Source organism: Pogona vitticeps, chromosome 12, assembly GCF_051106095.1.
Source record: "Pogona vitticeps strain Pit_001003342236 chromosome 12, PviZW2.1, whole genome shotgun sequence".
NCBI lineage: Eukaryota > Metazoa > Chordata > Lepidosauria > Squamata > Agamidae > Pogona > Pogona vitticeps.
This window is the reverse complement of record NC_135794.1, coordinates 11699264-11928346: the sequence shown is the minus strand read 5'-3', so window position 1 is coordinate 11928346 and position 229083 is coordinate 11699264. Positions and strand designations below refer to the sequence as shown.

The 229083-nt window shown below is 44.5% G+C and overlaps 2 protein-coding genes across 3 annotated transcripts; both read left to right on the top strand.

Annotated features, from left to right (window-relative positions):
* Positions 1 to 14715: 14715 nt before the first annotated feature.
* Positions 14716 to 16198, top strand: LOC140702429 (uncharacterized). Its single transcript, XM_072981999.2, has 2 exons — positions 14716 to 15618; positions 15934 to 16198. Exons 1-2 carry the CDS (start codon positions 14716 to 14718, stop codon positions 16063 to 16065), a joined length of 1035 nt encoding a protein of 344 aa, XP_072838100.2. The 3' UTR covers positions 16066 to 16198.
* Positions 16199 to 30955: 14757 nt separating this feature from the next.
* Positions 30956 to 225432, top strand: RASGRF1 (Ras protein specific guanine nucleotide releasing factor 1). Of its 2 annotated transcripts, none has more exons than XM_072982190.2 (27): positions 30956 to 31082; positions 128378 to 128484; positions 131967 to 132114; positions 149122 to 149214; positions 150547 to 150800; positions 152768 to 152847; positions 157424 to 157617; positions 157945 to 158054; positions 158823 to 158941; positions 163952 to 164112; positions 169934 to 169997; positions 174166 to 174302; positions 175380 to 175462; positions 175784 to 176032; positions 179287 to 179657; positions 180603 to 180728; positions 181024 to 181194; positions 181492 to 181598; positions 195277 to 195389; positions 195710 to 195770; positions 198760 to 198863; positions 199202 to 199286; positions 204835 to 205032; positions 213148 to 213227; positions 214177 to 214294; positions 215120 to 215188; positions 224063 to 225432. In XM_072982190.2, the coding sequence occupies exons 3-27, from the start codon at positions 132001 to 132003 to the stop codon at positions 224153 to 224155; spliced, it is 3354 nt and encodes a 1117-aa protein (XP_072838291.2). In that variant the 5' UTR covers positions 30956 to 31082; positions 128378 to 128484; positions 131967 to 132000; the 3' UTR covers positions 224156 to 225432. The 2 variants fall into 2 exon arrangements, with proteins under 2 accessions (XP_072838291.2, XP_072838290.2); XM_072982189.2 differs by lacking the exon at positions 30956 to 31082 and adding an exon at positions 114584 to 114946.
* Positions 225433 to 229083: the final 3651 nt, after the last annotated feature.

Here is a 229083-nt window from a genome sequence, read left to right as displayed (position 1 = left end):
GTGTTTAAAGATGTCATTGTTATTTTGATTTCCTACAGAATAACATGCTAGAACACAGTCGCAAGAGGTGTTTTTTCTTTTTCTTATAGTTTGCTTCATTTCCCCTTATCAAAGCAACACCGGGGGACATATGCAGGATTTAGGTTTGGTGCAATATAGTCAAGAACTTGTGTTTTCCAGTAACAAAGTGAAATAGCAGTACGAACACCACTAACTCCTGCAACAGCCCAGGAGTCTTCAGTCCTCCTTCCTAATAGTAGGGTCTCCCACCAAAAGTGACGGTGCAGGGAAGGCATGAATCAACATTGGTCAAGGGCACACAAGCCAAGATTATGTCAAGGAGCTCTTTGCTGCATGCAGTGCACAAGCAGCTTCCAGTAAAAGATGAGAGAGCTTTCCTGTCAGAGGCCTTGAGGGAACCTTAAAGTTAACTGGAGAAAGGTCCAGGAGTTTCTGAGCTTTCTTGACTGCAAAAGCACACAGAAGTCTCTTTCTTCTCTTCCTTGACTCAAGGGGATTGCATCACAGTGTTACTCATAGGAAATTCAGTCTCTGGTCACTGTTTGTTTTACTCTTGCACACCCTGGCCATGACACTGCAAAGAAGAAGGGACGTTTGAAGTGTTTGGCTAACCGTGCCATGGGTGGAGTAGAATCTTGGACATTTTTGGAATGAATCTTTTGTACCGGCAACCAACCAGCCCAAAAAAGACCTGCTTTCTTCTTAGTGACTGCAACAGGTTAATATTTGCACTTTTAGCAGACTAACTTCAGACTGATTAAATCTTTGACGAGCATGATGTGGTTGGGCATACCACCTTCCAGTTTCCATGCCATCACTCCTTTGATAAAGATGGAATCAGGCTGAGTTTAATTTTCTCTCTCTTCCACCTGTCAATTTTAAATCTCTCTGACTCCTTCAAGGAAGAGGCAGAAGGTGTGAGGGGCAGCAGCTTTGCGCACTGAAGCTCTTTGACCACTGAATCTTTAGGCTGACATTTCCTTGTTTTAATTCTTGGTAAAATTACTTTTTGCTGCACAGCAGAAGCACAGAGACACTCACAGGGGAGATTAGATTCAAGTTCCCCAGAGTCAACTCCTTTCGCATTAAGTGGCACTTAAAGTCTCAGTTACTCATTCTTGTAGGGTAAAGATTTTTAAAAAAATCTTTAGAGTACTTACAATTGTTTGAAATTTGAGACTTATGTATATTGCTTTCTTCACCTCACACATACTAGCAACTAACCAAACAGATCAACAGCAACAAACAATTGCCATCAACTGATGAACAAGAAGGATAGATCACTCAGCAAAGAGTTGGGGCTCTCTTTGAATTCAAAAGCTGGATGAAATGATTCTTTAGTGCTGGACAGATACACAATAAATAGCAAGAACCTCAGATATGCAGATGATACCACTGTGATGGAATTAAAGAACCTCTTAATGAGGGTGAAAGAGAAGAGTGCAAAAAATTGTCTGAAGCTCAACATAAAAAAAAGATAATGGCCACTGATCCCATTGCCTCCTGGCAAATAAAAGGGGAAGATATGGAGGCAGTGACAGATTTTACTTTCTTGGGCTCCATGATCACTGCAGATGGTGACATCAGCCATGAAATTAAAAGATGCCTGCTTCTTGGTAGGAAAGCAATGACAAACCTAGACAGCATCTTAAAAAGCAGAGACATCACCTTGCTGACAAAAGTCTGCATAGTCAAAGCTATGGTTTTTCCAGTAGCAATGTATGGAAGTGAGAGCTGGACCATAAAGAAGGCTGACCGCAAAAGAATTGATGCTTTTGAATTGTGGTGCTAGAGGAGACCCTTGAGAGTCCCCTGGACTGCAAAGAGAACAAACCTATCCATTTTGAAGGAAATCGACTATGAGTGCTCACTGGACGGACAGATCCTGAAGCTGAGGCTCCAATACTTTGGCCACCTCATAAGAAGAGAAGACTCCCTGGAAAAGACCTTGATGTTGGGAAAGTGTGAAGGCAAGAGGAGAAGGGGATGACAGAGGATGAGATGGATGGACAGTGTCACTGAAGCTACCAGCATGAATCTGACCGAACTCCAGGAGGGAGTGGAAGACCATGCTCTGGTCCATGGGGTCACGAAGAGTTGGACACGACTTAATGACTAATCAACAACAACAGATATACAATCACCCGAGCCCAGAAAAAATCCCTCCCAGTCACTCAAACTACATACTCCATGTAAGGCTGTAAATAAAACTCCAACAGTTACTTGAGTGGAAATGCCTTGTTCTTGGTAAGCCAATTACAGCAGGGAGTTGAGAGCCTTGGTCCATTGTGGGGAAATGTTTTTAAATAACTGGAAGTTATCCTAGGGCATAGCGACTCTTATGGACTGCTTCTAAGTGTTCAAACACTGCCATCTAGCTGCTCTTCCCTTTTCTCTGGACTGGCAGTGACAGGCCTTGTTCAAGCAAAACATAACCAATCTTGACGAGAATATCAGATGAATGGGAGGAGGGCTGCTAGCAAGGGTCTATCAGTGAAGTAGAATGTCACCTTCTGGTTTAGACACCTCCTGGAAGCCCCCCCCCCCAAATAAGGCCAGGCGTAGGATAAAATTTTGGGTGATTAATCTGCAGTGATTAATCACAGTTTTCTCAGGGATATCCCCAGGATTTTCCCCACCAGCAAGCTGGCTTCTACTTCTTTCCATGAAATCCTGTGCATGACAGAATTTCCTGACATCTTTAAATCCTGTGCTGCAATTGATGGCACCATCTTCCTGCCCTCCTAGGATTTCCAGGAAATCTGCTGTTTGGGACATCAGCCCTTTAGAAATGTGAGAGCTGTCCTATCTCGAAACATTCTGTTCCCTGGGTTTGCCTTGCTTTGCTTTTTGGAAGGTGGTGATGGGGGACAACTAGTAGAGCCTCTCCGTTCATTCCTTGACAGTGAAGTTTCACTGCCATCCTAAAATCATCGGCAAATCTGCTGGTTTTGACACCAGTTTTTTTGAGGAATGTGGAGGAATACCCCTCCCCAAACATTCTCTTATGTTATTTTGTTTTTTAATGTTTTGTTTTGCTTTATGGGAAGACAGTTTAGCACTTTTACTGACACCTTCCCATCAGTGAGAGGCGGAGGAAGAAGTTGTGTGTCTCCTCCTGGTGCTCTGGGAAATCTCTGGGAATCCGTGAATGTTACAGATCTATAGGCTGGCAGATTAAAATACTAAATATTTCTTACGTTCCTAGGATAAATAATGACCCACCCCATGGTGAACTTTGTAGGGCTCCCCAGAAGAGTCCTGGAGTCTCCAGCAGATGTGATGATGGGGACCCTGCTGTTGCCCCTTAGAAGGATTGATGCATGGACAAAGCTGAAAGGCTAGAAGTGAGAATTCTCACTTGCACCTGCTTCTCGGCCTTGGATCAAGCGGGCTCCCTTTTTTAAAACATGAGAATAAGGGAATAGGGATCTGGCAGAGCTTCTTTACATTCCTGACAGCCTTATAGGTCTTCTGGTTGTAGCTTATTGCTGACTTTCTTCATTGCCACTTGGTATCATACCACACCATCTTTCCCTGTGATAACGGCCACAGAAATTACCTTCCAGTGTGGCCTGAACCTTTTATTTGGCATGCCTAGATTTCCGGCCAGCTGTATTTGGCCAATCTTAAGCCTTCCTGGCCAACTGCATTTCTTGGTGATACAGAGAAAGATTTTTACCTGACCATGACAGGTTCAAACTCCATGACACTTTGGCTGCAGGCCCAGTTAATAAGCAGCCCCTCAATGCAGACCACACTGTAGCTCGTTGTGAAAAAATTGCACAACATTTTGCAGGCAAAATTGTTCAGGTCTGCCCTGACTTGGATGCTATAGCTCTTTCAGGCCCTATGAATGAAACTGTGCCTCCTGCTTCTCCGGTTGTTAATGGACAAGTTTCAGTTGCTGCAGCTTGATGTGACCAGGATCCTCGAGGAGGTGAGGGCTAGCAGGTGCCTGGTGGATCCTTGCCCTTCCTGGCTCATAAAAGCTGCCAGAAAGGGACTAGTTGATTGGGTAGGAGGAGTGGTGAATCCCTCCTTGCAACGGGGTAGGATCCCATCTTGCTTAAAGGTGATAATAGTAAGACCATTGTTTTTTTTAAAGCCCTCTTTGGACCCCACAATACTGAATACTGAATAATTACTGTCCAGTATCTAATATCCCATTCTTGGGGAAGGTACTAGAGTGGGTTGTGGCAGCTCCAGAGATTCCTGGATGGGACAGAGTATCTAGACCCATATCAATCTGACTTCAGGCCTGGTTATGGGACAGAGACAGTTTTGGTCACTACAATGGGAACTGGATAGCAGATCTGTGTCCACGTTGGTTTGGCTCTCAGTGGCTTTTGAAACTACAGTGGGGTCTTGACTTGAGAACTTAATCCGTATTGGAAGGCGGTTCTCAAGTCAAAAAGTCTGTAGGTCAAGTCTCCATTGACCTACAGTGCATTGAAAACCGATTAATCCCATAACAGGCCGTTTTTGTTCCATTTTGGTTTTTTTCTGGTCCGTAAGTCAAATCTCAGTCTGCAAGTCAAACCTAAATTTTGCGGCCAGAGAAGTCTGCAACTCAAAAAGTCTGTAAGTCAAGCCGTCTGTAAGTCAAGGGTCCACTGTATTGGCCACAGTATCCTCCTGACCTGGCTCTCTGAAATGGGACTTGCGGGCACTGTTTTGTGGTGGCTCCAGTCCTTCCGAGAGGATAGAAGGTGATGCTGAGGGACTCCTGTTTGAAACATTGGCCGCTGACCTGTGGAGTCCCTCAGGGCTCTGTTTTGTTCCTAGGTTATTTAACATCTATATGAAACCACTGGGAGAGATTATCTGAAGTTTTGGGGTTTGGTATCATCAGTATGTGGATGACACCCGACTCTGCCTCTCCTTGCCACCTAAATTCAAGGAAGCTACTTTGGCTCTAGACCAGTGTTTGGTATCAGTAATGAACTGGATGAGAGTGAATAAACTGAAAATCAAAGCAAGACAGAGGTGCTGCTGGTCAGTCCAAAGGCAGATCAAGGAATAGGGATGGAGCCTGGACTGGATGGGGTCACACTCCCATTAAAAAAATAGGTAAGCAGCTTGGAGTTCTGGATTCATCCCTGAGCCTGGATGCCCAGGTCTCAGCAGCGGCCAGGAATGCATTCGCACAATTAAAACTAGTGCACCAGCTAGGTCCATTTCTTGAGAGATCTAATATGGCCACTTTGATACACACCCTAGTTATTTCCAGACTGGGTTACTGTAATACGCTCTAGGTGGGGCTGCTGGTTTCAGGAAACTTCAACAGATCCAAAATGCAGCAGCCAAATTGCTGACTGCGGCTGGTTACAGGAATCACATAACTCCCCTATTATAGCTCCACTGGCTGCTGATCCCTTTCTGGGTAAAATTTAAAGTGCTAGTTCTAACCTATAAAGCCCTAAATGGCTTCGGCCCAAGCTATCACAGGGATTGTGTCTCCCTTTATGAGCCTGCCTGGGTGTTAAGATCATCAGGGGAGGCTTTTCTCTCAGCCCCACCACCCTCACAGGTGCATTTGGTGGGGATACAGGAGAGGGCCTTTTCTGTGGCTGCTCCCAGACTTTGGAACTCCCTCCCACAGAAGGCTAGGCTGGCCCCATCTTTGCTGTCCTTCTGTAAGCAGGTCAAGCCCTTTCTCTTCAGCTACCTGTGTATGATTTTTAGATAGATCATTATGCATTGCTGCTTTGACTGGATTCTTCTACTTGTGATTTCCATTTCTGTGTTTTCCATTTCTCTGAGAGGCCTGAAATTTTTTTTAGTATACTTACTGATCTTTGCCTTAAATTGCCTGTTCATAAGATGCCTCCTTATTCACTGTTCATAATTTTTAAATATCGTCTTTTAATGAGGGTAACCACTGTTGTACACTCATTGTTTTCAACTTTAAATACTGTATAGTCTTTCATTGTTGTAAACTGCCTTGGGTCCTTTTCAAGGAGAAAAGTGAGGTAAAAATATTTTAAATAAATAAAATAAATAATCTCCCAAGGGTAATGTTGTGGCTCACTTCATCGTAGAACTGTAGACCTGAAAAGGACTCTAAGGGATGCTCAAAACCTCCAATGAAGGAAATGTCCCAAACCCTCCATGCAACTGTCAAACAGCTCCTCCAGATGTTCAGAGGGAATCTCCTTTCTTGTAATCTCCTTCCTCATAATTTAAATCCATAATGTTGGGTCCTCTTTTTGGGGGCTACAGAAAGTAAGCTTACTGTATTTTCTATGTGACGGCTCTTCAAATATTTGGGAATGGTTATTTATATCACCTCTAAAGGTTTTTTTTTCTCAGCTCTGTCAACTGTTTCCCCTTACTGCCAGGATTCTTTCCAGAAATATCTATGAAAAGGGGTCCAGCGTGATCTCCTCTTTCTCGGCTCCTCTGTTTTCAGTCCACTTCAGCTTCAGTTCTTGGCTTCCAGTGAAGTCATGTGCTATGGCTGGCTCTCAAAGGGATTATTACCCCTCACAAACCACATTGCTTAAAACTTTGAGTTTTCAGCCACTGTGGCTAAAGTTTGCACAAGCTGAAGTTCAAATATATTCTCAATGATGAGGCTGCACTATGCAACACAGCATAATGATCACAAGCCTTATTTTTACCCTTGTTTTGTAACAGGTCATATCTTTTGTTATCTGTCAGTTATAAATTTACATAAAGTTATATGACATAAGAAAATAATAAATTTAGATGGGGAAACATTTTATTGAATGAAAATAGTAGTAATGATTATAAAATAGCCATATTGCATTGTGCTCTGTGAACTATATTAACCTCTGTTAACACATGGGATGGGTGATTCTACACTCAGGTCCTTAAGAGTCAGGATCCTTGGAAAACAAGTCTGCATGAATCCCAGGATCTAAAATCCAAGGGTATAAAAGAGAAAGATTTTGCCTTGTTTAGACTAAGAGAAGACACACAGATGTTGTTTTTTGGGGAAGAGAATATCTGCCAGGAGGAGTAAGAATGATGTAATATGATGTGACTATATTTAGGTGCTTTCCGTGTTTCCCCAAAAATGAGACAGGGTCTTATATTAATTTTTGCTCCAAAAATGCATTAGGGCTTATTTTCAGGGGATTTTTTTTTCATGTACAACCATTTACATTTATTCAAATACAGTCACATCATCTTCTGTTTGCTGCACAAGGGTGGAGGGCAGGGTTTCACTTAACTGGAGCTTATTTTTGGGGTAGGGCTTATATTACGAGCATCCTGAAAAATCATAGTAGGGCTTATTTTCAGGTTCAGTCTTATTTTGGGGGAAACAGGGTAAATGCTTTGCCATGCTCTTTGTTGCTAAAGATAAGTATTCTAATAGATTTTGAGTAATATTCTAAAGTGACCTGTATTGAGGGTTTATGCGTTTTACATTAAGAAAATAGTTTTAGTCTTGAGTATTTTGAAATATTAAATTTAAGCTTTATCTCACAAGTACAGAAGATACAAACTTAGTATGTTTTCTACATATATGAATTGAGAAGACTGAAGAGTTAGGAATATATGTTCATTCATTTTTATATATCTTATACCAATGTATACCTGCTATTTTGAATCTTTCCATAGATTTGCTTGTTTGCTCAATAAACCTTAGAAAAGAAGATTCCCTTTTTCAACTGTTAAGTACCTCCAGATGAAGAAATAAGTAAAAAGATATTGGATTGCACAGAAATGGACAGACTGACATTAAAAATCAAAGGGAAGGAAGATTCAGAATACTATCAAACTTGGAATCTATTTTTATCAATGGCTAGAAGCACACTGTATAGATTAAGGATTTAATATGTATTGTAGCTGTATTAACAAATGATTATAAGCAGAACCCAGGAGACATGATGTTAAATAAGCACAGATAGATTGTATAAATAATAATAATAAAATTTTGAATTAAAAAAAGGGGGGAGGGAGCTGGAAGATGAATGGGAAGCAAAAGTGTATGTTAGGGGTCCGTGTGTGCGTGCGCTGCTCCCCGGGACTGTCCAGGCCAGCAATGGGACTTCCCAAATGCCATGTTTCTCTGTCCTCTTCTGGGCTGGGTAGGCCATAAGAAGGCAGCTGATCCACTGATGTAGCAGCAGCCGCAGCAGCCACCTCTCCTGTGCTCCTAGTTCTACCCACATGCAGTTGTTAGAGGTGTTTTATAGTGAACAGAAATTACTGCTAAAATGGCACTGTATGGGACACATGCGGGCTAATTAGTGACATAAGAGTGTAGTGCTTTTTTTTTCTTTATCTACTTTCCCATGAAATAGCTACTGTAAAAGGAAGGCAGGCAAGCAGGCAGGAAGAAGAAAGAAAGAGCATTTCAGAATTGAGCTTGCTTTCTATACTGCCCCTAGCAGTCGGCTCTGATCTATTTTCCAGTCCGTGACCAGATGGCACACAAAAGATTGCAATCCACCCTGTTCTGCTCTGTGCCCAGTGCAGACTTTTTTGATCCAGCAGCAGGACTACTCTTTTTTTGGGGGGGGGGGCTGGGCTGGGCTGGGCCACGTGCACAGAAAGGTAGCTTTAAAGGAGAAACCCCCTCGCTTGTCCAAACATGGGCTGGGGAGGTGCGAAGATCCCCTGCGTAGAATCAATTTCCCAACTCTAGGCTTGCAGCTAATGAGACATTCAAAGTGTGAAGAGCAGGCAGCGGAGCAGGGGGATCCCAGCAGGAGAGGGCCGGGGCTGGCAGAGGGGGTGAGAGTAGCAGACAGACTCACCCTTCTAGCCCTGTGTGCGAGAGATGTGCAGGGAAGAGTTGGGCTAGGTTGGCTGTGCTTTGGCACCAGCCCATGGCCACCCCTTGGCAATGCATGTGGGCTCAGCTCTCCACCCATGCGCTAGAAACCTGAGTTGGTACTTACAGTTGTCATATTTGTGCAAGGTAGAGTCTCTCCGCATTTCTCTGTGCTATCTGTCCTTCGTACATCAACAGTTCCTCGGGGTCCCATGTTTGCTAGTGTTTTTCTGCAGCTTTTGGCCTGCCATCACATTTCATGCACTCCTTATTTTGGAAGCTGCCCCTGCTCTGTGTTCCCTTTGGACTTTGCCCCAAGTAGTTTGTTTCCCAACCTTGCAATGCTAGGTTCCCCTGGCAACCTTTACACCAACGGTGTCAAGAGCCTCCTGTGCTGGCCCTGGGAACGCTGCTGTGGACTGCCCCCCACCCCACTCCGACCCGACCCCAGCTGTTTCACACTCTGGGCTGCAAGGCTGAGTGGCAAAGTGTACAGGCACAAGGGCAGGATATGCTGGGAACTGAGCAGCAGAGGTGATAGCACAGGGATCATTTTGGGCAACTGGCTCTAATGGGGTAGGGATGATGCAGTCAAGCCTATAACTGAAAGTCAGCAGCTCCGAGAGAGAGAGAGAGAGAGAGAGAGAGAGAGAGAAATCCACACAACCCAAACATTCCCACACCTCAGGCAGGCAGGCACTGTTGCTTTTGAGGTCCCAACACCTGGAGTTGCTCAGAATCACAATCTCAGATGTGCAGCTCAGCATTTAAGCATTTTCTCATACAAGGAATCTACCTCTGCCACTTGGTGGCAGGAACCTTAGCTAATTAAATTCATAAATTGCAATCAATTGAACAACAAGTTAATCTGCGTGATTGGCATACAATCATGGCCAAAAATGTTGGCACCCTTGCAATTCTGTCAGAAAATGCAACCCTTCTCTCAGAAGATCATTGCAGTTGCAAATATTTTGGTGCTCACATTTTCATTCCTTTGGTTTGCATTGGAACAACACACACACACACAAACACACACACACAAAACAGAGAAGAAAAGTCAAATCTGATACAATCCCACACAGAAACCCAAAAACGCACTGGCCAAAATTATTGGCACCCTTAACTTAATATTTGGTAGCACCCCCTTTGGAAAAAACAACTGAAATCAATCGCTTCCTATAACCATGAATGAATTTCTTACACCTCTCTACTGAAATTTTGGACCACTTTTCTTTTGCAGACTGCTCCAGGGTCTTCAGATTTGAAGGATGCCTTCTCCCAACTGCTGTTTTGAGATGTCTCCACAGGTGTTCTATGGGATTCAGATCTGGACTATTTCAGAACTCTCCAGCGCTTTGTTTGTAACCATTTCTGAGTGCTTTTTGAAGTGTGTTTCGGGTTATTGTCCTGCTGGAAGACCCATGACCTCTGGTGGAGACTCAGCTTTCTGACACTGGCCACTATGTTGCACCCCAAAATTCTTTGGTAATCATCAGATTTCATATTTCATGATACCGTTCACACAGTCAAGGCATCCAGTGCCAGAAGGAGCAAAGCAGCCCCAAAACATCTTTGAACCTCCACCAAGTTTGACTGTAGGAACTGTGCTCTCTTTTTTTGAATGCCTTATTTCTTTTTCTGTAAACAGTGCCAAAAAGCTCTACTTTTGTCTCATTTGTCAACAGTACGTTCTCCCAGAAGGATTGTGGTTTTGTCACATAAGTTTTGGCATACTCCAGTCTTGCTTTTTTATGCCTTTGTGTCAGCAGTGGTGTCCTCCTGGGTCTCCTACCATAGCGTCCCTTTTCATTCAGATGGCAACGGAGAGTGCGAGCTGACACTGTTGCACCCTGTGTCTGCAGATCAGCTTGAATCTGTCTGGAAGTTAATCTGAGTTCTGTATCCACCATTCGAACAAGCTTTCGTTGTAATTGTTCAGTAATTTTGCTCTTCCGTCCACATCCAGGGAGGTTAGCTACAGTGCCATGGGCTGTAAACATCTTGATGATATTGCGCACAGTGGACACAGGGATATTCCAAGATCTCTGGAGATGAACTTGTAGCCTCGAGATTGTCTATGTTTTTCCACAGTTTTTTCTCTCAAATCCACAGACAACTCTTTACACTTCATTCTTCTCTCCATGCTCAGTGTCACAAACAACACAAAGGTTGACTCAACTTTTCTCCATCTTAACTGGTTACAAATGTGATTACTATATTGCCCACACCTCTTACTTGTGACAGGTGTGTCTAAATACAAATTGCAGAAACATCACATGCTTGAAAAGCAATTATTTCTTACAATTTAGACAGGTTGGCAATAATTTTGGCCAGTGCATTTTTGGGTTTCTGTTTGGGATTGTTTTGTGTGTGTGTATGTGTGTGTGTGTGTGTTGTTCCAATGCAAACCAAAGAATTGAACATCTGAGTACCAAAGCATTTCCAACTGCAACAGTTTTCTGAGAAAAGGATTGCATGTGTATGCAAAATGAAGATATCATTTATTTGCATCAACATGATGCAGACACAGGCTCCCTCTCAGAAGAGGTTTTTCATTGTGCAAGAAAGGTAGGGAGATGGGGTCGTCTCTTACACCAAGGAACTAGGGCTGCTTACAATTTTGGAAATGATGATTCAGCTCAGTGGAAAGCCTGCAATATCTAATACCTGTGTGGGCCTGATCTTTTACATATGCTTCCAGGCAATGCATTCTATTGGTTAACTTCCCCAGCTCAAAAAGGGGAGAGGGGGATTCAGGTGCTCGCACCTTCCATCACCACCACATCTTTCCTCTTCTTTCTTTTTTATTCTGTGCCTCTCCTGCTGGACGTTGTTGTTTTCCTGAAAATAAGACAGGGTCTTATATTAATTTTTGCTCCAAAAAAAAGGCATTAGGACTCATTTTCAGGGAATGTTTATTTTTTTTTCCATGTACAACCCTCAACATTGATTCAAATACACTCATGTCACCTTCTTCTGGTTGCTACACAAGGGTGGAGGGCGGGGTTGTCACTTAACTAGGGCTTATTTTTGGGGTAGGGCTTATATTACGAGCATCCTGAAAAAAATCATACTAGGGCTTATTTTCAGGTTATGTCTTATTTTCGGGGAAACAAGGTAGCTTGGATACCCTGACAAGAAACCCCACTAGGGTGCAGTGGACAGAATGTTGAACTTGACTCTGAAAACCTGGGTTCAACTCCCTGCTTGACCACAGAAACAAAGCAGAGGGTGAAATTGGTAAACAGCAAACACCTCAACGGCAATAGTAAAGCCCTCCTTCCAACATCTCACATATATGTTAGAACTGCAGTAAGTTAAGTTAAACAAACAAACAAACAAACAATGACCCTGTGTTGCATCCAAACCACATTCTAATGTTCTTCTGCCAAGTTCTTCTCTTCTCCATAAATTTATTTCACTTTGGATGGTCAGCTGCAAACGTTTGTTTTTATTTTATTTGTTTTAATGTTTTAATTTTTCATTTAGTGGCCCGTCTAGTGTCTAGGCCACTCCTCTGGGTGGCTTACATGTAAACATGTGGAAAAAAAACACCCACTAGTAAACTAATAAAACATCACACAAAAACGAGTACCTAAGAATAAAATAACTAATGCAATAAAGTACACTTTCTCTGTCTCTCTCCCCCCTCACACACAATTCAATTCAAAGGTACAATATATGGTAGCAAAACAGAGACAGTCATTTCAAAATTCATGGAATATAGTGATCAAAACCAATCAGAGGTAAGGTTCTAAAAGGCCTGCGTGAACAGCCATGTTTTGAGTGGTTTCCTGAAGCCAAGGAGGGCAGGGGCCGGTCACACCTCTATTGGGGTGAGAGTTCCCTAACAAAGAGACACCAAAGGGAACGCCTGATTTCACGTTGTTGATTTCTAGGCCTCCCTTGGGATGGCCACCCATAGCATCCCTGCATATGAAGTGTGGGTGCGATGGGTGGACATTCTAAGGGAGAGGCACTCAGACAAGCAGCAAATTAAGCAAAACCATTTAGAGCTTTAAATATCTGCATAAGCACCTTGAACTTGGCTCAGAGAGATACTGTCAGCCAGTGCAAACTTAGGACAGGTGATATATGATCATATTTTGATGTTCTGGACACCAGCCTGGCTGCTACATTTTGCACTTGTTTATTTTATTTTATTTATTTATTTGATGGATGGATGGATGGATTGATTGAACTTATATACTGCCCATCTAGAACGTGTCTACTCTGGGCAGTTTACACAAAATATAAAAAATAAACTATGAAAGTATAAACGTACTAAGAATAAGACCCAAATTAACAGCAGAATCCAAGATGGGGGAAAAAAAAGAAAAAAGGAAAAAGAAAGATAGGCTAGGGAAGGCCTGCCTGTATAGCCACTTGTTGCCCAAAAGAACATAGTGAACTCCTTATTCTCAGTCAATCATTTGTCCATAAAGTGCACTATCGTCCACTCTGACCTGCAGAGTTTCAGACCAGATTCTTTCCTAGTCTTTGCTGGAGATGCTGGGGATTGAACATGGGGTCTTCTGTGTGCAAAGCAAGTGCTCTGCCACTAAACTACAGCCCTCCTTTACTTAATGTCTTTGGAATGGTGGAGCCCGAAGTCCACCATCTGCAAGAATCCAAGACCAGAAAAGGTGAGGAGGGAGGTAGCGCCTTCAGATTTACTGTCTAGGCAAGTGTTCTCAGGTTTCTGCTTAATATTCTCAAGACAGAAATACCAAACAAAGATGGGTTTGCTGGTTATCTTGCTCGTGGCCGATGTTCTGTTGCTCCCTGCCCTCTGAGCATGTCAAGATGTGGGGTGAATAAGGTATACTTTGGTCACTCGCTTCCACATGAGAAATAACTGCCTCAGAAGCTGTTCTCTTGCCCCCCCCCCCCCAGTGCTTACTTACATCAGGAAGCAGGAAGAAATGCAAGGAAAAGGAGGGGAGATTCTTGGCTCATTAGAGGAAGAGTGTGAATGGCCTGCCTGGGGTGTGCCTTCCAACAGCGCCTGAGGCCTATGGGCCGGCTGGCCCTCCTGATGCCATATTTCAAAGCTGAAGAGGGGATTAGATTTGCTTATGTGTCCCGTAGAGCCCATCCTCCTAAAAACGTCCCTTTCCCATTGCAGGGGTTCAGCCAGGTGGGGGTAAAAGGAAAGCTTGCCCTGCTCCAGCCCATGAGGTTCCTCCAGAAGGGCTCCCGGCCACTGCTTGGACCTCAGCCCTTCTGGGACCAGGAATCTCATCAGTTGCCCTTTGCAGGACGGAGCAGAGTGGCCCTTGGCCAGCAGGAGACATTGCGGGGGGGGGGGACGACATACACTAAGCCGAGGCCACTGCTGGAGGGCAGGCGGGAGAAGGAACCCCTGAAAGCCGTCCCAGGGGCAGCCTCTCTTGCAAAGCGTGATAAGCCAAATGTAACGGGAAAGGTAACTCCAGTCTGGGTAAGGAATACTTCCATAGCAAGGCATTCCTGGGAACACAGAAAGGCTGCCAACAGGAATGCCAGCTCCAGCTTTCTTTGGCGAGGCGGCCACAGAGCGCCGCTTCCTTCTTGCAACTCCTTTGCCGAAGGTTTCCTGGGGGCCACCTCGGGCATGGCGCTCAAGCCCCCCCCCCCCCAGTAATTCGGGCTCCGCGTCTCTTAGGGAGCCGGCCAGGTTGTCTTCGGGCGGCCCCGAAAGGGGAAGGCAAGGCCTTCCCGTCCAGGCGCCACTGCAGCGGGTGGGTAGGTGAGCGGGCCAGTCCTGAGGCGGCAGGTGAGGAGGCGGCCAGGGCGACGGTCGTTCAAAGGGCCTCTGCCCCACCGGCCCCCCTCCCGCCGCCCGAGGTGCCACTTCACACCTCGGCCCAGCATAAAGGCCGGCTCCTCTCGGCGGGCGGGCAGAGCGAGCGAGCCAGCGAGCGCCCGCCCGGCCCCAGCCCAGCCCAGCCCAGCCCGCCATGGCCCGCAGCAACTTCTTCCCCGGCCCGCTGGCCGGCGCCGCGCTCCCGCCGCCCTCCTCCTGTTGGGTCGGCCCGCCGCTGCTCCCGGAGGCGAGCGAGGCGTCTTGGGGCCGCGTCCTCGGCCAGAGCCCGGGCTCTCACAGCGGCTCCTCGCCCGCCTCTTCCCCGGACTCGTGCGGGGGCGGCGGCGGCGGGGGCGGCTTCTCGCCCTCCGGGTGCCCCTGGCGCCCCGGCCTCGGGCGCCGGAAGGGAGGCCGGCCTCGGCTGGGCCACGGGCAGCGCCAAAGCGCCAGCCAGCGCGAGAAGCTCCGTATGCGGCACCTGGCCCAGGCCCTGCACGCCCTGCGCCGCTACCTGCCGGCCTCGGTGGCCCCCGCCGGGCAGAACCTCACCAAGATCGAGACCCTGCGCCTCGCCATCCGCTACATCGCCCACCTCTCGGAGCTGCTGGGTCTCAGCGAGGAGGAGCTGGCGCGGAGGGGAGCGGCCCGGGCTCGCCCCGGCTGCCCGCTGTGCCCTGCGGGGCTCGGCTGCTGTCAGGCCGAGAGCGGGCCCCTGCCGGACCCGCAGGCCTGGCCTTCCGAGCTACAGCCGGCACCACCGACGGCGGCGACCGCCTTCCCGCCGCCCGGCAGCCCCCGGGGCGCGGCGCAGCCCCCCTCCTGCTCCGCGTCCTCCGAGCCGCCGCTCGGGTCTCCAGTCCCCGCCGCCGCCGCCGCCGCCGCCTCCCACCCTTGGGCCAGGTGGGCTCTTCTTCCTGGTGGCCCCAGCTGCACAGCAACCGGGATGCCCGGCCAGGCCCCTTCTGCCTGGGCCACGGCAGGGACACGCGCAGAGATGCGGCCGCCGGAGGAGGAGGAGGAGTGGCCGGCCTCGCGGGAGCTGCCCGCCCACCACCAGGTAAGGGGTCGGCTGGGCTGGTGCCGCCAAGCCCCCTCGCCTCTCTTGCTCCCGCTCCGACCGCCTCCCGGCCACCGCTCGTCTTTCCTTTGAGCGGTGGGGACGGGGAAGGGAGCCTGGCCGGGGCACCGGAGCGGGTCAAGCCCCAGGCTCCCCCCCTCCCGCCTCCGCCTCCGCCGCTGCGCGCAAAGCGGGCCTGCCCTCTCGGCGCTGGGAGTGGCCCAGCCCCGCCTCAGAGGAGCGGCCCCTGGACTCCTTTCTGGCGAGGTGCCCACTCGGCCCTCCTGTATGTTTTCTGCCCTCCTCTCTTTCCAGAGTCTGCCGGAAGAGCTGCTCTCTTTCCTGGAGGGCTTCGTCCCCTTGGCCTTGCAGGACTGCCTGTCGCCCGCCCACCCTTTGCCCGCTCTCCTGACATCTGGACTGGAGGCCAGGAAAGAAGGCCCGTGACGCGCCCGGCCCTCCCGCGCCCTGCCTTGGAGAGGAACCCCCACCACCCACGCTCGCTCCAGGACGGCCGAGCCTCTCTTCTTAGCCAGCCGAAGCCGCCTCTTCCCTCCCTCCGAGTAACGGACAAGGACAAGCATCGGAGGGGCTGCTTGTTCAGTCCACTAGTCCACTAACTCTTCCTTCCCTACACTCCTGCTCCTGCTCTCCCCTGTAGCTTGCTTTGTTGTCTGCATTCAGGACTAGGAATAGCTTGGAAACTTGGTAGGGTGTAAAGAAACCGTGGTGCCATCCTGTCCTTTGCCTGCTTCGGCTATTTTTGCAGGTGGGATAGAGGAGGCAGATCGAAGTTAGGGCTGTGAATGAGGGTAGGATGGGAGCAGAAACATCCCACTGAACAACTCCAGCCAACTTCAGTTTATCTCTGGGGTAATTATTTCAGCCCTTTCCCACCAGAAAGTAGGATTTTTCTCCCACTGCTTTGCTCTGTTTCAACCTGATTTGGGAACAGGAATTCTCTTATTTGTCCTAGGACCAGCGCCTGTCCTGCCAGAGCACCCCCTGCCAACTTCCCAGATCTCTCGGTGGCTTTAGGTACCATTGAACAGCCATGGTATCAATCCCTGTAGAGCAGAGGTGCCAAACTCAATTTCACCTGGGGCTGCGTTAGCATTATCATTGCTGAAGGGCCAGTTGTATCTGTAAGACTATATAAAGGTATCTACTCTTTATCATATTAAATATAATCCTCCTCATTCAGTTATTACTGGTTTTAGTAATAAGGTAAGGAATAACTGGCTCTGAAAGAAAAAGTCTATGATCAAAGTCTAGAAATAATGGCAATAATTCAAGTGTACAACTATTTTACAATTTATTGAAAAGTGAGTTTTAATAACACCCGTTGACGCCCGCTCCACAGCCCCACCTGTATTTGTTTGTTTTGTTATTTATTCACGGAAGGCTCCCACCTTTCCCTCGTGCTTGTCACGGCCCTCAGCCCTTGTTATCACCTGGCTCCTCACTCGCTTCCCTAGCTGATGTGGGAGAGGAGGCAGAGATGGCCATGGCTAGGTGACACCATCAAACTGTCCTCGCCAGGAGCCGTAAGAATGGGAGTGGCAATAGTGAGAACTACATTTCCCAAGGTGCTGTATGCCGCCCAAGCGGCTACCCTTTCTGACCCTCTGCTGCTTTGAATGCTGGGATTAGAAGTCCCGCTGGGTGGATTCCCCCGCATCCTTATGGAGCATTCTGGGTGACTGAGTGCCTGCATCTTGTATGCTGCACAGTAGCAGGCAACACTGTGAGGGCCACACGAAATGGCCTGGCGGTCTGGATTCAGCCCACGGGCCTTGAGTTTGACACGTGCTGTAGAGCATCAGGATAGAATTTCTTGTTGGTTCTGACTCCTTATAGGCCCCCAGCTCAGGAGGAGATGCCCAAACTATTATTCCCTGTAGGGTTCATTGGGATGAAGTTTTGTCTCCTTTTTTGTTTGATCCCTCCATAAATGTAAGCTTTATCCAGTTAAGACTCTTGAGTTATGATGGTGCTGCTTAGCTGAGGGCTGGCCAACTGGCATTGTGTTCTGCTGGAACTCAGCACCAGTAGTGGTCCTGGACACCCTGGCCTTGAGATTTGTTGATCTGATCACTGAACACATGGCCGGAGAAGGGAACATGCCCACCAGTGTTAATTCACTCTTTGGCGTTACTGTAAAGCAGCCTTTGTACAGATGTTCGTGAAGGCAGTCTGGAGATTTCAGCTGACACAGAACACTGTGGCCTGACTGGGTATAGGGTAGAAGTGAGCAGCGAGCAGGTAGAAATGGGACGCTGCAACCTTTCAGACTGAAGATTCTCAAGAAAGAGAAAGCCAAACATCTAAAGCAGTTACCAGCAGTTCACGTTTTGACCTTTAAACCTTGTTGCAGTGGCGTGGGATAGCTTAAGGCACCTCTTCTAATCCTAAGGACCCTCCTGCCTCCAACTTCTGACATCTGCCAAGAGACCTTGTTAAGGACCCTGCCCTTTTTGGACAGGAAGCAAAACTTTAGGAGCACTCCCTGTATGAGGTGGACCAGGAGAGTCTTAACACCTCTTCCTGGAGAGTTCAACTTGTCTTGCTTCCTTTTGAAAGATGTGTGAAAGCACACCAGCTGTTTCAAGTCCTGATTTCACAGACATGTATTTTTTTGGCTGTTGTTTTTAATTGTTTTGGTTGAGACAATATTAATATTATTCCTACAACCCTTTGTCTTGTATTGACTAATGTGATGTATATTTGTTTTAAACTACGTTTATTATTTTTAGAGAGAAAAGTGGGACAGAAGTGATTATTAGAAATAAAATATGATTTTTATTTAAAAAAAGAAATACATTACAATGTACTATTCATTTATAGGAGTCTTTAATTGGTTTTTAAAAGTGTGTGCTTTATAACTCTTGTGCTATAAACTGCTTGGAGAACTGCTGACGGCGAAAGGAAGATTGCTGGCGTTATAAAACGAGAACACCCGGGGAGGTGTCAAGAGAGATTTTACCCAAGGTCGCCGGGAGGGAGTGGCAGCGAAAGAGGCCCTTGGAGAAGGCCGCCTCCTTGCTGAGGAGACTCGGGTCCCACACAGCCCGTGCCACCGGCGTGGTGGGGCCCGGAGGAGAGACCGCCGGCATCCGGTCGCCTTGCCGCGGGCTGACACCCCCCCTCTCCGAGGCAATCTGCGACTCTCCTGCCTCGGTCCCCAATAAGCGGGTCTGCATCCCCACACCCACCGCAAAGGCAAAGGGCAACAGACTCTGGTTCCCCGTGGAGGGCCTCCGTTTGCTCCCCCCGCCCCGAAGTCCCCCTGCGGGTGAGGTCCCTTTGCAGGCCCTGAGGCCGGGCAGGAGAAGCCCGAGGCCAGCGAGCCCTCCCGGCCACCCCGCTCCCCCGGCTGCCGCCTCGGGGCGCTCCGGTGCGCGGCGGGAGAGGCGCCATCGGTTTAGCCGGGAGGGCCCTCACGACTGGCCGCGAGTCCTGGCTCGCCCGCCCCCTCCCGCCTGCCCCGGGGAAGAGTCCCGCTGACCTGTGAAATGGCTCCCGAAGCGCCAGACCCGGCGGGGCCTTTGAGATGCAAAGCCCTTCCCACCTGGTGCCCCCAGGTAGCCAAAGGAGGGAGGGGGTTCTGGGGTTCTTGGCGCTTCGCGGTGAGGGCGATGCCGCGGTTGTAGCGGGGAAACGCCACCGAGCGGAAGGCCTCCCGGATTTCCCTCATACTTTGCTGTGGTGCGCTTCGGATCTTGTCGAACTGCGCAGCCCCTCAGCCCTAGTAAGCACAGCAAATGATGGAACTTGTAGTGAAGCAATATGGGGAGGACGCCCACCCGTCACCCCCTATCCCCGAATTAGTGGCCCAGACTCGAGATCTATTACTCCAGCTCCAGCTCCGCCTTTATAGGGGTTGCTGGGAGGGCGGACTGAGAGCGAATCCTGCACACACGCACATACACACAGAGTCAGGCTCAGGTAACGTTAAATGAGGGGAGGGTTCAAGATCTCTCCTCCCATTTCTTTGAGGCAGCCTCTGCCACACACACTGTAGAAATCCATCACAGGCAAAGTGCCTAGGCCAGTCATTTGGAACAACCCGAAAGTTATCAGGCAGCAGGCTTTATGAGCCACCTCAGGTGTGGCACCTGCATCCTTTTTAAGCTAGGCTAATAGCCAAGGCAGATTTCTGAGTCTTTGGGAATAGATGCTACATAACGTTATCAGTAACTGTAAATGAATCCGTGCTTTCCCTGGCAATACATGTAATATAGGGTGTTCCTTTAGAAGGCTTCTCCCGGAAGCTTCAGCGGTTGTGAGCGAGCAGGTTTGAGCCTGGATGTGATTATTAGAGGGCAGCAAGTACAACATCTGGCAAGGGCATCCCTCTTAGTAGGAGCAGGTGGGCCCTGGTTGTGTCTGCTGTGAGGAGGCAAGCTGAGCTGGGACAGGCACAAGACAGGAAGAGTTACCTTCCCTGCTCATTGCTGCTTGTTCCAGTGGGAAAAGGAATGCAGCCCTTGGCTAAAAGTTACGGCATGGATTCTGCTCCTGGGAGAGGTAGGTGCCCAAACATTCAGGGCGTGGCAAGGGGGCGGGAGTGGGGTGCTGGGGAGGGAACGTAGTATTCAGAGGGATATTGCTTTGGTAGAGGAGTTTGACAACACTGCACCCCATTCTGATACAGGCGATATGCTTCTCCCCTTGCAAACCCTCTAGGACAATGGTCCCCAACCTTGCACCTCCAGATGTTCTTGGACTTCAACTCCCAGAAATCCTGGCCAGCAGAGGTGGTGGTGAAGGCTTCTGGGAGTTGTAGTCCAAGAACATCTGGAGGCCCAAGGTTAGGGACCACTGCCCGAGGAGGAAGCAACAGCCCTTGCTCCCTATCTTACATCATGATCCAGCCAGTGAACAGCACTGTAGCAAAAGCCATGGTGCCTTGCAGGAACCTGTTCCCATTTGAGAAGGGCAGCAACAGTCTGGAGGAGAGATAGATGCTGCCCAACTTTTCAGCTGCTGCTCTGGTCTATATGGTGGTCACACGGGTGCTATGTGTGATTGCTACTACCTGTGATGTAGCTGCACTGTGAGCTGGCATAAGTGGGCATCTTATTAATAAGGATATCTATGCCTGCCGGTTGCTCCTGCACCTGGCCACTGCTGATTTGCTGGTAGCACTGGTGGTCATGTCTCTGGATGATGCACGGACCATCACCCTGCAGTGGTAGGCAAATGATGGGCCCTGTTGGGTGCGCCTGTATCTCAGGCTTCTTGCCATTTAAGCCTCTGCTTTTGTCATTACCACACTCAGTCTGGTTTGCCAGGCTTGCCGTTTTGCCATCGTGAAGAGTTGTCTGTGTGCAGTGTGGCTTCTGAGTATTGGCCTCTCCATGCCTCAGGAAAGCACCTAGCTGCTCTCTCTGATTGGAAGAGAACATAAGAAGATGAGCCCTGCTGGATCAGGCCAAGGGCCCATCTAGTCCAGCTTCCTGTCTCTCACAGTGGCCCCACCAGATGCCTCTGGGAGCCCACAAGACAATGAGATATAACTGTCTCCTAATACCCCTCCCCTGCATCTGGCATTTTGAAGTACCTTCCTTCTAAGCCTGGGGATTATACATCCCCATCGTGGCTTGTAACCGGCAACGGACGTTTCCTCCAGAAATCTGCCCAATCCCCTTTGAAAGTCATCTATGCCAGATGTCATCACCACATCCTGTGGCGAAGAGTTCCTCAGACTAACAACACACTGGGTAAAGAAATATTTTCTTTTGTCTCTTCTCACGTTCCCAACACTCCATTTGAGTGGATGTCCCCTGGTTCTTGTACTGCATGAGAGGGAAAAGAGCTTTCCTCTATCCACTTTATCCACCCCCTGCATAATTTTATATGCCTCAAACATGTCCCCCCTCAGTCACCTTTTCTGTAGACTAAAGAGCCCCCAAAGCTGTAGTCTTTCCCCATAAGAGAGGTGCCCCAGCCAAGTAAGCATTTTAGTTGCTCTCTTCACCTTTTCCAGTTCTACAATGTCTTTTCTGAGGTGCGGCAACCAGAACTGTACGCAATACTCCAGGTGCAAATTTACCAGCGTAAGAGAACTTCCTGTGGAGCCAAAAGCCAACACCCAGGGAAGGAGGCAGGCAATAGGAATGTCAGGTCAGCATTTCTGTCTAGCCAGGACAGCTGTAAGCCCCAAATTCCAATTCATGGGGTCAAGAGTTAGGATGAGTTAGTACAAGGTACTCCCTTGTACTCCCCTTCATGAATTGCTGCCTTGTCGTGGCGAAGGGGCTTGAGTAATTCATAGAAGCTATGGGCTATGCCGTGCAGGGCCACCCAAAACGGGCAGGTCATAGTGGAGAGTTCTGACTAAACACAATCCACCTGGGGTAGGAACCGGCAATTCCACTCCAGTATCTTTGCCAAGAATGCGCCATGATCAGAAACAAAAGGCTAATGAAGTGGTTGGGCCGAAGCAAAAAGAATGCTCAGCTGTGGACGTGCCTGGAAGTGAAAGGAAAGTCCGATACTGCAAAGAAAAATACTGCATAGGAACCTAGAATATAAGATCTATGAACCTTGGTAAGCTGGATGTGGTCAAACAAGAGATGGCAAGAATAAACATTGACATCTTGGGCGTCAGTGAACTAAAATGGACAGGAATGTGCAAATTCAGTTCAGACAATTACCATATCTACTATTGTTGGCAAGAATCCCATAGAAGAAATGGAGTAGCCCTCATAGTCAACAAAAGAGTGGGAAAAGCTGTAATGGGATACAATCTCAAAAATGATAGAATGATTCCAATACGAATCCAAGGCAGACCTTTCGGCATCACAGTCATCCAAGTTTATGCACCAATCACCAATGCTGAAGAGGCTGAAATTGACCAATTCTATGAAGACTTACAACACCTTCTAGAACTGACACCAAAGAAAGATTTTCTCATTATAGGGGATTGGAATGCTAAAGTAGGGAGTCAAGAGATAAAAGGAACAACAGGGAAGTTTGGCCTTGGAGTTAAAAACGAAGCAGGGCAAAGGCTAATAGAGTTTTGTCAAGAGAATAAGCTGGTCATCATAAACACTCTTTTCCAACATCACAAGAGGCGCCTCTACACATGGACATCACCAGATCGGCAATACTAAAATCAGATTGATTATGTTCTCTGCAGCCAAAGATGGAGAAGCTCTATACAGTCAGCAAAAACAAGACCTGGAGCTGATTGTGGCTCTGATCATCAGCTTCTTAGAGCAAAATTCAAGCTTAAACAAAGGAAAGTAGGAAAAACCACTGGGCTAGTCAGGTATAATCTAAACCAAATCCACAGTGGAAGTGAAGAACAGATTTAAGGATTTGGTGGGCAGAGTGCCTGAAGAACTATGCATGGAGGCTCATAATATTGTACAGGAGGCAGCAAAAAAAAAAAAAAAAAAAAAAAACATCCCAAAGAAAAGGAAATGCAAGAAAGCAAAGTGGCTGTCCAACGAGGCCTTACAAATAGAAGAGAAGAGAAGGAAGACAAAATGCAAGGGAGATAGGGAAATTGAATGCAGACTTCCAAAGAATAGCAAGGAGAGAAAAGAGGGCCTTCTTAAATGAACAGTGCAAAGATACAGAAGAAAATAATAGAAAGGGAGAAAACCAGAGATCTGTTCAAGAAAATTGGAGATATTAAAAGAATATTTTGTGCAAAAATGGACATTATAAAAGACAAAAATGGTAGGGACCTTACAGAAGCAGAAGACATCAAGAAGAGGTGGCAAGAATATACAGAGGAATTATACCAGAAAGATCTGGATGTCCTGAACAACCCAGATAGTGTGGTTGCTGACCTTGAGCCAAACATCCTGGAGAGTGATGTCAAGTGGGCCTTAGAAAGCCTGGCTAACAACAAGGCCAGTGGAGGTGATGGCATTCCAGTTCAACTATTTAAAATCTTAAAAGATAATGCTGTTAAGGTGCTACACTAAATATGCCAGCAAATTTGGAAAACTCAGCAGTGGCCAGAGGATTGGAAAAGATCAGTCTACATCCCAATCCCAAAGAAAGGCAGTGCCAAAGAATGCTCACACTGCCACACAATTGCACTCATTTCACACGTTAGTAAGGTTATGCTCAAAATCCTCCAAGGCAGGCTTCACCAGTATGTGGACCGAGAACTCCCAGAAGTACAAGTTGGATTTCAAAGAGGCAGAGGAACTAGAGACCAAGTTGCTAACATGCGGTGGATTATGGAGAAAGTCAGAGAGTTCCAGAAAAACATCTACTTCTGCTTCACTGAATACCCAAAAGCCTTTAACCTTGTGGACCACAGCAAACTATGGCAAGTTGAAGTTCTTAAAGAAATGGAAGTGCCTGACCACCTCCTCTGTCTCCTGAGAAATCTATACATGAGACAGGAAGCAACAGTTAGAACTGGATATGAAACAACTGATTGGTTCAAAATTGGGAAAGGAGTACGGCAAGGCTGTATATTGTCTCCCTGCTTATTTAACTTATATGCAGAACACATCATGCCAAAGGCTGGACTGGAGGAATCCCAAGCCAGAATTAAGATTGCTGGAAGAAATATCAACAACCTCATATATGCAGATGATACCACTCTGATGGCAAAAAGTGAGGAGCAATTAAAGAAGCTCTTAATTAGGGTGAAAGGGGAGAGCACCAAAAATGGTCTGAAGCTCAACATCAAAAAACCTAAGATCATGGCCACTGGTCCCATTGCCTCCTGGCAGAAGGGGAAGATACAGAGGCAATGACAGATTTTACTTTCTTGGGGTCCATGATCACTGCAGATGGTGACAGCAGCCACGAAATTAAAAGACTCCTGCTTCTTGGTAGCAAAGTGATGACAAACCTAGACAGCATCTTAAAAAGCAGAGACATCACCACATAGTCAAAACTATGGTTTTCCTGTAGTGATGTATGGAAGCGGGAGCTTGACCATAAAGAAAGCTGACCACCGAAGAATTGATGCTTTTGAATTGTGGTGCTGGAGGAGGCTCTTGAGATTCCCCTGGACTGCAAGGAGATAAAACCTATCAATTCTGAAGGAAATCAACCCTGAGTGCTCACTGGAAGGACAGATCCTGAAGCTGAGGCTCCAATACTTTGGCCATCTCATGAGAAGATTCCCTGGAAAAGACCCTGATATTGGGAAAGTGTGAAGGCAAGAGGAGAAGGGGACGACAGAGGATGATATGGATGGACAGTATCACTGAAGCTACCAACGTGAATTTGACCCAACTCTGGAGGCAGTGGAAGACAGGAGGGCCTGGCATGCCTTGGTCCATGGGGTCACAAAGAGTTGGAGATGACTTAGCACCGAAACAACAACAGCAACTTCCTTGTACTAGCCAGTCAGTGTAGCACATAAAGTGTCAGAGTAAGAGGAGACCTGAGTTCAAATTCCTGCTCAGTCATGGACATTCTTTGACACTGGCAAAATGATCCATTGAATATTTCGCATACCTGAAAAACCCTATTAGAGTTGCTGTTAGTTGAAAGCAATGTGGTGGCACATTAATAACAGCAGCAACCTTCCTCTTAGGTGCTAGAGTGCCTTGCGGTTCAAGCTCTGAGAAATTTGGGCTTCTGATGTAGCAGGTTGTTTCTCCACCTTTCCCTCTGCGAGTCTGTGTCATGGCACCACCAGCGGTTCCTGTTCCACATGGTCATCATCAGTTCTCCAGTGAACTTCACACAGTGCATGATATATGGCTCCTTTGCCCAGTAATGGCATGAGACGACCTATAACCTGCTCAGCTTCCTCTGTCTTTTCCTGCTTCTGCTGCTCATCCTGGTCCCCTCTACTTCCAGATCCTGCGGGAGATCTCCCACCGTGTCCAATCCTGAAGCAGCTGTGAGTCCAGTGGAGAGAGGCAGGGGCATGAAACAGCAGGCTATTTGGGGTTCTTGTAGGCTCTACTGGGCCTCCTAAATTTGGGTCAGTGGCACTCGTTGTCACAGGACATTGGCATGGCTTTCTAAAAGTAATGGGAACAAGCATACCTGAGACACATTTTAACCCGAAAGAGAAAAATTGGGGTTCTCACTTCCCTCCACCCTTCCTTGCTGAGGCATTGTCGTTGTGAGCTGGTCAATATCACCACACCAGAGACAGGAGGGAAGGTTGCTGTGGACCACGAGGGCTTAGAGCACAACTGCAGACCCCCCCCGACCCCCGAATCACCAGATCTTTCTGTTGCTCAGCATCTTCCTCTGATACAGGACACCCTGATTTAATCAGGCTATAGGGAGCTCTGTCCCTGAGGACCTACTCCAAGGACTATTGGTGGATGGCAGCCCCTTTTGAAACCGCCTGCCTTTGCTGGCTAGGTTGCTGCCTCCAGGTGTATTGGGATTTGGAGTGCAATCCCCAGGGCTGAGCGTTTTGTGATTTCCTGCAAGGCTGCAGCTGCCAGCCACCCTAGTGGCCTTGGGGATGATGTCCTGTTCTGGAGTAGTTGCCCTGGGATACTGTCAGCCTTTGAGGCCAGTTCCTTATCTCCTTGGCTGAGTGAGAGATAATTTTAGAACTGGGGCTCTTTACTTCTGGATGGCAGTGGCTTCTGAGATCTCATTTCCTCTTTTGTTAGTAATCAGACTAATTCTCTGCTTGTGATCTACTGACAAGATTTTGCTGCCGCAAGGCTTTGCTGTGTCCCTCTCTTGGCATCTGATCTCAAGCAAAAAGGTGGGGTTTGTTTTGTTTGGAGTAATAACGCCCTGGTGTAGCTTCAGCCTGTGTAGCGTGACAAAGTGCTATGAAAGCTTATTAGCATCCCTGTGCCTTTAAATGAAGCTGCTCTTTGCAGATTCATTTGGTTTTACACTTCCTAGAAATCCTAGTAGGCCAAGCATTGAGTATTTTGTCATTTTATTGTCTTGCACTACTTTCTTTTTTCTTATTGTTTAAAGAAATGTTTTAAAAATGAGAAAATTGTGTTATCATAAAATTCATTATAAAAACACTTCTTACAGAGCAGACGTCTGTTAACTGGGATGGATAATTTCTGGAAGCTTCTGAAAGCAATATGTTTGGAGCTCCCTCTTGTGTCCATTAGTGGCCACTTCCTCATAGAAGAAACTTGTACTGTATTAAGGGGCAACTACATTGAGTTAGATTTTTCAAAAAACTGTTGGTTTATGAATGTGGGGTATTGTGCTTCTGTACACATGATTCAGAATGCCAGGAAATGGCCTGATGTTGTTGCAAATATTGTGCAGGAGGAAAAAGGATACCAAGCTTTACATGTGTTTGTGTGTTGTGTTGTCAAGTTGGAACCAACTTATAGCAACCCTAACAGGACTTTCAATGTAAGTGAGATATTTAAGACGTAGTCTTACCAGTTCCACTCCCTCAGTGAGTTTCCATGGCTGACTGGGGATTTGAACTCTGTTCTCTAGAGTCCTAGCCCATCACTATCCATCAACTGGGTATCTCAAGCTTTACATACATCAGTGTTATCATTGAAACATCCATGGCAGCAGTCAAGATGATTTACAGGATACCCTTTTCTGGTCAGTACCATGCAAAAAGAGACACTACACAAGGGAAAATCCCAGAATTCCTTTTTTACTTCTCATCCAAACACATCAATTGCCATGTCTGGATCAGTAAATCTGATCTCTGCCTCTAGGAGTGGTCTGTCCATCTGTCTGTTTATCTATCTATCTACTTAATTTATATTCGATTGGATCTCCCCACCATCCCTAAACTCTCAGAGTTAATTGATGCCTCCTCTCAGTGGTACAGGGTACCTGGCTGAGGACTCAAGGCTAGGCATTGTATTCCCATTGCATCTTGCAGGAGAAAAGCTGGCCTGTGTGGTCTTTGGACCAGCCACATAGTTTCAGAGTGCCTTCAAGAGGAAGGAAATAGTAAACTGCTTCTGGGTACTTGACACCAAGAAAACCCTGGAAAGAGTCACTGTAGAGTGGAATCAACTTGCCAGCATGTAATTAGTAATTATATACCACCACCAATCACAGCATGTTTTGAGATGTATTGCAGAGGTATGGCATCTTTCATCTATGGGCATACAAGGCTGTCAGTAGGAATTTTTCCATATGAGGACAAATATTTTTAGAGGTACAGTGGTGCCCCGCTAGATGCTTACCCCGCATGATGTCAAAATCGCTTCACGATGAATTTTTTGCTATCGCTATTGCGATCGCAAAACAATGGTCCCAATGGGGTTTTTTCGCTTGACGTCAATTAGGAGCCTGCTTCGCGAACCATTTGTTCGCTAAATGACAATTTTTCTGCCTCCGCAAAATGGCTTCCCTTCGTAAAATGGCTTCCCTCTCTTCGCAAAATGGCTGTTTTCTGGACCCCTGCTTCGGAAGACAGTGATTTTAAACAGCTGATCCGCTGTTCTCTATGGGCGATCTTTGCTGGATGATGAGGTATTTCCCCCATTGGAACATATTGATCGTTCAATGCATTCCAATGGGTTTTTTCCCCGTTTGATGACGATTTCGCTTAACAGCGATTTTGCTGGAACGCATTATTGTCGTCAAGTGGGGCACCACTGTATTTTAGATTAATACATACAGTATGGACCACTACGACCCAGTGTATCTGTATGTGGACCACTATGAACCAGTGTGTCAGAATGTATGTATACACACACACAGAGACCAACTTAAATTTGATGGTATATCAGTTACATAGCATGAATTGTTTGATCGCCCATCCTCACTGAAATTCTCTCTTTTTATAATATTCTCCTTGCCCCTGCGCACCAGAATAAACAGTTAAATGTGAACTGCTCTTCTGGTGGGGGATATCCCCATGCATGAGCCTGCCTATTCACATATCAAGAGAGGACAGAAGCTTTCCCAATAGAGGTCTGGCACTGTCCTTGCCTTTTTGTCTTTGCCATCCCATGCTGATGTCATTGCTAAGATATTCTGGCCTGGAGAGAAGGGGTTGTAGGCAGCCTATGGAGGTCAGGTGTGCCCATGTGGGTAAGGCAGACCATAAACCCAATGGAGCTTGCCATTTGTAGTTTCATAGCCCTTCAAATAACTTCATGGTGTCAACTGCCATAGGCATACAAAGATTTTATTTAGAGGAAATCTCCAAAGGGCAGATAAAGTTATTTTATCCAGCAATGGAAAATACTACATTTTGTGCAACTCCCAGAATCCTAACTCCCACATGGCCAATGGCTTGCTGGCTGTGGGATTGTGGAAACCATAACATTTCCCACCTCTGGTTTGCCCTCTTTACCCTAGAGTGTGATAGAATCCTCACAACTTTTATATGTATTTGTAAAAGTAAACACACAGGCCTTTTTGAAAGGACCTATGATTTTATAGCATTATTCTCAGCAGTAACATTCAGTTCCCCAGAAATTATCCTTCAGAGAATGTTTTATTTTTAAAAACCCATCACATTTATTAACTTAGCAACCTGGGACTGAACAGAAAAGAAAAACTGGAAAAGAAAACCATTCATAAAAAAAGAAATCATGTGGTTCCTTGTAAAACATAATGCTGCTTATATACCGCCCCATAGTGCTTCAAGCACTCTCTGGGTGATTTACAAGTTAATTCTGCAGGCTACACATTGCCCCCCCCCCCCCCCAGTGAGCTGGGTCCTCATTTTACCGACCTCGGAAGGATAGAAAACTGAGTCAACCTTTAGCCGGCTACCTGGGATTGAACCCCAGGTCGTGAGCACAGTTTTGGCTGCAGTACACTGGTTTAACCACTGCTCCACGAGGCTCAGTTGATAGTGAACGGAATCTGATTCCAACAAGTCGTGCATATGGACTGGAGCCCCTACAGATGAAAACACTTCACAAGCTACTGCCTTGAATTGTCTTCCTGACTTAAATGATATACAAAGCACCAACATCAAAATGTTATTCAAAGGAAGGAAAGTCACAATTCAGAAACAAGAAAAGAATTAGCATGGGAAGAAAACAAGACAGCTCTGATATAGGCTCTTAATGTTCTGGAATTCTTAACATAATATTACAGTGTTTAGTTTGACAGAAAAATCATGTTTGCCTCTAAACATACTAAGAGAGAGATATCTGTAGGAAGCTGGCACCTGGCATCAAATCTATGTGCTTTAACTGTTGGAATTATTACACACATTGCCTTTAAGAGGTTTTGGCTGGGAGGAATCTTTCTGAACCACAGTAACTTTAGTGCAAATCAATCGGGAGCAACCAATTGTTCCCTCTGCCTCAGAATTTTGAAAAGCCACTGCACTCTGCTCAAGTTTTCTTTTCCTGCTCTTTTTAGTCAGGTAGTCTGTAGTCAGTTAGCGCAATGTATTTTAATCAGTCAGGCAGTTATATACTGTAGTTAGTAATGAAGTTAGTAAATCTTTGTTCATGTAACTAATCTCTATTTTTCTACAGAATGTTGTTTGTTTTGATCTATTCAGAAATAGGAGTAAAATGGAACCGTTTATTCTTTCTCTAGAGTCCGAGTGAATTACTGAGACAGTTAGTGGCAGTTGAGGAGAACTAACAATAAGGGATGGTCTACAATAATTTCCACACTCTGCCAATATTAACAACGAGTCGTCATACAACAACATGGCTCCACTTTGCCAGCAGTGGCCTGAAATGCCATTCCCTGTCCAGCAACACAAGAACATTGGCTACATGTGCTACAACTCATCCAGACTGGAAAAAAAAATACAAGCCAGAAACTATTGCGAAGTATGCTTTGCTAAGAAAAATATGCAAGAACATTTTGCAAATTTTACTCCAAAGGAGAAGGCTGTCAGATACAGAAGAAGGCTGTGATGAAAGGAAAAGATAGTCTGGGCATCCCAATCACCGGAGGTCAAGGAGCAAAGCGCTCTGCTCATGCCGCCGTTGCAGAATGGGAGAAGGAGGTTGTACTACAAACTACTGTTTGCTTGCACTGCCATGTTAGATAAGTTTGACTGTCCTACATAACTACGGATTCCAGTAGACAAAAACAAGAGGTGAATACTAAATTATTTGTTGCATTTGAAGCTAAGATGGCCTTTCAAATCTTTCTAATGAAAATCTAACACAGTATGAAGGACAGACAGTGAGATGGGCCAGGCCTACCACAAAATGGCCGCCCCAGGTTGCTGATTCTGATGCCACAAAATAGCAGCACACAGTTGGTTATTTAGTTCACGGTTGAATGTTGACCCTCAGAGACAAGAAGAGGTTTCTGTGGGCAAGCGTGTGTGCAAAATTATTTATATATTGGTGGAGGGCGGGACAAATTCTGTTTGCGATACTTTCGGATTATTGACCTGACCCAAGACATCAAGCCTCAGAAGAGGTGCAATGGAAGTCTCAGCCATCAGCTTTCCCCGTAAAAAAAAAATTGAATAATAATAATTTAAAAAAAAAGACTCGGGGCAAGCTGGGAATGTGGTGGCCATGTCTGCACCTGGAGCGCCTGCCTGACATAATTCAACTGGCATGAAAAAGGCCACATGAAGCTGGAAAAGAAGACAGTGAGCAACCCTCAAGGTAGGATGACTGTAAACTTCACTTTGTGAGTTTCATATAGAGTTATGTCTTTGCTATGGATTTCTGATTGGGGTGGTCTGAACAGCCAGGGCAGCCCAAACAATGATGAACAAGAGATTGCTGTTGCTCAGGTCATGAGGAATATTGGAGTTTTATTTTCAACCTCCCGTGCTATCTGTAGCTTCAGTGACTTGGGGGGAGTTTTCTAGGATGGCTTGATTGACTATCAGTAACCAATAGTTCCTTCCAGCTTTTGAATTTAGAGAGCTATGCCTCTCTGCTGAATATTCTATTCCTCTCTTTCCTTGGTTGGTGGTAGTTGTTTGTTGTTGTTGTTGATCTGTTTGATTGGTTGCTAGTATGTGTCCAGTAAAGAAAGCAGCATACACAAGCCTGTAATTTCAAGCAACAGCAGGTAAAGAAATATTATCCTTTCTCCTACAAATATATCAGAGTTAATTATTGAGACTTCAGGGTTCCAATTGATGAGAAAGGATGGATTCTGTGGCACTTGTAGCTATTCTCATCTGTTTATCTCTCTACTTCTACTGTGTAGTAAAAAGAGAATTCTACCAGAAATTCAAAACTCTACAACAAGAACTGCCAGCCAAAGCTTCAGTGAGCAAAGAGTTTAAGTGGGCAAAGTTGCTGCCCCTTCCACCTTCTCCCTCTTATTTGAAGGAGCCAAAGAGGGGATTTATAACTGACAGTTGGAGGGGAGGAAAGTTAAATTCAGCCATGCCTGATTCCATCTTTATGAAAGGAGTGATGGCATGGAAACTGAAAGGCAGGATGTCCAACGACATCATGCTTGTCAAAGAATTAATCAGTCTGAAATTAGTCTTCTAAAAGTGCAAATATTCAGGATTAACCTGTTGCTCTCACTAAGAAGAAAGCAGGTCTTTTTTGGGCTGGTTGGTTGACAATGCAGAAGATTCATTCTACGCTTCAGTACGATTGTAGCACATGAAGCTGATGTGTGCAGGAAATCTCTTTACTCAGGTTCAGTGGATGGCCGCCTGTCAAAATGCCTTTGAGTAATTGAAAGCCAAGCTGACAGACTAATCTATCTTTAGGCCCAGGATGGGTTCAGCCCTTTTTGCTTAGACAGATGCCAAGGAGATGATTACCTTCGAGCTGTTTCGTTGCAGCCTGGCCCAGGCTGCGAGTTCCCGAAAATTGTTGGAGAAATGTATTGCCTCATGAGAAGCATTGACCTGCAGTGGAGAACAGGAGCCTGGGAGTTATGTGGGTATTGGTCCCGCTCTCTTCTTACTTGCAGAGAAGAACAAACCCATTGTGTTCTCTCTGTTGGTTCGCTCCCATGAAAAAATGCCAATTAGGAGTTTCTTAGATAAAGTTTGTCTGTTCAGTCTTTCATTACGCATATGAGAATGTGGTGGCAGATGGGCTGTCTAGAGTTTCTTTTGGAGAAATCTGATTATTGTGCTCCCAAAATATTAGTCCTTTTGCAGTTTGAGCTGGGGGTTATGTAAGAATCTGATTTTATGACTAGGTTAGAAATAACAAGTTGACCCAGGTACTGTAACTAACTGATTTGGATCAAGGTGTTAAAGTTTTGTTCTGGGTATCTTCTTAAGCCTTTTGAAAAGGGAACAAGAGGGAAAACAAATTTTATGAGCAGCAGTAATTCTGTTTGACCAGTAGATGTCATAAAAGACCATATAATGTTTAATTTCACTCTAGCGACCTTTAACCACTAAGAAACCATTGTTTTACTTGATTTTAGAGTTTAGAGTATCCTAGTTTTTACTCTTGGCTTATTGTAGTTTTAGGAAATAAATGCTTCTCTTCTTTTATGTTGATGGAACCACTGCTCTAAAGTGTTTCAGTTATATGGCATTTTAGCAGCCTGCCAGAGGCCTTCTCCTGGGAATCAGACCTGCATTGTCTGTGCCAGTCGAGGTAATGTCATTCCGGCTAGGACTTGATGAGCAAATTCTGATGGCTTTCTGATGATGGGCTCCTTTGCCTCTGTTTGAGAAGGTTCTGGATTCACAAAGATTCTGGCTGATTCCATCACTGGTATTGAGACTGAAAGTCTGTAAATAGAAGAGACAGAACCTTGTGGGTCTCATATCCTTCTGAGTGCAGCCTGCTATTCTGTTAGAAGGTCTTCAGAACTTGCTTTTAATTTGTCAGTCATTCAGAGCCTTTATTGGCATACACAAAAAAATCACATATACAGGATAAAAGCAAGCTATTAATTAACTGAATCTACAAATTCATTATGTCTCATTCTGTAGCTCCTCACTATCTAGTTCAAGAAGGCTGCCACATTCTCCACTATAACTGATACTTCTGTTGATAAAATATGCCTCTGTGTGTCACAATCCAAACAGAAATGGGTCCACGTGTTTTCTGTGGAGGTCCACCCCACCCAGCTGGCAAAGGCAACACCTCTTGCTGTATAGAATCCCACTGAATCTCCCACACAGCCCTGCTGATGGAATGGCATTGTATCTAGCAAGAGTAAAGGCCCTGCATTCCTGGGGGCATTTTAGCAGGTAAAGATACCATGCTGGTTGACCAACTTTGATGAGAATCTGCAGGCCCATTGGTGAACAGGTCTTATTCACAGCACTCTGCAGTTCCTTTCCTGTGTTTGTATGTCCAATAGCTTACAATTTATTGTTCACTATGCTTCCAGTTGGGACATCGAACCCAAGGAGTCAATTGCGATGCCCATCCATCAATTTTCTTAATCAAACTGGATGATTCTATGGGGCATCCTCTAGAAGTCAATAAAGCACGCTGTCCTGGTACAAATTGTAGTAGACTCTTAGCTCATTTCCATTTCAACAGAAGTCATTCTTATGTGCCAGCAGCTTTTAAAATTTGTGTTCTGGAAACTGGACTGCAATGTGCTGAGAAGCCCTATTGCTGAGGTAGTTCAGACTAGTTAGCTTTTCTTATTTTGCCTGTTGTCGTCCAGGATGCCCATCTTAATGTGGAAAAGGGTTTTGAGTGTGCCAGGAAAGCTGAGAGCAGTGCTATCCGGAAGCTTGGCCCTGTTGTGAGTCTGGACTCTTAGAAGAGACACCTGAGGCAGAAGGGTCAAAAGTTCTAAGAAACCTGCTTAAGATGCACTCACACTCTGTAGGATTAATGGTCATATCAACAGAAAAGATGGATAGAAAAGATGTATCACTGGAGATCACGGACAAGATTGTTTACACTACTATAATCACAATTACGGTGTCTGGAGGTGAAAGTGGGACAGAGAAGAAAGGTGACAGGAAAGAGATCAATTCATTTGAAATCCTGTGCTCTCAGGGAGCGTTACAGATTCTGATCAGATAACCTATGTACTAGTAAATGTTTCAACATCCCCTAATCCTAGGTGTAAATTTCTCTTTGATTTCTTAGATTTTAAGGGATAGGTGTTTTCTTTTCCTCTTTCTATATCTTGTTTTTGTTTTTGCTTTGCTTTGCTTTGATTTTACTACAATAATTCTCTTTGTCCTCATGAGCAAGTGGCTGAAAATTTTCATTTAGGATTCTGACCCTATTTCACTCTATCGGCAAAGGCAAAATCAGAAACCTGACATGTCTGAGCAAACTTTAAGTCTCATTCTGGAACTTGCTTCAGACAAAAGAAACTGACCCACACATCTGGCCATCATTCTGGAACATTTGTGTTTCTTGTGCACTACCCACTACTTTGTTGTGCTCAGCCTGAGGAAGACTCCAGTCAAAATTGAAAGCTAGCTTATGTTGGTCATATTTCAGTGATTTAATGAAGCGATTGCCCACCTTTGCCATTGGATTCTGTACAAGGGCTACATGGCTTTTTTGTTTTTGTTTTAATGTTCAAGTGTAATCCTTCTTTTGTACTTTCTTCTTTAACTTTCCTCACCAAACCATTCAAGTCATTGTTTGTTTTTGTCAGTAATATGGTGTCATCTCCTTATTGTTTATGATTGATGTTTCGTGAATTAAGCTTCGTTGTCATTTAGTCGTTTAGTCATGTCCGACTCGTCGTGACCCCATGGACCAGAGCATGCCAGGCCCTTCCACTGTGTATTCATAAGGGATTTGGTTTAGATTATACCTGACTAACCCAGTGGTTTTTCCTATTTTCTTCAGTTTAAGCTTGAATTTTGCTCTAAGAAGCTGATTATCAGAGCCACAGTCAGCTCCAGGTCTTGTTTTTGCTGACTGTATAGAGCTTCTCCATCTTTAGCTGCAGAGAACATAATCAATCTGATTTCAGTCTTGCCCATCTGGTGATGTCCATGTGTAGAGTCGCCTCTTGTGTTGTTGGAGAAGAGAGTTTGTGATGACCAGCTTGTTCTCTTGACAAAACTCTATTAGCCTTTGCCCTGCTTTGTTTGAACTCCAAGGTCAAACTTACCTGTTGTTCCTTTTATCTCTTGACTCCCTACTTTAGTATTCCAGCCCCCTATAATGACAAGAATACAGTATCTTTCTTTGGTGTCAGTTCTAGAAGGTGTTATAAGTCTTCATAGAATTGGTCTATTCCAGCCTCTTCAGCATCAGTGATTGGTGCATAAACTTGGATGACTGTGATGTTGAAAAGTTTGCCTTGGATTTGTATTGAAATCTGTTGTGTCTTGAGATCAACTCCACTGTTGTCTTTTCCAGGTTTTAGTAGGAGCCATAGGGCAGTAGCTGTAGAGGATAACTTTCCCTCCTCTAATTAGTATAGATGCCGGGCAATTAGCCAATAGAGCAGGGAGGGTTGGGAACCTCCAAATAAGGGGTGGGTTTTATATACATACACTACTTGACAAAATCATTCTATTATTTTTGAGATTGTATCCCAGTACAGTTTTCCTACTCTTTTGTTGACTATGAGGTCTACTCCATTTCTTCTACAGGATTCTTGCCCACAGTAGTAGATATGATAATCGTCTGAATTGAATTCACCCATTCCTGTCCATTTTAGTTCACTGACACCCAGGATGTCAATGTTTATTCTTGCCATCTCCTGTTTGACCACACCCAGCTTCCCAAGGTTCATAAATCTTACATTCCAGGTTCCTATGCAGTATTTTCTTTGCAGCATCAGACTTTCCTTTCACTTCGAGATGCGTCTGCAGCTTAGCATCCTTTTGGCTTTGGCCCAACCACTCTCTGACTGCACCCTCACCTATTTTGCCCAGCAACAAAAGAAGAAATGTGATTGGCTGAAGACGACAAAAGGAGAACCAATCCAGAGGTGTCAGCAGGTAATATATATAAATGTGTTGAGGTTTTTCAGGGAAGTTAACCAGGGAGAATCATAGAATCATCATAGGGTTGGAAGGGACCTTGGAGATCTTCAACCCTCTGCCCAAAGATCTCATACCATCCTGGACCTCCTACCATCCTGGACAGATGGCCAGCCAACCTTTTCTTGAAAACCTGCAGCAATGGGGCACCCACAACATGAGGAGGCAAGCCAGTCCACTGCTTAATGGTTCTCACCATCAGGAAATTCCTCCTCATTTCCAGGTTGGATCTCCCTCTGAGGAGTTTCCACCCATTGGTTCTTGTCCTACCCTCAGGCACAATGGAGAATAAATCGATGCCCTCTTCCCTGTGGCAACCCTTCAGATATTGGAATACTGCTATCATGGCTCCCCTAAAGTCTTTTCCTCATTAAGCTAAACATAGCTATTTAGTCATTCTTCGTAGGATTTAGCCTCCAGTCCCCTTATCATCTTTGTTGCTCTTCTCTGCACCCCCTTCCAGGGCCTCAGCATCTTTTTTGTGTTGTGTTGAGCATAACTGGACACAGAACTCCAGGTGTGGCCAGCGCAGTATAGAGGGGGACTATCACTTCCCATGATCTTGATGCTGTCCCCCTGTTGATGCAGCCTAGGACTGGGTTGGCCTTCTTGGCAGCTGCAGAACACTGCTGAGTCAGGACACCTAAATCCCTCTCACAGGTACTACTGTCAAGCCAAGTACCACCTATACTGTACCTGTGCATCTGGTTTTTCCTGCCTAAGTGCAGGACCTTACTTTTCCTGCCACTGAACTGCATCTTATTGAATAGGGTCCAATGTTCATGTCTGTCTAGATCCTTCTGAATGCTGAGTCTATCTTCCAAAATATTAGCAATTCCCCCCAGCTTTGTGTCATCAGCAAATTGAGGCAAGCTCCTTCAATCCCCTCATCCAGGTCATTTATGAAGATGCTGAAGAGCATTGGGCCCAAGACAGAACCCTGAGGGACCCCACTGCAAAATTCCCTCCACATAGATTTGGTTCCACTGAGGACCACGCGTTGAGTGCGGCTGGTCAGCCAGCTGCAAATCCATCTGATAGTTGCACTGTCTATCCCACTTTGTTCTATTTTACACAGAAGTAGGTTGTGGTCTACCTTATCAAATGCCTTACTGGAGTCCAAGTATACTATATCCACTGCGTTTCCTTGGTCCACTAATTTAGTCACCTGATCAAAGAAGGAATTAAATTTGTTTGGCATGACCTGTTCTTAACAAACCCATGCTGGCTTCTAATAATCACCTTGTTATTATCTAGGAGGTGCTCACAAATCTGTTGCTTGGTTATTTTTAAGTTACAAGAATGAGGTAAATTGTATCAGGGGAAAAGGAAGCTGGATTTCAAAGTGGACTATGTCACATAATTTACTTTGTAGCAGAGAGAACTGGTTCTGAGTAGAAAGGTTGATATATACTGTATTATTAATGTAACTTCAAGCTTAAGAATGTGCTATTTAAATAAAGAACTTACTTTTATGTTTCAAGTTAAAGTCTGCTTAGCTCTTATGATTTTGGCTTAAGGCAAGCTTAAGGGAAGGAAAGGGCAGTTTAAAGGTGATTAGCCAGGATAGGGCTGGGTCACAAGGACTGACTCAGTTTCTTGCCCTTTGGGCTCTCCGTGGGAGGAGATGGCCATCTGGATTGTCATGATGAGCACCTGTACTTCCAAATTTATTCCTATGCCATTGGATATTATTTATTTAATAAAACACTCTCCATGATCGTCACCATCTCCACCAGCTTCTTCTTCTCAATTCTGATTCCTTCTTTTGGGGAAACATTTCAAAATGCTTCTAGACATGATAGTTGGATACAAAGTCCCATTGGTTCTACCAACCATCACCAAATATGGCAAACATCTGGAGCAGTACATGGTACGAAGCAAGCCGTAAAGAAGCAGACCGTTGACTCCAGCCTATGTACACAGAACAATGGGCTGGATGGCCAGTTCCCACCAAACCCCTTCAGGTTATGGCATGTGAATCAACGAGCGGGCAGCAGAGCAGCCAGGGAACAGGTGGACCGAAGGGCTGAGTCAGCTGAGCTAAAGAATCCCAGCATTTCAAAGTTGATGCTTCGGTGGCTGAGCTGTCTGGTCACTTTAATGGGAGCCACATTGAGCTGAGCCTTTGTTTATACACCCCAGGCAGGCAGAGGTTATGCAAACAGATGCCTTTGCCAGCCAGATCTCTTGCCTCTGGGGCGAAATGAAACAGAGGGGCCTGGAGAGGGGAAAGCGCCCTGTTTGCAGCACCACTGTGCCACTCTGCGAGGGTGAGCAATCTTCTGCTAGGCTGGTTCGGTGATCGTTCTGTGTAGCCACTCCGCCCTGCACGGGAGTGGATCCTTCTGGTTTCTTCCATGCTCAGCCCAAGCTGAGGGCAAATTCTGAATGCTTCGGAAGATGAAGGTTACCTTAAAGCCCCATCAAATATTGCAGTTTAATTGTTTATGAGGAAACCACTGAGATTATTGAGAAACATAGAAGAATAGGAAGCTGCTTTATTTTGGGTCAGACTCTTGGTTCCTCTGGCCCACTGCTGTGACCTCTTGATCTCCAGGGGTTTCAGCCAAGATTCTTAGTAGCCTTACCTGGAGATCCTTGACATTTCCTGCCGGTTTCCTGTTCCGTGTAGGCTCAACCCTTCTCAATGAAATAATGTATGTTTGGAGTGGTATGGGGTGATTTACATGTGACACTTGGAAAAAAAACATCTTTTGGAATGTCTTCTCTCTTCTTACCTCTTGCTTTGGCTTGAGACTGGTATTCTTCATACATGTTGGAATACACTACCCATAATGCAAGCTGTGGCCTCTTAATTAATCTCGACAAATAGCAAAGTGTGAAGATCTTGTTTCCAGTTATGTTATTATTAATACAATGCCTTTACTAGGCCAGCCAGGACATTGCAAATGTTTGTGTTCTTGTGACCTCTTCATCAGGCAAAAGCATGTTAACGGCAATGTTGGGGGAGTGAATAGACTTGATGTTGATGACCTGCTGACTGTGTGATCTACTGAAGTGCATGGAAGAGGAGAATAGATCTGTAAAGATTTGAGCAAAGAACTATCAGTTATGTGATGCTTTCAGGTTCAGGAAATGCAGAAAAGTTTTTCCCCCATTTTTGAAAACAAACTTTTGTTGTGAAGGGCATCACCCTAACATGAATTTTTGTGTTTGAGTGTTTTTTTTTTAATAGCTTTTCTCTTTGTTTCCAGCATTGTCCCAAAACTCACCCTTATTTAATATTTTGCTGTGGAATGAAATTTCCTGACCTAGCTTTGATACTTATTAAATATCCGGACTCTCTGTGCATGTTGCTCTTTTTTTCAAAAGAGGTGGAATTTCCGAGTGATGGGTTTAGCATTTCAGACTGTTTGCTCAGCAAGGGAGAGGAATGGAAACAGGAGGAGTCATCAGCAGGCTTTTGGTCCCAGCCTCTGTTGTCCAGACAGACGGGGGGGCATGCCTTTAGTGGGAGCTTCTGGCCCCATAGATTCTGCAGCCTCAGCCATGTTCCCGCTTGAAATAAGCTACCCTTTTATGGTTAACAAAACAGCTGCCAGGAAGTGGCAGGCTGGCACACAAAGGCAATCCCCTTGTTTGGATAGAACGCTGAGCAAAAGCTGTAGTTTGGTCATGCATGTGCAATATTCCCCTCACTTTGCCTTCCAAAGTTTCCCCAATAATATTTAGGATAGCTATAGCTTGGTTAGTTTCTGCAGAGCCAGAGGTTGAGAGCTTGATACCCCACGGTGCCTCTGGGGAGAAGAGCCAGCCAGTCTGGCCTTGGGCAAGCCGGACCATCCCAGGATGTCCCCAGAAGAAGGGAATGTTAAACCACTTCTGAGTACCCTCTACCTAGAAAACCCTGAAAAGGATCACCATAAGTCAGAATTGACTTGACAGCACACAGTTGTCATTATCTTTAAATAGTCCCAAATAGATGTTACCCCTTTTAGTCTCAAACTCTTCTTTACACATCAGGTGTGCTTTGTATATGTCTCTAAATTTTGTAGCCATGTCTCTTTTGTTGCTGAACAGTGTTTTATATTATATTCGGTGCTCTATTCTTCTTTATTTTTCAAAAGTATTCTCCCAACCTAGGCTTTTCTGATTGCCTGATTCTCTTGTTCCTATGAGAATAAAGATTAACCTCTACTCCTAGCACGTGTGCCTTTTATGTTGCTGCTCTCTGCATCTGCAATGCCCTTTCTGAAAACATTTAGGCCCTTCATCCACGGCAGCTGTGTTTTTCAGGCCCCATTATCCAGAGTTTGCTCCAACTTTCTTCTGGCCTAGTTTTCAACCAAGAACAATATTTGCCTCACTTCCTTGTGTGTGTGTCTGCTGGCAAATTGCATCTACTTGAGAGAAACCATAATAGGTTCACCACACTTGTTCTGGACTTCCTTCTTAAAAATGTTTTTTTCCTATTGTGCTAGAATTTTGCTTTTTACATTGTTCATGTGTCTGTTACGTTTTGCTTTAAAACATTCGAACAAGCAAAGAAGAGAAGCAAAATCAGTGTAGAATTTTTTGTTAAGGTAAGAAGCGTAAGTTTAGCATGTATGCTGAAAATCCTGCCTAAACTTGTGCTCAGAGAAATCTGCTCTTGAATTGTCAGTGTGCAAGAAGGTAAAGGATGCTGAAGTTGTTCAGTAACGAAGGAACTGCACCTCACATATGCCTAGAAGCACTTTTCTTTCCATAGTCTAGGAGTTCAGCTAGTATTAAATCGACTTCTGTATTGAGCCCCGATCAGTCCTCTCATTAATTAAGTCCAGGCATGGAGGGTGGAGAAGTTGCTGACAGATGTGAGTTTGCATGTAATGTGTATTTTGTGTATGTCCCTAGAAAGGTCAATAATACAATAATGCAAAACTTGAAGGCAGTAGGAAAAGGAAAAGATTTAATATGAGATGAATTGACTCAACAAAGGAAGTTTGATAGGGCTTTGTGGAGGTCATTAATTTATTGGTCACATATTGGGAGTTGATGGCATGTAATGGCACAACATCTGCAGAATCAGGAAGCAACGTCACCTGCCAGAGAATGCAACAACCAACAGTACTTCTATACTGCCTGGATCCAATACTAGTTCAGCATATATGCTGCCTCATCCAAATCTAATGGAAAAGAGAAATCAAGATAGACGTTATTGACAAATTGATGACATTTCACTTCAGAGCCCCAAGTGACATCCTGTAGTGGTGTTTTACAACCAAACAGTTTTTGCTACCGGGCTTATGATATTTTGTTTACTCCAAACTGTTTGGTTGTAGAGTCCTCTGACAGAAGATATAATGGGGGCTCTTGGGTTGGGCATTGTGGGGATGGATTTGATGAGAGGGTGTCATCACGGGTGATGATTAGAGCCTCCTGTGCATGGCCAACTGAGAGGAGGCATCCTTTAGGGTTGGTGCGTGCCCAACCCTAAAGGGCAAGAGGTAGGAGCGCTTGAGTTGTTTCATTTTCTCTTCCGAATGCAACTGTCTCTTGGGCGTTCTGCCTCCCTGGTTGGTTGGTTCCTGTGAACAGCATCATTGCCACTGTTACCAGATAGAATTATGCCAGATGAAGACTTGTTGTATTCATCACTAGTCTGTTGGGCCCAGAGGACTAGAGTTCCCCTTCTGCTCTTGATTTTCATCTTCAGTTTGAGCTTTCAGCATTCACATTCACTTTTCCTTCCTTCCTTCTGTTCTGTCTTCGCAAAAAACCCCACGTAAACATTTTAAAATAAATAATGCCGCCTGAGTCTGATTCTGTGCCACTGTTCTTGGAAACGGTCAGAGCAGGTGGCACACAAGCACTTTCTTTGACCTGGCTGTTTTCATGGTCTCCCAGAGCAGGGCAGGCACCTTCTATTTCGCTTTGTACCTCTAATCCATCTGACAGTTCTGGATCTTGCATTCTTACATACCAACAGCACTTCTCTCCCCCCCACCGCCTCCCTGCCCCACCCCTACAGAAAAGCGAAACATTTTTTAACTTGTACATCTTGACTGATACTCAGGTCCACTTCAGCACTGCCTCTACCATTGTACAATTCTGCATCTCCAGAATTATTTCTAACCCACAATGCCATGATCCTATTTTATTCTGTGAGAAGTACTATTCAGATCCCCATTGCTCTGACCTTATTGAGTTATTTCGAGGATGGAATGAATGAATGAATGAAACATAGTATGCCGCTGAGAACTGTTTAGGCAAAAGCATCATGAGAGAACCAGTGTGTGGTGCAGTGTTTGAGAATATATCTACTAACTCTTGCTAACTGTACAGTCCATTCCACTTTATTCAGTGGAACATAACCCCCAGAAACAGTTGAAAGGACTGCAACTACAGTGATGTTGAACTTGTCTCCCTCCCTCTCTCTTTCATTTCATCAGAGAGTCAAAAACAAATCTTGGAGCACCTGATACACTAGTAAATTTAGGATGACATAAACTTTTGTGGACTGGAGTTCACTTCATTAGATGCAGAAGCCTCATGCATGAAAGCATCTGCCATAATAAACATCTTAGGCTCTAACATACTGAAAGACACTTTATTGCTTTTGCCACAACACACCAGTGTAGTGATCCTCTAGAAACCGTTACTTCTTCACAGGGCTGCTGTGAAAATACGGGACATTCAATACCTGGAATTCTTGCAGGAAGGATGTTAAGAAATTAGACGGAGATGCTGCTTTGGAAGTGATCACACAGAAATAAGAGCAAGAGACATATTCTTCACTGCTGCCAGCCATTGCAGGTGAGAAGAACAGAGAGACCCATTTATCCTGAGGCTCAACAAGGAGATGCCAAGCGAAATAAATTCTCTGGTTCTCTTTTGACATTTTCGTAACTGTATTTCTTTGCTAGGGAAGAGAGAATCTTTTTGAGGAAGAAAGGGGACCACTTGTCTGGGTGTGGCTATTGCTGCTGAGGAGAAGGAAGCAAGAGTGCTGACCTGCAGGATTCTCGGTGACTGTATGCTCTGCAGGACTCTTTAGAAACCAACAAGCAGAAAATGAATATTTAGTTGTTCGCAACAATATTCAAATATGACGTACCAATATGATTTTTCAGAAATTCATTTACATTTGCTCGTTGCAAATGTCTGATCTAACTTAACCCTGATTTTGAAATGGAGTTGACACGCACATTTATTCATTTTTGACAAGGCAGTGGTTCTCCCTGTGAGTCAGACAGTATCACCCATCCAGGCACATATGCCAGCGTGTCTGTGATCCGGGACGGGGGGGGGAGCATCAAGCACATTTTATTCTGGTAATCTCTGGAATTATCTTTCTAGCCTCATTTTTTTTCAGTATCAAGTATATCCTGAGGTATTCACCATTCTTCTTTTATAAATTTTAAAATTTAATATCTACGGTTAATTCTAGCTTGGTGCCCTGTTTGGTTACACTTAGTGTTAAAACCTGGCCCAATCTTTTGGCAAAATTAACAACAATAAATTTCAATATTTATAATATAGCATACTTCTGTAATAGTAACTGCAATGTTGATTTAGAAAGTAAGAATTAAGATTTTAGAAAGTAAAAGCTAAGGTTATCGGTTACACACATTTGTATCTGCCAACTTAAAACAATGCTGTTGCCCCTAAGGGCCCTAGATCATAAAAGCTTAAGGCACAGTAAATAGATTAGACCTTTATATGCCATTAAAGTCTTCCTTGATTTTACAACAAAAATCGTAGTTCCACTTCTTTGTATTTCTAAATACAAACTTCAGCAGTAAAGCTGGAGTGAGTTATTAAACAATGTATATGAGCATAGATCCCCAACAAATCTTTAATATTTCAAAAAAAGTTGCCCTGTAATCTAGTTTTTCTGATATAAGGGGGGAAATTGCAAAAAAAAGTGGGGCTAGTGCTTCCCCAGATTCAGTGCTGTGGTATTCTTTATGTAGCACCACACGCTGTCAACACAAAATTCCATACAGACTCCCAGGTAAGTCATGGCAGGGTTGTGCATGTCAAACACAAACCCTTATCAGTTCTCCGTCCAACGGTTACAATGAGAAAGCTGGCTGGAAAAGTGATAAGGGCATGTGAGTGGCTTAAGGAATCCATGCAAGACATGAAAAAGGTTAACGGACAGAAGACAAAAAAAGAAGACGGAAAGAAAAGTAGACATCACCAATTGCATCCGGAAGGACTTTACCATGCAAGAAGGTAACAGGTTCATAGGCTGGTGTCTTCAGCAATGGTTGAAAGTTTGAATTTGGATCTTCATGTCAAGGCAGCTTCTTCTACCTCTGGAGGTCCAGGCAAACAGCTGCACCCAACCATATTACCTGGCACTAAATCTCCACATTCTTCACAGCGTCTCTGTGCTCAATCTTACAGGCTCAGCCCATTCATAAATTTCATAAATATCAAGTCTCCTCCTTGGGTTCTTTGGATTGGACCATCAACCCCTCCAATTCTTTGTTTAGTGCAACACTTGGTCTCACTGGCTAGATCCAGCCTTGTGCCTCACAGTAATTAGGATTCAAGGCAGATCAAAACTCCACCCCCTATCAAGCATGCAAGACAGAAGGGAGGCTTCCAAGAGCCGAGCCGCTGGCTGGGGCTTCTCCTGACTTTCCATGCACTTTCAAAGTAGCTGCCTGCCATATGGGGTCAGTTCCCATGCTTCCGTGATTACATCTGCCTGGTGGAGTGGCTTGTCGTCGAGTGAGAAGGGGTTGCCTTGCTGTGTGAAGAAAATCCAAAGCAAATGGGCCTGTTATTCAAAGGAGCTCAGTTCCTGCCATTGCCCAGTGGAGGGCAAGTACTGCCAAAGCTTCACCAGGATAGTAACACCCGGTACCAACCCACCAACTTAAAGTCTACATTCTGTTTCAGTCTCCTGCGTTTGTTTTCCCGTTTATCACGTGTGCAGAACACAAACCTTTGCACGCCCACCTAGTCCCATGAGTGAAACTGGAAGAAATTAAAAAATGTCTGGCCAGGTTACATCGAAATCTCTTTGCCCCATTCTTTCTCCCTTCCAGCCCCACTGCTATGCCTGTGCCCCTTTTGCTGCAAGGGGGTTCCAGCCTGGTGCCTTCATAGTTTTCTATGGTGTTGCATTTATGTCAGCAACCCCAACAGGTTTTGAGTTCCAGGGCCAGTCCTCCTTAGTGATCCGGCTCATCTGAAGGGGGGCTTTCTGGATTTGACTGACAATTTGCTGGAGATAAGCAAACTCCCTTGCTGGATTAGCCACTCAGAGCTCCTCCTAGCCCTACATTTTGCCACGGCTACTTCACAGATCCTGCTGGAATGAGACCTGGGGTGCCCTGCCTTTGCCTCCACTCTCCCAGCCGCCTCAGCTGTTTTCATGTCGTGCAACAAGGCGAGGAATGTGCTCTTTGCAAGGCTCGGTGTTTTATTAAGCCCTTTTCAATTTTCAGCCCTCTTACCCCAGGCACCCAGCATCCGCTCCAGTGAGCATCGGCTCAGCAAGCAGCATGACTCAGTGGTCAGCAATGGGATTCCATCCCCCCAAGGCACCAGCAGAGCAGAGTTGGAAAGGCTCCCCACTTCCTTTCTGCATTGCACAATCCAAGCCAGGCCAGAAGGACACAGAATGAAAAGTCTAGCCCTCAGGTCCCCATTGCCACTCCCAGTTGTATTTGTGGGAAGGAAGGTAACTAGAGGGAAGCAGCAACAGTGGGGGGAACACGAGAGGCGTTTGAATGGGATCGAGTTGTGTCAGCAGCCTCTGTCATAGTCTGTGAATGGGTCAGTGGCCTTGCTCCAGTTCCTGGATCCCCAGGACTATGTTGCCAGATCCCGAAGAACCTGGATTACTGTGGACTAGTAGCATGATGGTGCATACTCGTTGATTGTCTCTGCTTGGAGCAGAAACGACTAAACGAATCACAGTTTTGCTCCATGGCTTGCTTGTCAGATTGTGAAAACACTACTGCCTCAGTGGTTCGTTTCCATCCGAACAAGTCATGGTCTCCCATGTTTTGGGATTGTTTGTGGATTTGCTGGGACAGAAACGAAGCAGAGAGGCAGCTGTGCCTATATTTCGGTGGCATGCCTCATTTGTTCTGCTGCGCAAGAAGAATAAGTGGAGCAGCAGGCACCTGCACGCTGCTTGTAAGCAATGAGCCAGGGTTCCCCCAGTTCCCTGCCTTATTGTGTCATGTAAAACAGGCCATTATGAAATGACGAAGAAACAGATACTCTATGGGTGCAGTTACTACCAGCTATGACAAAAATGCAATGTCCTTTCCAATAAATTGGACATCTTCAAATTAAGAAGAGGAAACAGGCGTGGCCCCTATTTGTTCAAGATACCGTCCATGCTCTCTCTCACTGGAAGGAAATCAACCCAAGAAAGCGCTAACCCTGGGATATTCTCCCTGCTGGAGAGGTGGACAATATACAGCCGTGCTGATATGGGTGGTGGTCAGAATTCTGTGAATAGGATTGCTACTGTGGGCTTGGTTTAAAGCAATGGCAGTCCAGAATGTTTTTTTTTTTTTAGTACTTGCAGCAAAAGAGTACTAATAGCTCACGGCAGCCAAATGAGAGTCACCAGGGCAGTGAATTGTTAGATGATTGCTTTTTGCTACAGTGACACACCAGAATATTCTGATTATGAAAAACCAATTAAAAAAAAAAACAGCAGCGGGCATGTATTTCTTTCTTCTGCCAGTAGAGAGAGAAAGAGAGAAAATTATACAGGGGACAGAGGGGAAAACCTGAGTTTAGTGTACTCTTAAAATAACAATACAGTGGAGCCTCGCTAGAGTTACCCCGCATGACAGTTTTTTCGCCAGACATTGACTTTTTGCGATCGCTATAGCTATGGGGGAATTTTGCTGGACAATGTTTGGTCCCTGCTTTGCAAACCAATTTTTGCTAGACAACGATTTTGACAGCTCCCTCCGTGCTCGCAAAACGGGTGTTTTCGGGACCTAAGCTTCACAAGACAGCTATTTAAACAGCCGATCGGCGGTTCACAAAGCGGCTTTCCTATGGCCAATTTTCGCTAGACAATGACGATTCTTCCCCATTGGAACACATTAAACAGGTTTTGATGCATTCCAATGGGGAAATGCTTTTCGCTAGACGATGATTTCGCTAAACAGCGATTTCAGTGGACCGGATTATCATCGTCTAGTGAGGCACCACTGTAATCACATGCCATGAAGTCAATTCTGACTTATGGTGACCCTTTTCACTCTTTAGGCTTTGGGGAATGAGTCTGGTCGGCGAAGGGGGGACTATCTCTATGGAGATCTCAGTATTGTAATGGATTGAACTGTCTCCTGGGAGAGCTTGTTTTCCCCTTGATCAACTTTGATTTTCCAAATGAACTCAAAATGTGACAAACAGCCACAAGTTCCAAGTCACCTCCTTCTGAAAAAAAAAAAACAGAGCCCTGGAACATCTCACTTCTCTCTTGCATACTATGAGCAAAATGGTATGTGCAATAAAAGAAGACCAGCCTTTGATTTCAGTGGCTGCTGGTCCTGATGGATATGCATTATGATGATGATTCATAATCAGAGACCTTTGGGTAGTATGGGCGGCATATAAATAAAATAAAATAAATAAATAATTTTTTTTTTTAGAAAGTCTCATCAGTCAGTCAAAAATTTCACCAGTCAGCATGACCGGACTATAGCCTTGCAATTTATTGGGATTGGGAATCACTGATTTATACCCTCAGATTTGGGTTGCTTTATTACCTGCGTGCCTGTGGGGTCATGAAGCTTGTATTTAGAATTTCTTTTGAATGTCTCAAGAAAAAATAAAAGTGAAAGCAAAAGCTCCCGGCCTCTTAAGGAGCCACAGTTCCCTCCCAGCCCAGGATGTGTCCTCATTTGGTTGAAATTGGGAGCAGGGAATCTCCATATTCTCCAGCATGGGACTACTCTACATTCTCCTGCAGAGCTATGTCTCTATGTACCACTCAAACTCTCTTCTCACGAGAAGAGGGCAGTTTTCCTTTTTCAGCGGGAGGGGGAGGGGAGGACTATAGGATTAGAGAGAGAGAGAGAGAGAGAGAGAGACAGTACGAGGGGAAGGAGGTAGGCAGAGAGCAGTGACTCATCAAGCAGCATTTTTCACTCCTCACAGACGAATAGATGAATGCATTTTTCAAGCCCTGATAATCATCATAATAATACTCATAATATTTAGCCTTCATCATGTTGGTTTGGAGTGCTTGTTCTTGTGCAGAAAAAAATCAAGCCGTCGGTTACTTTCTTAAGGGTCCATAGTTTTAGCCATGCCCATGCTGAATTATGATCATGCTTTCCATCAATATTTCTCAGGTGTTGTCCGTGTAGTGGTTTATTTTTCCAGCTGTTTAATTTCTTTTCAAATTGTTGTTTCTTATATTGAGCCTTTGTTTCTGTTGTTTTGAAAATATTTTTCATTTTCACCACTTTAAGTAATTTTTCTCTGTTTATACTCATAAAATCATTTAGGCTTCTTTTTTCTTCTTTTTTATTCCTGTAAATACTTCCTGCTGTATTTGCAGTTATCAATGGGCTCTGATTTTTCGTGGTAAATATAATCTGCCCACAGGACTTTTGGGATGTAGTGCATGATGCATGCTCATTAGTTTCCGTGTTTTTCGATCCAATTCTTCTAATTTGTTTTTAGTCTAATCTATTATTCCAGCTGGGTATCTAATTACTAGAACAGCCCATGTGTTTATGTGCTTTTTTGTATTTCCCCCATTTAATTTTGATTTTTTTTAGATTTTCTGCAGAATTTTGATATATTCCATTTCTGTCAGTTCTTTAGCTTTTGTGTACACAATGTTATCTGCTTCTAGCATTCCAAGGTATTTATAATTTTCATCACTTGATAGTGGTTTTATAATATTGCCATTTTAAAACTAAGATCCATCTAGGTTTTGGATCTTGCCATGGTATATAGACAGAGTTGCACATTTGTCAAATCAAAATTTCACTTGGAATAATAATAATAATAATAATAATAATAATAATAATAATAATAATAATAATAATTAATAATAATAATAATAATAATAATAATAATAATAATAATAATAATAATAATAATAATAATAATAATAATAATAATAATAATAATAATAATAATAATAATAATAATAATAATCAAAAGATCCAGGCACAGTCAAAATTATAAAAGCATTGACTTTTATTATATAACAGACACAAGTTTTAACCAAATACTATAGTATCTGTTAAATATCAATGCAGTACTGTATTTTTCCATGTATAAGATGCTACTTTTTCCTAAAATCATTGCACTAAAAATTGAGAGGTATCTTATACACGGAAGTAAGCTGAGGAGAGAACAAAACTGGTCATACCTTGCCTCTGTAAAGAGGCTTCCTTCAATCATGAGGCTTAGCTTCCTATAGTCGGGAAACTTAGCTTCCTCCAATCACGAGCCTTATCGAACTGACGTCAGCTGATGCTGAACAAACCAATTGGAACACATCTCGTTGGAGGTGGAACGTGTAGGCTCAGGTGCAACAGGGACTCGTAATGTCTGAGTGTTCTGAGCCCAGGGGCTGAATACTCAAAGCTAATTTAAGATTTCTTAATGTTGGGTTAGAAAAGTGGGGTGTGTCTTATACATGGAGGCAACTTATACACAGAACAAATATGGTATGTATGCTGTTCATAATATTATCATTTTTTGTAGCTCTGGGGGCATAATTTCTGAGATCTACAACTGCTTATACAGTGGACCGTCGACTTACGAAGGTCCCTACTTACGAAAATTTTGGTTTGACTTGCGGCCGGAGCTTCGACCTACGAAAGGCAGGGGGAAAAGCTGGGAAATTCAAAGCCACCCCCCACTGCCCTCTGCCACAGAATCCTTGCCCTATGGCCAAAAACAGAACAGATGTTACACATGAACCACTTAGAGTTGCTCGCTGTCATCAAGGCCTTCCGCGGCTTCTGGTCTCTCCTCTTAAGTCAAGGGGTTCAAGTGGCCACGGACAACATGACTACCCCATAACAACCAGGGAGGCACACACTCACTCTCCCTTCTCTATCTAGCAGTACAACTCTAGGAATGGCTCACCTTGTCTTCTCGGTAGCAGTCCACGTTGCCACCAAGGACAACGACATAGCAGACCAGCTGAGCCATCTCACCATTCATACTCACAAATGGGAGCTGGACAGTGTTACCTTCCTCCAACTTTGCCACCACTGGGGAAAACCTACCCTTGATGTTTTCACCACAGAACACAACACAAAATGCGACTAATATTGCTCCCAAGAGGGCAGGGGCAGGCACCCTCTCGAAGATGCGTTCATGACACACTGGGGAACGGACCTCCTCTACCTATTCTCCCCATCTCCCCAGTCCAATGGACAGTTATCCGATTCCGTCAACAAGGGTCAAATGCCATCCTCATAGCTCCTTGGCAGCCACGTCAGCCTTGGTTCACTCCACTGAAAGCAATGTCATACACTTTTCTCTGACTCCCAGTATACCCCCACCTCTTGACCCAGGATGAAGGCAAGGTTTACCACCTGGACCTGAACTCTCTCCACCTCACAGCATGGCGGATTCCGCCTCCATAGCAGCTGTGCTTGATAAAGCGCGGAAACCATCTGCAACATTGCTGTAGTGGAAAGCATTTTCTGCCAATGCTCTCTCCAAAGGTGTACCTCCCAAACCGGTCTGTCTAGACACTCTTCTCACCTTCCTCCTGCATCTGTTTAACTGGGACCTTCCCCACTCCACCTTAAAAGTGTACATTGCTGCCATTGTGGCTCATCGACCAGTCAGAGGCATCGCTTCTCTTTTCTCATCCAACTTTAAAAAGATTTCTCAGAGGCCTTGCAGAACATTCGCCCTCCTCCGAAACCTCCATTTCCACAATGGTCCCTTGACAACGATCCCTTCAACTCGTGCTCCGCACCTTAACTCGTTCACCTTTCGAACCACTTGCGACTGTCCATCACAAATTTCTTTCTCTTAAAACCTTATTTTCAGTCGCCATTACATCTGCCCAGCGAGCTAGCGAGTTGGCAGCTCTCAGGGCTGATCCTCCTTATCTGCAATTCCACCCTGATAAGGTTCCTCTGTATCCTTAGAGAGAGAAATTTGAAGAGAGGATAGTCATGGTCGTTATCCAATTTGTAGAGCCAGTCCCTCAACATTCTTTTAATACCAGAAAAAACAAAAATATATGTAGAGAGGGATCTAGATTTTAGTAGGGCTTGAACTGAGGTTGCCCAGCCGCCACTCTTCCATTGCTCTACCATGCAACGTTTAGGTAGACGGTGGTCGGGCATATCCATCACCCTCTTATAATAACAGAGTATAGCTAGCTTTAATGGACACCATGCCTGTCTCTGTTCTGAGAAAAGCTGCTGGGGTCCCCTGGGGTACCGCGAGGATGTGTCTCAGAAACTTGTTCTGTCCTACTTCAAGATGGTGTAGGTTGTTCTGATTTACACCCCAGATCTCAATTCCATAAAGCATTTGAGAGATGACCCTCCCTGAAAAAACTTTTAAAGCTGGTGTTACAAGTTTACCACCTTTGAGATGGAAAAATTTGACCAGAGCATGGCTAGATTTCTGAGCTGATATTTTCGTGCTCTGTATCTGGAATTTCCAGCAGTTTCTCTCATCAAAATGCACTCCTAGGTATTTAAAGGTCTGGACTTGTTCTATTTTGTTTTCACCTATAGTCCAGCTAAATTTGGGTGGGTGCTTTCCAAAAATCATCACTTTAGATGTTGTGTAATTTATTTTTAGTTGCTCCAGGTGGCTGAACTCTTGGAGCTTATTTAAGCTTCTCTTCAGTCCCTTTTTGTTCATAGATAATAATACAATGTTATCAGCATATACAAGGCTTGCAATCTTATAATTCCCAATTGAGGGGGGGGGAAGTGATCTGGATGGTTTAAAGCTGTTACAATGTTGTTAATATAAAAGTTAAAAAGTAGGGGTGCGAGTAAGCACCCTTGTTTTACCCCTTTGTTAGTATGAATTTCCTCTGTCAGCCTGCCATCTGTGCTAATCCTTACCCTCAACATTGTGCTGGAGTATAGTTCTTGTATAAGGGTTAGGAGTCTCTTATCGATGTTGGTTTCTGTGAGCTTGTCCCACAGGCGGTTTCTGGTGATTGTGTCAAATGCAGAGGAGAAGTCAATAAAAGCTGTGAACAGCCATTTGAATGGCCTGGTGGTGTATTTGCATACCAGATGATGTAGCCCGTAGATTTGATCTACTGTGCTATGGCCCTTCCTAAAACCTGCTTGTTCCTGGTGAAGGATATTAGTTTCCTCCATCCATTTAGCCAGCTTCTGATGAAGAAGACGGGTATAGAGCTTGGAGCTGATATCCAATAAGCTGATTGGGCGGTAGTTCTGGGGGATGGATTTATCACCTTTTTTATAAATTGGGAAAATTATGCTCTGCCTCCACCCCTCGGGAAAGATTCTTGTGGCATTAATGTAGGAGAAGAGCTGTGCTAGGACTGGGGCCCACCATTCCGGGTTGTTCTTATACACCTCTGTATAAGATCCGTTCTCCCTTTAAGGGCTTTATAAGTTAGCACTAGCATTTTGAATTCGGCACAGAAGCAAAAAGGTAGCCAGTGCAGGTGAGCCAAGAATTGGGAGATGTGATAATCCTTCCTTGCTCCTGATACTCCCCTAGCCACCACATTTTGCATCTGCTGAAGCTTCCATATTGCCTTCAAAGGCAGCCTCACATAGAGAGCATTGCAGCAATCAGTCCTAAGAAATTAACCAACTCATGGTCCAGTGTGATTAGAGAGTTCCTGTCCAACAAGGGCTCAACTGTGCAATCTGCTGAAGGTGAAAAAAAGATCTGGCCAGGGCAGAAATTTGCTTCTCCATGGAGAGAGCCAGGTCCAGAAGCACCCCTAGGTTGTGGACCTGGTCTTTGAAGGGGAGTGTGACCCCATCCAGACCAGGCAAGATCTGCTCCCAATAACATGATCTCCATCTCGTCTGGATTTGATTTCAATCTATTAGCCCTTGTCCAGTCCATAACGAAGGTCAAACACTGCTCCAGGTTCTGCACAGCACAGCTTCCGTTGCTGATAATGAGCAGAAGAGACAGAGTTATGTGCCATCTGCATATTGATTACAGCAAACTCCAGATCTCCAGATGACCTCTCCCAACAACCTAATATAGATGTTAAAGAGCATTAGGGTGATGATTGACCCCTGTGGGACTTCACAATGCAGGACCCACAGAGTCAAAACAGCATCCCAAAGGTAGGCTACACACTGCCTGCTATCAGTTGCTGAGAAGCAAGTCAGTGTGTTTGTACAGGCATGTGAATGCACTTGCACTCTTGCCCTTATGAAGGCTTGAGGCTTGCCATGGGTACCTAGTTGGCTGCTGGATGAAAAGACTGCTGGATTAAGGAAGCCTTTTGTCTGGTCCAGCTTCTTATGTTCTTGAGAACTTTTGCAAACGTCCTGTCATTAGTCACCATTAATGATTCTCTCTCCCCACAATATCTCAGCTGAGTTCATGAATCCCTGTTCTTTTAACATTCAAGTGCCACACACACACTTCCATATATTGGCACTTTTAAATGAGAGATCAGCAACTTCCTTCTTTGAGCCCCAGGCAGCCAGCAGAGGCTCCGCTGCTCTCAGAATCCAGGAGGAGGAGCTTTGGCAGCTCTTTCTGGCGCAGAAGACACGACAACATTATTCTGGGACATTAAACCTAGAATCAGGAGTCGCTCTCTTACCAATGTCTAACTCAGTGACAGTAAGGTAAAGGTTCCCCTTGACAATTTTTGTCCAGTCATGTTCGACTCTAGGGGGCGGTGCTCATCCCCGTTTCCAAGCCACAGAGCCAGCGTTTTGTCCGAAGACAATCTTCAGTGGTCACATGGCCAGTGCGACTTAGACACGGAACGCTGTTACCTTCCCACCGAGGTGGTCCCTATTTATCTACTTGCATTTGCATGCTTTCGAACTGCTAGGTTGGCGGGAGCTGGGACAAGCGACGGGCGCTCACTCCGTCGCGTGGATTCGATCTTACGACTGCTTGGTCTTCTGACCCTGCAGCACAGGCTTCTGCGGTTTAGCCCACAGCGCCACCACGTCCCCGAAACTAGCTATAAAAAGGAATGAAGAGGTGATGTGCCACCTTCCCCCTGCTCTAAAAGCTCCCAGAATGTCGTCTTTTCCAGTTTGTGCATGTTAGCCCTTGCAGCAATAGGTTTGTTCCATACACCTTAACCAAGTCCGGCTCTGTAGCACTATCACAATACAGTGGGGTCTTGACTTGAGAACTTAATCCGTATTGGAAGGCGGTTCTCAAGTCAAAAAGTTCTCAAGTCAAATCTGCATTTCCCATAGGAATGCATTGAAAACCATTTAATCCGTATCTGCTCTTTTCTGTCCATAGAAACTAATGGGAAGCTGCTATTCCGCCTTCGACCACTAGAGGGGGATATTTTGTTTCTTTTTTTCTTAGGTCAAGAAAGGTTCAGGGAAGGCAGGGAAAAGACAGTCCAGGCAGTACCAGGCAGTCTGAAGACTGTCTCCCAATCCACTCTCTAAACGCTGGGAGGAGTGAGGAAGCAGACAGGCACCCTTTTCACTGGCCAACCGTTAACTGAAAGTTCAAATTTTGCACTTTCCCTGCCTCCCACTTGGTTTTTTTTCAGTTCTTAACTCAAATCTAAGTACTTAAGTCAAGTCAATATTTTCCTATGAGAGCGGTTCTTAAGTCAAAATGTTCTTAACTCAAGCCGTTCTTAAGTCAAGACCCCACTGTACATTGAAAGGCAGGGGGAAATATACGATGCTGTGTTGGAGAGGAGGTCACATTGTAACAAATTATAACATCGTCAGTAGGCAAACACCTGTAAAAAAAGCAGTAATAACTAGAAGCCAAGAGGGATTTGTCAAGAACAAATCCTGCCAGACTAATCTGATCTCATCTTTTGATCAGGTCACCTCACTGATAGACAGAGGGAATGCTGTAGATACTGTATATCTTGACTTCAGCAAAGCTTTTGACAAATTACCCCATGATATTCTGATTAGCACATTAACTTGGTGTGGGCTGGATAGAACAGCTGTCAGGTGGACACACATTTGGCTACAGAATTGTACCCAGAAAGTGATGATTAATGGGTCGTTCTCAAACTGGGAGGAGGTAACAAGTGGAGCGCCCCAGGGCTCAGTCCTGGGCCAAGTGCTCTTCAATATTTTTTAATTAATATCCTGGATCAGGCCATACAGGGATTGCTAATAAAATCTGCATTTGACACAAAATTGGGTTGAATAACTAACATCCTGGAACACAGAAACACAGAAATTCAAAATGATCTAGATAGGACTGAGCACTGGGTTGAAAACAATAGAATGAAACCCAGCAAGGAGAAGTGCAAAGTACCTTGGAAAAAGAAACCAAACACACAAGATGGTGAATACCTGGCTCAGCTATAGTATGAATGAGAAGGATCTTGGAGTTGTCATAGATCACAAGCTGAATATAAGCCAACAGTGTGATGGGACTCTAAAAAAGGCAAATGCTATTTTAGGCTGCATTAACAAAAGTATAGTCTTCAAATCCTGTGAGTCCTGGTTAGGGCTTATCTTGAGTCTTACGTCCAGTTCTGGGCACCACACCTCAAGCTGACAAACTGGAATAAGTTCAGAGGAGGGCAACAAGGATAATCAAGGGACTAGAAAGCAGGCCCTAGGAGGAAAGACTGGAAGAACTGGGCATATTTAGCCTGGAGAAAAGAAGACTGAGGGGTGATATGATAGCACTTTTGAGATACTTGAAAGGCTCTCATACAAAGGAGGGACAGGATCCGTTCTTAATTATCTGTCTGCAGGACAGGCAACAATAGGTTCAAGTTACAGGAAGCCACATTTCAGTTCAATATCAGGAAAAACTTTGTATCCGTCAGAGCAGTACAGCAACGGAACCAATTACCTCGAGAGGTGGTGAGTGCTCCAACAATACTGGAGGCACTCAAGATAAATTTAGGCAAGCCCCTGGCAGATATCCTTTGATTTGTATTCCTGCACTGAGCAGAGGGTTCGACTCAATGGCCTTATATGCCCCTGCCAACTTCGTGGTTCTATGATTCTATGAAATGTTCTTGAATTTACTTTTGAGAGAATATTTTACAAAAAAAAAAAAAAGGAGGGGGTTATGGACCTTGAAAACCTGTGGCAATGACACCTGCCTCAAATGAGGCCTCCTTTTGCACTGGTGTGGAATCATTTCAGAGCCGGAGGCTGCCTAGTTATGGAGGGTGTTGCTTGGGGAGGAGACGGCAGCTGCTCCCTGGCATGCTCTGACTAGGTGGGCAGAACCACTAGCCCAGTTTGCTCAGACAGGCATAGGCATGACCTGGCTGTTGTTCTTCAGGTCTGAATTCCAGCTCCTGCATTTCCTCCCATGCCCTTGATCCCTTCTATGCCGATAGAGAGTTAATCCTTCTGGCATTAAGAGGAAATTGCAAATACTTTTTGGCGACATAACTTGCCTTTCCTTCTATGTCGTCTTTGCACTGACTTCCCTCGCCCTTTAAAAAGGGGGGAGGGAGACTCTGCACGGCCAGTAACCCAGGGCAAGGACGGCTTAGACAGCTTACACAAAATGGCAAAATGGGACACAGTTTTTACTCTGATAAAGGAAGACACTTAAAAGATATTGGGTACCCTAAGATGCTAAAATGTGAAACTTTTGCCATCAGGAATGTCCTAGGCACGCAATGGCCCCAGCAATGAATACGGCAGGCTCCATAGCAAGATGATGGATTGCGATGCCACAAACCTTAACCCTTTCCCGTGCTACAGGCTGATGCCTGGACACTGCAGCCCTCCAAGGAGAAGGAACTCTGTGATCTGATGACGGTGCGTCCTACTGATGTGCAAGGCCAAAGAAGGCGGGTGGGAGGCTTCCTCGGGATCCTGTTAATTGCTCCCTGAAATACAGAAACAAAGGAATCCAGGCCTTTGTGGCTATGCTCTCAGAGTACATGTATGAACTCAAGACTTAGCATGTTCTAAGTATACACAGTTATCAAAGACCCTATATTTGACCCTGGCAATAGAGTGACTTAACATAGATTAAACCCAGTAACCCACATTCATTTATTGATCACAGAATAATCTCTCTGCATATATATATATATGCAGAGAACAGAGAATATCAATAATGGATGTTGTGGGGGTTTTAGGGCTGTCAAACAGCCTGAAAAACCCACAACAACCATCAGATCCCTGCCGTGAAAGCCTTGGAGAACATATATCTATAACGCTTGCACTGAGGAATTTCACTGAGCCATTATATACACAATTACTGTGTTAGGGAATAGCAAAGATTGCAGTATCACTGCATAAATGCCAAACAACAAGTGAATAAAATATGTAATAGCAACTAAAATATATTTACTTCAGAGTTTAATCCCAAAGAGAAGACAGGTAATGCTACCAAGGTACCAAGATGTTGCAAGGCTTTAAGGAAGCCACAGGGGGTTTGGATTCAAACGGCAGAAGATGGCATTGAGATGCTGAGGTTTCTGCAATCTGAAGAAAAGGAGCAGTCTTTCCCCAAGTCACATGCACTCTAAAGAAAAGAAATAGCCACTCCCTGAAGATAGATTTGGGAATGATTGAGCTTGCCCTGACTCTCATCAGACTGTCTCAAAGAGAGGCTGGGGGTATGTGTAATTCGATCTGAAGCAGCACCCATGAAATTAAATCTTGGGCAATGATCCCAAGAGAGGACAGACTAACAAGGTTCTATGGACAGAATAAGTAATTTAAGAGGCATATGGATCAGTGGGATTTTCTGGCTGAATGTTAAATTCTAGAGAAGGATTTCAGAAAAACCTGTTTTTAGAGAGACTTCAGGTTTTTAGGCAGTTCAGTTAGGCCAAGCCTAGCAAGTATACCGTACTGCAGAAAGGCGGCATAGCATTTCTGTTGGACTTTTATCTGCAACCTCGCATGCTGTCTGTACTTTCAGTGACCAAGAGGCACTTTTTCTGGGCTGTCCAGCATTAACCAATCATTCTGTCTAGCTTTTGAAATTCAAAGAGAGTCCTGCTTGTCTGTTGAAATGTTCTCTTTCATCGGTTGGTGGAAGTTGGTAGTTGTTGTTGATCTGTTTGGTTGGTTGCTAATCTGTGTTGCAGTAAAGAAGGCAACGGTGTTGATCAATGTGCCATTTCACATTTGGTAATGATGTAAGAACCCAAGGTTGATATGCACTCCTTTTAAATGAGTCTCCAACATCCATAGGTACCTTATCTGAGCTGTTTCTCTTTTAAGCCTTGTTTTGTAGTGTTTTTCCTCCAATACTGTGATCCGACCAATGGCTGATGGTCGGATTCCAAAAGATCTCCTGTATGGAGAATTAGTGCAGGGAAAGTGCACCAGAGGGAGATCACAGCTGTGATGCAAGGATATCTGCAAGCAGGATCTGAAGGCCTTAGGAATGGACCTCAACAGATGGGAAACCTTGACATCTGAGTGTTCAGCCTGGAGGCAAAGAGCCTCATGGCGCAGTGGTTAAACTGCTGTACTGCAGCCAAAACTGTGCTCATGACCTGGGGTAGCCTTCTATCCTTCCGAGGTTGGTAAAATGAGTACCCAGTTCGCTGGGGGGGGGGCAGTGTGTAGCCTGCATAATTAACTTGTAAACTGCCCAGAGAGTGCTTGAAGCACTATGGGGCGGTATATAAGCAGCACGCTTTGCTTTGCTCACAAGACGATGTTAATCCGTTCCATTGAAATCGCTGTCTTGTGAAAACATCGTCTTGTGAAATGCGATTCCCCACTGGAATGCATTGAAATCCGTTTAATGCATTCCAATGGGGAAAAATTGTCATTGTTTTGCAAAAATTGCCCATAGGAAAGCCATTTTGCGAAGCACCGATCACCTGTTAAAATTGCTGTCTTGCGAAGCATCGGTCCCGAAAACACTCTTTTTGCGAGTCACGGACCTAGCTGTCAAAATTGTCTTGCGAAGCATTGGTCCCGGGGGGAAGAAAAAACCCGTCTTGTGAAGCACGGACTGAAACATTGTCCAGCAAAAATTGCCCATAGGAAACACTGTTTTGCGAAGCGCTATAGCGATTGCAAAAACTCATCGTCGTGCGGATTCGTCATTTTGTGAGGTCACCGATTAGCGGGGCACCACTGTACTGCATAGATCAGTGGTTTAGGTATCTGACGGTGAAGCCAGAGGCTGAGAGTTTTATTCCCCACTATGCCTCCTTGCCAAGGGCCTCATCTCTGTGTCAGTGTTGTGTAGTCCTTTGTATGTCAGTAGTTCCTTGAAACTGAGGGGTTGTCTGTAAGCAAATATAGGCCTGTAACCAAGGGTTTCGGAGAGTTGTCAAGGATGGGTTGAAGATAATTTATGATTCATGTGGGTGGTTTCAGTTGTGGGCTGAAGATGAGGACTACTGATATTCAGTTGTTTTCTCTTCTTGGTCTGTCTTGCAGCAAGTTGTTTCTGATTTGTCTTTTCCAGTTAATTCATTCCTTAACCAAACTGGATGATGGGTATTGTCATCTGAGAAATGTCTTTTTATATCCTTGAGTTTGGAGTCTCTGTTTTGTGGTTCTGAGCATATGTGATTATATCTAAGGGCTTCATTGTAGACCAGGGGTTTCCAAACTCTGGCCCGCCTTGCCTTTTTATCCAGTCTGGACTCTTGGACCTTTCCCACCCCACCCCCACCTCCCTGCCTTCCCTAACAGCACCTGGCAACAGGATTGGCCTCCCGCTCATCCCCTGCCTTAATGTGTGCACTTTTACAGAGGGTGGGCAAAGCAGGACAGCACCCCCTCATTACCTCAGAATGCGATGGCAGGGTACAGTTGCTGAGAAGGCCCAATGCGATGTGCAGTTTCATTTGCGGCTCTCACCTGCTACGCCACCCCTGCGAGGAGAGGCACTCGATTCAAGCACAAACGAGGAAGGAGGGGAAACCTGAGGGCACTCCAGCTGGGAGACAACTCGATGAGTGTTCAGCCATGTGTGAGAACTTGGAGAAAGTACCCCTTCCTTCTGATCGGCCATGGGTTCAAGTCCCACTTCAGCGAACTTTCTCTTGTAACAAGCCCAGAGTTGTGGCACATTAGTTTTGGTTTCTGAAGAAGCCCCTCTCCACATTTCCAAAGACCGTTGTCTGGCACAGGCGGGACCGGGGCAGGGGGGAGGATTGCCTTCTTTGGCAGATAGTGACCGGTTCGTGTGTTTTCCATGTCCTGTTCATTCCTTTTTCCACCCGCCTCTCCTGACACCTTGGGTCTTTCGCAACCTTTTCCCTGAGTCCTCCTTGCCCACTTCCACCCTTGTCACCTCACCGGTGTCCCTCCGATGAGCGAGACCTGAGGTGTCCTCTTGCAAAGGGAGGAACCTTCACACACCTGTTCCCCCTTCGGAAACCTCACTCACCTCCTTCTTTCTCTCCGATCCCCTTGCTGCTGTCACTACCCCCACTCCACTGCTATCCCCACCCCTGGGGCAGTTCTTTTTGCTCCTCTCTCCTTCCCTCTCTCTCCACCCCCGTCAGCCTCTCTGGATTAAAGTTGCTTGTTTTACTATAATGATTTTGCTCCTGCAAATCTTGTAAGAATGAAGTATGTCAAGTCCAACTATCAAGCCAGTTTATCTGATGAGCATCTTCAGTCCATTCTAATACTGTAATTGGCCCGTCAAGCTTGAAACCTCAGTTTGGCAATAGTTTGAAATTACACAAGCAGTTCCATCATTCCCCTTAGTATTGTAGTATACAAGTACAGGCTTGTTGATCGAAATAAAACTTATTCATTCATTATACACTGTTTTTCCCTTTTCCCTTCTTCCCCCCCCCCCCTGTTTTTTTCCTCCTTCAGCCCTTGAAAATGTGTAAAATATATGACGTGGCCACTTTGTAGCTTCCCAGTCGTGTCCAGAATGTTTTCCTGTTGTGTAGATAGATCTCAGATGAGATTGATGTTAGGATGAAAATTATTGTCTTCAGATAAAAATGTTGTCAATGTACCTCAAACGGAGAAGTGTTTTTTTTGGGGGGGAGGGGTGTACAACAGTTAAGAAAGTGTTGTTCCAGGTCAGTCATTAATATATTTGTATACTGTGGTGCCATGGCCGTTCCGTTTATCTGGAGATAGATTTTGTTGTCAAATGTGAAATAGCTCTGTGTGAACACAAAGTCTCAGAGGATGGTGACTATGTAGGCTGTTTCCTCATTTTGAATAATATTCCTGATGGTCTGTAGTCTGTCTCTGTGTAGGATATTAAAGTAGAGAACTTCTGCATGCATTGTGGCTAAGATGGTGCTGCCAGGGAGATCATGAGTAGACGGAAGTCCCCTTAGAACATTTGTGGTGTCTTGTATGTAGCTACGTACATTGGTGCCATATGATTTGAGTATGGAGTTCAAGTATCCAGACACCCGATAGGGATGCTATTGATGCTTGAAACTATGAGCCTACCAGAGATGCCTCATTTGTGTATCTTGGTAGCTGTTAGAAAGTGACTGGTTGAGGTTCTTGTGATCAGTCAGGAGCTGTTCACATATATTTCTAAGGAAGCCTTTCATTATGTTTTGTAATTCCTTTTGATATTTGGCAGTTGGGTATGTAGCTAGGAGCTGCTGAAATTTACAGTTTGACAATTGTCTCTCAGTTTCCTGTGTGTAACTTGCCCATATCTGCCTCTTTGATGAGAATGTTGGGATTAATTATGAGGATGTATCATACTCCATCTAGTTAAAATTGTAAGGTACATCAAGACCATATCTGCACAGAGGAATTAACGACCTTAAATCTGACATCATGAATGGCAAAACACAAAAACCTGTTTCAAAACATTTCAGTCTATCAAGACACTCTTTAAATGGCTTGAAAGTCACGCTTCTGAGGACAAAAAACACTACAAAACAAGGCTTCTAAGAGAAACGGTTGAGATAATGTACTGTATATGTAGATACTGGGGACCCATTGAAAAGGACTTAATATGAGGCAGGGGTACTTAAGCCATTACCAAGCATGAAATGCCACATTGATTCACAGTTTACCACTTGTATCAATTCTGCTATTATTATTCACAGCTTGATAACGTATTCCTTTACTGACCATTGTTACTCTCTTCACTATTTGTAGCCCCTTCTGGTCATGGGGCCACGTATAAATCTCACTCTTATGTCTGAGGAAGTGGACTTGATCCATGAAAGCTCACAGTAAAATATAGTAGTTTAAACTGCCACAACTTTTTTGTTCTTCAGGTTTTTTGTTCTGTTTCGTTTCGGTTTTGTCCGATGTGTTTGTACAGATTAACATGTCTACTCCTTTGACAATTTCATCTTCCAATATGTTCTGCTTTGGATTGTTCCAAGCATAGGATTTCAAAATATGTAGTGTTGAAGTCCGTTGTGTTGAAGTCCGGTCAACCACATGGTACTAACCGGAGATACTACAGTACTTGCACAGTGTCTGTACACTTAGTACAGTTATGAGGATCATGAGATGACACCCATTGCCAAGATCATGTGGAATGTGTGTTGAGCTGGAAATGACCCCACCCCCTGGTTATGTTTCACCTCCTCAGTGGCAGACAAAACACAGCGGGATTGATGGTCTGGGGACATACGCTGTGCATAGTCAGGTGGGAAGTCAGCTGTATTTCCCCTTGTGTCTCGCAGCAGCAGAGCGTAGGGAACGTGCTAGGCACCCCTGTCTGGAAGCTACCCAGGTATTACCACCTTGAGGCTAATCTATCATTTTAAAGGCCAGGCAATTATCATCCTTGGATAGAACTGTTGCACAGAGAAGCCCAACCCTTCTGCTTCTCTAGTCTGGCTCAGTACTGGGCAGAACAAGACCAGTACAGAGCTCAAATGGGGGGTAGTCACAGTGCCAGGCTGCAGGCAAGGAGACATCCAGAGCCAAATTCCCAGTCCTTCCCCCCCCCCCGTGGTCCTCCAGTGGATCAGAGTCTTGGATCAGTCTGGGTCGGTGTCTGCCAGCAGGACATAAGAAGGGGTTGTTGCTCCCCTAATCCAAAACTTGGTCGTTATTCTGACATACACAGACACGCTGTGTGATCGTGGTGCATCCTCCATGCTAGACCTGTTCAAGGTTTGCTGTTGGAGCGTAACACCACTTTGAACTCTCTCCTTAGATGGGTGAAACACGCGTTCCCTCAGGAATAGGGCTTAATATGGGAAATACTGATGCTCATCGTGGAAACCCATAGAAACTCATCACACTTCTGTTATGAAAAGATCCCTGGCCCAGTGAATCCTGGGTTACCTTAGTTCAAGTGAATCTCTTTGCCTGCTGAGGGTCAGTTCATTTTTTCATTGGTGTGTGTGCGTGTGAAATGCAGGGATGTCTAGTTCCCTTTAATAACCCAGTTGTTCCACTAGATGCCGCCTTTGGTCTTGTTAGCTAATGCCCTGGCTCAGGTGTTGTGAACCAGCCTGCCAGCCTGCTGAGCCAATCGAATGGAGATTTCCCCCTTGCTGGTACTGTAATTCCGTAGATTTCTAAAGGTTGTGTTTTAACTCACTGACCTTAATGGTCCATCTCAAAAAAAGCATTGTGGAAGAGGCACAGAGGAATATCTGCCACTACAATGAAGCAGAATCCTGTTTCTGAGACATTTGATACCGTATTGAAGTGAACACTGCCATTGAAATGGGACAACCCTCTTGTGCCTTTAATAGGTATCCCAAAGAGGGCATTTCAGCCTCTCTGGCACAACTCTTAAAGGTTTAGGAGAGCCATCTCCTTTCTTCTGTGGCCACTTTCAAGTGTTGCCCATTAGCTAACTTGAATTCTGTTGGCTCCACCTGCATCTTGCATCAAGCAGTTTATAAATATATCAAGGCAGACACTACCAGTATGGCTTGCTAGGAAGACAACCTTATAAAAAATGTCCTTGACATTTTATGACTGCCCAGAGACCAAACCAGACTATTACAAGCTGAGAAATTCTGGTTTGTGAATGTTTGCTTCAACACCACACTGGCACAAACTGGCTTTTTGCCCAACCACTAGCCCAGTATACCAATCATAACTTATGACCAAGTGGTAACTGAGACGCCACCAACAGAGGCAAGTTGGATTGGTGTGATTTATTCTTTTTAAATTAAGTGTCCCCAGCCAAGGATTTCTCTGAAGAGTTTTGTGCCCTTTCACACTGAGCAAGGAGCTATGCATGCATAGGGGTTAAGCACCCAAGGGCTTTTGTGAGGGATATTCCCCTCACGGGATGGAAAGACCACCCCTTTCTTCCATTTATGAATTTATTGAAAATAATGACCATCTCCTCCACCCACATGGTGGCTCTTCGTGTCGGCTAACATTCTTAGCAGCATGTATTATAACCTGGATATTTATGTTACAGTTGCTGCAAAAAGTTATATACGAACAGCATTTCTCGACTTCTGGCCCTACAGATGCTTTGGCCTTCAAAGTCCAGAATCCCAGGCCACTTCTTTGGAGACATGGAATACAAATACTTTCCCTTGATATTCATATCTATTGTGACCAGCTGAGAATGCACATAATAGACAAAGTGGTTCATTAACATGAGGAGGCTGTCAAGCTGTGAATTACTTGAATGAATAAGCTTTGCTCAGGGTGATAAGCTGTATGCTGGGCACTAGCCTTGGCTGACACAGGAATGCTAAGAATTGTTTTTGGGACAGAGGTCAGAATCTATCAAGGAAGGCAACTATTTAACACCTACAAAACATTACAGTGTTTAGTTATCGATAGTGTGCTAATTGTGCTAAGAAGCCTTGATCTATTTTTAGGCCCTTAGAGATATGCCAGAACTTATTTATGTAGCCCATTTCTGCTGCTTCCCTTTTTAGTTCAATTTTTCTACAATGCTCCCCTTGGGATCCATAACAGGATGACCTGAGAGGTTGATGTGTTCTGAAACTGGTTAGCTATGTTGCCATTCCTGATGTCTATTCAATTCTTTACACATTCTTCTTCTTTCTTGTTGGTCTATGTAAAAAGCAGAGGGACACTGTGGCAGAAGTGAGCATAAATCACATCTGAGGAGGAAGAAGTAAATTAACTGTGACTATAGACATGGTGGCACAACTGATATCTAGGTTTATTACAGGATCTTGCTCCTGTCTCTGTCTCCATGTTGTGTTGCCTGTTGTGTGACCCGTTGTTAGACGTTGGTGGGAGTGGGGTTCTCTAAGCAAGTAGGAGCTGGTCTCCAAAGCCTGAGAGGGGAAATACACTGTTTTTTCAGGTGGGGCTGCAGATCACTGATGCTCCATCTCCGTGGTCTCAGTTCTTCCTTTCCTTTTCACCTCTTTAATTTCTCCAACATTCCAAGACAGTCCATGGCTAATTTTTTGGAAATTTCTATCAAGTGTCCTCTAGGTGGCAACCTAGTGAAGAAAGTGGAGAGGAATTAAGGAACCTTGTAATGAGGGTGAAAGAGGAGAGTGCAAAAAAACGGTCTAAAGCTCAACATAAAAAAAATAAATACCAAGATCATGGCCACTGGTCCCATCACCTCCTGGGAAACAGAAGGGGCAGATAGGGAGGCAGTGACAGATTTTACTTTCTTGGGCTCCGTGATCACTGCAGATGGAGACAGCAGCCACGAAATTAAAAGACACCTGCTTCTTGGGAGGAAAGCGATGACAAACCTTGACAGCATCCTAAAAAGCAGAGACATCAGCATGCCAACAAAAGTCTGCAGAGTCAAAGCTATGGTTTTCCCTGTAGTGATGTATGGAAGTGAGAGCTGGACCATAAAGAAAGCTGACCGCCGAAGAATTTATGGTTTTGAATTGTGGTGCTGGAGGAGACTCTTGAGAGTCCCCTGGACTGCAAGGAGAACAAACCTATCCGTTCTGAAGGAAATCAACCCTGAATGCTCACTGGAAGGACAGATCCTGAAGCTGAGGCTCCAATACTTTGGCCATCTCATAAGAAAAGAAGACTCCTTGGAAAAGACCCTGATCTTGGGAAAGTGTGAAGGAAAGAGGAGAAGGGGACGACAGAGGATGAGATGGTTGGACAATGCCATCAAAGCAACCAACATGAATTTGACACAACTCCGGGAGGCAGTGGAAGATAGGAGGGCCTGGTGTGCTCTGGTCCATGGGGTCACAAAGAGTCAGACACGACTAATGACTAAACAACAACAGGTGGCAACCTCACTTTTTCCAGAAGAAATGACTGGAAGGAAAACAAGAAAGTTGGGATATGAAGAATGGTGGTTGAAATCAGGGGAATTTTTTAAAAATTATGTTATTGTAAACCAGTCTCCATCAGTGCCCAGATAACACAAATTGGGAAGAAGGGGGCAGGCTATGGTGCCAAAATGTGTGGGGAAGTCCTCCAAAACACACTGCTGAGCTGTTAGCTACTGGGCAGGGCATCTGGCCAGCAGCTCTGTGGCATTCTGTGTGCATGCATCCAAATGTGCCAGACTCAACAGCTACCTATTAAGTAAAATTCTCTATGAAACTGTTATTTGTCTGCCCTTGAATCTGGCCCAGAGAAAAAGTTGATCCTTGTGCATTGCCAATTCTACTGCATTTCCCTTGCTGGGGAAGCAGAAGATTCCAAGCCACTTGGTTGCATCAACAAAAGCATAGTGTCCAGATTTAGGTACACCACAGTTTAAGAAGGATACTGACATTCAGAAAACAGTGATCAGGATGTCAAGAGCTCTGGAAACCAAGCCTTTGAGGAGATCAGTATTTATTTATTTATTTATTTATTTATTTATTTATTTATTTATTTATTTATTTATTTATTTATTTATTTATTTATTTATTTATTTATTTTTGGACTTATATACCGCCCCATAGCGTTACAAGCACTCTCCGGGCGGTTTACAATTTTTAATTATACAGGCTACACATTGCCCCCCCAGCGAGCTGGGTCCTCATTTTACCGACCTCGGAAGGATGGAAGGCTGAGTCAACCTTGAGCCGGCTACCTGGGATTGAACCCCAGGTCGTGAGCACAGTTTTGGCTGCAGTACAGCGCTTTAACCACTGCGCCACGAGTATGTTTTGTTCATTATACAATTACTAATATTTGAAGGGCTGTCATGTGGAAGATGGAGCTAGCTTCTTTTTCTGTGGCTCCAGCAGGCAGAACCTGAAGGAAAGGATTCAAATCTTGGCAAGAATTTCTTGACAGCAAGAGTTGTTTGATGATATCATGGACTACCTTGGAAAATGGTGGACCTTTTTCATTGGAGATTTTTAAAACAGATGTTGGGTGGGTATCTGTCAAGGTTGCTTTAGCTGTCAGTTTCCTGCTGGGGGGAAGGGTAAATGCAGTGGCCCTTGGGGTTCTTTTCAGCTGTATAGCTCTATGCTTCTATGAAAGAAAGTGGAAGGGAGGCAAGGCCAAAATTGATATTTTCTCTTTCAGCGCAGCAAGATATTCATCCATTGGCTTCTTTTTTTAAATATTCCAGGAAGGCTGATTATTGTAGGATCGCTTGGGAAGGAGAGCAATACAAGTTCCTAAATCTAAAGAGTCCCTTGCAGTGGCTAAGCTTCTTCCATTTGGTTCTTTGCAGCCATGCAGCCCACCACAAAAATAACAAATAATCCACTATTACATTTATCTTACATCTTCGCTTTGGGTGTGATCGGATGGCAGGAAAGGTGTGTGCAGCTGATCGCAGCAGGAAGGGCTGCTTTGCTGGGAGCAACCTCCCTCAAAAGTGAAACTTCTGTCTGTTGGGAAATCACTCCGTCCTGGACCCTTTTAAATATTTATTTGTTTATTTATTTATTTATTCATTCATTTATATACTTACTTAGCTTATTTGACTTTTTTTAGCACTCTTCTGTCTGCCAAGGCAGTTCACAACACTGTGACACAAATGACGCTTTAAAACACAGGACATAATGGTTGTACAGAAATAGAAAATTACACCTACCAATCACAAATAGAAAACAACATAAATATAACTATCACTGATCTAAAATGCAGGATGGCGAGCAATAAATAAGCGTTGAAAATGCCACTGGGCTATCATGATATGATCTCCAGGAAAACCTGTCTGAAAAGCCCTGTTTTCAAGGATTGTTTGAAAGTTCCTAGTGGGTGGGAGATTATTCCAGAGATGGGGGCCAACCACTGAGAAGGCCTGGTTTCTGGTCTTCTCTTTCTGGACTTTTCTCAGGGTCAATGATCTCAACCATCCAGTCTGGGAAGATCGAGTAGTTTGGGGCAGATCTCATTGGAATGAGGCACTCTGCCAGATACTGAGGTCCCAAACCATTTAGGCCCTTGTATATCAGTGTCATCATCTTGAAGCTGGCACAGAAATTACAGTGGACCCTTGACTTACAGACGGCTTGACTTACAGACTTTTTGAGTTACAGGCCGCAAAATTTAGGTTTGACTTGCAGACTGAGATTTGACTTACAGACCAGAAAAAAACCAAAATGGAACAAAAACGGCCTGTTACGGGATTAATCGGTTTTCAATGCACTGTAGGTCAATGGAGACTTGACTTACAGACTTTTTGACTTGAGAACCGCCTTCCAATACGGATTAAGTTCTCAAGTCAAGACCCCACTGTAACAAGTAGCCAGTGGTCAGAGTAGTGGAGATATGATGATATTTCTTCACTCTGCTCAACAATCTGGCCGCCATATCCTGGACTTTCTAGAGTTTCCATAGCCTCATGGGTAGCTCATGTAAAGAGCATTACAGTAGTCTAATCTACAGTGCATGTATCAGTGTGGTGAGGGACCTGGTGTCAAGGTAGGGATATAGTTGGGTGATCCACCTCAGGTGGAAAAAGGGCATGGACCACAGATGCTACCTGGGACTCCATTGATAGCTCTGGGTCTAGAAATACACCTAGAGAGTAGCCCCACCAAATGAGAGAGATGCCCCCAAACCACAGACGTTAGGGATGCCTATCCGCAGGATTTCTGTCCTGTCCTCAATCTGTTATCTCTCATCCATCCCAGCATGGCATCCAGACAGTGCTCAAGGGACAGGATGGCATCCACTGCAGAAGGAGGGAGAGGGAGAGTTGGGTGTCACCCACATATTGGCGACACAAACTCCAACACCCCCAGGGGCCTCATACAGCAATGGGGAGATGATTGGCCCCTGTAGGGCTCCACAATTAAGAGTCTAAGGGGTGGACATCATCCCCCCCAGCTGCACTCTCTGAGGACAGTCCTCTAGGAAGGACCGGAGCCAGGTCAAAGCCAGGCCACCGATCCCCAACCCAGAGAGCCTCCCCAGGAGGAGACCATGGTCAATGGAATCGAAGGCTGAGAGGACTATCAGTGTCCCTCGAAAGGTCATCTTGCAGGGTGACCAATGCCATTTCTATGCTATGATATGGCCTGAACCTGGACTGGAATGGGTTGAGGGCACTGATCTCCTCCAGGAGTCCCTATAGTTGATTGGCCCCCACTCTCTCCAGTTGCTGGCTTAAAAAAACAGAACATTGGCAACGGGTCTGAAGTTGTTAATGTCATCCACCGACCAAGCTTGGCTTTTTACGGATGATCCTAATGCGAGTCTTCTGTCTGTTGGGAAAGCACTCCAGCCTGGACATCAACGTAGTAGCCCTACAGGTGGACCAAAACATTCCACCTTGGGCGTGGATCGGGGTTGGCCTCGAACTGTATTCCCCGTACTTCATGTGACTGCAAGGAAAGAGCTCACATTGGACTGCACTACATGTGAGCGATTAGCCTGTGTGATAAACACCCTCTGTTGATATTGGTACTGCATTGGTAGCCAGTCGTGCCCTTTTAATGAGTTAGATGAATAAACAGCAACAATTGATGCAAATTTATTTGCACATAAGCCCAAGTATAGTGAATAAGTTTTTTTTTTTAAAAAAAGCCAATTACAGTGTTTGATAGCAAAACAGTAAAATAAATGTCTGTGGATTTCCAGATTGGAAGGAGCCTTCTATCACAAAGCACTCCCCCTTCAGTTCACTGATCCTTTGGCACCGGGAGCAGTCAGTGGGCAGAGCTGACAGCTCTTGGCTAGGTGCCATTTCTGACATCCATCGGGCTCAAGCACATCTTGTCTGCTCTTGTGATATATCTCAGCCAGCATAGATTTTACTAGTTCAGGTAAGCATTGTTGTCAGTAATGATCTCCAGCCCAGAGAATACACATGTATGAAATAGTGCATTCTGGCAGATTGGTCTTACTTACATAGAGCTGTTGTTTGTACCTGGACACAGAAGAGCCAATATATATACAGTCACACCATAAGTGAGTGATCATCTGCACTCTGGTGTTGTTCCCAGTCTTTATGAGCTTGCTCTGGGGTTTTCTCATATATTTTTAAGTTGTCCCTTTGAATAGATTTCCATGCACACATTGGGGAGGTATTTGTTGCTAGTTGTTCATTAGGTCCTTCTGGTACCACCTGTTCACACACATCCCTGAGCTCTTAGCATCATAGATTGCTGCCCCTTTTTGCTATTACTGTACCTCCACCCTCAGCGTGGCGCTGCCATGGTGGCGCTGCGGGCTAAACTGCAGAAGCCTGTGCTGCAGGGTCAGAAGACTAAGCAGTCATAAGATCGAATCCACGCGACGGAGTGAGCGCCCGTCGTCCCAGCTCCCGCCAACCTAGCAGTTCGAAAGCATGCAAATGCAAGTAGATAAATAGGGACCACCTCGGTGGGAAGGTAACAGCGTTCCGTGTCTAAGTCGCACTGGCCATTTGACCACGGAAGATTGTCTGTGGACAAACGCTGGCTCTATGGCTTGGAACGGGGATGAGCACACACCCCTAGGGTCGAACATGACTGGACAAAAATTGTGACGGGGAACCTTTACCTTTACCTTACCACCCTCCTACTTTACTCTCTTCTTCCTCCCTTCCTTATTTTACCCACCCACTATTTTTGAACCTTCATGTTTTCATCCTAATGCTTTCTCATTTTAATTTTTTTCATTTTCTCTTTTACACATGGTGAAAAAGTGATAACGTAGAAGAAATAAAGAAGAATGCAGGAATAACTTATACTTTCTCTGCTGTCTTCTTTCCTCCCTCAGGGCTCACACACGACCAAAGAACCCGTTATACTGATTCTTTTCATTCCTCTGTTGTACAGATGTATTTTTTCCAGTGGTCATGTGGTGTATATATATCATTTTGAACTGCATCACTACATTTCTTTCTATTTGAACTGTTATAGCAGGGTACACTGTTCTTTTATTTTGTATCAGTTCATTTTCTATACGGTTTCTTGGGGCAATCAGGCCCTCCCCTTGTCCTTTTTTTAAAAAAAATGCAAAATATATCGATAGAGCAGTATGAGCCTTCTCTCCTCCTCCCCTTTTCCCTTCGCTCCTTTATTCACTTGTCCTCCCTTTCCTTATTTTCCTGCATATCTCTCCTCTGTTCTTAGCTTTCATTTTTCTTTACTCTTTTTCACAGCATTGGGAGGAGGAAGTGGGTTTTAAAAGACTTGCAAAGTATCATGAAGAGGAGGGTTAAAAGAGAGAGGGAAGAGGTGTTGATTCTATGCCCATTTCTTTACCGTTCAAAGCATGAAATGTCCTTTGTCAAGCCCTCTTTCACTTGCTAGGGAGGGGGGAATGCTGTCTCCTTCTGAGCAATGTATTCATGTTGTTGTTTTTTGTGGCGGTGGTGGCTGCTACTAGCAATTAACCAGTATCCCTTTAAAAATAAATAATAAAGGGTACAAGCACAGTGGCCATAAAATGGTCACAGGACACCAAACCTGACCCCTTTGCAAAGGAAATAAATCAACAGCAACATTCACACATGCTGAAATGATAAGGAATGAAGTGATACATGGTTGGTACATTTTAAAACAATTCTCCCAGTGAGGAGCAAATAAACCAATTGCCAAGGCAAGTGAGTCATTGTTAGCTGTGTGTCATGTGAATGGAACATTTTGAAACAATCCAAATAATGACCAAAATGGTATAACTGGAGTTCTTTTGGCAGGTATGATCGAACCCTCACTCCCTTCCCACCTTCTTTGTTTCTACCGCTCATTTTTAAACCTTCACATTTTCACTTAAATATTAAATTTTAATTTTCACTTCTGCACTGATACCATTTTAAAAAAACAACCAAATGCAGAATGCAGGAACAACTAACATCACAAGAAAACTAAATAGGAGCGACAGTAAGGCATGGATAGATAGAGATTGACCAGCAGAAACATACCCAAATAGGGCCAAATAGGCAGGGTATAAATCAAATAAACTAAACTAAATATAATCAAATGACACACCCACAAGGTGCATGGATCACCACACGACAACTTAGTACTTGAGTTCACACAAATACGTAAATCTTGCAGTGAAACAAACTCGAGCAAAACAAAAGAAAAAGACACCGCCATCTGGAGATGGTGTTAAAAAACACCCAGAAAACAAAGGAATTTTTTGTCCACCTTCACTGTGTTAACAATAGTTTCTGCTTCAGGTCATGCGGACACCAGAATGTAGCACCAGTATCCTGGATGCAAGAAAAGCAGAACAATGCTCAGTGTGGATGGGTCCTCATGAATTAGAGAATCACAATTATTATTCAGGAGTTTTTAACAGGAAAAAAGTCAGCATGTATAGCCTTTTGCAAGTTGCACAGTTCCAGAAGTACCCCCAGAAGAAAAGAATCACAGGCTACTTTTGAATATACCAGGGGTCTCCAAACTGCAGCCTGCGGGTCATATCCAGCCCACCTTGCTGTTTTATCTGGCCCATTCCCTTCAGCGCATGAGCATGCGGGGGCGTACATGTGGGCGGGGTGAGGGTATGTATGTGTGTGTGTGGGCTGCAGGGGCCTGGTGGATGTGTGCAGGTGGGCAAGCGTCTGTGCATGCGGGGGGGTGCACCTGTGTGTGTTTCTGTTCCTTCGGCCCTCAAAGATGTTGAAAATATCTGGTGTTGCCCTCATGGTTGAAAGTTTGGAGGCTCCTGCTCTATACCTAAAAAACACTGGAAAATTCCGCCATAATTCTGTGCAAGCTGCACTCATTCCTGGAGATGTCTGAGATTCGCAGAGGTCTTGGGGTTGCACACCTACACATACCTAAACCTTGGAGGGCCACATCCTTCTGACTGAAAACTGGTTTAAAGGTAAAACATTTCCCTACACACATACAGTGGTGCCTTGCTAGACTATGATAATCCGTTCCACTGAAATCGCTGTTTAGCGAAATCATTGTCTAGCGAAAAGCATTTCCTCATTGGAATGCATTGAAACCTGTCTAGTGAAAATTGGTTTGCGAAGCAGGGACCAAACATTGTCCGGCGAAATTCCCCCATAGGAATCACTGTTTTGCGAATCGCTATAGCGATCGCAAAAAGTCAATGTCTAGCGAAAGAACTGTCATGCGGGGTAACTGCCTAGTGAGGCGCGACTGTACATGTGAAAGAAGGAACAGAGAAGGAGGCTACAGTTTGTAGGAAAAGGGCCTCAAGGAACAGATTGGGGCTTCAGGTGGATCTTTTCTCCCAATAGTGGCTCTCTTGCCTTAGTGGGGGAACAGGAGTCCTCCCATTTGTAGTAGTAGTTCAATTCACCACCACCACCCACAAGCAGGAGGATGAGGTTTGGCCATGGAGGGCCAAACCTATGAGGGAAGGAAGTTTGGATCAGGTAGAACAGTGTTCCTTCCAGGCGTTGCTGTCCTTTGGAGGCTGCCGACTGGATTTTCAGCCCTTGAATAACAGCCCTGTCAACGTAACTGGAGTGTGGAGAGAGGCAGTGGAGCCTGGCAAAGGGTGAGCAGAGGATCCAATGTACAGTGGTGCCCCGCTTGATGATTACCCCGCTCCACGATGAAATCGCTTCACAATGGGGTTTTTGTGATCGCTATTGCGATTGCAAAACGATGATTCAAAGGGCAAAATCCGTTTTATGACGATCAGTTCCCTACTTCAGGAACCGATTCTTCACATTACAATGATAAAAAACAGCTGATCGTCAGGTTTCAAAATGGCCTCTGTGCTGTTTTCCGGTCCTATTTCCGGAAGATAGCAACTGAAAATGGCTTCCCCTATGGAGGAACTTCACTGGACAATAAGGTGTTTTGCCCATTGGAACGCATTGAACCAGTTTTCAATACATTTCAATGGGGTTTTCTTCTTTCGCTTGACGATGATATCACTTAACAGCGATTTAAATGGAACAGATTATCGTCGTCAAGTGGGGCACCACTGTATTCTGAACTCCTCTTAACTGGTGGATCTTCAAATTAGGATTGCATTTCTGTTTTAACAAAGCTCATATATTGATTGTCAGCTGCTGGAAGATACCAAGGCTGATGGACAAAGGGCGTGGAAGAGCTTGTTGTTGATGATAAAAAATATTCTCATTAAGATTAGGGAAATAGACAAACCACACGTTTGGGAATATTGTCGTTGTTATGTGCCATCAAGTGACCTCAAACTTAAGCCAACCCTATGAATTATCTCATTTTACAGATCACCTCTTGGGGACTTTCTGAAGTGCTTTATTCTTCTGCTAAGAAAATAATTTAAAATGTTTAAGAAAAGCAGTGGGTGGGATGTCTGGGAAAGAAGAAGAAAAATGCTCTGATTTTTTGAAACCCAAATGAAAGGTGGATCTGGCAACTTTATTTGAGTTCTCCTTTTGTGGAAACTATGTTAGGGATTTCTTTGGCAGGCCTACGTGGAAATGTCTCCAACTTGCCAAACAAACATCAGTGACAATGAGTCAGCCATCCCCTGCTACCCATTACCTTGTCCTCCTCACTCCTCTTGCAAAAATTCTGGCGGCGCAGACCACTCAAAAATCACAAGTCTCTGCTGAAATAAACAAGAGATGTAGGACATGGCAGCATATACATAGTATGATTTGCCAGTACAACCAGATTTGCTTAAGCAGTCACAGGAATCCCTGTGGGGGAAAACCAGCTCCATGAATGAGTTGCAGACATGCTGACTTTGTAAGCACTACCCCCCTTGTTCCTTGCGGGGAAGAACCCCAGAAATTCCTGAGGCTGATGCTGAGAGTGCCCTCGGCCACCTTTACACAACTCACAGGGAGCAGAATGTATACATTATCTCATCTTTTCTCTCTGAGATCACTCCTTGTATACCTTCTAGGTCAAAAAGAGAGGAAAGGTCCCCAAAGCAAGGATTAAATACTGACTTTTCTCATCAGCATCCGAGTGTAGAAATGGAGGGTCTCTGGCCCTCAAGTGCTGCTAAACTATTATTTCCATTCATCTGTTATTGTAGGGCAGGATGGGAGGGACTGATGGGGCTCAACAAGACATGGAAAGTGACAAGTTCATCCCTGAGGCAGACAAATTGGAGCTTCCTTTTCTTGGTCATCACTGACCACCAGAAAAGCCTCAAGATAGCAGATTTCAAAAATGGCAGCCAACGGACACAAAATGCTTGGAAATGTATCAGTACATGTGCTCAAGCCTGGACCTATAGGCCTGGCTGGGCTCCTCCGAGCATCCATGTTAGTTTTCCGAGGGAATAACCATTGAATTAAAAATTGGCAAGTAAGAAGTATCCTGGAAAGTTTTGAACCACAATCGTTTATATCTCACTGCATAGCTTCACCACACCAACTGGATGTCTTACCTGCTCTGCCTGCATGCAGAGGCCTGGAGATGACCAAAGGGCTGCTTTTCCCTGAAGAAGGCAAGGCAAACTCTTCCCTACAATGGAGAGATGGCAACCAAGATGATTGGGGAAATTGTTCCTGATAGAAGTAAAAGTTTGACTTATTCAATTAAGGCAATTGCCTCATAAAAGATTGTTCTTACTTGAAAAAGAAAACCAAGCTGTTTGTGTGTGTATTCAGAAGAGATTAGCCAGCCTTGTAAAAACAGGCTCCTCGACCCCCCCTTTCTCCTTGCCTTTTCTTCTCTGTTCAAGGTCTCACGCTTTTCTGAGATAAGCATGGAATGTTGGGACAAAGGCCCAATTTAGGGAAAGTGAATTGTTCTGCGCATGTCTAAAATGTGTTTTCACTAATCCAATGAATTGTTGCTAACTAACTTAATGACCTCAAAGGCCCACCCCTCTCGCCCTGAGGGGACAGCTATAAGACTGTACCAATTCCTTTGTTCTTTGAAGAAACCCTAATCACCCACAAATTAAGGTGAAATGGTGTTTCTTCCCGCCAAACTGCAGTGGCGTTCTGTTTTTGTTTTTCCTTTTTATGTAAATAAAATGAACTTCAATAGAAAAGCCTTCGTGTCTCAGTCTTTTGTTTAAGGTAAATTGTTTGGCATAACAATTTGGGGGCTCGTCCGGGATCTCTAAACGCCCCGATTGGGGCTGGATTTTTATCCAGTTGAGGTCAGGCAGAACAGGCGGCGGTGAAGTGAATCGGAAGGCGCCTCTGCCTTCTTTTAAGGCAGCCGCTTCCTTGCCGACGCTTTGGCTGCTTGGCATCAAGAACTCGGAAAGAGGCACGAACGCGAGAGTTTTTTTTTTTAAGCCGGCCGGCCAACGAATCAACAAACCAGCAGATCAACGGACCTGGTAAGTCGTAGTGGGAAACTCTGAAAGGGTTGGTTGTTGTTGTGTGAATGAAGAGTGAGAGACCTTGCGGTTCCCAGAGGTGGCCGTTGAAGTAGTCCGGGACCCTGGGCCAAGGTGTGCGACTGTTGTCTGTACCCTCCTTGTGTCTGCGTCAGAGAGACCCCTTACTCTCTACGCAACCTCCCTATCCTTGTGTCTTTGTCTCCCGCGGGATGGGAATACAGACTTCCAAAAGGGCCCACGGGGGTCCAGAAGGTCCAGTGGGGACCGAGGTAGGAATTCCGAGGGGGACGCCCCGACTCCAGGCCCTTGTGGGGGGGTGGTAATGAGTTAGGAATTCCTGGCAACAGTGCGGTGGGCAAGCTGTTGCTGCATTGGGAGTCTGTAAAAAGGTACAGGAGTTTCAGACAGAGAAGGAAATGGTCCGTGTGCTCTGGAGTTTAGACACAATTTGATATTCGTTCTAAAGGGCCAAAATTTGGCCCATCCGCCCCGTGTCCCTTATGTAGATTTTTGGATATGGTACCTAATCAAATTTGGAGAAGAAATAAAACTGGCAGTAAGTAGAGACTTGATAGGCTCTAAGTTACAAGGTGAGGAAATGACAAAATTGGAGTTTGTAAATTGGACTGCTCCACCTCAGTAAAAGAAAAGGAGGGGGATGGCGAAAATAAAGACGGGACGCTGTCCGAGGGACCAGTGACCCGTTCTCAGGCACGGCAGATGAAAGAGCAGGGAGTTAGTGCCCAGTATCCACTCAGAGAAGTCTCAGAGATGCTTTAGGGATTATGATTTACAAGCCCACAGAGCTGCTGCACATTTGTAAGCAGCTGGCCGGAGTCACATAGGAGACTCTGGCAATTGCCGCTCGAACAGAACAGGTGGCCGGGGAAGCACTTCCAGAAGTAACCCCTGGAGATTGGGATTTCCAGGATGAAAATATCAGAGGGCGAAGTGCAGAAATGAAAGAGTTCTTGTTGAAAGGGTTGGAGGCAACAGTCCCTAAGACTGTTAGCATGAAATTGGCTTTTTGGTCAACCGAAAGGAAAAGAATGAAAGTTCAGTTGGATATCTGGAAAGGCTAAAACGCAATATGCGAAGGAACACTGGGCTGGACCCAGAAGATTCAGGAAATGAAAATATTCTGAGATTGGAATTTGTGTCAGGGTGTTACCCAGATATAAAGTCCAAGTTACAGAAAATGGATGACATGACAACCAAACCCATAGGACAGTTGCTAGCGAAAAGCTCAAAAGTGGTAGCAAGAAGAGAAAACAGGAGGAGTTTTTCTCTGCCCTACCCGCTCAGAAGAGAAGGGAATGAAGAAGCGGGGGGGGGGGGGAGAGAAAGGAGGGGCAAGGGGCCCTGACTGTGTTCACTTTTAAGGTGGCTCAGGAAATGCTTAGGTGAAGCTAGGCAAAGAAAGAGAGAGAGAGTATGTTGTAAAGAAGGCAAGGAAAGTTGTTGCAAAATCAGGTAAAGAGTTTTGAGGGGGAATGGGAAAGGAAAGGCTAGAGAGAGGGGAAAAATAAGTGTGTATCAACAAGCGATGCAGCTAGAGGAGGAAGGAGATTCAGGAAAGGAGTCCTTAATAGTGCATGCCAGCTCGGACAGCAGAACTGTTTGCTCTAAGCTGAGCACTACAGTTAGCTGAAAGGAAAAAGGATTAAAAAGAGAAGAAGGAACGTAACTTTCTCAAAGTTCATGAAAAACACAGAGAATGTTATCCAAAAGTGTATATGAAATGGAATCCTCAGGAAGAGTCCTAAGAGAAATAGGAGCGAATGGAGAACAGGGAATGAGAAAAAGCTCTTTTGGCTTGTTAAACTTACTGGGGTATAAAGGGTTAAGAGTAGGCACAGAGTAGGAAAAAAAAATGGGGAAAATCACACACACACAAAAGACACTAGGGGAATTGTTGACTATGGAATCCCACAGAAAAACATGCAGGAAAATGACAGATACAGTATGTGGATTGATTGGCAGAAGTACGTGTTTAAAAAGCCTGAATTGAAAAGGAGGCTTTGGAGGTGTGATAGAATAAATAAATAAAATGCAAGGGAAGAGAATTTGGAGACAGGAGAAAGAAATAGGTTAGTAGATAAGAGATAGCAAGCAGAATTGCTGGGAATGTTCAGATCCCCCTCCTTGCTTCTCCAGATGCACAAAGTGGGAGCTGGAGAGACAAGGGGGGTTGATTTCACACCAGGAATGGTTTGCCTGCTTTACATAGACACTTTCTGTGGGAATTCCTTAGAAGTCACTTTTGCATTCAGGGGTCACTACCAGTTTTAAGAGATTAAAATGTGTAGTATTTTTATTGAGAGTGAATTATCTAGAAGCCACAGAGGATCTAATCATTGGCATGGATGCCTTGCAAACTATGGGTTATGGTTTAATTCCTATAACAAACAACTACATCGAGCCTAAATCCGGAAATCGTTAGGAGAAAATATATTCCAGTTTTAAGGTGAAGAATTTGAGAACAGGAGTAAATGCAACATAGGAAGCGATTGTCCTGCATTCTTCACACCAGCATAGGACTATCCTTGGCGGTGGATGATGGTCAGTAGGCTGCTACAGATCGAGGCTATTCTCCTTGAAAAACTCGATCTAATACTGAGGGTTTATCAGAAACTGTCAGGAAGGAACTGTGTAATGAACATGATGGTATTGCCCTGACTGGTCTACAGATAAAGTTTAGGGAAGACCTACAGGAAGAGGCAATAGGGGGAATATGGAACCTGTACACTGACGGTTCCTCTAGAGTAGTGAATGGGAAAAGAATAACGGGATATGCAGTGGTAGACAGGATAAGGGGTTCGAAGTTGAATCTGGACCCCTTCCCCCGTCCATGTCAGCTTAGACAGCAGAATTATATGCCCTAAAGGAGCTTTAGAAATAAGCACAGGAAAATCTGTAAATATCTGGACAGACTCTAAGTATGCATGTGGAGTAGTCCACGTTTTTGGAAAAAATTTGGAGTAAAAGAGGACTACTTACATCCCAGGGAAAGAATCTGGCCCACCATCAGTTGATACTGGACACCCTGGAAGCGTTGAGCCTCCCGTCCAAGGTAGCTATTATCCACATTCCAGGGCACCAAAAGGGAAACTCCCCGGAGGTAGTAGGAAACCGGCTGGCTGACGAAGTGGCAAGAAAGGTGGCAGGAAAAGAATTGAATCCCGCCCTCTTAGCAGCCCTTATTCCTACCAGTAAAGAGATCACTGCCCCTTTGGTGTATTCACAAAGGAGCTTGAATTGACAGAGGAGCAGGGAGCTACAATGGTGAATGGCACGCTAAAGTTGAGAGATGGAAGACAATGGCTGCCCGAGGGGGTGGTCAGGGAAGTCCTCAAGGCATTGCACGAGGGAGGACACTGGGGAGTTAAGGCTCTGGTCTCAGCCTTTCTGCAAAAATATACAGGGAAGAAAAGTGTGGTCACACGCCCACACCATTTTAGCCCACTGCATTCCTTGCCAGAGAGTAAATAAGAATAACCTGAGAAAAACAGAAATGGGAGGACGACCTCTGGCCATCCACCCCTTCGAACATTTGCAATGTGATTTTATTGATATGCCAAAGTCAGGACTTTGGAATCAGTGTTTGATAATAACTGATCAGCTCACTGGCTGGGTAAAAGCATACCCTACGGCTCGGGCAACGGCAGGGACAGTTTGTAAAATCTTATTGGAACAAATTATTTGTAGATATGGGTTAATCCAATCAATGGTTAGCAACAGGGGTAAAAACTGAAAGGATGAACCAGACTTTGAAAGAGCAAATTAATAAGTTGATGCAACAAGCGCAGTTGCCCTGACCGAAGGGTTTTGCCCCTAGCTTTATAAGCTGCATAGCATTACAGGACTCTCGCCCTTTGAAGCCTGTGCAGAATGGAGATTTGGGATGTTAATACACAGAGAGTGAGCCTTAATTTAGATTTGTTCAAGGATGCCTTTATAAGAAAGTATTTGCTGGCCCTATTCTCTATTCTCTCCGATAACAGGGAGCGAGGCATCTCAGTGCAACAGACGCCATTGGAGGTAGCAGTGCATTCCTTCCACCCCGGGGATTGGGCTTATATCAAGGCATGGGAGAGTGAACCGCTCGCCCCAAGATGGCTTGGTCTGTTCCAGATTCTGTTGACAACAGAGACTGTCATCCAAACTGAGGAAGCTGGTTGGACTCACTATACCAGAGCCAAGCGCGCAGTCGACCCTGAGGGACGGTGAAAAGTTGTGCCTGTGTCCAAGGACGGACTAAAAGACTATTTTTAAATGACATATGTAATGTCCATTAGTTGGTTAGCGCATAAATATTGTCCTTTCTTTAGTGTGTATATAGAAGTAAGAATAATCTGGTCCAAACTTGGCAGGTACATTTGAGAATAGACAGGAGTCTTAGGGGACTCTATTTCTTAAAAAGATATTCAATTGGTGATCAAGTAGTGTTGGAGGACGAGGGGACCACTGATTGGGAGGAGGAAAGGAAAATCTTTAACGGAGTTTTTACAGATTTGTGGGGTTCTCGGTGGTAATGAGGATTGTCGGATTTTATTGTCCTGCCCAGGTTACCACTATTTGGGTAATTGCTGTCAGAGTAATGTCTATAACTCCCTATATAACAGGTAGAATTTGTCCCTGGTTTTCCTGTTCAATTAGTCGAACACCAAAAGGGGAGGTGGAAGAGTGGAAGGTACAGATACAAACCACTTCCTATTGGGACACTGAATACAAAGGGTTGGCCTGTGGTAACCAATTGATGGTACGCAAAGAGGTACGAGGTAAGGGCCATGGAACTTTGTATACCAGCACTGAGTTGGCTTCAAGTCTAGAGTTCTGGCATAACCGAGATTGCAAGCAGTGCCCCCTCATTAAAATCAGAGATAGCAACATCAGCCCTGGATCAGAGTCAGACTCCGACTAGGTCATTCCCCGAAGAAAGTGGTCTTTCTACTCTCATACTTTCACCTCCCGGCAGTTTACTCGGAGTATCAGGTAATATCTGAAACTTAAAGACCCCCTGATAGGATTGGATCCTTTTGAGCCTTACTGTTATTTGTATTGCCATTTTTGCCCTCACCATTGGAGTGCCAGAATAACTAAATTTGACGAAAACCCGGCTTTGAGGTGGTATGTGCTTAAGGTGAGATATCCTGAAGGGTTGTGGACTGAAGCTTGTAGGCTGTAAAAACGCCAATTGCAAGCTGTCTGTGGAGAATTCAATCTGATAGCTCGGCGCGGGCAGAGACCAATTTCCAAGGGATGACTCCGTTACGCATCTTCGGTGCACCACGAAACGTGTTGGAAGTGTAAAAACGCAAACCCCTGGTCAGTACCCAGTCCGGACGAAGAATGGAATTCCCACTACAAGCGGAGGTAAAAGCCCACCCCTCTAATGTCTTGGAGAAATATCAGGCAATTGTTTATTGGCAGACCACAGGTTGATGGCAAAATAATGATAGTGTGAGGGCTCTTCTTGAGCCTTGTGCTACAAGCTACAGGATCCACCTGCCCCTGTGTAATAACGACAAGGCAGGGAAGCAGGGAACAGCAGACCTTAACCTATAAGTCCATCTTCAATTGTGTTGATAATATTACCTCCTGTGCATTTGACAAGGTAGAGTACAAAATTTGTCAGGACTCCCTTGAAACTCAAACTTGTTATGACCCTAGAGAAAACCCCGAGAGAATTTGGATTGAATTCCGTGTTACAGTAATTGGTAATGGAGGCTGGACTAGAATTAAATGTGGTGGAATAGGCTGGGTTCAGCACAACATGGTATGGAGAATAGCAGCAAGTGCAGGTTAGAAACTCACCTGTTTGTTTCTGTATGAAACTGTGTGAAGTTAGCCACCTGATCTACCACGCCCTGCAAGCCTCAGGAAGGTGCCTGTAAAGTTCGATTGTACCTGGGGCTCCTATGAAAATTGTCCAAGTGAAAGACACCTTAGGTTGGTCTGGGGGAGGGGGGGAAATTTTCATAATAATGAATAAGTCAAAAGAAATTATAAAAAGAAAAACGGGGGAATAATTGATAGAAGTAAAAGTTTGACTTATTCAATTAAGGCAATTGCCTCATAAAAGATTGTTCTTACTTGAAAAAGAAAACCAAGCTGTTTGTGTGTGTATTCAGAAGAGATTAGCCAGCCTTGTAAAAACAGGCTCCTCGACCCCCCCTTTCTCCTTGCCTTTTCTTCTCTGTTCAAGGTCTCACGCTTTTCTGAGATAAGCATGGAATGTTGGGACAAAGGCCCAATTTAGGGAAAGTGAATTGTTCTGCGCATGTCTAAAATGTGTTTTCACTAATCCAATGAATTGTTGCTAACTAACTTAATGACCTCAAAGGCCCACCCCTCTCGCCCTGAGGGGACAGCTATAAGACTGTACCAATTCCTTTGTTCTTTGAAGAAACCCTAATCACCCACAAATTAAGGTGAAATGGTGTTTCTTCCCGCCAAACTGCAGTGGCGTTCTGTTTTTGTTTTTCCTTTTTATGTAAATAAAATGAACTTCAATAGAAAAGCCTTTTTGGCATAACATTCCTCATCTTTAAAAGGAGAAAACTTAAATATGAGGGACAGTTTCCTTCAGAGATAGCAAGGTCGACCCTACTATAAGAGGCAGAACAATGGCCAAGGCAAATGAATAATTTTCAAGATGTTTGAGAAAATAGATGTGTGTCATATACCTTGCCCTGCACTGTCTTGTTCTTAATCATAGACAGCCAAATGTCTTGCGTTGGCATGGAGAGAGGTATGATAGATTGATAGATGCTGGTAAAATAATAAGTGGTGCAGAGAAGGTGAATGAAGAACATTTATTCGCTCTGGAAAACAAGTAGTTATTTCTTCTTTTGCTCTCTCTGTTTCTCACTCTAGTATGGGGCTTATTGCTAAAGAATTTTTGATAGCTGGCTTTAAAGTGGACTAGTGTCTTCCCACTTGAAATTGCAAAAGACAAGTGAGAAGCAAAAATAAAAGGTAATAGAAGTATGGTCAGAACCCTGAATGCAGCTTTTCAGTGACTGTCACATAGAGAGATAGGAAACTACTACAATAACCATTGCAAATAAATAGAGAACAACAAAAGGGGAAAAAACAAGAAATCTCTTCCAGAAAATCCAAGAGATGCAAAGGGAAATTCAAGCCTAGATTAGAAATGCTGAATGACCAAAAGGGAAGCATGCCATTTGACCAGGAGAAAATAAAGTGGAAACAGTATTCAGAATAGACAAAAGATGACAGACTGCTTTGAAGAAGAATCCTATGACAGAGAACCTGTAGTTGTAGAAAGCAAAGTGAAAGCTGGTCTGAAAGTACTAGGAAGAAATAAATCACCAGGGATAAATGGGAATGAACTGTTTCAGGCCACAGAGACTGAACCTGTCAACCTCCTGACAAGAATATGTCAATAAATATTGAACACAAAACTATGGCCCACAGACTGGAAATGCTCAATATATATTCCAATCTCTAAGAAGGGATACAACAAGGAATGCAGTAGCTATATGACCGTTGCTTTAATTTCTCATGAAAGCAAAGTGATGCACAAGGTATTGCAATGACCAAATGCAATGACTTTTACCACGTATGGAGTGAGAAATGCTTCATGTTCAAGCTGGATTCTGAAAAGGAAGAGGCACAAATCATATTGAAAATATCAACTGCTTACTGGAGAGCACCAAAGGATTTCAGAAGATGATGAGTCTATGCTTTAGAAACCGCTGTGTAGATCATGAGAAACTATTGAGTTATTCTGAAATAAAAGGGTGTGCTTTGACTGTCCTGAGGCATAACCTGCAATGTGGACAAGAAGCTACTATTCAACAGAATATGGAGAGACAGAATAGTTTCCTATAGGCAAAGAGGTCTGATAAGGGTGCATGCTATGCCCTTATCTGTTTAGTCCATACACAGAATATATAATGTGAAAAGCCAGATTAGATTCAGATGAAGGGAGAGTGAAAATTGGTGGAAGAAACATCAATAATTTAAGGTATGTAGGCGACACCATTTTAATGGCAGAAAGCAGCCATGACTTGAAATGCTTTTAATTAGTGAAAGTGAGAGAAGAAAATACAAAAGCAGGACTGCAACTGTTAAGAAGACAAAAATCATTTATATTAAAAGTTATTAAAGATTTTGGCTCAATCACCAATGCAATGCAGCTAGGAAATCAGAAAAAGACTAAGACTAGGAAGGGCAGCAATGAAGGAATGAGAACATATCATCCAATGTAAGGATGTGTTAGTGGAGGGCAAGAGCAAGTTCATCCACTCTCTTATAGTTCTGATCACCATGTATGGGCATAAAAGCTGGACAGTGAAGAAAGCTCACACACACAAAAAAGAATGCTTCATCTGAAATGTGGTGCGGGAGGACGGCTTTGCGGATACTCTGAACTGCCAGAAAGATGAAGAAGTGGGCCCTAAATCAATCAAGCCTGAACTATAGAGGCAAAAATGTTGAAACTGAGGCTGTCCTGCTTTCGGCACGCCACGAGAAGGCAAATTTCTCTGGAAGAGATAATAATGCTGGGAAAGGCTGGAAGCAGCAAGAAAAGCAGAAGGCAAAATACAAGAAGGACTAACTTTATTAAGGAAGCCACATGTTTGAGATTACAGGAGCTGAGCAGGGCAGTTGAGGACAGAACATTTTGAAGATCACTTATTCATAGGGTTGCCATAGGTCAGAGGCACATAACAATAAAACAACACATATGTTCTATTCAGGCATTTGTCCTATTCAGGCACCATAAATGCATTTAGAGGAGAGCACCTAGCACTATCCTCTTCTGTCATCACATTTTTCATGGTTCTAGTCCTGGATCTGTAGGAGGAGAATAGTCCTGTGCATGTGTAGGATCTAAACATGAGCAAGTGTCCTGATTCCCCCATATTCTTGCTCGTTGTAGAGCCCATGCACAAACAGAATCTTCTTGTCTTCAGACTCAGTGCTGTAATTGTAAAATATATGATAACAGAGGGTTAGGTGCTCTCAAAGAATAGCAAGGAGGGACAAGAGGGCCTACTTAAATGAACAGTGCAAAGATATAGAGGAAAATAATAGAACAGGAAAAACCAGAGATCTGTTCAAGAAAATTTGAGATATTAAAGAAACTTTTGTGCAAAGATGGACATGATAAAGGACAAAATGGCAAGGAACTCACAGAAGCATAAGACGTCAAGAAGAGGTGGCAAGAATACACAGAGGAATTATACCAGAAAGATCTGGATGTCCTGGACAACCCAGATAGTGTGGTTGCTGACCTTGAGCCAGACATCTTGGAGAGCGAAGTCAAGTGGGCCTTAAAAAGCCTGGCTAACAACGCCAGTGGAGGTGATGGCATTCCAGTTGAACTATTTAAAATCTTAAAACAATGATGCTGTTAAAATGCTACACTTAATATGCCAGCAAGTTTGGAAAACTCAGCAGTGACCAGAGGACTGGAAAATATCAGTCTACATCCCAATCTCAAAGAAGGGCAGTGCCAAAGAATGCTCCAACTATCGTACAAGTGCACTCATTTCACACGCTAGCAAGGTTATGCTCAAAATCCTTCAAAGCAGTCTTCAGCAGTATGTGGACTGAGAACTCCCAGAAGTACAAGCTGGATTTCAAAGGGGCAGAGGACTAGAGACCAAATTGCCAACATGCGCTGGATTATGGAGAAAGCCAGAGAGTTCCAGAAAAACATCTACTTCTGCTTCATTGACCATGACAAACCTAGACAGCATCTTAAAAAGCAAAGACATCACCTTGCTGAGGAAGGTCTGCATAGTAAAAAGCTATGGTTTTTCCAGCAGTGATGTATGGAAGTGAGAGCTGGACCATCAAGAAGGCTGGCTGCTGAAAAATTGATGCTTTTGAATTGTGGTGCTGGAAGAGACTTTTGAGAGTCCCCTGGACTGCAAAGAGAGGGAAATCAACACTAAGAGGTCACTGGAAGGACAGATCCTGAAGCTAAGGCTCCAATACTTTAGCCATCTCATGAGAAGAGAAGACTCCCTGGAAAAGACCCTGATGTTGGGAAAGTGTGAGGGCAAGAGGAGAAGGGGCCGACAGAGGACGAGATGGCTGGACAGTGTCATCGAAGTGACCAACATGACTTTGACCCAACTCCGGGAGGCAGTGGAAGACAGGAGGGCCTGGTGTGCTCTGGTCCATGGGGTCACGAAGAGTCGGACATGACTAAATGACTAAACAACAACAGGTGCTCTCCTCTAAGTGTGCTCACAGAACCAGGTTGAAAAACACCTGAATAAGGCATATGTGTGATGGGGAGAGGCACCGTCCGTTCTATCTGTTCAGTGTAGATCTGAGATCAAACCAGAGGTAGATTTGTGTTCCCCTGCCATTCTTTGAGGAATCAGCCCAGTTAGAGGCTGCTGAGCTAGATGGATGGTTCAGCTGACTCACCAACACACTTCTTTTGTTCGCATGTTCTTTAGAGCGTCGCAGCAGGCCTTCTTCACCCTAAAGCGGGGACTGTATGTGATTACTGAGGAAGGAGTAGAAAGTTATTCTTCCACCAACTTGTTTAGCAACTTTGCTAAGAACAGTAGAACCCTTAACAATTGCCAATTGGGTCTACGTTCCAGAGCTGTGTTATCAGCATCTTTGGAATATGTATATATATATCTCACTGCTTGCACTTGTTCCTGTCACTAAGAGGAAGAAGTGAGGAAAATGACACCTGTTGCTATGCCCTCTCACTCTTCTCCAGCATTTGGCAAACAGGGACAATTCTGCCATTGCCCATTCTGCCCATCACTGATTTTCATAGGCTACTGGTTTGTTTTGTTGTTGTTCTCGTTGTTGCTTTTTCGCTGTGTACCAGCCTTCCAAAGAACAACCTGTGTGTTCCTTGGATGAGACATATTTCAAGTGTTTCTGTCATTGTAGCTCAATTTCTCTGTCTAAATGTTTGTATTCCTCTTGCCCTGCAGGGTAAACATGGCTTTCCATCCATGGCCTTTCTTAGTCACGCATCACACAAATGATTTGGTCACCCAAGCTTTTCCTCTGTGGGTGGGATTGTTGGGAGTAATGGGGCATGACAGCAGGGGGGTCTCCTGGCTTCCTTCTGATTGGAGAAATGCAGCAGCAAAGATCTCGAAATGCAAAATGTGTTGAACACAGATTTCATTTCCAGCAGAAAGATTTCCATGGTAATTTAGCACACAGCAAAAGCAGCAACTGTTTTAACTGTTAATCAATAATTTTTTTACTTTTAAGGTGGGAAAGACTTAAAATCAAAAAGGATGTGAAAAGCAGTGATGTGGCTATAGTAGGAATGGGGTAGATTTGAGGTAGAGCAGAAGCCTAGAGATAAGAACAGAGATTTGGGGAGATCCTGGAAGTGGAACACAGCAGAGTATATAACTAAAGAGGCCCATTCATGTAAGGCACTATCCAACTAAACCAAAAAATCTACTGGCCTGGTCTAGCAGTTGTCCCGAAAATAAAACAGTCAGACAAACTAAAAAGATGGCCAAATAGTTTATCTCTCCATCTCATGTTTATCACACAAGCCCTTATAGGAAATGTAAATGACTGACAGTACAGCTGCTTTTTATAGAATAATAGGATAATTGAGTTGGAAGGGGCCTATAAGGCCATCGAGTCCACCCCACTTCTCAATGCTGGAATCCAAATCAAAGCAGATCTGACAGATGGTTGTCCAATTTTCTCTTGAATGCCTCCAGTGTTGGGGTGCTCACCACCTGAGGGAATTGGTTTCATTGTTATTGTAATGCTCTAACAGTTAGGAAGTTTTTTTTCCCTGATATTCAACTGAAATTTGGCTTCCTGTAACTTGAGCCCATTGCTACATGTCCTGAACTCTGGGATGATTGAGAACAGATCCTGCCCCCCCCTTTGTATGGCTACCTTTCAAGTATTTGAAAAGTGCCATCATATCTCCCCTCCGTCTTCTTTTCTCAAGGTTAAATGTGCCCAATTCTTTTAGTCTTTCCTCCTGGGGTTTGGTTTCCAGTCCCATGATCATCTTTGTTGCCCTCCTGTGAAATTGCCCCAGTTTGCTGCCATCCTTCTTAATGTGTGGTGTCCAGAACTGAACACTTTACTCTGGATGAGACCTAACCAGTGCGGATACAGCAGGAGTAGAACTTCACAGGATTTGAAAACTTCTCTTGATGCATCCTGAAATTGTATTTGTTGTTTTTGCAGTCACATCACACTGTTGGTTCATATTCTAATCTACAACAATTCCATGATCCTTCTCACTCGTAGCCAAGTATCCCCCATCTTGTACCTGTGCATTTATTTCTCCCCCCAGGTTTAGAACTTTGCATGTCTCTCTGTTAAGTTTAATTCTGTTGTTTTTCAGCCCAGTGATCAAGCCTATCAAGATCTCCGAAGCTTTCACGGCCAGGATCCGATGGTTGTGGTGGGTTTTCTGGGCTGTTTGGCGATGTTCTTAAGGTTTTCCTTCCTATCATTTCACCAGTCTCTGTGGCCGGCATCTTCAGAGGACAGGAGCCAGAATTCAGAACACAGAGCAGAATTCAGAGCACAGACAGAGTTCTGGCTCCTGTCCTCTGAAGGTGCCGGCCACAGAGACTGGTGAAACGTTAGGAAGAAAAACCTTAAGAACACTTCCAAATAGCCCGGAAAACCCACAACAATCACCTATCAAGATCTTTTTGAATTTTATTTCTGTCTTCCAATATATTAGTTGTTCCACCCAATTTTATGTCATCCACACATCTGATAAGTATTCCCTGTGCTCCCTCAAGCAAGTCATTAATAAAAATGTTGAAGAGCACTGAGCTCAGGACTAAGCTTTATGGTACCCCACTTGTTACCTTCTCCCAGTTTCAGAAGGAGCCATTGATAAGCACTCTCTGAGTACAATTTTGTAACGAGCCATATATCCACCTGACAGTTGTTCTATCCAGCCCACACCTAGTTAACTTGCTAAACAGAATATCATATGGCACTTTGTCAAAGGCTTTGTCAAATGTAATATATCCCAAAGTTGGGATATATTACATCTACAGCATTCCCACTGTCTACTGGGCAGGTTGCCTGACCAAAAAATGAGAAAAGGTTAGTCTGGCCGGATTTGTTCTTGCCAAATCAATATTGGCTGCTAGTTAATACTGCAAGATCCTTACAGGATGACTGCTTTATAATCTGCTCTAGAATTATCTCTGGGATTGATGTCAGACTGATTGGTCTGCAGTTCCCCAGTTCCTCCTTTTCGACCATTTAAAGCAGTGGGACAACGTAAGCCTTCCTCCAGTTGTCTAGCACTTCATCTATCCTACATGATTTCAAGCAAATAATAGACAGTGGGTCTGTGATGTCTTCAGCTAGTTTCTTCAATATTCTTGGATGAAGGTCAGCTGACCCTGGGAATTTGAACTCATTTAAAGTAGTAAAGTATTCTTGTTGATACAGAACAGGCACTTGGTACTAGTTTTGATGGCAAAACTAGTGGGATGCAACAGATACACCTCAGAACAATATTTGATAAATCAGACCCATCAAATATTATTCTTTCATTAAAGCTTTATGTTCCCAAATAGGGCAGAACAGAATAAATTATCCTGGAATGGCAACTTCTTAGCAGGAGAAGCCAACCAAATTCATGACTCATGTGTGACAAGACAGGACTGGTGCAACAAGCTACAAAACATCCACAGGAATAATATTCCAATTTATGTTACAAGTTTTTTAAAAAATCCATATTGTGAAGAACAACCTGGACTGCCAAATTCTGAGTCGGCCAGCCCTCTGAAATCAGCCACAAATCCTCTGCAGAAACTACATTCTGCCTTCTTTTGTGGACAAGTGAATATGACTGATTGGTGAAAATGGTTCATTTTGGCCTACTCAGAAGTCGCTTCCCTGGGATGCTATACAGAAATTAGCTTTTTTTTTAAACCTGAAAAGGAGCCAAAATGTGCTTCCTGTGGAGGGTTTTTGGCTAGTTACATTCTGTTTTGTAGGTTTGCCCTACTCAGAAGTTGACATTCCAAAATGACTCCTGGAATACAGCACTTTAATCAAGAAGAGATGCCAATGTGGCGTTCCTTTGAATGTCTTGCGGCTTCTTCAGTCACTCCCATTGAGGCCAGTAGGACTAGCAAATTAGGTTGGCTTGTCTTACTCAGAAATTACTGTTTCAAGTCTTTTCCCTAAAATATGTATTTTTGGCCTAGAACACTGGTTCCAAGCCTTGGGTAACCTGAATATTCATGGACTTCACCTCCCAGAAGCCATCACTACTGTGCTGGCTGGCTTCTCTGGGAGTTGCAGTCCAAGAACACCTGGGTTCCCCAAGGTTGGGGAGCACTGGCCTAGAAATACTCCTGGAGATGTTTTGTGGCTCACGGCATCACTCCCCTTTAGATGAAGAAGACTCCCCAATTTGATTGGTTTATACTAATCAGAAGAGGCCTTTCCCCCCCAAATATGGTATGAGATCAGGTACCGTACTGTGGTAGTTTGAGGCTTGTTACATCAGTTCTTTCTAATTTGATGGGATGGGTGACTTTCATGAGGTTGTCCAACTTGGAAATTGCTGTTGTGGGCTGTTTTGTATAAGGTGGACTTTCCGCTCACAATGGAATGCAGTTTCTGGGGGTTTTGTTGCATCAGTCTAGCCACATGTGAGTCATGAACGTGGTTGGTTTATCTTCCTTGGAAGTTGCCCTTGCAGGGCCATTCTGTTTTGCTTTGCTTGGGGACATTAAATAGTAATGGGAAAAAAAATAATATTTGAAGGGGCTGATTTCTGAAATACTGCTGTGATCTATGTCCATTGCATCATGCTCATCCTGGCATCTATTTTTATTACGAAGTGCCCATCTAGCATGCTATTCCAGCTTTTGCCTTTACTAAAGGAAAAAACCGAGAACAGTAAATTTTCTCTACTAGAACTTAAAAGTGTTACACTTAACATTTTCTCTGTTATAGAGCTATTTGCTTACTTCAATATCTGTTGATGAACCTTACAAATACTGATATATATTCAGACCAACTGAGTGGGGGAAGTTTAAATCTATATTTCTGTGGTTGTTTTGTTTGTTTGTTTCCGTTAAAAAAATCATCTCTTCTTCAAATTCAGTTCAGTCATTAAAACAAAACAAGGGGGCAAGAGACATCTTTATTGTGCCAACAGATTGTATTTTTCCTTTGTCTGATAAAAACCAGAGGGGGAAGGTTTAAGCCTACCCAGTCTAGGCACACCGGTCCCAACAGAGATTGGGGCTGCACATACTCACAATAGAATTCTAAAGGGCTCCATGCTATATAGTCCCTGTATACAGGTTATAGTCTGAGCTTCAGCATAAGTCAGCTTCTGTATGTCCCTGGGGCAAAACTGAATGTCAGATCCTCCTAAAACATGAACGAGCACCACTAACTAGGGACAGTCAGAATACTTTGTGCATATCCTACTTCCATAGTCAGCCCTTTGCAAAAAAACATTATCTTTCTTTCCTGGTAATGAAATGTTAAATTCCTCCTCCTAATTCCAAGGAAAAATATGTGGATTCCTGCTGTGCCCTTCCTCTTTTAGAGCCCAGTCCAGTAGACCTCAAGGCCAGCACACCCTATGCGAGAAACTGAAAACAATGCTTTTAGTTGGAGCAGAAGCTAGGAAATGCCATCATCTTCAGAAGGAAGGGCAATCCTGTGTCTAGTTAAGTCCTGGTGTTTCTTTCAAGTTAAAATTCTGGCTGCAAGCAAAAACCTCTGTACACCATCCTGCTCTTTGCCATATCTGAACAAGCCATTCCTCAGCAAGCTTTAAGTACGGTCAGTTGCCCTCTGCGCCTAGAAGTACGATTAGCAGTTCAGTAGCTGCCCATCCTCTGAGATTTCAGGCCCCAAACTTGAGACAAACCGTGATGTCACAGGAAGTGTGTCCTTGTGTAATAATTACAAAATAAGGTATGTAGGTGTGTGTGTGAGAGAGAGGAAGAAAGAGAGAGAAACAGAAGGTCGACACACAACGTGGGTTTTCCGACCTACTCTATAAATAAATAATATCTGTGCAACTTACAAACACTTTCATGCAGAGTTAGCGTGCCTTGATGTCAGTGTGGAATGAGGAAGGAGAAGTACACTCATGTATTAAAATCACCCTGTAAAACCCATGCAAATTTCTCCTTAAAACTGATCACTCTGAGATTTGTCTCCCTGCCTGGAGACCTGGCAGGGCATAGCAATTTTATCAGACTTCACCCAGCAGCTTAAGAGATGGCAACCCGGACCAACCCACTTGCCCTCTTATTTTTGATCTATGGGAACTGGCTAGCTGCATGTGACAAGGGGAAAGTGTGGTGTCTATATTTAAAGTCACTTTTTGACTGCCCAGTGTGGTGTAGTGGATAGAGTGATGAATTAGGAATCTGGAGAACAGGGTTCAAATCCCCATTCCACCGCGGGAATTCACTGGGGAAGTGGAACTGGTAAAACCACTTCTTAAATATCTTACTTACCTTGAAAGCCCTAACAGGGTCACTATAAATCTATTCCAACTTGACAGCACAGAACAACAGAATCACCTTTAGCTTGCTAGTTTTCCCCTTGGAACTCAGAACAGCTTCCAAGTGTGTGGGTCCCCAGGTAGAGGGATGTTAAAGGGCCCCATGGGTGTCATAATCAGCATACAGTGGGCTGGATTATGCTGCCAGAACACAGATGTTTAACATGCAACTGTGTGCATGTGCCCTCTTTGGGCTCTGAGTAGACCCCCCTCCAATAAGGCCCTTGTATTCCCACTGTCCCTCCCATCCAAGCAAAGCAGTTCCCTTCACCTCTGGTCCTCATCAGTTCATTGTGGCCCTTTAAGTTTCCTTTTCCTAAGCTTCTGGTACCCAATAGGCTCTTCTTTACCTGGCAGATCCTCTTAAACTGGCACTGCCATCGCCAACCACCCAGTTGAGTCAGGGTGAGCATCAGGGTTGGTGTTGACAGTGGCAACTTAGAGGGGCTAATGGCTAGTTCCTTGTGAGGGAGGCTTTTCTGTACCTCCAGGTCCTGAACTCTGGGACAGGAAAAAAGCTGGTAAAAACCATAAAGCTAAAGTAGGAGGGTACCCATGGATGCAATGGGTTGACAGTCCGGCCCAAAGTGTCTCTCCACACCTTTGCCTCTCCTGCACTGTCTGGTCCTTTTCTCTTTCTCAGGCTGAGATCTTCCCTTCTCTTTATACCCCTCTGCCCTAGCTGTGGAAGGATCTGGAACCTCCTCTGTCTTTTGTACTCTCTCTGCCCACCTCCGCCTCTGTCAGCACTGTGCTTGGGGTCTTAATCCTTCAGGAGTAGAGCCCCACTAGAGTGGACCACACATCCCCCCCCAATCCGGCTGTTAGACAGTTATTCCTTCCCCATGGATGTGGAAGACATGGATATTGGTCCAGCTTTGGCCTGCAGTCCACCCACTCACGCCAAAACAGAACTTTTGTCAGAGTCTAGTGTTAGCCAGTTGTGTTTTTTAAATGCCATTAAAGTACCAGTTCTTGGAACCTTGCCAAACTTCCCGGTTGTCCCAGCATTGGTGAGATGCCTCCTCTGGATATAAGCATCTTGGTTGAGGTGAACAACAGTTTGGTACAACAGTGGACAACTTGGGTGAGTCTAGATGTCAGTCTCAGCTCCCTGAAACCCACCAGAAGCCACATATTCCCCACTGCTTATTGACTTTTACTGTACATGCCTTATTTTTTAAAAAAAGAATTGAATTTCCAGGACAGCGGGCCTCTCATGAAACAAGTAATATATTCTCCATGCACCTTGTTTTAGAGAAAAAGCAGAATTTACTGCCAACAGTAGTAACATGGAGGCCTAGAGAACTGGGCGAAGGGGCTACCTGTAGTCCACAGGCTGCTTATTTCTGGTTGACCAGTGCTCACTTAGCATCTTCAGTGTTCACAGTTGTGTAATACTTAGGTTGTTATTTGCCTAAGACCTCATGGGAGAGCTGGGCTATCCCAATATATTCCTTTCATTGTAGCCATATGGCCATGAAAACGAAGAAGTAGGCTCTAGATTCCTGGCATGTTCTGAAACTAGCTTTTCACTGAACAGTTGCCCTGCCTCATTTGTGGTATTTTATGGGAAGTCCAACTTAACCCTTCTCTATTTCTTACTGCTTTTTTGTCCTTGTCTTTTTTTCTCACCCAAATAAGTCAGCTAAGGGGAGAAAGAGAGAATAGCTCCACAAGAACTTCTGGCTGGTGGTATTGGGAACCCTCCATCTGGAAGGACTCTTGGCAGCCCTCTGGACCTCTAAGAACTACATGATGTTCCATGGATGCTTGTAAAAAAGGGGGAGGCTGCCCCCAAGTGACAACACAGGAGGGCAGGGATCCCTCTACGATGCTGTGCTGGTAAGCTTCCCACTGGAACATTTGGTTCACCTCTGGTAGGAAGTAAGGCACTGGAATAGATGGTTTCCTGCTCATCCGATTCTGTGTCAGGACTATTATTACGGGATGTTGTGGTTATCCCTTGGTGAGGTTTTTATCTTGAGGAAGGACACAGTCTTCTGGACTTGGAAGAGTCTTTTAAAGCTATACTTGCGTTTCCTAGGTAAAAAAAAAGGCCGTCACAAGAGAAACCCCATACACTGTTATGGCTCTTGGTGCCTCAAGTGATCACAACTGGAGCCAAGACACTCTACAGCGTCACACCCCTGTGGTGAGCCACCCCCCAGCTCCCTCTGGGTCCTTCTGTGGATGAGGCTCTGGCCCATCTTGCTTGCTATCCCCACAGATGGTCAGGCTGATCACGGAAATGAAGAGCAGGAAAGCCCCCCCCCCGGTTCATTAGCATCCTCTGCTTTCTGTGGCTCAAGAATCCTCTTGTTAGGAAGGATGCATCCACTTCTGCAGCATTTATTTTTAGCTTTGAGGCTGTCAGGAGGGTTTTGAACTCAACTACTCCTGAAATGTGAAATCCGAAAAGCTATTTAAAGCTTCTGGCAGGATGCAAGAGGGGACACAAAGCATATTTTTAGAAGCATCACTGTTAAGCTCTGGCATCTTGTGCAGAAACAGCCTTATCTACTTTGGGCACACTGAAGATCTGAAAGCAAGCTAGAAATTACAAAAAGAGACAGGTCAGGAAGAAGCAGGGAGGTGGCCAGGGTTTTGACTTCTAGCTTTTCTTCATTGAGTCCAAGCCTACAGCTAAAGCATCCTTGACAGGTAGCCATCCAGCCTCTATTTAAAAACCTTCAACAAAGGAAAGACCAGCATCTTTTCATATAATTTATTTCACTGTTAAACAGCTCTTACTGTCTGGAGGTGATATTGGTGTTTAGTTGAAATTTCCTTTTGTGAACTTGACTCAGTTAGTTCAGGTCCTCCCCTCTAGAACCACAGCAGAGGTGATTGGGTGGGACTTGGGTGTGATCAAATGAGGAAATAGATTATAATTTTGGCTGCTTATGGAGTAGTCCAGTGAGATCTATTCCCTGTCAATCACAGGATGCTCAGGGGTGTGCGCTCTACCTGACCCCTACTCATCCCTAGACCCTTTTTGGTCCAGCTTCTACTTAGGACTTCTAAGTGATTCCTTTATGCCTCTTCCTTCCATAGGAGGAGTCGGACACCTGCTCTTGTCTTTGGAGCAAAATATGTGCGTTCTGGCCTTGCTTCCACCTGCAGCCCTTTATCCTTAGCTTGGCTTCTGATTTGATTGCTGACAGCTACTGTGCATCTTAATGAACTCTTTGTCCTTCATTCCACATTTCTCTGTGTCTCTTAGTGAGCTTATGCTGCCTGTGAAAATGCAGAATCGGGTTCCATGGCTGTTTCTGAAACCAGTGTTTACTTTTCCTATGACTTGGCAAAACAAACAAATAAAAGTCCCAGTTCCTTCACAGAGATGTTACTTGGGGAACACATAGAGTGGTCATATGGTTGCTAACAATGCTGAGAGAGCATCTTCTGCATTAACAGTCTCTGGGGTTTACTGTGCTTTCAACTCTGCTGTGGAAATATGCCATCTTTACAACTGTGAGTGTTGCTCAGACTGGCAAAAGAGCTCATTGTCACAAAGCACCACGAATGCAGGACCACAGTGTGGAGGCCTCCATGATCCAAACCTCTCTTCTTCTGAGAGGACATGCTCAGAGAGCAAGATCTGAAATTCAAAGGCTCAAGGGATCAAATGAGAGAATGGGTTGAGGGAAGCAAGAGAATAATCTTGGAACTGGAAATGATGCAAGACAGTAAAGCTGGCTCTGCTGAGGCGGCACCGAAAACTACCTGCCCATCTCCCCTTCTCGTGCAGACCCTTGTCTTCTCATAAACCAGACTGCTTTGTAAACCTCCAGCTCATTGGGAGCTCAGTGTGTGGCTTCAGTTCCTGCCCAGATGTCTCCTTCCAGAAGATGCCCGTCTCTCCTGAGAGGAGGGGCTGCACCTGTAAGCTTTCTTTGGCAGGTGTCGATCAGTCCGTCTTGCACAGAAGGGCAACAGCCAGTCGAGGAGACCTCTGTGAGAGCAGACCATGGAGAGTGAAGGCAGATGACTTGCCCTGATTTAATTTTTAATTTTCTAATCTGTCCATTTTCAGAGGTCTTGCGCTACTGATTAATGCATAAATTAACCATGTTACAAACGAAAGTGATCCAGTTCATTATGTGGGCCTGCTGAGAACTCATTAGTCACTTTATGCGGGAGGAGAGAGTCAAAGGAGGACGCGCTTGGCCCTGCATTTTCCCGTCCCGAAGCCCTGCTTGCAGCTCTCATGCCTCAGATAATCTAATTGCCTCCCAATCTGATGTAGCTTTGGTCTGCACATCATTAGTCATAATTCAGAGGTTTAAGTCCTCCTGCCTGTGCCCAAGTGATAATGAGGTATTTCCATGCTGAATCACCAACTCCTAACCTACACAAAAGCTGCTGGAGAGGAGCTTTGGGAAGCAGCCGCTTGGCTAATCCACCCAGACAGTGGAATGCAAGCAGAAAATATTATGAACTCGTCACTGGAGCACTGACATATTGATGTGGCACTTGCACCTGCCTGTGGGGCTTTCCAGAAAATGCTCTTGAATGTTGCTGACAGATGGGTGATGATTATTTTCAGTCATGCACTGGAGCCATCTCATAAGCAGCCTGTTTAGACAGGCTGGGCAACAAATAAGTGCTGGGTGTGGGTGAGGGAGGGAGAGAGGGAGGGAGGGAGGAAGAGGCCAAGGTGCTCTTGCTACCATGGTGTCCACCCTAGCTAACCACTCGCTGCGACCACAACTCAATTCTTGGCTTGGATGTCTTGCATGGCTCTGGGCTGAACTTCTGTACAAGCTAAGCAAGCCGTTGTTTTATTTACTCAGATCATGAGGGGCTTCTAGATATTAAATAAATAAACAATGCTACAGGGCCTCTTAAATGTGATCTATATTAAGACCCCCGGCATATCTTTATCTGGCCTTGACATGCTCAGACAGTGCAGGAGGGCTTAAACAGAAAGGCTTGACTGTGAAGCAAAGTCCAAAGGCACTCCCTTATGAGGACCAACACTTCGAAGAGTTGTGCCATTCAATGCCCATTTCTGACTATATGTCACCTGTCATTTCCCCAGAGTATGCATGGCCAGGAGGTTTTCCGTCCGTCCATCCGTCCATCCGTCCATCCGTCCATCCATCCGCTAATAGTGGAGATGGTGCTTCCCTCCTCCTTTTGTTTTTAACAACCTTTTTATTATGGGTGTTATTCATTAATCCTGTCAATCATACTACCTTCTGAAAACTTCAGGCATTTTACCTGTTCAGTAAAGACAGACTTCCCCCAACGATAATATCTGTATGTTCTTACAGATTAAAAAGCAGGGAAATTCTCCAGAGAGAGAGAGAGAGAGAGAGAGAGAGAGAGAGAGAGAGAGAGAGAGAGAGAGAGAGAGAGAGAGAGAGAGAGAGAGAGAATATATAAAATAAAATGTTACAGGAGACTGTACTCCAAAAATAAGGAAATTTAGATCACACATCAAAACAAAGGCATGCTGATGTCCCATTAGCCACCTCATTACCTGTGTAGCAGAGCACTCGTGGTGTGGAACAGCTGAAACAAAAATACAAGCTTTGATAGTGTCAGCATCTGCAAACGGCATATTGGCAGTGAAGTCCTATCCCTTTTCATATTCTTTACTAGTCTGGTTGAATTTATTTGTACTTAGGAAAATAATATTTTGTTTAGCCCTGGTTAAGCAGAGGCCTTTTTTCTTTAGGAATCAGAGTGGTGCTTGATTCTTATATTTGCATGATGTAAAAGAGAAGGTATAGCATTTATTTGTTAATTATTATTTATTTAAAATATTTTCATCCTGCCTTTCTACTTCAAAAGGACCCAAGGCGGCATGCATTTCCTTTTGGGTTCAGCTTCGGCCGTAATGTTTGGCTTTACACTGGATGCTACCCTCCCATTTCCAGGAGTTATTTCTCAGTTCATGCTGGATGTCAGTTTGATGTTGACTGGAATTCATGTGATGAACAACATGAGATCTCCAGAGGCACTTTTGTGGCAGAGCAGCTAAATTTGAACAAAACATCTAAAATTTTGCTGTAAAAAATTACTTCTTTCCACTCCTCTACATCAGATTGTCTCTGCCCTTGTAACAGTGATAAAGTTGAATCAGTTGGCCATGTTCTCCTTTTCTGTGCAGTACTTGCTATCGGGATCTTGGTATGGAGCTTTTATCACCTATTATCTGTAAATCTCCCGGGAGATCACGGGAGGATTATGTCCAGTTGCTACTCTCTGACAGTAACCTTTATATTATGAGACAAGTGGCCAAATTCTGTGCTGCAGCAATGGTTATTCATAATCGAATGTTTGGGTAGGCGATTTTAGATGGATAATATAATGTTTTTAATATAACACTCACTGAGGTTTTACTTATATTAAGGATTTATGATGTTATTAACTGGAAAGAAGGGGTTGTTTTATCACATTTTAATAGACTTTTATTACCCTGACTGATTTTATGAAACTATAATTACAGTATATGTATCTATTTTATATTGATTTGGTTTTACAGGTCTTTGACCTTAATAAAGTATTCAATTCAATTCTTTCCACTCCTGCTGATACCTAGGAGTGGCAATTTTTGTATTGAGGCCCAAGAATTTTTTAAAAATGGAAGCGGAAGTGCACGGCCAGACATTTCCTGCTTTTCCTTTTTTTAAAAAAGGGAGTGGGCAAAAACAGCCATTTCCAGGCCCAGTTTTCAGCTGGGAGCAAAAACCTGGCTCCCCAAGATTACTCACTCCTAATACAGAGAGATTGTTGATTTGCTGATTAAAATCGGATGGAAGTCTTTCATGAGACAGAGTTTAGCAAATTGTGTCTGAAAATGTACAATATTATGAAAATTTAGGGCCCAGTTCTATCCTGAAAAAAACACCAGTTGACTGGCTACAGGCCTTGTTCTCCATATATCTGTTATATTAGTGTGAATGAAATGGCTAAAGATAGCAAAAGTCCCAGGTAAGATAAAACAACTACCGCATTTTTCTGTGTATAAGATGATGCAATGTATAAGACGACCCCCCACTTTTCCAACCCCAAATAAGAAAATTTGATCGCTGCTTTCCCCCTCCACTTCCTAAGCTTTGTGAAAGCAGGATCTAAGGGCTATGGAAGTGGAGGGTTAAAGCAGCCATGAAAGGGCTGCAGGATTGCCATCCAGCCCTTTCATCACTGCTTTACCCCTCCACTTCCTAAGCCCCAGCCGTGAAAGGGCTGCAGGATCAAAGGGCTGTGTTCCTGCAGCGCTTTGATCCCTTCCACCCTTACTTCTGTGTATAAGACGACCCTCAATATTTGAGATTTTAGATAAGTCATCTTATACACGGAAAAATACGGTAGATGTTCTAGCTTTAGTCAGGAAAAAACAGAGGCACATTTAAGGATGAAACTGCAGACTATAAACACAGATCAGCAGGTTTGGTGAGCCCAAGTCATCTGAAGAACTCTTTCTATTCTTAAACCATAACCCAGGAAGAATATTTACAAGCCAGACTGTGTCCAGTCCAGAGGAGAACAACAAAGATCGCCAAGTGTTGGGAAATCCGGCTGTATGAGGAACAATTGAGAGAACTAGATATCTTTAGAATCATAGAAAAATGAAGTTGGAAGGGGTCTACAAGGCCATCAAGTCCAACCCCCTGCTCAAGGCAGGAATACAATCAAAGCATATCTGACAGGTGATTACCTACGTTTTCTTGAATGCCTCCAGTGTTGGAGCACTCACCTACTCCCGAGGTCACTGGTTCCACTGTTGTACTGCTCTAACAGTTAGGAAGTTTTTCCTGATATTCAACTGAAATCTGGCTTCCTTTAACTAGAGCCCATTGTTGCGTGTCCTACACTCTGGGATGATCGAGAACAGATCTTGCCCCTCCTCTGTAGGACACCCTTTCAAATACAGTGGTGCCCCGCATAGCGACGATAATCCGTTCCAGATAAATCATCGCTATCCGGAAATGTCGCTATGCGGGGGGGAAAACCCCATAGTTTAATGCATTCCTATGGGGGAAAAACTCACCGATATGCAAAGATTCCCCATACGGCCACCATTTTTGCCGCCTCGGTAAGCGAGGGCAGGGCACGAAAACACTGCAGGCAGCCATTTTCTTCATCCAGCGGCCATTTTGGAACCGCTGATCAGCTGTTGGGGAAACATCGCAATGCGAAGATCAGTAAGCGAAACGTTTACCGATTATCGCAATGCAATTTTCGCCAATTCAGAATGTTGCAATGCGATCGCTTTTGCGATCGCTAAATCTGCATCGCTATGTGGATTTGTCCTTAAACGGGGCGCTCGCTATGCGAGCCACCACTGTATTTGAAAAATGCTATCATATCACCCCTCAGCCTTCTCTTCTCAAGGATTAACATGGCCAGTTCCTTCAGCCTTTTCTCATAAGGCTTGGTTTCCAGCCCCCTGATCATCCTTGTCGCCCTCCCTCTTCAAGTGTGGTGTCCAGAAGTGGACACAATACTCAAGGTGAAGCCTAACCGGTGCTGGATAGAGAGGGACTAGCACCTTGCGGGATTTGGAAACTATACTTCTATTAATGCAGCATAAAATAACATTTGCCTTTTTTGTAGTCACATCAAACTGTCGGCTCATATTCTTCTTGTGATATACAACAATTCCAAGATCCTTCTTGCTCATAGTTTTACTGAGCCAGGTATCCCCCATCTTGTGACTGTGTGTTTGGTTTCTTTTTCCGAGGTGCCGACTATGCACCTACCCCTGTTGAATTTCATTCTGTTGCTTTCGGTCCAGCTTGGAGGGGAGGAGATGGAGAGTTTATTGAATAACCATCCTTAAATATATGGAGCATTGTCAGGTAGAAGAAGATAGAGCAAGCTCATTTTCTGTTGCTCCAGAGGGTAAGACCTCAAACAATGGATTCAAGTTTCAAGAAAGAAATTTTGAGTAAACCTTAGCAAGAACTTTTGGGTAGTGACAGTGGAATAGGCTGCCTTAGGAGGTGGTAGACTCTCTGCACTGAAGATTCTTGTCAGTTGGATGTTCATAGGTCAGGGATACTTTTGTGGATTCCTTCATTAGCAGGACTTGAACTTTTCAATTCAACAGACCTTTGGTTTCATTATTCTTTTTCTTTAGCTGATATTCTCCAACCTTGATTCCAGCACTTCACATTAATTGGTTAACACCTAATATTTTGATTCAACAGGAAAAAAAACTGTAATTGGCAGTTTAATGCAGTCTTAATGTTTATCTTTGTCAACAGACATTGCAAAATTATCCTAGTGAATTTGCAATGTTCAAAGGCTGATTTCAGTTGGTCCCTAGTAAATGGGTGTTCCACAGGTAAGACAGCTGGAAAGTGTAAGTCTCTGTATCTTTCAGCATCCTTACATGAGCTGGCTTGGCTCAGGTAGCTTAACACTCCCTTTTTACTACCATGTACAGTACATAGGTGTACTGTTGTTGAAACTCATGTCTGTCTTCTGATGTCCTTACTTGCACTTTAAAAAGCAGATGCCGGTGGTCAGTGGCAGTTCTGCCCAAATAGGATCCAGTTTTCTAGCCAGTACGCCAGTGGGAGAATTGTAGAAGCCTATATTTGGGCTGAAACAGTTTCCCAGGATACAGAACTGTGGTGCCCACATCTGTTATGCCATTTCTTTCCCTTAGCATCTGACATGCCTCCTGAATTACCTGGATTCCAAACAGATGTGTAAGAGCAACAGTATCTGATTTTACTTATACAGCTATTTGGGAATAAGGCCCTTGGAAGAGAATGAAGAGTATTTATGAGCAAACAGGCTATGTCTGTGCTTGATATGACTTTCCATTTTTTATTATACAAGTGGACCCTTGACTTACAGACGGCTCGACTTACAGTCTTTTCGAGTTACAGACTTCTCTGGCCGCAAAATTTAGGTTTGACTTGCAGCTGGAGAATTGACCTATAGACCAGAAAAAAACCAAAATGGAACAAAAACGGCCGGTTATGGGATTAATCGGTTTTTAATGCATTGTAGGTCAATGGAGATTCGACCTACAGACTTTTCGACCTGCAGCCACCATTCCAATACGGATTAATTCTGAAAGTAGAGGGTCCACTGTAAAATGGACATTCAATGTGTAGGAGAATGGGGGGATATTGAAAGCTCATATGGGCAAGCAAAACACTTTAGTTCTAGAGAATCACATTCTCTTTTTTAAAAAATCATGCAAAAACAGACTTACAAGGCAGGCATTTATGACATTTGTCACTTGAGCTGTAACTAATGTCCCAAAGTTTTGATCACTTGCTATAGCTTAAAAAAGCTTTTGTTTTTAATGAACCATGATGGTGAGAAACAGAAGTGGCATATTCTGGGTGTCAGTAGCTTGGCCATGTTCAGAGAGGAGTTCCCAATGGGTTATAAATAAGGGTTTATAAGGAAATAAAGATCCATATCTGTAATCCTATCCCTTACCCTTAACTAGCATCCACACAAGCTTTCCCACTGCCCGAAGCAGAAAGAAAAACGCCACCTGCCACTTGCCTCCCTTCAGCCTCAGGATCACTCTGGGAGGGGAAGGCAGCAATGGTGTTCAGCTGTGGTGACAAGTCCTCCTCCTCAAGAGACCTCAAGGTGAGGGCTAGCCAGAAGAATCGCTCTGCTTGAGCTGAGGATTGAAGTCTGCCCTCAACCCATAAACACAAATGCACGCACACACCTCCTCTGTGTGCTGGCCGGCCTTTAGGATCAAAGCTCAGGGAACAAGATTTTCCTGAGAATAACTGAAGTTTTCTTCTGATGAGCAATCAAGCTTTCTAACCTAGCATTCCTCAGTGTGACTGCTGCCACACACACACACACACCCAGGGTGAGCTTCCTCAACCCTTGGCTTCATGAACTCCCCACTCCCATTGCTGCTGGAACTTGTCTTTATTAGGAAAGAATGAGGGCTACAATGTTCAGTTGCACACCTTGTACAGTACCTTCCACCTCAATAGTTTACAGGGTGGCTCAATGACCTTCGCTAGCTCCCCACTGCTCTCTGTCCTCAGTTCGGCCTCATTTCTCCTAATTGGGCCACCAGGGTCTATAGTCTGGGGCCAGGGTCACACTGACCTGAGCCAGCTAATGCCCTTTGGGAAGAGCCGGTAATGTTGGTCTGATGCAGATTCCCAAGCCCCGGTAGTTTGTGTTGCTCCCAGAGGACCTGCCATAACTAGTGGCTGTGTCTTTTCCTCTGCCAGCACTGCTTATAAGTCAGGGTGTGCCTGGTGGGTGGAGCTTGAACAGCCATCTGCGCTTTCATTGTGGAGGTCCAAATGGGGTGACAACTTCTGCTCTTCCCTCATGTCCTTTACTCAAGACAAAATGGACCCGTTCACCCATCTACAGGTCTTTAAGAAGAAGCAGCTGGTCCTCACTGAGGGTGCAGAACATGGGAGGGGGCTTCTCTAAGGCCTCAGCCCACTTCTCCCCATGTCCACCTCTTCCTTTAAACCTCTCTCCTGCCATCCCACCCCAGCTCCAGGCCCATCCAGATGTGGCTCATCCACCTTTGGATTCCCACTTAGGGCCATGCTCCCACCTTCCCTGCCCCAGACACCAGGGTCTCCGGGAGGTCTCTAGGAGGGGCGCAGGTCCAAGACAGGTGGCCTGCTGGGGCAACCAGTGTTCCCCTCACCAACTCGTAATAAAATTCAAGGAAAAGTTTCCCACTCCTTATATCCTGTACAGTGGACCCTCGACTTACAGAATTAATCCTTATTGGAATGGTGGCTGCAGGTCGAAAAGTCTGTAGGTCGAGTCTCCATTGGCCTACAATGCATCGAAAACCAATTAATCCATAACCAGCCGTTTTTGTTCCATTTTGGGTTTTTTCCCGGTCTGTAGGTCGATTCTCCGGCTGCAAGTTGAACCTAAATTTTGTGGCCAGAGAAGTCTGTAACTCGAAAAGACTGTAAGTGGTGCCGTCTGTAAGTCGAGGGTCCACTGTAGCTAAAAATCAATAACTTAATCAACAGTTATAAAATCATGAGGAATCCTTTTAGTGCCTGAAAGTCTAACTCAGGAAAACCTTCTTCATAGCCCATCTCTCCAGTAACATTCACCTGAGATACTACTTTTTCGTTATGCTTGAACACAAGCCTTCCAGGATGTTCAGGATGGGGGGGGGATATGTCTAAGATACATTGTATAAGATACATTGTCTAAGATACATTGTCATAGCCCTCTTTCCTCTCATGTATCATTGTAATTATTAATTAATTAATTAACTCAACTTCGTTTATTTTCTGAGGCCACTGAATGGTCTGCTTTCCTCAAGCAGCATTTCCTGGTTCATTCTAGATATCCTGTCCGTTTGTCCACTGCTCGAAGAGTACTTGTTCACTATAGGGGTGGATAGGTATATGGATAGATAAATACATGGATAGATTGATAGATTAATTCCAATAGTTCATTCGTATTGATTGTATCTCATCTGCCCTCTATAATTTAATGGGTGCCTCCTCTTTGCACGATTTTCTCACTGTCTTCTGATCTTCTGAGTTTCTTTTTTATCCCTGCTGAAAACCACTAGTTGGAGATAAGATCCAGGCTTTGCCCTCTGCTACCACAACCGGCCACACATGGGGCCGTCCAATGCTGAAAAGCAGTGTCCTTCCTTTCAAGCCTGCCACCTAGTGGTTCAAAGATGGAAAGCTGTAATCAAGCCAACAAATTAAAGAGGGGCCACAAAATGGAAACCTAGCTGTCCATCAACTGCCTGGCTCAGCATTTGGAAACCAGACGTGGAATCCTTACTGTTTTGGACAGCAGCTCCCAAAATCCCCTGCCTAGCTTTGATGGCAATTCTCTATTTATTTACTATGATGTGCCTGGGTTCAACTATGTGAAAAAAAAAAACGCAATAGTTACCCTCCTCTACTTTTAAAGCATCATGGGACTCTCATCTGGTAAACTTTGTGGTGAGGCTGATAAAGCTCCGTGTTGCCACCAGCAGCATAATCCATGCCTGGAAAGAGTAGTATAGGAAACATAGGGAATTTCCCTGGGTGGCAATTTTCTGGAAGACTGCAAACTCTGCCTGAGCTGCTACTCTTTTTCCCTCTGGTCCTCTCACCCTCCCCTTTTCTGGATTTTCTTCTGCAAAAATGCATACAGCAGCAGCAGCAGCAGGAGGAGGAGGAGGAGGAGGGGTTTGCTATTTAGGGCAAATGCAGGCAGGTTTGTAACAGGCAAGCTGTTCCAAATGGAGACAGCCGACCACGGCTTGTGCTGTAGCAAGAAAGGAAAAAGCATCAGTTCAGTGACGGTGTTAGAGATGAAGAAGAGGCCAATGAGGACCTAGGTGCCATTCTCTTGGACTAAATGTACCCCGAATCCCCAGAATTGAGAGATGGGGACAGCTTCAGCATAATCAGCTTGGGCTGATTGGCTAAAGGGAGATCTAGGTTGTTGTCAGGTTGGAGCTGACTTATAGCAACCCTTGTAGGGTTTTAAAGATATACAAGGTATTTAAGGAGTGCCTCTATCAGTACCTTAGGGACGTGGTGATGCTTCGTAGGGATGTGGTGGCGCTGCGGGCTAAACCGCAGAAGCCTGTGCTGCAGGGTCAGAAGACCAGCAGTTGTAAGATCGAATCCACGCGTCGGAGTGAGCTCCCGTTGCTTGTCCCAGCTCCCGCCAACCTAGCGGTTCGAAAGCATGCAACCTCGGTGGGAAGGTAACAGCGTTCCGTGTCTAAGTCACACTGGCCATGTGACCATGGAAAATTGTCTTCGGACAAAAACGCTGGCTCTATGGCTTGGAAACGGGGATGAGCACCGCCCCCTAGGGTCGAACACAACTGGACAAAAATTGTCAAGGGGAACCTTTACCTTTACCTCTATCAGTACCATCCCTCCACAGAGTTTTCATGGCTGACGAAGGATTTGAACCCAGTTTGTCTAAGACCTGGTCACTCTGTCTACTACACCACATCAGCTCTCAAAGCGCAGTTGTTCTGAACAGATAAGAATTTTCTCCTCCTGTCAGGAAGAAGACAACTGGGAAAATAAACTTTGTGTCATTTCGTAAGAAGACACGTGTAAAAGTAGCAGTACCTCTAACTGGACAAACAAATGTTTACAGTAGTGGAAGGGATAATGCAGAATTCTTCTTCAGGCGGCAGTGTTTCAAATATTCTTTGAAATCTATACAGTATTCCATTCATCTTAGAGTAGAAAAGATCAAACAGATGGCTGGAAGCATGCAGTATCCCGCAGCGATGGAACTGGAAAGATTCCCTAAGATGTAAGAACATAACTAAATCTCTAAGGTATTAATGACCACTATGTTGAAGGGATCTGAAGATGAAAAGTGCCTCATAGTCTCTGGTAGTAAGACAGCTGAAGTTCTGGTTGGAAGATTAGACAACTCACCAGGAGCAGAATTACCAAGTTATGGTTCAAACTGGTCAAGAACATTCCACACATCATCTTGGAGTCACTGTGCAACATTTTGGGAAATAAAGAACTGAGCACAATAGAAATATATCACAATCCTTTTTTGTTTTCTTACCTTGAAAATCACGCTAATGAATGCTAATCTTTAAAATGTTGGCTTTGTATACAGCAAGATACAGGGATGGCTTAGACCTCCTTTGACACTTCACTCAAGGCAAGTCACTTGTGAAATAAAAGCAAGTGGTTTTTCTGGACTTTTTAAACACTCTCCTTGATTGGGCTGTCACTGTATGGAAGAACCAGGTGGACTGAAGCCAAAATTCAGAGCCAGGGAAACAGAAAAGCTCAGGGAGAAATAATCACCGCAACACCAAAGTGTAGCCAAGAGGCCTTGTCTGAAAATCAATGGGCAAGCACAACTTCAGGTGCTGACCTTACCTCCTGATCATAGAGAGGACTTGTATTTTTGATCCCTGCTAGGAATTGGGTAGTGCTGGAGGAGACTCTTGAGAGTCCCCTGGACTGCAAGGAGAACAAACCTATCTATTCTGAAGGAAATCAACCCTGAGTGCTCACTGGAAAGATAGATCCTAAAGCTGAGGCTCCAATACTTTGGCCATCTTATGAGAAGAGAAGACTCCCTGGAAAAGACCCTGATGTTGGGAAAGTGTGAAGGAAAGAGGAGAAGGGGAGGACAGAGGACGAGATGGCTGGACAGGGTCACCGAAGCTACCAACATGAATTTGACCCAACTCCGGGAGGCAGTGGAAGATAGGAGGGCCTGGCGTGCTCTGGTCCATGGGGTCACGAAGAGTCGGACATGACTTAATGACTAAATAACAACAACAGCTATTGGGAGAACTGACCACCACTTGGCAAACCCAGAGAAGAGAACACGAGACTCACATGGGAGACACACTGTATAATTTGCTTTCAATGGCACTCGTCCTATTTGCTGTTTACTGCTAATGTATTAAATAAACCTTCCAATTTGTGAACTCTTAATCTAGCATCTCTGTTCATCTGGAATCTAAATGAACCTGAAACAATCAATGACATAAGGAGGCCAATTCACTGTTACACTTCCCAGGACGAAAATTCTGCACACAATTCAATTTGTAGACAAATGGAGGAGGAATTTTAAGGGCTTCAGAATCTCACTTCTACACTCATGAATCCCTTCAGGATTGCAATGACTGCCCTCTCTTTTGCTTGCTTAGGGTTGCAGAGCTGTTTAACTACACGCACCTTTCAGGCACCCCGAGCAGGCAACCCATACTGCTGATCAGGACTCTTCAAAAACTGTAGATGTTTCTCCTATGCTCATCGCTCACTGCTGATGATGTGGGAAATGCAAACAGTTCTCAGCCTGGGAAGGGGGAGATGGGCCCCACTCCTTTAGCAATCTTTCAAAAGAAAGAGGAGGTGATGCTTTGGCTAAAATTGGAGCAAATGAAGGCATGGGATTTGGGAGTTTCTTTAAGATTTCACCACCACTGCCACCTTTTTCTACTATAATTTACATACTGCCCCCTACTCCCTGCTGCTGTGGGCTGGAAATGCTGTGTGCTAGAAATATCAGCCAACTGCGGGGAAGTCTGAAATGGATCGCAGAGGACTTGCTACTGAGCTGTGCAAAATTATTCCAACAGCCCTTTGAACTGCTAAGCTATTTTCTGGGAGTTTCAGTGGTTGGGATGACAAGGTGGTAATATATGCCAGCATCACTGTATTGCTCACTTGGGCTCCAACTGCGGAGAGATGATGGCAAACAAAGTGCCCCTCCCTTTCTTCTAGTAGAAAGTGAACTCCAGTAATGTTTGCCCTTCCCAGATCCCATTTGAAGGAATTTAACAATGGCAGTTAGGGTACCTAGAAATCATACCTGTTTATCATAACCAGGACACTGAGTTAACCAGCCAGGAAGAAAGTAAACATGCCCACCATTATTCCAACCCAGTTCTTCAATGAGGCCAACAGCTTACCCCTACCCACCCCAGCTGCTTTTTATTGCTACCCCAATCACCCTGTGTAGTCAACACCTTTTAGGTTTTCTAGACAGAAGGGAACACAGGCCAATAACCACTGTTTTGTCCTTGTAAAGTTCGAAGCCAGAGATGACCATATCCCACTGATATAAAGGGATCGCCTAAGAGGGTTGGTTATTTAATTTTTAAATAATCAAAATTAAAAATCCTTGAATATGACAAGTTTTCTGGTTTGCTGATGCAGAGAGGTGCAGAGGAGTGCAGCCTGCTGTGAGTTGGAAAGGGACCGCCATCTGCAGCTGTTGAGGCTGCTCTCTCTCTCCCAGCTTGTAAAGAAATGTAATCAAACCTCAAAAATGTAGCAGTGAGGATCTTGGTCCCTCCAGGGGCCTGTGAATGTATCTGGAGACGTCTTTGGCCATTGCTGTAGAAGGGAAGGAGATTGGATTTGTCCCAACCTGTTCTTCCCTGGGAATCATTGAATCCTTTTCAAAAGCCTTTTGTGCTAGTGGGTCCTTCGTCACACACTCAGAATGTCAAGAAAGGTGGTAGCACAGTTGCTGACTTCTTGCATTTTTGACAGTGAAAGAAAGAAGCAGTGAAGAATCACTCTGTATGATACAGGAATTTTTCATTAAGCGCCCCAGTCTCACCTGCAGAAATAGGAATTGCTCTATTATCTGTCAGGCCATATTCTTCCCATTATAATATCAAATTAAGTAGGAGATGCTTTCAATAACACAAATATATTCATCGATTTCTAACTCCCCAATATATGCAGCTAATATTTTTTGCAAGCCACAAAAGCCTATGAGAATATTTCTGCCAATTTCCTTTCTCCATCAATGCATCACTAACTATGTGTATGTGACTTTATAGAAAGCAGGAATTAATCTATTCCCATTAATTAAGCTTTGCCTTTAGGGAGAATGAGGAAACCATGGGAATAATTGAACTGCCCTGAATCTGAAGCTCATGCCTCCATTCTTAACTCCAGATAATCAACATTCAGCATCCACTACTAAGCTCAACAAGAAGATAGACTCAGAATTTCCTACTGAATGCTGAACCTGACGAGGTGCTTGTCAGGCGGGCAGCCAGTATTGAGTGCTGGCTGATCATCACTGCTGCCCACCTGACAAGCACATCGAAAGTTGTGGGTTTTCTCAAGCTTATTTAATTATGATTCTCTTGGAATCTCACAGAGCTCATGACTGGAATAGCTTCTAGAAATGCTAGAAAATTCATTCTATATAGACTAGATCTTAATGGCTAATACCAGACTAGCAATGGGGAGGAAACTGAGAGATAAGAATTAACTTGTTTGGGGGTTGTTATTTCATACTCTAGGTGTAGAATTTCAGGAACTCAGATGTGCTGGGACCTATTGTACTCATGCTGTTCCCCTCTTGCACTCAGGTGTATTGATTTGATGGATTTACACATGTTCAGCCCTTTCCTCCCATTCAAGCCTTTGATGAAGCTTCTGGGGGTGAGAAGGCACTGACGGCATCATTGCCCGCCCAGTCCTGAAGTTAAAATCCATGGAATACAAGCAGCCACTTTCCTATTTTCCAGACAATTCCTAGATGTTACCATGGTGATTCATGACCTAATTAAAGTCGTTGGAGTATTACCCACATTTTTCAGTCAAAACAAAGCTAATTGACATCATTTTACTGACATTGTTCATGACTATTTAAAGAAGTTTGGATCTGGGTCAGCGGAAGGAAGTGAGAAGACTACAGGTAATTCTTCTTCAGCTGATTCTGTATCCAAGACATTTTCAAACAGGGCTCAGCCGGGTCTCCCTTCCGTGCTCTGCTCTGCATGCATTTGTCCCGTTCATTGTGCCTATTGTCATGGCATGTCCATGGGGCATTCTGTCAGAAGACATAAAGAGAAACCTTCTGTTGTGAATGACACCTAGCTTTACAATGATTTCTTCATAATCTACAAAATGGCTGTGCCGATTCCCATGCGGTAAGTGTAGTAAGTGCAGCAATTCTGTGTGCAGAATCAGCTAATGTCAACTTCCCATCTAATTTGGTAATGATGCTTCTTCTGGGAGACACTTCCCCCCCACACACACTTCCTGTATTGCCCAGCATTACCATTCTGCAGAAGCACTGAGAATTGGACATAGTTGAGCATCCGTATTTGTTTCACTTAACGGAAACCCATTGGCCAAAATATTGTTGCTGAGCATAGTAAGTTGCACTAGAGTAGGCCCAATGAATTACTGGGGATTTGATGAGTCACATCTAGAGATGGGGGTATTCATATACGACTATCCCCCCCCCACAGGTGCAGATAACGAGGGTCCGGCCACCTGGGGCCAGAATGACCACTCACCATTCCTCTGCTGATGCAGGCTCCATGCTCCCTTCCTATTGCACCGGAGCTTGCAGTAGATTACCCACTCCTGGCAGGAGGTGGGATGATGAGCCTCTCTGCCAAGTCAAAGAGTGGCTAATCCACCATGAGCTCCGGAGCAACAGGAAGGGAGCGCAGAGTCCGCGGCAACAGCGGGACAGTGAGTGGACGGTCTGGCCCAAGAGGGCCGGAACCTCGTTATCTCCACCTGTGGGGGAGATGCCTCCATCTCTAGAGTCAACTCATCCATAAATTCCATTGATTCAAATATATCTACTCTAGTTGCAACTTGGTTTAGCATAGGAAGTTGTAGTGAGGCCCATTCAAATCAGTGGAACTTATGGAAGAGCTGAATCGCTAAATTCCCAATGATTCAATGGGCCTATTCTAGTGGAATTTATTACACGAAACCACAGGATTTTGGCCATTGAAAATAAAAATAAACTTAGAACTACAGAGCTGGAGGTGACAGGATTATTGGGTCCAGTCCCTGTCAAGGAAGCACAGCGGGGGACTGAACACCCAACCTCTGACTCCGCATCCAGATACCCAAATCATTGAGCTATCCAGTAGTTCATCTTCAGGGAGTTCAGAATGGAGGTTATGAGGGTTCGACTTACATAGCTGTCTGCTTCAGATAGAGGTGTTAACAAAAATGTATTTACATGTGCAAAAGGAACAAAGTCTTAGGGCATCTCCAAGTGGTGTAAGTGTTCATAGAACTGGAGCCATGTATCTGATGAGCTGGATTCTAATCCACAAAAGGCAGGCAGGCAGGCTGGCTCTATCCATCTATCATTGTTGTAGCTTACCTCCTCCCCCCCCCCCCATTTAGTTCATGCCTCTCCTCTCCTCCTCCTTCCTCATATGAACTGGACCTCCCAAGTCTCATGAACTCCACCACTTAACCACTACAACTACACTGATCCTAGTAAGATGCTACCACAAGATTAGCCTCCCCATCTCTGGGTTGCTTTTGCCCCAGAAGGTTCTCTTCATGGACTGAGCAGAATTAATCAGGCAAACATTTGTTTTTGAGTACAGTAGTTATCCTTTCTTTTTACCATGTTTTATGCTTCTCTTTCTTCTTCTCTGCAGGGTTGTGGTGGCCTTAGAAGTGCGCCCTTCAAGGGAAATTGGTAGCACAGAGTGGGGGGAGTGATGTTTCCTGGAGGCAGAGGCTTGGAATGCCGGTTCCAGAAAGGAGAAGAATTTCACCACCCCCACCCCCGCCCCCAAAAAGGCAGGGGAGAAGGGATTTCAGTTTGCTTGCTAAAAGATTTCTAGAAATTATAACAATAGAACTTGAAAAATCGTCGTGCCCGTGGCCACTGCTCAAAGGCTGGGGTTAGCTGTAAGGCAGGATGCACCCGAGTCTTCATAAATACCAGACCAGGGAAAAGAGAAGGGAAGGGAAGGAGCCGAGATGGCAGGGCGGTGTCTGTATCGGTAGGGTTTTACTATAGTAGGTTCTGCCCACGCGAGCAGTCCAGGACGTCCCAGGAGCAGTTCTGGAGTTGCCACCGAGCGGGGGCCCGTTTCCTGGGCCAAAAGGCAGGGCTCGCTCCCGTCCTCGGGTCTGGCGAAGCTTCGCTCCTTCGTGACCAGGTTCGATCGAGCCTGCAAGCGCTCGCCGGACGCGAAAAATAAAAGCCGCCGCCGCCACCACCGCCTTCGGGGCTCTTCGGAGGCGCGGCCGAGATGGTCCTGGCGGGGACGGCGGCTCCCGAGCCGGGCACCCGCGGGGGCCCCCGACGTGAAGGCCCCGGGAGGGTCTCCCGCTTCCGGCCAGAATCCGGGGGGGGGGGTGTTGGACGGAGGGCGGGCCTGGGAGGGACGCTCGCATCGCTGCCCGCCCGCCCTTCCTCCCGCCGAGCCTTTTCGGGGAGGCGCGCGGCTTTCGTCACGACGCCCGGAGGAGCTGCTGCTGCCAACGGGGAGGCCCCCAGCGCTTCCCTGAGACGCTTCCCCCTCCCGCGGAAGATGCCCTGACCCTCGCGGGCGGCACGGAGGAGGACGAGGACGAGGAGGCGGCGGCGGCGGCGGCGAGGGGGGGCCCGGCGGCTGATCGGGAAGGGAGGGCGGCTGGCGCACCAGCGCCCGGTGCCATCGACGCAGCGCCGCGCCTCACTCGCGGGCGGCGGGGGACGGCGTGGACCGGGCGGGCGCCTCTCGCTCTCTCTCTCTTCCCTCCCCCCCCCCCGGGCTTTGCGGCAGCGGCCGCTGTCCGTGGTGCTGATCGCGGGGGGAAGAAAGCCAGCCGGGCGCCGCTGTCCGCGGTGCTGATCACGTGAGGCGGACGCGGCGCTGGAGGTGCCGAGCCGAGCCTGAGCCCAGCCGAGCCCGGCCGCCGGGCGATGAAGAGGCGCTGCCCGGGCTGAGCGCGCCGGCGGCGGGCGGGCAGGGGGGGGGCATGAGAGAGGCGGCCCGGGGCCGGCCCGGACGCCTGCCTCTGGCCGAGGCTTTGGAGAGCGGGATGCGGCGGCTGCTGCCCCGCTGGCCGCCGCCGCCTCTGCCGCCGCCGCTGCCGGGGCTGTGAGCTCGCCCGCCCTGCCGGCACCATGCAGAAGGGGCTGCGCTTGAACGACGGGCACGCGGTCTACCTGGGGCTGCTGGCCAAGAAGGACGGCTCCCGGCGCGGCTACCTGAGCAAGCGGAGCTCGGACAACACAAAATGGCACTCCAAGTGGTTCGCCCTGCTCCAGAACATGCTGTTCTACTTCGAGAGCGACTCCAGCTCCAGGCCGGCCGGCCTTTACCTGCTGGAGGGCTGCCTGTGCGACCGCGCGCCCTCGCCCAAGCCCAAGGACGCCCTCGAGAAGCAGGTGCGGGGCTTGAGGGGGGGGAGGCCCGGGGCGGCGGCGGGGGGGGGTGGGCTCCGAAGAAGCTCCCAGGACTTGGAGAGGGCGGGGGGCGGGGATCTCTCCCCTCGTCACGGCCCGGGGAAGGGGCGCTCTTGCATCTGCGGCGGCTCTTGGCATAAAGCTCCCGGGAGGGAGACGACCGGCGTGGGGGGACCGGGCTCTACGGATCGGCCTGCTGCATGGAATTGGGGGTGTCGATGCGCGTGCCCGGGCGTCGTGTTTGCACGTCCTTGACGCCTCAGATCTTAGTGGCAAACCCGCCTCCTGCTACCCCCGCGGTTCAGAAAGGCTCGTCCAGGCAGCTCTGCAGAGGCAGCAGCCTCGCCCTCCGTCCTCCCTCGGGCTCCCGCCGCCAGACCCGCCGGGCTTGGGAGCAACTGCGGGCACAAAGGGTGGGAGAGAGACTTTTTCTCTTGGTTCCTATCCTCCCGGAAGGTCCCGTGCCAGCCAGCAAAATAATTAAAGTTAAGTTGGGCAGGAGAACTTTTTTTCTTTTTCCTTTGCCGTGCAAAATTAGGGGTAATGATCAGTCTTATTAATTAGTCAGCCAGTTGAAATGCAAGGGCGCCCCCGGAGGAGAAACGGAGAAAGTTGGTCTTCCGCAGCAATCGGCCAACGCGCGCGCGCCCCCCCCCCAGCCCAAGTTATTTTTCTCAAACAGGCATTTGGGTTATTTGTCTTTTCCATTGATCTCTGGAGCCTGCGGCATTTCTTAACTGATAAAAAAAAACCATCATGGGAACAAACACCCATCAAGGGTGTTAAGGAGGGAACCAGCTGCCGCCAAGACTTTCAGGATTCCAACGACCCCAGTTTGTTGCAGATTCTCAGACAGTTTGCATTCGATGCTGGGCCTACAGTCGACCGGCCTCAGCACAGATCCAGTGGATCCCAAATTATCCTCTTCCAGGGCAAGAGCAATGCAGGGATCAGTGTTCTGTGCTGCAGAGGTTCCTCTGCTTTCTCTGTTTCTCTGCTCTTCCTTGGAACGTGATAGCATCACATTGGGGGGGGGGGGGCGTCTCACTGTCCAGGATCAAGGGAAGTAGCCTTCCAGGCTGCAAGTGCTGGTCTTAACTCACGCAAGGAAAGAAATGGTGAGAATCTCTTTAGGAATGCCTTCAGGGGTCTCAATGGCTTTGACTGATTAAAACAGCTGCTCAGGTAAGGGGACAGAATCCTGGAGCACCAGTGGATGTCTGTTTCTGTGTTTATGGAAGTTGTGGACTAGAGCTTGTAGAGACCTAGAAAAGTGGGGCTATTTCCCTAGTCTCACATCTCTATTGTGCAGGCACATGGGTGTGTGTGCCTGCACATTGTTTTTATTCTCTGGCAACTCACATGTTCCAAGAGAAAAGTCAATTTCCAGATCTTTTATAGGTGTTTTTGCCTGCCTGCCTTAGAATTCTTTGGACATACTGAGTTCCATGCTCTCGTCTTTCATGCTGCACATTTAAATAGTTGTGCCATCATCAGTGGCGGCGGCTGCAAAGCAGCAGTAGCATTTTCATATTGCTTATTGGGTGTTTGAAGTTGTTCAAATATATTGCCCTAATCACTTTCACAATAATTCTGCATGGTAGCCCTCATTTCCCATTAATCCTCATCATGATTTCCATTTCACCATTTCCTACTCTTCCACTTGTCAGCACTAACGAGACTTTAGTTCTGGGTAATGTCAGCATAAGACCCTCCCTGCGAATTCTCTATAAGCAGTGCTGGAGGAAGATATGGAGACAGAAGAAATAGAGCAGGTGGGTTCTGCCACTGAAGAAGGCTCTTACTGGAAACTGGATCACAGTGAACAAATTTCACATTGCTTTAGGGGGGAATGGGCTGTTTTAGACAGTCATGTCCCAAACTCAGATTTTAAATGTAACTGTTGCTTGTTTTTATATTCATATATTTGGCTAGCTAGGCCCTTGTCCACAGCTGGCTTACCAACGATGTTGGGCAACTCTGCTTCAAGTGGCCAGCTGCCCTAGGAGATTTCAAAGGTCCCATTCAGGGTCTCTGGGTCAGTGCCATTCAGAGAAGGATGGGAAATCTGCTGGGGATTGCACGCACTCTGCCTGACATCAACTAGAGCAGTGATCCCCAACCTTGGGCCTCCAGAGGTACTTGGGCTTCAACTCCCAGAAATCCTGGCCAGCAGGATGGTGGTGAAGGCTTCTGGGAGTTGTAGTTCAAAAACATCTGGAGGCCCAAGGTTTGGGACCACTGAACTAGAGGACTTGTTTCTCTTATGTGCCAGTGCCGGTTTCAAGGATAGCACAACTAGCGTTGTCTTAGCCCATATCTGAGATTCCTGTTTGATAACAGGAGACCATAGGGAGTTTCCAAGGGAAGCAAAGAGTTTGTTGTTTCTGTTTTCACAGGAACTCCCTGTAGGAGCAGAAACAAGATCTTGTGGCACCAACAAGTTGACTTTCTTGTTTTGCAGTTACTGGAAGTTTGTCTCTTTTTAAAGCATCCCTGTAGACATCCACACAGTTAGTTCCCTTGCAGTTTCTGAAGTTTGCTCAAACCAGTGTTAAAGGTAAAATAGAATTTGAAAAAGAAACATTTTCCTGCTTCAAACTATCACAGGAACTCCTCTCGAATTTGCTTGCATTCAGTACAATGAAATGAGTCCCTGTTTTTGTTACAAGATGTTGCCACATAGACCCATGTTTGATGTATGTATTGGTATGGTTTGAGGGCTAGTTCACTGCTAGCTTTTCCGGACATAAATATTAGCATCCATTGCTCTCTTCTGTGGAATACAAAACTGAACAATGAACAGTGAAATATTTTGCCTTCACAGCAAGAAGATGGAAGTCATTTGCTGTTAACTAGTTCATTTCCCACCCAGACCTCTATGCAAGTGAAACTGGTTTTCATCTCCAGCAGCAGCTTGTGGAATATGATGCTGCCTTTCCATGAACTACAGTGATTTTCAGTCTGGGGTGATAGTGTAACCATGGACAGACACTATAATCAAAGAATGACTTTTACATTATTCCAAATTTTCCTCACCAAACACATATACCAGTGCTGGACCTCCAAAGGCAGAATCAGAGTGGTTTCTCTGCAGGATAGTATCATCAGCAAACTACTGGATCGGAATGTACATTATCTCTCACATCCCCAGAAGGAGGGGAATGTCACATCCTAACTAATAATGAGAATAAGAGAAGGCTTCAACTAATTATACTTTATCTATAGTTAAAATAATTATTTAAATAAATAATTGAATATAAATAAATAGATCCCAAAATCTTCTTGCATGGACCAGGCCTTTGGTCACAAGGAAAAGAACAGTGTAACAAGCAAGAGCTGTAAGGAGGAGATACGTGACATTTTTTATTCCATCAAAATATCTCAAAACTGGTATGAACTCCGTAAGACCTGTAGAAGATGCTGATATACATGGTTGCCCAAGATTATGGTTGCTGGTAAGCTTCAGGGCCCTGCTGTTCTTCTCTGAAGTAGCTCCCTTCTCCTGTTGTTCCTAAAATGCAAAACGCAAAATAAATAGTCTAGGTTTGCATGTAGGCTGTCTATCATGTAGACAGAGTGGCTTGAGAATAAGGGGAAAGAAACTAGGTAATTTTGTCACAGAAGATGTAACTGCAGCAAGGCAAAGCTCATGGGAGTGGCTACCAGATACGTAGCTTCTGAACTGGAGGAAGCTTAACATGGCAGCATGCTGTATTCTTGTGCTCGTGTGTGTTTTGATGGCCTGGCAGTCTTCAGAACAGTGGCAGGCAAGACATGAGAGCTTTGGGGCTAACACAGGCCAGATTAACTGTGAGTAGCGAGTTAAGTGAGGAATTGTGCAGCCAGTCACAGTGGTTACCTAGAAGTTGACCCTTCTTGTAGTCTGAACCCTGCTGAGAATTAGAAGCATATACCCATCCTCACATTTCCTCCTCAAGGTACTCACAATGCCATCAGAGATCAGTCACTGGTTATTTCTTTGAACATTCTCAGAGCAGCTGAACTATTATCATTTGGCACAACTGTTCTAAGGAACTGCGATCTTTTTGCGATTTATCTGCTTTTTTATGCAGGATGCGTTTCCCAGCCGAAGGAGGGGGTTCGTTTCTAGCCATACCCCACAAAATGTCTTGTGAGACTGGTCTCTACTCGCTAACCTGTTCCAAAGGGCAACATGAGTGTGAGTGCATGCACTCACCAGCTTTTCTTCCTCCCCCCCCCAGCCCTTCCCCTCCACTCCTGCCTTTTTGATGTGCTCAAGTAGTACAAGAGGAGCATGCATATAATCACTGCACTGAGCCTGGGTGCTAGCTGGAGATGGATAAAGATGGGCTGGAAACCACTTCAGACACAAAAATCAAAATGTTCTACATTCAGCACCCTTCTCCTTGAGATTTGTTTTCTCACCTGGAGAATCAAGGAACTACAGAAGTTCCCCGAAATTTCAGCAAGGGCCCAGAAACCCTAAGCCAAGACACAAAAACCCTAATAGACACATGCAGACTGAGGGGTTTCTTGTCAAAGGAGGCTGGAGAGTGCTTCTTGTAAACATAGAATAACTGAGTTGGAAGGGGCCTCTAAGGCCATCGAGTCCAACCTCTTGCTCAAGGCAGGAATTTAAATCAAAGCGGATCTGGCAGAGGGTTGTCCAATTTTCTCTTGAATGCCTCCAGAGCTGAAGAGCTCACCACCTCCCAAGGTGAATTTGCTCCAGTTTGCTTCACTGAGTAGGTCTGATGGGAGTTGTGGACCACCACATGGTGGAGGACTAGCAGTGGCCAGCTCCAATCTACAGCATTCTACAAGATCTCAGCTATCTGTTGGGAACTCCCTCCCACTTCACTTGATAGCTTCCTTGGGCTCCAGGTTTCATGGCTGGGCTGTTTCCCAAGCCAAAAATGTTTGCCTTGTCAGCGGCATCTCAACCTGTCTGTCATTTCAAACCATCACTTACAGGCAAATTGTGTCATGTACATGATCTAGATGAATGCTAGGTGTGATGTCGTCATGTGGACAGCTGACCTTCTGGTGGTTCAGGAGATACCCAACTGACCTAGAAGTGCTTCACATTATAAGGTCAGCAGGGTCACAGAAGCACAGTGTGGCCTGACTTTGCATCTGATGGAGGCTTGATAAGTGGTTGGGTTTAGTCTGCTAGCTAGAATAGAAAGGCAGATGTGCTTGCTTCAGCAGGCTCCCATTCTGGCATCCCCTTAAGAAAGAGGCCATGCTTGTAAATAAGGAGATCTTGGACAAGCTTTACCTTATCAAGGAGAAACACATGCCAGCTTGTGGTTGAATGTGGAGTGGTCAGCGTTGCTTTACAGTGTTTAATGTCTTTGGGCATTCTAGGAGTGGTAGATGGGTTTGACATAGGATCAGAAGGACAAGAAGAAGTAAAGCAGGAACACACAGAAGTTTTCATTTTTCATTTCATCGCATTTTTAATATTAATACCATTCCTTTCCCCACCAAGAGGGTTCAGAGTGGTTTACAATATCAAAACAGATAGTATTTAAAGCTGAACCTCCCCCAATAAATTATCATAATGTTAAAATACAATTAAACAGCATCATAATAACTGGCATGTAATAACAGTTTAAAACACCAATTAAAAAAAGAACAGTCATTGCAACCCTATTTTTTAAAAAATAAACCCTCTTTGGCAGCCACTAACTGAGGAAAAAAAAAAACTACCTGAAGAAAAAGGCCTTTGCCTGCTGGCAGAAGGACATCAAAGAGGGGGCCAGCCTGACCTCCCATGGGAAGAGCAACGGAGAAGAACCTTTCTTTTGTCCTCACCAAATGCACCTGTGATGCTAGTGGCAGCAAGAGAAAAGCTTTCCTGATAGTCTTAAAGCCCAGACAAGCTCCTATAGTGAGATGCAGTCTTTCAAATAGTTTGGACTCAAGTTGATGATGGCTCTATAAGTCAAACCCTTTGAACTGGGCTCAGAAACCAGTCAGTTGAGTTGTTGCAACAGAGGAGTTTATGTTCCATGTAATGTGTCAATCAGTAGTCTGGTTGCAACATTTTGGACTCTCCAAGGTTCCAAGTTTCCAAAGGCAGACCCATGTAGAGTGCATTACAGTGTTCCAAACAATATGCGACTAGGTTGTGTGCCACAGTGACTGGATCAGACATCTCATGGGACTGGCATATCTGGATTACCAGTTTTAACTGTGCATATGTACTCCTGACCATCACCAAACCTGGGAATCCAGGTTCAGAGACAAATCAAGGAGCACACTCAAACTTCTGTTTTGTTATGATAAAAAAGTAAAGGTTCCCCTTGACAATTTTTGTCCAGTCGTGTTCGACTCTAGGGGGCGGTGCTCATCCCTGTTTCCAAGCCATAGAGCCAGAGTTTTTGTCCGAAGACAATCTTCCGTGGAACGCTGTTACCTTCCCACCGAAGTGGTCCCTATTTATCTACTTGCATTTGCATGCTTTCGAACCGCTAGGTTGGCAGCAGCTGGGAAAAGCGACGGACGCTCACTCCGTCGCGTGGATTCGATCTTACGACTGCTGGTCTTCTGACCCTGCAGCACAGGCTTCTGCGGTTTAGCCCGCAGCGCCATGATACGGCCCAATAAAACATTTGCTTGAATGGAAGAATTTTGTTGCCATCTTTAGAATAGCCAGTATGCAACAGGAAAAGCAACGAGGTTTAAGAGAGAAAAACTCTTGATCAACCTTGTCTGGGAATTGTAGACAGACAAAGGTCCTTAAAGAAGCCTCATGTTGCAGAGGGAGGTCAGAAACACAGAACAAATGGCAGGAGGTTAGAATGAATAATCCCACCAAGGTCTGCTGTTACTTATTTATTTAAAATATTTTTACCCCATCTTTCTCCTTAAAAAAGGACCCAAGGTGGCTTACATCATTAAAAGACAGTGTTTAAAGCTAACAACAGAGAGTATACAAATATTTAAAAGGATCGAACAAAAACTATGCTAAAAAACCTAAGCAACACCAAAACACATTCAAAGCAGTAAGGTACAAAAATCCATTTAAAAAAACCATCACTCAGGGAAAGCTTGCCTGAAGAGAAAGGTCTTCACCTTTCTGGCTGTTTATCCATTCTAAATGATCTTTCTAACCCTTTATTTCTTCTTGTTAAGGAAACGATATGGGAGGGGGGCCCATGAAGGGGAATGCAGCTAGGAACACCTTGCTCCTGAGTCAATGAGCGGCAGGCATACGGAATGGAGAAAGTTATGCTGCTCATCTTCCTCTCTCCATGCCAGCCCCAGAGGCCATTGGCAGTGAGACAAAGAAATCATTGACCAAATGGGCACCGATATCCATGTTAGAGATTGACTGGCTGAAGCAGTGTGCCCCAGACATTAAAGGAATGAAGCATAATTCCCAGTCATTCATAGTTCAGATCAAAACATTAGAGAGCCATGGCAAAATAGCCTGGATGAAAATCACACATGTTCCTGAATGTCAGCAAGACAACCTCAATGGGCTGAGAGAAGTCTGTCCACTGAAGAGCAACCTGGGCACACGTCTGGATGCAAATCGCTATGGGGTCTTCTGTCTTGCCACAACAAACCCATATAAGTGCAACTTTCCTAGCACCTTGTGCTTACAGTGGAGCCAGCAGTGTTGGGGCCAGCAACAGGGTCAGAACTACTGGCTATATTAGGAAGGAGGTGAGCCAGCAGGAGGGACTTTGGCATACCATTGATTTGAATGATGCACCTCTGCAGCATCTGCTGCTGGGCACTGTCGGGAGCCCCAAACTCCGTGGCACACAATGCCCTGCCTGCCTTTTTCTGAGCACTGCTCTCCAGGATGTTCTGGTGAGGGTGGGAGCTAGAGGCAGAATGAATGGTGCTCCCTGTTTCCTTGTTTGTTTCCCAAGTTACTCAGTTCAGTCTCTGGCCTTACAGAACATTACTTGTTTCCTAGGAGACTGCAGGGAAGGAGAGCAGATGAACTGCAAAAACTCTTTTGCTGGGCTGGAAGCCTCCCTGATGAAAATTAACACAAATACCGTAAATGCCACAGGAAGCTAAAAATAGCCTGCATCCCCATCCATGTTCTGCTCTTGTCCAAGTCAGCCTGATATCTCCAAGCAGCAAGCACTCAAAGCTGGAACCTTAAGCAGCCTGCATTCCAGAAGACTGAGGAATATGCCACTATTTTTCCCCTGTAAATTATTCTCCTGTCCGCAGTGAATGGCCCACAGCAAGGGCAGCACAGCCTTGCCACAGAGCCAGTGGAACACAAACTGACTGGCCGAGCCAATTTGTTCAAAATCAGATTGGCAAGGTCAGAAGATATGCTGACATCAAAAGCAGATTCCTCTGCTATAATTCTTGCTTCTGCAAGACCAGTTTCTGCCACCCAAATCAAAGCATTTCTTCCCCTCCCCTCTAAAATAGCATATTGGTGTGTCAAGCATGAAAGGTGACCAAACAATTTGACTAAAGCTGGAATCATAGAATTGTAGAGTTGGAGGAGTAGAAGGGACCCCAAAGGTAATCGAGTCTGACCCCTGGCAAATCAGGAAACCAACAAATAAAGCACTCCTGATATTTGACCACCTAACTTTAGGCCGCATTAACAGAATTATCATCTCCAACTCTTGTGCGGTACTTACTAGTTTCCTTCTATTCGGCACTAATTAGGCGTCCTCTTGAGTTCTGTGTCCAGTTCCGGACAGCACACTTCAGGAAGGATGCTGACGAATTGGAACAAGTTCAGAAGAGGGTGACAAGGATGATCAGGAGGTTGGAAACCAAGCCCTATGAGGAAAGACTGAAAGAATTGGGCATGTTTAGCCTTGAGAAAGGAAGACAGAAGGGTGATAGGATAACACTTTTCAAATACTTGCAAGCTGTCATTCAGAGGAGGGGAAGGATCTGTTCTCGATCATCCCAGAGTGCAGGACAGGCAAGAAGTTATAGGAAGCCAGATTTTGATTGAAAATCAGGAAAAATTCCCAAACTATTAGAGCAGTAAGACAGTGGAACCAATGACTTCGAGAGGTGGTGGTGAGTGCTCCAACACTGGAGGGATTCGGGAGAAATTTAGACAACCACCTGGCAGATATCCATGGAGCAGGAGGCTAGACTCAATGGCCTTATAGGCTCCTTCCAACTTCATTATTCTACCTGAACCATGACTCAAGTAGAGCAAAATCCACCACGTTCCAAGGCAGTCCATTCAATGGACTTTCAATTGACACTGTCAAACACCTCTTACTACCAAGAAGTTCTTCTAATGCTTTTTTTTCTCTGCGTGAGAGCAATAGAAAGCGGCCCCGTTGCTTTCCTTAATCGAGGTAGCATGCGTCTGTTGAGGCAGCCTGACATTACATGTATATCCCACCGCCACCATGCCACACCCTTGACTCATGTTCAGCTCGTGGTTTACTAAAATCCCCAGATCTTATACATGTGCTGCTGCCAGGCCTGTTGCCACCAATCTTATATGTGTGTCTGATTTTTCCTGTCTCAGACTTTATACCCTTCTTGAAATTTATTTTGTTTGTTTGGTCTGATCTCCACTTGGATCTTGGACTACCACTCCCAGAAGCCTTCACCACCATCTCTGCTGGCCAGGATTTCTGGGAGTTGAAGTCCAGGAACATCTGGAGGCCCAAGGTTGGGGACCACTGCCCTAAAGGATCAATGGGCAAGTTGGCCAGAGAGTCTCCCGGCCTCTCTGGAGACTTCTCTGTACAGGGTTGGGTCCTTCAAGCACCAGCAGTGTGTAGCATAAACCCCTTTGAACAGGTCTGACCTAAAAAGAACACCTTGCACTTACTTAGTACTCAGTAAACACAGGCACCTGGGCTTTGTGATTCCTTAGAACTCACAACAGCTCAGTGAGGTAGGACTCTGAATAGTAGCAAACTTTTGGCCCTTCCACTTACTGGGATTAGTTATACCTTTGCTGTTCAAGGGACCAGTCCTCAACAAGGTTTTTAAGATAAAAATTTTTATTAGAAAAATAAAGCTTCATAGGAAAAATCAGTTTGTACAACAACAGGTTGCCTGGATTATATTTTCTTCCCTCTTTGAAGATGGGGACAACCTTTGCTTGTCTCCAGTCTTCAAGGACTTCACCTAAATCACCTACTCTGATCTAGATTCCTGTATTGAGCAAGGGATTGGACTTCAGGGCCTCATGGGCTTTTTCCACCTCCATTATTCTATGATTCTGTTCTTCCAGAATTCTCCAGGATTACATCTGCAAGTTTCTGCAGTACCTTTGGATGCAGTTCATCTAAAGTTGAAGTGCAGCTTCATTTAAAGTAGCTATACATTCCAATACCACTGCTTTACCTACCTTGGACAGCAGACCCTCTTCATCCCTGCTTTATTTTGTCTGCACTATGTTGAATGCTGATTTCCTCTAGGGAGAAGGTGGAAGCAAATACAGTGGTGCCTCGCTTAACGAGCGCCCCGTTTAACGACAAATCCGCATAGCGATGTGGATTTTGCGATCGCTTTTGCTGATCGGCGGTTCCAAAATGGCCGCCTGCTGTGTTGCCTCGCTTTAGAGGCACCGAAAATGGCCGCCTCTATGGAGGATTTTCGCATAAGGTGAGTTTTTAAGCCAATAGGAACACATTAAATGCATTTTAATGCATTCCTATGGGCTTTTTTATTTCGCATAGCGACGAATCTGGATAGCGACGATTTTTCCGGAACGGATTATCGTCGCTATGCGGGGCACCACTGTAGGTGCTTTGCAGTTCAGCCTCTTCTTTTTGCCATTCATTGGTATTTACCTGTCCTCTCCATGCTGTGAGCTTACAGTTTTTGAAAGCATATGTTTTGGTTGCTTTTAACCTGTCTTGCACACCTTAGCCCATTTTGAGCGTTAGCTTTCCTAACCTCCTCTCCACAAACACTGGGTGCTTATTTGTCCTCTTCCTTGGTGATCTACTTGTTCTCCTAGTCCTTTAAATCTTGCCTGTTGTTATGCGCCCTCTGGTCACCTCCAACTTATGGCCATCTAATGAATGAGAGATCTTAACAATGTCTTGTCCTCAACAACCCTGCTCAGCTCTTGTAAAATCAATCCTGTGAGTCCCCTTATAGCAGTGTTCTACAACCTGGGGTTGTGAAGGGGGTCACAAGGTGTTTCCTGAAGGGTTGTGGGTCACGTTACATGTATTGAAGCCCATGTCAAATAATTTCAGAGCGGGACATTGACCTTTCAGAGCGGGACATTGAAGTTAGTGTGTATGTATTTGTACAAGAAGCAGGCCCTTTGGAGGAGAAAGAAGCCTCTGCTTTCTGAAAAGGGATGATTGGACCTATTTTTACAAAAAGAGAAATGCCAACACAAAGATATAATCGCTGCCACTTCTATAAGAAAGGGATTTTAACTATGACACATTATTTCCAGAGAGCCTAAAGAAGGGGAAGAAAAGGAAAAAGAAGGGGGGGGGAACCAGGTGGGGGGGGCACAAAAACAATCTGCCCACCTCTTCTACAGCAGGTGCAAGGAAAACGTTGTGTTGGTTTCTGTGTCAGATACTCTCTGCGTGAAGGTTTTGACTCACTCCCCAGTTACTGTGTTGTCCTTCCATCCCTTGGCCCATCTTTGAAGTCCTTTGTCTTCTCTTCTCCCAATATTTAATCTCCCCCAGCCTGTTCCCTCCTCAGGTTTGAAACTGGTGGCCACAGAGTCTTAGGTGTCAATAGTACTGCCATGTTGTGGAACAAAAACAGCAACAGCCTATTTATGCAAATATGGCAGGGGGTCACAGGTTACTTGGCTATTATGAAAGGAGGTCACAACTCAAAGGAAGTTGGGAACCACTGCTTTAGAGAGTCAGCCTCGGGTTCAACATGTTTACCTCCAGGGATAGTTTAGGGTTGATTTGCTGTGGGACCCACATGTTTTCCTTTTTGACAGTTCAGAGTATCTACAAAGCTCTCGTCCAGCACCACATTTCAAAAGAATCATTTTTTTCCTGTCAGCTTTCTTAACTGTCCAGTTTTCATACCCATACATAATGATCAGAAATACAAGAGTGTAGAGGATCTTGGTCTTGGTTTCCATAGATACATCATTACACTTGATTATATTTTCTGATTCCTTCATTGGTGTCCTTCCAAGCCTCAGTCTTCTGATTTCATGGCTACAGTCTCCATTTGGATTGATGATTGAACCAAAGTATACAAAGTTGTCCACTATTTCATGTTCTTTCTTGCCAATCTAAAAATTGTGTAGTAGTTCTTCTGTAGTCATGATTTTTGCCTTCTTAACGTTCAACTGCAGTCCTGTTTTGGCACTTTCTTGTTTAAATCTTAGCTCATCTGAAATACCCTTATGCAGTCACCCCATTTTCCTTAGATGTTGCCTACTTTTCTTTCTCATAGGAATTATTTGTAATTGTGACTTTTGTATCTCATCTTTAAGACGCTGCCATCCATTATAGACTCCCTTTGTTTTTAGTATTTCTGACCATTGCCCAATATATATGCAAACTTATTGAAATTAATTTTCTCAGTACAACAGTCACAAGAATATATGGTAATTATCACCCCAAGCTCACACTATTTCTACCTTATTGACCAGTTCTTCTCTGTCCGTCCAGACCAGATCAAGTACCTGCCGTCCCCATGGCCCTACTAGCAGAATCCAGACGACTTACTCCTGTACAACCATGATTATGGGTGATCCCTAAACAAAGGAAAGCTAATTGCCTTAGAACAAAGGAGTCGACAGCATGGATGTCTGAACCAGCAGAGCCTAAAGGCAACGCCCTGAGAGCTCTTTTTATTAACTTAGCATGAGTTACATAGTACTGTATGTTGTGAGAGAGACGGATAGGATACTAGTTACCTAATCGTAACTAGGATTGGCTGAAATAACTCTTTGATCTTATGCTCTACCTCTAAGCGAAAGGGCAGAATAAGAGGTTACCCCGCCTGCTGGCAGCTACCGCTTCCTGCCAGGAGTGTATGCACGTCACTGGAACAGAATGCAGCTACAACCTTTAAGCAGGAGTTTCCCACACATGATAGCTGTTTGGGCTGGTGAAAGAGAGGCTGAATTTCTTCTATATTTCAGTGCTGTCACCATCACTGTACACAGGCTGAGTTTAGGACCAAGTAACAAGAGACCTATCAGTTCCATCCAGTCTAGCTCAGTCTGAACCACATGTGTGTTTGTGTGATGTATGTTATGCAACAGAACTACCTCCAATTCATAATTGTTGTCATGCTTTTCTTACATAGAAATGGATTCCATGCATTTTTCCTGGGACAAATTTCTAATGATTGAGTTAACTTTCTCACTTCTCACCTGAACCGTAGCAAAACTTGAATTAATTTATGACAATGAGGCATATTTGCATTGAAATAAACGGAATGTCCTAAATCAGAAAATCATAAATAACATATTATCTCTCTCTGTGTGTTTTTAAACAGCATTATTTCACTGTTAACTTCAACCATGAAAACCAGAAAACATTGGAGCTAAGAACAGAGGATGAAAAGGATTGTGATGAATGGGTGGCAGCCATTAGCCATGCAAGGTAATGCCTTCTAATACCACCACTCCCTGCTCAATCCCTGGCAGGTCCCAGTTTCTTGGAGTATTGATCCTGGGAAAAGCTGGCCTAGATGTTCTGGGGGAGGTGTCTGGTGCAAAAGGCAAAAGTGGGAAATGCTGATTCCACCGGCAGAAGCCAGGAAAGCAGTCTTTAAGGAGAAGCAGAACAGGAGGGGAGACAGAATGGCAGGGGGCCTTATCTCTGAGCTTCCCTCCCTGGGGAGGGCTCCTTAGGCCTCAAAGCATGGATGAAATAAAATGTTTTCTTTGATCTGTCTTCAGTGGGAAGTGCAACTCCCATCTCTGTGTTTGTAAAAATGCACCACAAAGGTGCAGAAGACCCAAAATATAATGCTCCAGAAATACACGGTGTACTTGTGTAGTCAATGCTTGGAAAGACTAGAAGCCAGAGGGGGCTCTGAGAAAAATTCAAGGTGTTCAGTAGGAGGCAGGATTTTGTGTTCTGCACAGACCAGTCTTCTTCCTGGAGTTGGTACAAAAACCAGAAGCAACGTAAAATGAGCAAATACCATGCACAATGGATAGATTTACCTTTGTGACCAAATTCTGCTTTGTTTGGGGCAGATATTAGAAAGCTTGTTTGCAGCACGCCAGCCTTCACCTAGAGTGTGGGAGCGATGCACCTCGCTGGAATTTTCCAGACTGGAACAGTTGCTCAGCAGGCTTTGGCGGCTGAGAGGATGCTGCAAAGAATTTACATGGCGTGCTTGGGAGGCTGCCTGTTGCTACAATCAGAGATAAGAATTCAACCTTGACATTTACATATTAATTTTATTCTCCTTCTCATTTGTTTTCCTGGAATGACTCTATTTTTCTCAAAAAATTAAAGCAAGAGGATATTCCCCCTCCTGACTCACAAGCGCAGTCTGGCTGTTGGAAGACTTCCATAATTTTTGTAATCCACAATATGCATTTTTTTTTTGACAAGCACAGTGAGAAGGAGAACTGGATTCAATCGGTTCAAGCTACAGCTCAGTCTTAAGTGTGTTTATGTAGAAGTGAATTCAGTGGGACTTGCTTCCTACTGAGGGTGTTCGAGATTGCAGTATTAGCTTATCTTCCGGACAAAGCTGTCAGTGGCTACTTGTCACCCGAGCTTGACATGGCTATCCAGAGCAGCAGGTCTGCTCGCATTGCCTTCCACATTGGTCTCACAGCCAGTGTGGAAGGAAATGTGAGCATACCTCTTGCTTGTGGTTTAATCCATAGGCACCTGGCTGGAGAATCTGGAAGCAGAATGCTGGCCTGAAGACATCTTTAGACCAATCATTGTACAGTGGTGCCTCACTTAACGGCGATAATCCGTTCCAGGAAATTCGCCATTAAGCAAAAACATTGTAAAGTGAAAAAAACCCATTGAAACCCCTTCAGTGCGTTCCAATGGGCTGTAAACTCACCGTCCAGCGAAGATCCTCCATAGGGCAGCCATTTTTGGTGCCTGTGCAGCGAGGAATCCGTCCCAGAAAACAGCGGGGGGCCATTTTATGTACCTGCCGGCCATTTTGAAACCGCCAATCAGCTGTTCTAAAATTGTCGTTTTGCGAAGAATCCGTTCCCAAAGCAGGGAACGGATCATCATAAAGTGAAAAACCCCTATTCAGACCATTGTTTTGCGATCGCAAAAGCGATCGCAAAAACGTCATCATAATGCAGTTTCATTGTAATGCGGGGCAATCGTAAGGCGGCGCTCGACTGTACATGGAAGTAAGCTGAGGAGAGAACAAAATGGCCCATACCTTGCCTCTGCAAACAGGCTTCCTTCAATCAGGAGGCTTAGATGCCTCAAGTCAGGAGACATAGCTTCCTCCAATCACAAGCCTTATGTAACTGACAACAGCTGATGCAATTGCTCAGATTATCCTGCCTTGTTGGCAGGTTGTCACACTTGATAGATACAGGCTATGACGGTACACCTGACTGCACAGTTGACAACACAAAAATATTACAAGCCAAAGGCAGAGTGGAACACTTGCCTGATGGCCAGGGTGGCCGTAGTCCCTCGTGTGAAGAACTGCCCTCCTTTTTGGTGGTGCATGGCTTCTTTTTTGATGATGTGTGGGCAGCCAACCTACACATGCACCCCAGTGAGTTTCCCTGGCTGAGCAAGGCAAGTAGAGGCTTTGGTTGCCCTTTCCTATTTTTTTAAAGTAAAATAGTTTGGAGGGAGGTCATTTTGTAAGAAAAGACAAAAACCGCACATGCTGATATGATTATTGATGTATGGCAGGGAGGCTATGGCATGGCATCCCAATTCTGTATGATCTTCCGATTCAGATCCCGGGAATGGACATTCCAAAAACACTGTTCAGACCCTTGTTCTGAAAAAAAAATATTGCCTGACTAGATGTTTCAACAAAACTACAGTGACTTCTGCTTATTTTATATGTAAATACTGTATGCCTTCTGTTTAATTTATATATACCGTATATATTCTGCAGCTTATTAAAAATTAGTAGATGAAGATAAAGATATTCATTTGCAGTAAGTTGCAGAAAATAGCACAGGGCATTTCAGAGAGCTGTTAAACACTATGCCTTATTTATTTACTTGATTTATATTACATCTTTCTCTCAACACTGTACCCCAAGGTGGCTACCTTTCACAGTCTTGTGCAGCATGTTAAGCAGCAGTGCATTTCACTTAAATTATAGTAATAATGGCTAATTGTGATGATATATGCATATATCAATTTAATTTAGCATATGCAAATTTAATGCAATATGCCCCCCTTTTTGTGAAAAATGTCATCCTTTTTGGCTGCTGGGCAAGTGGCTGCCCTAATGAGTGCCCTTATGCACCTCCCCACCCCTCCCCGTCGCAGGATTTGGCCTTAGCGTCTAAATATATAGCGTGCAGACCACTCTGCATCAAACCTGGAATAGATTTGCATTATTCTGTGCTCTGATCTTACTCCACCTGTCCCACAAGAGGTCCGGGTGGAATAAGATGGGGTAGAATTCTTATATAATTCTTGCTCGGTAGGATACTCACTAGATTGTCCAGATTAAGAACTCATCTTTTCTTGGTTTGATAAGACTGCTGTGAAGGCAATTGTGGCAAAGTGTCACAGTAAAATCATTGAAGTTTTATAGTTGGAAATCACAAATACGGAGGCAACAAATTCCAGCTTGTATGCAGATTTAGCCCAGCAGCATTGCCTGCCTACAGATGCTTCCAGGCAGGCACTTTGTCCTTCTGTCTGTTTACCTTTCCAAGGCCTGCCAGTCACCTGAGATCTTTCTGACCAGCGCCTCCTCAGTTATTATGAACATTAAAATGCATAGTTCCATGTTGATGTGAAACTACAACAGTCTCTAAGCAAAGCTCAGCATACTACATAAAGGAGAGAAATTCTAGATCAACAGTGGAACTTTATTACTAGGAGTGCAGTAAATATCCAGCCTTTGGGAAATACTGAAACTGGACTCTTTATCTCTGTAACAGCTACAGGACTCTTGCTACAGAGCATGAAGCCTTAATGCAGAAATACCTCCATTTGCTTCAGATTGTGGAAACAGAGAAAACAGTTGCCAAGCAACTTCGGCAACAAATTGAAGATGGAGAAATAGAGACAGAACGTCTGAAATCTGAGGTAATGGGGTCTGGCCCACAAACATGCCGCTGATCCAAAGGGTAAAGCTCTGGTCAATCAAAAGGCCCGTTGTCCTGGATGCCTCCTGCCATTCAGGAGAAATAGGTCACATTCCTCTGGGCTAGATAGAGAAGCACTGCCAGCAGAAGGTTTACATTTGCATTATGCAGAGGAAGAAGAAGGTAGAGGGAGGCTTATTCTGGAACGGAATGGGTTGTGGCTGCGTGGATGAAATGGAAACATTTTTCGGTCTCACACAACAATGTCATGGGCATGCCAATGTATGTAGAGTCTGAACTTTTTGACCATTGTGGTTTCTCTGGGAAACATAATGCACCTGAATGTCTTGACTTGATGCTTCTGATCTTTGATGACAAAGGACTACGATATTTTTTTGTCACAAACCATCTGTCTGGCAGTTGGACAAGGACTGGGGGAGGAATGATGTAGCTTGTGAGCCATTTTGTGCCCTCTGAAGCCTCCCTCTTATTTTTCAAAAATGTTTTGATGGTTTTCAGAAAAAGAGAAAAACAGAAGAACTGCACCAACAGAATTTATTTATTTTTATTTATTTAAAATATTTTTATCCCACTTTTCTCCTTAAAAGAACCCAAAGCAGCTTACATTATTAAAAAGTAGCATTTAAAATCTAAAAACAGTAACTATACAAATATTTGTATATGCCTGGACCCGGATCTCACCATGGAAACCCAGGTGGCATCTGTGGTCCAGGCAGCCCATTTCCATCTTCGGAGGATTGCCCAGCTGCATCCCTATCTAGACGTGGGGGCACTCACGATGCTGATTCATGCCCTTGTAATCTCAATAATAGACTAGTGCAGTGCTCTCTACATGGGGCTACCCTTGAGGCTGATGCAGATACTTCAACTGGTCCAAAATTTGGCAGCCAGATTAATAACTGGGGTAAAGAAATTCCAGCACATCTCCTCCACTCTGGCTGTCCTTCATTGGCTACTGGTTGGTTTCTGCATTGACTTATGATAACATTCACAGCCCTGATAGGTACCAAAGACCTTGGTACCTATCGGAACGCCTGAACCCAGCCAGATCTGTCTGTAATACCAATTCCTCACAGGCAAGGTGGTTGAGGACTTTGACCCTAAAGAAGGCCCAGAGGGAAAGAACAAGAAATCTGGACTTCTTGGCAGTCCCCCCCCCCCGGCCGCCTATGGAACAACCTGCTCATTGAGATCCGCCTGGCACCATCGCTGGATGGATTCAAAAGAGCACTGAAGACCTGGCTCTTCTGCCAGGCTTTCCCAGAGCACTAGGATCTTGCCCTCCCTTTTTACCATCCTTTTTGTCATCTTCTCCATCACCCTTTTTTACCACCTTTATTGCCATCTGTTGTAATTTACCCTCTTTGGCTTTTATCAATGTATTTATTTTTATCATGTTTTAATACTGTCGTTAGCTGCCCAAGAGTGGCCTGTTTGCCAGATGGTGCAGGGTACAAATTCGATAAATAAATAAATTCAAAAAGATTAAACAAATACTATATTAAAATGATAAATAAAATCAATATTAAAACACATTTAAAACAACAGAACACAACAATCCATTTAAAACCCTTCTCGGACCACCAGTCATTAAGAGAAAGCCTGCCTGTAGAGAAAGGTCTTTGCCTGCTTGTAAAAGGACAAGAAAGATGAGGCCAGCCTGGTCTCCTGTGGGAGGGAGTTCCAAAGTCTGGGAGCAGCCACAGAGAAGGCTGTCTCCCCAAGCACACCTGTGAGGGTGGTGGGACCATGAGAAAGGTCTTTCCTGATGATCTTAATACCAGAGCCGGCTTATTATGGGAGACATGGTCTTTGAGATAGCTTGGAGCCAGGCCATTTAGGGCTTTATTATAGGTTAAAACTAGCACTTTGAATTGCGCCCAGAAATGGATCAGCAGCCAGTGGAGCTGCTGTAACAGGGGACTTGTGTGTTCCCTGTAACCCACCCCAGTTAGCAATCTGACTTTTGGACCTTTTTGAGTTTCTGAATACTTTCCAAAGGCAGCCCCACATCCAGCGTGCTGCAGTAATCCAGCCAAGATGTAACTAGGACATGTATCCCTGTGGACACATCAGACCTCCCAAGAAAGAGGCACAGCTGACACACTAGTTTTAGCAGTGCAAAGGCACTCGTGGCCAATGCTGAAACCTGGGCATCCAAGCCCCGAGTTGAATCGAGGAACAATCCCAGGCGGCAGGCCTGTGTTTTCAGAGGGAGTGTCACCCCATCCACCACAGGCTGCAACCCTATTCCTTGAGCTAGTTTTGGACTGACCAGGAGCCCTTCTGCCTAGTCTGGATTACGTTTCAGTTTATTTGTCCTCATCCAGTCCATGACTGACATCTGGCACTGAGGAATTAGATGGAAAAGAGAAATAGAGTTGAGTGTCATCCGTGTACTGGTGACACTGAACTCGAAAACTCCAGGCAGCCTCTCCCAATGGTTTCATATAGATATTAAATAGCATAAGGGACACGATAGAACTCTAAGGGACCCCACAGGCCAACGGCCAGGGTGTGTTGGACAAGAGTCCCCCATCACCACCCTCTGAGTTCTCCCCTCCAGGAAGGACCGTAGCCACAGTAAAACAGTGCCCCCGAGTCCCATCTGGGAAAGATGGCCCAAAAGGATACCATGGTCGATGGTATCGGAAGCTGCTGAGAGGTCCAGTAGAACCAACAGGGACACACTCCCTATGTCCAGTTCTCAGCATAGATCCTCTACCAAGGTGACCAAAGCAGTTTTTCTCCCATAGCAAGGACTGAAGCTAGATTGAAATGGATCTAGATCAGGGGTCTCAAACTCAATTTACCTGGGGGTAGAGTCTGGGTGAGGCTGGGCCACATCAGATTTTCTGCAAAGTGGAGCAAGAGCCTGAGGAAGCCGCCCAAGAGTTTCCTTAGCCTGGCTGGGGCTCCGAGGAGGAGGAGGGTCGCGCAAGCCCTCGTCACCAGCCATGACCCCCTCCAGCTCCTTCTTCACTACCACCACCAGCACCACCACCAGCAGGACGAAGAAGTGGAGAAGGGAGGGAGTGTCGGTGACCACCTAGCGGGGGGGGGGGAGAGAGAGGAGGGCACAACATAAATTTTTCTTAAAAACCCTCACAGAATCGCCTTGCCAAAGGAGAAAAGCCCCCATCAGTACCTGCAAAATTAAACAGAACGGGGTGGGGCCCCCACAGGTGCACGCACATGCACACACACACGGAGGTCCGGTAACCTTCCTCTGAGGGCCCCCCTCAAAAAAAAGGCCACTTAGCAGCAGCTACCCCCACCATGACAGAGGAGCAAACGTTGCGAAGCAAGCCCAGGCAACCTTCAGAGCTGAGGCGGCTGAAGCAGGACGAACAGGAGGAGGAGGAAGCTCTGCCAGGCGTTGAGGCGGCTGCTGGCCGGGCTGGTGCTGGGGGCGCCGAGAGAGAAAAAGAGCCAGAGAGCCACTTTCCTGGAAGAGGCGGCAGAGCTGCTGTTGGTGGCTTGGAGGCGCTCTTCGAGGATGGGCTGGGAGCGAGCTCCGCTCTCAGGAATCGCTCGGCGGCAGCTTGGGTGCTTGGGGGAAAGGGCCAGCAGCGCGCCTCGCTCGCCAGCTCTCCCCCAAGACAGCACCTCTTGCACCCTCCATCCGGAACTGCAGCCTGCCAGCCGGCAGACAGGCGAGCTGGCTGGCAGGCTGCAGTTCCGGATGGAGGGTGCAAGCGGCGCTGTCTTGGGAGAGAGCTGGCGAGCGAGGTGAGGCTTTTTTTACTCTTGACAGCAGAGGATACGTGGGCACTTCGGGGGGGCAGGCAAGGTGGGGGCCACAAACTATCATCCAGCGGGCCGCAAATGGCTCCCGGGCCGCATGTTTAAGACCCCTGATCTAGATAATTCAGGTACCCCTGGAGTTGAGAAACCACAATCCACTCTGGCACCTTGCCCAAGAATGGGATATTAGAGACTGGCCAGCACTGTGGGGTCCAAGGAGGGTTTTTCCAATATTACTGCTACTGCTGCCTCCTTTAAGCATGCTGGGTCGCTTCCCTGCTGCAAGGAGGCCTTCAGTATCTCCTGGACCCACTTGGCCAGTCCCTCTTTGGCAGCTTTTATAAGCCAGGACGGGCAAGGGTCTAGCAGGCAAGTGGTAACCTTCACCTCTCCGAGGGTCCTGTCCCCGTCATCAGGCTGCAAAAACTGAAATTTTTCCATCAACATCGGACAAGCAGGATCCATAGTTGGATCTACAGGATCTGTATTAACAACAGAATCCAAGCCAGAGTGTATCTGAGCAACTTTGCCTGCCAAGTGCTGTGTACATTTTTCACAGCCAGCTACCAAGCGGTCAACCCTGTCTTCCTGTGGGAAGGCCGCTGACCACTTGGAAGAGGTCAGCCAGGCAACTCTGTGCAGATGCAATGGTGGCAGCAAAGAAAGACTTCTTTGCTGCCACCGCCACTGCCACAGAATAGGCCTTCCGATGGGCTCTAGCCTGTGTTCGGTCAGATTCACTCCCAAGTTTTCCGCCATCGTCACTCTAGTCTCCATCCCAGTTCCTTCACCACCACTAGCTCCCCAGGAGGCCAGTTTGGCTCTACTTCATGGGAGGGAACGCTTAGGAGCAACTGTGTCAACAGTCCCGGGCATTTCCCCATTCCAGTGATCAACCAGGGCTTCGACAGCATCACCTGCCAAGGCAACAGGAAACTCCCCAAGAGCCGTCAGGAAAGCATTTGGATCCATCAGCTTCCTGGTGGTGGATTATCTTAATTGGTCTCCCACCCCTGCAGAGGCTCTGAGTTCCAGCGAGTCTAAGCCCCACCAGGTGATGATCTGTCCATGACAACGGAACTACTGTACAGAGAGCTCCTCCACATCAGATCACCAACACCCGGTACAGAAGACCAGGTCTAAAGTGTGCCCTACATCATGAGTGGGAGCAGATTTGGGTCAGACCCATGGTCATCATGGAGGACATGAAGTCCTGAGCCACTCCTAACAAAGATGCATCGGCATGGATGTTGAAGTCCCCCAGCACAACTCGCCTAGGAGATTTCAACACCACCCTCAAGACCAGCTCCGCTAGCTCAGGAAAGGAGACTCTTGAAGAGCAGGGTGGGCGGTTCACCAACAGAATCCCTATTCTGTTCCAGGCTCCCATTTCCAAATACACACATTCAAATTTGGAAAACTGAGGGATGTGGCACCTGGTGAGGAAGACAGAGTCCACCTCCCTACACCCCCGTCCCCCCAGGTCTCACCTGCTGCTGCACAGAGATGGGGATGTACAATTCCCAGGCTTAAAAGGAAGAGACTTCCAAATGGCAGATGGAGGGGAGGGGTATCAGGAGACAGGTCTCTCGTGGGCTCCCAGAGGCATCTGGTGGGGCCACAGTGAGAGACAGGAAGCTGGACCTGAGATGGGCCCTTGGCAGGATCCAGCAGGGCTCTTCTGAGGTTCTTATGTTCCTCCTGCGACACCAAGCGTGATGCAAAGTGCACACGTAGCGCCACGCTTTGCACACGGCGGAGGCACTGTTTCTGCAGGTAGGGTTCTCTTTGTACCTGCAGGCAAGGAAAGAGACAAATCAAGGAGCCCCAGGTGATGCCAAACTCTAACTCCAAATAGAAGGCATGGTTCTCTTCCAAAACAAGGTGTGAGGCCTTCCAACAACTTGTCATGGTGAAACAAAACAAAAATACCCAGTCCTGCTCCCAGCCAAAAGTATTTTCCACCCAAACTGTCAGTGACTTCTGGTCTTTACAGGTTTCACTGCAAGGTGTGTGTACAGTCTTGGAGCCATGGAAATGTCCCCTAGGACCTGCCTCCCCCTGGAGTTCACGTTTTGCCATATATGTGCAAGTTACAGATCAGAGCAGGGATTTCAGAAGACACAAGGCTGCAAATGCCCCGTTACCTGCCTTCTTGCAGTACCTGGCCTTCCTTCCTTCCGCTGTGAAAATCACAAGTAAGGGGCAGTTCCCAAGTTTCAGCCTACAGTCCCCAACATTAGCGTATGAATGGTGTAACCATAATAGTATCAACTAGTGCAGTGCTTGAGTCTCCCAATTCGGTTTGGGTGCCAGTTTGACTCCCATGAATGTACCCTGCTCCTACCGGGCTTTGCCAGGTCTTTCTGGCCCGCTCCAAATCTGCATTCTTTGTGGTATTTAACAATAATATATGTGCCATCAAGTTGATTCTGATGAAGGGCAACCCTTTTCTAGGTATAAAGTACTCACAGGTAATTGCCCATTCCTTTCCTCTGGGGGTACCCTGGAACTACAAGGGAAGACCCCCCCAAGACCACACAGGATGGCTTTTCTCTCTATCTGCCAGCCTCTGGTTCTGGATACTCAATTCACTCTGCTATATAGCCAGTGGACTGCAATATTTGATCCATCATATTCACTTGAATGGGAACACACAAACTGTTATAACTAAGGAGGACATGGCACCACAAAACCTACACAACGTGGTAGACAACAGAAAGGAGACCTGCGAATTTTCAAGCTTGGGGACCAACCACCTTCAAAGTTTACTTATTTTTTCTCCCTCCTCCCTTTTTTTTAAGCTGCTGCACTTTGCTGATGAGTGTAGGATGGGGCATTCTTTCTGGTGGAGGTTATACAGGGAGAAGGAGTGTTCTCTTGACACACCAATGATGGGAAGGAGTGGACCAAAATGCAGCACCATATACCCTACTTTACACTTTCCTTTGAATAGAAATAATTCACTAGCCTTGGTGGGCCTAAATGAAAAAAAGTACCTGACGATTACATATTTTCAGGTTGTGCAAGGAAGAAAGTGGGCTCCCGATAGGACTTTCTACTCTAGATTTCTACTTCCAGACTGATCACAACTAGGAAGAAGCTGCACATATGGTATAAAACGACATCTCCTTAGAACAGCAGTGCTTAACTAAAAGGGAAGGTGGGGTTGGGGCTAGATGACATGACACCAGGCTGCTACTTCTGTTGTGTGAGGTAGTTTGCAGTATGAGTTATTTTTGATATGATCTAATTCTGATTTTTTTTAACCTCCTCATGTGGCTGAGTTGAACTAGACTCCTTTTTCAGCCACAAAACTGGCAATTGCAGTGAGGAAAATAGCAAAACAAGGGAAAGGTAGAGAAGATTCTAGAAGGGTATGTGGGACAGAAGAGTCCTGATAGCTCAAACAACTCAAGAAGATAGTGGGGTTTGCGGGAAACAAAGAAACATGGACAAGATCTTACTAAGTTGGATGGCAACTAAGCACCCAAACCCCACAAGAACACAAACACCAAATATATATGCATACAAGCAGAGAGGTACCTACTCAGCCCTAAAAGTGGTCCTAGCCGCCTAGAGTGGTCCTATGTGATTCAGATAGGCGGGATATAAAATAAATAAATAAATAAATAAATAAATAAATAAATAAATAAATAAATAAATAAATAAATAAATAAATAAATAAAAGTAAATTACAGTACTAGGGGAAGATGGTCAATGCCCATGTGCATCATCCACCCTTGCCTTATTGATTGATTGATTGATTGATTGATTTATACCCCGCCCATCTGGCCTAAAAGGCCACTCACTCTAAGCGGCTTCCAGTGAATATAAACAATAAAATAATACAAAGAATTACATAAATCATATTACAATATACACAATACAAAAATAGAATAAAAATAAATAAAGGGAGAGCAAAGAGAAAAATCAAGTGTTAGCTGGAGGGAAGGCCTGAATGTATAGCCATGTTTTTAGTTGACTTTTAAAAGTGCACAGAGTGGGGGCCGCGCGAATATCAGGAGGGAGATTATTCCAGAGGTGACGAGCCACCGCCGAGAAGGCCCGGTTTCGTGTCTTTTCCTTCCGGGCCTCTCTCGGCATCAGCCTCCTCAGCCTCACCTCCTGGCTCGCATGGGTGATCCGGGTAGATCTTGGTGGGAGCACTCGTTCTGCCAAATATCGAGGTCCTAAACCGTTTAAGGCCTTATAAGTGAGCATTAGAACTTTAAAGTCGGTGCAGAAACAAATGGGCAGCCAGTGCTGGTATTTTCTCACTCCATTGAGGAGTCTGGCCGCCGCATTCTGCACCACTTGAATTTTCCGCATCAGCCTCAAAGGCAGCCCCACGTAGAGTGTGTTACAGTGGTCTAATCTTGAGATTACGAGTGTATGCACCAAGGTAGTGAGCGCCCCCGTGTCGAGATAGGGCTGCAGCCAGGCAATCCGCCATAGGTGGGAAAAGGCCGTGCGGACTACCAACGCCACCTGTGTTTCCATGGTGAGCGCTGGGTCCAGATGTACCGCCAGGCTGCGGACCCCACTCTTCGTGGCCAGGGTCACCCCCCCCCAAATGTGAGAGAGTCATCCAAGCTGCCAACCATGGGGCCACCCACCCTCAGAACTTCTGTCTTGTCTGGATTCAGCCTCAGCCCATTTTCTTGCATCCTTTGCAGTGCGGCCTCCAGGCAGCGCTGAAGGGACAGGACGGCATCACCTGCAGTTGGTGAAAAGGAGATGTAGAGCTGGGTGTCATCAGCATATTGATGACACGATGCTCCACACCCCCTGATGACCCCGCCCAGCGGACTCATATAGATGTTAAACAGCATTGGGGAGATAATCGACCCCTGTGGGACCCCACAATTGAGAGTCCACAGGGCCGAGACATTCTCCCCAAGCTGCACTCTCTGGGGACGGTCCCCCAAGAAGGAACGGAGCCAGGCCAGTGCCGAGCCACCAATTCCCAACTCAGAGAGCCTCCCCAGGAGGATACCGTGGTCGACGGTATCAAAGGCCGCCGAGATGTCGAGGAGGACCAGCAGGGAGATTTTGCCCCTGTCGGCCTCCCTCAACAGGTCATCGTACAGGGCGACCAATGCCGTCTCAGTACCGTGACGCGGCCTGAAGCCCGACTGAAATGGATCCAGGGCATCCGTTTCGTCCAGGTGAGCCGGGAGCTGATCGGCCACCACCCTCTCAACCACTTTGCTCATGAAAGAAACATTGGCGACGGGCCTATAATTGCCAATTTTGTCGGCCGCCAAATTAGGTTTCTTTCTTATGGGCCTAATGAGTGTCTCCTTGAGGGCAGATGGAAACCTGCCCTCAAGGAAAGACCCATTTATTATTGCAGTGGCCCATTCTGTTGTTATCGGCCTGGCTGCTTTGATTAGCCAGGCTGGGCAAGGGTCAAGGGAGGAGGTGGTGGCTCGACAGCAGTCAAGCCCCTTGTCCACAGTGTCAGGCATCACTGACTGAAAGGAATCGAAAGTTACCAGGCAAGACGGAGCGCTGGACATCTCAGCTCGACTCACTGTATTCAAAAAAGGAGAGAGCTCCCGGCGGATGGCCTCCACTTTAGATTTTTAAAAGGCTGCAAATTGGTCCGGTGAGAAACTAAGGGGAGGCCTACCCAGGCCAATTCTGGATCTAACAGCTGCACTGGATGAGGGAAGACAAGACAGTACAAGACCCAAGCGAACTCAGTTGGAGACCCTCCCCATAATTTGGTAAGAGATGTCCTTAGTCTTCACTAATTAGGGGGTAGAACTTCCAGTCTCTTTCTCAATTTTTGTCATCTAGTGCCCCTTCAGTGTCTTTCTTGTTGCTTTATGTTTGTTTTCCCTCACTTTCCAGCACATCTTTTTCAAAAACTTAATATTTTAAACCCTCAACATTTCATTTTTTCCTAGTGTCATCTAAGGCAGCCCCAGCCATACCAGAACTGAGTCAAAGCTCCTTGCTTTGATTTGACACAAACACCCACCCACCTCGCATCAGACTCGGAATTTGGCATTCATCTGAACCCAGGGCATAGCCTGATTTTTAGCATAATGGATGAAACCTTATGTTGGCACAACAAGGCCACATAAATGGTGATGACACCATCACACAGTGGCATTCAGTTTTACTTTTATGACATTTACAATTTCCTATTCTCACCCCATCGCACCCCCATCAGTTTCAGAAGGTCACTAGGGATCCCTTTAGTCCTGGGGCATATTTTAGGAATCTTGGATCCTGCGTGGAGAGAGCCTTTAAAAAAAAAAACCACACACACACACACAAAACTAGGTCACTGCTGGGAGTCCAGATTTAGTGGCAGGACCATCAACTGCAATTTTGCATTTTGAAGCCCCACCACAACCACCTTCAGCCCCCCCCCCCCCCGAGGCTTCCCTATGGCAAAAGTGATTCCTAGCTGGCCTCTGAGCTTCATGTGAGGAAGGGACAAGAAGTTATAACTTTTATTAAAATTAACATAAATGGTGCCAGCGGTGTCATCACCAATGGTGTCATCACCATTTACACTGTAATGTTGTAGTTTCACCATAATTGTTTTTCAGCCACTGAGTAAGTAATTCCCAGGAAATATGAATACGTCGATTAGTGCATCTCTGTGTTTGAATTCATTCCGTTGAACTTTCCATTGCCTCTCCACCCCATCCTACAGCCTCATGCACTTTGAAGCATAGATCAAATTATCTTCAATGTGCAAATGTTGCTTTGTGAAAGTTTGAAAGGAAAAAAAGCAGCTCTTCTCTCCTATCAGCGGCAGATCTCCAGTTCAGTCCAGTCAGTATCTCCCTAGTTTGCAAAGGCAATGTTTCTCCCATCAGCTAGGCTGACATCAAAAGTAACTCCATTTTGTTCCAAGTATGATCTCTTTGGTCATTCCCAATTATAAATCACAGTGCTTGAGAGGCAGCCCTGCAGCTCACCTGGCAGGCTGATGGAGGGAGATGGCATGGTCCACCATGTGACCATATGTCTTCTAGTTTGGCTCAGCAAGCAGCTGGGCAGCTACCCTGTTTCCCATAAAATAAGACCTAACCTGAAAATAAGCCCTAGTATGATTTTTCATGATGCTTGTAATATAAGCCCTACCCAAAATAAGCCCTAGTGAAGTGAAACCCCGCCCTCCACCCTTGTGCAGCAGCCGGAAGAAGATAACATGATTGTATTTGTATAAGTGTAGATGGTTGTACATGAAAAAAACCATCCCCTCAATATAAGCCCTAACATGTTTTCTGTTTTTGTTTTTTTGGAGCCAAATTAATATAAGACCCTGTCTTATTTTCAGGAAAACACGGTACTTGCCATGGAGGCAGTTTCCCTTTCTATTTATTTATTTATTTATTTGATTTGATTTGTACCCCGCTTATCTGGACCACCGGACCACTCTAGGCAGCTTCCAATATAAAAGCAAACAATAAACACATACAATTATGTAATAATACAACAACAACAACTAAAATAAAATAAAGAATAGAGAAAAATAAAAAGAAAGGTCAAGAATTGGCTGGAGGGAAGGCCTGAACGAATAGCCATGTTTTTAATTGGGTTTTAAAGATGCCCAGCGTAGGGGCTGCGTGAATCTCCAGAGGGAGATTGTTCCAGAGGCGAGGAGCCACCGCCGAGAAGGCCCGGTTTCGTATCTTCTCCTTCCGGGCCTCTCTCGGTGTCAGGCTCCTCAGCCTCACCTCCTGACGCGCACGGGTGATCCGGGTAGACCTTGGTGGAAGTAGGTGTTCCGCCAAATATCGAGGTCCTAAACCGTTTAGGGCCTTATAAGTAAGCATTAAAACTTTGAAATTGACGTGGAAACAGATGGGCAGCCAATGCAATGCAGCCAGCGTGGGAGAAATGTGATGGTATTTTCTCACTCCAGTAATGAGTCTGGCCGCCGCATTCTGCACCACCTGAAGTTTCCGCGTCAGCCTCAAAAGCAGCCCCACGTAGAGTGCATTACAATGGTTTAATCTTGAGATTGCGAGTGCATGCACCAAGGTAGGACATTCATTGACTGCGCAGGTTCCTTTCACAATTTAGATATGGAAAGACCAGTTATTAGCTCCTCAGAAAACTGTCTCCTATACACCTTTAACAAGATGGAAAAGGAACCTCAGCTATGATTAAACATGTTGTTATGTTCACTTTGTGTTTTTGTTTGCTTTTTGTTTTATTGATTATGAGATTAGGGAATCATCTCCTAGAGTTTCACCCTTCTAGAATTAACCCCAAATGTCTTAACTTGTATTATTGTGAAATTTCTCACTCCTATCTTCCCCCCTTCCCCACAGCAGGCTCCTGCATCATTTTGTTGCACAGCATACTACTATATCATAGAAGAGTTCCCTTTTCCATGGCTGCCTAGAAGCTTCATGTTCTCCCTTTTACAGCCTTTGCTTCATTTCCTACAAATCTGCATTATTTTTGAAAAGTGATGGTTTATCTTGTCTCTGCCATGTTAAAATATGTACATACAATGTCTGCACAGAATAAAACTCCCCCTTATTCCTGCATCCTACCTGCCTACGCCTCACCACATCAGACACTTTGAACAGGATTACCTTTGACATTAAGCTAATTACAATCCTCAAAATGTGTGTGCAATTTGTTTGGGATAAATCTGATGTGCATTCCATTGCACTTCCAAGCACACATCTTTCTATTGGTGCAGCACTGATTTCAAAAGAATGCAGACCTGGACATGAAACAAACTGGGCCTGGTGGTGGTGAGACAGTGCATTTTCTAAGTCCAGTACAATGGACTTAGACATTCAGAAATATCTGAATTTTGCTTGCATGGCCTCTCCCCTCAAATGAATGGCAGTGGAAACTGCTTGGTCTCACCTATTTTGTGCATTCCGTATGCATATGTAAATTAACAAATAGAAGAAGCCAACTATAGCCACTTCTCCCAGGCAGCACCCACATCTTACCTCTGAGTAGTGGGGCTACAAATGGGTTGTAAATGAATTATGGGGCCTTTTCAACTGCCCTGCAGGCTTCTTCAGAAGAAGCAGAAATTAAACTTATGAAGAAGTATAAACTGGACCTGGAAGATGCAAATAACAAGACTGGTTGCTAACATCCTCTTGTTTACCAGCCAGATCCAAACATGCATGAATGAAAGAGCTTTTTTAGACCCATTTATGCTTCTTTTCATTAGACCAGAATCTTGCCTTGATGTCTTGTGACCTGCACCACCTTCACTGAGAGGGCAAGGTAAATTGAATGGTTGATTTTTCTTGGCCCTCTCTACAATTTCCAATAACTTGGCAATCTATCACAGTATCTTTTCAGCAGGCTTTCTGGATTTGGACTACGCTGCATTAGTTCTACTCCAGATCAAATGGCTGGTTCCAGTAGGTTGTGTTGAGACATTCTTGTTCTGCTTGTCCCATGGCAGTCCCTCAGGCCCCTGTTGTTCAACATCTACAAGAAACCAATGGCTTTAAAAACTGTTAGGTTTCGGAGTTAGTCCTTTTAAAGTTCTTTGTACTATTGATTTCCATTGCTAGTTTTTGTCTTGAGTTTATTCTGATGATGTTTTAACTGTTTCAGACTTTGTTTCCAGCTTTATTTTTATACAGCACCTCATAGTTTTAATCTTCTTGTTTTGTTTTTTCTTTATTTCTTGGCAGTATAGACATTTTGCAAATAAATACATCACATTCCTCAGGAGGAAGTTGCAGAAACCATGGCTGGAATCTTGTTGGCACTGGTTCTTAACCTTGGGTGACTCAGGAGTTGTGGACTGCAACTCCCAGAAGCCTTCACCACCAACTGTGCTGGCTGGGGTTTCTGGGAGTTGCAGTTCAAAAACATCCGAGTAACAAAGGTTAAGAACCACTGGCTTAGTGTGGTAAATCATGCTAGAGCAGGTCCTTTGAATCAGTGGGGATTTGGTGAGTCACTTGCTCCATAAGTTCCATTGATTCAAAGAGGCATACTCTAGTTGCAACTTACTACACTAAGCAACAGGATTTCAGCCAGGGTTCTAATCTTAACACCCTCACTACTGCCAATTTGGGTCTATGCTGCAAGAAAACAGGTGCCAGCTAGCATGATTGCTCTCGGCTGCTGGTGTTCCCGCTCGGTAACAAGCCACTCCAGTCTCCACCGGTCCAAATAATTCTTCAGAAAGCATCTGGTTTTCTAGTATACATGAGCCCTAGACTAACCTAGCTACTCCATTTCCATGCTGCCTTTCTGTGCTTTCCATGTGTCTCCTTGTATAACAAACATCTCTTGAGGGAAAGAGGAGGAGGATATTTTCAAATGTCATGGCTATCCGAAGCAGGCTGTGCTGCATCTGGTTGCTAGCGACAACCCAGGGATATTCAGCTCAAAGGCGGGAGCAGCTTTTTATAAACCAAGCTCTTCCACTTCCAGCCATTTCTGATTTGTTGATGATGGCATGTCAGTTGGCGTGAACCAATCTTTCTTCAACGCCTCTCAGCTCATTTGTATGTTGAATTCTATTTGTTGGTGTGTATTTTTTTTTCTTTGCAGAGAAATGAGATGTTTTGCATCTCATAAATAGGGTCACTTACTTGCACTGGGACCTGCCCGGTTAGTGCAAGTGGGCATTGACTCTCCTACTGGGTAGGTAGGTAAATGTCACACTTTCCCCAAGCAGTAAATTAAGTATGATACAAGTGAACCAAAACAATAGATTGTCCTTCATTTCAATCAGATGTTAACTGTTGAAGATATGTCATACAATGTCAGTGTGAAGGGACAGGAAGGGAGAGAAACAGAAGCAGTTAATCCAACCTACCACTGAGCATGGCTGCCTTCCCATAGTGACCCTTGTCCTGCCAAAGAGCAGTGGCTATTATGACATTATTTTAGAAACCTCCCTCCCTTTTTCTGTATACTGTATGTCGTTCCTAAGCTGTATCAAGAAGCACAATTTCTCCTTTAATGAATTGGTTATTATTAAATTTCTCCTATGTGCCCTTGAAAGTAACCATTCTTTTAAAGTGCCCAGATGAATTAAATCAGCTAAAACTGCACAAGTGCAGTCTGTAAAAGGGCCAGTCCAAATATCCAAGTCCTCTGAGACAGATGTAAAATATACAAGTTTTTAGTTACATGATATTGCTTATCCATCAAGTATGCTTTTATGAAGCTTTAGGTGTAACTGGGGATCAGATTTTGGGGTGTTCTGGACTACAAATACCATAATTCTTCATTCTGGGAGTTCTACATATCCCATAGATCAGTGTTCCCCAACCTTGGGCCTCCAGATGTTCTTGGACTACAACTCCCAGAAGCCTTCACCACCAGCTAGCGACAACCCAGGGATATTCAGCTCAAAGGCGGGAGCAGCTTTTTATAAACCAAGCTCTTCCACTTCCAGCCATTTCTGATTTGTTGATGATGGCATGTCAGTTGGCGTGAACCAATCTTTCTTCAACGCCTCTCAGCTCATTTGTATGTTGAATTCTATTTGTTGGTGTGTATTTTTTTTTCTTTGCAGAGAAATGAGATGTTTTGCATCTCATAAATAGGGTCACTTACTTGCACTGGGACCTGCCCGGTTAGTGCAAGTGGGCATTGACTCTCCTACTGGGTAGGTAGGTAAATGTCACACTTTCCCCAAGCAGTAAATTAAGTATGATACAAGTGAACCAAAACAATAGATTGTCCTTCATTTCAATCAGATGTTAACTGTTGAAGATATGTCATACAATGTCAGTGTGAAGGGACAGGAAGGGAGAGAAACAGAAGCAGTTAATCCAACCTACCACTGAGCATGGCTGCCTTCCCATAGTGACCCTTGTCCTGCCAAAGAGCAGTGGCTATTATGACATTATTTTAGAAACCTCCCTCCCTTTTTCTGTATACTGTATGTCGTTCCTAAGCTGTATCAAGAAGCACAATTTCTCCTTTAATGAATTGGTTATTATTAAATTTCTCCTATGTGCCCTTGAAAGTAACCATTCTTTTAAAGTGCCCAGATGAATTAAATCAGCTAAAACTGCACAAGTGCAGTCTGTAAAAGGGCCAGTCCAAATATCCAAGTCCTCTGAGACAGATGTAAAATATACAAGTTTTTAGTTACATGATATTGCTTATCCATCAAGTATGCTTTTATGAAGCTTTAGGTGTAACTGGGGATCAGATTTTGGGGTGTTCTGGACTACAAATACCATAATTCTTCATTCTGGGAGTTCTACATATCCCATAGATCAGTGTTCCCCAACCTTGGGCCTCCAGATGTTCTTGGACTACAACTCCCAGAAGCCTTCACCACCACCTCTGCTGGGCAGGACTTCTGGGAGCTGAAGTCCAAGAACATCTGGAGGCCCAAGGTTGGGGACCACTGCCATAGATAGCCTTAGAAACATCTAAATGTGATGCACCTGTGAGAAAGGCTTAAATTGGAAGACTTTGAGGCTAAGCTAGGCCTAGCTCGGCTCAAACTTCCTACTTGAAAGAAAGCTCCCAGCTACCACTGGGGCAAGAACAGGAAGCAAGGGTAGAGTTAGGTTTATTTTATTTTTTTTTATTTTATTTATTGGACTTATATACCGCCCCATAGCGCTTCAAGCACTCTCCGGGCGGTTTACAATTTTTTAATTATACAGGCTACACATTGCCCCCCCAGCAAGCTGGGTACTCATTTTACCAACCTCGGAAGGATGGAAGGCTGAGTCAACCTTGAGCCAGCTACCTGGGATTTGAACCCCAGGTTGTGAGCACAGTTTTAGCTGCAGTACAGCGTTTTAACCACTGCGCCACGAGGCGCAAGTAAGCAAGCCTTCTGAGTTATGTTTACAGTATCTTGTAGGTGTATCACATCTGTTTGTAATGTATATGTAGGGTGCATAGAACTCCTAGAATAGAGAAACATGGCATCAGACATCCAGAAAATCTAGAAATCCCATCATCCTTAGATATAACATCCGTAAATCTGGTGCAAGATCTCCTTCTGTAGCTATTTGTATTTGCTATATTTTGGGTCCTGTACACCAGCTGCTGTCTATTGCTTCATGTTCTAATGGAGAAGGAAATAGCAAGGTCCCTTCCGCATAAAGGCAATACAGGCATGATCAGTTTGTAGTGGAGCAGTTGGAGTTCCATGAACACTGAGAGTTTCTCCTGTGGTTTTGAGTTGCTGGGTGTTACTCATCTTTGTGGCTTCATCTGGGTGAGTCTTATCTCTCAACATGTCAGGCCTTCTTTATTATTTAACTTGGTTTCTTTGAACCCACAGATTGCTGCCTTACTTAAAGACAATGAGCGCATTCAGTCTAGTCAGACCAGTCCACCAAATGATGATGACAGTGACATCAAGAAGATTAAGAAGGTATGTTCAGCTATTTAAGATACCTTAAAGCAGTATATAAATTTATGAGCTCAGTGGGAAGTTCCAGGCAATGTCTTTTTCTTGATCAATTGATATGTGGATGCCATGATTAAAGATGTCACTGAGAGAAAAGAAACAACCACACCGAGCTGGTGCAGGAAGCCATTGCTTGATGAAGTGATGGCACAGTGGACCAGTCTCCCTCCCCAAACCTCCCCATTAGCTTTCTCTCAAAAATCTCTTGGGAAGAAAGTGAAAGTGAAACAAAGAAAGCAGCCATTTGGCTGAGCAAGCTGGGGATAAGAACCTGTTGTTAGGCAATCTGCCTCGGCATCTAAGGTGTTATCAAGCTCAGTTCAAGATGCTAATCATAAATTACATACTCCAAAAATATTTGGATTCCAAATACTTATTGAAACAACTAAAACAGTCTTGGCCTGTGCATTAGAATTAGTGTTGCGTTCTGGGCTTTCCATTTTAAGAAGAATGGGTGATACAAAAATTGAAATAAATAAAATAAGTATCCAGTGACTTGCTTTTAACAAAACTGAATCCCAGGTAAATGCTCATCCACAGAAACCTATAGCAAATATTGCATGTTTGGTCCATGGCAGATGTCATCCACCACAATCTATGCATGATATAGTTGGCAGATTTGGAACTTTGGATATGAAAGGGCTTTAACACTCTTGTGCAGTGGAACCCAAAGCAAAAGTCTCCACTTGTTTTACCAGCCTGTTTCAAGAACAGCTTTTACAGTTTGAGCTGTTATGGTTACCACTCATACTTCTAAGCTTATGCAGCACAATCCCAAAAGTCTGTGAGATGATGGAAAATGAGATGGAAACCTGGGTCCTTTTGCCAGCAGCCCTCAGCCTAAGAATGAACACCTCCATGTTGAGGCATACCTTCAGTTTCAACTTAATCCTATAACCTCTCCACCTAATCAATTCCAAATTTTTCTCTGGCTCTGGTAATCTGTTGATTTTCTCCCATTGTTTTTATTCTTATAGTAGTATTCTGTTGTATTTTAATTGTCTGAATTTTGGGGAGCTTCGCTAAAAGATTAGCTATACAGCTGACAAAAAATTCTTTCTGTCTCATTTTCCATGACTTCAGAGTTAAGTGTTTGTAGAAGCATATTGCTTAGTGTTGAACTCTGTTTCCAGAGATTTTTTGACTAACCAAAAGTTCAAAGATAGTATATCAATACAATTTTCAGAATCTGTCTTATGGTCAGCAGGATCATAAGAAGCTTTTTGTGTTGGCTGAGATTTGTTTATGGCCTTGGCTTTGCACAATCCTCTAAAGAAATGCCTTTTCTCTAAACAGGTCCAGAGCTTTCTGCGGGGTTGGTTGTGCAGGAGGAAATGGAAGACCATCATTCAAGATTATATTCGATCACCCCATGCTGATAGCATGCGGAAGCGGAACCAGGTCGTTTTCAGCATGTTGGAAGCGGAGGCTGAGTATGTGCAGCAGCTGCACATTCTGGTCAACAACTTCCTTCGCCCACTAAGGATGGCTGCCAGCTCCAAAAAGCCCCCAATCACCCATGATGATGTCAGCAGCATCTTTCTGAACAGGTGAGTGGGAGGTATTCTGACCAGTCTGACTTGGGAAAACAATCTCATAGTCTAGATTTTACTATTGTCAAAATCCTTTCTAACCTTTGTTGTATTCATTCCCACACATTCAAGTTATGAAACCTTACTAGCGGTCTTATAAACAAATCCAGTTGTTATAAATGTATTGTTTCATTGTCAGATTTATTTTGTTGAAATTGCAAGCATACAGAATATTAGTGGAGAATTCAGCTGAATTCCTTGTTTCTCTTCAGCTCATATCATGAACAGAAATACCTTTGACTGAACTGATTTTTTTCATGGCTAGTCTGAAGAAATGAGTCAAATAGAGCTGATAAAAGATGCACTTCCGGCACTTATCAAGCAAGTAAAACTTAGCAAGTAATCAGGATCAGTTGGGAAATACAGTATAGCAAGCCCTTTTAAGCTTCCAGTTCATAGGGAGAAGAGACAGTAGGCCTCCTCAGAAGAGAATCCTTCTGTCCTGTTCGTTCTGTCTCTTCTTCACAAAGCTGTGGGATAAACTGTCCTTCAAAAAAGTCTATTCTGTGTTCTAGAAGGATGTGGTTAATCACTTAAAATGTATTTATTAGAGTACTAACAAAACAGAAATATCGAAATATGTTGGCTTCTGCTTTCTTGACCACTCTGAAAAAAGTGTCATCTATTTAAGCCGGCTATTATAGAACACAAAATATGAAGTGAAAGGATACTGTGAGTTGTTGTCCTCTAGATTCAGGCCAGAAAGTGCTAGGGTACCAAGTTTATACATTCAGATGTTTTCCTCCCCCCCCCCCAGTGTTCTTGGGTCTAACGGTATTTCTGTCCCAACCACAGAGTTAGATTATGATAGATTTTGAGTTAAAGATTCCTTAAGCTTGTACATAGGTTGGTTGTTGTTTTACCTATTTACTGTAAGGTAAAGGTTCCCCTTGACAATTTTTGTCCAGTAGTGTTCGACTCTAGGGCGCGGTGCTCATCCCAGTTTCCAAGCCAGCGTTTGTCCGAAGACAATCTTCCGTGGTCACATGGCCAGTGCGACTTAGACACAGAACGCTGTTACCTTCCCACCGAAGTGGTCCCTATTTATCTACTTGCATTTGCATGCTTTCGAACTGCTAGGTTGGCGGGAGCTGGGACAAGCGACAGGCGCTCACTCCGTCACGTGGATTCAATCTTACTGCTGAAGATCTACAGACCTTACAGCACAGAGGCTTCTGCGGTTTAACCTGCAGCGCCACCACGGCCCTCTCCTATTTACTGTAGAAGGCATCTAACATAAATTAGTTTTCAAGACCTTCAAATAATGTTCTCTTAAATGTAACACGTCCTACCACTTGCCAGCAAACTTGTGACAATAATAAAGTGCCAACAAGAACCCTTCACCAAATGATACAAGACACTATTCCTGTCTTGCAATCTAATACAAAGGATCCCAAGAACACAACACTAGACTGCCCCAAAATTCTTACCATCATCACCCATATATATAGTATAACAATTTTCCTCATAATATCAGTGAAAGAAAAGAGAGAATAGGATGGAGAGAATGGCCACCAAATAGCAGGAAGAGGATGCAGTGGTGCTCACCTATTTTTACATTGAGCTGCGATACACCACGACATCTCTCCCAACCAGTCTCCAGCCTGAAGCCACTCCTGCCCTCTTCTAACTCACTGTCCATCATGGCCACACACGGACAGTCTCCCAGCACCAGCCACATCAAGCCACCAGGCGGAGTGGCCAACCACGCTGCCAACATCTGGGGGTGGTGTTGTCGCACTAGCAACAACATGGGCCCCCGAGTGAGTCTGGGACCCAGCTTGAACATGCCAATCCAATGACTGAATGTGGTTCTTGCTCATAAACAATGTGAGATCTGTGAAAACAAGCAATACTCTCATTCAAAAATACTTTATTTCTCCAGTTCTCAAATCTTATTTGATTTTTTTTTATTTCTCTTTCAGTGAAACGATCATGTTTTTACATCAGATATTTTACCAGGGCCTGAAAGCACGAATTTCCAGCTGGCCAACCTTGGTGCTGGGTGAGCAACGCTCTTTATTGTTTGTTGTCTGCTCTGTTCCCATTTAAACAGGACAAGAGGAACTTGCCACGTGGGGTGGGAGGTCTGCTGTTCTGGTCTCCGGCCACTCTATGGCTACCCTTTTTCCTTTGCAACTGCCAGTCAGCATTGTGTGCACACTGGGCAGGCATAATCAGTCCTCGTCGGCCTGGCAGGTTGGGTCCCCTGACAATTTTTTTTTAAAAAAATCAATGCAGAACTTGAGTTTCTTAGAACAAGTCAAGCAACATTAAATTCACATTTTGAATACAGCAGGGAGATATCAGTGAGGCAGGGAATAGAGAAATGGATGGGCTTAGACATCTTGGCCTCTTCCAGTTCTCTGTAAGTGAAGGCTTGTAGAGTGTTGCCCTCAGGTCACTTCCCACTAGATCATTTCCCCCTTTTAGTTCATTTGTTCTCTTCTGAGGGGAAGGCTGGCTGTAAAGTTGCCGACAGGCTTTCCACACACTTGCAAACAGAGAAGCCAGTTCTTGGGACTTCTGTATGCAAGCCTGGGTTTTATCCTGGATTGATTTCTCTTGCCACAATAAGTGTAAGTCTACGTTTTGCCTTACCATGAGTGTCCTGAGTGATTAATCCTTAATTATATCCATAAACTTACCCTACCAGTCTGCTGCGCTTTGCTAATCTAATTAGCATAAATTACTACAGAGTTCCTTCCCAGCCCAAGCCAGCTGGTATCTCTCTTGTGTGCGCAGGTTGTATTTTGACCATTCGGGCATCAGGAATGCACATATAAAACAAAAAGGCATGTTGTTAGGGAAAAGGAAAAAGAGGAGGAGGAAGAGGAGAAGCAGTCTGTGAGATTTCCTTAAGCAAAGCGCAACTGCTTCTATGAAGTGGAAAGGAGGCCAGGCCACAAAGGAAGAATACAAACGAATAGCAAGGAATTGCAGGGATCGCATTAGGAGGGCAAAAGCTGAGAATGAGTTGAAGTTAGCTAACAAAAAAGCATTATTCAGGTATGTATGTAGCAAAAGACCAAAAAATAACCCCAGTAGCTCAGCTACTCAATGGAGATGAAAAAGAATAACAGACGACAAAGAAAAGGCCCAGATGAACTGCATCCAAGCGTGTTGAAGGAAGTGGCTGAAGAGCTGTCAGAACCACTGTCCATTATTTTCTTGAAACCAGGGGAAATGGGTGAGGTGCCAGATCATTGGAGGAGGGCTAATGTTTTCCCTATCTTCGAAAAGGGCAAAAAGAAGGAACCTAGGAACTACAGACCAGTCAGCCTGACATTATTCTCAGAGAAAAAGTCTGGAACAGATGATTAAGCAGTCACTATACAAGTACCTAGAAAACAATGCAGTAATAACTGGAAGCCAATACGGATTTGTCAAGAACAAATCCTGCCAGACTAATCTAAAGTCATTATTTTGATCAGGTAACTTCCTTGATAGACAGAAAGAATGCTGTAGACATATCTTGACTTCAGCAAAGCTTTTGACAGAGTGCCCCATGGTATTCTGATTAGTAAGCTAACTAGGAGTGGGCTGCATAGAACAACTGTCAGCTGGATACACAGTTGGCTACAGTTAGAGGGTGATGATTAACAGCTCCTTCTCCAACTGGGAGAAGGTAACAAGTGGGTTACCCCAGGGCTCAGTCCTGGGCCCTGTGCTCGTCAACATTTTTATTAATGACCTGATCAAGGGGTGCAGGTAATGCTAATCAAATTTGCATTTGACATAAAATTAGGTGGAATAACTAACACCCTGAAAGACAGGAAAAAAAATTCAAAGTAATTCGGATAGGCTTGAGCACTGGGCTGAAAAGAACAGAATAAAATTCAGCAGGGATAAGTGCAAAGTACTGCATCTAAGAAAAAGAAACCAAACACAAAGTTGCAAGGTGGGGGATACCTGGCTCAGCAATACTACAAGTGAGAAGGATCTTGGAATCATTGTGGATCACAAGTTGAATATGAGCCAACAGTGTGATGTGGCTATAAAAAAGACAAATGCTATTTTAGGCTGCATTAGCAGAAGTATTGTCTCCAAATCCCATGAGGTTCTACCCTGTTTCCCCTAAAATAAGACCTAACCTGAAAATAAGCCCTAGTATGATTTTTCAGAATGCTTGTAATATAAGCCCTACCCCCAAAATAAGCCCCAGTGAAGTGAAACCCCACCCTCCACTACTGTGCAGCAACCAGAAGAAGATGACATGACAGTACAGTGGTGCCTCGCTTAACGATTTTAATTGGTGCCAAAAAAAACCATCGCTATGGGAAAACATCGCTAAGTGAAACGCGTTTTCTCATAGAGATGCATTAAAAACCAGATAATCTGTTCCAATGGGAATGGATTGCCGTCCTTAAGCGAAAATCGCCATAGGAAACATCGCTAAGCAAAATGCGGTTCCCCAACTGAAATGCATTGAAACCTATTCAATGCATTTCAATGGGGGGGGGGGAATTACAACAAATTCAAAAAGAGTCAGAATAAAGTCAAATTAGTTTAACGAAGGGTTTATTAAGTGCACTTACGATTTCAAGCATTCTAAACCTTTTTTAAACATTTTTAAACATTTAAAAGACAGCCAACACGAGGCTGTCAAAACCATCGTTAAGCGAAACAGGGGGACCCAAACTCTCATCGCTATGCGAAGCAAGGTCCCAAACATCGCTATGCGAAAATCGCCCATAGGAAACATCGTTAAACGGAGCGCAAGATCGCTCCGGAAAACTAATCGTTAAGCAATTACATCGTTAAATGAAGCAATCACTAAGCGAGGCACCAATGTATTTGAATAAATGTAGATTGTTGTGCATGAAAAAAATTAACATCCCCTGAAAATTAGCCCTAATGCTTTTTTTGGAGCAAAAATTAATATAAGACCCTGTCTTATTTTTGGGGAAACAGGGTAGTTCCTCAGAACTGTTTAGGCCTCATGAGTATTGTGTCCAAGAAGGATGCTGACAAATTGGAACAAGTTCAGAGGAGGGCAACATGGGTGATCAGAGGGCTGCAAACCAAGCCTGATGAGAAAAGACTGAAAGAACTGGGCATGTTTAGCCCTGAGGAAAGAATACTGAAGGGAGATATGATGTGACATTTCAAATGCTTGAAAAGCTGTCATTCAGAGGATGGGGCAGGGTCCGTTCTTGATCACACCAGAGAGCAGGACACACAATAATGGGCTCAAGTTAAAGGAAGCCAGATTTCGATTGAATATCAGGAAAAACATCCTAACCGTTAAAGCAGAAAGACAGTGGAACCAATGACCTCGGGAGCCGGTGACCTCTCCAATGTTGGAGGCATCCAAGAGAAAATTAGACAACCCTCTGCCAGATCTGCTTTGATTTAAATTCCTGCCTTGAGCAAGAGATTGGACTCAATGGCCTTAGGGGCCCCTTCCAACTTCAGGATTCTATGATTCCATGAATTCCTGATGCAGATTGCATGACGTTTGAAAATCTTGCCCAGTTCCACCCAGACAAGGCTTCTTGTGGCAGTGAAAGATGGCACAATTATGTGTATTACTACTATAACTGTGACTGCTGCTTCTTCATGAGAATGGGATTTTCCCTTCATCCCAGTTGGAGGCTAGCTGAAAGTAGTTTGAGAAGCAAGGACAGAGTAAAGTTTTTCAGGAGTGGGGTAGAGCAAACATCACTGGTCCCTTTGCTCACTTTGGCGCCTGCTGAGCTGATACCAGCAGTACCAGCAGCCTTGGGTAATGATGGCGCTGAGCTCCAGAAAGGTCCAGCTCCCTCTCCTGGCAAGGACCCAAGGAAGAGCCTGAGCATCTCAGGTTTGTGGTTAGAGTCAAAGGAAATAGGGCAAAATTAGGCATATCACAGCCGGCTGTCAGAAACCGGGGGGGCTAGCCAGAACTGAGTCTGTGGTACATATGGATCTAGAGAAAACCATGCTTAAAGCTGTTCCTTAGCCTTGGGCAGATGGCATTTCTCAAAGGGTGTCAAGGTCGTTGCATGGGTGGAAAAGGTTATACATACTTGTGAGTCACAACAGCAGTCTTAATTGCTTCTCAAAACATCTCAAAAAGATTTAAGGCCTCTTACAATTAAAATATACAAACTTTAAAAGCAATATGTTGTAAAACTACATTTCTCTTTTCTTCTCAACCAAACTACAGGGATAATCCTCACATCTCATCAAATGCCTGGGATTAGAGAAACTTCTTAACATAGCAGTAAAAAGATGATAATGTCACCTGTAGGCAGGTCTTGATGTGGAGAGCATGCCATAGGTTGTGAAGTGACAATCAAAGAGTTATCTCTCTCTCTCTCTCAGAGGAGGTACCTTAAAAATTGGGAGGAAGGACGTCTTTAATTCAGCATGTAGTTTAACCTTTTCCTGCTACACCTGTTCCAAATGACCCTTCTGCAGTGCAACAGCCTCACTGCTAACTTGTCCATCTAGAATCAGAGTGGGTGGTGCGGAGCTCCTTCTCCACCCTAAGAACCACAGCTACACCATCCCCATCACCTAACTGGATCTTGCATTCAACCCTGTGCCTTTGGGAGGTGGGTAGCATCTTTTCACCCTTGCTTCTTTGCTTCTAGCTGACCTCTTTGACATCCTGCTGCCAATGCTCAACATCTACCAGGAATTCGTCCGCAACCACCAGTACAGTCTGCAGATTTTGGCCCACTGCAAACAGAACCGTGATTTTGATAAGCTGTTGAAACATTATGAAGCAAAGCCTGACTGCGAGGAGCGGACGCTAGAAACCTTTCTGACGTATCCCATGTTTCAGGTAAGGCACACGGTTCAGGACAAAGCAAGCAGCCTGCCTGGGGTTGGGGTGAGGGAGCTCCTTTCCAAGTTCCACAGATGCCCTTGACTCATTGTGGGATATTTTTGTGCCCACAAACACCTGGATAAATTTGGGAGAGCTGTTGACATGGTAAGTTTTTAATTTTTTTTAACTGACTGGAACATTTTGAATTGAAGGACAGACGAGCAAAATGTTTCAAAATTGGCTGGAAGATGCAGAGAATATCTTGCTGCCCTTGCTAGGTCATGGGAGGGAGGGCATTGCACCGATTCATTCTCTTCTTTTCCCTCCTCTGACGAAACCTAGATTCCCAGGTACATCTTGACATTGCATGAGCTGTTGGCTCACACACCCCACGAGCATGTGGAGAGGAACAGCCTGGACTATGCCAAGTCTAAACTGGAAGAGCTTTCCAGGTTAGTGGAATCAACAGTGGCTTGAGTGGTTGGAGTGGGAGGTCACACACCAGAATCCCATCACTTCCCATATGAGGTCAAAGTAGAAGACAAAGGCCACGGCAAGGCTGTTTTTCAGACATTATCTTTTTCAGGTGGCTGCAGCATTGTTTACATATTAGCTCTCTTATGCACAGGATAAATGCCTCCCGATGAAGCAGTCCTTTGGCGACAATTTGTGTATTCATCACCATGTTTCTCTGCATTTCCATCTTAAAGGGAACAAGAGCAATGAAGCCAAGAAGTGATACTTTCTCTAGCAGGAGAGTCCAGAAAGTCTTGTTGTGGCCTCTGAAATTTCTTGAGCCACTGCGCTTATATTTTTGTGCTTCATTTCATCACTGGCTTTGTTTTTCTACCTTGACTAATTTTTCAGAATACTGAATGTAATAGCCGATGATGTCCTTCAGGCAAGAGGGGGCCGGGTTCTTTCACTGACCCTCCCTGTCCTGGTTAAGGAGTTTCTAGGCCTGTGGACGAGACTGTAAACATTGTTTACACGGCATCCTCTCTGGGACACCAGCTCACCATAGAGAGCTCCCTCTTCCAGTTTATTTTCATGGAATACTTGCATCAAGTATTTGTTAAACAGTGGCAAGATGGTACCCTGTTTTATATTCATGGTTTCTTTTCTCTGGTCCAGCTAGCAAGCCCGAGGAAGGGCAGAAGGCATGCTAGTTCATCATCACAGCAGTTGGTATTTGGCTGACTTTTTTTCTCTTCCTGTAGGATAATGCATGATGAAGTAAGTGAGACTGAAAACATTCGGAAAAACCTGGCTATTGAAAGGATGATTATCGAGGGCTGTGAAATCCTCCTGGACACCAGCCAGACCTTTGTAAGACAAGGTAGGGCATCTGAGATGGCCCGTAATCGCTTGTGTAGGCCCAGACAACCTCTGGTTCTGTTCATGCCACACCTCCAAAAGGATGTTGCAAAGCTACAAGGTAGATAAAGAAGACCAAACTCAATGACCAAATAGGCTGGAGCTGTTCCCCTTGAATGTTTACAGTGTAGTGTCCCTTTTCAGCAGATGGAAAAAAGGAAGAGAGAAACTAGCAAGTCAGCACCAAAAGCAAGGTCTGAAGCCTATCCAAATGACAGAAAGAAAGCTAGCCATGAGATACAATCCTGGCAGCTAGAAAACAGATGCTGTTCCTACAGGTGTTTTCTTGTAATTAAAGACTTTTACACCTTATCACTCAGAGCATTGTCCAGAGGCCAAGTACAGGCCATCAGATGCATCCACTGAAAGCAAGAACCTTATTGTTTTGGGGTGAACATATTTTCATCACATACCAATCCAGCCTGTATCTTCAGCTGTTCTGTTTATTCAAATGGGTTCTCCACATTCAAAGACGATGGCTGAGATGTGGCAAAGCAACAAGGACCTAAGGGTCTTAGTGGCAAACTTGAAGTAAGGCTGGTCAATCTGTTTTCCTTCTTGGAGAAGGGGCTCTTCTGAGTCCCATGCCTCAGAAATGAGACTTGCGAATCAGGGCTGTATTTATCTTCCAAAGATGAATCATTAAAGATGCATAGAGGGGATCTGGATGGACTGTTTCTTGTACTGCATAACAATCTAAATAATGCACACATTGTCTTGGTATTTTCCAGCTTAATTTGCGGGAAAATCAAGAATATACATTATTTGCATAAAGCAGGGCTGTCCAAACTTTTCACCGTGAGGGCCACATTTTTGAGGGCCGAAGGAATGCGCGTGCACACAAGCACATTGGCATGCAGTCAGACACACAGCACACACGCACATGCCTGCCTGCACGTGCTCATGAATGCATGCACTGGACGGATAAAAAGGCAAAGCAAGCCGGATTTGTCCTGCAGGCTGTAGTTCGGAGACCCATGGTATAAAATATTAGGTGAGGGAGATGATAATCAGTTTCTCTTCCTAGATTCTCTGGTGCAGAACAATGTAATACGTTGTGGTGTTAATGATTATAATGAGAAATTGACTTCTATGCAGTCACACAAAATAATGAAACAGAAATACTGATTCCCCTGTAGTTGAGGAACTCGATCTGCTATGACAAATATGCACAAGCTGTGACAAAGCTGGCACCACTAGATGGAGCCCCTGTTTTAAAAACATGCTACATAATATATTTTGGCTCTGTAGCTCCGGACCTTGAGTAACCCAGGTGTTCATGGACTGCAACTCCCAGAAACCCCCAGTAGTAAAGCTAGTGGTGAAGGCTTCTGGGAGTTGCAATCTAAAAGAACCTGAGTTACCCAAGGTTGGAAACCACTGTTTTAGTTTGGTTCTCAATGGAATACGTGCAAGTGATAGGGCTTAGCTAGAAGGCTCATTTGGAGTGGGGTGGTGCAGGCTAATTAAAATCACTTAAGGTTGTTAAATGGGACGTGGTGGCACTACAGATTAAACTGCAGAAGCCTCTGTGCTGCAAGGTCAGAAGACCAAGCAGCCGTAAGATGGAATCCATGCAACAGAGTGAGCTCCCGTTGCTTGTCCCAGCTCCTGACAACCTAGCAGTTCAAAAGCATGTAAAAATGCGAGTAGATAAATAGGTACCACCTCAGTGGAAAGGTAATAGCATTCCGTGTCTAGTCGCGCTGGCCACGTGACCACAGAAACTGTCTTCGGACAAACGCTGGCTCTACGACTTGGAGATGGGGACGAACACTGCCCCCTAGAGTCGGACACAACTGGACTAAATATCAAGGGGAACCTTTACCTTTAAAGTTTTTAAGGTGGAGTTCTGGGATGCCATTTGGTGCAATCTTTGCATCCACAAGACATATGTATCTCAAGTAACCCTATTTGACCCATTTCTTTTCTCCCTTAAGAAAATAAAAAAGAAAAATCACCCCCCCCCCCCCGTTTCCTCTTGCCATCTTCTGAGTGTGAGAAAAAGCCTTCATTTCTCCCCCTAAAAGGTACAGCTTGTCAGGGTTTTAAAAAAACTTTTTAAAAAAACCCAGAGGATTAGAGGAAAGAAGTTTTTAATTTCCCAATTTCCCACTATCATTAAGTGGCTAAGCTGTCTGTTTAAGATCCTAAAGATTTTGGGAAACAGAAACCAGCTGGGATATAAAAGCAGAAAGCTTTGCTTTGGTTCAGTCCCAGGAATCACATGTCCTGGAAATGAACCAAAACAGAGCAATCCTACCCACACCTTTAAAAGAGTTGCCCCTGACAGAAACCCACAAAGGTTTGGGCAGGAAAGCTTTGGAGATGTGTTGGTTCACTCTAGCAATTGCATCATCTGATCACTGACAAAAGCAGTGCCACAACAGACCTATCATGTCAGAAAATCTGAGCCCGGAACCTTTCCCTAAGATCCAATAAAAATTTATAGACCTCTAGGGGAAAATCAGAAGGCTGTGTTTGTCACAGCTGGTATTTATCCTCAAAAAGGGTTAATTCCAGAATGAAACCAAACAATCATTTATAATCATATCAGAATTCATGTGAGTATCAAAATATAAGTCAATTTATTGTTGCAGTGACTCCAGGCAACTAATTCTACAAGTTTTATTTGTCTGCATTGCTTCTATGTTCTATAAAGATACTTCAAAAAGTAACAAGTTAACATGTAGTGAAAACATTCTTACAGTTAGGAAAACTGTAGGCATAATTGCTTTAAAATAAAATGCCACACAAATGTCTTACAACTATGAAAAGTTGCAAATAAGAAATAATCCAAAAATAAAAATTAAGTTCTAGGCTTAATTTTTAAATCAGACTTAAATCCAAAATATAGTGAAATATATTCTAAGAGTCAAAAAAACACTGAGACTAGTTAAATTACGTTCTAAAAATTCAAGAGCCTAAGAAGACATATTTAAAAGCTGGAAATACATCTCTAAAAATATTGAAATCCTTAAAAACAAAAATATGTTAAAGAAAATTAATTTCCTTAGCCTCTAGGTTTATTATGAACCCACACAGAAAAATCATTGCAAATGCTTACCCAGCCAGGCCGATTTCAATCAATAGAGATAAATCCCTGACGATTGTTGTTGGTACAGTGGGGTCTGTACTTAAGAACTTAATCCGTATTGGAAGGTGGTTCTCAAGTTGAAAAGTTCTTACAGTATGTTGAATCTGCATTTCCCATAGGAATGCATTGAAAACTATTTAATCCGTATCTGCTCTTTTCCGTCCATAGAAACTACAGTGGAACCTCTACTTAAGAACTTAATCGGTTTTGGAATGGTGTTCTTAAGTTGAAGCAAAATTTCCCATAGGAATGGACTGAAAACCAATTAATCCGTTCTGGCTGTTTTTTTGTTATGTAGAGGTGTGTTCGTACATTGAAGCATTAGTTCCCATAGGAACTAATGCAATGCTGGTTAATACCTACTGTACCACTAGGGGGAGAATTTTTTTAACCTAAGATGACCTAAGGTTAAAAAAAGAGCAGGAAAGGTTTTTTTTCCTGTTCTTATCTTGGATTTCTGTTCTCAAGTAGAAGCAAAATTTAGCAAATGGAGCTGTTCTTAAGTAGGATTGTTCTTAAGTAGAGACGTTCTTAAGTAGAGACCCCACTGTACAGTGTCTGAAAATTAAGCTGCTGTTACATGATCTTTGATTATCTTTGATGTCTGGTGCCCAAATGGTGTGGAGTTGTGATGATGTGATGAATTCGTGAATGTCTAAATTGCCTCTGTATGTGTCTTATCTTCTATTTATAATTCATTCAGTTGTTTACCCTTCTCTTCTAATTTTAAACAAACATTTCTGCAGGATTTCAAGGTCCAAAAATTTAGAGATCCAAGAATAACTTTTCAATAGGAAATTGTATTATTCTTGCATTTTTTGTAATTCCATGAGTTTTCTAACTTGAAATACAACAAGGTGCCACTATGCTTATAATTTTATTGTTATGGCTTAAATTTTACAGAGCTTGAAGGAATAAAGGCCATTCACATGAAAGCTCTGGACTCCTCAAAACCTGAAAAATCAGAACATTATGATTTTAAAGAGTGCAAATATAATATCTGCATTCTTCATTTAAGCTTGGTTAGCATTTGCAAAGCAAGTTCTACTGGCAAGATTGTTATGATAACAGTGATCTTGCTCAGCTGGAAATGTTTTGAGATGATTGTAGTAAACTATTGTTCAAGCATATTCTCGAAGGCTTTCACTGCTAGGATCCAATGGTTGTTGTAGGTTTTTTGGGCTGTTTGGCCGTGTTCTGGTTTCTCTTCCTAATGCTTCTCCAGTCTCTGTGGCCAGCATCTTCAGAGGACAGGAGTTAGAACTCTGCATGTGTTCTGGTGTGGTGTGTGAGATGGTTGAGTATTTGTAGCTGTGGGATCAGCTTTTTGTTGTTTTCAGGAGATTGGGTGATTATGGTGATCCGGGTGTTTTTTGTTATGGGTGCATTGTTGTGATAAGGGGGGAGATGATCTGTCATTGTGATTGATGGGTGTTTTTGTGTGCAGTGATCACCAGTCCTTGTGGCTGGGTAGAGTTCTGCAGATGGGAAGATTAGGGATAACTATCTTAAGATGTTGGTAACGCTGCCGGACAGAGGGTCTCTAGTGTCTCTTGAATAGCAGTGATCGATCTAGTTAGCCTTCTGGGAACAAAATGCTGAATTAGAGAAACTTTGGGTCTGTTCCAACATGGAAAATTCTTCTGTCAATCCAGACATTCCTAGGCATCCCTCATGGTGGCTTCAGTCTCTTCATATGTATGACTTCAAGCTGTCCCTTGAATACAGAACTGCAGGGCTGGACTAGGAGCAGGACTAATTTGACTGCCACATGCTTCCCTTTTGTATGTTTACTTGCCTGTCTTTGAAGCATAGCATATGCAGCCCAATTAACCCCAAATCTTCCAACTTTCTACCTGTCTCTTCTCCCACTAGGCTCCCTCATCCAAGTGCCGATGTCTGAGAAGGGGAAGATCACACGAGGACGCTTGGGCTCCCTTTCCTTGAGGAAGGAGGGTGAGAGGCAGTGCTTTCTGTTCTCCAAGCACCTCATCATTTGCACCAGAGGCTCTGGTGGGAAGCTGCACCTGACAAAGGTGAGCAGAACAGGGAACTAAGCCAACCTGTGGAGGGAGGGACAGGGAAGGGGCTACATCCCCAGAACTTGCACTCTGGGGATGGATTGCTTCACTCTGGTGATTATGTTGTCTGATCACCAGAAGAAAGAGTGAACCAACCCTTCCCCTGCCACCCATCAAACAGCGAGACCAATGCCCATCTGAGTAAGCCCTAAGGAATGGTTGACATCCAATGTGGTGTAGGAGAGTAACAGAACTCAAGAAACTCACTGGGTGAGTGGAACTGGTAAAACCACTCCTTGAATATCTCACTTTCTTTGAAAGCCTTAGTGCTCTTGCTGTAAGTCAGTTCCAGCTTGACAGCACATAACGAAACGAGAGATTGTTTGTTAGGACTGTGCATTGGCCTCAGTTTGGTGAATCTGATTGTGTCCCAATTTGGTCTGAACCCTGAATCCGAAGTGAGATTTAGAAATCCAAATTACCACTTTTCCTGTAGACTTGGATTGGGGCACAAGGCGCTGGACTAAAGAAACTTTGGGTCTAGTCTAGCATTGCTACAATGTTTGTTTGTTTGTTTGTTTCTTACAAATATGCCTGTGGAGACTTGATGGATCATAAAGTCAGGTTTAGTCTTGTCACATTTGAGGCAGGTAGCTGAACTGCAACTTAGAAGATCTGGGTTCACGACATATCTGTCTTTGTCCCCCCAACTTAATCAGTCCTTCATTATTAGGAAGAGGGGGGAAGATGGCGGCTGCATAGAGAAGCCGCAGTCTTTCTTCTCCTTAAAAGCCGGTAATTTAAAGGAGTTAAAGGAGTTCTAAACAACCTATCCTCAATTTACGAACCTTTTATCATCCAAACACTACCCCCATGCCGTCTGTTTCTTCTCAGTGTTATCTGTCCCTATAATTTATTGGATTCTCTGGACTTCTGTTTCCCTCCCCTCCTGCTTCCCTTGTTTGTTCCTGGATCGTTTTCTTCAGGAAAAGAGGTGAGGAAAGGATTGCTCGACACTGATTGACTCAAGGATTGAAGAACCTGCTTTAGCTTGCGAACCTGTTGATTTGGTAGTGTTGCCCTTGAGGCTGCATCTCGGGCTAAGGAACTCTGCAGGAAGACGCCCAGATATCATGGGGGTCTCTAAGTGCCCCAGGGATACAGATGGTTTACTTCCATTTTCCAAGCAATCGGAAATAGATTTTTATTCCACCCAGGTCCAAATTCGTAACCGTTTTGCGATTTTGACTGACCTGGGTTCACACTCCCACTTGCCCGTGGAAACTCACTGGGGGATGATAGTAGTAAGCCTCTTCTTGAACACCTCACATTTCTCAAAGCCTTGCCGGGGTTGCCATTCCTTGGAAGCAACTTGACAGCACAGAGCAAGAAGCTTCAGGATGCAGGACACGGCAGAGGCAGACAGGCCAGCAAGCAGGAAGAGAGGGGAGCTTCTGTCTTCGGATGGTTTTTGCTCCTTGGGTCATTACGGCAAGCACGGAGGTGGAAGAAGGGCCTCGTTCTTTCTCCACACAAGGAGATACAGAAGGAAGTGGCTCTGCTTGTCTTTATGAGGTAGAAGGAGAAAATCCTTCCCCCCTATTTCAGAGTTACCCAGGGAAGTGTGCTTATGCCCTTAATAGTGAAGCTGTGGCCCTTAGAAGAAACATTGCTGCTTAAAAGTACACATAAAAGTACAATTGTTGATCAGATAGTTTCAGTAAGGGTGAGGAATATTCGGTGGTGGTGTTCATGCAAACCTTCCCACAGAAATCCTACAAAGAGATACAGCAATGAAGTTTCCATGGCGGAGAATGAATGGTGGGGCAGGCAGCCAGTTACTTATGGTCCACACGAGAGATGGAATGTTTCCATTCATATACAAATACCCCAGATCCAGTTGGCTGGGAAGTCCAGTCCGGGCTCCCTGAGTCAACCCATCCACTTATGGGTCGTTGTGCAGCAGGCATCCTGCTTGTCGCACCAATCCTGGACGTAGCCTGGTTGGTGCTTCTCTGCCTTCCTGCACTGCTCACCACTCCAGACAGGGATCAGGATGACGGGTCTCCCCACTCAGCTGTTGAGTGGCCAGCAGCGCAGAGAAGCAGCAGCCAGGCTATGTCTGGGATTGGCGCGATGAGCAGGATGCCAGCCACCCACACCGTGTGGCGACCCATAAGTGTACATGTTGGTTTAGGAAGGCAGGACTGGGCTTCCTGGCCCCCTGGGGCTGAGATAGTGGTATACGAAGATCCCATATCTAGTCTGCACAGAGTTGTTGGAGATGATGTATGACACCGAGAGCTTAGGTGGCAGGCTCTGACTAAGAACTAGGCAACTGCCATAGGGCAGAGGCAACCGGCAGTGAAATGGATGGGTTGGCAAGTAAGAAAAGGTGAAGAGGGTCCAGCAGAGCAGACGATCAACCCTTGCTTGCAATGTTGAGCCTCCTTGGCTATAGCACAAGTTTGGAAGGCAGCTGTGGGCAGGTACCTAGAGAAACAGGCTGGCAATCCAGCAGGACAGCAGAGTGGAGACCAAAAGGCAGCCTTGGTAGAGACCCTTTTTGACTGAGAATGATGCAGATCCACAGGCGTGAGAGGCGGAAGCAGAGTTTGCTAGGCAGGTGGACAGATATGCAGAGAGGAAAAGTAGGAGAAGGGACAAAAGTCGATGAGAGATCCACTCTGCCCAAGAGTGGCCCAAACGTCCTTTCCTGGAAGACGGCAGCAGCAGCAGTGCTTGGCAGAGGGATGGGCCAGAGGCTAAGATGTTGCCATGTCCTGTGCTCATACGTGTAATTGAAGGCAGAATTCTACCTGCTTCCCCTGGAGCAACTTCCTGCTTCTCTGATATTATACTAGAAGAGTCTAGCAATTATATATAGCAGAGGAGGAAGGAAGCACCTTGCTGCCCCCAAGGGTATAATTCATGAACAAATTGACCATTTAGGGCAGGGTCAGGGAACTATTTTACCTTTCACCCCCCAAAAAATTTATATACGCCGACATTACCACCCTGATTCGAAGGGAAGGAAATCATACATTATTTGAATTTAAAATATAATTGAATCTACACAGGCTGTGTACCGAACTAGCAGGATGCCCCAAATTTGATAAAGATGTCCACTGTTTTTGCTGGAACACATTGCACTCAAGCCATGGTGTGGTATAGGGAGTAGTAAGGTTTCCAACATGCCTAGCAAGTTGCATTACATTTTTGCTAGCTCACAGAGGATTTAATCATCATCAGTGGCTACCAGAGTGGTGCTACTAATGACATGCTTGCTAGAGACAGCCAACACAGAATTGTGGAGGTGTCTTTCCCTACCACTTTAATCATTCTTTGTGTGGTGTGCAAAAAGGAACAAACCAGGCTAAAGGCCATGCCACCCACCTTGGTGCCACAGCCCAAAATCAAAGGACCATTGCGCTATTTTTTTATCATCATCATGGGAAAATTCAGCAGTGGCCAGAGGATTGGAAAAGATCAGTCTACATCCCAATCCCAAAGAAGGGCGGTGCCAGAGAATGCTCCAACTACTGTACAATTGCACTCATTTCCCTCTCTAGCAAGGTTGTGCTCAAAATCCTCCAAAGTAGGCTTCAGCAGTATGTGGACCGAGAACTCCCAGAAATACAAGCTGGATTCCAAAGGGGCAGAGGAACTAGAGACCAAATTGCTAACATGTGCTGGATTATGGAGAAAGCCTGAGAGTTCCATAAAAACATCTACTTCTGCTTCATTGACTACGCCAAAGCATGGCAGAAAGTGAGGAGGAATTAAAGAACCTCTTAATGAGGGTGAAAGAGGAGAGTACAGAAAAATGGTCTGAAGCTCAACATCAAAAAAACTAAGATCATGGCCATTGGTTCCATCACCTCCTGGCAAATAGAAGGGGCAGATATGGAGGCAGTGACAGCTTTTATTTCTTGGGCTCTATGATCACTGCAGAGGGTGACAGCAGCCACGAAATTCAAAGATGCCTGCTTCTTGGAAGGAAAGCAATGATAAACCTAGACAGCACCTTAAAAAGCCACCTCCCCCCTCCCTTAGTTCAAGGTTTCTCTTTTTCTTGCTTGTTCTTTTTCATAGTTTTGAGTCAGTCTCTCTCACTGTCTCTCTCCCTCACACACACACACATCCATCCACCCACCCACCCTCCATTTCCTCCCTCCCTCCATTTCCTCCTTCCATTTCTACATACATTTAAATAAGCTTGATGAAGTCCTTGGTCTCTCGCACCTTTCTTTCCTCCTTCCCTTGCTTGCTCCTTGATCCTTTCCCTCCTGCTGCTTCTTTGCAGTCATTTCCGGAGGAAGCAGTCATTCAGAAGTCCCTGATTGATTGATTGCCTGGGGCTAATCCACAGCTGCAACCAATCGAGCTTATCTCTGTTCTCTGAACTAACGGAGGATTTACAAGTGCCTGCTGCAACCAGGAAGTAACAGGGAGAGGTGGCTTACAATTTGAGTTTTGGCTGCAGAGGGTGGGGGTGGGAGGGAGGGGGTAGCACTCTGCTCATTACCCCCAGGATTTTCACTTTTATCCCATTTGGGGTAATTTACCTCTGTTTCCTGACTTGCAACCATTGCAGTTGGCACCATGGCATCACAAGAGGTCTCTGGCCCTGTCACAGAGGACAAGCCTGTCTCTATCAGATATTTTTCTCCAACAAAAGTAAGGAAGACAATAGAGACCGCCTCAGAGATTATATTACCTCCATGCCCTTTGATCCTTCTGTTCTGTCACTAAAGTATCTTCCAATGTTACGCAACTAGTAGTGCAGGAAATCAAGCCCTGTGAAGGATTGTTGGGTTATATTTAGTTGGGGAAGAGAAGACCAAGAGGCATATTGAGAGCTGTCCTGAAATATTTGAAGGGCTATCGTGTGAAGAATGGAGCATGCTTATCTGTGAAGATTCTCAGTCATCCAGGTGAGGTTATCTGGAAGTTGAGTCGTGGCAACCGGACTTCTTTCTTGTTAGGTTGAAACATTGCACTACTCATCCAAGCAAGTACTAAGCAAATATTTCTGAAGAAGCTTCCAAAGTTTACAAACACATTCACACAGATTTTCTCCTAATCTTGCACTTCAATAAATAACCTGCATCAGATCAAAATGCTGTAATTCAGAAACAGTTTTTAATGATGTCTTTAAAATTGCCAGGGAGGGCACGAGGCTGATTTCAGGTGGCAATTTGTTCAAAAGCCAAGGGACCACTGCTGAGAAGGTCTGCTTTCTTGCTCTCTTCCTTTGTGCCTCCCTTGGGGTTAACATCCTCAGCCATACTGCCTGAAAAGTACCAGAAAGATGGGCAATCTTGATTGGAAGTAGTCGTTCTGCCATGTACTGGTTTATATGGTAAATTGGTTAGAAAACATTCTTTTTAGATCTAACATTGGTTTAACCGTTTAGCATTGTAGGCCTTCCAAATCCCAAAGGAGCGCTTTGGAGCATGGCAGAATGACTCAGAGCCAAAACCATCTGATGCAATCTGTGTCACAACTTGGCTGAATTGTGTGCACAAGCCTATTATTTACATAGTATCGGTAAAAGACCTGATGATATCCTGTGTTCATTTCAGAAATTATAATTTTCTTTCAGTTGTAACAGCCTTCAACGGTAGGTTTTAGAAGCTTACAGCAGCTTGAATATGTACATGATAGACATATGTAAACTGACCAAGGATTCAGAACCCTTCTCTTTGTCCAGGAAGAGAAAGAAGACTGGCAGGAGGGAACGGAGTGAGAAAGTGGCAGGGGTGACCAAAACATTCCAAAGCAAATGCATGGACACTCTAGTTTTTACTGCAGACTTTCTTGTCTCTTTCAGAATGGTGTAATCTCACTCATTGACTGCACCTTGGTGGAAGATGCCGAGAGCACAGATGAGGACGGTATGTACTCTTGAGAGCTGAAGCAAAGCATACAAGCAGAGTCCCTGGGTCAGCATGAAAAATAGAGTCAACTGGGTTTTTTTTGGGTAATGGGAGATGCCTCAGCCTAAATTTTATTTATATTATGTACTAACTGGTACAAATATGTTGAAACTTGAACTCATCCCTACTTATGTTACCTCACCCTGCTGAAGAAGGACTTGAGCAGCAGCACCGATGGCTGTAAAGTTCCTTTTGCTGCAATCTGCCCTTGTTATCCACCCCACCTGATCTCTTTGCTGCAGGTGACAAAGTCTGAGATGCAAAGGTTGCAGGTGGAATCTCTCCCCTCTGCCTCCTAAACAGTTTGTCTCCCAGAAGAGGGAGGAGGAGGAAGCAGTAGAGGAGGAAGTCCTGTGTATTCCAGCTCTAGTCCCTGCTTTGGTACACATAGGAAGTTTCCTGTGAGTGAGAGCAGTGGACTCAGAATTTATCAATGGATCAGGGTTATATGGATTGTAGCCCATGGTGGGCAGATGAAATCCCTAAGAGGTACCTGTGAGTCCTCGCTTTGAATTCAGAGTAGCCCCCAGCCATTCCTTCCCATGCAATGGTAGTTTCCATCATACTTTATTTATTTATTTATTTATTTATTTATTTATTTATTTATTTATTTATTTATTTATTTATTTATTTAACTTATATGCTGCCCACTCTACCAAAAGGTCTCTGGGCGGCTTACAACAAATAAAACTCAATTAAAATACAATAAAAGATAAAACGATTATAGTACAATTAAAATTGCCATCAAGACCCACAGTTGATGTTATTTCAATTAAAACATGCAGCATGTCTCTTTCTGCTAGTAGTTGTTTTGATTTTCCAGGCTTGATCCCATAGCTGGCAAGAGAGGGGAGATTTAAAAAAAAAACTTATTCCTTTTCCCTAGAAATGTTGTCTTTGAGAACAGAATATGCACAAATATACTTTTAGCAACCATTGTGTTCCCATCTAGGTGATTAATCAGGGGGATGCTCCTTCCATTTTTAAATTATATCTTTATAGATTAAGTGGAGATGAAAATCATCTGAACACTATCCTGTATATGCCTACTCAGAAGTAAGTTGCACTGAATTCATTGGGACTTACTTCCAAGTACTGTAGGTGGATATTGCATTGCAGTGATGGCGCATTGTAGTGCAAACTAATGCAGACATTTTTGTGACAGTTTCCATGGACAGTGCAATTCAGCGAATGTCTTCTCAAAAGTATGTCCTATGAGATGTAGTGCAGTTTACTCCCAGATAAACAGATGCTGGACTGCAGTTTAACAGTTTTTTAATCACTGTCTTCCTCCCACCACACAAAATATATCTGAAAATATCTATTTTACTAAATTAAAAATGTTTATAGAAAATATAGAAAATATTTGGCAAAAAGACAAATGCTATATGTAACTAATAAACAAAGAAGCCAAAACACAGGAGCACAAAGATGGTAGGAATTTTTTAGTAAATCAGCATAGTTTGCACTATGCACCATAGTGTTCCTGGGAGTGTTCCTGGGAGAAAGCCTTGTTAAACAGTGATGATTGTGCCTTGGCATATACTGTATGCAGAGTGTAAAACCTTAAATGCATTAATGAAAACCAGGTAGCTTTCATTATGCAAATAGCTTTATACGAGCAAGGTTAAAGCATTTTAAACCAAGAGATAAGAATAGCTTGGAAGGGGGCAACTGTCTTTTTTCCCTCTTTGGGTATTTTTTTTTTTTTTTTGCATCAAAATGGTAGTCCTCTTGTGTTCTGCACTAGACACCACAGAGAGACTCTTCCTCTGTCCCAAGAAACTGCATACAGCCGTGCCCCGTTTAACAATTGCCCTGCATTACGACGAATTGGCTTTACAACGATAGTCTAAATGGGGTTTTTTCGCTTTGCGAAGATCGGTTCCCTGCTTCGGGAACCAATTCTTTGCATTACGACAATCAAAACATCTGATCGTTGGGTTTTCAAAATAGCTGCCGAGTGCTCAAAATGGCTCCCTGCTGTGCTTAGGGACGGATTCCTCGCTATACAGGCACCGAAAATGGCCGCCGTATGGGGGATCTTCACTGGACAGTGAGTTTTTAGCCCATTGGAACGCATTAACTGGGTTTTAATGCTTTCAATGGTTTTTTTATTTTCGCTTTACAACGTTTTCACTCTACAGCGATTTTGCTGGAACAAATTAACATCGTTAAGCAAGGCACCACATATTGATTCCTTGGGACTATTGCTGGCATCCACCTGGGAATCACTAAGTTAAGGGAACGGGTGAGGAGATGACTGTGTAAGAAAGAGAAGGGTTTTGGCGGGGTGGGTGGGAAATGGCTTTTTCAGAAATTCATACAGCTTTTCTCCAAAGCTTAAAGCATGGATGGGGAGAGGATTAAAATAATGGGTGGGATCTTTTTAGTTTTGTCTAGTCAAGCTTTTATTGTAGTAACCCAATGTAAAGAACAATTTAGTATCAATGTAACTGATTAAACAATTGGTATTTCCTACTTAAACCTAACTGAATTCGATTTTGGGGCTTAGTAACAGTTAATTAAGCTTTAAGTGTTTTCTGCTAACATTTTCATCTATGTCAGATTCCCATGCCTTTGGTCTTTCACTCACACATAACCACTGTGGAAAACCCTTCCCCCGTCAAGCCCATCATCAATCATCATGTCTATTTCTTTTTCTAGTTCTCCCATTTGACCCACACAATTTTCAAATTGCTGCTTATGTAGCACTTCTGTCTCAGCCACTGTGTTCCCTACTATGTGCTTCTCATGCAGTCTTGTTTTACTGAGTAAGGGCTAGGTCACGCTGGCCATAAGAACCTCAGTTAAATTGTTTTTAGTGATATTTAAATCCATTTATAAATTCCTGGGCACACAACACATGGGTGAACTTGATTTTTTAAAGAGGGCAGCAGGAGGTTTTTAATTTTTTAATACTTCTTTTGTCAGCAGTCTCAGGTTGCAAACTGCTTCCAATTTTTTTTAACTTTAGCACTGCATCACTGTAGTGACCTGCCACTTAAAATTTATCTTTAAAAGAGAGAAAGAAATGTAGACATTTCAATCGATGCCTGAAAACCCAGGGAATACAAAGAACATGGAAAACATGGCCTGCCAATATGCTGATTAATGAAATGGTTTAAAATTTCATGTGTAGTTTCTTGAAGCAGTTTTATTGGCCCTACTTTATATCCGAGTATTAATTTTCAAAGTGAATTGTACAGTGATACAAAAACCACATTACTGTAAATTAATTTAAAATACATCAAAGTAGAAATTGATACAAACCAGCAGTGTGACCGAGCCCTAAGTCAGTGCATTTGTCTTCTTATAGCCCCCAGATATAAAAGAGAGGACAACTGTGGCAAAAGGGAGCACTGCCAGTAGCTACCTCGGCAGCAGAGCAGTTTGGAACCAATTCACTGGGCCTGTTCAAACTGCAGTTAGAGTGGGCCCATTTGAATCCATGGAATTTAAAGGCGGGGTTGGTTCAATAGGTGTGCTTTAATTAGCCCATTTACTACCCTAAGCCGCAGGATTTTGGTTATTGTCTAAAGTTGCAGATGAACATTTCATGCAGATACAGATGGGGCACCCCTAGAGTCTACGTGCAGCTTTTCAGCATCGTTGGGGCTCCTCAGTATAGTCCGCATTGCCCAATATGTGGGTTGCTTTTAAATAACTGGCGTCAGTTTGCCCTTTTGTGCCCTCTAGGGGGAATGGGAGTCATTTTGCCATGTATTTAGGGCTCCTCACCACACCCAGGGTCCCTCACCCATCCCTAAGTTTTCTGTAAAGAAAAACAAGACCATTTTTTGTAGGAGCAAGTATTAGTGGTGGGGGTCGTGGACCCTGGTGTGGCCCTCCAGGGGGCAGAGCTGAGCTCCTGTGGCCCCAGAACCTCTGGAGACCGCCTGCCTCTACTGTACTTGAAAATCGCAGGTGTTCCAAACAGGAAAATCTCTGCAACGGGAGAGGCCCGTTGTCCAGCACACTTTTATGCTTTTCATCCCAGCTGCTGTACTAACAGCCCCAAATGCAATTTCTTGTTGTTTTGTTCTTCTTTCCTCCCCTGCAACCCTATTTGAAATTTGTACCTCCCCCCCCCCCACATCTCCCCTGTCACTCTTCAATTATAAAGTAAAAGGATCTGGGCAAGACATAGACCATCTTGACTTCAAGATTGTGGTGGAACCAAAAGATGGTCCGTCCTACACAGTTATCCTTGTGGCATCATCCAGACAAGAAAAGGCAGCGTGGACCAGTGACATCAGCCAGGTAAGGAGGAAGGGAGTCACCAAAATCTACATAAAAGATTGGAGACATTAGGTGCAAGAATCTTTAATGGCCTTTCAATCTTTGCAATTTACAGGCCAACCGAAGATTATTTTAAGGCTGCAACTGCCCTGACTGTGCTTTGATTCACAGCCTATCTTACAGTTCAGTTCGTTTTCAGTGATCACAGAGGGGCTTTGGAGCCAGTAGCCACACACCCTCCTCAATGCAATATGCATTTCAGCCCACCATCCCCCTGCCTGCCTGCCTGCCTTTCCCAATCCTTTTATGGTTCACTGTGATATTGCTTGAAATTTTAAAGAGTTGCACAGCATCAGAGAAAAGGCAGCGGCGTTCAAAAGCTCTTCACAAATACACAGAATTATAAGCACATACCATGGAAACATAAGTAGTCTTCCATATTTCTATTTCATAGCAGAATTTTTATTTTTATTTTTGTATGTATGTGGAGATAACTTAACACTAAACTAGTGTGTCAGTGCAATGATTCATTTATTCAAATAAATAAAAAGGGGGGGGCACTTGGGGGACAGATCTGGGACTGGGAGTTCCTGCAGTCCCTAAAGATGGTGCCCCAACTGCCTTCATCATCACAGTTATATCCCTCTTGTGCTTTTTCAGAAGGAAACAGCTGATCACACCGGGAAAAATCCTATCAAATTATTCTGGCTTGACAAAACTAGAAGTCTCCAGTAGCAGAGAAAAAACTCCATGTCGGGAGCAAAAAGAGACGGACTGATTCAAGTGGGCCTTTGCGCCATGTGATCAGTTTTTTTAAAAAAATTATCCATTTTTTTTTAGCCAGAGGAAATTCCATGTATTTGATGGTGTAAGTCACACTCTAAGTAGCATAGTCCTGGAAGGATGAGGAAATTTAAAATCAACCAGGAGTTGCCCCTTATATATAAGATCATTCCAAAACATAAATACATGGATCTTTGTGTGGCTTCTCATCAAAATCAGATGTGAAAACCAGCCCAGAATTTTGTTGTGATTTCCTAGCTTCTCTGATTTAGCACCAATACTTTTGAGGCCGAATTTCATTCTCTTGTCTTTCAGTGTATAGATAACATTCGGTGCAATGGTTTGATGATGAATGCCTTTGAGGAGAACTCAAAAGTCACTGTTCCTCAAATGATAAAGTAAGTATTTGAAATGTTTGCTTATTTAACTTTTATAACACCCATCTGGCTGCCAAGGCCACTCTGGCCAATTCACCATAAATGGGATCATGGTAATGGAGAGTTTTCATGCGCACTTTTGGCCTCTTGGTGTCAGCAATCCAAATTGCAAGAAGCCGTGTTAATGAAGCAGTCTTGTAAACATAAACCATAGAATTCTTGCATTTATGAAACTCTGTATGTAGCTGGAAAAGCTCTGTTTATTCTTTGTTCTCACTTACGTGATCAGAAATATAGCACTATTTGGTCTGTTATCACCTTCTGACTCCTGTTTCTCTCCAGATCTGATGCCAGTTTGTACTGTGATGATGTTGACATTAGATTCAGTAAAACCATGAACTCTTGCAAGGTCCTTCAGATCCGCTATGCAAGTGTGGAACGACTTCTGGAAAGACTGACTGATTTGCGGTTTCTCAGTATTGACTTTCTGAACACATTTCTCCACTCGTATCGGGTCTTTACCACGGCGGTGACGGTCCTGGACAAACTGATCACTATCTACAAGAAGCCAATCAGTGCAATTCCTGCAAGGTGATTCTTTGGCAGTCCCTTCCCTTTGCCATTGGGAGAGAATCCATTATAGTGTGCAGTTCAACATAGGCATGGTGTGGTGATCCTGGCATGGTTTGGGGAAGGCATCTAGAAGTAGTAGTGTTCTGGTTAGTGTCACAGAAAACTTTCTCTACATGACACAGATTCCTGGGCCAAGAGAGAATAAAAGGCTCTGGATGTTACTTTTAAAAAAATAGTTAACTTTACTGTTTTCTCCCCATTTATTTCTGGAAAAATAGCAGAAGTTCCACTATATCCACTGTGGGATTTCTGCTCTTGCAATAATTTTTATGATATTACACAAAAGTGCAGCAATAGACTTTGTGTAACGGAGCAAATCAGCATTCCGTAAGGCAACTCAAAAAACAGGGGCACCCCCAAACAAAAGAATGATAACTTTGAAACTAGACCCTGGATTAGCCCCAAATCTGGCACAGCTGCAGCAGACAGGCTACTCTTGCTCTCTGCCAAATTTAGGGAAGTTTGGGCAAACACTTTTCAAGTTATGGTTTTTTGAAAAGTAAGAAACCTCCACATATCCTATGCAGAGACCAGTAAGCTTTTCTGTCTACAGATTTAAAACAGATCATATACATTTGCTTACCTTGAAAGGCAGTGGTTAGTCCCAGTCCCTGTTTTTAATTTGGAAGGAATTCATGCTTGAGGGGCGGGGGGAATGCAATACTGATTTTGAAAAAAGCTATTTGAGAGGCAAATTGTGAGTTCCTGCCTTTCTTATCAGTATGAACATTTCTAAACAAAAACATTCTCAAGAGCTTTTGAGGGGCCAGAGGGGAGGCCTGAACCTTAGACCCTGCCAGTGAGGACCAAATTAAATGACTTTCACGAGACCTTTTAAATTCCTTCCTGGCCAAACAGATATTTAAAAGACAATATTTGAAAATATGTGTTTTTAAAATAGAGAATAAATATTCAGAAACTCATTCATTTAAGCTGTGAAATTACTGTTTTTTGCTTTGTGGCTGGGGATGATCTTCCTCAATTTTACCAGAGCTTGGGTGCCTATTCCAACCATATTGTCGCTATATAGTTGTTTGGCAATTAAGAACATGCAATGTGTCATCAAGTCACTTCTGATGTGTGGTGACTATATGAGTTGCTGACTTCCAAAATGTTTTATTATTAAAAGCTCTGCTCAAATCTTGCAAACCAATAACATCTCATGTTGTTCTCTCTTCCGACCACCCTCCCTTTCTAGCAATATTGGCTTTTCCAATAAGTTCTGTTCAGATCTTGCAAATGAACAGCTGTGGTTTCCTCTATTGAATCAACCCATCTCATGTTAGGTTCCCTCTTTTCCTATTGCTCCATTCCACTTTTCTAAGCAGTATAGACTATTCTAGTCACTTCTGTATTTCCATTATAGGCATATGATAAGATAAGCTCAGTTGACCCATTTTTGCTCTAGTGACAGTTCAGACTTGACTTGATTGAGCACCCACTTTCTGCTCTTCTGACTGTCTTTCATATCTATATGGCTCACCTCCAACACCACATTTCAAATGAGTTTATTTTTGTCCTTCTTCACTGTTTTTCTTTTAAATAGCACGGATGATTTGGACCTTGGCCTCCAGTGACATTCTTTATAAAGTCCAACCTCTTCCTCTTTTCTTTCTTTTTAAGGCAAAAGGACATCTTTTGGAAAACATGCACACAACATATTCATAGAACTTTTGGTCCAATATAGCCTTTTCCCCCTCAGCTTGCCTAACTTGAAGGGTTTGGAAATTAAGACATTGCTTTCTATTCTGCATTCTGCGGAATGGGCTTTGTGACATTAGTTTACCTGAGAAATGAAAGGGAGTGTTTCTCCATTGTATATGTTGAAACTTCTGAAACCTTTGCTTCACCATTTCATTAAGTCCAAAACAGTCCCTCAAAATATGTTGGCCCAGCCTGGATGTGGTACAGCCACATCCAAGCTGTTCTTGCTTCTGTCTTCGCCCAATAAAAGGCAATGTGCTCATTTTCTGGAACCCTCTAGCATTGTAATTTTATAGGAGGGAAATTTCTGCTGGAATTTGTGTGTAGTGTATGTACTGTATATTTAAATTCCTCTTTTTAAAAGGCAGGAAATTAAATTTTTCAAAAAGCCTCTGGTTTATGAATGTGGAATATTCTCCTTATAGACACACAATTAAAAAAACAGGAAATAGCCCAATATTGTTGCACACCTTGCCAGTGGGAAAAAGGATGCCATTCACCCTTGTTGAAAAGCAGCCCTGACAATTGCTTTGTGTTTGGGTGACAAGTGCATAATGGATGAAGAGGAAATCAGCACCTGGTATTTTCCTTTGCATGGTGTCACTTTGTGAATGATGGTGAGGCGAAGAGGGTATCCCAGTGTAGACTATCTTGATTGCTGCCGTTGGTGTTGTCAGCATTCAGGTTGCCCTTTGCTATGTGAAGCTTGGTATCAGTGTTCCTGCTAGCAACACAGGCAAGATATTGTGCAGCAATATCGGGCCATTTCTTGGCTTTTTGAATTGTGTACAGAAGCACAATATCCCACATTCATACACTGGATGTTTATTGAAGAAGTGAATATGATAAATGAATTTGCAAAGGCTTTCACAGCTGGGATCTAATGGTTGTTGTGGGTTTTTTGGGCTCTTTGGCCATGTTCTGAAGGTTGTTCTTCCTAACGTTTCACCAGTCTCTGTGGCCGGCATCTTCAGAGGAGAAGAGTAGCACTCTGTGCTCTGGTGCAGCTTGTTTGGGAGTTGAGTATTTATGGCTGTGGGATCAGCTTTTGTCCTTTTCAGGAGATGGGTGATTATGGTGATCAGTGTGTTTTTGTTGTGGGGCACTTTAAATTGTGCCTGGAAACAGACCGTAGCATAACTATTTAAGGACTAGCGATATCAGTTCCATCCAATTAGTCCCAGCTTTCAAACTGCCAACTGGATTTCATGCTAAATGAAGTTTTGGGAAAGTCTTCAAAGGAAGCCCTATGCATAATGCACTGCATTAATCTAAATAATATGTAACCAATGAACGGATAACAGTGGTCAGGCTACCTAGATTCAGAAGATGTCATAGTTCTACTCTAAGCTGACCAAGGATACTCCAAACCACTGATGCTAGTTGGACCTCCAGTGACAATGCCCGCTATTTACACAGGTATAAATGTGACCCCACCCCAAACCAGGTAAATAAGAAATGAGTGTCTTCACAATTGATACACTAAGTCTCTGGTTTTGTTTTCCAAGGTCCCTAGAACTCTTGTTTGCAAACAGTCAGAACACCAAACTCCTCTATGGAGAGCCGCCGAAATCTCCACGTGCAAACCGGAAATTCTCCTCTCCACCTCCCCTCTCCATCACCAAGTCATCATCTCCAAGCCGGAGGAGGAAGTTGTCTTTGAATATCCCTATTATTACTGGAGGAAAGGCCTTGGACCTGGCTGCTCTGAGCTGCTCCTCTAATGGTTATGCAGGCATGTATTCCTCCATGTCCTCGTTCAGCAAAACCACATTGGACATCAATAAGCTCTATGTTTCCAGTAACTACACCAACAAGGTTCCTGACGAGGGGGAAGGGAGCACCGAAAAACCAGAGGACATACTTCTTAACAAGCAGTGTAAGTTCTTTCTGGGTCACAGAGACTCCCATGTGGGGCTTCAATGAGATCTTCCTGTAAGACCTCTATTGAGACACCATCCAAATGTACAGTGGGGTCTCTACTTAAGAACTTAATCCGTATTGGAAGGTGGCTCTCAAGTGGAAAAGTTCTTATGTAGAATCTGCATTTCCCATAGGAATGCATTGAAAACCATTTAATCCGTATCTGCTCTTTTCCGTCCATAGAAACTAATGGGAAGCTGCTATTCCGCCTTCTACCACTAGAGGGGGATTTTTTTCTTTTTTTCCCCTTAGGTCAGGGAACAGTGTTAAAAGCACTTCTGATGAAGCTAATTTTGAAGCAATGGATTGAAAACCAATTAATCCGTTCTGGCTGTTTTTTTGTTATGTAGAGGTGCGTTCGTACATTGAAGCATTAGTTCCCATAGGAACTAATGCAAAGCTGGTTAATACGTACTCTACCACTAGGGGGAGAACTTTTTTAACCTAAGATGACCTAAGGTTAAAAAAAGAGCAGGAAAGTTTTTTTTTCCTGTCCTTATCTGGATTTTTGTTCTCAAGTAGAAGCAAAATTTAGCAAATGGAGCTGTTCTTAAGTGGAATTGTTCTTAAGTAGGGACGTTCTTAAGTAGAGACCCCACTGTACTTAACATGTTGAAGCTCCTAGGTTAATTCAGCCAGTCTGGCAAGGGTTGCCAAGTGAGTAAGCATCGTCCACTACAAGGCTAGATGGAGGATGGGTGTAACAGATTTTGATGTCTTGAGGGAAAGGGCCACTTAGTATCCCAGACCCCCAAAACTGGACCCAAATAACATTCCTGGGAGCTGCAAACCCCAGAGAAGGAAACCAGTACTCGAGTGCTTCAGGTGAGTGTTTGTGTTTTAGACCATCCTGCCTGCTCGTGTCCCAGGTTTCCAGGATTTCCATATTTGCTCCAACCAGGTGCAGACGTTTCTGTCAGAGAAGAATCTGATGTGGACCCCAACCAGAGCGATGAGGCGGAAGCAGAGTCTTCACCAACCAAATCGCCAACAACTCCCAAACAGGTCAAAGGCAAGAATTCATCAGGTAAAATGAGCTGGGGGGGGGATAAGGAATCTACAGGGGTGGCTGTGCTTTTGCGAATGATCAGGAGCTGTCTTTGAAAGCATGTGGCAAAGGAATGAAAACCTTCACATGGCTGTTGGGCAGTAAGCCTTTCCAAGACATTTCCTATCTTAAGACAAAGTGCTGGAACTCCTAATGATCATCATCATCCAGGAAGGGTGAAAGGTGAATAGCCTCAATTGTGTGACATGCTGACAGCTGTCGGATTATTTGTATTTCTTGCTACTGTGTTAAGAATCTTTTCTTCCTAATACAGAATTCCCTTTGTTCTCGTATAACAATGGTGTTGTGATGACATCTTGCCGGGAGCTGGACAACAGCCGCAGTGCCCTCTCTGCCGCCTCTGCCTTTGCTATTGCCACTGCAGGAGCCAACGAGGGCACCCCGACCAAGGAGAAGTACAGAAGGCTGTCCTTGGCAAGTGCAGGTGAGAGACTTTCCGTGGTCCCCTTCCTCTTCCAAGAGGCAGCCCTTGGAAGGAAAATTCCCTTTGAAGATGGGAGCAAGACAATGCGACGTGCCATGTAGGCATCCCAATTCCACCTTATATTCAAGTGGATAGGCTGCAAAAGAAAACTGCAGGCAGAATTGGTGTAGGCCTTTGAATTCCAACTGCCCTCCTCCCCCTGCATGCTGGTAGCATGGCTTAATGGCCCCATGAAAGACCTACCTGGTGGTTCTACAAAGGTAATGGCCTCCACTCTGTCCCTTGCTATTCTTCCAGGCTTTCCACCGGACCAAAGGAATGGCGACAAAGAATTTGTGATCAGAAGGGCTGCAACCAACAGGGTGCTCAATGTCCTGAGGCACTGGGTCTCCAAGCACTCCCAGGTACTGCTCAATATGGAGAGCCCAATGGCTTTGCATCCTTAACTGATAGTCAGATCTGGTTCCTCTTTGTGGTCTCTGTGAATGCACACAATTGGGTTATACTGCACCTGTGCAGAGATTCTCGGAAACGTCTAGAGCTTTTGCATGTGTTTGCTAGGAGCTCCCTCCTGTCGCATATATTCCTCACCCATGGCATAGAGTGCCTCAGTTCCTTTCTTGCCACTGCTGCAGCAGCATCTCAGCAACAGAGCTCTGTTCACTTTTAAAGAGAGAGAGAGAGAGAGAGAGAATATTAGAATTCCTAATACCTTTGTAATTCAACCTTCCTCCAACAAGTAGTGGGTGAAAAAACGGGGGGGGGGAGGGAAACTGCACTGTCTATACTCCCCCCCCCATTCCTCAGACTTTTTAATGGCCTCTTCGGGCCCCTTCAAACTGTGTGGGTCTTGCTCGAACAAAGTAGCTTTATTGGATGGGCATTCTCAGTGTCTCTTCTGTTTAGGAGAAGTGCATCAAACTAATTCGTGTCAGGTGTGAAATTTTTTTAACAAAATCAGCACTTAAACTTTGCCTGCAATGATCATGCTCTTTCCTTTGGGGAAAATCTTTACAACCTCCCCAGCACTTGAACATGGACCCGAAGCAGACCCAAGGTACCGAGCCCTCACCTACCTCTCCAACCTCGAGACCTACTCAGTCCATTAAGAAGACCAAATCGACATCTAAACTGAAGCCTTCAGCACTGATGTCGAAGTCCACCTCAACCGCACAATCTACCATGTCGACACCGAAGTCGGCTTCAGTACCAGCGGATGCACCTAATAAGAAAAAGAAGTAATCGATGTCCACAAGCCACAAAACCAAGGACCCTCAAAGCCTCTCTACTTGTGGATAAACCAGATCTGCCTCCTCCACTTCCAGAAGAACCTCAGGAAGAGACGGTGTGCCTGGACTCACTGTCTGGGGATGAGGACGCTCCTCTCCCCTTGTCTGGTGTTGCACCTTCTCCTCAATAGTCAGTCTCCTGACTGGGGGAATACCTTGGCTGAGGTCACTGCAATGATGCATTTGGCACATATGAGCCCTAGATCTCAAGGTGGTTCCATTTCAGGTTGTACATTGGCATCAGCCTCAGCCTCAGTATGGGAAGACCCTCTTCAGAAAAGGTCCTGTAAGATTCACCACACAGACGTGGTGTACCAATGGGCACCGGCCTTGTGCTCCATACCAAACACTTATGGTTCAAGAACCCCTCGTACCATCATCACTGCTTTAAAAGGGCTCGTCTTTATGACTATCCGACCAATTACGAGTCCAAAGCCTATTATGATCAAGGACCATATGAACCAGACCCTTGATATCACAGGCACACTTCATGTCATCATTATGCTTATGCCTACCGCTCTGGTTCCTCTTCCATATCGCCTTGATATCTTCTTGATATCAAGCACCATAATAGGTCCTTCCGTACCCTTCTTTGGAAGATGAATGGCATACTTTGCCCTTGGTTCCAGTATCATCCTGTCATCGTAAGAGGTTGCTTCCATCAGATCATTAAAGTTACCACCTGGCAGCTAAATGACCACATCATATGACTTCGACATTGAGCTGCCACCTCGATCCCAAGCAACCTTATCTCAGGTACAGTCGTCCTCCTTGAAAGACATTACAATGTACCGAGGATGACCTCCAGAGATTCTCGATACTGACTCCAACCAACTTCAACAGCAGGCTCTTTGACAACCAGCTCTGCACAAGTCAGACAATACAAAAGGTAAATGTCCTCTCTTCTGAGGAACCTTTCTGTCATCCATCGGCATTTGCTTGGAAGAGCCCTTCTCCATCCACAGAGCAACCTCCAGTCCATCTAGACTCTAACACCGACTATTGAGATGTGGGAACTGGGGGAGATTCTCCACCCAATATTCCAACACTGGATTCTGATGTAGCAGAGAATCACCCTCCTTTGGATAACTTTACATCTTATACCAGTGGTAGTGAACCTATGGCACACGTGCTACAGGTGGCACGCAGAGACGTCTCCCTTGGCATGCAAGCAGAGTGCTACCCCCACTACCCCCCACCCCCGACCCCCGCAGCTGAACCTCAAACTGCACCATTGTCAGACACCTCTTCCTGCTACCTTCCTTGGTTCTGGCACTCCTTTAAGAGACTGGAGATAAGACTGCTTGATTGGTTACAGCTGTAGAAGGGCCCCTGGCAGTCAATCTGGGGCTTGTGAATGATTGTTTCCGCCCCGAGGTGAGTGCAAGCAGGAGGAGGGAAAGGCTCCAGTTAAGGAAGGAACGTGCGACTTCATCAAGCTTGTTTAAATGTGTGTAGAAAATGGAGGGAGTGAGGGTGTGTTTGTGTGTGTGAAAGAGAAAAAGAGAGAAAGAGAGAAAGAGAGAGAGACTCAAAACTATTACTCTCCTACTGCATTTAGCTCTGGAAGGAAGGAACTTGAGACTTCATTAAGCTTATTTAAATGCATGTAGAAAATGGAGGGAGCGAGGATGTGTGAGTGAGTGAGTGAGTGAGTGTGTGTGTGTGTGTGTGTGTGTGTGTGTGAGAGAGAGAGAGAGAGAGAGAGTCTGACTCAAAATTGTTAATATCCACTGCATTTAGCTCTGCAGTTTCTGCTGAGAACAGCAGAAGTCTGAAGTCTGTAGCAATTGCGTTTCTCTATTTCTCATCCCCAAAACAGGCAAAATTATCACAGTTTATTCCCAAAATCTGAATCCCAGTCTTTCTGCTCCTGGTCCTACTTTGACTGCAACACCGAACAAAAGGTCTTACAAACAAAAGACTGTGGATTTCTTTATTGAGTCAATCCATCTCATGTGCAGTCTTCCTCTTTTCCTACTGCTTTGCACTTTTTCCTGCATTGCTGCCTTTTCCAGTGAGCTTGTCTTCTTATGATGCCACTGTAGTACAGTACCCTTTGTTTGGTTATTTTAGCTTGTAGTGAAAGTCCACACTTAATTTGCTTTACTTATCTTTCTGACAAGTCATGCTATCTGTAAAACTCTTTTCCAACGCTACATTTCAAATAAGTGAAATGTGTGTATACACTTTATGTAGTGTATAAAATGTGCATTAAAAGTCTTCCCTCCTATATATAGCTGCTTTTCTGAGGGTGGTTTCTTTGGAGGAAACAAGTCCAGGATTTCAATGTACTTAATAAGCTTTATAAATGTTGTTGTTGTTTAGTTGTTAAGTCATGTCCAACTCTTTGTGACCCCGTGGACCAGACTGCTTGCATTCTTTCTGCACACATGGGCACACATCACTTCCGGCGCCTGGGTCTCACCATCATTGCTGTAGTGTATGCAATAGAATTCAACTGTCCCTCTCCCACTGGGCTCTTCAAGAATACTTCCCCCTCTCCTGCCCTGGAAGAGGAGGTACACTCTATACTACCAAAGGATGCTGTCAACCTTGACCAAAATGTAGCCATTGCCCTAGGGTTCTATTCTCACTGCTTTGCGATCCCCCCAAAAAGATGGTGGACTATGACCCATCTTAGATCTCCGCTTCCTGAACTCTTACACATTACCCCACAGCATTTTCTCATGCTTGGACGTTACCATCCAATTGCTCCAACAAGGTGACTGGTTCGTGATCACTGACTTGAAAGACACTTACCGTATTTTTCCATGTATAAGATGCTACTTTTTCCTAAAATAATTACACTAAAAATTGAGGGCATCTTATAGAGGGAAGTAAGCTGAGGAGAGAACAAAATGGCCCGTGCCTCGCCTTTTAAACAGGCTGCCTCCAATCAGGAGGCTTAGCTTCCTCCAGTCAGGAGATTTAGCTTCTTCCAATCATGAGTCTTATGTAACAGATGTCAGCTAATGCTGTACAAACCAATTGGAACACACCTCGTTGGAGGTAGAGCCTGCAGGCAGTGCTCAGATTTAACAGGGACTCATAATGTCAGAGTGTTCTGAGCCCACAGGCTGAATACACAAAGTTTTGTTAATTTGGGGGTTAGAAAGGGGGGGTGTCTTATAAATAGGGGTGTCTTATAAATGGAAAAATACAGCAGTTCTGCATAAACTTATGACCAGATCACCACAGATACTATGGATTTGCTCTCCTACATACAAGTTCAAAGCCTTCCCATTCGGCTTGTCCATGGCACCAACGGTCTTTACAAAATCACCAAGGCATCACTTGTTTTCCCATAAATTTACAGTATATGACTGGCTTCTAGTATCCCTGTCTCGCACCAAAACACACCGGGACATCCAGCTGATATCCCTTCTAGCAAATCTGGGTCTTCATATCAACCCCTCCAAGGTAATCCTCGAGCCCTCTCAAAAGGTCACATACATAGAAGCAATCCTTTACTCAACTCAGGACCAGGCATTTGTACTGAAGGGGAGACAAGCAAGCCTTCACTCTCTCCTCCTTTTTTTCCCCACCGTTTTTTCATAGTTTTGGACTATGCCCACAAGCCTCCTACCAATATTTTGTATGCTTAGAAAGGGAACGTCTTCTCTACATTCATGTCATCACATAACTTAACTGTCACTCCGACGACTCTAGATGCTGTTCGTGCATTCCTTATACATCTCTTCCAGCAAGGTCTCTCACACTCAACTCTTAAGGTTTATATCACGGCAGTAGTCGCTCACCAACCTCAAGATATGAATTCTACATTGTTATTCACACACTCAAAAGTTTTTTTTACATGGACTACAGAATATTCGTCCTTCACGCATACCACCTACTCCTCAATGGTCGCTTCAGCTTGTTCTTAATCGCCTAGCGCAACCACCCTTTCAGCTGTGAGCAACAGAACTGAAAAGACTCTTGTCTTTGAAAACAGTTTTCCTTGTTGCCATCACTTCGGCCCATAAGACCAGTGAGCTCTCCACTCTCTGCATTGACCCTCCTTTCTTACAATTCCGCCCTAACAAAATCACACTCTACCCTGACCTGACCTTCCTTCTGAAGGTGGTATCTGACTTTCCTTTACGACAGCCCATCCTTCTGCCTACATTCTTCCCTTCACCTCCTAATGACACTCATTACACGCTTTAGATGTTCAATGGGCTTTGGCATGCTATGTCTCCCACACTACTTCCTTTTGGAAGTCAAAGAGGCTTTTCATCAGTTGCCACAGCCCTTCTAAAAGTTCTCCAGTCACCTCTCAGGCTATTCCCAAATGGATTATCTCTACCATTCGTCTGGCATATGACCTTGCCTGCGAACCCTTGCCAGGTTCAGTTCGGGCACATTCCACCAGAGCTGTGGCGACATCCACAGTGTTTCTTAGAGGAGTGGACTTGATGGATGTTTGTAAAGTGGCCACCTGGGCAACGCCTTCCACTTTTTGCTGCCCATTACCGCCTAGATGTTCGGCCAGGGCTAATGCCTCATATGGTTGTGCTGTCCTTGCCTCTGTTTTGCCATGACATCCCTCCTCCTGGTAAATCAGCTTGCTAGTCACCCAATTGTGTTCATCCACAGATACCACAAAGAAGAAAGAGAGGTTATTTACTTGTAACTCTGGTTCTTCAAGTGGTCATCTGTGAATTCACACTTCCCGCCTATCCTCCTGTTTGTCCATCGCGTATGCCTATTGCATGCTGGGCAGCGGTGGACTGTTCTCTGGAACTGAAGCACCCTGTGCCATGGGCAGAACATATGTAATGGGGGGGGGAGGTCCCAGAGAACACATGCAAAAACTCTAGACGTTTCCAAGAATCTCTGTGCAGGAACAGTATAACCCAATTGTGTGAATTCACAGAGGACCACTCAAAGAATCAGAATTACAGATAAGTAACCTTTCTTTCTGAGCGTTCACTTTTGCAGAAAGCTTTGGAATAAATCTCAGTATCAGACTTTGGGATACTGATGCTCACATGTGCAAAAGATATCCAGTATAACTTCACAGCATATATTTCCATGACCAGAGACTGTTGTCTACTACAAGATCCCCAGGAATGGTCATGCAGCAAAGCTGCTGTTTTTGTGTGTGATGATCCCAGATGACCAGTTCAATTAAGAAACTGGTATGTACAACTTTGAGAAGGGGGCGCTTTTGCCATCAGCCCCCACCCCCTGCCCCCTAGAAGGTCTGGTGGAAATTTGGCACCTGGGCTCTAGGAGAACGCAGACAGGGAACTGCAGGGTCCAAGTGGAGATGAGGAGCTGGGGCATGATAGATTCCACCTGGGCGAGGAAATGGGGGCCAAGCCCAGCTGGTGGCGGACACGGATAAAAGAAGTGGATGAGGAGGAAGCGGGAAGCTCTGGCTGAATGGGCTCAACAGAGTTAGATGAGGAAGAGTGGGAAGAAGCAGAGCAGGGCCCCATCTTTTGTGCCTCTGGGCAGGTGGGCTACTCTCTGGTGCAGAACCCCTAGATACGGGTCTGGTTGGAGTTCCCTTGGCTAAGGGGAAGGGATGTGGTGAAAGAGCTCTTATCTTTAATCCCACAACATCCACCCCATGATCCAACCCAACAGAGGTGCTGGAGATGCAAGTGCAAGAGGAAGCAGCAGGGGAGGCTGGGGAAATTTGGACATTATTGAGCAGCCAATAATACAAATCTTATTTGAAGGATGTGGGGTGGCTTGGGGCTGTACTGAAGACCCTGTGCCACCAGCAAACCATGAGTAGCTCAGTCACAGTGACATGTACTTAGAGTTGGGCAGAGACTGGGCATGGTGGGGGGCTAGTGGAGGACTGGCAGGAAGAGGTGCAGCTGGCAGCCTTCCTTTGCTTATACCCCATTCCCCAACTTAAAGTCAAGTTCAAGCAGTTTCGGGGGTTTAGAATTTATGGAGACCATGATGGAGGAGGATGGAGGGAGCAGCAGCACTCCCAGCAAATCAAACTAATCTGTTTGGACAAACCCTGCAATTCCTGGCTGCCGTTGCCATTGCTACTTGCCCAGACATTGTCCTCCATCCAAACTAAGCATTGGGCTGGATGCAACTGGATGCCATGCTATGGATGAGGCTCCTCTGGAGATCTGGGTGTATAATTTGTAGTAAACTGAAGCATATTGTGAAGAGGATGTCCCCAGTTCTTTATGTTAAATTGTCATCTGGGCTCATCATCTGCATAGTGCATTTGTTTATCTCAAAGGGAACTAATTTATCCCAAGTCAGGAAGATAGCAACCAGCAGATATGTTTTCTAGCCACCTAGAGTGGTTGTTTGACCAGATAGGTGGGGTATAAATTGAATGAATGAATGAATGAATGAATGAATGAATGAATGAATGAATGAATGAATTTGTCACTGTCTATTAAGAGATGAGAGAAAACTACTTTTTGGACTCAAGTACCCCAGCAAGCATGGGAATTGTATCCTCCCCCAAAAAACAAATCTGAATTTCTTAATATAGCTCTGTTTCAAACTTTCATTGGAATTGAAATTTCATTGGATTTGATTAGGAATTAGTTAACCACATCTGTCATCATGCCAGAGCCGTCTGTTTGCCTTGAGTATCCAAACTTCCTTCCAGGCCAGAAGGTCTGCTGCTTGTGGTTGTGTGCTAGTGTTATTGTGTGCTTCTGTTTTGTTGGTTGGAAGCTGGACGTTTATTGGGCCCAGGCTGCTATCCTGCATGATCCAAGGGGAGCACCTTTGGTACAGTCACTGCATCTTTGGCATTATCTCTGAAGATGCAACAGTGTAGTTTTCAGGCGGTGCATGGCTTCTCTGAAGCTCCACAGGAAGGTTTTTCAGATTATTGTGCAATTGGTTTCCAGCACTGTACCCGAGGACTGAAGACTGCCACCTGGATCAATTGTGATGTTGGCCTTGTGCTCCACAACATTCTCTGCCTCTTGAGCAGCGTGGCATCCATTTCCAAGGTCACATCTTCAATACACTGTCATAGCAAACTCCATCCTCAATAAAAGGAACAAATGACTAAGTTACATTTGGGTGAGAATACTTAGTCTTCTAAAGCTTTGCCTGACAAGAACACAATAACCATTTTCTTTCCTAGTCATCTTTTATAGCGTGGTAGATTATTTGCAAATCCTAACTAGAGACTCATAATTCAAGACGAAGAACCAAATTAGGCAAAACAATTAGTGGCAATTTACACGTGTATAATTGAAACTGCATAAGTCACAGCAGTGAGTCACCTCTAATTAACAATATGCCAGTCATATTCTTGACTGTGTGCCTGTTATACGACTGAGGATTTGATTACAGGTGGGGAAAAACATTTTCTTAAATCAGGCTTAACATGTTTGAAATCAGTTTTAAAAATTCTAACTACACAACACATAGAGAAGTGTGGATTTTTTTTTTTGCCAGGAAGTTGGAAAGTTTTTAGTTGGAAAGTGAGGTACTCTATTTTATTCATCCTCAAGAGGGTCATTTATTTTTAAATGCTTCTAAAATCTATTTATTTTAACGTTTTGGCATATGTGAATGCCTCTGTCAATGTAAATTGTGTCTGCATGGTTTTTCAAGTAATGGATGCCAAGATCACAGGTTTCAGGTTACAAGAAAGAAAGCTGGGGTGGAGGAAAACGATCCCCTCCCTTCCCAAGCCTGAAAGCTGCGAATCTTGTTAATTTCTCTGGTCAGTTTCACTTCACCACTCACTGGTGTGCCTTTCCTCTACAAGCCCTACCTGCCAGTTCCTGTCTTCTCTACCCCATGTATGTGTATGCGCACTGTATGCATGCACAGAGGGAGGGAAAGCTTGCAGTCCAATCAGGGTTTTTTTTTCCTATCATACTGAATTAGTACTATGCCAGATTGCAAGAAATTTGTATATTTTTAAATTTTTTATTTGTTATGGTCAACGACCAGGAAGATTAAAAGTCATTATTTAGGCAAAATCACATAATATCAGATAATACCAAAAGACATTGGACAAGAAATGTCACCATTAGTGCACTGTCTCGCTGTTTTAAGACATTAAGGTTAAGAAAAAAGTTCTAAGTTAGCCAGCAGCACTGAAGGACATAAAAGCTTTTTAAACATCACACCAATCACATAATATATGAAATTAAGAGATGCATATAACCATCAGTATGACACCCCAGATCTCCAAGAAAGTACGTAAAATTAAACAATAAATCACTAACAAGGGTGAAAACACTCAAAGATTTTATGTGGTCAGGAAACTGCAGCAAGCTAGTAATATAAGAAACTTTGTCAGAGAGCAGCAAATAATATAAAAATTTGTCAGATCTCCCTGGAATTTTTTGAAAAATAGGGGAGATCCTTGCAGGGCTTCATTTGTCAGATGACGCTTCCATTCCAATTGGAAGGTGTCGGAAAGAGTCAGTGGTGCCAAACCTTGTGGGGAAAAAGATAAGCTTTACCCAGTGATTGGACGTGTAAACCTTGTCACATGCTCTGGTGGAAACGAAACCTACTTCTAGGCGTACAGCTGCGTTAGGGACACAAGGAGGCACTGCAAGAATAGCTCTCAGAAATTTGGACTGGACAAACTCAAGGGGGTGCATTTGTGCAATTACTTTAGCCTTAAATACTTGGATCACTGATGGAACATGCTATACCCTTTAGTATAAAAATATCTAATTAGTGCAGCAGCACTTTCCTGCACATTCATTGCTGCATACTTTATGTGGGAGAGCCAGGATCCAGAGATATGAAAGACTGTTGTTGTTGTTGTTGTTGTTGTTGTTGTTGTTGTTGTTGTTGTTGTTGTTGTTGTTGTTGTTGTTGTTGTTGTTTAGCCACTGTGTCCGACTCTTTGTGACCCCATGGACCAGAGCATGCGAGGCCCTCCTGTCTTCCACTGCCTCCCGGAGTTGGTTGGTTGCTTCGATGACACTGTCCAACCATCTCATCCTCTGTCGTCCCCTTCTCTTCTTGCCTTCACACTTTCCCAACATCAAAGTCTTTTCCAAGGAGTCTTCTCTTCTCATGAGATGGCCAAAGTACTGGAGCCTCAGCTTCAGGATCTGTCCTTCCAGTGAGCGCTGAGGGTTGATTTCCTTCAGAATGGGCAGGTTTGATCCCCTTGCAGTCCAGGGGACTCTCAAGAGTCTCCTCTAGCAACACAATTCAAAGCATCAATTCTTGGGCGGTCAAGAATTCTTGGGCAACCATAGTTTTGACTATGTGGACCTTTGTTGGCAAGATGATGTCTCTGCTTTTTAAGATGCTGTCAAGGTTTGTCATCAATTTCCTCCCAAGAAGCATGTCTCTTTTGATTTCATGGCTGCTATCACCATCTGCAGTGATCTGGAGCCCAAGAAAGTAAAATCTGTCACTGCCTCTATATCTTCCCCTTCTATCACTATACAGTGATGGGACCAATGGACATGATCTTAGTTTTTTTGATGTTGAGCTTCAGACCATTTTTTGCACTCTCCTCTTTCACCCTCATTAAGAGGTTCTTTAATTCCTCCTCATTTTCTGCCATCAGAGTGGTATCATCTGCATATCTGAGGTTGTTGATATTTCTTCCAGAAATCTTAATTCCAGTTTGGGATTTATCCAGTCCTGCCTTTTGTGATGTATTCTGCATATAAATAAGCAGGGAGACAATATACAGCTTTGTCGTACTCCTTTCCCAAGTTTGAACCAATCAGTTGTTCAATACCCAGTTCTAACTGTTGCTTGCTGTCCCACATATAGATTTCTCAGGAGATAGATAAGGTGGTCAGGCACTCCCATTTCTTTAAGGACTTGCCTTAGTTTGATGTGGGTCAAAGGCTTTTGTGTGTGAAATGAGTGCAATTGTACAATAGTTGGAGCATTCTTTGGCACTGGGGATTGGAATGTAAACTGATATTTTCCAATTCTCTGGCCACTGCTGAGTTTTCCAAACTTGCTGTCATATTGAGTGTAGCACCTTAAAAGTAAAGTAAAATCTGTCACTGCCTTCATATCTTCCCCTTCAATTTCCCAGGAGGTGATGGGGCCATTGGCCATGATCTTAGTTTTTTTGATGTTGAGTTTCAGGCCGTTTTTTGCAGTCTCCTCTTTCACCCTCATTACAAGGTTCTTTAATTCCTCCTCACTTTCTGCCAGCAGAGTGGTATCATCTGCATATTGGAGGTTGTTGATATTTCTTCCGGCAATCTTAATTCCAGTTTGGGATTCCTCCAGTCCAGCCTTCCGCATGATGTATTCTGCATATAAGTTAAATAAGCCGGGGGACAATATACAGCCTTGTCATACTCCTTTCCCAATTTTGAACCAATCAGTTGTTCCATATCCAGTTCTAACTGTTGCTTCTCATAAGATAAATAAGGTGTTGAGGCACTCCCATTTCTTTAAGGACTTGCCATAGTTTGCTGTGGTCTACACAGTCAAAGGCTTTTGCATAGTCAATGAAGCAGAAGTAGATGTTTTTCTGGAACTCTCTGGCTTTCTCTATAATCCAGCGCATGTTTGCAATTTGGTCTCTAGTTTCTCTGCCCCTTCAGAATCCAGCTTGTACTCCTGGGAGTTCTCGGTCCACATACTGCTGAAGCCTACCTTGTACGATTTTGAGCATAACCTAGCTACCGTGGGAAATGAGTGCAATTGTACAGTAGTTGGAGCATTCTTTGGCACTGCCCTTCTTTGGGATTGGGATGTAGACTGATGTTTTCCAGTCCTCTGGCCACTGTTGCGTTTTCCAAACTTGCTGGCATATTGAATGTAGTACCTTAACAGCATCATCTTTTAAGATTTTAAATGTTTCAACTGGAATGCCATCACCTCCACTGGCCTTATTGTTAGCCACACTTTCTAAGGCCCACTTGATTTCACTCTCCAGGATGTCTGGCTCAAGGTCAGCAACCACATCCAGATCTTTCTGGTATAATTCTTCTGTGTATTCTTGCCACCTCTTCTTGATGTCTTCTGCTTCTGTAAGGTCCCTACCATTTTTGTCCTTTATCATGTCCATCTTTGCACAAAATGTTCCCTTAATATCTCCAATTTTCTTGAACAGAACTCTGGCTTTTCCTGTTCTATTATTTTCCTCTGTTTCTTTGCACTGTTCATTTAAGAAGGCCCTCTTGTCTCTCCTTCCTATTCTTTGGAAGTCAGCATTACATTTTCTGTAACTTTCCCTATCTCCCTTGCATTTTGTATCCCTTCTTTTCTCTGCTATTTCTAAGGCCTCGTTGGACAGCCACTTTGCTTTCTTGCATTTGATTTTCTTTGGGATGGTTTTTGTTGCTGCCTCCTGTACAATGTTACGAGCCTCCATCCATAATTCTTCAGGCACTCTGTCCACCAAATCGAGTTCGTTAAAGCTGTGTATTCATAAGGGATTTGGTTTAGATTATACCTGACTAGCCCAGTGGTTTTTCCTGCTCTCTTCAGTTTAGGCTTGAATTTTGCTATAAGAAGCTGATAATCAGAGCCACAATCAGCTCCAGGTCTTGTTTTTGCTGACTGTATAGAGCTTCTCCATCTTTGGCTGCAAAGAATATAATCAATCTGATTTCGGTATTGCCCATCTGGTGATGTCCATGTGTAGAGTCGCCTCTTGTGTTGTTGGAAAAGAGTGTTTGTGATGACTAGCTTGTTCTCTTGACAAAACTCTATTAGCTTTTGCCCTGCTTCATTTTGAACTCCAAGGCCAAACATACCTGTTGTTCCTTTTATCTCTTGACTCCCTACTTTAGCATTCTAGTCCCCTATAATGAGAAGATCATCTTTCTTTGGTGTCAGTTCTAGAAGGTGTTGTAAGTCTTCATAGAATTGGTCAACTTCAGCCTCTTCAGCATTGGCGGTTGGCGCATAAACTTGGATGACTGTGATGTTGAAAGGTCTGCCTTGGATTCGTACTGAAATCATTCTACCATATTTGAGATTGTATCCCAATACAGCTTTTTCCACTCTTTTGTTGACTATAAGGGCTACTCCATTTCTTCTACAGGATTCCTGCCCGCAATAGTAGACATGGTAATCGTCTGAACTGCATTCGCCCTTTTCTGTCCACTTTAGTTCACTGACACCCTGGATGTCAATGTTTATTCTTGTTTGACCACATCCAGTTCACCAAGGTTCATAGATCTTACATTCCAGGTTCCTATGCAGTATTTTTCTTTCCAGCATTGGACTTTCCTTTCACTTCCAAGCCCATCCGCAGCTGAGCGTCCTTTCGGTTTTGGCCCAACCACTTCATTAGCTCTGGAGCTACTTGTCCTTGTCCTTCGCTTTTCCTCAGTAGCATATTGGACACCTGCCAACCTGAGGGGCTCATCTTCCAGCGTCATATCTTTTAGTCTTTTATTTCTGTCCATGGAGTTTTCTCAGCAAAGATACTGGAATGGCTTGCCAGTTCCTCCTCCAGGTGGATCTCGTTTAGTCAGAACTCTCCACCATGACCTGTCCGACTTGGGTGTCCCTGCATGGCATAGCCCATAGCTTCTCTGAATTACTCAAGCCCCTTTGCCATGACAAGGCAGCAATCCATGAAGGGGATTTTGATATAAGCCACATGAAACCTTAGGAGAGGAGGTTTGTAAATAAATAAATACCACTAATGTCCTCTGTCCATGGCTCTTCTGAAGTGCACTCAAGGGACATTTAGAAGGGACATTGCAGGGGACCACAGCTGTGCAAAGCAGATGGCTTGAAGCAGGCAAGCCTTTCACGGGGATGCAATGTAGACAGGCTGAGGGAGAGAGGCGTAGCTGTCACAAGCCTGGCTTTTGATTGGGATAATGCTGAGAGATGTTGGTATCGATAAATCAACTCTTTTTGGCAGGATTTTGAAACTAATGAAGAACTGAAATGTAAAGTGATCAGCTTTCTGGAGGAGGTGATCCATGACCCTGAACTCCTGACTCAAGAGAGAAAAGCAGCTGCCAACATCATAAGGCAAGTGGCTGTGAGCAGATGGCACAGGGTCACTCTGAGGCGCAATGTCTGGCCACCAGATTAGCAAGTAAGGTTGTATTTAAATGCCACACTCCTTTCCCCTTTCAGCCTAACTTCAGCTCCACTCTTCAGTATTAATAGAGCCAAACGGTAGCCAACTGCATAAGTCTCACTTCAATTCTATTATTATTATTATTATTATTATTATTATTATTATTATTATTATTATTATTATTATTATTATTATTATTATTATTATTATTATTATTATTATTATTATTATTATTATTATTATTATTATTATTATTATTTCCTCCCAGGACTTTGACTCAGGATGACCCTGGAGACAATCAAATCACCCTGGAAGAGATTGTGCAAATGGTAAGTATTTTCTCTGATTGTCTTCTGGGAGCATTTCACAAGTGAATGTGGAATAGGATACTACATTGGGCTTCCTTTAAAGTGATTTGGAGAGTGGAGCCACCCCAAATGGATGACAGCTGGCTCATTGCCCACAACAGATACTCAGCTCCTCAAGAAACCTGTTGCGCAGCTTTTGGGAAAAGAGCCCTCTGCATTTCAGGGCTCTACTGATGTCCAGGCATAGAGAAGGGGCAGAGGTACGCTGGAAGCAGGGGCAGGGAGGCAAGACCGCTTGCCTGAGAGATCTCTGAAGAGGAAAACAGAGCAATTGTTCTATGCAAGTCAGGCAAACACAAAATTTTTTTTAAAAAAATAAAGAAGACAAAAACGTTGTGGCACCTTAAAGATTAACTGCTATATTTTAATGTGAGCTTTCGTGAGCAAAGCCACTTCTTCAGGCATTGTTCTATGCAAGAAGACATAGGAGGAAGAGTTTTATTTGCACTTTCTTGTATGCACTGTGAGGTAGAGTGTCACTAACTTGATGAGAAACTTAACACAAAATGCCAGGCATCTAAAGATTTTGGTGGGATGTAGGTGTGAGACAGGCAACTGTAAGAATTTCAGAAAGATGTTGGCCATCAATACCTCCCATACAAACGCATCCCTCCACAACTCAAAAGAGCTCTGCTGGTGAAATCTGTGCAGATGCAATGGCAGCAGAGAAGAATGATTTCTTTCCAATGGACACTAGCCCGTGCTTGGTTGGATTCACTCTGAATTTTCAGCCACCGTCGCTCTAGTCTCTGTTGTACTTGTGTCATCAGCCCCAGCTTCCTAGCAAACCAGGTGGCCAGTTTGATTCTACTTTGTGAGAGGGGACGCTTAGGAGCGATTGTGTCAACAGCCCCGGCCATTTACCCATTCTAGCTATCAACCAGGGCTTCCACAGAATCACCTGCCAAGGCAACAGGAAACTCCCCAAGAGCCATCAGGAAACCATTGGGATCCATCAGTCTCTTGCAGAGGCTCCGAGTTCCAATGAGTCTAAACCTCACCAGATGATCCGTCCATGACGACAGAACTGCAAAGAGTTCTACCACATCTAGATCACCAGCAACTCCCCGATCACAGAAAAGCAGTTGTAAGGTGTCCTGTGCAGCATGGGTGGGAGCAGATACCATTTGAAACAGACTCATGGTCGTCATGGAAGACATGAAGTCCTCTGCAGAACTTCATCAGCATGGATGTTGAAGTCCCCCAGCAACACAACAAGCTGAAGAAACTACGGCATCACCTAGATCAAGAAGAGAGGCTGCTGAGCTATGGGGTGGGCAGTACACCCACAGAGTCCCTATTCTCTCCCCGGCTCCTTCTTTTAGAAATATGCTTTCAAATCCAGAAAACTGGGGAGGGTTACACCTGATGAGGGAGATAGACTCATTACAGACCACAGCAACTCCCCTCCCCCGCCCCCAGATCTCGCCTGCTGCTGCCCAGAAAACCGTGGTGGACAAAGGCGAGTAAGGTTGACACCTCATCCAACCAAGTCTTAGTAAGGCAAGCCAGGTCAGCATGCTCCTGCAGGATCAAGTCTTAGGTGGCTGTTGTTTTCCCATATATTGACTTGGCATTTAGCAGCAGTGCTTTCAACCCAGGGTTGCCTGATGACATGAATATATAAACTATTTAATTTTGTGGGCAGCTTGGGGACAAGCAGTACCCTCTTGCCCTGAACGCTTACACAATGCTGTATTTCCCCCTGCCCCAAATGTTCCAATGGCTGCTCTCTGACTCTCCCATGCTGCTCTCTCTCCCATACAAATGCATCCCTCCACAGCAGAAAAAAATAGTATGGAATGGGATGATTAGGGAAATTTATAATTTATTAAGTATAGGGGAGGAAAGGATATCAAAAGAGAAGAGGTTGTAGCAGTGGTCCCCCTGGAGTTCTGCTGGAGATTCAGCAACCACATCTCTTGACATACAGTTCCTCCTGGGACTCCAAATTTGATGCTAAGTGCACTCCAGTCCACTTTAGTTCACTGACATCAATGTTTATGCATTCCATTTCTTGTATTACAGTTTCCAGTTTACCTTCATATTTTTCACATTGCAAGATCAAATCATATGTGCTCTGCAGCATCAAACTTTTCCTTTCACTTCTGTGCACGTCAGACACTAGACATTCTTTGGGCTTTAAGCTAGTTGTGTCACTAGTGACCGTGCTATTTGTACTAGTCCAAGTAGCTGATTGAGTGCTTTCTGACTTGGAAGTCTCACCTTCAAGCACTATCACTTGTTTCATTTTGGACTGTATCATCATAGGGTTTTAAGGTAAGAAAAGTTTAGCGGTGGTTTACTGTAGCTCAGGATGCCCATGTGTACTTGCAACGCTTTCCCACTCTTCGGGGGGGCTCCTTCTATGACCCCCAAATGACTAAGATAATGCTATTGAGGCACGCTTCTAGCCAAAAATATCTAACCATCTTAATTGATTTTTAATTTCTATCATAATGTATATGTCCATAATTTTAAATTGTGCCACATTCTGATACGAAAAACAGAAAGAAAGCTTAAGTGTCTCTGCCTTTACCTTCTGCTGCCAGTCCCACCTTCAACTACCACTGCTGCCCAATAGCTGCCATCCCCATCACCATTGGAAGACGTATAGAAATGGAGCAATGAAAGTGTGATGAGAGTATGTGAACAGATAACCTCTTGATTATGATGGAACATTATTTTGTGTCCTACATTCTCCCAGTGCCATCCATTTTCACATGACTCTCTTGGTGCCGTTGGCAAGGGCTCGCTCATTGGCACAAAAGTATGCAAGCATATACATGCACAGAGACACAGACTGTCACCCCACTGAGGAAACTGGAAGCTTTTTGTGAGGAAAAGGTTCTGATTTGCTATGACACTCACTATCTGCACCACACCTTCTTTTGCCTAGCTTTCACCTGGAGATTTAACTTAAAACAACTGCATCTGTTTTTCCATTTAGGCTGCAGGAGTCAAGGCGGAGCCCTTTGAAAATCACTCAGCTTTGGAAATAGCTGAGCAGCTCACCTTGCTGGATCACTTGGTCTTCAAAAAGATTCCCTATGAGTGAGTATAATGGGCTTTTTCCCTGTCCCCATCCCGCCCCCCCCCACGAGATCTGCCCTTGTTTGCATTTGTCCAGAAAGCAAATCTGAGCAAACTGTACTAAGGATCCTTGCTTCTGATGCCCATACTTTGTGGGTTTTTCCCTACAAGGACCATATCAAACATGTCACATGTGCACAGCTCTGTAGCTTTCGGGATGTGTGTGTGAATCTATCTCCTAACCTGTCTTTCCTGCCTCCAGGAGCTTAGGCGGAATCATTTCAAGTGCAGGACTAATTAAAAAGCAAGGAACCACTGAAAGTCAGTGCTGAGCTGACCATGACACTTCTCATTTGCAGAGAGTTTTTTGGGCAAGGATGGATGAAGTTTGAAAAGAACGAGAAGACTCCTTACATCATGAAGAACACCAAGCACTTCAATGATGTGAGTTTGGTCTCCTGAGTCCTCTTTGGCGGGGTTGGGGTGCAATCAGCTGCAACAAAGGCAGATGCTCACAATGCTGGGGACAGGTGGAGTCATACTGCAGGACAGGCTGGCAATGGCAGCATGATTGGGTTCTTGTTCCAGATTAAGCAGCCCCTCCTCTTTAATGAGATTTACTACAGGAGACGTGTTAACATTAACCAAAGGTTTAATTTCTTTCAACGGGGAGGGATGTACAACAACTTCAGTGGATCCAACGGGACCAGCAACCACAGACGTTTCAGGCCATGTTCCTTGTAAGCTTGTCCTAACTAATGAGTCTTTCAACGGGGAGATATTCCAAATCTCTCGCAGTTGGTAGGTCTCCTCAGTGGTTGACTCCTCACTGCACAAATAGTCCTCCAACAAGGGTGTCAAGCCCAGTGTCCCTCAGGATGTGTCAGGGCTGTGGATCTGGACGCACCACCTTCTTCCAGGAACCCTTCACTCTTGGAAACAGTCCATTGCAATGGCTCCACTTCATCTAACTCACTGGTTCTTAACCTTGGGTTACTCAGGAGTTTTGGACTGCAACTCCCAGAAGCCTTCACCACCAACTGTGCTAGCTGGGGTTTCTGGGAGTTGCAGTTCAAAAACATCTGAGTAACAAAGGTTAAGAATCACTGGTCTAACTGAATCTCAGTCCCCGCGCTTCCATATCCTCACGAGGTGCCCTTTCCTCTCTCACTTTTTGTTTCTCCCTTGGGAGAAAAGGAGAACACATAGGGCCCCTCCTCCTCCCTTTGACAGCAGCCCTTCCTCCTCCTCCCTCTCGCTCTCTGGACTCTCCCACTCCTCTGAGCCCCAGCTGTTCTTCGTTTCCCCTCTGTCAGACACGTTGGCAGCTTTGAGACAGGGGAGTCCTCTTGCTACTGGTCGAAAGGCACCTGTTTGTCTTACCCTCTCAAACACATTTGCCACTCTGGAATCAAAGAACAAGGCAGATGGCCAGAATGAATATGTATTTCAAATATGACAGAACACAGACTGGAATCTTACTTAAGGCTTTGTTGTACTAGTGCTGGTTATTTATTTTTTTCAAACAACACATAACTGGGTGGTGTGTTGACCAACAGATCTCTTGTCCTAAGTCCAGTAGGTCAGAAGATGGACTCCTTGCAGAACTATTGCAATCTGATTGCTTGCTTGCGTACTGGCTTGGCAGAGTTCTGACATCTACCACCATTTGGCATGCTGGTTGAGAGAGGTGTTAAACCCTCTCTATGTCACTTGCCAGTCTGTCCTTCCAGCTGCTTTATAAGTCGGGAAAGGAATAGATCAATCAGATCCTATATGTCCAAGGATCCCATCCACATCCTTGGACTGCACAAACTGAAAAGTGCCCTGAATCAGCGGGCCAAAATTCTACCAAAGGTCTATCTCAGTCTGTATCTGTTTCAGTGCCCAAGTCATAAGTGGCCTACGTGATGTGCAGATTCATTGGAGGCTCTGGTCTGTTAGGGCAAGCGGAGAGGAACTTGCAGATGTAATCTTGGAGGGTGTGGAAACACACCTGCAGATACACAAAATTGTGTCTCATGCAAGAAATCAGAAAAAGTCTGACAGCCTCTCCACACTGGCATATAGATCAATATACTGTATGGATCACTGTTGGCATAGTTTGGATCAAGCCAAATGACAGCGCCCACACATGCTTGACTTCAAATCAATCCATCCTTCCCCTTTAAGAGCTGCCCTGTACCTTTCTGAAGCCCTGTCAGTGGGTTTTAATATTCTGGGGTAGGTTGGGAGGTTGGAATAAGTGACCCTCCTCACTTGGAATAGAGCAGAGAGCCTTGAGGTTCCTTCCACTGTAATTTCCAATATCCTGAAGTGCTTTATGAGCCACTTTGGGATATCAGAAACTGAATATTTCTCCTGATTGTCTGTGGACGGTAAGGGGAAGTGAAATTATTTTCTCTACATTTTCAAGATCCCTGGCGAAACCAAAAATCACTTCTGTTAATTTTTTTTAAAAAAAATTATTCACCTGTCTGTGTACTGGTGGTCAAGAAACTGCCTGCAGCTTTCACTTCTCCCTCCCTCTCTTTCCCTTCCTCTTTGCAACTTGCCAAGGTTTATTTATAACCTGCTGGGGCAAAGGGTCAGCAACAAAAGGTGAACCTCCTCCTCTCCCCACCACCTTTACTTCAAAGGCACCCCCCTGACATATAGATGTTAAAGGTGGACAGTGAAATAAGCTGACAGGGAAAAATGGATTCACTTCAATTGTGGTATGGATGAATTACTTTATGGATTTCATTTATGGATAACATATAACAACAGGGCAAAAACTCCCAGGTTTGTGTACCCACTGACAGGGTCTGAGCTGAGAGCAAGAAAGGGATCTTGGGATTTATCATAGATGGGTTGTTGGAAATGTGACCAGATTGAGTGTATGGCTGCTATAATAAGAAGTCAAATGTTGTATAGAGCATGCAACATTTGACCATTAATTTAAAAAAGGAATTTTAAAAATTAAATTGCGAATATCATTTGCTGCCCTTACAAAAAGGCACATCTGTTCTACTGGTCACAATACCAACAAATAAAAGAATATTATAGAGCTGGACAAGGGATGGCAAACAGCAGTCAAAATAATGCAGGTTCTGGAACAACTGCCCTAGGATGAAATTATATACAAGAAGAGTAAGGAACAACATCCACAAAAGGATGCAAGAAGAAAGTATATATGGAGACATTCTTTTCTCTTTTTCATGTGAGAACCAGGCACTCTCCACTGAAGCTGAATGGAGGGAGATTCCGGACAAAGAAAAAGAAATGCATCTTTATCTTTGACATACTTAAATCGTAGAATTCATTACCATAAGATGTACTGATGGCTACCAGCTTGGACAAATTTAAGATGGGATGTGGTGGCGCTGCGGGTTAAACTGCAGAAGCCTCTGTGCTGCAGGGTCAGAAGACGAGCAGTTGTAAGATTGAATCCATGCCACAGAATGAGCTCCCGTCGCTTGTCCCAGCTCCTGCCAACCTAGCCATTCAAAAACATGTAAAAAGGCGAGTAGATAAATAGGTCCCACCACGGTGGGAAGGTAATGGCGTTGCATGTCTAGTCGCGCTGGCCACTTGACCACGGAAACTGTATTTGGACAAATGCTGGCTCTACAGCTTGGAGACGGGGATGAGCACTGCGCCCTAGAGTCGGACATGACTGGACTAAATGTCAAGGGAAACCTTTACCTTTACCTTTGAATCCATGGAAGTCAAGCCATCAATGACTACTTGCCAGGATAGCCATGCATCACTTCCACTGTCAAAGGCAGTATGCCTCTGTACATCAGGTGCTGGAAACACAAAATGGAGAGGGGAGTTGACTCCTGCCTTGCCAGTGATTTTGCATAGCCAACTGGCTGCAATTGTGTCAATAGGTCTGTTGGACTAGACGGGCCCTTAATTTGGTTTACATGTACAAACAAAACAGACAGACAGACAGACAGACACACACACACACACACACACAAAATGCACTGAGGCCATGCTCTCTTCATATGAAAAATTGTGCTATAATCCGCAAAGGTTTTGGCAAGTAGCACTAAATCTTACGGTGACAGCCATTGTGGTGCAGTGGGCAAAGTTTTAGATTAGGATTTAGGAGTTGTAGGTTCAAAGCCTGATCAGCCATGGAAACTCACTAGTGGATAGCAACGGTAAACTGCTCCCTGACCATTTTGCACACCTCAAACAGCCTATTAGGGCTGCCAAAAGTTGAAAGCAACTTGACAGCATATAGCAACAATGGCTTTAAGTTCCACAATACCCTTTTTTTTGCTGCAACCATGGCTAAACCGTTGGAATATTTCAAGACAGTGTCTGAAATCCAGTAATGGGACATATGTCTCATCAGGCTGATGATGTCATCAGTTCTGGTGGGGGGGGGTTAAGTGAAAGACATCCAGTTCCCACCCACCCCCCAACAGGAGCTGAGGCTCCTTTGGGTTGCCTTTCATCTGGGGGAAGTGAGTGCAAACAAACAAAAAGAAGACTAAAGAACATATTTGTGGATGCTGAAGGAATGAGGTATCCCAATATCCTATGTTACAGTAAGCCTTTTATTTTTCAGTGGTGCAACAGCACTCAGAGCCCAAACGGCTGCTGTAAACTTTCCCCTCCTCACCTTGTTCTGCCACCTCAAAGAAATGAGCCCCCCATTAGCTCAGTGAAACTAACCTTTGGGAGGAAGCACCTCAGGCTTGGTTTTCTGAGGCCACTGAGGTTGATGGCCTTCAGCAGTTACGTCATCAGGGTATAACATCCTGCCTGAGAATGCAGTTTTTGAAAAGAGCTTGTCCCTTGCCATTGAGTCAGGCTTCACCACAAGTACTCTACATTGTCTACCTAGGTATTCCCTTGAGGAGATCCCTCCATTCAGTGGCCAGAGGTGAACTACCTAAGCCTAATAATATTAATTTCAATGGGGAATTGCCACTAGTTCAGAAGTTAGCATTTGTAATTTTTTTTAATCATGTGCCAAATCACATGACTGGTCTGAAATAGGAAATGCAAGCAGTAACTTCTTAACTAGCAAGAGGTCACTGCTGAGATTTGTGCTGTCGGACTTAATGTTATTAAGAATGTAATAGGACGTTGGCAGTTGTTCCTTATTCCCACATTAGTGCGCATAGGCTTCATTGTTTGCAGCCTTGGTAAACCCTGGAAAGGCTCAGGTGCAGCAGCAGACTCGAACTCTTTCTGTGCATGATCCTTTTAACTTTGATCTGTACTTTTAGAGGGAGCTCGGCTACACAGTAGTCGTGGGCCCAGTTTTGCATGATCACTTGAGGGGAGGCGCAGCTCTCTCACTCCCATCTTGTCTTAAGGAGCAGCTTGATCCACCATCACCTCATACTTTTTTGGGGGTCCCTGCATGAAATGCTGGGAGGTGGGTGAAGGAAATGTGACATAAAAGAGTGCTCGATCCAGGTCAAAGGCCTGTTATTTCAGTATTCCATTCTCGTTTTTATCTGTGAGGATCCCATAAGCAGAACCGAATGTGTAGCACCCTCATGATCATGTTACTTAAAAACCAGTATGGAGAGGCATTCTGTCTCTGGTACTGGAGATGATTATATAGCCACCTTGAGTAATACTTCCTGGTATTTTAAGTTCCTCCAAGGACTTTTCATACACTCTTAGAAGGTCCAACCTGGCAGCCATTGCCACGAGATTAAATTCTACAGTTTTGCTCCATGTAGTTCTTTCTATCTGCCCAGACTTTCATTCAGCTCTATTGGATAATTTCAAGTTTGGCAGAAGATGACAAAACATTTCTTCACCTCCCCTTTTTCCACTGCATGCATACGGAACATGTCATGCTCGCCAGTGCTGGATGTGCTCCTGGCCACGCACTGCCCAGCTGCTGCAGGTGCCTCAGAGCCGTTGTATGTTTCGCTATCCTTTGCCCAAGGGCTGCACGATCGTCGGAACAATGCACAGGCAATTCCAATAGTGCTGAGGCATAATCCCCTCCTCCACGTTCTTCCTGCAGATCAGCAATTTGATTGCTTCTGAAATCCTCCGTAATGAGGACATCACCACAAGAGTGAGTACCATTGAGAAATGGGTCGCCGTGGCTGACATCTGCCGGTGTCTGCACAACTACAATGCAGTTCTGGAGATCACCTCAGCCTTCAACCGCAGTGCCATCTTCCGCCTGAAGAAAACTTGGATGAAGGTGTCCAAACAGGTGAGTCTTCAAGGAACAAGCCCAAAGCTTGGTTTCTATGCTTTTGTAGCTCTGTTTCATCATGGCAGAGTTTGGTGCTGAGGAAAAGCACAAAGGTTTCCTGTGCTTCGCATTTAGCCCTTACCTCGTTTTCCCCAATAGGCAACTTAAACTCACTTGAGGTTTGTTGTGTTGCATACTTACAGTGGAACTACATTTTTAAAAATAATGTGAGGAGTTTATGGTAGTATGTATTCACGAAGGCTTTCACGGCCGGGATCTAATGGTTGGTGTGGTTTTTTCAGGCTCTTTGGCTGTGTTCTGAAGGTTGTTCTTCCTAACGTTTCACCAGTTTCTGTGGCCGGCATCTTCAGAGGACAAATGTTAGGAAGAACAACCTTCAGAACACGGCCAAAGAGCCCGAAAAACCCACAACAACCAGTTTATGGTAGCTCCAAGAAGAATCAGGGAGTGTTATGCACATCCCTCCTTCTGTTTTATTGCAATATTCAGAAGGTCTTGTAGCATATAAAGACTAACACATTTTATTTTCCGTAGAGTTTTATGGTCTTTACCCACTTCTTCAGTTGCACCTGTCTTTCCTGTGTATCACTATATGAACTTTATTGAGTCCAGTTAATCTAAATGTGGCAGAATGATGTTTTGTTTAATGTGCTTAGTCCTACGTAAGCAGAGTTTTTTTTTCTCTTTAGAGAATCAAAGAATGAAACTCACCTCTTGTATTCTACTCTGGTTGGAAGCTGAGGCAAAACATAGATCCATCTATGTGATAAAAGTACTGAGTGAGGAGAAGCATTGATCTGTCATCGGAATTTTCTTAAAGCTTCAACCATAACTTTTTGCTTTAAACTGAAATATTTTTCTTTAACATGAGAATTTCTATCTCTTTAGAACAGCAGCAACTTTTCCCAATAATTACTTCTGTATTCCTAGGAACACATTCTATTCATAGAAAAGGAATTATTATCAACAATTTCCTCTTTAATTGCACTTCCAAAAGTGCAATATTGTACAAGGAACTGAAACTGCAATGAAAAGTAGTAAACAAACTTGCAGGAGATATCTGCTGAATGAGACTAATTTGTAAATGAAGATCATACGTCTCTGCTGCATATAATAATGCCATATTGTGCTACATGGAACCAATGTTTTTAATTTTAATTCCATAAGATTCTGGAAAACCTATAGCAATGCTTTAACTGTTCTGAAAGGTGGGAGCAACCTGGGTGAACAGACTGAAATGAAATTAAGACATGTAAACGAATGCATGCAGATATATTAGTAAAACTGAGGTCTGCTGAAAGATATATGAAATACATGAAGTGAAGCTAAACAGAAGGGGAATGCAGCCACCTTTGAAGAATGGAAGATAAATGCCAAATAATGCTGGGGGGTTTGCTTTTGTAGCTTTGAGGGCCACGAATCCAAACCAACGGCCATCAGATTGTTACTGAATTCTCACTGTGCATTTTTTCAAAGCATTTTTTCCACCACAACTTCCTTCTTTGGTGTAAAACTGATACTTACTTTACTCAGTAGAGCTGCCTGTCACATTCAGAGGCAGTCTGTTAACCTGGAAGGGCAACAAGATCAACCACACTGGACTCCAGGTCCAGCCTCAGGATGCTTGAATTAAAGCCGGAACCTCTGTGATCTCTCATAACAAGCTTGTCGGAGTTGGAGTTTGGGGGGAAAAAACCACTTCTGTGATGGTGGTCAGATGTGCTAGTTCACATGGCACTGTTAGGCTAGAGGGCTACAACACTGCTTGATCGTACAACTCAAAGGATTCAGTTTTTTTTTATTGTACAACATGACATTTGAAAGTAAAATCATCCTGTTAGAAGTCTGTTCGGATGTTATTCTATTTGCAAACAAAGGGCATATTTGTATCTTGTTATGAAAGTGAAAGCCCCCTTTATACTGCAAAAACTTAGTTGCTAGTGAAGTTTGCTTTTTAAATGCTATTAAAGCATCTATGGCTGGTTACAATTTGTCCCCCTTCCCCCACCCCAGTTTTCAGTAGTATGTTGACATTCAGAAGGAGTGTGTTTTGTTCTCACTTGATTTCCATTTATGTAAGCACCCTCGCCCTGAATTCCTGTTTCTTCATGGTCTCTGTATATGCACACAAATGGGTTAATTTGCGCCTGCGCAGGGCTTCTCGGAACTTTCTAGAGCTTTAAAATATGTGATTAGTGGGACATTCCCCCATGGAGAGCATAATCCACCCGCCTCGAGGTCCCTCAGTTCCTGTTCGCCGCCCCATAGGTCAGACCTTCTCGATGACTAGAACAACTTTTTCGGATCACAATCTCTAATCTTTAGCATTGTGCCCTTTTAGGCACTTCCATTACTTATTTGACTTTTCCCTGTGAGTTTTTTATCTGTCCTCTTTTTTGTCTTCTTCAGTGCTTTCGTTCCCCCCTTCGCCCTGATTCCCGCCCTTTTTATGGCCCCTCTGGGTCAGTTTAAAGGATGAATGTCATGTGCTAATAAGATCTCTCTATCAGATGACCACAATCACTGCCTTTTTTGTTTGGGGGAACAACATCCACTCCTGCCAGGAGTGCAAGAGGCTTACTAAACCAGCCCTTAAACTTTGCCTCCAGGTTCTTCACTCTTTCCTTTGGGAAAAGTCTCTAAAACCACCTACCTCTAATATGGAACCTATCTTGACTCCTGTTCCAAGACAAGAACAGGCGGACCTGGCGTCAACCCCAACCACACCATCACCAAAACAGACGTCGACTTGTAAATCTTCCTCGAAGTCGAAATTGACATTGGTCTCAAAACCATCTTCAACATGGGCTCGACAATCCTCTCCTAAATGGAAGAAGGATCATGTTAAGCAAAAGAAGACTAAGCGGCCATCCAAGTCCACTCAACCACTAGAGCCTTCTTCCCATCAGCTGAATGTTCCATCTCCGATCTTGAAGGAATCTTCTAAGGAGATACCTGACTCTTTGTCAGAAGGGGATAATCCTCTCCCACTACCTCCTGGCCAGCCTTCTACCTCCTTACCGAACCTCTTGCCTAGTCCTGGCCTTCAGTGGCTGATGTTGTTTCCAGTCTGGTCTCAACCCATTCAAGCCCTGCATCTACAAGGCGGACAACAGTCATCCAGCTTTCCAGTTCTGACTCCTCCTTGCTACAGTCACCTCCTCGCAAACGTTTGGGAAAGTGTCATCATCTCTCACCATCATACTGAGAGCCTCCACACCGAGAGACTTATTATATACATAAACCCTCTCAACACCTCCAGACTATTGCAAGTCTTACTATGGAGAGTACGTCAACACAGTGGGGATGACATCAATTCACATTTCAAGACTTAGTATTATGAGGAACCAAAGAGGTTATGCTACATGTATACCTACCTCCACCTCAGTCTCTCAATCAAGTACCACACTTTCTGAAGTGAGATCTTCATATCTCCAAGTTACTACCACCTATAAAGGGCCCCTGCTGGCTCCAGCGAACACTGGCCATGGATTTTCTACCCACTCTGCGACCACAGCATGAGCCTCTACATCAAAAGCTTGACATCAGTCACCTTCTGTACCAGGTTCCTTTACAAGAGGATCCTCTGGTACTGCATTTTCCAATATTCTTGAGCCACCATCTGAGGCTTCCCAGGAATCTCCATCTAATCTACCCAACCCTGATTCTGATGTAGCAGACAATCACCCACCTTCACCATCTGAAGACTTCACCTCATATTCACAGTTGGTTTTCCAAATGGCTAGGTCCCTTGAGGTTGAGCAGCCACTGCCACTGAAGCAAGACTTTGTCTTCGATAGTATCAACCAGGACGAACCTCCACCTCATAATCTCAGTTTCATCCCCGCTTTTCATTTTATAATGGAATCTTGGGATAAGCCACCATCCTCCCTTCAAATCTCGAGACAAGTAGAGAACCTTTACAAGACTCATGGTTCTGATACCTCCTTTCTCGTGAAGTACCCACCATCCAATTCGATTATTATTGAGTCAAACCAATCTCGGGCTCGAAATCAGTCATCTGTAGCCTGTACTAAAAGAGAAGATAGAAAGCTAGACAGCCTTAGACGCTGTCTTTATTCTTTAGCCTTCTTCACCATAGCCAACTACCAATCTGCCATGGGTGTGTACCATAGGCAAATCTGGAACAAGGGGCTACTCATTTTACAAGCTTCTGCAGAAGACACCAGGGTCGGAGCGTTCAATGTCCATCTTTAGGCCTCCACCCTTGCAAAGCAACAGTGCATAGTGGTACACGACACCACGGATGCTGCTTCAAAGTCTGTGGCAACAGTTGTTGTGCTTCAGCGACATGCCTGTCTTTGTTCAGCAAGCATTACTGATGATACCAGATCTCGTATAGAAGACCTCCCCTTCGATGGAGTCGGTCTTTTCTACGATAAAAGTGATGAAGGCATGGACAACCTCCATAAGATCAGGAAAATGGCTAAATCTTATTCCACACAACAACCATACAGATACCAGCGCACCCAATGGCACCGCCTGTCCAACTTTCAACAGCCATATCACCACCAGCCTTACTGCCAGTACAAACCTCCTACTAATGGCAGGCATTTCCCTGGGCCGTCCTTGTCTGCACCTTCCACTTTCTGGTCACAGACTCTGAGTCAACTCACCTGCTTTCCAAGAAGAGGTATCACTTCTCGTCCAGAAACAGGCCATCCAAAGAGTTCTTGTACAAAACCTCCACACCAGCTTCTATTTCCGGTACTTCACTGTCCCCAAACGAGAAGGAGGCCTCCACCCTATCCTGGATCTGACATGTCTCAACACATACATTCGGCCCAAGTGTTTCCGAATGATCACTCTCAACACTGTCATTCCCCTCCTCTCCCCCAATGACTGGTTCGTCATGATAGACCTTCAGGACACATATTTCCACATCTCCATTCACCCTCGCCATCAGAGGTATCTCCGCTTCCTTTTCAGGAACTCCGCCTACCAATTCTGCTCTCTTCCTTTAAGCCTTTCCACCGCTCCGAGGACCTTCACAAAATGCCTCGCTCCAGTAGCCGCACACCTTTTGTCTACATGGCATAGCTGTATTCCCTTATATTGACGATTGGCTAATCGTTGCAGATTCTTACCACAAAGTTCAAGAAGACACACTTTTTACTCTTCACACTCTGGAGGATCTAGGGCTAAAGGTCAATTTCAACAAATCCCATCTCGAACTCTCTCAAACCATAGACTATATTGGAGCCTGTCTCGGCTCGACTGCAGCCAGAGCTTTCCTCCCCCACAAGAGAATAATCAATCTGAAAACCGCTATACTGTCATTTCGGCCTTTCACTTTGGTCTTGCCTCATCAGACTCAGCACCTTCTCAGCTTCATAGCCTTGACGATGGCAGTAGTTATACACACTTGGCTCAAGATGAGATCTCTCCATGCCTGGTACCGCTCTCTGTTCAACCCAATTATCGACCACCCTTCAAGGCTACTCTTGGTTACTCTAGAACTGGAAAACCAATTTACCTGGTAGACCTTCATTCCACATCTCACTGTCAGCTGCCCCTTCTCCCCTCTTCAGCTCACCATCCAGGTTACTACCAATGCCAGCCCCACAGGTTGAGGCACCCATTTCCACGGTCACAAGATCCATGCTCTGTGGTCAAGGAAAGAACAGAGATTACACATAAACCATTTAGAACTACTTGCCATCATCAAGGCTTTCTGTGCTTTCCAATCTCTCATAACAGGTCAAGCTGTTCAGTTTGCCATGGACAATATGATTGCCCTCTATTATGTCGACAAACAAGGAGGCACTTATTCTCTCTCTCTTCTCTATCTTGCAGTTCAGCTTTGGGAGTGGTGCTATACCCATCACGTTTTTCCCATCGCAGTCCGTGTTGCAACCCAAGACAACGTCGTAGAAGACCAACTGAGTCGTTTTACCACTCGTACCCACGAGTGGGCCCTAGACGATGCTGTATTCTCCTAACTTTGCCACCATTGGCAAACCCCCACTTTAGATGTTTTTGCCACAGAACAAAATGCTAAATGCAACAATTACTGCTCCAGAGCAGGAGACAGTGTGAACTCTCTAGGGGATACATTCATAGTAGGGTGGGGAACAGGCCTTCTATACCTCTCCCCCCCCCCCACATTCCCCTCATCCAGAGAACAGTAACTCAATTTCAACAATTCCAGTCCAACGCCATTCTCATAGCCCTGTGGTGGCTTTGCCAATTTTGGTTCCCCCCCACTGAAGGCCATGTTATCCAACTTCCTTTGACTTCCCCTCTTCTCCCACTTGCTGACACAGGACGGCAGCACGGTCTACCACTGCAACCTGGAATCTCTCCATCTCACGGTGTGGAGAGTTCACCCTCCATAGCTGTAGTTTTAGACAAAGCCAGGAAGCCCTCCACTATGCTGTTGTAGTTCTATAAGTGGATGACCTTTTCGACCTTTGCTGCTTCCAAGGGACTTTCTGCAATACCAGTTTCTCTGGATACTCTTCTCACCTTCCTTCTATTACCTTTTTAATCTTGGACTCTCTCACTCCACCCTCAAGGTATATATTTCTGCCACTGTGACTCACCAACCACCTGGTTCAGAATCTTCCCATCTTTTATCTCACCCAACTTTGAAGAGATTTCTCAGGGGCCTCCATAACATTTGTCCCTCTCAGAGACCACCACTTCCATAATGGTCACTCCAGACTGTCCTTCATGCTTTCACTTGCCCTCCTTTTGAACTGTTTGCCACAACTAACCTCAAGCTTATCTCCCTCAAGACTCTATTTTAGTTGCCATCATGTCTGTTCAGCGAGCTAGCAGCTCTCAGAGCTGATGCCCCTTACCTTCAATTTCATCTTGATATGGTCACCCTCTATCCTGATGTTTCGTTCCTGCCTAAAGTTGTTTCAGGTTTCCACCTCAATCAACCTCTCGTTCATCCATCTCTGTTTCCTTCTCCATTATCGGACCTAGAGTGCATGCTACACACACTTGATGTTAGATGTTCCCTAGCCTTCTATGTCTCCAGGACAAGGGATTTCTGAAAATCTCCATGTCTCTTCATTTGTCATCATGGTCCATGCAAGGGCTCTCCAGCCTCATCGCAGACCATATCTAGGTGGATAGTCCAGGCATACTACCTGGCAGGTAAGCCCCCACCAGGTATCCTTAAAGCCCATTCCACCAGGGCCACCTCTACCTCTCCTGCTCTTCTTCGCGGTATTGGCATCTCCAATATTCGTTGAGTTGCCACTTGGTCCACACCCTCGACATTTATCACACATTATTGACTGGATGTCAGAGCCAAGAATGAAATTGGCTTCAGCGGAGTTCTTCTTACTTCACTTCTAATGTGACATCCCACTGACCGGTAAGTGTGCTTGCTAGTCAGCCATTTGTGTGCATTCACAGAGACCATGAAGTAGAGGGGTTACTTGCCTGTAACCATGGTTCTTCAAGTGGTCCTCTGTGAATCCACATGTCCCGCCTGTCTTCCCCTCTGTGTGTCACGCTGTTATCTTCCCTTTTTCTGATAGTGGCGGACTTTTTAGGAACTGAGGGACCTCGAGGTGGGTGGAGCATATGCTCCACGGAGGAACACCCCACTAATCACATGTTTCAAAGCTCTAGAAAGTTCCGAGAAGCCTTGCGCAGGCGCAGATTAACCCATTCATGTGGATTCACAGAGGACCACTCAAAGAACCATGGTTACAGGTAAGTAATTCTTCTGTCCCATAGCAGTATCTACTTCCTACCTTCTGGGTGAGGAGCCTGACGCCGAGGGAGGCCCGAAGGGAAAAGACGGTGGCTCCTTGCCTTTGGAACAATCTCCCTCCTGAGATTCGCGCGGCCCCTACACTGGGTACATTTAAAATTCAATTTAAAACATGGCTTTACATCCAGGCCTTCCCTCCTGTCAGCATTTAACTTCCTTTCTTTTTGCTATTGTTTATTATTTTTGGAATGTTTTGTTATCGATGATGCCAATGGATTTATATTATTTTAATTGTATATATGTTTGTTGTTAGCTGCCCAGAGTGGTAGAATATACCAGATGGGCGGGATAGAAATCAAATAAATAAAATAAATAATAATTCTGAAAGTAAAATTATCTTTTTTTCTTTCCAGACAAAAGCGCTGATTGACAAGCTGCAAAGGCTGGTGTCTTCAGAGGGGCGTTTTAAGAACCTGAGAGAAGCCCTGAAAAAGTACGTTGCTAGAGGGCCGCCCTCTCCTCAGCACTTGCACTGATTCACCCCATAGTTGCAAGAGGCAAGGCCCTGGGCGATGCTGGCGGCAGGCACACAGCCCCGGCCGCGGTGGCATCTGTGGCTGGGTCCAGGAACCCAGCAGCCCATCCCCCTGCCTTCCCTGTGGGGTTATAACTGAGATAGCCAAGGGAGGCTATGAGAAACAGAGCAAGCATGGGGGTATGTGGAAGATTATAGTTCTTGAAAACTGCAGTATCTGTCAGTGAAGTTCAGAACAAAGAGCTTCCTGTGCCAGCTTTTCAACTCCTTGTATGCCCAAAACCTCTGAAAAGCCAGAGCCACCAAGCAGCTATTTCTTTTAGGGGCCTGCAAGGGTAGAAACAACAGGTCTCAATAAGGCAGACGTCTGGACAAAGCTGTCTGCAAGGCCCTCCACACTCAGCTCTGGCCACCTGCTCTGCAGCTGGGACGGGCACAGCAAGAAGCTGCATAAAGGGAAGAGATGGTTAGCATCTTGCAGAGCCGAGACAACAATGCCTCCAAGACTCAAGCACTTTGAACCTTTCTCTAGGACACAACCAACTAAACTACTTATGAAATTGCTAAGGGGAAGAAGGGTGTGCAGCCTGTTCCCTGTTTCAGAACATGTGGTAGTCACAGATCCCAGAAGATCTTCTTTTTCTAAAGGTTAATGGTCTGCACTACCTGTGGAGGTCACACAGGTATCACCAGCTGGTTTAAATATGTGAAGGACACCAGAGGTGATCAGAAGGCTTTACCTGTGAGGTTTGATTTGTGGTGCCTTGTTCACATCTGTAGGTTATCATTAAGTGACAGATGTGTCTGTGCATCCAAGGGAAATTATTTTGCTCCATTTTCTCTATTGCTTAACATGTCCAATAAACGGAGCTGCTGCTTCCGGTTCTTCTTTTTCTTCTTCTCCCAGTTGTGATCCACCCTGTGTCCCTTACCTGGGGATGTATCTGACAGACTTGGCATTCATTGAAGAGGGCACCCCGAATTACACGGAAGATGGACTTGTGAATTTCTCCAAAATGAGGATGGTGAGCTTTCTTGTTTTGGCAAGGACAGAGGACAGCTTGTAAGAAGGGTTCAAAAGATACCAAGAAGAGGCAATCAAACAGAAGAACGTAACATGCACGAGTCCTTGGTATTCATCAGGCAGTTTCTTGGGATAAATGTTTTCTTCTCATTTCTGGAGGGAGCAGAGTTTCGTCTCTTTTCTAGCTACAGTGGGGTCTCTACTTAAGAACAATCCAACTTAAGAACAGCTCCATTTGCTAAATTTTGCTTCTACTTGAGAACAGAAATCCAAGATAAGAACAGGAAAAAAAAACCTTTCCTGCTCTTTTTTTAACCTTAGGTCATCTTAGGTTAAAAAAAATTCTCCCCCTAGTGGTAGAGTACATATTAACCAGCTTTGCATTAGTTCCTATGGGAACTAATGCTTCAATGTACAAACGCACCTCTACATAACAAAAAAACAGCCAGAATGGATTAATTGGTTTTCAGTCCATTCCTATGGGAAATTTTGCTTCAACTTAAGAACGTTTCAACTTAAGAACACCATTCCAAAACGGATTAAGTTCTTAAGTAGAGGTTCCACTGTAGTTTCTATGGACGGAAAAGAGCAGATATGGATTAAATGGTTTTCAATGCATTCCTATGGGAAATGCAGATTCAACATAAGAACTTTTCAACTTGAGAACCACCTTCCAATATGGATTAAGTTCTTAAGTAGAGACCCCGCTGTATTTCTCCCTATATGTAGCTTTTGTTTCTGCTTTAGGTCAATCTTCCTGCCATCAGCAGTGGGTGCTTTCACCAACATCCTGACATAAGTATTGATCTGTTTTCTCTCGGCACAGATTTCCCACATCATTCGAGAGATCAGGCAGTTTCAGCAAACAGCGTACAAAATTGAGCACCAGGCAAAGGTAAAGTTCTGCGTGCCTCCTCAGCGTCTGCATCCACCACACTGAAGTGAGGGGACATCCACGCTGGTGGCACCTCTTTGTAAAGATTCTGGGTTGTTTTTAAAAAAATGACAGAAACATGTTGACTGAGAGAGAAGCATCCAAAGCCCTGCAGCAAACTCTAGCAGGGGATGTTCAAAGGGTTGGGGATGGTGATCTTCTGCACATCGGAAGAATGAGCCTGTGGGTTGTTCCTTGAGCTGTAAGAAGATCCAAGTCCATGAAAGCTGCATTTGGCCTCTTTAAACAAGATGTGCTGTCTTTTTGTAACAGTTGGTTTGTTTACCAATCTAGTAAGAGAACACAAATTAGAACTAACATCCTGCACATCCTGCCAGGCAGCAAATTTTCTCCCTAGCTATGTCTGTTCTCAAAAGAGGCACTCTGTGCTCCTATGACTCATCCTGGAATTAACCCCCTTCTTCAAGTTGGGAGAGATACAATATGCCACTTCTCCGAACATCACAGAGACAACTGTATATCAAGGAACCAGTTTCTGAAAGCCTAGCCCCATAAAGAGAACTTGTAGTCTACATTTTCAGAACAATTAAGAAACATTAATCTTTTTTCAGTTCCCTGGTTGTGTGATTAGTTGTTCCTTTTATCCGTGCTGATTCACAGTGCTCACCTGTGAAATCTACAACTGTTCAATGTGTTAAGAATGTTATTTTAAAATATATCCTTTTGGGTTTGCATCTAGCAAGGAAGGTATGAAACTTGGGTTGAAGGGAAATAGTTCAAAACTTGGGCCAGGAGTAATGCCCACAGTTCCTGAAACCAGGTTGCCAACAATTCAAAACAGAGTTTAGATTCCACATGACACAGAAGTGGCCAAGGTATCAATTTATAGTCTCTCCCTCCTGCAGAAAGAAAAGTTACTGGCCCCACTGTACAGATCTGCCTGTTGGCTTGGGTGAGGCCACAAAGACTCTTGTAGAGATTTAGAGCAGAAGCAGGTGAAGCAAGGCCTCAACCTTTACATCAACAAAATAGAAGAAGATGTTTTGGTACCATGCTGAGTTAAAAAAAATCACTTGCAGCTAAATGGGTAGTGGGTTGGAGAAAATAGAATCTTCATGAGATTTAGTCTCATGAAAAAGTACCTTCTTCTAGCAGCAGAACTTATTCCAGATGGCCAGGCCACCATCAACAGCAACTATACATAAAAGGACCATGTCTCAGTTGGGCAATACCTTTATTGGATCACTAAGAAGTTGCAAAATAGACTTTTGAATTATCCAGAATTCTTCATCAAGCAAAGGTAGTATAAAACACAGGCAATCAAATGGTGTTCTTCTTTGTGGCCTCTGTGAATGCACACAATTGGGTTGTTCTGCGCCTCCACAGGATCTCTCAGAAGTTTCTAGAGCTTAAAGACATGTGATTAGTAGGATGTTCCCCTGTGGAGCACATGCTCCGCCCGCCAGAAGTCCCCTCAGTTCCTTTTAGCCATTGTTTAGGTCGGACCTATTTCGGAACGCTAGAGTGATTGCATGATCACTAGATCATTCTATTACTGAGATCCTTCATTTATTTTTTATTACAATCATCTCTTTTGTTGGACGTTTGGCCTGTGAGTTATCTGAATCCCTTTTGAATGTATTCCCTTCGTTTCTCCCTGTGTTTTTCTCTCTCCCTCCCACACCACTTCTCCTTCCCCCTTTTCCCCAGCCTTTTATGGCCCCTCCAGGGCCCTTCAAGCAATGCATGCTCTGCACAATTAAGATCCTGCTTACTAACGGTCACAACCATTGCCCTTTCTGCCTCGGGGAACAACATCAAACACACTCTTGTCCCGAGTGTAAGAACCTCACAAAACCCACCCTGAAATTAAGATTACAAAGATTTTGTTTGCACCTTTGGGAGAAATCTCTTAATCCGACCCCTGTGGACACGGCGATGTCTCCAACTCCATGTCCCGAGCACCAAGAAACTCCTCACCCAATATCGAGCCCAACGACCCCTTCACCTCGACAAAAGAACCATTCAAAGTCAACTTCAAAACCGAGCTCGACATCCATGTCGAAGACTCTCAACCATACAGATGACTCCTCTAAGAAAAAGAAAGATAAGGTTAAACTTAAGAAGACCAAAAAATCTATGAAATCAACTCAAATAGATCCACCTCAATCGGTACTTCCATCACCGATCCCAAGGCTCCATTTCGGATAGAGATGACTCAAATTTACCACTGGCTCGGGCTGCAGTTTCTATTGCTAGCCTTTCACTGAGCACTGGCCTGTCTCCGGCTGACAGCCCAGCCTCAGCCCATTCAAGCCTAGGTCACCAGGGCAGGCAATACCTATTCAGGTTTCTTGCTCGGAGTCATCTCATCAGTCTCTCTGAAAACACAGGGAGAAGAGATTACTATGACCCTCCACATAGGGAGTTATATTATTATCCTGAACCATCTCGATACCCAGCCAGATTTGAACATGGGGATCAGTACCATGACCCCTATTATCCTGAAGACCTCACCGAACAGGTCTACTATGATGAACCGAAGAGAGTGAGATATGCCTATCCACCTCGATATTCGCCTTCTCTGTCACCTTCACCACCACGGCATTGACACTGTTCGTCTGCAGTATATCATACAGTGACTCACCATGCATCGATCCCCACAAAGCTGGCTATTAAGCCCTCTCTTCCCTCACTAGATACTCTCAATCTAAATGGACCAAGCACTCTTCCAGACAATCTTGACATCACACATCTCTCCGTGTCACCACTTCTTATACAGGACTTCCTCCCCCTCCTCCTGACATCGACCAACGTTCCATACCGGACATACTGTCATGAGTGCTCCTGAAGACCTGGACCCAGAAGGGTTAACTGTGGCTGAAGAGAATGTGGAGAGATCAGAAACACCTGAACCACCTCCAGATTCTCCCTCCACAGCAGACAGGCTTTGGGGCAGGCTTCGGGAAAGACTCAGGACAAGAAGAGCAGAGGATCGCTCAAAGGCTTTCCATAGAGACCTACGTTCATCTAGTCCTGAGTATTAGCAGGATAGAAAGCTTTCCAGCAGCTCAAGGAGCTGTTTCATTATAAAACAGCTTCCAGTGAAGCCAGAAACTTCGTGGAAGCAAAGAGTCAAAACTTTGGCTTGCATCCATGCTTCTTGCGTCGTGTTCTTGTCTCTGAACTCTGGACTTTGACCCTGGACTGCGCTGGTATTGGACTCTGGACTTTGGCCCTGGACCACGCTGGTATTGGACTCTGAACTCTGGACTCTGACCCTGAACTACACTGTGTATCGGACCCTGGACTTTGACATTGGACTTCATTCTGCAAGTTGGTTTCTGGACTTTGGCGGTGCATTCTTGCTATCTCTGACCCTGGACTGGTTTATCGGACTTCGGCTATTGTAACCCCCGGGAACGTGACACATACCTCTGATACAGCAACTGCCTATATCTTCATTAATGTCAACATTGGCAACTAAACCATCACACCGATCACTATCTCCTGAATCCTCTCTTTCTATCCAAGATTCAACCTCCGATATCTCTCAAGAATCACCCTCTAATTTGCCTACCCCCTCTTCAGATGTGGGTGAGAACCATCGCCCCTCCCCTTCAGAAGATTTCACCTTACTCTCAAGTAGTGATGCAAATGGCAAAATCTCTTCAATTCTATATCAAAGAACCACCACCTCAGAAAAAAGACAGTCTTTGACAATCTCAATCACGATAAAACACCGCCTCTTAGCTTAACTTTTATTCCTGCCATGCTTGATTTAGTGAAGGAATCATGGGGCAAACCCCCTTCATCACTGCAAATTTCAAGACACGTAGAGAATCATTATAAAACCCGTGGTCCATACACAGCCTTTCTTTCTAAACATCCCACACCAAATTCAATCATAGCGGAGTCTAATCAATCAAGAACACGTAATAAATCATCTGGAAGGGAGGAAACTTGACATCCTAAGTAGACGCCTATATTCCCTTACATCATTAATTGTGAGAATCGCCAATTACCAGGCTGCAATGGGTGCTTACCATAGGCAGCTATGGAATAAGATCCTACCTATCCTCCAAGCAGCCCCGGATGCTTCCAAATCAGAAGCATTAAACATCCATTCCGAGGCTTCAACCTTAGCCAAGCAACAAAGAATTGTGTCCCGCCATACTGCAGATGCTGCATCTAAGGCCATGTCAACCTATATTGCCTTGAGACGCCATGCTTGGATGAGATCTGCTGGCATTTCAGATGATACTCGGTCAAGATTTGAAGACTTTCCATTTGATAGCGCTTGTCTGTTTAATGCTAAAACAGATGAAGTAATGGATAATCTTCATAAAATCCGTAAGACAGCATGCTCATATTCCATGCAACAACCTTACTGGTATCAGCACCCTCAGTTTCACAGACAGCCTTCCTTCCAACAACCTTTTCAGTCATACCAACAATCATACCGAGCATACAAACCACAAATATCTGACAGATCTTACTCCAGCCCATCCACATCTACAACACCTGCTTTTCAACCTCAACAACAACAGCCACGTCGACAGCCCTTTTGATGCCCACAAAACAAGGGTAAGCAATATCCATAGACCCCTTATATTGACACTCCAAACCAAACTGCACCCTTTTCTCAGATCATGGCATTGAATCACTAATGACCAATGGGTTCTCTCTATTGTCCAAAATGGTTACTTTATTGAATTTAAACATATTCCACCTTCTGGCACCATTAGGACTACTCCATATTCATCGGTTCTCTGAGAAGAAGTTTCCCTTCTTCTCCAAAAGCAAGCCATACTCATAGTCCTTTCCTCTGCCCTGCATGATGTGTTTTATTCAAGATGCTTTACAGTTCCGAAAAAGGATGGAGGACTCCATCCAATTCTCAATCTTAGACACCTCAATAAATTCATTTGACCAACACATTTCAGAATGCTGACCCTCGACACACTCATCCCTCTCCTTTCACAGGGGGACTGATTTGTTGTCATCGGCCTCCAGGATGCATACTTTCACATCTCCATCCACCTGTCACCACAATTTTTTTCGATTCCGATTTGACAACATCTCATACCAATTTTGCTCTCTCCCATTTGGACTTTCCATGGTACCAAGGACTTTTACCAAATGCATGGCACCTGTGGCTGCCTACCTCTGTCTTCAAGGTGTTATCATATTCCCATACACAGACGAGTTGTTGATAGTCACTCCTTCCTATCACAACGCCGTCAGAGCTACCCAATTCACTTTCTTTCTTTTTTTTTTAATAATTTTTTAATTTTATTTTCAAAACTATTGGGTAATGGGGAAGGAATACAAAAGGCAAAGGGCAGTGGGGGGGATGGAAAAAGGGTTTTGAGAATAAGAAAACATCAAATGCATAATCATTCAATCTTACATATCAAGTATATAAACATCTAATCTATTCATGTTCCAATAAAGGTTCATCTTTCTTCTTCTTTTTCTTCTTCTTCTTTTGACTATTTTGTCTATGTATTAACCTCTTTAGCTTTCAATTTATACGTATAATACAGCTTAAATCTATGTTATTCCCACAGCATCAGAACACCAAGGCCATTTGTGAAATATATCCCCTCTTTCACCCTCCTTTTTTCTTGAGAATGCACTCAGCAGACCCAAAATAATATAAATCCTGCTCTCCCTTCCCCTTTCCTCCCTGTGCTTGTTTTGTTTCTGCGACTCTTTTTTCTTCCATATTTTAAAGGGGGAAACAATATCATTCAAAGTTTGCTTTTCAACTTCAATTTCCTTATCTGCTATCGCTACATCTCTTACTGGGTGGTCCTCCATCCCTTGTATATTATCTGATATCTTCATCAATACAGCCAGTTCTGAGATCTCTTTTTGGTGTAATTTAACCTCTGCTACCTTCCCTCCCCTAGAGCCTCCAATCACGTCTTCCATCTGGTCAATATAATAATTTACCTGCATGAATTTTTGCAACAGTGACATCTGAAAAGAAGTTTTCCAGTCTAGCCACCAATCTATATTTTTCTCAGGGGGAGGTTCCATTTTCCACTATTTTCACTTAAAATTCCCTCTCCCCTTTACCCCAGTACACATCCAATATTTCTAATATTTCACCTTACAACTATGCCATATTAGCAATAAGATAGCAGGTACATTCAAGTAGGAGATGGAATCTAAAACATAAATCTCTCAAGTGTCTTTGTAGTCGCTAATATCTTCAGACCGGTTGCTTCTTTTTTTTTCCCTTCTTTTCTCTTCTCCAAGTTTGTTTTAACCTTCACCCGGCAAGACTCTATTATTAGAATGTCATTTGTCAAGATCCCAGTTCAGTTCAAACCACATAGCCCCCAGTTCACAGCTCACAGTCCGTTTCTTCCTTTTACTTCCAAAGACTTCCTTGTCCTCCCCCGAACAGGGAGATCCAGCAGAGTCCCGGCAGTATATTATTCACGGAAAGCAGAGTCCCACACAGTCTAAAAATATATAACCACAGAGGCAAAGGGGTCCAAAGTGAACAGTTTGCAACAGAATTTATTTTTTCAAGGCCCGTCAGTTGATTCTTCAAGAGTTATTTTTCCTCCTTTAATGGAGACACGAGCTATTTCTGCCTGGCTGTTTCTTTCGAAATAACCCGACCTTCAGCTTGGGTAAAGCTGGAATGCTAGGAATGCCGCTCCTTATCTCATTTGGTCATAAATTTGCACACAATCACTTGTTCTTCATTTAATGAGGTTTTTCATAGAACAAGGGCTTCCACTTACTTTGATGTATACTTTCGCCGTGCTTCTGTTTTCTTATTCTCGGCGAACGGAGCTGTCTTTGGCTAGTTGCCAAAAATGGCGCCCATCTTCGTCTGTGCTGATGTGAATTTCCAGAAGAAAGACAAATCGAGTTGCTGCCCAATCTTCTAACTTCTGTGGCTCACCAGCTGCTGCAGAAGGGTCTCTCCTGACTCTTCCTTGCCCCCCCCCATTTCTGGAAGGGTCCCAGACCAAAGTGGTTCTAGCTTTCCCCGGGAGCTATTCCCGAGAGCTGCTAGCTTCACCAAGACGAAGCTCCTCCTCCCAGAGCTACCCAATTCACTTTCAATACTCTTCAGGACCTCGGACTCAAGGTAAACCTTACCAAATCCTATCTCGAGCCCTCCCAAACCGCCACCTATATTGGAGCATACTTTGACTCCCTCCAAGCCAGAGCCTTTCTCCCTCCCTCTACCTCTGGCCTTGGTATCGCCAGCTCGTCGGGATGGGGAGCACACTGTCAACATCACAGGATCCATGGCCAATGGACAAAATAAGAACGACTATTACACATCAACCACCTCGAACTTTAGTGATTATCAAGGCTTTTCACGCCTTCTTACTACTCATTGCAGAGGAGTCGTACAACTAGCTACAAAAAATACGACAGCTCTTTACTATATAAGCAAACAGGGAGGCATGCATTCCCTCTCATTGCTGTACCTGGCTGTCGAGCTCTGGGAATGGTGCTACCTACACCACATCTTCCCAATAGCAGTCCACATCACCACAGATGACAATCTTCTTGCAGACCAGCTCAGCCACCTTATCACAAGGACACACGAGTGGTCACTAAACGACACAGTCACAAGACATACTTGATCTTCTTTGTCACCGGTGGGGTGTTCTGTCCATCAATGGCTTTGTTTCCGAGACCAACACCAAATGTCAACAGTATTACTATCAGGCTGGTACCAACAGGAACTCACTTGGAGATGCCTTTATGATAAATTGGACTGGAGACCTACTCTATTTCCTCCGATACCGCTCATACAATGAACCATCATTCAACTTCGACAGTTCCAGTGAAATGCCATCTTCCTCGCTCCATGGTGGCCATGACAACCATGGATCACACACTATCCGGATAAGGTCACCCTTTATTTTGATGTATCATTTTTACCTAAAATTGTCTATGAATTCCACCTTAATCAAACTGTTAATTCTACCTACTTTATTTCTGTTTCCTTTTACACCTCTCAAGTGCATGCTCCACATGCTTGATGTGAGAAGCTCCTTAGCCTTCTACATTGATAAAACTAAAATTCAGAAAATCACCAAGACTTTTGCTATGTTTTTATGGGCCCCATAAGGGTGCTTCAGCTTCGCCTCAAACTATCTCTCGATGAATTGTTCAAACCATCTCATTGGCCTACAAGCTAACAGGCAAAACACTGCCTGAACACTTTAAGGCTCATTCTGCCAGAGTGCTATTAACTTCTACTGCCTTCCCGCGTGGAATAGAACTTCCTCACATCTGCGGTACAGCTACATGGTCTACTCCGTCAACCTTCACGAGACACTACCATCTTGATGTCAGGACAGAAAATGATGCTGCTTTTGGCAAAGCTGTTTTGACCTCTGTTCTACCGTGACGTCCCACCATCCGGTAAGTGAGCTTGTCAGTCACCCAATTGTGTGCATCCACAGAGGCCACGAAGAAGAAAGAGAGGTTACCTACCTGTAACCATGGTTCTTCTAGTGGTCCTCTGTGAATCCACACATCCTGCCCTGCCTCCCCTCTGTCCGTCACGGTCTTTTTTAATATAGTTCTTTGACAGTGGAGGACTCTTATAGGAACTGAGGGGACATCTGACGGGCAGAGCATGCATACCACGGGGAAAAGTCCTACTAATCACATGTCTTTAAGCTCTAGAAACTTCCGGGATGTCCTGCACAGGCGCAGAACAACCCAATTGTGTGGATTCACAGAGGACCATTAGAAGAACCATGGTTTACAGGTAGGTAACCTCTGTTTTCATGACATGCGCTTTGCTCCTAGCTTCTCAGGGAACAGTGTCTGTACCTTATTTCTAACGACTGCATTTGTGGCTTCCTCCCACCTTAGGTCACCCAGTACCTCCTAGACCAATCATTTGTGATGGATGAAGAGAGTCTTTATGAAGCATCTCTCAAGATAGAGCCAAAGCTACCTACCTGAGTCTAGAGCAGCAGCCCTTGGGACCTGCTGTGTACACCATGTATCATACTGTACATAATAGCTGTTTGTTTATTTGAGGGAATCCTTGGTTGACTTCCTAGTATGTGCTTCTTCCTCTTGTTCTTAGAACTTCACTAGCAATCCTAGCCTTGTCCTGGGGAGTCTGGCATAGACCATTTTGTTGATTCCTGGTTTATATTAAGCTATGTTATCTTTGTTGTCAGTTCTTTTGGGGGGGAGATTGAAGAGGGTGACAATAGGGAAAAACTACTGGTACACATGGCATATCACCACAGAGAGCCTTTCTCCATGTTCCTCACCCAAAGGACTGCTGTTTTCTTGGGCTTTGCAACTGAACACATGTGCACGCACACATTGAGAATTGGAACTTCTTGATCCTAACACATTCAAAAGAGAAAATGCTGATTTAATTAGAGGGGACAGAAATCCTTGTCCTTAATTTTGCTGAACCAACTATCCATAGACCCAGGGAAGGTTGGCAGGCTTCAGTTTCCCTACACTGCTGCTTTGTGCCACTGACACTTGGCCAGAGTCCAGGAAAGTAACAGCCACCATGGAGGATTATCTCCCATGCACTTACTTGGGAAGGGCATGCAGATCGGGGGGGGGGGGGGAAGGACAGAGGACAGAGTGGAAAACAAGACAGGCAGGTCTCATTTGTAGGATGATTCTTCTTGCCAGAAAGTGCAGGACAACTGCTTTGTAGTCTGTGCATCCTATAAATGTGGAAGTGGGAACATAGTTTGGATTTTATTCCTAAAGCAACACCATGTTTTGGAAAAACCCTGAGGTGGGTGGGACCCATGTCTTTGAATATTTCTGCTGCATCACCATCCTGAGAGGCTTCTCTCAATATGCTCTGTATGTAGGCATAGTGATACTTAGTGACATAATGTAGACTTGGGATGGGCGGGAAATGACCACGTGTTTTTATTACATATACTGTAATCCTGACTAACCACTTGGTAGCAGGAATATAGTAATGTAGTGCTTATTCTGTGAATATTATCATGTATTTTTTACATTGTACAGTATATAAACCCAGGTGAATTTTTGAGTGGCAGGCATGCTCCACGGTAATTGAAACCAGAAACTTTTGCTGTAAGCAATACCCACTGGTATGAGAATTCTATTTCAGGATCTAAAATTATGTCAACTTACAGCTCGTTTGGAAAAAGAAAATTTCCATTTTTGTAAAAATATATGTTTCCTGATTACCTCTTGCTAATAAATCTATTCTATCTCAGGGTGAACAATGACTTTGCAAATGTGTACATAAATGCAAGTATGAGCCAAGCTGGATATGTAAAAGGGGAGGGAGTGGAAAGAGGAGAGAGAAAGAAAGTACTGTTTTTCAGATACAACACAGCCATATTATTAAGAAAGTCTGACAATTATTTTCAAAGAGTGAATTACCAGAAATGAATCAAAGTAGCCTGCAATGGGTTGTATTAACATAAAACTCCATGGTTGGGCAATCAGAAGAATATCTATTGTTTAGTGTAGCGAGTCACACTAGAGTGGACCAACTGAATCGCTGGGGACTTGGTCATTTCCATTGATTAAAAGGGCCTACTCCGTTACAATTTACAGTACTATGCTAATATTCCAACCAAAACAGGCCCATTTGATTCAATGGAACTTAAAAAGGAGCTGACTCACCAAATCCCCTGTGATTAATGCGTCTCCCCAAATGCAATTCACTATGCTAAGCAATCATGGATTGCTGCCTTGTCGTGGTGAAGGGGCTTGAGCAAGTCAGAGAAGCTATGGGCTATGCCGTGCAGGGACACCCAAGACGGACAGGACATAGTGGAGAGTTCTGACTAAACGCAATCCACCTGGAGTAGGAACTGGCAATGCCACTCCAGTATCTTTGCCAAGAATACTCCATGAACAGAAACAAAAGGCTAAAAGATATGACGCTGGAAGATGGGACCCTCAGGTTGAAAGGCATCAAACATGCTACTGAGGAAGAGCGGAGGACAAGTACAAGTAGCTCCAGAGCTAATGAAGTGGTTGTGCCAAAGCCGAAAGGACGCTCAGCTGTGGACGTGCCTGGAAGTGAAAGGAAAGTCCGATGCTGCAAAGAAAAATACTGCATAGGAACCTGGAATGTAAGATCTATGAACCTTGGGAAGCTGGATGTGGTCAAACAGGAGATGGCAAGAATAAACATCGACATCCTGGGCATCAGTGAACTAAAATGGACAGGAATGGGCGAATTCAGCTCAGATGATTATCATATCTACTATTGTGGGCAAGAATCCCATAGAAGGAATGGAGTAGCCCTCATAGTCAACAAAAGAGTGGGAAAAGCTGTAATGGGATACAATCTCAAAAATGATAGAATGATGTCAATAAGAATCCAAGGCAGACCTTTCAACATCACAATAATCCAAGTTTATGCACCAACCACCATTGCTGAGGAGACTGAAATTGAACAATTTTATGAAGATTCACAACACCTTCTAGAACTGACACCAAAGAAAGATGTTCTTCTCATTCTAGGGGACTGGAATGCTAAAGTAGGGAGCCAAGAGATAAAAGGAACAACAGGGAAGTTTGGCCTTGGAGTTCAGAATGAAGCAGGGCAAAGGCTAATAGAGTTTTGTCAAGAGAACAAGCTGGTCATCACAAACACTCTTTTTCAACAACACAAGAGGCGACTCTATACATGGAAATCACTAGGGCAATATTGAAATCAGATCGATTATATTCTGTGCAGCCAAAGATGGAGAAGCTCTATACAGTCAGCAAAAACAAGACCTGGAGCTGACTGCGGCTCTGATCATCAGCTTTTCATAGCAAAATTCAAGCTTAAACTGAAGAGAGTAGGAAAAACCACTGGGCCACTCAGGTATAATCTAAACCAAATCCCTTATGAATACACAGTGGAAGTAAAGAACAGATTTAAGGAACTCGATTTGGTGGACAGAGTGCCTGAAGAACTTTGGATAGAGGCTCGTAACATTGTACAGGAGGCAGCAACAAAAACCATCCCAAAGAAAAGGAAATGCAAGAAAGCAAAGTGGCTGTCCAACGAGGCCTTAGAAATAGCAGAGAAAAGAAGGGATACAAAATGCAAGGGAGATAGGGAAAGTTACAGAAAATGTAATGCTGACTTCCAAAGAATAGGAAGGAGAGACAAGAGGGCCTTCTTAAATGAACAGTGCAAAGAAACAGAGGAAAATAATAGAACAGGAAAAGCCAGAGTTCTATTCAAGAAAATTGGAGATATTAAAGGAACATTTTGTGCAAAGATGGACATGATAAAGGGCAAAAATGGTAGGGACCTTACAGAAGCAGAAGAAATCAAGAAGAGGTGGCAAGAATACACAGAAGAATTATACCAGAAAGATCTGGATGTCCCGTGTGGTTGCTGACCTTGAGCCAGACATCCTGGAGAGTGAAGTCAAGTGGGCCTTAGAAAGCCTGGCTAACAATAAGGCCAGTGGAGGTGATGGCATTCCAGTCGAAATATTTAAAATCTTAAAAGATGACACTGTTAAGGTGCTACACTCAATATGGCAGCAAGTTTGGAAAACGCAACAGTGGCCAGAGGACTGGAAAACATCAGTCTACATCCCAATCCCAAAGAAGGGCAGTGCCAAAGAATGCTCCAACTACCGTACAATTGCACTCATTTCCCACGGTAGCTAGGTTATGCTCAAAATCGTACAAGGTAGGCTTCAGCAGTATGTGGACCGAGAACTCCCAGGAGTACAAGCTGGATTCTGAAGGGGCAGAGAAACTAGAGACCAAATTGCAAACATGCGCTGGATTATAGAGAAAGCCAGAGAGTTCCAGAAAAACATCTACTTCTGCTTCATTGACTATGCAAAAGCCTTTGACTGTGTAGACCACAGCAAACTATGGCAAGTCCTTAAAGAAATGGGAGTGCCTCAACACCTTATTTATCTTATGAGAAGCAACAGTTAGAACTGGATATGGAACAACTGATTGGTTCAAAATTGGGAAAGGAGTATGACAAGGCTGTATATTGTCCCCCGGCTTATTTAACTTATATGAAGAATACATCATGCGGAAGGCTGGACTGGAGGAATCCCAAACTGGAATTAAGATTGCCGGAAGAAATATCAACAACCTCCGATGTGCAGATGATACCACTCTGATGGCGGAAAGTGAGGAGGAATTAAAGAACCTTGTAATGAGGGTGAAAGAGGAGAGTGCAAAAAACGGCCTGAAACTCAACATCAAAAAAACTAAGATCATGGCCACTGGCCCCATCACCTCCTGGGAAATTCACGGGGAAGATATGAAGGCAGTGACAGATTTTACTTTCTTGGGCTCCATGATCACTGCAGATGGAGACAGCAGCCACCAAATTAAAGGACGCCTGCTTCTTGGGAGGAAAGCGATGACAAACCTTGATAGCATCTTGAAAAGCAGAGATCACCTTGCCAACAAAAGTCTGAATAGTTAAAGCTATGGTTTTTCTTGTCGTGATGTATGGAAGTGAGAGCTGGACCATAAAGAAAGCAGGCCGCCGAAGAATTGATGCCTTTGAATTGTGGTGCTGGAGGAGTCTCTTGAGAGTCCCCTGGACTGCAAGGAGAACAACCCTATCAATTCTAAAGGAAATCAACCCTGGGTGCTCACTGGAAGGACAGATCCTGAAGCTGAGGCTCCAATACTTTGGCCATCTCATGAGAAGAGAAGACTCCTTGGAAAAGCCCCTGATGTTGGGAAAGTGTGAAGGCAAGAGGAGAAGGGGACGACCGAGAGTGAGATCGCTGGACAGTGTCACCGAAGCTACCAACATGAAATTGACCCAATTCTGGGAGGCAGTGGAAGATAGGAGGGCCTGGCGTACTCTGGTCCATGGGGTCACGAAGAGTCAGACACGACTAAACTACGACGATGCTAAGCAACAGGATTTGGAC

Bases quoted from the DNA above. Each gene is read 5' to 3' on its own strand.
- LOC140702429 (XM_072981999.2), top strand. From the start codon at position 14,716: ATGGCCCGCAGCAACTTCTTCCCCGGCCCGCTGGCCGGCGCCGCGCTC. The intron at 15,619-15,933 runs GTAAGGGGTCGG...CTCTCTTTCCAG, and splicing joins AGCTGCCCGCCCACCACCAG to AGTCTGCCGGAAGAGCTGCT.
- RASGRF1 (XM_072982189.2), top strand. From the start codon at position 114,683: ATGCAGAAGGGGCTGCGCTTGAACGACGGGCACGCGGTCTACCTGGGG. The intron at 176,033-179,286 runs GTGATTCTTTGG...TTGTTTTCCAAG, and splicing joins ATCAGTGCAATTCCTGCAAG to GTCCCTAGAACTCTTGTTTG. The intron at 195,390-195,709 runs GCAAGTGGCTGT...ATTTCCTCCCAG, and splicing joins GCAGCTGCCAACATCATAAG to GACTTTGACTCAGGATGACC.